The following is a 288,358-nucleotide window of genomic DNA, read 5'->3' as shown; positions in this document are numbered from 1 at the left end:
GGAGACAGTTGAGACTCCCCAGCACCTCTCATGATGAGACCATAGGAAAGATGAACATGTTGGGACCGATTCACCATTGCCCTGCACTTTATGTAGTAATTGACGTGCATGCAGAAGGGTGCACAAAGCTTCCATTCTGATTTAGTACCACTTTTCATGGTTGTAGATGATTATACAAAGCGCAGGACAGCAGTGAATCTGGCCCACTTTGTGAAGTCAAAAGAATTAGAGCAGAACTGACTTTGACTGATCAGTACTTATTAGTAGTCAAAACTCTTCCATACAAACACACAGGGCTTCTGTTGGATTACATACCTGAGCCTTAGGGACCTTATTCCTGATGAATAATTTGCAATGCCTTCTAATCTTTTTGCTGGCTTTCCGTCTCACCATAGAAGCATTGATTACATAAGAATCCCTTCACTTGTGACTGTTTTGTATTTTGTGAGTATTGTCTATTTATTTCACAGCTCCTGTGCCTAAGCTTCACAGTTTATCATTATACGTAATTCAAATGCAATTAACTCAGTGTAGACAGCTCACAGAACAGGCAAGACAGTATCTTAGCAGCCTCTATATAAGATTTTGATTTTCTTTAAGATTTTAAATAGATATTTGTCTTGGAGCTTAGTAGGGGTGGCTAATTCATCATGATGTGGAGGCAGCAATTACATTTTTAGTCAAGACATTTGGAAGATGCTAAATGATTTCCTAGGGTTCTTTGAATGAGGAAGGCAGCTTTCATCCAAGGCTGTTTCAGCACACTAGAATTGATTTTTCCTCATGTAGTCTGGAGATGCCAGTGAAACTTGTCAGGATGGTGAGTTTGGAACCAAACAACAGCACAAATTCAAACTCAATTATGGCAGACTTTAAAGAAATGGAAAAAGATCTGAGACAATGTACATACTTGTGTCTCATCTCAGAACTTTCAGTACTGGAAAAATAAAAAGGCATATAATAAAGAGAATCTATCCTGCACAAGATGGGAAGTCAGTACTAATGAGAAGACTTCAAATAAAACTAGCCAGAATCACAAAACTCACTCAGAAGAGGGTGCCAGATTCACAACAAAGATAGGGAGACAATGAGAAGCTATCCGTGAGTCAGATTCCGCAAAGGAACTATTTACAACCTTTCCCTCTCCATCACTCCCAAACCATCTTATTTTAGGAGACGCAGCATGGTGCAGTGGACAGGCCATTAAACTAACATTCAGGAATTCTCTTTGGGGTTCTACTCTGAGATCTGCCATTGACATGTGACTTTGGGCAAGTCATCTCATCTCTCTGTGCCTCAGGTTCACCATCTATAACTTGGGATATTGGTACTTTCTTTCCTTTGAAAGTGCTTGAGATCTATGGATTAAGAATGCTCTATAATTATTAGTATGTATAATGACCTGATATCCCAGAATCCCTTGTGCCCACATCCCAAATTTCCTTGCAGCATTCCAGAAAAAGAAATGAAAAGTGCTGTGATCTATAATAATTTACTTTTATTAATTTTCTTTTCTTCCTCTTTATCTTCTTTCACTTAACTTTTCTTCCTTCTTCCTATATCTGGAGCCTACCAAGGAACTAATTTAAGAGAAATAAATATGGACTTCTGCAAATATCTGTTTTAGGTATTCTGTTTACTTAAATATTTAAAATCACAACCCAGCATATCCCTCCTTTTCTACTGAATCAGTCAGTACCTATTAGTCTATCATTTCATACGTAAGTAGGCCAGCCCTTACATGTCCAGAAGCCTTCAGTTAGGGCCTAACCAATTTTATTTAACCCCCTAATTGCTTGTACTAATCTCATCATTCACTTTTAAAACGTGTCAAGTTCGGATTGGCTTGTTTAATCTAGGGAAACAAAGGCTGAGAGGGGATATGATTGTTCTCTATAATATATTAGGTGGATAAATACCAGGGAGGGTGAAGAGCTATTTAAGTTAAAGGATAATGTTGGCACAAGAACACATTTGTCATGAAAAAAATTCAAGCTGAGAATTAAAAGATTTCTAACCACCCAGTGCAGTGAGGTTCTGAAACAGCCTCTCAGTAGAAGTTGCGGGAACAAAGAACTTAATTAGTTTTAAGAGAGAGCTGGAAAAGTTTATGAATGCAGTTGTATGATGAGGTTTCTTGTGAGGGTAGGGGACAGGGCTCAACATCCCTGGGACTCACTTCTAGTTAATATCTTATGTTCCTAAAACTCATGCTTCAGAGTTTCAGCCTGCCACCTGCAAGGGTCAGGAAAGGATTCCTTCTCCCTCCCTTTCCAAAGTATTCTGGGAGATTTTTTTTTTAAAATCTTTTCCCTCTAAAGCATCAGAGATGGCCATGGCTGGAGATGGGACATTGGACAGGGGTGGGGCAGGGCTCTCAGTTGGCACTGAGAATCTCTCTCTCAGGTGCTTGGCTGGCTGGTTCTTGCTCATATGCACATGATCTAATTGATCACCTTATGTGATGTTGGGAAAGAATTTTTTTCCCAGGTCAGACTGGCAGTAATCTGGGGAGTTTAGCTGCCCTCCTCTGCAGTATGGGTCTGGGTCGCTTGCCAGGACTATCTGGGTATATCTCACTTAATTATTTCCCTGCCACTGGGAGGGCTTCGGGCATTGGTGCACCTTAGTCCCTACTATTCTCTGCCTGTGGCACATAGTTGTATTGTTTCTTGTGGGCTGTAATAATTTAGTCTAATTTTGATTGTTGGGTTTAGTGCACAGGTGCTGGTGGTGGCCTGTGATATACAGGAGGTCAGACTAGATAATTTGGAGGTCCCTTCTTGCCTTAAACTCTGTGACACTATGACTTTTAGTTGCAGAACTTCCCCTTAATGGTTACCCAATCACTACAGTTAAAGGTTTGACACTGCACATTTTTCCTGGGACTGGGCTTTTGGCCTATAAAGAATAAGCCCACGGGTTTGCACAGTATTGTTTGGTGGATAACCTGGAGCTTTGGCAGAGCCACCTGGGCTTCCACCACATCAAGCTTCTTCCCAGCCACTAGGTGGCTGCCTGCAGCTGAGTTGGCTCCTCCTCTGAACAGCTAGTGCAGTTTCTTGCCTCTAAGGAGGCAGCTAACTGGAGCAGCTAGCTCACTCTTGGCAGTAGTAGCTTCCCTTAGGGCGGAAGAGAAAGAGTGAGCCCTTCTGAAATTAATATATATATATAGCACTGGCAGCTGATGGTGTTAATTGATAATGTCCCCTAGCTACAGTCTTATCATCATTTTCCTGTTGCTGGAACCTAACACAATAATTGCTCCCTATAAGTGCAATGCAGAGGTTCAAGATCAGAGCAGTTTTTCTTTAAGCCATTGTTTCACAGATCTGTGTGGTGGTGTCTAAGAGTAGTAAATGTTCTTTCAGAACAGCAGCTTGTCACAAAAAGTATCAGACTTTCTTTTTCTTTTTCTTTTCCTTTTGTTCCCCTAAATGAAAACATTTCCCTTTGCAGCCTACTATAAACTATTTCAAGGATTCTTCCTCAAGTCTTTTATTTAAAAAAAGAAATCTGAACTAGTATTCTGTGTCTTCCTGCAAGCCACGCTGTCTGAAACCTGAACTTTCTGAAAACCAATGGTAATTCTGACTTTGGAAAACATAATAAGCTATTTCTAAATGCTGGTATTAATCCCGATGATCCTTTCGTTTATTTCCATGAGAGCGCAGTCTAGATGTAAATAAAAGATTTTCTTTTTGAAATTTGCTTTTAATATGGAATCTAGTGGCTTGTGAAGGACAATAGATTGGCAGTTGATGGCTCTGATCCAACAAAGTACTTAAAGATGTGCAGATTCAAGAATGTGAGTAGTCCCATTGAAATCAAGAAAGTACTTAAGAGTTCTAATATACTTAAAGTTAAACATGTGCTTAAGTGCTTTGCTCAATCAGAGCCATGCAGACTGAAGCCCTACACACACCAGCAATACGAGCTTTCCTTATGCTTCCCCCTGCTGAACTGAAAGGACCATTGGGTTTATATGCATCTCTGATTCCTTTCTTGGCCTCTCTAAGGACATCTGTTCAGATCTCTGGCTTCTTAGCTGCCTCATCTCTTGGGACACATCCCACTTCCTCCAGACAGGGCCTCTGGGCTTGCAGCCTCTCTGCACTTCGCTAAGTTTATCCTAGCAGGTCTGACCTTAGTGCAGACCCTGCAGTTTTGTTCTGGCTTTCGAAGGGCTATGAATATCAGTGATCAGCCAGCTTTCACAAAGCATAATGCATCTATTTTTAGAACAAAAGCATTACAGAGAAAACACATCAGAAAACAATAAAAGGTTTACACACATGCTAAACCTACCAGAAACCATCAGCCTTCCACATGGGGAATCTGGTAGGTTTCAAAGTCCTTCAAATTCTTCCCATACCATCCCTTCTTCTTCAAGTTAGCTAGCCTGGATACCAGAGCAGTGAAACCATGGCAGCGTGGTCTCCAGTGTGGGCTGTACAAACCTACCCAGAATCCTGGGGTAATTACTTGGATGGCTAGTCCACGCTCAAGTTTGTGCTGCTGCAGCTTCACTGGTTTGAGACCCAAACTAGCCAGATTAAAGTTTGCTCGGGTACATCTACACACGTTGCATTCACACCTTGTGATTGCAGCACAGACGAACCGTCATCCTCAACAGATGCAACCACTGCCAGTAGAAAGAGAGATCCAGAAAATATGTAAGATGTCAGCTCTTAGAGGAAGAGCAGCTGACTCAAGCTGAACTGAGGCAACACCAAAAAAGAGAAACCATTTGCAGAACGAGTCAAGACATTGTCTCCACCTCCCATTGAAGGCCTACAGCCCCCTTTCATCAAAATGGTGCAAAACCTCAGGGTCCTGTGTGCCGCCTTGCAGGGGCACCATTGAGGGAGGGCAAGGGCTCCAATCCCCGCCCGAGTTTCATACAGGAGGTCTGATCCAGTCCTAGCTCTTAAATGCAGAGTAGCCTGAGTGTGGAAGGTGAGTTTGCTGCTCCCAGCTTGTGCCCTTGGGGCAGGGAGTCATTATTTTGTTTACAAACAGGCAGGATGATTAAGCAAAGAAAGAGCTGGTGATTAAATTAAGGATCTGGAAGTCTTAGATGAGTCTGTGAAACAAGAATTGGGGGGGGGGGGGGGCGGAGGAGAAAGAGTCCAGCTGTATTCAAGCCAATTCCAGAACAAAGAACAGAAATTGCATCCACAGAGTCCATAAGGTTGACGATTATTGTCATGATTAGTATTATTCACTGGGAACCATCTGTGTGCTCAGCACTGTTCAGAATATGCCAGAAAATGTAGTCCCTGAGCCAACACGTATAGAACGTGTCATCATCAGCTATCCCTCAATATGAGGATGATGTCTGCTGGGGGAAAGTCATTGATGAAATTTAAAATGGTTGAGGAGTCCAATTTATGCTCTACAGATTTTTCCACGTGTGACAGGTGGTTGCTTGGAGAGAGAGCACAACTGCTGTCCGGGATGCTGTACACTTTCCTTCCTCCTCTGCGTTTCTCACTCTCTTGAGCACAGTAATTCTCTTCAAAACGGGCTGAGGCTTGATGTATAATGTGACGACATTGCAATCTATTGCCATTCAGCTCTCCCCAGTTCATGGGATCAATGCCTCCCTTCTTAAGCTATACTTTCAGGGTGTCTTTATAACATTTCCTCTGTCCCCTGCTGGTCCTTTTACCATGTTTAAGTTGCGAAAAGAGGACTTGAGACGAGTATCAGCCATCTGCACCCAATGACCAGCCCAGTGAAATTGTTGTTTCATAATCTTTGCCTTAACACTGGCGATGTTAGCTGTCGAGAGAACGCTGGCATTGGTGCGATGGTCTTCTCATCTGACACAGAGAATCTTCCCAACTGCAGATGCTTAGATGGCTTTAATATGTCACCCATGTCTCTCACCCATAAAGAAGAGTGGGGACGACTACTGTATCATAGACCAGGATCTTAGTTTCTAGCTGCAGATCTCTGTCAATAATGCTCCACTACTGATGGAATCAAGGGCCTTAGTTAGGTCACCAAAGGCAATAAACAATGGCTGACGTTGTTCTCTACACTTCTCTTGGAGCGCATGCAACAAAAGTCATGTCAGTGGTGCCCCAAGATGGTCTAAAACCACATTGGGATTCCAGAAGGACATCTTTGGCAACAGGGAGGAGACGGTTCAAAAGGATGTGAGCAAGGATCTGCGTGGCAATGGAGGGGGGGCAATACTTTGGTAATTCCCACACAGTGACTTGTCCCCTTTCTTAAAAATGTTCACAATATTGGCATTCTTGAGGTGAGGTAGAATTTCTTCATTAACCCAAATTCTAACAAGCAGTTGATTAAGTTTTTGCATGAGTGCTATGCCACCAGTTTAGCACCACCACCTTAGTGTTGCCAACTTTCGTGATTTTGTCATGAGTCTCATAATTATTGTTTCCCTTAAAACCTCAGCTCTTGGAGTCAAGTGGATATGTAATGCTGTCAGCCTTCAATCTTAAAGAAAAAGTAAGGTTCTAGCCCTCGTGGCTGTGGAGAAAGCTTCAAAATGTGAACCCAGTACACCCAAAAGGCTCAAAAAGCAGAAGGCAAATAAAAACACCAACTCTATTATTTTATATAATCTCATGATTTTTAAGCCAATCTTATGATTCTTGGTGAGCCTGATTCATGATTTTTGAACAGTTGGGGTTGGCAAAACTGTGAAAGTGACTTAAAGTGTCAGTTTCATTCCTGTTTAAAGTCGGTTTCTAGTATATTATTGATACTATGGTGACATCCCTAGAGCCCCAGGCAAGTGCAGTATAAACTCACAGAGCCTTCCCCTCATAGGATGCTTCTGAAAGTTAAATGACCTATTCCAAGCTTGGTGAACTGTAAAAAGTAAGTAGCCTAAATGATAGAAAGTCATCTAGATTTTTCTACAATTATTTCAATTGTTGTATTCAAGAGTTTGTAACGAAGTAAGAACGTACGTTAACATTTTAAACCTAACCAATGTCCATTAAGTGACTTGACACAACATCAGAACATGTTAGTATTAGAAGTGAGTGGGTCTAATATTTATTTAATGTTCTTTCTTTGTATGGGAATTAGATACAGCTAATTTCTAAGTTATTATCTGCAAAAAACTAGTTTTCAGCTGCCTAAGTAGCCCCAGGACTCATGGTTAAAGTTTCCCCCCCTCCCAATCTGAAGCGGCACCTCTGCTCTCCTTGCTCGGCTTGGGTGGCCAGGTGGTGTCAGTGTCTAAAAAAGCCTTTTTTCATCTCTCGCTTTAGGAGACTTTGTCCCTTCGTTCCAGATGACAACCTGATCACAGTGATGCATGCATTTGTCACCTCCAAGCTGGACTCGGTTGGTAGCAACAAGTTGCCATTATCCAGAAGTTGCCAATAAGCAGGTTTGTGGGGCTGAAGCCAAGGTAGGAAGTGTTGGGACATGCCTTCCCTGGCTGCAGCCCTGCAAACCTGTCTGCAGGCAAGATAGCAGCAGAAAGGGGGGCAACAGCCTAGATACCCAAGCTTTCCATGGGGAGGGAAGACTGAGCAGGGCAGCAGCAAGGTGGCAGGGGTGCTGGGTGTACATAGAGTTTCACAGGATTTCTTCCTGTGGGCTGGGAGGAGGCTGTGGACAGGGCAGTAGCAGCAGAGGTACCGTACAGCCCCCAGCCCCTCGCTGCCCATGGAAAGTCTTCATATCAGGGCTGCAGCCCTCTTCCCTGCTGTTGCCCTTCCCACAGCCTCCCCTCCCAGCCCAAAGCACCTGGATTCCAGCAGGGGTTCCCCCATTGGGCAGTCCTGTGTGACCCCGGGCAACGTCCCCATGCTTCCTACCCGGGCTGCAGCCCTTCAAACTGGCCTGCAGCTGGTGTCTTTCTTCCAAAACACATTCTCAATAAGCGGCATGCTGATGCCAATATCTGAACCCCATTGACATTGAAAGTCAATAGATGGGATTGGTTCCCAACAAAATGTTGCTATTAACCTTCTGTTGTTAATATTAGGGCTGCTATTAAGTGACATCCATAGACTATGAAGTAGAATGTGAGGCAGATGTACAGACTCCAGGTGATACAGAATGCCGCTGCCTGCCTTCTCTAGTTTAGGCTGCCGTTAGCACATCAGGTCCATGTTCAAATCCCTTTATTAGGTCCCTGACAGCTTCTGATGCTAGTATAAGGCCTTGGTCCTAATTTTCAAATGGATCAAGACCCCCAGCTATGTCAAAGGCCAAATTTTGTTCTATGGATCAGCATGATCGCTGCACTCCTCTGGGACCATGCAGATCACAAAGCCCAGGATGAAGGGTGCAAGAGCTGAGGACAAAGCGTTCTATGCCGAAGGTGGCTGGCTTGGGAACAGTCTTTCAGAGGAGATCAGGTGAATCCAGAGTCTGACCAACTTTAGGAAATGCTCCAGAAGCTTCCTCTTTGAAAAGGCCTTGTCTCATTCACAACACTGACCCTCACTTCTACCCAAAAAACCACAGCCAATCAGCCAGCCAGCTAAGTTAAAAATAAAAAACATGAAACAAAAAAACATTCCCTCCCAACCCCCCCCCAAAGTAACTGAATACAATTTTAAAAGCTCTTGTAGAAGTCTATCCACAGTAGTATTTTAACTCGGAAAGGGGGGACTTGCCTGATATATTATGAAGTTTGCTAGGGATTTTGCAGTTGCTATTGATTTTATGTGGAAGGTGCTCAGGCACCGTGGTGATGGAAAGCATTATAAAGTCCTTGGATACATATCATCATACCATGAATCACTGAACAGCTAATGTATGCTAATAGTGTCCAGTCATTAATACTGATGTGGGTCAGATTTGAAAAGGCAACCTAGAGGCAAAAGCTTCTGTGTGTGATTACCAAAAACTTGAGTCATCCAGTCCATTAATATTGGGTTTTCTAATAAAATATTCTTTGTCCATTATTATAATTTACTTCAATTAAACTTGTTAAAGAATAAATATAGAACATCACATTTTAAGAGCTGTGTGAGAAATGTACAGTTACGTTTCTATTTTTGCTAAAATTCTGTATTTCTTCAGCTGTGTTGCTTGACTGTATATTTTTCAAAGGCCTTCTATATAGTAGATATGTTTCTTATATTTGTCTCAGAGGTACATCTTCATGATATAACAACTTAGACAGATCAGTAGCACCTCAGCCCTTTGTCTTCTGGATGTAGATAAATGGGCTTTTATGTGGTTTACTATGTGGGAATTTTTCAGATGAGAACTTAAGACCTAACAAGGTCCTGTCTGGTCTAAGGAGAGCTGAACACATGTTGGCTACATAAAAGCTAAGTCTGATCTTTAGCCCATACACGATGGGGGCAGGCATCACACTAGGTACAGTACAGTCTTCTCTTTCCCACACTGACAGAATGAAAGTGGAAGGCAGCAGTAAATTGCCTACCTTTGACTGGCTGATCAGGATGACTCCATATTTTCCATACTGCAATGCTCATGTCATGCTATGCCCTTTCCTTCCTCAGAATAGATTCATGGAGTCCAAGGCCAGAAGGGACCATTATGATCATCTAGTTTGACCTCTTGTATAACACAAAGTAGACCTTCTCCAATATAAATGCTAAAACATATATTTTAGAAAACATCTAACCTTGATTTAAACATTGCCAATGATGGAGAATCCACACCACCCTTGGTAAACTAGGTGTGCAGCAATTCTCCCAAACGGGCCATAGTTTGGAGTTTAATGTATCTACCCTATATCACATCATATATCATTTGAAAGCTTATTTTATGTATATTTAGATGAGGTGTGAAGTGGAGCTGTCAAGTAGTGTCATAAGCCTACAAGGGCTGTGAAACAATGTTACCCAAAATGAGAAACTGTCATTTTTTTGCACAGTTCCAGAAACACTGAAACATAACTATGACAACAGTTTTTACTCTTTAAATTAATTTCAACATCTTAATATAATGTTTATTTGTGGAAGCTACCAACTGACAATGTATTAAAAGTTTTTCATTCATTTTGCATGGGTGAGTATTTATTTATATTTTTTAGAAATGAGGAAGCTGTTTAGCAGGTGGCAAAAATACTAGTATGAACATTTTGAAATATACTAACATGAAATGTTTTCACACTGCATGTTCTTAATTGTCAAAGTATTCTTATAGCAATTCTCGATATTTTTAGTTGAAATTTGCTGACCAGATCAGTCTGACACTGAAGATTGTGTCGCAATAACAATAGATTGTGTGCCCATAGTTTGTACTACATGGTGGGTTGATATAAATGTATGTGAATTCCTAATAAAATACTTCTCCATTTGTAAGCTTGTCTACATACAGTGTAGCATCTAGTCTGCCTGGTGGTAGGTTTTAACTATGCATTCAGGATAAGCCTTTGAAATAGTGTAGAAAGTAGCTATTTAATTCAGTGACATTATGCCCAGGTCAGTATTAGCATTAGAAATGACACTACATAGCTTCATATGCTAAAGCTATGAGAGAAAGAAGTTCCTAACAAGGTAGTGAAGACAAAGGCCTGGTCTACACTGGTAACTTAAGTTGACTTAAAGTCACTTAAGTCGACCTACTTACACCTGCGTCTACACTGGCACCACTGTTAATTCGAATTAAGGTGCCTGGAAAATTGACTTAATAAGACCACCTCTGCAAGTGGCATAGTGCCTAAATCGAATTTGTTAAATCAATTTAGTGTCAGTGTAGACACAACGTCACTTAAATCGAATTTATTGGCCTCCGGAATGTATTCCACAATGCCCCATTTTGACCGCTCTGGACAGTCGCGCTGTGCTGCTCTGTGGTCACGCTACCAGGAAAAGTTCCCTCCCCTCAAGCCCCGGGAAGATTTGAATTTTCATTTCCTGTGTTGCCAGCGTGGAGAGAGCTTTGTCACTGTTCTCCGCATGGCTATTGCAAAGCCCAAACGCGCTCCAGCATGGAGTCGATCAGAGGTCTTAGATCTCATCGGGCTGTGGGGCGAGGAGTCCGTTCTGGCTCAGCTCAGAGCCAGCAAAAGGAATCTGGACATTTATGGGAAGATATTCCAGGGCATGCTGGAGAAGGGACACAAGAGTGCTGTGCAGCAGTGCCGCATGAAGATCAAGGAGCTGCGTCAGTCGTATCAGAAAGCCAGAGAAGCTAACAGCCGTTCTGGCTCCTCGCCCAAAATATGCCGCTTCTATGATGAGGTACATGCAATTCTCGGTGGCGATCCCACCACGGTGCCGCCCCGCAGCATCGATACCTCTGCTATGTCACAGTCCATGGTCAATGATGAGGACTCTGTGGACAAGGAGGAAGAGGAGGAGGAGGCTGAGGATATTAGGGTGCAGGAGAGCGTGGTGTCCGTTCTCCCAGAAAGTCAGGACATATTCCTGACCCCAGAGCAGTCCACCAGCACACAGGACAGCACTAATGATCCCAGGGAAGGCACATCTGGTGAGTTTTTTTCTTCTTAGAATTTCTGTCCTTTTACATTGGGTGTGTGTGTGTGGGGGGGGGGGGGGGGGGCACGAAGGGGATTTCAGGTGTTTCGATGATTTTAATGTGGGGTTACCAAAGGAACAGTTGATTTATGTGATGTGAAATGCTACGTTTATCATCAGTTGATATCTCACATAAACTTTCACATATGTAATCTCTTATCCTTTGCAAAACTTTTCAGGGGAGGGTTGCCTTGTTCCTCCCTCCATGGTAGGATACTTCGCTGCAATTAAGGGAGCCTGCATCATGGTGGAACACTGCCGGTACCCCGCTGCGTCCAGCAAATCTGTGTTTTAAGCATAGACTCTCCCCCGTCCCCACACTCTCCGCAGCTCCTCTCTGTAAGGGTTTAAAAGACCAACAGAGATTCCCCCCCCCTACCACCACCACACTGTCCTCTGATCCCCTCTGTAAGGGCACAGCGAGCAGACCCTTTTGGGATGTCAGGAATGGAACAAGGCTCTGGGTTTGCCCTGTGCACTGCATGGCGATTATTGTCTATATTGTATCAGGGCATCATTTTCTACATTGTAGCAGTTGTATCATTTTCTTCACTATGCTAACAGTGGCAACCTTGTTGTTTTTTTTTTTTTTTTTCATTCTGTAGACACCTCGGCATTGGACCGACCCTCAAGAAACGCTGCGGAAAGACTAGCTCAGATTAGAAGGAGGGAAAAAAAGCAGAGATGACATGTTTGGCGAGCTCATGAACGTCTCAGCAGCCGCAGAGACCAAGCTCAGAGCGCAGCAGCTGACCTTGTCCCAGAATATGGACATGGACAGGGAGAGTCGCCGAGAAATGATGGAGCATGATCGCAGTACCACACAGGAGATGCTGTGAATCATGCGGGACCAGGCAGACATGCTCCGGCGGCTTGTGGAGCTTCAGGAGGAGTGGAGGCAGGACAGAGTCCCGCTGCAGCCCCTCCATAATGCTCCTCAACCCAGGGCTTTGCCGCCCTCCCCCTGCCCCGCCCCCAAGAGGTCTCAGAGGAGATTGTCCAGGCTGCAGTACATGCTCGCCCGGTGGAGGCGAGCAGAAAGCAGTGGCGGACACACTGACAGCTGGCCAGCAAGCTACCACATTACCCCTTGAGACAGTGAATGAACACTCCCTCCCTTCCCCCATGACTTGAGTGCTCAGAAATAAAGTTTTGCATCATTTCAACACGTTTCTTTATTAAATCATATCTTCTTCAGGGGGGATTTATTGGGCACAGATATCGATGGGGGGGGGAGGGGTGTCACCAAAGGCAAACAACATACAGGAACAGAAATCAGTCCTGCATCTCATTGCAGAACCTGGTTTTCAAAGCTTCCCTAATGCAAAGCGCTCCACGGTTAGCTCTCAGCGTAGTGCTGACATCTGGCTGCTCATAATTGGCGTCCAGTCTTTCTGCCTCCACAGCCCAACCCTGGGGGAACCTCTCACCCTTCGCTTCACACACATTATGAAGAACCAGCAAGCAGATCTCACTCATGTCCAGCCTAGTGAGGAGACTCCTCCATTTACCCTTTAAACGCCCAAAGGCACATTCTACAATCATTCTGCAACTGCTTAACCTCTTATTAAAACACTCCTTGTCACTGTTAAGGTGACTGGGATACGGCTTCATTAGCCAAGGGAGCAAGGGGTAAGCAGGACCCCCCAGGATCACTACTGGCATTTCCACACCCCCGATGTGAATTTTTTGGTCAGGGAAGAAAGTGCCCACATGCATCTTAGAGAACAGCCCTGAGTTACGAAATACTCGAGTGTCATGCACCTTCCCAGACCACCCCACATAGATGTCAGTGAAACGACCACTGTGATCCACAAGCCCCTGCAGGACCATGGAAAAGTATCCCTTGCGGTTTATGTACTCAGTTGCTAGGTGGGCAGGCGCTAAGATGGGGATGTGCATCGCATCAATAGCCCCCTGCAGTTTGGGAAGCCCCTCGTGGCAAACCCCTCCACTATATCCTACACATTTCCCCAAATCACTAGCCTTCGTGGTAGACATCTATTTATGGCACCGCACACTTGATTCACGGCAGCGCCCACTGTACATTTACCAACTCCCAATTGATTCCCGGTAACAGTTGAGGGTTGCCAGCTTCCACAGAACGATGGCGACTCTCTTCTCCACCGTCATAGCTTGTCTCAAGTGAGTATTCATGCGCTTCACAGACAGGGCCAGCTCTGAGCACAGTTCGAGGAAAGTTGTCTTTCGCATTTGAAAGTTTTGCAGCCACTGATCATCATCCCACAACTGCATAACAATGCGGTCCCACCAGTCTGTGCTTGTTTCCCTGGACCAGAACTTGCACTCCACGGACTGCAGATGATATGTTACAGCCTGCAGCAACTGGGAATTGTTCTGCTCGACATCTTGTAGCAGGGCAGCCACGGTGGCATCGGTGTTGTCTATGCTTCAGCTTCTTGATCTATTTAGAAAATAATCGATGATAAGCCGCGATGTATTTGTCATGCTCACAATAATAGTGCAGAGTTGAGCTGGCTCCATGTCTCTGCAGCAATGACGATCGCGGGGAGTAAAAAAATGGCGCGAAAATACTTTTCCTGCTTGTTTGGAGGGGGGGGGGGGGGAAGAAGGGTAGGGGAAAGCAGCATTGCATCATGGGACCATGACACTCGTCCCAACAGCCACCGTGGCTAGTTGCACCGGGGGGTAGCTACCCACATTGCACTGTTTTGCAGTTTGAATTAAGGCTGGTCAATGTAAATGCAGGAGACCTGCACAAACAGCATAGTTTAGACACGCTGATGTGATTTCTAAAAATCGGCTGTTGAAAGTCAACTTAAAGAAAGTCGACTTTCCTCGGCAGTGTAGACATAGCCAAAGTCCACAAACAAGTCCTTGCCCCTGCATTGAAGAGGGATGAAGAGCATGTCACAGTTCTCACCAACCATATGATCACCACATAGGTACTTTATTCCCTAATAGTAGGAATTCTCCCATCATAAAACTTTCATTCAGTTACACTGGTTTCCTCCTTCTTAGGGTTCCATTTGCCCTCATGTCCACAATATTTAAATTATGAAGAGTTCTGAACATCACTGTATTTGTATCATGTGGTGTATGTTACACATACCATATTATAAACAGCTCTGAAACAGGATGCTTAACCCATTGTTTCCTCTAAACATGCAAGCTGTGCATAAGGAATACAGCTATAGACAAGGGTGAATATACCCTTAATGTTATTTTGTTAGTGAAAAGAAAACAGCTCCCAGTGAAGAAACTATTACAGCATTTATTTCAATGGATACCAGTTGTTTGCAGTTTTGTTGTAGCAATGTTGGTTCCAGGATATTAAAGAGACAAGGTGGATGAGGTAATATTTTGTATTGGACCAACTGTGATGGACTGACAAATTTAACATAAAGCAAGTCATGATGTGTGCAAATGATTTTAAATAGTTTCATGCACACTGTATAATCTCTATTCAAAAAATTCTCTGCTTAAATTCGATGGGAACATCCTCTCTCATTTTTTCCATGAAGTCCACAGTGCTAACCCACTTCAGTGAATGTGACCCTAACACACACCTGCTAAATATAAAAATAAATAAAGAAGAACGCACTTTAAATCAGAACCATGCTCTGGTTGTCTCAGTGCATTTTCTGTCTGAATTGCCTTGTCTGCCTGTTTAGGTCGTAAACTGCATAGGGCAGGAATAGCGTTTTCCTTTGTGTCTTATACAGTATCAAGCACACTGTCAGCACTGCACAATTATCAAGTAATTTCCCCTTGTAATTGTGCATGTTTCTATTTAGAGAAACAACGGGGATGAGATACCATATTTTACTGGACCAGCTTCTGTTGGTGAGAGAGACAAGCTTTTGAGCTTACACCGAGATCTTCAGGTCCCTGAAAATGCAGCATGAAATCATTTAAAGTCATTTGCACACATCATGACCATCATGATATGTTACATTTCCCAGTCCAGCAAATAACTGTATATGTGTAGTAAAATAGGTCCGTCATAAACGTAATGAACAGAACTTGGGGCTCCCCTTTCCTTTACCTGTGTCTTTTCTGCTGGAACAAAGAATGATTTGTACTGAATTATGGTTTTTGCTAGACATACTCTTATTCACTCTGTAATGGTTTCTTGCATGGTGGGATGTAGTCTGATTTTTGGGTGTTTAGCAATTTGGATGGGGTTATAGGCTCGCCAGTTGATCTGATCAGAAGAGAATGAGGTTCTTGTCCCGGAATCAGGCTCCAGAAGAGTTTTAAAGGGACCCTGGGGTGAATGACAGGAATGTTCACACTGATAGCCAAATTGTGTAATTTTATAAGCTTTTATTAAGTTAACATAAAATGATAGACAAATGACTGATTAAAAGAAAATGAATAATCAGATGGATAATGGATAGGATTAGAGTCTAATTTTTGAGACTCGTGATATATATATATATAGATAGATAGATAGATACAGTATGCTTCGGATTAATATACTCACACCCTCCCTGATGACCTGGTTGAGAGAGAGGTCTGGTTCCTCAACTCTTGAGTAGAGGGGTGGAGAGCTAGGCAATACTCGAGAGCTAAGAGCTATAAGGCTAAGACTAACGCTACAAATAATACTAAGTATAAACGAAGAACAAAAATCTTAACACTAACTAAAAGAAGCTTCAAGAAGAAGTAGCTGTCGATCGCCCCAACTAACATGATTTGCCCCTTCTTATACCCTGAGCAACATGGGTCCTCCTTGTAAGTCCAAATGTGGATTCTTCACCCCCAAATTATTAGGGTACACTTATTGTAAAGGCTGACAGGTTCGTGTGTATTAAAGACATACCCATATCATTTCCCCACAGTTTGCTTATCTCACCTTTGTTATTTCTGGCCCTTTTTGTGGGTTCTGTGGTGTATCTATGAAGTTTACTTGGGGCATAACCTGAGGCAACCCTCCCTTTTTTGATGCCTCCTGACTTATCTAGGGTAAAGGTTATAATCATATATGTCTTATTCTTTAACTCATCATTACTTATCTGGGCCAAAGGTCCCGAATATATGTATGCTAAGTGCCTTAACTTTCATACAGGATGTGGCCTGTAAGGTACCTTGCATTACAGCTATAATATTTTAATATGAATCTGTGACTCTATTATAATAAAACAACAATACTTACATTTATAAGGAAAGATATATATATACAAGCAAGCAGGCTAGTCCTATAGGCTACAGAGATTGTTGTGATTAGAGATGTGCAAATAATGGAGTTTTTGGTTTGCTGGCAATTCTGAAAAATAGAAAAGTTGTTTCACATTGAACTGAAAATGAACTTTTTCATGTTAGACAAATAAAAAAAATCATTTCAGGCAAATAAACAAGTTCAATTAGACAAAACCAATATATTTTCTTTCTATTTCAACCATTGAAAAACATTCAAAATGTTTTAATACAAATTAAAGGAAATTTTAAAATGAAAGTAATTTTGAACCAAAATATCAAAACATTTCATTTGGAAAACGTCAAAACAAATCATTTAGATGTTTTTCATGTTTATTTTTGACCAACACATTTTGGTGAAGCTGACACATATTCATCAAACATTTTGGTGTCGCTGAATCTTCATTTTTCACCAAAAAAACTTTTTGGGAATAATTTCACCCAGCTCTAGTTGTGGTATGTAACAAGCAGTCTGAGAAGGCGTGAAACATCACACAAAACTATCTAATTTATTTAGGTAATCAGTCATCAATCCGCGAGTTTTTGCTTGTACAGCAGTTTTTCCCCAGTTTTGTCGCTATTAAATTAAAAGAAGCATGGAGGGGTCTAATTCTACTTAATTGTGATCTGACTATTTCAGCAAGATAGATTTTAATTTTTGTCTATAAATAATCATATTTTCTAACACTTGTGAGGCATATATGTAGTTATTTGGATAAAATCAAGCCTTTCTCCAGTTCTAAAAATTGATAAACACTTGTTTATAATCTTAAATCTCTGACTTTGCTTCTGCTATCAAAAGCCTTGTGCAAGAAACCGTAAAAACTGTCATGTCTAATTGCATACTCACCAAACATTATTTGTCTACATCAAGCCATCTGTTCTGGCAGGCTTTTTTCCCCTGTGTCCCAAAACAGATCAAGACAAGGTTACAATTATCTTCATTCATAATATTATCCTAGCTCTTTCCTGTGATTTGACACTCACTTCTTGTGATCTGACTTCCAGAAGATTGCCTTCTGGAAAATCTGATGCACAATTGCTGTATCTGACTGTCAAGTTATTACTATGCATTGTCATTTCATTACCTGCTGTACAACATGCTCACACTAAGCATTCTGTTATAGATGATATACAATGCTTCTTCAGGAGCCATACCAGCAGAGCCCTAATATCATTTCTGAAGAATTTCTTCATGCAAGAACTGGCAGGCAGTAATAATTCTTCACATGATTCGAAAAGGTGTAGATATATTTGTACTCTCTGTTGTGTTAAATGAGCAGGCTTAGTTTGTATTTCTTCGTATATTATACATATTTGACATTGTAAATGCTTTAATACCTGCAGAGGATCTACTTTTGGTAATGTCTGGCATTAAAATATATTTTTATTCAAACAACATTTAGAAACCTTCCATTTCCTGAATTCTTATTTTGTTTCCCAGCAACTAAAGAATGCTGGCACACCAGGAAACTGTCACATTAAATACACTTCACTTGTCTCCTGCACTTACGGTTCTCCCTCACATGGTCTGACAATTTCTCTCTTTTTTAACCTGTATTTGGGAGACTATCAAGCACGTTAGGCACCAAATTTAGATTTTGTTAAAAAAAACATCAAAGCCCACAGATGTACCACAACTTAAACAAACAAAGCAAAAGGGCACTATGCTTGGAGATACCCACACAGGACGTGGATAACTCTTGTGTCCAGCAACAGCAAAATACAAAACATCATTCACTTCTTTCCCTTCCTTTTTAAATTTTAAACAGTTTCTACCATTTAGCCTATGATTTTTCACCACACTTCTGACATCCTATATGTGCACATCTGTTTCTATTGGGTATCTTCACTTTGAAAGAGAAGGGGAATCCTAAAACTTCAATTTTATTAATGAAAATCCCTTCTAAACTATTCTTCCATCTCTCTGACTCACATATGAAGCAATGTAACCAAGTTTATTACAGGGCGCTGAAAACTCTAAAACCAGTCAAGCTGAGGTAATATTTGACAGAGGCGGAAAAAAAATACCATGTCAACATCATGGGGTTTATTTACAGTGGACAATCCCACTGAAGTTATTAAATGTTTTGCCATTGACTACAATGGGAACAGGATCTTCTACTAATTCTGGTTCAGCTGCTTCTTTTAGTTCCCACCATAGTTTGCACACATCAGTAATTTATAACCTGAGGCTACAGTAAGTAATACGCTCTCCTATTTAGAGAGTTTTCAGCTGTCATATTTAACTCATGCACTCTGCCTATTAGAATTATAAACACCTTTTCTTGACTTGGTCACGCTGCTAGTGAGTGTTAAAGAGTTGAATACATAAACGTGGTTGGAGCAAAGAGTTAAGCACAAAGAACTCATACTTCTTAGAGAGATAAAAGCTAGTTTCACACTAGTAAAGTCAAATACTTGGGAATTATTTTGAAAATGAGCTAATGTCTAAACAATTACAGTCACTGTGGTTACAGACTTCTCCTTTATCAGGAGATATAAATTACAAACTTCTACAAAATTATTGGCGTGCAACCTTCATGACCAAAGCTTTTATTTTCCTCACAGAGGGAACTGAATAGCCTTGAACACTGGGCACCCTCAGAGGTAAACAGATCAAGCTCTTATTCTTGCAACTCACACAAATCTCTACTATTTAATATTTGTATATAACAAATATAATGGTGCTTGGCCTTTTACAGCAAAATAAAAGCTTGTTTTCTGCCCCAAACTGTTTACAATCCATGATAGATATTAGCTAGAGAACCACAGAACACAGAAAACACAACAAAAGGCATTTTAGAAGACAGTAGGTATTATACCAGTAAATTCAGGGAGAATTAAAAGCCTTTTGTGCTGGAGTTGCTATCCAAAGGCAGATTTCATGCCAAGGTGACATAGGGCCTAATCCAAACCCATTGAAGTCAATGGGAATTTTTCTATTGACTTCAGTGGGCTTTGGTTCCTGTCCAAAGAGACAAATTAAGCCCTTATGTACCAAAAAGGAGGACTGGAATATATAGACCTGAGTGCTATTAATAATGTGCTGAACCAGATCCAATACAAATACATTAAGTTTTTCATACAGTGCATGGTGCTTTATTTATGTTTTTGTATGCAATTACAAAGCGATTATCATGCACATCTACACAGGGACCTGAGTAGAAAACAAATGAGAAAATACTGATAAATGAAAAAACAGAAAGACAGAAAAACTTCAGGCACATTTAGGTTTTAGGGTTCAGGGCTGAAGTTCAGTCTGTTCAGCCATCAGCTATTTGTGAGGGCAATTTGTACCTGAAAAAATTGCAATTTAATGTCCCTGCAAATAACTAGCAAATATTAACCCTTGCAGATCTTGCCTCTTATGAGCCAGGTAGCTAGCCTGTGCTAATATCTGCACCAACTAGTCATTTGTAAGTGCGAAAAATACAGATGCAATCAGGCATTTGAAAAGTTAGGGCTCATTAAGCTTGAAATATTTTTGAAAAAAACCCAAAAGGTAAACATTTTTCCTCATCTTATAAATAAAAAAGTACAGAAATATGAGTTTATTATTTTGTATCCCTGTAATTTAAACAGAACAAAAATCCTTATTAATTTTTATAGCTCTTCCCAAAACAATTGTTTGGAAAGATTTTGAGAATATTTTTTCCTAAAATAAAAATTCATAAGCTAATACTCTTCAGAATGCTCCAGCAGTCCAACTAATGGCTATGCAGTCTGCTCAGCTCTGAAACTTATAAAACTATGTTTTTCTCCTGAGCCTCATTAGAGTGTGCACATAAATTCAATCTGAGTCTGGAGAGGCAGATTCTAAAGAAATGCATTAGTAATGGCGTAAGACATTGGGGTGTGGGTGGGTGTGAGCACAAGAGCAATCTCATTCAAAGTTTCTGTGTATTTATTTTGGACCATTGATTAGACATGGTAGCCGAGCAATGTCCTTAAGGACTTTGCTTAACATGTAAGGACTTTATCTTGCAAACTCAACTCCCAGATCAAGTAAGTTGAGGGCATTCATAGATTCATAGGATATGTCTACGTTGCAATGAAACACCTGCAGGTAGCCTGGACCCAAGCCCAAACATCTACACTGCAATTTTACAGCCCTGTAGCCCAAGTCAGCTGCCATGAGCCAGCCACATGTGTTTAATTGTGGTGCAGACAGAGCCATAGATTCTAAGGCCAGAAGAGACCATTGTGACTATCTAATCTGACCACTTGTATAGCACAGCCATAGAATTTTCCCAAAATAATTCCTAGAGCGTATCAGTATCTCACAGCAGCATCCTGAAGGACTGGAACTCACAAAACTTAATTTAACCCTTCAATAATATTTTACACTTGTATAGTGCCAAGGATTACAAAGCACTTGACAGGCATTAATTAAATCTCACAACTCATAACTGACATAGGTACCATTATAATCATCATTTTACATATGGATAGACTGAAGCTCAGAAGGGTTCAGTGACTTATCTGGAGTCACACAGAAAGACAGGAATAAAGAACCTGATCCTGTGTTCTAACCATTAGATGACTCTTCTTGTGTGAGAACAAAAGAGAATATAATCGCAATCAGTACTATCTGCTAGATAAATATCCTGAACTTTAAAATATATACACAAATTGTCACTTTTATTTTGTTTACTATTTCATAACACTCATTGATCTTAGCTTGATGATCATCTTACTGTCCCAGCACATGGATATATCAGTAAGAAAAAGTTCCTCAAACTGTGATAAGTTTGCTAAATAATGAAATATTAGCCTGGAGTACAGGAAAGTCAATTTAAACTGGGGATATAAATACATGCTATATTTCTATGGCGATTCTGGTATCTCTGAACGTGGGGTCACAGTTTAGTGAATTGACATCTCCATGGATTACAGTAAAAACCAGGATGGTAAAAGAATAACTTTACTGTAAAGGCAAGGTCAATATAAGATAAGCCTGGATACCACACAGCAGTAAAATTAGACACCATAGGTACTCTCACTCTGAAATACAGGTGTCTTTTCTTTGAGGAAGAAAGTCTAGGCTGCTTATCTAATAACTGTGTAACAGGCCATAAATGTTACAAAGGACATCAGCTTAAAATGAAAAGCATATGTTCACCAGTCTTTGTGAAAACTGCCATTTTAAACACACTGCAAACAAGTTTAATGGAAAGATGTGCCGCATATTGAGTTTTTGACTCCCATCATACACATAGTATACTGAACTGCAAGTTCTAGATCTCAATGTAGAAGCCATTCACTTCTAACCAAATTGTACTACGTATATTCAAAATGTCATTATTATTATTATTAGACCAGTAGCATTTAGAGAACTGGGGACCCATTGTGCTAGGCACTCTATGGCCATATAAGAGACAGTTTCTGCCCCAAAGAAGTAAATAGCCGTGGCAGACTAAGGAAGGATCATTATTCCCATTTCTCAGATGAGGAACTGAAACACAGAAAAATTAAATGATTTGCCCAAAGTCCCACAGGATGCCTGTGGAAGAGCTGGGAGGTTTGTCCCAGGAGGCCTGCCTCCCAGGCCAGAGCCTTAGCCACAAGATCATCCTACTTCTTTGCTTCATCAAGGAAAATCAGTGCTTATATAAATGCTGCCTGGTGTATATAATACTTCATTTTTAGATAGCACTTTTCATCTGGTAGTCTCAAAGCACTTTACAAAAGTGGTTCAGCATTATTGTCCCCATTTTACAGCTGGGCTAAACTAATTACAAGCATGTGTGAATGTGTGTGTCTGGGGGGGTAAGAGTGCTTTCTTCCTCCTTGCATATTTCATGCATTCTTTCTGGAATTCCATGGTGCTCTAAATGGTGTATGTGCCATGATGCCCCATCTACGCTGGCCCTCAGAGTAGAATAAGTGCACAGTGGAGAGCATGCTGTGGCTCATAAAAGGTGTAGCAGTTTAATAAATATCAGGATGGCCGTCATAAAGCCATAATCATATTGGCCACAACAAGAAGGAGTTTTAAAAATATATTAGTAACAAAAAGAACCCTGACATTGGTATTGGTCCAATAGTAGATGGAAATGGGAGAATTATCAATAATGATGTAGAAAAAGCAGCTTGTTCAATAAATATTTCTGTTCTATATATTTGAGGAAAAACAGATGATGCAGTCTCAACACATGGTAATGACAACTCTTTTTTAATTCTAATAGTATCTCTGGATGATGTTAAACAGAGGCTAGTAAAGTTAGCTATTAGAGCTGATTTTTAAATCAGCAGGTCTAGGTAACTTGCATCAAAGAGTTTTAAAAAAGCTGGATGAGAAACTCGCTGGACTATTAGTGCTGATTTTCAATAAGTTGTGGAGCACTGGGGAAGTTGAAGAAGACTGGAAGAAGCTAATGTTGTGCCAATTTTTAAAAATGGTAAATGGGATGATGGTCTGTCAACCTGACATTGATCCTGGGCAAGATATTGGAATGGCTGATATGCGACTTGATTAATAATGAAATAAAGGGCGATAATATAATCAGTGCAAATCAACATGAACTATTCTAGAAAATAGATCCTATCGGACTAACTTGATATCTTTTTTTGATGAGATCACAAGATTGGCTGACGAAGATAACAGTGTTGATGTAGTATACTTAGATTTCCATAAGACATTTGACGGTACCACACAACGTTTAGATTACAAAACTAGAACGATATAAAATTAATGTGGGACACTGGCACAAGGCTTCATTCCTGCTGTCTGCTCTGGGGATTAGCTCCTTCTGGGTCCGACACTCTCTTCTTGTTCACATGCCCTGCCACTTTTCTCCCTCTGCAACTCAGGGTGTTCTCTCTTCATGGCTTGGCTCTCTGGTCCTTTCCCTCTGGGATAGCAAAGTCCTGTTAGACAACTGTCCCAGGCAGTCTTCGGATCCACTGCCCAGTTTGTGCCACTTCCCCCAGTAGCTGGTAGGGGAACCCAGGCCTGCCCTCTAATTCGGGTTCCAGTCCAGGGACCCTATGTCTAGCATCTGTGGCATCTACCATTTCTCCCAGACGCTGCTCTTTCTCCAGACTCCTTCTTACATTTTCTAGCTCCCATGCTCTCTGGGTTTACCAACCCAAACCCCCGTCTCTCAGGGAGTGACTGCAGTCTACTTCCCCTGCAGCCCCTTTCTGTTGCCACATTCCTGGCTTTATACCAGTCCTGCCTGTTCCTTTTCAGATGGGTCTTCCAATCCCTGGCTCTGCCCTAGGTGCAGCCTATCAAGTAAATTATCCTAATTTAGCCTGCTCTGCCTTGTGTGGGACGAACACTCCTTCACAGACACATTCAATGGATTAAAACTGGCTAACTGTTAGGCTTCAAAATGTAACTAAATGGGGAATCATCACTGAGCAGGTCTGTTTCCAGGTGGGTCCTGCAGGGATTGGTTCTTGGCCCTATGCTATTTAACATCTTTATTAACAACCTGGAAGAAAACATATAATCATCAGTGATAAAGTTTTCAGATGACACAAAAATTGAGGGAGAAATAAATAATGAAGAAGACAGGTCATTGATTTGGAGAGATCTAGATTGCTTGCTAAATGGGGTGCAAGCAAATAGTATTCATTTTAATATGGCTAAAGGTAAATGTATATATTTGGGAACAAAGAATGCAGGCCATACTTACAGGATAAGAGAGACTGTCCAGGGAACAGTGACTGAAACAGATTTGGGGGTCATGGTGGATAACCAGATGAACATGAGCTCCCAGTTTGATGCTCTGGCCCAGTGATACTCAGACCTCAGTGGTTCAGGTGCCAAATTAGTGATCAACATTACCCAAAAGAGCCACAGTAATGTGAATTCATTATTTCATTTACTATAGTATTATATATTCATATTTAAACGATATGACAGAGGAAATATTTAGTTTTTATATATATAATTCTCACAGCAAAATGACTGACCAAGTATTATTATTTTATCAACTACAATTGGCTAATAACATACTAAAAGCATCCTGATTGGTTAATAATTAAATCACACTGTGATTCCTGTGTAACACAGACATAGAATTTCACCCAATTACCCTTGTATTGAGCCCAATAACTTGTGTTTGACTAAAGCATATTGAGTCAGAAACATATAGCCTTGCTGGGCAGTTGACATGATTTGACTTACAAGTGTCATAAGGACTCAAGGAGGTGATGAGTGATTCTATGGGACACAGGTGCTGAAAGACCATTTAGGAAGGAAATATCCCCTGCTATGAAAAAAGACATGAAAAGAGAGAGAGAGACTAGGCACAACTCTGTGTCCCTAGGATCATAAGCATTTTCTCCTCAAATCTCCACCACTCTACATCCTTTGTAGCACTCTTGAGTATGAAAATGTTGTGAAATATAAACAGTAATTTCTCAAACTTGAAAGATGCAAATGAGATGGCATACTGCTTGAAATGGGGGCTCTGGAAAGCAAGCACTAAGCAAATCACCATCTGCACAGACTGTAGTAGAATAACACAGAAAAGCTAATTTCTGGATTGATGTCGCTATTTGATGTGTTTTCCAGCAAACCTTTCATCAGATTCATTGCTGCAGCTGATACTTATTAGCATGTGTCTTTTCATAAAAGGCTGTTACCCAGCAGAATTAAGTGGTATGTTTGTGCATAAAATTATGTGCATGGTAAACTGAAAAGCATCATGTTCCTACCATGGCTGATAGGCAGGCCTGTGTTCATTCAGTCTGTCATGACACAGTTGGACAGTATTTCAGTTTGATTGCTCTCACCTGCCCAGCTCAAACCAGGCATTTTCAGGGAACAAAGAGCACTGGGTGTGGAGCTGATTGAAACTTTTCTGTTGAATCTTTTTTTAATTACAATTTTTCTTTTTTCCTCCTAAATTAAACCTTTCTGGAATATTTTTGTTTCATTTAAAAGTTTTCATTTTTTCCCCAGAAAATAAACAAAACCTGACAAAATGTGGCTTTTCTTTTTTCATCAAAAAACAAAAAATTTTACTGGAAATTTTGATCTTTTTCCTAAAATTTTCTGTAAGAAACAATTTTCAATCAGCTCTATGCCCAGGTAGTGCAGGTTCTGACAACACATTCTGATCAACCCGTTGTGGGAGTTTTTAACACTAATCTGGAGTGTGCTTTTCTGCACAATTCTCTGACACATGGATTGGTTTTTGTTTTGTTTTGTTTTAAGTATATCAGACAACAGGGTCCATCACCTATTGACATCAATGAGTTTCAACTGATGTCCTTGGCAACTTATTTTCTTCTATGGGCCATTGCTTTCAATGGGCAAGAGGCAAGATTGGGCCAAGTTTGTGCTGCCATACCCCTGGTGAGGCTCCCTTCAGAGCAAAACTTACGAGATTCTTCTGTGTAGAAAGGGGTGGCCCAGTCATGGAGATCAATATGCAGAGGTGGGTGGAGGCAGAGGCAGGTCCAGTTATGGGTTGGGCAGGAATGGAGATTTTGCCATTATATGGATCCTTCTGTTCTCTTTCTCCCCCCTGTCCTTCCCCACCCCACACATTAGAGCAGGCACACTGGAGCCACAGCGCTATTGCAGCTTAAGGGATGTAGCAGCAGATACAGGTCTGCTATATAACCATTCCTTGGGACGGGAAGACTTCCTTCCACATCACGCGCATGAAGCAGAGCAGCGCACAGCCTACATGCTGCTGCTCAGGATTTGGCTCTAACAATAGATATGTTTGCTGTACATAATGGATGTTGGTGACTGAAGTCATGATAATTTCTTATACTGAAAATATGTTATACACAGGATAGGTTTTAGCCATTGCATTATGGCCAAACAACTCTATAACTAGTTCTTTGTGGCAGCGGTGGAGGGAAAGAAGCCAAAGCATCAGTTGAAGATTGAAGTTTTGGCTCTCCAGTGACTATTAACTTGTGAAGTTCCTAGAAAAACAAATGGACTTTTTTGCCTACAGTATGTTGGAAGCACATTACAAATACAGTGCAAGTTCCTATTGTATATCTAGATAGGTACTAATTTAGAGCTCTTCTTGTTCAGCTAAAGAAAGGTGTGTGGGGGCGGGAGGGGAAGGGAAGAGTACTTTAAGCCATTTTGCGCTTCCCCATTTTAAGGCCAGAACTTGTCATAATTTAGAGCAGCTTCATGACAGCTCTGGTTTATGCCCAGCTGCAATAGTCCACAGTGGATTGTTCTGGAGTCAAGGATTGCAAGAGAGTGCACAAAAATAACTGTATCGAAGGCCAAAGTCTAGTCGCTACCCTCGCCATTGGCTCCACTTGAATCACCAGTTTAAATGGGGTTATTAGCATGTTAACCAAGGACTTCCTCCGATTTCAAGTAGCTACCATTATAATAACAACTTTTAGTTCTGTTTTTGTTTTTTGTTTTGCCACATGTCCTGCATCAGTTCCTCCTGCTGTAGAGAACATGAAGTGAATCTGAAATATCAGTATAAAAGGTTATATGTTATCCACTAGACAGAAAGCTTATCCCTTGGACTTAATCATCCTTAAGTAATTGTGAAGAACTAAGAGACAAATCATAGCTTCTCATAGATAATTTTGCAGGAGCAGCCCATGCATGAGGAATGCTGTGCAAAGTTACCATCATGTAATTTCTTCCCAATTATTTCATTTTGAAGAAGGCTATGTCCCCCTATAGCCCATAGGACAGGGGTTCTCAAACTGGGGGTCGCGGTCATGAGTTTATTATATGGGGGTTGCGAGCCACCCAGCTCTGAAGGCAGCGCTGCTGCCAGCAGCAGCAGCACAGAAGTAAGGGTGGCAATGGGGTGCTAAGTTCGCTGTAAAAAGTGACACTGACAAAGTTTCTTTGCTCCCCCAGTATTAAACAGTAATTATTTTTAAAAAATAACGTTTCTGCTTATAACAATATTTCAATAAAAATGTGTTTTAATCTTAATTTAAAAGTGGTGAGAAAAGGTACATTCATTTTAAACATTAGAGTTATAAATTTACCATTTAAAATAGTATTAAATATAAAAAATATATTTTTAATTTACAAGGCGTGGAGCGGGGGGGTCGCACTCAGAGGTTTGCTGTGTGAAAGGGGTTGCCAATACAAAAAGTTTGAGAATCACTGCCATAGGAGAATCAGAAAATTCGGCCTGCAAACCCAATAGATTGTCAATTATTGGATGAAAATATTTTTTGTCCCTACTGACTTGAGATGGATTCAGAGTAATTTATCATTGAACTAATTTACCATGGGATGTGGTGACTCCTTCATCACATGAAGTTTTTAAGTCAAGAGTGGATGTCTTTGAAAAAATATGCTCTAGTTCAACCAGAAGTTATAGGTGTGGTGCAGGAATTACTGGGAGAAGTTCTATAGCCTGTGTTATGCAAGAGTTAGATTAGACTATCATAATGGTCCCTTTTGGCCTTAAAAACTATGAAACTAGTGGTCTAGTGGCAAAAGATCATTTCCAAACTTCTGATCCATCCAGTTCCCCAGCTGTGAGCTATTGTAGGTATGTGCTGCTAAATTTCTCCATTTTATCACTGTATCACATCTAATCTCCATATTGTGATCTGAGTCACAGAGAATCTTGTATCATCACTTAATTTATACAAGAAGTGGGACAGCACAGAACATCTTCCTTGTTTAAATTTTGCAACATACCCACCCTCCTGCAGTTCAGTAGACAATTCAGAAAATTTGCCAAAAAGGTGTATGTGAGGCAAAGAGGGAGATAACGCATGCCTGAGAAATGCAAAGTAGAAGGGGGGGGGAAAAAAAAGAGACATAAATCAAAATTACAAATAAGATTTCACATTTTCTGGTTTGTGGATGTTCTGTTTTCACAGGATTTTTCTCTCAAACACCTGTATTTCTGAGATCCGTTTATATTTAAATAACATGATGGCTAAATCCCGCTCAGTTTATTCACACAAACTTGACTTCAGTGTGACTGCTTATATGAATAACATCAGCAGGATATGTTCTTATATATCCTTCTTATTGTATCTCTAAACAGGGATGCAAATAAAATACTCTTTCTTCCTCATCCTTTCCTTGTGGAAAGATCATCCTTCAAGACTCTCTGGCCATAGGATAGCCTGGATTGTTCATTACCTCTCTGAGATTAACTATAATTTGAGGAAACGGAGCTGAATTATTGTCACTATTGCATGTGAAGATCCAGAACATGCATCCTTTCTATCTTTTAAGGGCTTGTCTAAACAGGGAATTCAGAAAAATTAATGTGAATTAACTAAAGGTGTGAATTTAAAGTGGATTGGTTAAACCATATTAAGCCCCTATGGGTATGCCTACACAGCAAGTAGACACCTGCACCTGGCCTGTGCCAGCTGGCTCAGGCTGTTTCATTGCTGTGTAGAATTCCAGTCTCAGGCTGAAGCCTGAGCTCTGGAACCCTCCCCTTCTTGCAGGATCCTAGAGCCCAGGGGCCAGCCTGAGTCAGAAATCTTCACAGCAATGAAACCGCCCTGCAGCCCCAGCTCACTGAGTCTGAATCAGCTGGCACAGGCCAGTCATGAGTCTGCAGTTGCTATGTAGACATACTCTGTGTGGATTTTCTTATTCATAATTAAAATGGCCTTAATTTGGTTTAGCTTAATTCACTTTGGAAGTGAATTAAAATAAATGGAATAAGGCCACTTTAATTCTGAATAAGAAAGTCCACACAGGGGCTTATTGTTGTTTACCAGTCCACTTTAAATTCACATTTAATTAATTCAGATTGATTTTTTTGTGTCCCCCGTGTAGAGAAGCCTTAAGAGTGCGTATTATTGTGCACAGCATACAGAGGCAATATTTTAGGGTAATATAAATGGAAATGCTGTTATTAGAAACATTAGCATGAATTAACCCTGCTATGGCAGTTCTTCTGCACTCTTCTTTTAATTTATCCAAGCAGTTTGTGTGCACTAGCCGTTAGTACTGGTGGCCTTTTTTCTCTGTGGCAAAAGATTTTCTAAGATATCACGTATCTGTGCAGTTTTATCATATTTAAAAGGAGTCTGTATGCTCATATTAGAAATCAGCATTCAGATTATTGTTATTCTCCATGTAGCTCTGTAACTGTGCACTTGACCCCCCTGAAATTTGTCTCTTAATATTACAGGGCATTGAACTATCAGATGGACAATAATGGTTTTTGGCCACTAGTTTTGTCCAGATTAGAACCAAATGGCTTTATATTTTATTAACAATCCAATGAGACATCCGTCTGTGTGCTTGATTCTTTTATGAAATGTGATATTTTTGCTAACAAAAGCAGAGATCCCATCTCCCTTCCACTTGTAGGCCGAACATTTAAGTATGGTGTGTCATGTTAAAAAGTAAGTGTTCTTATAATGACAACAAATTAGAGTATACAATTAAAATGCAATCACTTTCAATTACTCTGAGATTAAAACACTGGCCCAAAAGATTGGAAAGCTCTGCTGACTCTCATAATATTTTTCTTATACTGATCTACTTAGTGAATTATTTAATTGAGGTTACATCAATATTTTAGGTATATTCCCTTCCAGCAATCCAGAGATGGAATGTAAAATATTTTTGTCTGTACCCACACTTTTCTCCCTAGATATGTTATATAATATATGCACCACTATTTCAGCAACAGGGTCATGTAACAATGAATTTACACCAGCTGAGGATTGGGCTCAAACTATTTTAACCTAATATTCAGAAGCAATATGATTATATGTCATTATTGTAGTGGAAACTTGCTCACTGTAGCCTGGATATTCAAATTCTTGTTGGTCTTCTGAAGTGGTGATCTAACTAATGCTGTGTCAAAATTGCCATGAGAAATCCTAATGTTCAAGGGCTTACACTATAAGCACAAACATCCTACATTGTCTTAAATCTGATTTAAAAAAAGGCTAAATTCTCCCCTCCATTAAATGCACGCAGCTTTGCTGGCTTCAATGGGGCTAGTAGTACAGTGACATAGAATCAGTTCTTCAGCAGATATAAATCAGTATAGTTCCACTGAAAACATAGAGAGAGGTCTACTGTCTGCCTCCTTCCTTCTACAGGAAAATATGGAGGAGGGAGATCACAATGCATCATGGTGGGAGATGTAGTCCAGCCAGAGAGTCTGGCCCATAGAAGAGAATGTGGGCAAGAGGCACCCAAACTGCAACTCCCATGATGCACTGTGGCAGCTAAAGCAGACACAGATTAAAGTCAAACTGGTTCAAAATGAAACATTATTATTTTTAGATTTTCCTTATGGAAAATTGAAAAATTGCAGCATTTCCTGTGGAAAATTTTAATTTTGTGGAAACTGCATTTTTCATCCAAAAAAAAAAAAATTAGATGGAAAATTCCCATCCAACTCTACACTTTGATGATCCCCTGCACAATTCCACATTTTGGGTACACATTCTCACACACACACACACACACACACACACACATGCACACACACACTTTCATTGGACTTGTTAGGAACCTCTTCGGGGGACATGGACCAATCTCCGACACATTTATTTCCTTTTTGGTTTCTTTCTCTTAACTATGCCATGTCCCATCACACATGACACTAAAACATTATTTCACCATGCAATGACATACAATCGCCAGAACTGGTTATCAGCATTGCCTGTTTTGATTGGCTTTAACCACTGACCTTGAGCCTCTCTCTAGTAAAAAGAAACATTTTGAATAAGCACAGGTGGAGTCCATTGTATCAATCTGTTTTGATTACTTCACTTTTCTGTCTACGGCTACTTGCCCAACGCTAATAAAATTCCTTCAAGAATCTTTTAAGAATAATTTGAATGATAAAACTGCACATTTTAAGCATTTGGAATAACATTTTGAATTCTGATTAAGGAAAAAATAGCCCCAAAACACTAGAAAATCAGTTGTTTCCCTCCACCAGCATTTTACACATATAGCTGATGAGCTGTCCTCAAGCTTGTTCTTTTGCCAAAATATGACTATTACTATTATAATGATCCACTGAAGCTAGATTGTTTTGCCAGCAAGCGCCTTCAAATTAGTTACTGTGCTTAATATCAGAATAGAGCTCACACCCTGAGGCTTAGTTGTTGACTATTGATAATGTCCACCCACAAGAGAATTATTGTTATGTGTTTTATTAAATATTACATGATGAAATTCATCTTTATCTCGTTTCCACAAATATTTCAACAGCTAATTAGCAACACCCCCTGTCAGGTTTCAGCATTTTATTATAAATCTGTACCATTTAAGTAGTGTGTTGATATTAATGAAATGCTTAACTGGAAGGAAAGAAAATTGGATTGTCAAACCCTGCAATAGTTTTTCCTCACAATTAAATCTATTTGTCCCTAATAATTTTAGAAGACAGTCATTTAATAAACAATGAGGTCTTATGAAATGAATGAGCATTATCATGAGGCAATTTACTGCACTGATTAAGTATTCCAACAGACAGACATGTGTGACTGGCTGCCACAGTAACATTTATACATGGAATTCAGTTTTATGTTTATGAGGAGAAGCACCGAGAATGCATTGTGAATCCTCTTGTTCAGATAAACAGGGCACACATTATACAACATCATCTTCAGGAGTCAACCATTTTGAGAGATGCAAGTTATAAAATGGATATTGACAACATGGCAGTTGGTATGAGAGTACAGTAGCATAAATGTCAAATGGGGATACTATTGCTTCCTTTCTCTCGTTAATTATCTGTATTGTCGGTTACAGTCCCAATCCTGCAAACCCAGAGGGGTACCTTTTCAAAGGTATTTAGGCACCTAAAAATGCAGATGGGTGCATACAAGGATTTTCAAAAGTACCTAGGCAGACATCGAACACCCACTGATTTCAATGAGAGAACACTCATGCATATAGTTAAACATGTGTGTAAGTGTTTTCAGGAGTGGATCCACACACTGTAAGCTCTTCTGGGCAGAGTTTACTAAGGCCCAGATCCTCAAAGTTATTTAGACACCTAACTGCCATTGAAATTAATGAGCGTTAGGTGCCTAAATACTTTTGAGGATGTGGGCCTAAATGTATTTACAGTATCTAGCAGAATGGGACCTTGATCATCATTGGAGCCTCTGGACATTGCTGGCATGACAGCAACAACAACTACAACAGTGGAAATGCACTTACATGTAGCTTCACTGCACCAAACCCACCTAGTCAGTTATTTTGGCATTGGTTTTCACTGAAGCGGGACACCACAGGCATAAAAAGATACACAGTATAGCCTACGCCAGCAGATTAGTATTTGATCAGTCACAATGAAGAGCATTGCACTAGAGATAAAGGTGATGATAAAGATTCTGCAGAATATAAATAAGAATGATTAAAAATAAACCCTTAAAAAATAAACTCACCCCTGCAGACAGCCTGCATGCTTCTGTGGTAGGTGTGCTGTTGCATCGTGCATGTGGGTTGTCAGACAATGCTGGAGCAGGTCAGCTCTGGCAGACAGAATGTCACAGACCTACAACAAAAGACACCTTTTCTTTCTGCGCACTGAGTGGCCAGTCCTACCCTAGCTGGCCGCTTAGCACCCAGTTCTAAAGCTGTACAGGGAAACATCACAGAACACTCTGAAAGCTGGAACTGATTTGTGTGTGTTTAGCTCCCTAAGTTGTGCAGTCTCCAAATATTGGGTTCCTTTACATATTGTGAGCCAAATCCTGAGGAGCCCCAGTCCTGCAAACAACATTTTGTAGGCACTTGCATGGGGTCCCAAACCAGGAAAGCATTTACCTGCGTACTTAGAGTTAAGTTAAACTTAAGCACATGCTTAAATGCCTTCCTGAACAGAGATTCTTATCTGAATCAGGCCACAGAGCAGTAGGCAGGATCGGTAACTTGGCTTTTACTGAATACTTACTCAGGCAAAACTTCAACTGAAGTTAAATTCAAGATTTGGCTACATATGAGGTGCAATGCATTAAGAATGCAGTTAATGAATTACCATCTTGCCTTCAGCCTTAGTTTCCATGGCTATGTCAGTTTAAATCAGATCTATAACATTATTTGAACACTTTTTTTTAAATTTAGTTTAATGTTTAAATGTATATATATATTTATCTTACTGGAGATTTTTAGCATTATTCTTTAGCAGTAAACTCTTTAGTCTTTTAGGGGACAGCCAGAATATTACATTCTATAGTCCTTTTTAAGCTCTCCTTTTTGAACTCTGAAACGATTTTATTTTCTTAACCTCAGGCTGTCTTTTTGGTTTTTTTAAAAAGCAAGCTGCCAGGCCTATTAACTTTGCATCAGTGCATTCATGTATCATGGAGCATTCTCTCTGAAGCACATCAGATAAAAAGACATCTGGTGTACAACTACATGTAGAGATCCTGTGGAGGGTTTGCCGAAGGCCTCTCTTTCTGTTGGTGGCTGAGCTGGTCATGCGTCACTAGATCCTGCAGGGATCAGTTCTGGGTCCAGTGCTGTTCAATATCTTCATCAATGATTTTAATAATGGCATAGAGAATACACTGATAAAGTTTGTGGACGATACCAAGATGTGAGGGGCGGCAAGTGCTTTGGAGGATAGAATTAAAATTCAAAATGATCTGGACAAACTGGAGAAATGGTCTGAAGTAAATAAAATAAAATTCAGTAAGGACAAATTCCAAGTACTCCACTTAGGAAGGAACAATCAGTTGCACACATAAAATATGGGAAATGACTCTCTAGGAAAGAGTACTACAAAAAGGGGCCTGGGGGTCATAGTGGATCACAAACGAACATCATTCTGGGATGTATTAGCAGGAGTGTTGTAAGCAAGACATGATAAGTAATTCTTCCGCTCTACTCCGCACTGATTAAGCCTCAACTGTAGTTCTGGGTGCCATTAGAGAGGACATGTTAACAGTTTTCAAGTACATAAAAGGTTGTTACAAAGAGGAGGCAGAAAAATCGTTCTCCTTAACCTCTGAAGATAGGATAAGAAGCAGTGGGCTTAAATTGCAGCAAGGATGATTTAGGCTGGACATTAGGAAAAACTTCCTAACTGTCAGGATAGTTAAGAACTGGATTAAATTGCCTAGGGAGGTTGTGGAATCTTCATCATTGGAGATTTTTAAGAGCAGGTTAGACAAACACCTGTCAAGGATGATCTAGATAATGCTTGGTCTTGCCATAAGTGGAGGAGACTGGACTAGAAGACCTTGCAAGATCCTTCCATTCCTACAATTCTATGATTCTAAGAGATTATCTGTATTGATTTTACAAGGTGACAAGCAATTCAGCGCATTGCTGACTACCTTATTTAGGAAGATTACTGGACTTAAGTGGTTTGGCAGGTTCTCCCAGAAATTTTGTAGCAATTTCTAATGACAACCAGATTTCACTAATGACAATACATTCAAACAGAATCTTTAAGCCGCTCTCTACCGACCATGATCCCATTGATTTTTTATAACAATGATCATTTATACCACATTAATACCAAAAAATGCTAGATGCTGTTTATATTGCAAAAACAGCCCAACCCAGTCTCTAAAAGAGACAAAAATCACAGATAACAGGGAAGGAGGAGGGAAGGGAGACAATCTACAAGCGAAGAGATTGGGGTTGATGATTGGCACACATTTTGTTAATGTCGTATTACCAAGATATTTATACACTACCCCCCAGCAGTCACCTACCTTGCTGTTGCTACTTCTGTTTTTAGTTCCATTCATTGTTACTTGTCTTTTTTTCATATTCCTTCCTATTGTCTTAGTTTATTTACTTCAAAATGTACAAATATGGGTGGAAGAGAGAAGCTGGAAAGTTTCTGACCTGATCAAATGTTTAATTCAAATGTCTAACTACTGAGACTCACGGTGCTGATCTCAGAAAAGTTCCCGAGACTGTAACCTCCTTTCCCTTGCCACCTGAAGCTACTTTTGCTCTCCTTTCTCCCAGGACAGCTGGGGTCTTGTTATTATTTTTTTCTGTGCTGTGGCAATGCATTGAGGCCACTAATTAAAGATCAGGACCCCATTCTGCTAAGCGATGAAAACACATAGAATGAAAAGATAGAAGGAAACGTACCCTAGCATGTGGAACCCATGAGGTTCCTGCCCACGAGGAGTGTGTTGAATGTGAGTGATCTCTAGGGGGCATGGTGCTCCCCAATGTCTGGGTTGCTGGATAGGATGAGGAAGGAGAAGAAGATAGCTTTATCTGCCCCTCTTTACTAATTAAGTTTTCCTTATCTCCCAGCATGTGAAGCAGACTATTAAAAGTTGCTGTAGAATTCCCTTAGCCAAGCTGGAGAAAATTAGCCTTGAGATGATGCAGAATTTCAGGGTCACCACTGTCTAGCAAGTTGCCGAATTTCAGAGATGAGATATGGCCAAAAGCCATACTTCATCTTTTACTTGATTAATTATAGTGACAACAAAGGCACAAATAACATAATTTATATTGTCAAATTTTTCCTGGATGAATAACTTCCCTTTCCTTTCAATAACACACAGTAACAATAAGTGTCAACGGATAATAGACTCGGATTTTCAACATTACAGCAAGATAGACTGCTTGACAAGATGATCTGGCATTGCAAGAAATCTCTTTGTGAACAAAAACCAAAAGATGCTTCTTCAGATTGCCTGCCACTTCCTATTATAAAACCCTGTATTTGGTTGCTTATAACTTTGCCAAACTTCAGTTTGGGCTGAAATGTTCCATGTTGAGTGACTGCCTCAGGTGGATTTTTTTATGTTTTGGAAACTTTCAGCCAAAAAGGTTCAGCTGTTTCCTTAGCAAACTCATTATGAGAATGAGACAAGGGAAAAATATGTTGCATTGCCCATGTTAAAAATGCTGGTGACCTGTTCTTTGAAAAGCTCTAACACTTCCATGCTTTGTAGCAGGGATGTGAAATTTGGCAGGGAGGGAGGGGGCAGGCTTTTTTGTCAGGGATGTCTTTTGCCATTGCCACGAAAATCTGCCCAAATTCCATGAAGCTTTAAGCCTTTGAAAAACTGCAATTCCCACATGCTCAGTTGAGACATCTTCGATTTTAGCCGCTGAATTTTCTGACGATTCTTTCCACACTGGGCCTGCTGTAGGCCTGGGATGAGCAGGATTTTCCCTGCAATTTCAGCTCTGGTCTGCTGCAGGCCAGGTCAGATTCAGGCCCTGTCACCTGACCTGATAGAAGAGAAACCGTGGCTATGTCTACACTAGCACTTTTGTTGGTATAACTCATGTTGCTCGTTGGGATGATTTAATTATGTTCATGAGAGAGCTCTCTCCCGTTGGCATAGAATGGCTACATGGGAGATCTTACAGCAGTGGAGTGGCATCGGTATAGCCGTGCCACTGTAAGCTTTCTAGTGTAGACATGGCCATATCTCCTGTGCTCTAAATGATCCCCTTGCTAGGCCCCAGAATGAAGGAGGAAGCGGCCAGATTTAAATGCAGAGGGGACAAAAGCCAGACCAGAGGCATGGGGGTGCTGGGGACCAGAATGGGACAAGGATCCTGTGGTGGGGGAGCAGAAACTGGGACTGGAAGCTGACAGAGACAGAGAGAGGGAAACAGTCTGAGAGATGGGATGGGGGGAGATTGGACCTGGCTGGGCAAGGTGACTGGGACAGAGTCTGGGGGCTGACCCTGGGAACTGCGGGGAGATTGAGATTGAGATTGACAGGGCAAGGAGACTCTGTCAGTGTCTCAGTTCCCTAACTGTTAAATGTTTACCACAGGGGTGTGGTAAACATAAAATGATGTTTGCGAAGCACTCGGAGACTCTAGTGATGAGTGCCATAGAAATCCCATGTGGAAATTAATAATTCTGCCTTCAGAGCTGGGTTTGAATAGTGTGCAGTAAATATGGCATGGGGCAACTGTGACTAAAAGAGCCAGTTGGCACACAGTTGTCATGATATTTACTCAAAAGGTGACATGTAATATATTTCCGGGAAACTAATAACTCACTGATCATTAATATTCTTGCGTGATGCATGTACAGTTAACCCACAAAGAACTTTACACCCGTGCTGGAAATTTGTGTCTAAAATGTGTTCAAACCAGGCACATCAGAGGGAGGTTATAAACAGGTTTTCTCTAGACAAAGGAAAAAGGCCAACACTTCAGACCAGGTGTGGCCAAATTCAGAGGGTTATTCATTTGTGTCAGAGGTTGCAGAAAGAGATCATTTGAATTATACAAATCACCAACAGGGGAGGAACCAGCATGGATGGATTCTACATCAGACAGTCTGGTGTCTACACCCAGCCGGGGAAAGGAACTTTATTTGGGGATACCCTTCAGAAGAATACATTTTAAAGGCTTACTGGACTATAGGAGAGGGAGAGAGATCCCCTACTTTCCCTTCACATGAGGAGACAAAGGAACCGAGCCTCAAAGCTCTGTGAAGGGTCCTAGCCAGGGAGTCCGGTCAGCTATGCTGGAAAAGATGCTTGGTGAGAAACATGTCTGTGAGCAAGAACCTCTAGTTTGTTAAATCAAGTTTTAGTCTTAGACGTGTATTTTTTATCTTTGTTTGTTTGGACTGGGTGCTGCAAAAATGGGTTGATGCAGATATGCATCTTAAGAGGGAGAAGTGTATTTTTTTTGGGCTGCTGAAGTCATTTACCTGGGACACAAAAGTGATGCAATTGGCTTACATTCAGTAGAGGAGAATATGCGGGTGATTACTGAGGCACCACCACCAAAGTCAGTGTCCGAACTGAAATCCTTTTTAGGCCTGCTAAATTATTTGGAAAATGTATACCTAGTTTGGCATCTGTATTGGCCCTGTTAAACAAACGGTTACAGAATGGGATGAAATTCTAGTGGGTCAAAACCAAAAAATAGCTTTTCCAGAAGCAAAGAAAATTGCTCAAGTCATCAAAACTTTTAGTTCATGATGATAGTTGAAAATAACTAGGTATTGTCTCATGATGGTGAGGAGAGAGTGGTACTAGCCCACTGAATGTCAGATGGAGCTGAGTGTTTCATCAGTTATGCATCAAGGTCACTAGCTTCAGCAGAAAAAAAAAATGATTCCCAACTAGAATGAGAGGGGCTAGCAGCAGTTGTTGGGGGTAAAGAAGATCATATTGCAGGGTTTTTGTTATACAATCAGACCATAAACCTCTCAAAGGTCTGCTTGGTGAGAGGAAATCTCTACCACCTATGGCATCTGTCAGAATTCAGAGATGGGCTCTCACCTTATCAGCTTATGACTATGAGTTTGATTTTAAATCTGGAAAAGCATTGGGTAGTGCAGATGTTCTTGGTATATGCCTGTTCATGGATAGCCTGCCAAAAGTACCTCAGCCTACCGAAACCATCCTCCTGAGTGAACTAATGTCCACTTCTCTAATTGATGCAGCACAGATAAAAAGACAGACTAAGGGCTTGAAACACTGTAAGGTTTTCCTGTTGGTGAAGGTAACCCACCTCCCTGACAGGCGGTAGATAGGCTGATGGAAGAATTCTTCTACACTAAGGGTTAGGCCAGCTTAAGTACTTTGCTCAAGATTGTGAAAAATCCACACCCTTGAGTGATGTAGCTGGGCCAACCTAACTTTTTAGTGTAGACCAGGCCAGAAAGAGAGAGGGAGCCCTTATGGTCTCGAGTTCAGAGAATGTTGACGAGGGCAGGACAGAGAGAATAAGCACAAAACTCTCAAAAGGAATCTTTAAGTGTTTAGGATAGGTGCTTATTATTAGGGCCCCAACTGACCAGATCTCCAGGAAGTAGACTGGCGGTTCTGCAGCTGTTACGTGAAGCACTTCCTGGCATTGTGTGCATGAAGAGGCTTGTGCACAGTTACATGTCGGGGCTGGGAATAGAGTGGGAGACTGAGACAGTTGTGCGACAGTGTGTGATGTACCAATCCAGTTGCTCCACCAGACATGCCTTTGCACCCATAAGAATGGTCTCAGTGACCCTGGGTGAGGCTTCAGGTGGGCTATGCTGATCCATTTATGGGAAAAACGTTTTTAATAATAATTGATGCTCTTTCAAAATGGAGCCACACGTCACACTTTCCTCTACAGCAGGGTCTATCCCTGATAAATGTCAGGTCACCTTTTCCATGTATGGATTTCCCGAGACAGTGATGAGAGACAACGATACCCAGTTGTCTTATGCAGGGATTTATTTAAAAAACAGCTTCAAACACATTAGAACTGCACCATATCACCCTTCTTCAGGCTGTGCCAATCATAAAAGAGGGAATGAAGAAGGTGGTATACGGTAGATGACAAGCTGAGCAGGCTTCTTTTTTAGTGTCGTGTGACACCACAAGCCGAAACATGAAAGTCACTTGCAGACCTCTCAATGGGAAGGAAACTAAGGACTCATCTGGACTCTCTACTCCCAGAGGAAGCTGCTAAGGTGAGGGTGATCGCACCATGGAATGAGCCACCAAAATACCCCCAGAAGAACTTGCTTCAGTACAGAAATAAAACCCTCTCTCACCACACACCCCTAGTTGTCATCTGCCATCCCACACTGGAACCCATACAGGATACCATCAAACAAATGAAATCCACACTTAGTGGGGACCCCATACTGAAAGAAATCTTTCTTAAATCCCACTTTGCCTTCAAACAACCTCTCACCTCTCCAAGCTCATCATCAGAAGCAAGCTCCCCACAGAGCAAGAAACACGCAGAGTGGCACCAGATCCTGCCAGAACAATGGATGCAAAAACATGAAGACGTTTCTCCACTGCTACACAATACACCTTTTAAGCTCCATGTATCCTACACATGCCTAGCACAACATGTGGTGTAACTCATTCAGTGCACTAAATTTCCCAGTAACAACTCTGGGCGTGACACCAGACAGTCACTATGCTCTCAGATGAACTCACATGGGAAAAATGATAAAAGACAAAAACACCCTATCACCGGTGGGTGAATGCTTTTCACAAAGAAAACCTGTACAACACTTTCCTCAAAGAAAATCTCCTCATCCTCAAAGAAAACCTATACAACACTTTCAAAAGAAAGCTTGGGAACTTAAATTCATTACTCTGCTAGACTCTAAAAATCATGGACTGAAAAGAGACACTGGATTCATGGCTTATTACAATGATTTGTAACCCACTAGCCCCCCCCCCCAACCTCTTATTTGTGCTATGACTGCTGATGTGTTAACACACCACTTTACCTTGAATGGCCCTTTACAATAGGTACTAACTATTTATGCTAAACAATCTGTTCCACCTAGCATTTTGCTGTGATGCTCAGAGTACCTTTCCCAGCCCTGAAGAGCTCTGTGTGTGGCTCGAAAGCTTGTGTCTCTGATCCACAGAAGTTGATCCAGAAGTTGGGTGATTGAGTTACCAGATGGGAGTTACATTCGTAGGCAACACAATCAGGTTCATCAGCAGTATTATGGAGTGTTATTTGTAGAGAATTCTCATTCAGGTGCTGAAGGACCAGGTGTTACGGACGCATTAGACTATTCAATTCTTACATCCAGAAATAGTGAGATAGCTGAGGATCCCAAACCAACCACTACAGTGGACTTGGAAGTTAAGCCTGCAGAGATGGTTGTATTATCAGAAAGCCCTTCTGCATCTGCTATTGATGAAGAACTCCCGGTGTTGCCACTGTGCCATTCCAGAAGATCTCCCAAACCTAGAGACAGACTGGACATGTAGTAGTAAGGCACTTATGCTAGAAAGGGAAGAATAATGTCTTGAGGATTAGGGTGGTCTACCACAACTCCTTAAGATGTTGTGTTTTGTTGTTATACTGTTAATGTTTTCAGTTCATTATTACTAATCATTTAAAAGGGGAGGAGTGTAATGTTGTAGGTATTTTGTTATGCTTATTTCTGCCTGGTGGCCAATGCGAGAATAGCTATTTAATGTTAGAAGCTCTTAGGCTGAACTGAACATGCTTAAGGGGGATCAGGGGAGAGAGAGAGCAAAGAAGTTTTTCAAAATGGAGGCTGATTAGTTGTTTAGATGAACTTGTACCAGAATAAAAGATATCTTTTTTCAGTTCAAATCTGTGTTAGGTCTCCATATACTGCACAACCAAATATGAAAATGTTGGCTTTAATTTCACTGTGTCTGCTTCCTCATCTGCGAAAGAGGTATTATAATACCACCTAGCTACCTCACAAATTCAGCTTATAGGCAGCTACATTTATGTGTTCTAAAGTAATTGAGGTCCTCAGATGGAAGGGTTGGTAGAAATGTAAAATATTATCATTCCGGAGCACACTGCTCTTTTAATGGGCTTAAAATGGCATACGCTTCAAAGCCAGAATGAACTTTTAAAATAAATTATTTAAATGAATGTAATGCTTGTGGAAGATGGTGTCAGCCCTGGGGATTTAAATCCACTGCTTACCCATGAGCTAGGAAGAGTGCAGTAAATTATAATGCCAGCTTCACCTCACTATACCACTTCTGCACCTCAACCGTATTTTGGATTCACCACTAGATGTGAGATGATTCCTGATGCTCTCTGCTGTGACCGCCAAGAAGGCTACCAGTTAGTGCCAATTATGATGTACACATGTCTGTTAGGGTACTGCACTGAAACCACCAACTTGATTTACACTTACCACCAGCGAGCTGTCAGATGGTGATGAGTGGGTCACACCATTACTGTCAATTTAGACCAGGTTCACATCAGTGACTGATAGGTGAAAGGCTTCCGAACCAATTATAAACTCCTCCCCGCAGCTGTCCATGCTCCTTTGGGTGTATTTTTTAAAGTAAATATATATCTGGCCTTCTCTTTTGGTGACAAGCCCTGTGCCAATGGGATCACTACAGATTTCTACAGAAAGGTACAGTAGAATGATATGGTACTTTAATTGTCTGACTTCTTTATGGGTTGCAAAACAAATAAAAACCAAAACTAGCCTTCTGTAAAGACAAGACTTTTCTTTGCCTGAGCCTTTATATCAGCCACCTGTGACAACTTCAAGAGCTGCCAACAGAGAATAAACTACTGGGAAAATGTTAGTAAAACTGATCTCACTAACTGGATGATTAGCCTCAGGGCTCAGTCCAGAACATCTGGTGCTCAATCTCAGTTAGGCAACAGGATTATGAAGAGAGAAACTGTGTACTGCACGCTCACATGTTGGTTGGTCTAGCAAAGCGGAGCACCACAATACTCTTCATCATGGAATCCTCCTTATACTAATCTCTTGACATTCTTTCGTATCCTTTCTCAGTGGGATATGCCTATTTCCAAATTGTACAGAAGGCCATTGCAGTAAAAAAAAAATCTCTTGATATGCAGCACTCAGGCAATTGATATATGTATTTTGATAGCATTTTTGTATATGGTACTTAGCAGGGTTTTTTTTAATAAACTTGGAACAATAAAATAAAAATATAAGTGCCTTGGATCTGATATGAGCCTTCTATTACAGGGAGTGAGGCATGTTGCTTCTAAAGCCATGTTGTATACTCACCAAGACATGGGCAGGCTGACCTAGTGGTTAGAGCAGAAGTCAGTAACTAGGCTAGCTCAGCTAACCGATAATAGCCTGAGACACGCCAGAGGGCAGACTGAGAGCCAGGTGTCAGATGGGAAGCAGGCTCAGGTTAGATCAGAGTCAGGAAATACGAACAGCTATTGCAGTGGAAGGATTCCTAAGCAAGGGAAACCCAGTTGCATAAACAATGTCCTGGTCCTGTGCTTGGCTTAAATAGAAGCAGGGAACCAGTCAGGACTCCCAGAGTTCTGCCAGTCAGGTCCCAGGACTGGAGTCCTCTGTCAGAGTTGAGCTTCTAGTTCTAGCAACTGATAGTAGGTCACTGAGTGGCAGGTTGGCACTTACTAGTTCCAGAAAGCCCCATTGACCAGCATTTGAGACCTATGGGCCCTGATGAACATATTCAGATTTAGTGTAAAAACAGAAAGCCTTTCTGCCACAATCTTCTATGTCCCTCTATACGGAAGCAGGATTCTGATTCCACAGTCCTGATCACATTAATTCAATCACATCCAAGGTGCCATTTGGGATATCTGGCATACCTAAGGATAAAAAGATATTCAGATTGGCTTCAAAGAGGCAGACAACAGGGAACCCCTTAGCCATTGTGTTATCACAATAATACTTATGGAATTGGAAGGCCTATAACAAATGCGTTTGGATACTCAGCTAGGAGTTACTATGTCAGTGTTACTCGTTGCTTATGGGATGCTATGGCTATAAAGCTTTAGAATGAATGAATTTTTATATGAATTACGCTTTCTTGGCTAAGAAGTTTAGTATGTGGTATGCCCTCTCTTGGGAATTATCTCCTGCCCTTGTAAAGGGAGATAGACTCAATGACTGGATAGGGTGTGGAGGGGGCAGGGTATTTATTTCTAATATGATCCATTATGACAATGAGCAAAGAACAAAACTAAGTAAGTCACCAGGAGAAAGAAACCATCTGAACTTAGCATATGATGAGTATGTCAGAAGCACGTAATAGGGCACACTTGGTATATGCTAGCTCTGTGGTACTTGCATAGTAACCACTTTTGGTTTTTACAACTCATTTTATTTCTTAGATTCTAGAGCAGCACAAACTATTCATAGGGAATAATTTAGTCAGCAAATTTAGCCTCTCTTTCCATTTGCAAATGATCTGTGTAATCCTTATGAAGGTTTGTGAGCCCAGCCAGCCTTTCCCAGCGGACTCAGTCTGAGTTACAGCAGTGACTCCAGACTTAAACTGCCTCCATTCTAGAGCTATAGTTTTGGCTCCAAGTTTCATTACAACAAAAGCCCAACTGTTCAGAAAGCAGAGGCTGGAAAATGTCATCACAGACCTTCTGAATAAACAAAAGGCCAAGAATTTTCCCTCAAGGCAAGGGGCGGGGTGGGCGCAAACAGCTCAAAAGAAGCAGGACTGAAATTTGGGAGAGCTCTGAGGTGAACAGATGGCTCAGCCAGAGCTTTCACTTTATCTTGTGCAAACTTCAGTCCCTAATAACCTGTAAACTTCCTGCCATGACTTTGGGGACAACACCAGACCAGAGACCAAGCGACACCTACCAGACAGAGAGAGCGACACCTACCAGGACAGCCTACTTTTGCCCTTCTCAGAAACACCTGTGTCTCTCCTCCAGCCTGGTGTAAGGTGATCAGGTTAATCTGCAAGAACAGTTTTGGAATAGGCACTCTAGTACCTCTTGACATAGTAGTTCCTACAGTGAGTTGCTGGTTTGTGCACTTTCTTTCCTACCTCATCACTGGGGTTGCTTACCCACAACAACAGGCCTAACTGACTAGAAGCTAGCCAATGCTAGCACCCTTAAGACAAGGGTTTTTTATGACTGGGGATCAGTTGTCCTAACTACATGTGCTGGGAGTCAGTCTTTGTGTAAGGAGAGTCCAGTCAATTGGGTTTGGGGGGAAAGGTTGTCTTGTGGGGATTTTATATTGTAATGAACCTGCTAATCCATTACTTATCACCATAGAATGAGCCAGAGGTCACCCTAGGAGAGAGAGGGCCAGCTAACCGACAGAGGGCATTGTATTATGCAGAGTGAATAGGAAAAGGAGGTGATATTGAGGGTGGAGAGGATGAGGCTTAGGGACAGAAATAGAAACTGTGTGAGCTGCAGGTTGGAGGCAGCATTGTAATGGCTGGCTGAATGCTAGGGGGCAGATTTGCAAGCATGAAGTATGAGGCAAGCCCTATAGATGGATGACAACTCAGGGACGTCCGCTGATGATGGGAATGACTACTAGCCAGGGGTATTTCAGTGGTTCCTAACCTTTTTGAGTGAAAGCCCCACTGGTTAACACTAGGTAAAACACATGCCCCCCCACCCCACTGTCCATAAACACATATAACCCCTATAAACACATATAATGATAATAATAATAATACTAAATTACATAAATAATAATAATAATAAATGACTCTTACCTGAGTAAGAAGCTAAGCCTTCCCTGGCACAGCCGCCAGCGCATGCCCCCTATGGGCCGCCTCTTCCTGTCCCTCATGGACTGAGGGTAATGGAGGCAGGCCCCGGTGGGTTGGCCAGGGCTGCTCCTCTCTGGCCGAGCGCCCAGCTGGTGCGGGGCTAAGGGGGACTGCTCCTCTGCTCCGGCCAGAGTGGACCTCGTGATTGCTGCTCCCTCGGGGGGGAGGGCAGCTTCTTTGCTCTGGCTGACATGGAGCTTGTGCGGGCTGCACCCAGCACAGAGCTTGTGGGGCTAAATTACCTTAATATTACTGAAGCCTCATGGACCATCCCTGTAATCTTTGGCACCCCTCCCCAAGGGGGTCCTGCACCTCAGGTTGGAAACTGTTGTTTTAGGGTATCTGCCAGAGGCCAAGGCCATCTGCATGGAACCCTTGTGCATTCACACCAGCTTCAGGGCACTCTTGCCCCACTCCCTTACATCATGGTTCTCCTAACAGCTGATACCCCAGAACTTCCCACAACTTGGAGGGTTCTGCACCATGCAAGGAGCACTGAGCAAAAGTTAGAGCAGCCAGGAAGGCATAGTGCTGCAGAGGCTGTTGGCTCTTGCTTCTTACAGGAAGGAGAAATCTGTGCATGGAGGCTCCCCTCTGCCTATGGATCCTGGGGGAACAATCTCCCCCTTTGGAAATCACTCCTTGTGGTTCCCAAAGCCATTAGAAGGCTTCGCACAGCAAATTACATCCTTTCACTGGTTTCTGTTTGGTGCAGAGCTCACTTTGCTTGTTTCTGTCATAAGTGAAAAATTATGTGTGACTGTAAGTGTGAATTTAGGGTATGACAAAGGTACTGAAGCGTTAGGGTCAAAAGGTAAATTCTGCTTTTCTGCAACATGTTTAATCAGGCTGAGTAGTGTCCGTGTTGCTGTGAACAGAAGCGGTGTGACTCCCAGTGGGCAGAGCTTGGAGAGGGAGAGAACAAAAACAGAAAAAGAGAGCACAGAGCTGGCCTGGCCTAGTGTACTGTGCTCTGCACGTCAGCTTGCTCTGGCTTTAGTTCCTGATTTCCTGTTCCCGGGTGAGCGGGGCTCAGTCTCTCATGGGGAGGGAGTACCTCAAGTTGTTCAACAGAAATCCCACTAAGTGATGGGTGGGGCCAGCACTGTTTGCCTCTTTTAAAATATGTTGGCTTCAAAAAGTTTTGAAAAACTGTCATTGTCAGAGTGGGGAGGGGGTACATATGAGCATGGTAGTCATCCATACAGATTACTTCTGAGGAAGAAGTATTCTGGATGCTGCTGCCTTCCCATGAGAGGTTGGTCTCAATGGGAATTCAGGGCCTCTGAAAATCCAGTCACTTATTTTGATGCCTGAAAAATGGATTTGGGTGCCTGAATTTAGGCACCCAGTGTTAGCCTATGTGACTTGTTCATGGCCACACAGCAACATAATGACAGCGCTGGAAATGGAATCCAGGTACTCCTGGCTGCCTGTGCCATGCTGAGCTCACTCCTGTGCCTCCCCTGGCATTTGTCCCCTGCTGGTAGCTGGTAGCTCCAGGACCATCGGTCACTCTTTCTCTCTCAGGGTTGTATACTGCTTCTCAACACTGTAGAATCTAAGCTCTGGCTCCTGAAGGTAGCTTCTATTTCCTCTCCTTCTACCCTTACATAGCAGAAGAGCCAAAGGTAGTAGTTACGTTGGCTTCTCTTGCCCTGCCTCTCCAGAAGTTTTCACAGTCTCGAAGGACATTTTGATAATGACGCAGATGGAAACATGAAGGAAAATAAGCTCCACCTGATCAGGTGGACCTTTTGGAAGCACTGCACTAGACCATGCTGCTCCTGCCAGAACATCATATGCACTGTACAGGGAAGGAAACTCTGGGCAAGACATGGGTTGTGAGGATCATGGCCTCTTCATTTGGCCCTTTCCCTTGTTTGGGCTTTGGGTAAGCTAAGGCACAGAAAAATTCAGGCTGAGAATTTCCAAGCTGCCTAGGGGAGTTTGTTGCCTAATTCCCATGAATGTTCATAGGAATTGGGTGCCCAAATTCCTTAGCCAGCTTCAAAACATATCTCAGCCTAAAGTAAAAAAATGAGTCAGTGGCAGAGCTTCGACCAGAACTTAGCATCCTGGTTCCTAATGCAAAGATCTAACCCCCTCGCCAGCATTACTGCCACCAAGCTATATTTAATCAGCAGATGGGTGACTAGCGCATGAATAGCCTGCTGCTCGAGTTAGGGGAGACGGCCAATCTGTTTTTCTTTTTTAAGCAAATGGATGTTACTCAAGGAGAAGGGACTTGGAATCAGGGGAGTGCATGGGAAGATGAAATTTTCCACCACATTGCAAAAGCTCACCATCCAACCCAGGAAAATGTAATTCAGCTGGAAAACCCTAAACATTTCTAGGGAATTAGAAGATTGGCACATCCTGTCCTTTCAATCTGTTGTTGTTTAAAAGGAGCAAACAGCACTTAAAGCTAAGAAAGGACAGCAACAGCGAAAGAAGAAATAAACACAAGACACACAAGGATGTACATGATGCTTGAATGTTTAAACTATAAGAAAAATTAGAAAAGGCAAAAATGAATTGCACATGTAAGTGGGACAGATCCTCAGCTGGTAGAAATCAGTAGTTTCAACAGCTGCAGTGGAGCAACAATGCTGAGTTTCTATTGCAGTTAATTAGTCTAGCAGCCATTTTGAAAGCTGACAACAATGGTTTAACACATACCAAATGCAAATGTATCTGAATATATTTTGCTTAAATGTTCCAACAAAGGAGCACCCCCGAAAAAATCCCAACTCAATTTTCCCCCCATCAAGACGGTATCTTTTACCTAAGGAAAACCATGTGAGTGTTTAATCTAAAGGTACATTAAAAAAAATCCTACCATTCAAGAAAGTGAAAACAGTTGTTTAGACTCTCAGCGCTATTGAGAGATATCACTACCAGTGATGGCTTTGACACTAGAAATATTCTTTGACATTGGAAAGAAGCTCTTTGCTTTGGTGATATTGCAATCTCTTCTGTTTTAGTGTAATTGCCCAAGGGCAGGATAACAATGAAAGGCTAGATCTTCAGCTCCATTTAGGTGCAACTCAAGGTAGCTCTATTGACTGCAGGAGAACTGAGGATGTGGCTGAAGACTTTCAAGGCAAATAATACAGTTTATTCAGCACAATTCTGCTTTTTTTCTTCCTCTGAGGTGAATTTCCTCTCTTTTTGTCTTTTATTATGTCACTTTGTGCAGTGAAGGATGTAGGCTAACTATTCAATGGAAGAAGTCAAATGACCAGGTGAAAACTTCCAGTCAGCCCTCAAGGAGCCACCGAGGCCAAGGGAATAATAAATTGGGCCCTAGTTGTTGACAAACCATTTAAATCTGTACCACTTAAGCCCCACCTAAGATCTATATGAAGCAATCACAGGCAGAGCAATCATATGAGGGAAGGAGAGTGGGATGGGTGGGTGTCCCTATGCATTCTCTCTGTGCTACAGAGAGGGTCTCTGACTCTGCATAAGCCAAAATAGAGACAGACAGACAGACAGTGGAAGTGGAAAAGAGCCAAATTTATGCTGCTCTAGCCACCCCAACACCATATAAAACAAGGGTGGCAGGGCCACAGAATTTGATTTCAGGTCACAGAGGGGAATAGCAGAAGCCAAGGAGGAGGGAAGCTTTGCCTGTATGGATTTCATTCCATCTACATAGAACCAGAATATTTTGCGCACAGTAAATATGTGGGTATAGTGAGCATCATCCATAAATAGTACCACCCTCTTGGCATGATTCCCATTATCACTGTTTTATCTAGCTGCTTTGGTATCAGTGTCAGCTGCTTCACCACCTAGAAACTTCTGTGTTGGAATATGCCCAGGTCATCATGTTTTATTTTTGTGTTTCTACAGGGTGTTGATGCGTATGTTTGTCTTTGAAAACAAGTTTAAAACAAAGCCTAGTGAAAAAAAATCTTCACTGGGCCAAAATCGTGCCCTCCCCCCGCCTTCTCAGATACTTATTTGGACTTATTTAAAATTGGAAGGTGTTAGTTTCATTGCAACAATATTAAGCAAAAGATGTTTGGATCAGTTTTTGAGGAGGATGAGCTTAGTCAGAGCATTGGAAATACCAGCCTTCTTTTTTCCCCCCATTTACAATCTCCTCTCTCTGCTAACATCTGTGTTCTGAAGTTAGCAGGCCTCACGGAGCCATTGGACCTGTGGCAGATATAGGACATGCAACAGCATTGTTCACATGGCACTCACACCGGCTTGTTGTTGTTTTTATTTAACAGGCCTGTTGGAAACCTCATTGTTGATAAGCTGAGGCCTTCCTATTCACCACAGGTTTGCTTCCCCTGCCTGGTGGTTTGATAGACTGGTGATTGCCAAGTATCTCTTTAGTGATTAATTTATTTGAAAAAGTCCCAATAAAACAACCCAATAACAACAGGCTCCCTCCACCCCCCACTCCATTTAAGAACTATTTAAAAAGACAACATTTAGGCTTTGTGTACAACAGCTTTTATCAAACCTTTTATCTGTTCTTCCCTAAATAATGATACAAACACGTTGGCCAAATTTCAACTCCAAGGGCCTGATTGCCCCTTGCCTTCCATCTTGTTAAATCATTTACCCCTGTGCAAAGTAGCGGCAAAATATTCCCAGGTCAGAATGCCAAACCTACTTTGCACAGCTATAAATGAGTATGCACGGGGCAAGGCATTGGAGAAGCAGATCCTCTGAGGTAGCTGAGATGCCCTTGGCACAAGTCTGGAGACAGAGGCAAAAGCGGCATCAAGCCATTTTTCTGTTCCATGTGTCAAGTTCCCCCTACACAAGATAAGGATGTTTTATTTTATAGAGGCTGCCTGTGGTTCACAGGGGTCATTTTGGCAGCCCAGATGCAAGGTCAGTAGTGAATATTATGATCATCTAAGCTGACCTATTTGTAGCCCATAGAGCTAGCTTTAGCATTTATTTTATTTAGCAGTAACAAAGGAACCTACAGGGATGTATCCTGCAAGACATTGGCTTCAGCAGTTAGCGTAAGACTTGAGGTCTATGAACTTTGGCACAGATAAAGGGCGTAATGGTCACCCCTAAGTTTTGGGATACAGGGAACAGAGCATTTAAGGAGGAAGTTTGTCCATAACAGCACCAGTGAACCACAGGAACATGAGCTAACATCAGCTTTTGGATAGAACATCTACAGGTGTCTGACCACAAGAGTGCCATGGCAACTAATTGATGTATATGGTAATAAGCTGAGATCGTTAATATACTAACCTATAGGAGAAGGGCACCCCAACATTAATAGGGTTAGGAAATACAAATAAAGAAGAAGGGAGAAACCCTTACTGAATATGTGTTAGACATAGTGGCGTCAGCATAACATATTATAAAAGTTGTATCCCAGCCTGTGTGCAGCAGAGAGAGAGATGCAGGACTTGGGAGGTGCCAGGCTGATGGCCAGTGGTGATAAGGAGAAAGGTGATGGTAATGAGGAATATAATGGCTAACATATCAGGTTGTTCTGCAAGAGATATTGTGAGTATATGGATGTTCAGATATACATTCTGTATTATTTCTATCTGCCTTACTGGGTTAGAGTGTTTGTGACTTTGCTAAATGTATTAATAAACTACTGCAAATACAGAAGGGTACCTAAAGTGTGAGTGTTGCAACTATGAACATTGGGGTTCCCAAATGAACAGTAATTATAATAATACGGGGCTTGTCTTGGGGACAAGAACCTGTCAAACCTTAGAGTGATTACTGGGAATTCTTAAGTAATCAATATAATTAATACATAATCTATAGATCAGGCCATCTCCTATATGGCATGGGCCTTAGAATTTCATTCAGTGAATTCTGCATTGAGCCTAATAACCTGAGGTTGAACTAGAGCAAATCTTTTAGCAAGACCCTAGTCTTGATTTAAAGACCCCAAGTGATGGAAAATGTACTTGCATCCCTTTGTCATCTGTTGGAGTGGTTAATTATCATCACTGTTAAATATGCCTATCATTTCCAGTTTAAATCTTCTTGATTTCAACTTCCAGTCATTGGATTTTGTTATGTCTTCCTATGTTAGACTAAAGAGACACCTGGTAGCAGATGAGTAGCAATGCCCCTTTCCCCCTCCATGCTCTCTATGCTTGTTTCCAGGGTGGGGTGATGTAGGAATTACTGTCCTGGTTCTACATCATTGGAAGATTCCCCTACATAAGTGGAAACCTCCATTGTCCAACTAAATCAGGATAAGGTCTCCTTCAGACCCCCAGAGATGCATAATGCAGGCTTAACAGTCTGGGGAATCTGGCCTTCTACATGTTTCCCTTTAGCATTTCCACCAACTGTTGTTTGCTCATATTTAATGAAGTTTGTTTATATAGACTGTGCCCAATCTGCTCTTTCTGTAAATGTGTATTTTGTTGTACTTTTATGAAAAAAGTTAACAAACAACATGAACAGAAATATGTACATGATCTTAAGTTTCTTAGACTGTAATATTCTTCCTCAGTGCTACAAATCCACAGCATAACAGCATGGGAAACAGAATCTAGTACTGACTAGAAACAAAGTAAAACTGGCTAGTCTCATTTCACTATCCAGTTTGAATGAAATGCAAAACATAAAATGAACAACGTAAGTAGCAAAATGTGTGTTTATATTTTAAAATGAGTTCATTTTAGTAGCCTAAGACGTAGGAAGTCATATAACCAGGTAAGGATTTTTTTTAAACATATGAGGATCTGATACTTGACTCACATCACTTTTGCGTTGGTGTTGCTCCACTGACAGCAATAACATTGTTCTTGATTTAAACGTGCATAGATGAAAGGAAAATCAGGCCCGTGACTTTCACCTTGACAATGTTTTTTAAAATAAAATATAAACCAAAGTCAGAAATCCTGCCAACCAAAGACTACTTCTGAAAAATCATATCTGCACTTGAACATGATAAATATGCACCACAATTCACTTTAAAGAGTGTCTCTAAGAAGTTTTCTTCTAGAAAATGTTCCTTTCTAAAATAAAAATATTTGTGCCTTTAAAAAACAGGGAAATTAAAACCCAGATTCTGATCTTATGTATACCTGGTTTAAATCAGTGTATAGGAGAGGAAAATCAGGCCCTAAATATTTTAGCACACATGTAGTGGGGTAAAACTAGGGCCAGGAATAAATCACCAGAACCAAAGCTATTCACCATCCTTGAATACTTTGCAATAAATTCTGTGTTGTGTCTCCTGAGATGCAACACTGAACACGTACCAGGCAGAGGGTGGGGGCAAAGGTAACTTCATTTATGGGAGCCTTACCTGGCTTGCTCTGCAGCACCAGAATTGCCATAGCACAAGCATGATGGGAATGGCTCCAGTATACTGGAGCCTCTGGGCAGGGAGAAGTATAGTTCCATTTATATTAATCCTACCCTGTTCCTGTGCCAGTTCCCTAGCTTGTTGCACCCCTTTTATTGCCCCTATATGTCACAGAGTGGCTCAGGGATGCATGGGGGGAGAACCCAGTCCCTGGTCGTCTTCCTTCTCTTTCATATTTTTTAATTTAGAGTAAGAGAACACCAAGCTTGCTAGTGCTTTTGGGTCTCCCTCTCCTCTGATGTCTTCAAAATGAAGACAAAAAGAGCGAAACAATTTTTAACAGTGAATACTCCAGTAACACCTCTTCGGGGTGGTGTAACGAAAAGAGGGCTTTTTTACTTCCTTACTCTTTGTCAGTCACCATTGGTCATCCCTACATTGGAGGAAATGTGTTCAGCTAATAAATCAGTTTTCTCCCAGTCATGTCATCCTGTGGGCTGCCATTCTTCTTTTGAGTCTATTGATGAGCACGTATGGCATGTGAAGAACATTATAGACGTGAGTGGTCCCATTGACAACGTACGCAGTGACATTAAGTACATTGCAGAAGTGTTTGCAGAATTGGGCTCTAGGAACCTGGTCCCACAAACACTTATTTAATGTGACTATTAAATATTTATATTATGGCAGTGGCATTGTGCAGGGCACTATCTGCGCATAGCTCTTAGTCACACAAGCAATCCCATGGACTTCACTACACCGACAGTGTTTGCGGGATTAGGCCTGTTTCATCAGCTATGTCCCTCCTGAGACACTGACTCCCAATTTAATTAAAAATGTAAAAAGCTTCATTACAAATTAATGGCTGAGCCTGCAAACACTTGCTACTGAGCTTATTGGTAAATGCTAAATATATTCCTTGGAAACCAATGGAACGACTCACAGCAGTAAGCAATCCTCACTACAGTAAGTGCTTGCAGGACCAGGCCCCAAACAGAAAGTCACTGAAAACATATATTCCCAGGCCACAGGCCAGTCTGCCAAGTCCACGTCCCCTGACCTCTCCCTCCACCCCCCCCCCCCAAATAAAACCACATGCCCAAGAGCACAGAGAAAAAGAACAATGCTTTGTACCTTTGTGGTATGTTTACACAGCAGCTGGGAGGTGTGATTGTGTTAGCTCTACTCAATAAAAATAGCAGTGTGGCTGGAACAGCACCAGTGGCAGTTCATGCCAGCCTCCCAAGTACAATCCCATCTGACCCCTGGTATATACTCAGTCATTTAGGCCAAACTGCCACCTGTGCTGCTGTGGCCACACTGCTATTTTTAGTGCACTATCTCAAGGAAATCGAGCAGGGTGTATGTCTACCTGTGGTGGGAATCTCACCTTGCAGCTGTGTGGACATACACTTGTGATTACTTTGTTCTGAGGATCTCAAATGATTTTCGAGAATTGCTTCTTATTAGAGGTTGGTGAAAATTTTTGTCCGAAACTTTTTTTGGGGGGGCCAAAAAATGAAGGTTTGGGTGCACCAAAATGTTCCCCAAATTCATGTTGATTTCCCTGAATTGTTTGTCTAGAAAAAGACCCCAAACCATAATAAAATTCTGAAAAAGTCAAAAAATTTCATTTTGACATTTTTTTTAATGAAACATTTTAAATGGCTTGGGGCAAAATGACTTTTTGTTTAGAAATTTCCTTCAAAATCATTTTTAAAAAATTCAGAAATGTTAAATGCTAAAAATCGAAACATTTTGTTTGATTTGAAATTATTTTTTTTTTTTAAACTTTTCGATTTGCTGAAAATTTAGAAAAATATTTGTTTCCAGTTTGACCTGAAACAATTATTCCTCCCCAATTTTTTGGGATTGCCAGCAAACCAAAGACCCATGATTCACACAGCTATCATTATTATGCTCCATTTTATGGATAAACAAATTGATGCTTAAGTGACTCTCTAAAGAGCTACTTGAGTCACTGGCAGGGTCAAGAATAGGAGCCAGGACTCCTGACTCCCAGTTCACTGATCTTAACGTTAAGCAGTGCAGCACAGAAAGCAAGAAGGTGTTTGCTATAAGTTGGTGCCCATAGCTCAAAGTAGTGGAGACCGTTTTTATGTCTTTTGTGACAGGCCTTTAGTCTGAATAGATTGGCTGGGGGTCATGGAACTGACACGTGCAAGATCCTGAGACCAGTGAAGAGCCACATCAACAATTTTCTGGACTGATCCCATGGAGATGCCCACCCATTCCCACTAAAATATTCTCCACAACCTAGAGCCCAAGACCCAATGCTCCTGTTCTTCACCAGTAAGCAGAATATATATTATATATATATAATTTTTAAACATAGCTTAATCAATCCTTGTATACATTAAGGCATTCTCACACACAAAAGTTTGGTATTGTAATACACAGATTAAAAGACCTGAGGGTTTTTTTTTCTGGACATCTACATTCAAAAACTCCCATTTATCTCATGAAACAAAAATTAAGACTCTTTAAAAATAATAAATAGAAAATATTTATTATACAGCGTCATCAAGATCATTCTGACAAAAAGGCAATTTTAATCAAGCATTTGACAGGCCAAAAGAAATAACTTTTACAGGAAGCTTAATAGCTCATAAAGTCACATACACGAAGGTGAGTTCTTGCCCTTTAGATACACTTTATGTATGTGTATGTTTACAGTTTTAAGAATTACAAACTAAGAGCTACTCTACTGAATTTCAGGAAAACTCCTATTCATGATATTATGATTAAACAGTAGTAAAGTCAGTGCTTAATATGTTCAAATCAGCTAGGTCAAAAAACCAAAAACTTGCCATAGCATACATATCTATGACTCTTTGTCTTATCTAATTCATGTCCTCAAAGTACTAGCCCTGTACTATAGATGATATATGCTACTGGTAGCAGCACAAAACGTCTTATACTAATAATAGGTATGAGAAGATATAATCCTTTCCTAGTATGCTAATCAAGAGACAAAACATTGAATTTTTTCATATTTCTTTAATGTCTACAGTAAACAAAACAAAAAACCCAAACAACCCTGTGAGCCAACAAAAATAAACCAACAAACCCAAAGGCATATTTAGTTGATGTCCAGAGACATCACTCTTTTGATGAAGATGTAGCAGTTTCTTTGGGCAAAGTCAAATCACACTTTTCACATCAAGATGATAAAAGCAATTGGCAACAAGTCATACTGAAAGGAATACCATAAAAAGAAAAGAGTAAAGATTAAATATTGGAACTGATTTGGGGCACCAGCCCCATTCTTTTAATGCCGCTGCTATATAATTAGATAAAAAATGACAATCACATGGATTTTAACAGAAGAACTGGTTACTAGCAACAGGCATTTTTTAGAAGAAAAATGAAATAAAAGCGAAAAATCAACTATAAATATGAGGAATTCAGAATAACTTTGGCAGAAAACATACAAGACCTATGAGATAAAGCAGTTATGTAATTTTGTTGGCATGAAAAGAACACTTCACAAATATCAAGAAACAAAGTGTAGAAATGATGGGACAGATCTTCAGCTGAAGTCAATTGAGCTATGACAGTTTACACCAGCTAAGGCTCCATATGAGTGGCCTACATGACACAATATCACATCTATAAAAAAACCAAACCAACCAACCAAATCAAACCAAACAAATACAGCCGAGTCCATTGAAACAAGTCACAACATTTGGATCTGCATTTTGAACACCAAGACATTTAAGAATGTTTGGGTTGGGTTTTGGTTTAGGCTCACCTCTCGCAAATGTGAAATGTGAAGAAGAGAGCATGAAGTACAGAATAGAAATGACAATTAAAAATGAAAAGTGCAGAGAAAGAAACCAAATAGGAAAAATGGAAATGGAAGGAAAAAATACAGACATTAGGAAGAAGAAATGTAAGTAGAAGAGGCTGAGAGATAAATGGACAACTCTGAATAGATCTGGATCTTTGCATACACGTTAGCACTGATGAAAGTTCTTGTCTGAACATGATTTTATTTTCAACTATCTGAAATAACTAGAAATGGTCTAAATACTTTTTTCAGTCTTGCCTTTATAGTTTTAATACTGGCATGTGCAAGATTTCTAAAACAGACTTCTTGTTTTGATTAACCACACTTGTTGCAAACACTTAAAGTAACAGCTCTCAAAGCACTAGTTATCAATAGCATATTTCCACATCATAAAATATTTGCAAAATAAAGCATCTATTATAAGGGTAACAACTGTCTTAGCTTGTATATGAAAAATGTGTTACACAGCATACAAACCTTCAAAGATCTATTGTATATTTGTAACAAGGCTATAAAACATGACTGGAACATAAAAATATCCATGTATATTTGTTAGACAATCTTCCAGTGGCTGTTATTAGACATTACATTTCACACATACTATACACACGCACACACAGACACAACCATACACTCATTCTTTTGCTTCTACAATGGATTTTATGACCCAGGATAAAGAATTGCCTTTTCGTTTAAAGTAGTAATTGTTGCTATAAATATACAGTTATTTTTGATGTATTTATTCCTATAATAACACAAAAAACAATGTAGTCACATGGCAAATATATTGTATTATGAAAGATTAGTTGGTAAATATTTTGCTACAGTAAATGTAGTGTAACAGTTTAGCCACATGGCTTGCAATCTTATACAAAAGGGCAGTTCTTCTAAGTACTCAGTACATTACAAGTACTACAACAAAGGCTCTTTTAACCAGACCTCTTGAATCTTCATCAGAAAAAATCTTGGGATTATCCTGGCCCCTTTTCAAAATCAGCACAAGGAAAAAAAATCTAATGTGAGGAGCTGATTGTTCTGACAAAACTCTTTTAAAATCATATGCCAGCATGTTGTCTTTGCTTTCCAACAGACACACTACAGTGACTTGCATTTGCACTTTATCCCACCTACCAAGCCAGAGGAAATATATATATAAACTCTCACACAGCGATCTCTTCTCTTCTCTCGTTCCTGCCACACAGTGCCCTTCCAGCTCTTGAGCCTGCTGCTTCTGCACCAGATGAAGAATTACAGCCATGGGATGTGCTAATGACTTATCCATGGTTACATTTTCCAGAGTCATTTTCAAGCATTACCAAGAGAGCGTGTGAGTGTGTGTGTGATTTTTATGTTTACTCATTTTTTGCTATAGAAGTTGTTTATTGGGTTTGTGCTTTGTCAGAATTTCCAATTGTCTTCTTAAAGTACAATACTTTTATTATTTTTTTTAACAGCTAAAGAATTTGAGACCTCAAATAGTTCATTTTTAGTGCAGGATACAGTTTTTGTCCCATCATATATAACATCACATTCTGCTTTCTCACGCTCTCCCACATGTCTTGGTGCTTATCCCACCCAGCAACTCCCAGCTGACAGCAGCCAAGTCCTCCTTGTTCACACCTTGATGTAATCCTCATTTTACAGGGTGGATGAGCTTTGTTTATAATCCCTCAGGATGACTGAAGCGTAGGTCACATTTGGGGGGGTGCAGAGCACTGACTCTGACACTGGGGAGCTGGGCACAGAGCTGCCAGAAGCCACCGAATCTCTGAAAGGAGATGGGGGCGTCAACGCTGGTGAATCTTCCAGAGTCAGTTTGCTAGTTGCCCGCTCCTCTTCTTCGTCCTCCTCCTCCTCCTCCGTGTTCTCCGGCCTCTCGTACACGTATCCCTGGATGAGTTTAAACTTTTCACTTTCCATCTCGTCAGCCAGTGGTGAGACCGGCTCTTCACTGAAAGTGGCCATCTGGAGGGGAAGCACCTGCTGTTGCTGCAGTGGAGGCTGGTAGAGGGGCCTCACTCCATTCCCTGCATTGGGTGCAGGGATCACAGAGTTAAAGTCGGGAATGCCAGTGGCAAACTTGTTGACCACGCCTTGCAACTGCTCCATAATAGATCTCTGCTGCAGCACCAGATTCTTGGGGGGCTGTTCCGGTAAGAACAGGTGGGTCTCTTCCGCCGTTGCCTGAAGCGGGGGTGTTGTCGTCAGCCGCCTGTGCACCACCATGGAAGGGCTGCTGAGTTGGCTGAAGCGCACTGGCTCGCTCTCTTCTTCCTCCACCACATTGTATAGAGTCTTACTGCTGATGTCTGAAAAAGTCAGGCTCTTGCCTTGGCCGTGGTAGCTTTTGGCGAGGGGCTTGATTACCGCTGTCTGATTGCATCCCGTCTCCTTGCTCGTTACATGCACTGAGAGTCTGTGCCACATGTGTTGTCCCTTGGGAACATGTCTTCCACCTGGTTCAGACCATGACACAGCCTTCCCATTAGAACTATGAATAAAATAAAGATGGGTTTATTTGCATTTACAATACACACACACACATGTACAGCATAACAAACAAACCTACAGAAATACTTGGCTGCTTTGCCTCATTAATCAGTTCCCCCTGCTAGTCATATCATCTCAGAATGAGGCACAGAGAAATACTACGAAGGGAAACAATAATTTCTCTTAAAAGCAGCAATTACCACAATTTGCAACTGAATCCAATTATTCCCTGCTGGCTACTGACCCTGCAGCCAAAACAGAAAACTTGACACTGAGGACATTGGAAAGGTTACCCAAGTTTTAGGGATGGCAGTTATTTTTGGTTAACATCTAAGTTTGCTCACTGCATCTTACAGGGAAAAATAACAGACAGTGTTCTAATTAATGCTGACTGCTGTTTGCATGAAAGATTTCTGAAGTGTTGGAAGAAAAACAAACCAGTTTTAGCCTTTGGCATTCTAAATATTGGTAGCAGAAGGTACTGCTAATAACTCTTCCTGTCCTGGTAGCCAATCCCTCCCTCCCCCACACTTAGACGTACATTAAAAGTCCCAGATATGAAATGATCTGAGGGCCTTCCCAGAGGTAAATTCAACACTCTGCTCCGCTTTTATGATTCCACATTCATTTTGTCACTGCCATCTGATTTTAAAGATGTGACACTCATAAGCCAGGTGCCAGCTCTTGCTAAATCTGCTGAGCATCAGCTGAGCACGGACAAATTCATAGCTGGAAACCAAACCAGTTCATCTATATGTTAATATTATTCAAGGCAGGTGTTAGACTTGTAAGGATGTGTTTAGTGTTCAAAGTCTATTAAATGCTTGTAAATTGCTGCATGCATTAATCTTACTTGTAATGTCTGAATTCCATATTACAAGATAAAATATATATCTGTTTTATAATTATAAAAATGCCTGCTCTGAACTTGTGAACTCAGGCAGGAAGAGTGGCTCCCTCCACCCACCCAGGAGGACTATCATAGGACAAAAGCTTTATTAATTGCCCCATCCACTCATGGAGAAGTACGTGCAGCAGACCTTATCCCATCAATCTGAATGTCAGAAAAGGGAAAAAGTTAATATGAAGATTTTTCATCTCACTGCTGTTTGGACTCTTACAAGCGCTGGAACTAAGAAATAAAAAAGCAGAGATCCTGCAAGTTAAGGCCTCAAAAGGCATCCAGTGCTGATAGATTACTACATCTGTCACCTTTTGGAACCATAGACTGAACTCATTTATGTGTATTTGTTGCCCACTTTAACCTGTAAATAACTCCCTCATTTATTTTTCCTGGTTAATAAATCCTTCATTAGTTTACTATAGGATTGGCTACCAGCATTGTCTGTGGTGTGAGATCTAAGGGACAAATTGACCTGGGGTAAGTGACTAGTCTCTTGAGACTGAGAGCAACCTGAATATTTTGTGATTTTTTTTTGGGGGGGGGGGGGGGGGTATAAGTGATTATTTATCACTAAGTCCAGCTTGCCTGGGTGGCAAGATAGACGGGAGAGCCCAAGAAGGCTGTCTGTGTCTCTGTGCTAAGACTGATATAGAAATTCAGGAGTTCACTTTCGTTACTGGGCTGGTGAAATCCAATTATAGAACATACCACCAGTTTGGGGTGTCTGCCTGTTTTTGAGTGTCTGCTCTGAGGTAGGCATTCACAGCTGTGAGCCACTCCAGACAGCATGACAAAAGGCAAAAATAAAAAACGGTAGGAAGTTGTTCACAGTTTGCTGGGGTATTTGTCACTGCAGAGCATGCCCCCTGTATATTCCGAACAAAGTGGATTTAATTAGGGATGATTTTCAAGCAGAGAAGAAAGTGTTAGAATTTAAAATGGTTGGTTCACGAAAGTGCAGGAACTAGCAGCTCTATAATCATCCTGGGTCAAATATTCCAAGGCCTTACTCAGGCAGAACTCCACCAAAGCATTCTAAATGGGGCTTTTGGCTAGAGTGAAAACTTGAGGACCTGGCCTGTGTTCTTATCCTTAGAAGTGGAACCGAACTACAGAGAACCAAATAACTGTGCTTTCCTATATTCCTACGCCATCACTGGAAGTAGTGTCTGAAGGGGAAGAGTACCTCAGCTGCTACAGCACACGTTACAGAATGGTGGTCAACAGGACCAAGCTAAGATGTTTTCATTGTTGGCAAAACCAGTAGAAATAGTTAATGGAAAAATAGCAACTCTTCTGCAGGGAGGAGAAATAGTTAATGGGGTTTGCCCTCTAGAGGAATAAGCAGGGGTCCAATCTCCAAGCCCTGTGATTTCACTGGAAGTCCAAGGCAATCCACATGGAACCCCTGTGCCTCTGTACTGCCTCCTGACCGCATGTGGCTGTTCCACAGTTCTCGGTCAGCACAACTCCACCTGAGTCATGCTGACCAGAGACGTAGCCAGAACTGATTTTTTTGGCAGGGCCTGTGGTTGACATGGATGGGCAAAAGCCTTGTGTCACAAGCAAAGCAGAGGCTGATAAAAACGGGGCATGAATTGTTTAAAATCTGACAGGGTGGGCCTGCTTTCTGGCCCACCCAGGCCCACCCGTAGCTAAGCCACTGATGCTGACTAGGTTTTTCCTACTAGCCACTGCTCCAGAAAAAGTGATCCTGAATGTTTTGTTTCTCTCCTGCACAGATTCCTGCCCAGCACTGTTTTTCATATAACAAGCTATCATTGCTCAAAGTTTGTAAAAATTACAGTAGCAAAATGCAATTCTGTGGAAATTGTAGGAAAATGATACAGAATACAATTCTGTAAATTTGGGGTAGAGAATGGAGAAATTTACAAAGCGACATGCCATTTTCTATTTAGGTGCAAATATTCCTGGAGAAAAAAGAATTTGAGATGGACCTATGCTGCAAAATTCAGATCTAGAGCAAAGGGGTGCGTTTTGGAGACACGGGTTTGAATTGGCCCACCTGGGCCAATCACAAGGTTCATACTCTTCAAAGGACGGAAATGACTGGCCCCAGAGTTTTGGCTAGAAAAAAAGTGGACATTTCCCAGTGTTGAAGAATACGAGCTTTATAGTAATCAGTGAAAAGATGACGAAGATTTAAAAAATATTCTGCAGACTGTCACAGTTATGATCAAAGTGAGCTGTTACAATATTTTGTTTTTAAAATGCTGTAAATATAAGCAACTCAAATAACTAAAAATGTTAGATTATTAGATTTTATAGCCGTAGAAATAACACTTTGTATATTCAAGTTTTATAAAAACATTTCCCACAGAAAACCATTTGGTTTGCCATTGAGTTCTATGCAATTATCTACAGTATGTTGGCATTGCATTCGGCATGGTACCCAAAGGAACACTGCAAAAGGAATTTTTGAATGACCATAATGATGCCTATTTCTGAGACACCACATCCAAGTTAAGAGAACAATTTGTGTAAATAGAATACATGTAACTGACGGAAGTATAATGCTCCCTCATGATAGCACTGTTCTGGGAATTAAATGTGGTGCTTGTATTATAAAGAGGAAAATCACAGTGGACATGGGAATAGCAGAATTATGCTGGAGGCAACTTATGAAGAACCTAAGAATAGCCATACTGGGTCAGACCAATAGCCCATCAAACCCCGTAACCAGGATTCTGGGGCCAGATGCTTTAGAGGGAGGGAACAGAACATGGCAGTTATCAAATGATCCATCCTCTGTCATTCAGTCACAGCTTCTAGCAATCAGAGGCTTAGGGACACCCAGATCATGGGGTTGTTTCTCTGACCATCTTGGCTAATAGCCACTGATGGACCTATCCACTATTAACTTATCTAATTCTTTTCTGAACCCAGTTATACTCTTGGCCTTCACAACATCTCCTGTCAACAAGTTCCAAAGGTTGACTGTGCGTTGTGTGAAGAAATACTTCCTTAAGTTTGTTCTAAGCCTGCTACCAAATAACTTCATTGGGTGACCCCTGGTTCTTGTGTTATTGTGAAGGAATAAATAACTCTTCCTTATTCACTTTTTCCACACCATTCAAGATTTTATAGACCTCTATCATAACCACACTTAATGGTCTCTTTTCTAAACTGAACAGTCCCAGTCTTCTTAAATCTCTCCTCATATAAAGCTGTTCCATACTCCTAATAATTTTTGTTGCCATTCTCTGTATTTTTTCCAATTCTAATATATATATTTGAGATGGGACGACCAGAACAGCATTCAGTATTCAAGATGGGGGTGTATATAGTGGCATCATGATATTTTATATCTTATTTTCTATCCCTTTCCTAATGGTTCCTAAAATCAGGTTAGCTTTTTTGACTGCTGCTGCCCATTAAGCAGATGTTTTCAGAGAACTATCCACAGTGTCTCCATGATCTCTTTCTTGAGATTTAGACCCCATCATTTTGTATGTATAGTTGGGGTTATGTTTTCCAGTGTGCATTACTTTGCATTTATCGACATTGAATTTCATCTGCCACTATGTTGGTCAGTCACCCAGCTTTGTGAGATCCTTTTGTAACTCTGTACAGTCAGCTTTGGATTTAATGATCTTAAGTAATTTTGTGTCATCTGCAAATTTTGCCACCTCTCTGTTTATCTCTTTTTCCAGATCATTTATAAATATATTGAACAGTTGTGGTCCCAAGACAGACCCCAAGGACACCACTATTCATCTCTCTCCATTCTGAAAACTGACTATTTATTCTTACCCTTTGTTTCTGATCTTTTAACGAGTTATTGATCAAGGAGAGGACCTTCCCTCTTATCCCATAACAGCCTTACTTTACTTAAGACTCAGGAGCCTTTGGTTAGGGACCTTGTCAAAGTCTTTCTGAAAATCTAAGTACACTGTGTCCATGGAAACATCTTTATCTACATGCTTGTTAACCCCCTCAAAGAATCTTAGTAGATTGGTGAAGCATGATTTCCGTTTACAAAAACCATGTTGACTCTTCCCCCAACAAATCATGTTCATTTATGTGTCTGATAATTCTGTTCTTTACTATTATTTCAACCAATTTGCCTGGTACTGAAGTTAGGCTTACTGGTCTGTAATTGCCAGGATCACATCTGGAGCCTTTTTTAAAAATTGGCATCACAGTACCTATCCTCCAATCATCTGGTACAGAAGCTGTTTTAAATGATAGGTTATATACCACAGTTCCACTTTTTGAAGTTAAATGCTACTGTGGTGGGCTTCTTTGGTATTTCCCCCACATAAATTTACATTATGGTTGCTATTACCAAGTGGTTCAGCTATATTCGCCTCTTGGATCAGATCCTGTGTGCAGCTGAGGACTACATCAAGAACTACCTCTTCCCTTGTGGTTCCAGGACTAGCTACTCCAAGAAGCAGTCATTAATGGTGCCTAGAAATTTTATCTCTGCAACCCATCTTGAGGTGACATGTACCCAGTCAATATAGAGATAGTTGAAATCCATCATTATTACTGCATTTTCTATTTTTGCAGCCTCTCTAATCTCCCTGAACATTTCATTATCACCATCATCATCCTGGTCATGTGGTCAGCAGTATATTCCTATTGCTATACTCTTATCATTCATATTATTCAAGCATGGAATTCCTATCCATACAGTTTCTATGGTACAGTTTGATTCATTTAAGATTTTTACTATATTTGCCACAATGCTTTCTCTCACAGATAGTGCCACTCCCTCTCCAGCACGACTTACTGTGTCATTCCTATATATTTTGCACCATGTCCCATTAATTATTATCATTCCACCAAGTTTCTGTGATGCCTATTATCTCAACATGCTCATTTAATACAAGGCACTCAAGTTCACCCATCTTATTATTAGACTTCTTGCATTTGTATACAAGCACTTATAAAATTTGGCAGTATTTAGTTGTTTGCCTTCATGTGATGTAATTGAATGGGACTCTTTTTATTTGATTGTTTCTCTCCAGCTTCTACATGTACTTTATCAACTTCTATCTTCTCCTCTTTACTAGGATATAGAGAATCCTTAGTAATAGACCCTTCCTTAAGGGATGTCTCTGTTTGAATTATGTGCTCCTCCTCACCTGTCAGCTTTCCCCTAGCCCTTAGTTATAAAATTTTTCTATGACCTTTTTAATTTTACATTCCAGCAGTCTGATTCCATTTTGGTTTAGGGGAAATCCATCCTTCCCATATAGGCTCCTCCTTTCCCTAAGGTTCCCCAGTTACTACTAAACCTAAAACCCTCCTCCCTACACCATTGTCTCACCCATGCAGCAAGACCCTGCAGTTGTGCCTGTCTAACTGACTCTGCGTGTGGAATTGGAAGCATTTCAAAGATTGCCACCCTGGCAGTTCTGGACTTTAATATTACCTAGAAGCCTCACTTTAGCCTCCAGGACATCTCTAATACCTTTCCCTATGTTGTTGCTACCTACATGTATCATGGCCACTGTCTCCTCCCCAGAACTGCACATAGATCTGTCTAGATGTCTCAATGTTATCAGTCTAGATGTTATCTCCTCTTTGGAGGCTATATTTGTGAGAGAGCTTATGGGGTGCAGGGGCAGATCAAATAATCTGAAAGGAACAACTGAACGTTTCATTTGCACAAGACAGCTGAAAACAGGTTTTGCCTTTGACATGCTGCATACAAAGAAGGGTCAAAGGGGAAGAGTCAAACTGGAGCAGACAGAAATCAGTGTACTAAAAATGCAAATCTTGCTTATTTTTCTGTAACAACATGAAGGGGACCTATATTTACTACCCTTGGCCGAATGTAAGAATATAAATTTCATGATTATTATTTTTATTTTGTTTTTTTCTGATTTTCTGTCTATTCTTGATAAAACAATGTACTACAACCGTTGTGGTTTTAGATTTCATCCAGACTATCCAGAACAGGTGATACAAACTTCAGACTCTAAGAAAAGGAACTATAGTGATGAAGGGTGGGTGTCTGAGCCTACCCAGCATGGGGAGCTTCTGTCAAAAATATACGGAATAAGGATCCTGTCCCATGAGGTATGTCACTTTAAGGGCCACCATCTTAATGATGTACTGTAATTGCCTAATGACCATGGCTGAGAACTGAGTTCAATAGATGTGATACCTCTTGTGGCTAGGAGGAGGATTTACAGCTCTTACATGTGTTCAGAAGGGGAGGAATGGGTCTTTTCTCCCTGCCCTCCCTATCTTTTGGCAGAAAGAGGGAAAAAGCTTGGGTTTTTCCCCAAGGTAGGCCAGTAGAGAGAACAGCATACTTTACTCTTCTAATTTGACCTAAGACTAGGCACAAATGACTGAGCACAAATCAATTAACTCAGACAGCAGAACATATCACAATCCTGTGTTAAAATTTGGGTCTGTCCCACAAATTGCTGATCCCATGTGTGAAGCTCAACAGCAGGCAATGATGAGATCACTGCCCCCGACTGCAGTTTTTCAGTACACAGCCCTTGCCTAGGGGCATGATACTGAATTTTGCCTCAAAGCCGAACTGTTATTTTCCCTGCACAGTTGCTGTTTGTGATAGGTTTGGTGCCAAGAAAATTAATCAAATTATTATTTGGCTTCTGTTAACTGTGCATTTTTTAACAACTCTTCTGAGAACACATTGTCAGGTTGAGCTCAATGCTTTACAAGATTTTGATGACAGCAAGTCCTTTGAATCATCCAGGAGCGACAGGTTTAAGTCAATGTCTACCCAGTACAACATATCCTCTGAATACCATTTATCTAAATCCCTGCAGCTAAGACTCTATATGCTAAATGTTCAGGCAATTTCATGCATGTCCTATAGATACAACTAAGATGGGCTTATTTGTGCTTTACTGCCAGGGACATGTTTTGAGTTTAGCTGCTGTTTCTCCTTCTTTTCCATGACAGATGTGTCTTGGGCAATTTGTGTGTTCTAGGAATATACCCTAGGATTTTTCTTTTTCTGTGTTCTCCATATGCTTCTCTGTTAAGTAATTTGGACTCCATAAGCTGCACTGACTGCCAGTATCTGTCCACAGAGAATTCAAAGTCATAGTTTTAATTTCTAAGCTCTAAATTCCAGCTCTTCTACATACCCCTTGTGTGATGTTGGAGCAAATCACCTACATTTCTTCTTGCTTTGATTATTATATGCATAATAATTCCCTACATGCATAAAGATAAATTCATGAATGTTTTTGAGATGCTCAGATGTTACGGTGATGGGAACCATATAGATAGATATATAGATAAATGATTTGTCGCCTGAGTGACTGCCTCTGTACTTGTCTGATATTATTAGAGATGTAATCAGTAAAAGAACCTGAGCTTGAACCCTCTATGTTTAAGAGAAGGGGATACTAGCAAAACACTTTCTGAATCCTTAGCTTTGGAATTCACTCTCCTCCTCCCTGTAATATGCCAAAGCCCTGATATGTTAGCCTCTCCAAACACCCCTGGGAGAAGGGAGGTATCTAATCATGCAGGGATGGGGAATGTAGTAGATTTGGTCTAGGCCTGGTATTGTCAGACAGGTTTGATTTATTACTAGTATAGAGGCAATTTCATAACTATGCTGAAGGGCTCTTTAATCTTCCAGAGACAGACATAACAAAAATCAATGGCTGGAAGCTGCAGCCAAACAAATTCAAATTAGAAATAAGGCACACATTTTTAACTGTGAGGATGATTCACCATTTGAACAAGCTACCAAAGAAAGTGATGAATTCTCAATCTCTTGTTGTTTTCAGATACCTTTCTGGAAGATATGCTTTATCCATACAAATGTTTTGGGCTCGATATAGGGGCAATTGGGTGAAATTGAATGTCCTGGATCTAATGGTTCCTTCTGGCCTTAAACTCTATGAATTTTTAAGTCCTGAATTATTTTTTATGCAGCTTGAGACATGGCTATCAAATCCATCAATAAAAGATAAGCCCAAACCAAAACCCTAGGTACTGAGGCAGCTCAAACCTGCTTGTAGTCAATTGGTTCATCACACAATAAATAAATGATACAATGAACCAATTGTCTACATTCTCTGTTTTTGATTCACTGTCTTATCTGCATTTCAGGCTGTGAACGTCTGCTACTGCCCGGTCATCAAGCAAAGAACCCCTCTGTTGCAGAGCTGGAGTCATTTGATCATTTATACGACAAAGCTAACCCTGCAGTGAGGAATGGATGTTAATCTAGGACAGCGCCGAAGCAAATGTCTTTGTACAAGGTTACCACCATGTACAGGTTGCTAGCTTTTCCAAACAGAGCCCCTAGAGAAGCAATTTATATAGCAAGACCCTCTTTAGTGCAGTTGTCCTTCCCATCCTAGGAAGGCTAGCAGATCACACTTTGCTTTTCTTCATGACAGGCCAATGAATCATTCACAATGCTCCTTCCATCAAGGTAGTCTCTACAGTAAGGCCTCTCTGGCATAAGGGATAAAAGAAAAAGCATTAGTCTCATCTCCAAGCCTCTTATCCCAGTTTGGCAAAATCAACCCTGGCCTAATGAAACCCTTAGTCTTTTAACCTAATGGGCCACGCATCTGATAGCTTTTCTCTGCAAGACTGATGTTTGAGGCACTCTCTCTATGGGCTCATCTTTTTTCTCTCAACCTAATAAAGGGGTTCTCCCAAGAGTGAGGTGGATACATGCTGTCAAAATCTCATTATAGCACATGCTCAGGTCTTTGTCTGTTTAATGTACTTGATTATCACCAAGAGGAGGAAATCACAAACTATTTTGGTTTTAGTTCATTTACAATGTAATTTCTAGCTCAGTGATAAGAGACTCTCACAACGGTTCTCACTGTCTGACTCCAGTCCTCTCTGCACTGCTGTATAATTAGAGCAAATTTTAACCTCCCATTGGCATTTTTGGAAGTTTAATAAATTAAACTAACCTCTCCTTTTCTTTTTTGTAGCACAAAACAAATTACTTTCCATGCTCATGGGACATTTAATGTTCTATGTAAATTAGAGGCTATTTTAAATATATCTTTGAAACTATTTGATTAAAAAGTAGGTATTGTGACAGGTCAGACTAGATGGCTACCGGAGAGTGCTAGAAGGCCAACATAACAGCCCCAGGCTCAGCAAATTCCTTTTCCCCTGGTAGCTGAGCAGGGGTTACTGCAGGTTAATTAACACATGTGGAGTCAATCAAGACCCTGCCTAGGACTTGTTAAAAGCCTCCCCTCCAGAGAAAAGGTATGGCTGGAGTTGTGAGAGTGAGATGAGCTACCAGAGACAGTGAGTAGGCAAGAGGCTGTCAAGAGCCAGGACGGTTTAGGAGAAGGAGCAGAACAATAGTAGAAGAGAACCCTGCAGATACAAAGACTGGGGGAGGGAAAAACCCTGCCCGAAGAGGGCAAAGGACCTTTTCCCAGGCCTGGAAGCCTAAGGGAGAGACCCTGGCAGAAGGGAAAGATTGAACTGGACATTTGGTTTGGGCACTACCACGCCCAGTGGGGCTGTCAGGGGTCAAGAGCCTTCCCTGGCAAGGAGGCCAGGAAGAACCCCTGCCCGAGCACGATACGGACATTAAATTAAGGGGCACAGGGAAGTAATCTAGGGAAGCTAGCAGCTTTTCTGAAGCCACAGTGTGAGGCTGCTACTAGTAGGGTTCCTGGGTTATGGCCTGGTGTCAAGGGTGGGACCAGGCCATTCACTGGAGGGGCAAGAGTGCCAGCGAAGAGGCAAAAGCCTGTGAGAACCAGAGACAAGACCGGGAGCAAGCAGGGAGTATTACCCTCCTCACCACTAGAGGGTGGAAGAACACTAAGGGGTGAAGCAGTTCCCTGACCTACCACTAGAAGGAAGCGTGGGATCCACCGAGGTAGAGGAAGAGCTTTGCCATAGTATATACAAAATGTTCAAACTCATACCCTGGCTGGCTAGGTTATGGCTAGAGAGAGACTTAGGCCTGGTCTAAACTACAGACTTTTGTTGACGAAAGTCAGCTTTTTGCGCCAAAACAGTGGTGGCATACACACTGCAATCCCACCTCTGCTGCCCCAACTCCCCTGATTTTGCAACAAAATAAAACCACCTCAAGGAGAGACTTAGAGCTTTTTGCGACAAAGCATCTGTGTAGACACTATACTTGGTTATGCTGCAGTAAATGGCCTTCAGGAAGTGTCTCACAATGCCCATTCTGGTCATAAGTTTGAACTCCGCTGCCCTGCAGCCATATACCCATCCCCCCCGTAAATTTTTGAAATTCCACTTCCTGCTTGGTCGGCGTGGAGAGCTCACATCTCATCTTCCCAGCTGACCATGCCGACTCCACACACCAAACACTCTCCCGCTTGGACCACACAGGAGCTTCTGGATCTGATCAGTATTTGGGGAGAGGAGGCTGTGCAGTCCCAGCTCCCCTCCAGCCAAAGGAATTTGGATACCTATGGTCAGATTTCTCATTTAATGGCGGAGAAAGATTATGAATGGGACATGCTGCACTGCTGTGCGAAACTCAAGGAGCTGCAGCAAGGATACTAAAAGGCTAGGGAGTCAAACCATTGCTCTGGTGAAGAGCCAAAGACCTGCTGCTTCTATAAGGAGCTGGAAGTCATCCTCAGCGGCAATTCCACCTCCGCCACCAACAGACCTATGGATGCCTCTATGGGCCTGGAGGCAGTGGACACTAGGCTCAATCCCAATGAAGAAGTTGTGGATGAGGAAGTTGAGTTGGAGGACGATGTGGAGCAGGGGTTCGGGTTGTGTGCTGACATGGGGAGCCAGAACTTCTTCTTGACCCCAGAAGCTTCGAGCCAGTCTCAGCCCTCCAGCTCTGGTGTGCAGAATGTAGGAAAGAGGAGCTTAGGTAAGTGATTTTTTTGAGCGGATGCTACTTGGTTACATGAAATAGAGCTGTCCTTTGCTTTATACAGCTTTATACATTATACAGCTGGTTGAAGGAATATAAATGCACAAAAGTAGCTGTATTTGCATGTGTCTCCTATTCCTCTGTTCAGCTAGGCAGTGTGGCAAAAAAGTGTGTTAATGCACACCAAGATTTCATGGGAATCCTTCAGAGAGATCTCTAGGAAATTTTCCTGAAGGTACTCGCCAATCCTCTGCCAGAAATTCCTCAGCAGAGCTCCTTTGTTTCTTCCCCCGTTGTAGAAACTTTTCTGTACCAATTGGCAATCACTTGTGGAGGGACCCAAAGTGGCACACGGATGAGCAGCATAGGGACCTGGTTTGAAGCTGCTCACATGGAGGAGATGCATCCTAACATCCCTGCTTACTCAGGAGTCAAATATTGGCTTCTATGGCCCCTACCTGTGGAAAATGGGCAAAATTTGAAATTTTGTCCCTATCTACCTCAATCAATATCCCAAACAACCACACAGAACCTTTCCCCCAGCTTGAGTACCCTCTCCTCCCAGGCACAACTCACCATGCCCCGGTTGATGGTCAAGCTGTGTGCTTGCCAGGAGACAGTGAGAAAGAGGTGTATTTGACAATGATGTTATACATCAGTGCTGTTATTGCACTCACAATCATGCTTATGTTCATTGTATATTATGTTTCTAAAGATATGCCCTTGAAGGGAAACCCTTCCACACCTGCTGAGTGCCTGCAGAGAATGACCACAGAGAAGCAAAGAGAAGATGTTCCAAGAACTCCTCCAGTCCTCTGAGGTGGAAAAAAAAAGAAAAAAGAGCATGAAGACACATTGTGTCTGAAAATCACCAAATTGATAGCCAGGAGAGGAGGGAAAACCAGAAGCTAGTGATAGGAGGTCACGAGCACATGATAAAAGCCATGGAGGAGCAAATGGAGCTGCTAAAGTCACTAATGAGGTTGCAAACTGAATTCATGCGTGCTCACCCCACCTTGGAGCCAATACAAAACTGCTTTCCATACCCTTCCCAAATTCCACCCACACATTCCTACCAAGCTGCCAGCCTGTCTTGGTATCCCATTCACTCCACCCCTTCAGACAGCTTCCAGAATGATAGCTGGACTTACAGCCAGCTGTCATAGATCACACTCCCCCTCACTGCTTTCTCTCTTCCGTCCCAGCTTTTTGTGTGTGTGTGTTGTGAATAATTGTTATTTAATAAAGACATACACTGTGCAGAATAAGCAATCTTTATTTGTCTCTTGAACACAGTGGTTACACTCACATTGATACACAGTGCAAGCTGGATAGCAGTCATAGCATGGCACAGTGCTGTTTACAAAGACACCTTATTGGAGATCATTGTCAAAATGGCTCCTCAAGGCCTCTCTGATACAAGTGTCCCCCTGTTGTGCCCCTCTAATAGCTCTGACATCTGGTTGTTCATAGTCAGCCACAAGGCGATTTGCTTCTGTGCTCCACCCAGGAGGAAACTTTTCACGCTTAGCTTCGCAAATATTATGGAGCACACAGCAGGTGGCTATAACCATGGGACTATTTTCCTCATTTAGGTCTAATCTGCCATAAAGGCATCGCCAGCAAGCTTTTAATCTGCCAAACACACATTCAACAGTCATTCAGCACCTGGCCAAACTGTTATTGAAGCGCTACTTGCTGCTATCTGTATAAGGCTTCATGAGTCATGGCAGTAAGGGGTAAGCTGGGTCTCCCAGGATCACTACGGGCATTTCAACATCCCCCATTGGAATCTTTTGGTCTGGAAACAAAGTCCCTGCTTGCATCTTTCTGTTCCTGCGGATGCATCTTCTCTCACCAACCCATGTTGATGTCAGTGAAACACCCACGGTGATCCACAAGTGCCTGCAGTACCATAGAGAAGTGCCCCTTTCTATTTATTTACTCCATCACAAGATGGTCCAGGACCAAAATTCGGATATGTGTGCCATCTATCGCCCTTCCACAGTTAGGAAATCCCATTGCTGAGAAGTTATTCACTATGTCATGCACATTTCCAAGACTCACAGTTCTTCATAGCAGAATGCGATTAATGGCCCTGAACACTTGCAATAACACAGTTCCAACGGTGGACTTCCCGACTCAAAACTGATTGGCAACTGACTGGTAGCAGTCTGGAGTTTCCATCTTCCACACGATGGTTGCCATGCACTTCTCCACCGAGAGCGCAGCTCTCATTCTGATGTCCTTGCGCTGCAGGGCAAGGGTGAGCTATCTGTATAAGAGTTTCATGAAGGTGGCTTTGCACATTCAAAAGTTCTACAGCCACTGCTTGTCATCCCAGACCTGCATAATGATGCAATCCCACCACTCGGTGCTTGTTTCACGTGCCCAAAAGCAGCAGTGCACCATGTGCAGATGTTCTGTGAATGCAAACAGTAATCTGGTTTGGTTGTTTGCCTGGCACACATCAGGTCAGGAGCCTCCGATTCCTGTTCCAATTGGGAGCTCATGATCAACTGCATGACCAGCTGCGATGTGTTCAGAACACTGACAACAACAGTGGAGAGCAGTGCAGGATCCATCCTTTCAGCTAGAGATGGTGGGCACTCAGGAAACTGGGGCCGTTGAAAAATGCTGTGAAATGCAGTCGGAATCACTGCTTCATGGGATGTTGAGCCCGCACCCATGATGCACTACAATCCTCTCCGCCTTCCCACAATTTCTAGCGGCACAAGGTGGTGAGTTGCACAGTGGGAAGCTGCCCACAGTGCACTGCTCTCACTGTCGATGATAGGGCACCAAGTGTGGATGCGCTTTGGTGACACAATGAGTGCTATGTGCTATGTGGACAGGCACATGCGTTGCAATTACAGTGCTTTTTGATCATCACCATAACTTTTGAGTGTAGACAAGGGCCTTAGTCTAGTGGTCTGAGTGTAGGAACACAAACCAAGAATCACTGAATTTTAATTTCTGCTCTGACATAAACTCACTTGAGCAAGTCTTCCAACCTTTCTGCACTAGATATCCCATCTGTCAAGCACCATTATACTGCTTAAACCCCGGTCTATACACAAATTTTGTACTGGGATATCTCTATGTTGGTTAGGGATGTGATTTTTTTTTTTTTTACTGGATTAGTTATACCAATACATTTCCTGGTGTGGACACTGGTTTAAATTGCTTATGCTGGTGTAACTTATTCCCCTTCCCATATGGTAATAAGTTATATCAGTTTAAGCACTTTTATACCCGTGTAATTGCAATCAGACTAGGGGGTTCTGCTTTAAGTGTTCAGGTATAATGATCCAAATTGTGTGCAGGCAAGGCCTTAATTACTAGCTGACAAGGGTGATGAGAGGATTAATTAGTTAATAGCTAAAAAGTGCTGGCTGCTAATTATTATCACCAGCATTCATTTTTAGTAGTTTGAATCAGCCTCACCTGAAATACAAGACTACTCCCTCTTTTCAACCATCTGCGCAGTTAAGAGTGAATGCACGGTTGGCCCACAATTGTGTTGGTAATTTGGAAGGATTCACTAAATAATGTATAAACTTTATGGGTTGTTTATGAACTGTTGGCTTTGACTATTTGTTATTTACATTGTATGGGTATCACCTAAATCGCAGGGTACTATTTCAGCTCCCAAAAGAAGAATAACGAATAATGACCAATGCATTTCTGAGAAATCATTTGTGCTAAAAATTCATGAAAAGTTCAGCATTGTGAATATTTTTCCTGCATACAAGGCAAATCCTCCAAATACTCAAGAAAATGAAGACCAGGGTCCTGTGAATCAATGTGAAAGTTGGTCAGTGCTTTCTTTTGCGAAAATATTTGTTGTGAATCTGATTATTTTCTTCTTTTGACCAGATTTCTGATTAACACAACAAAGTTTTGAATTGTAGTCCAGAGAAAGAACAGGTTTTATCTAGAGGATTATTGAGCAATGAGCAATAACCAGAGTAAATTTAGAAAGAATAACTCTTGCTAGACAAAGTTGTTGTTGTTATGACTGCAAAGTCAGTAGATGAAGGGAACGCAGTAGTCATAATGGGCCAGATCTTGAAGTGATGTGAATCAACATACATCCATTAACATAAATGAAACTATCAGTTTGCAACAGATAAAAATTTGGCCCCACAGGTTTAAATTTTAGTAAAAGCGTAGCTGTAGCTTACAAAATCTGAATTTAAAAATGAATTCAAATTGGCTTGGATAGGAACATCATCATATGGACTAAAAACTGACTAAAAGGCTATTAACAATACCAATGTATTAAGCTGTGTGATACCATGGGGAGCAGAATTAGGGCTGATTCAGTTCATGTTTAATATCCTCATTAATAGTTTAGAAAAGAGACTAAGTAGCAAATTAATGAAATCCATTGATATTAAAACGGGAAGAACAGAGAACACTGGTTAGGACTGGGTAATAATGTAAATGAACCAAGAGAGCTTAGAAACATGGACAGAAAATAACTAAGTGAGGTTCAGTTTGGAAAAATGAAAGATAACACAGTTGAAGAAAAATAATCTGTAACATTAGTGGGAGATGGAGATCTGGAAAGCAATAATGCCGAAAAAGACTTGGGGCTGATACTAAATAGAGAGTCTGCCATGAATTTGCAAGGTGACATGGCTAGAAAAAACCCTCAGAATTTTTGGGCTACATACACAAAAGCATCACTCCATGGAGCATAAAAGTAACAGTCACTCCTTGTAGACCCAGTCATACACTATTTAAGTTAGTAAGAGTTTTGTCATTAACCCCAGTGGGCCTTTTATGGCTCTGGTGCAAAACCAAATCAGTTCTGGGCACCATGTTACCAGAAAGATATGGATAAATTGGAAGGTGTTCAGAGAAGAGAAACAAAAATTATCCGAATTTGGTAGGGATGGCATATAAGGGAAGATTAAGATAGCTAAATATGCACAGGCTGCCTAGACAACATGAAAGCAGACTTCGAATATCTGAAGGGCTTTACTACCAAGATTGGGAAGTACCTATGTAGTGTGGTACAGGGACATATAACTGAAAGCCATGGGATGAAATTAACTGAAATTAACAAAGGCAAAGTATAGGTTGTGTGACACAGGTAAACCAAGTGTCAGCTCTGGCCAAGACCATAGGCATTAATTAAGAACTGACAAACTCATAACTGGAAACCAAACCAACTCACCTGTATGTTAATTTTGTTCCAAATAGGTATTTGTCTTATAAGACTGTATTTAGTGTTAAGGCTATGAAATGCTTGCCAGTTGCTGCATGAATTAATCTCACTTGTAATGTCTTTATTCCACGTTATAAGAAAATATGTAAGTTGTGTTTTATAACTATGAAAATGTTTGCGCTGAACTTGTAAACCCAGGCTCAGGAATTGTGCACCCACCCATTCAGAAAGCCTATCAAGATTAAATGGACCATTAAGGAACATTGCAGCACAAAGGATTGGTGAAATGGCCCTATCACATTTTGGAGATGCTATGTGCCAGGAAGCTCCTCTTGTCCTGGAAGATACAACCTAAAAGATAAAACAGGGTCGCAAGAGAATTTTTCATCTCTTTGCTTGAACTTTCACAGAGCCAGAGCCTCTAAACTGAAGCAACAGATCCCACAAGGTTATCTCTGGGTTTGCCCTGAAAGACATTTTTAAATGGATATATCACTACAACTCTGTCACTATTAGGATTTAGATTGCAATTTATTTACTTTCATTTGTTTGCTTGCTTTAACCTTAAATAATTTTTTCCTAGTTAATAAATCTTTAGATAGTTTATTACAGGATTGGCTACAGGCATTGTCTTTGGTGTAAGACTCTGTGGGACTTGTTCTAGATTAGAAAAGAGGGCATGTTGATTTTGGACTGGGAGTTAACGAGGAAAGGTTTTTACTAATCCTTAAATTGACTTTATAAGGTTTGCCTTTCATTGAGGCAAATATGACTGCTGCCCAAACATTGCAATACTATCACCATTTCCATCAAACTCTTGCAGTATATGATGCACGGTACATATTTTTTTCTACTAAACAAATCAGAGGACTGATTTGACTGAAACTAACATTAGTGCAGCTGTCAGTAGTATGGTAGTATCAGTAGTATGGACTGTAGTATGTCAGTAGTATGGACTCCTGAAAGGACCACAAAAATGCTGGAATGCTATAACATTCATTGACTGGAGGGGAGATAAACTGCAGCGCCAATTATAAATTTCTTTGTATACTGCACAAAGAATTTTGCAAGTGTACAAGAAGTGGACTGCCACCTAGTCACTACATTGTCTCCCTGGTGCAGCAAGCAGGGTTATAAAGGAAAAGGCTAGGAGTGACCACAGACTTTGTGCACAGCAGCTATCATGTTCTCAGCAATAGTCTTGGATTTGCTTAGAAGGCTATTGCAAAGTCTTACAGCTAATAATTTGATGAAACATAAAACTGTTACAGTCTGATGGGGGGAAGTATTTCGGGTTCTAAATATCTTTTAAAAATAAGATGAAGAATTAAAAAAAATTCTCATGCCACTGTCTTGAAGAGATATGTTTAAAAAAATCCAATCGCCATTACAGGCCAGATCCTGCAGATCTCATTCATACAAAGTTCCTCTTGCCTTCCCTATTTTTGTGAATCCCATCAAACCAGTGTTTTATGTTCCCTTTGCTGGCTCTACAGCAGCAGTTCACTAACAAGTGCTGTTAGCAAGAGTAGTGCTGCACAACAAAGATGTCTTGCCATGAATCAGCCACTATAGAAACTGAAATTGTTAAAAGCACACAGGATATTCTGAATTCCATGCAAAACTGTAAAAAGGGAGAAAAAATGCTGGCTAAATGGAAAAAGATAAAATTAGTATGAAAATATGTATTTGCAAACTTGTAAGTAGGCATTTACAGACAAAAGTGAAGATCATGAAAAATTTAAGCTCTAAAAAAAATTATTCAACTGTGTCCTCTTAAGAATGTATGGACAAATCAGATTAAGGCATTGTGCAAAACAGGGCACATAAGCAAATTCCCCATCCTTAATGGCATGCACCACATTTGTCCCATTATTAGAAATGATAAACCCATGAGAAAGAGAAAGCAAGGGGTAAAACCACTATTTGTCATGCAGCTTCTCTTACACATTCACTGCAGTGTGGGATTTTTCAAAGCTGCACATGTGCCGACGGACACTGGCTGGTGGGCGAGAATTCTGGCTGCCTCTTCCTGAAGATTGAAAAGAAAAAGACACCCAGTGAGTGGTTATACACATGTACACACATGGTGGTTATACCACTCAATAGGGTGCCTGTCCCTGATCTAGTCCCAGTCTTCTTTGTATCTTGCCATTCCTCCTTCTCCCCTGCTTTATTTGGTGGTCTACTGCAACTTGCAAAATTATATTTCCTTTGCTACTGCATGATTTGTTTTCAAGTGGCTTCTCATGGTGTTTATACTCATTCTCTTTACTGATACCATAAGTACTCAAATAGCAGATGGTAATACTGCTGTGCATTTAGTCTTCAGTGGAAACTCTCACCTGGCCTTCTCCAAGCTGTGTAGGAATTATACAAAAGGAGCAAGGCACTTTTCTCATCCCATCTTTACTCTAAGAGATTTACTACAGGCTTTTTTAAAAAAAAGTATAATGCTTAGTTTGTGCTTTTCTGTTACTTCAATAATTCGCTTTTCTCAATGTTACCTTTCAATGGCTACAGTGAATAGTCATTGGTATTCACTACATGTGAATCTTTGTTTCTCATGGATATAACAGTGCTATTGAAGGGTAGGCATAAAGTTTAGGCTCTCTTAGATGATTTAATGCCTCAAAACTGAAAACTGTTGTCACTTTAGATGTTAACACTGCAGATAATGAAAGGCAATGTCCTCTTTCATTTCTTCTCCCTGCCATGCTATATAGTTAACAAAAGCAGATGCAAGCTCCCATGTTGTCTTTCACAGGACCAAGAAAAGAAAAGAAAAAATGCTTTCACAAAAATTTTGTGTACTTTTGCAAGTGGAGTGTATGGGCAACATTCTGCAAAATGTTTTAGATGGGTTGAAAATGAAATGCAAAACAAAACTCAGCATTTTTTGTCCACAAACAGAAAGTCATGGTGCACACTTGCCATACCCTTGTTTACCCCCGTAACAGAGTTCAAAGGTGCAAATACTGCATATTTAGCTTAGCTTCTAGTGATTAAAACAAACCAACTTTTCTCACAACACATTGATGTACAGTAGCACAATGATGTATACAGTAATGCATGCATACTTGGTTTGGGGCTGTAAATGCCTTGAGACGATTTCCATGCTATTATAAATCAATTACAAGATTTGCCTCAGGACTATTTCTCAGCATTCAAACTATCCACTTTAGAGTCTCTAGAATAATTAAAACCCTTACCAGCAATAACAACATCTCTGAGATTTGAAAATTTCAAGCCAATCATAATTAGGAGTTTAGCTACTGTGATCTCTTCTTCACTTTATTAAGATCACAAAGATTATAGAGCTCCTGATTAAACAGAACAACCAACATTTCTATAAGTTTTTCCATTTTCTTGGTTTCTTGGCAGAGCCAATTGTTACATTTAGTGGAAAATGACGTGAATTATGTCTCATTGCTGATTGCCTTGTTAAAAACTAGAAACCAGTATGTATCCAGTCACAGTGGCTGGTTTTACAAGATATTTGACAATATGCAACCAATTATTTGAGACAAACATCTAGTTCTAAATACATTCCCATCATATGTATACCTTCCGCATTCAAACCATATATACAGGGGAGGACACAATGACACAAAGGACCCTGTCATACACCACTGAAAACAATATCAAAACTCCCTTTGAGTTTTAAGAGTGGCATGGGATTAGGTTGCTTTTCAGGCAAATGATTCTACTGGATCCAGTCCTGTTACATTTCGCTATCATTTTTGGGGGGTTGTCTTTCTACTCTGTGTTTCTTCCTCCCCTGATATAGTCTCATGATGACTTTTCACATTCTAGGGATATTTTTTTGCTATGAATTCCTCATATACAGAAGGGGGAACGGTACAGACTTCCAGACCAGACAAAAATCCTCCTAATACATTCAGAAAGCATCTTTATTCTTTTGTCCCACCATGGCTGGGCCATCGTAACAGCTGAGTGTCATGGTCAAAATCAAAAACAGATAGATAATACAACCCCCTAAATACCCTGTAAGTTTAGCTGGAAAGGTGTCCTCCTTCAATTCTGTCCTTAAACTGTTGTGCAATGTTTCCGACACTGTTAAGTTGGCTGCCAAATTCCACCAAAGTGGAATTCAGGAAAGCAGTATTCAGCAGTAAGCCAAAGGATCCCTATATCACATACATGTTTCTCTGCTTTCAAAAAATGTGGTACCCTGTCCATCTCTGAAACACCGTGTATAAAAGGCTATTATTAAGGGCTCTAGTCTCCCACTGCAGGAGATGGATAACTCCTACTGAGTCAATGCCAGTTATTCATACATCTTGTAGACAAAGAACCAGGTCTACTGTGTGTTCAAAGGTGGAGTTGGCATACCATAATAAAGGCGTTTAAACTGCTATCTAATGAAGACAAGGTTCCACCAGCACAGAGTCTGTCAGAGAGAAGACTATGATAGAGCATGTAGGGCTGGCTTAGCTGACAGGACCAGACCCCAAGATAAGACAAAGCACGCCGGAACAAGTAACTGCTGAACAAGCCCGAACAAGTATTTGCTGAAACGACTAACTATGGTGGCTATGTTTATAGTACACAAAGTAGTCAGAAACACTCTGAACTGATAAGCTTGCCTTATGCAATCTGCAAAGCGATTGGTCTATATGTGCAAGAAGTATAGATGCTAATAGCTCGGAACCATGTATATAAACTGCGTGGTGTGTGACATGAATTGGAATTGTGGTATCACCCTGTACCTAACCCCTTTGCACGTAGGCCTGGCCAGCATGGGCAAAAAAGCTGTTACAAGCCCAGTCTGAGTGATAAGCTGGAGCTGAACTGAATGTTTTGGATCCCAGAGAACTACAGGAAATGTGCTCTCAGAACTGAACAAGGTGCTTTGAATAAGCAGAGTAGAAAAGGTCTCAGAGGGAATTCTGACGGAACAGAGGGTTCCTGAATGAAGTCTGTTAAGTGCTTAACTTTAAGTTCTTTGAAGCATAAAAATTTTTTGAGCCAGCTGGTCAGAATTCAGGAAAAGTAACAGGTCTGTTGAAATATGCTGTGAAGAATGGGTCTGACAGAAAAGCTGCTCTTCTCACTATATTTTTCCTTAAGTGTAAATTAATCATCCCATGAGTCAAATAGCTGTGTCAGGAATGCAGGCAAGTGTAAATTGCTATCTGTGATGTTTTATTTAGCTGTGAACCTTGATACAGTCACCCACAGCTCAGGAAATACTCTGTCTTTTTTTTTTTTTTTGTTGGTTTTGATTTTTTTAAAATTGAAGGCAGTTTTGAAATAAGACATTTCAAATAAAAAATATTCAGTTTTGAAAATGTTGACACAAAACTGACTATTGTAGAATTTTTTTCCCCCAACACGAACAATTTGGCAAAACCGACACGAATTTGCAAAACGTTTCTGGGACGTCAAATATGCATTTTGTGTGTGTGTATGTAAAAAAGTTTCATATGAAAAATTTTGCCCAGCTCTAATCCAAAGGCCCACTCAGGTGCAGGGACCCACTGTACTAATTGTCATTGAAGCTATTTGAATGAGTTCTAGGTTCACCACGGTCAAAAGCACACAGGGAGGCACAGTTTTTGCCCAAAATTGCATACAATCTCACTTGAAACAAGTGCCATAAACAAAAGGAGGATATGGTGTTGGGGAGGGAGGGCAAAGGTAATGATGATAATATCAAGCTGTTATTTGGGTAAGCTTTGCATACAAATCAATGGTCCTAAATCATTCAAAAGCACTGACAAACCTCCAATTTCACATGTGTAGGGAAAAATATCCCCTTTGTGTCACAACATCATGTAGAGCATCATGTCACATGAACATGTTTCAGTGTTGAAACATATTATTCCCTCCATTCCAAAAGGGCAAAGTAGCAAATGTGGAAACATTTCCCAACGTTCATTTTCTTCCTTTGACCATTTGGAGGCCAGTTGGGTACTTGTGAATGTGAGGGATTGTGAGGAATCCATTTTAAGGCACTTACTTAGAAGAGAGGAAGGTGATCAGAAACAGTCAACAAAGATTCACCAAAGGAAAGTCATGTCTGACCAATCTGATTGCTTTCTATGAAGAAGTGACTGGCTTTGTGGATGTGGGGAAAGCGATGGACGTGATATGCCTTGACTTTAGCAAAGCTTTTGATATGGTCTCTCACAGTATTCTTATCAGCAAGTTAAAGAAGTATGGGTTGGATGAATGGACTATAGAATGGATAGAGAACTGGCTAGAGCATAGGGCTCAACGAGTAGTGATCAATGGCTCCATGTCTAGCTGGCAGCCGGTCACAAGCGGAGTGCCCCAGGGATTGGTCCTGGGACTGGATTTATTCAACATCTTCATTAATGATCTGGAGGATGGAGTAGATTACACCCTCAGCAAGTTTGCAGATGACACTAAGCTAGGGGGAGTGGTAGATACCCTGGAAGGTAGGGATAGGATACAGAAGGACCTAAACAAACTGGAGGATTGGGCCAAAAGAAATCTGATGAGGTTCAACAAGGACAAGTGTAGAGTCCTGTACTTAGGACGGAAGAATCCCATGCACAGTTACAGACTGGGGACCGATGAGCTAGGCAGCAGTTCTGCAGAAAAGGACCTGGGGGTAACAGTGGATAAGAAGCTAGATACGAGTCAGCAGTGTGTCCTGGTTGCCAAGAAGGCTAATAGCATATTGGGCTGCATTAATAGGAGCATTGCCAGCAGATCACGGGTAGTGATTATTCCCCTCTATTCGGCATTGGTGAGGCCACATTTGGAATATTGTGTCCAGTTTTGGGCCCCCCACTACAAAAAGGATGTGGAGAAGTTGGAGAGAGTCCAGCGGAGGGCAATACAAATGATTAGGGGACTGGAGCACAAGACTTATGAGGAGAGGCTGAGGGAACTAGGCTTGTTTAGTCTGCAGAAGAGAAGAATGAGGGGGGGTTGATAGCAGCCTTTAACTACCTGAAAGGGGGTTCCAGGGAGGATGGAGCTAGGCTGTTCTCGGTGGTGGCAGATGACAGAACAAGGAGCAACGGTCTCAATTTGCAGTTGGGGAGGTCTAGGGTGGACATTAGGAAAAAGTTTTTCACTAGGAGGGTGGTGAAGCACTGGAATGGGTTACCTAGGGAGGTGGTGGAATCTCCATCTTTGGAGGTTTTTAAACTGTGGCTTGACAAAGCCCTGGCTGGGATTATTTAGCTGAGGTTAGTCCTGGTTAGTCCTGCTTTGAGCAGGGGTTGGACTAGATGACTTCCTGAGGTCCCTTCCAACTCTATGATTCTATGAGTAGTATTTGTTAGAGTCAGGCAGGTGCTTTGACTTTGCACATTGATCCTACCATCTCTTCTCAACCTAATCCCCATGTGTTTCCTAAGAACAGGCTGCGAGGCATGCTGAATTTTATGGCAGTATGTTCATAGGGTTGATCTTTACCACACAGGGAATTCAGGCATCACATGTGGTTGCCAGTGCTGAGCCAAAAGGTGTATGCACAAAAAGATGCTAATCTTGGCCTTTCTCCTGTTGCGCGGGGGCAAATCTCAATAGTTTTATCATAGAGTCAAAATTTGACGTAAGACTTCTGTCTCATTCTTCTCCTTTGCATCAATCATGTGTGCCTATGTTCATCAAAATTTAATGATCTGAAAATTTAGTTTTCATCTACTCCACACATAGCTTTATTCTTTTTAGAAACAAAAGGGTTAAAAAAATAGGGATATCTGATTGTCTCATCGATGGCCCATTTAACCAATTAAAGCTGTGATGAAGAATACTAAAGAATGAAAAGAAATGCAATGGAAGGCATGAGTCTGCAATCTTATTCAGAATAGTAAAGGCCTAAAAACAGATGGGGAAACTTCTTACACTGACGAGCAGTTACTCATGCAAACAGTCCCATTAATGTAAGTGGCATCACTCACAGGAGAAACTGCTCACCAATGTAAAACTTTTACCATCTTGAATTGCAATGATTTGACTTCTCTGAGATAAATGAGCTGCCATGGACTGTTCCAGGACAAGCTGCAGAATGCAAGGCAAACAAAAACGATTTTTCAAAAAGGAAGTTTTCTCTGGAAACAGAGGGGAAGAACATTAGGGGATAGAAGTGAGTTACCTAGAGGCACAGATATGTATCATCTTTACCTAACCTCTGGCTCTGAAGAGTATTAGCAGAGAAGACTTAATTATTTGCAAGCACTATGGTTGGTAGAAAGTTAAGAACATTCATATGGAGGTAGGAGGACTCTTATACTAGCTAAAGGACGATCATTTAAGGGAAGTCTGATTCTCTGGGCACTTCTGGGACAAACTGCAGTAAAATTGCAGCAAAAAACTGCTTTGCTTTAGTCAAATATACAACAAACCACTTAAATAGTGAAGAGCAGGAAGAGTTGGAAGATCAGAGTGTCTATAGTGCTGGAGTTAAAAGATCAGACTTTACACTTTAGTGCCACAGCAAAAGGAGAACAGTCAAAGTAGAGAAGTCAGAAACAGTATGTTAAAAAAATTAAAGATGCTTGAAATACAGTTTCAGGAAAGCTGGAGTTTCTAGCTTTGAAATGGGTTTTAACTGACAAATTTCATGACTATCTCGATGCACAATCATTCATAATTTACAGGAATAACAACCCAATAACTTATGTGTTTACCTTTGCAAAACTGAATGGCACAACATACTGCTAGGTTGCAGAATTAGTTGAATTTAAAATCAAAGTGAAATATTCTTCAGGGAAGTCTAATGTGGATGCAGTTACCATAGCCAGAATGCCCATTAATATGGAAAGCTATCACACAAAGCACAAGAGAGACAAGCAAGGATGATATTAATGCTGTCATACAGTCCTTGCATATACAAGAGATGGCAAGGTATCTTGGTTGGGAAACTTTAGCAGTATAAAACTTGTTCATTGGTATTAAATCCACCAGAAAGCTTATTTGCATAAGAAGAACTTTTGGCAGCCCAGAAAAAAAATCCAACTATTGCTAAAATTCTTCATTGTAAGTCTTTGGGATGCAAACCTAATAATCATGAACACACAGGAAGATCTGTTAGGATTTCCACTCTCATGCGTGAATCGTATCAGTTGTATTTGGAGAAAAATGGACTAATTTATCAGCAAACCAACTCAAGAAATCAAGCGATGGTATCTGAAAAAACACAAAAGGCAAGTATAGCAAGAACTGCATGAGGAGATGGGACCTCAAGGAGTAGAGTGAATAATCAGTCTCATGAGAGAGTGGTTTTATTGGCTGCAGATAAAGAGGAACATTGAACATTATGTCACTAGCGTCTCTACATGCACTGAGCAAAAGAAACTTCACCAGCCTACCAGAACTCCATTAACTAACATACTTCCAATAGAACCATTTGAGCTTGTGTCAATAGACTTCTTTCATCTAGAAAGAAGCAAAGGATGATATAAATACATTTTAATCAGAGTGGATCACTTCACTAGGTTTGTTCAAACTTGCTCTACCACCAGCAAGTCAGGCAAGAGGTTGTGGCAGATGAGATCTTCAATTATTTTGTTTTAAAATTTAGTTTCCCCAAAATGATTCATCATGAGCAAGGTGAAGAATATGAAAATATTTTTTTCAGACGGGTACAGCACTGCTGCAAAATTAAAGATCTTGCACAACCCCGTACCACTCACATAGCAATGGGAAAGTAGAGAGATTTAACAGAAGTCTGCTGGCTATGTTGAGAACCTTGCGAGAAGAACAAAAATCAAACTGGAAGGCCTCCTTTAAAAAGGTAATCTATGCTTATATCTGTACGTGAAATGAGGCTATCGATTCTCTCTGTTTTATTTATTATGTGGTAGATGACCGTGTTTACCCACTGACATACAGTTTGGTTTACCTGTAAACTCTGTATCTGCACCTGAGGGCCATAAAGATTACATCGAGAAATCGAACAGCAGATGAAAGAAGCTTATAAACTAGCATCAAAATGTTCTTAAAAATCTGCTATTTATGGAAAGGATTACTTGTCAGGAATCTTTCAGAGAGAGGGACCAGGAAAATTAATATCCTATCGGGAAGATAAAATTCATGTACAACTTCAAAGGGAAGGAAATAGTCTACTCTCTGAAGTAAAAGCAGAAGATGAAAAAGGATGAGTTAGAGTTTTTCAGTGCGATATTTTACTTCCCTGTGACCTCTTACCCTTGGACATAACACTGTTCTCTGAACCACTACAGAGAAAGGCCCAGAGAACAAGGCAGACTAGCACAATAAGAGATCAAAACTAGGTCAGGAATTCAGACTCCGGAGAATCTGATAATGAGAGTGAAGATCAACTACTTTATGTGATGGTACCAGAGACTGAATCAAGAGGCAGAAACATTTTATCCATATCTGGAAAATAAGGATGTTATTGAGCCTGTAAACATGGACACTGCTGATCAGACTGATGAGACATTTGCACCTGCCACTGAAAGACATAAATGTCAAAACAAGATGATGGAACCTGAAATCAGTAGTGCACAAGAGGAGAGATATTCAGAACAATCCACTTACATCTGAGGTCATATGACCATCTAGGAATGCCTACTATCATTGTCTAAATCCAACTTTTGGACTGGTGAATGCACCATGGGATTATCCTCATGTATGTCACTTGCCATAAAGTACCTATTTCTGTATCTTATCCTGTATTTTATCCAAGACAGAGGTAATATCAGAAAATGAATTAATATTGCCTTCTGGTATGAATATTGGTCCGAATCCAATTATTTTATAGTTAATATTTATTATTTCATAGATTTTTTTAAATATAGCTCGCCACATGCTCAGTGTCTGAGTTACATCGTTCTACCACATATCATATAGGATAACTGAAATGGACCTAGTAGTATATTATGCTGATAGAAAGGCTGACATTAAATTTACAAGGGGGAGTATAGCACTCAAATTACTATGTATGTATGTTAGTGTATTTTAATTTGAAAGTGAATCTTTTGCTTATGAATGGGCTGGAATGCCAGGGTTATTTTACTGCTCCCTGTCCCTCTAAGGACTGGAGCTATGCTGAAAAGGTCAAAGGAGACACAGCTGATAAGTAGGGTGTGGTCCCAGGAGAGTTTTGTGTTCTCTGGAGAGACTCAGCCCCAATGGGACTTGTGCAAGCTGTCTATGTCTGGGTTCTTTAGATATTAAATTTAATAAAACTCCAGTGTTTAAAACAGTTCAAGGTCTTGGAGTGTAACACTAATATTGATGGAGTTGAACCCATGTTCCCATGAGAGCGAAACTTTTAGAAAGTTTCCCTAGTATAGACAGAGCCCATAAGGGCAGCATCTACTTGCATTGAAAAGCAATGTTTGCTTTGTCACATCTGTGTGATTGTGACAACAGGCATGTTTGTTATAGCTTAACTTCTTGAAATTACAACACTTGTCAATTTACAAATCTACCCATGTGTAGGTCTCTTCACATGCATTTTCTGTTTACCATGTGCATCATTCTGGCTGTCAAATCCAGAATGGATTTTGTATCCATTTTTCTATTAAACAGAGCATCACAGGATTGAGACTGACTTTATGTGACCAGCATAAAATCTTTGCCAGAAATTTGGACAACAGCATAAGTTTGGCCAGGAAATAGTATGGCTTTCATATATGTAGCTATGATTTCTCATCTTGTGTTTGGTTCCATTACACATTTTCAAAAGGCTCATCACAGCTATTCACCTTGTCACTATGTATTAAAAACATTTAAAGTTAAGCTTGCAGCATTTTATGACATGTGGCATGCCTCGCAGGAAAAAGAAAGGCCCTTCACAAGCTGGCTTTAAAACTGTGGCGTGCCTCTGTGGATAAGCCTTTCACTTCACTAAGAGACCATCACATCTCAAAAATTGCTTCAGTTCCCATGCATTTTTATAAGATCTTGCCATCTGTGTTGTCTCATATCTCTGAGTTAAATAAAATAAAGACTAAGTTATGTTAGTGAATTACATTGAATTATACTAGGATAACTTAAAATAAGAACATTATTCAGACTACATCTGTCACAGGTTAAAAAATTACACTATACAGCTATGGAAAGTGTAACCCATTCATTGTTTTATAGACCCACTATCTGCTAGAGGCTGTCACAAATTCAAATGGTATCCTCAGTGTTAGGTTTATGTTTATATTTCTAACTTAGCTGAAAGATGTATAAAATCACATGTAGGCTGAGAGATCCCTACTGATTACACATCTGAGGAGTTTTCCTATGTGTGGCTTACTCTAACGAGTACTAGTACATGAAATACCTTGTGCTCATAAAATGTATCACAGCTATACTTGTTTTTGCTGGGAATGTGTGAATAATCAAAGGACAGGGATGAAATGTGCTACTTTCGGGGATCAGAAAAGAGATAGAAGACAGTCTCAAACTTAAAAATCTTAAAATAAGTTTTCATGAGCTACTTTATTTCAACTCTTGATTCTGTTTGAATTTTTTTAATTACAAGAAAGGAAGGACTGTTTTCATGCTATTTCTGACCCCCCGCCCCCAACCAGGATTCCACTAGTAGCTTCACAAAAAAATCCTGATTTTATGTGATTTACAGCCTGGTTTCTGGTCCAAAAATGACTGGATTTTAAATGCAATAGCATGAGATTCCTAGCACTAATTAGACCTAGTCTGCTTATCACTGTTGTACCTGAGCACTAGTAAAGATAAAAATAATTGTCTATGTCAGTCACTGCTGAATTGGTATGTATTTAAAATACTTAAGTGAGTTGTTATGACTGCATTTTTTCTATTGTGGAATCAAAATGCAATACATGATTGTGATGTTGTATCATCAAAATATAACCATGTATAACATTGTTGCTACCGCTGCTGTACAATTGCAGCAAAACTTATGCAAAGTATGTCATGTAAGATGTCAATGGAAAAGTTATGATTTGCTAAATATGATTATCCTATGTATATGAATATATCATTTTATATCTGAAATACAGATTTGGTATCTATAGATATTGACTATGTACTATGTCTATGTATGCTGCATTCCCAAGTAATGCCCACCAGGTAAAATCTACATTGAAGCCAGACATCCCATTGTAAAGGGACTATGCAAGTTGATGGCCCAGGTAAGGACACTTAACTTACACAATAGACCATAGAAGAAGCCTGTCCTCACCCTATGGGCCTCCTTGTGAACGTTTCAACCATAACACGGACAATGGCTGCTCCTATGACTCAACAAAGCATGCAAGGACATGTGACTTACTTATGTGACACTGGACTCCATTTTGGGCTTCTAATTTTCCCCAAACTGAGAGTGAAGGCATCTCCACCCACATGGAAGAAGATATATAAGGCAGCTCAACCATCTCCTGCTTCATTTCTCTGGACTGGATTTCAAACAAAGAAGCTTTAAACCATAGTTTCTCAAGGGTATGTGAGACACAGGCAGGGGGTACACGGCAAAAAACGCAGTGAAGGGAGGCGGGCAGCATCCGCCTGTTTCCCGCCCGGTTCTAGCTCCCAGCTGGGAGGCAGGCAGCAGTCGCCGGCCTCTGGGGGAGGTGGGTGTTAGCTGCCGGCTTCCCGCCTGGTCCCACCTCCTGGCTGGGAGGTAGACGGCAGTTGCCCCAGCCTTGGAAGGTGGGTGGCAGTCGCCAGCTTCTTGGGATGCCAGGCAGCAGCCGACGGCTTGGGCAGCAGCTATTGGCTTTTTGGTCTCAGCTCCCAGGTGGGAGCCCAGCAGCAGCCTCCTGTGCCTTGCACGCTGGGCTCACAGCTGGGTGGCTGCCACCCATGCCCTGGCTCTGAGACGAGAGACAGCCTCCTGCGCCCTGGCTTGAAGATGGGCGGCAGCTGCCTGCCGCTTGCCCACATCCCCGGGTCCCAGCCTGCACGGAAGCCTCCTCTGCCCCAGCTCAGATTCGGTGGCAGTCGCCCACCTCCCGGGCTGGCAGCCAGGCGGCAGCTCTCCTCCTCAGCTCAAAGCCCAGTGCCCAGAAAGCCGGGCGGAGAGGAGAGCCCACTGATTTACCCAGTCCTGGAGCTGGGCTCTTCCCACACGTTTACTTGTCAGTTTCATGGCTCTAGCAGAGCCTTGAAATTGACAGCTATGACAGCCCCAGATTTTACCAGTATAAAAATCTGAAGAGGGATCCACACAGTGTGATTTGCCCCAGGCCTGCACCCCCTAGGGATGGCCATGGGGAGCGCTGCTATCCATCTGGTGGGCTGCTAGTGTCTGCTCATACATCACAAGTTTCTGCCTATGTGAGGAGAACACCACCTGACCCTACCATCAGGCCATAGTGATTGGCTGGTGTTGACCTTTGCGCCTATATGGAGGAAGGGGAGGAAGAAGGAGGGGAGAAACAGCAGGGGGTTTTGTGATCTGCCACAGCCACACAACACTGCAGAACTCAGAACTCTCACAGTCGTCCAACGGTAAAGGGGGAAAAGACTGTATTTCTCAGAGTGGAAAATTGAGTGTTGGGGTACTTATTAACATTTTCAGAAGTTAAGGAGTACTTGCTACCTAAAAGGTTGAGAAACACTGCTTTAAACAAGGACTGATGACCCCCAAACTGCTTGGGTAATTTCCAGAGACTTTGCAAATCAGCAATTTATTTCACCACTGGTAAAACCTGACTTAAGAACTTTGCAATGATTGTATGTATGTGATTCTTTGACCATTTTAACTCTCTCTTATTTTTTTTCCTTATGAATAAACCTTTACATATTAGATACTAAAGGATTGGCAGCAGCATGATTATTGGGTAAGATCTGAGTTATATATTGTTCTGGCTGTGTGACTGATCTCTTGGGATTGGAAAGACCCTTTGTTTGAAGAAATTGGTTTTAAATAACCACTCATCATAAAGTGTAGTGTCTGGGTGGTGAAACAAGGGCAGGGATATCTAAGGAGACTGCTTTTCTGGTTTCTTGTTAACCAGAATGGTGAGACAGAAGTTTATTTTTATTGCTGGCTTGGTATATCTTATGGAAGAATAACCACCAGTCAGGGTTGTGTTTGCCCGACTCCTCTACAGTTTGTCCTGAATCTGATATCCTTAGCTTTGACCCACTGAGGCACGGTGAAAATAATAAATGAAAACAAAGATAGAAATGCAAGGAAAAGGAATAAACTATCCAGTCAAACAATAATTTAAATTATAACTGGTGTTTTTTATTCCTGAGTTTTATACCAAAATGATGATAGACTTCACAAGTGCATTCCTAAGGCAAAGGGAACCAATTACACCAGTTATTGATCTGCTGGCCTTTACCCTATCTTTCTTATGGAATACAATGCTTAATAGGAGGCATAATACTCTCTGGCTGAATAGAGGACTGAAGAGAGCTGGAAAGAGTTAGAGAGAAAACAAGAGAATTGAAAACCGAAACAGTGCATGCTAGGAGCTGGGAAAACCAAAACTGCCTCCAGAGAGAAAGGTGATGGTCAAGAAAAAAGGAGTCAGGTGTACTGCAGACATGATTAAATAATATACTGCACACTGGGCAAAGGGAATAGGAAAAAAGATATGGATGAGAGAAAAGAGACAAAGATGAAATCCTTGCTTAACTGAAGTCAGTGGGAAAACTCACCCATTATGTCCTTTCTGTCATTTAGAAGTGAGGCCACCTTACACTGGGCAGTTAAACCATCTTGGATATGAAGAAATTTCCACATGCAGCATGGCCACAAATGTATGTAGATGTGAGGATGTTGGTTTAAAAGCATTGCCGGAGTAGCCTGGGAGTTGTATGCAGCCTTCACATGATAAAGCAAGTTAAAATGCTCATGAGGAGCAAATGGCTGTGTGTGTGTCACACTCACGGCCAAGTTGTGGGTAGCCAGACCTCATGATCAGAGCCAGGTCCACAGTCAGAGGATGGGACTCAAGAGTCAGCTGGGTCAGGATACCGGGATATCAGAAGCATGAGACTAACTTGAGAGCAGAACCACAAATTGGTAACCAGAGTGAGGCCAGATCAGGATACCAAGAGGTCAGATGCAGGACACAAACCACAGATCAGAACCACAAGTTAGATGCCAGTAGTCAAGCCAGGGGAGTGGGAGCAGATGGCACATGGTCAGAGCAGGGTAGATCCCAGTTGTTCCTGTGCTGAGTTTATATAGAAGCTACAGGCCAATCAGGTACCAGGACTGGAGTCCTTTGTTAGAGTCCAGCTTCTGCCCTAGCAACTGTTAGCAGGTCACTGGATGGCAGGTTGGAGCTTACTAGCTCCTAAGAGTCATATGGACCAGGGTTTGAGATCCTTGATGTGTTGCTTATTGCTTGTAGGTTTCCTGTGGTACAAGATGAGGAATGGAAACAAATGTGGCTTAGCATATTGCTGGCTATGCACCTGATGGAACTCCCCCTACATGAGAGGCATTCCCCAGGACCATCTTTGGCAGCTTTGTGGCTGTAGAACATAGGTTTTGCTAGCATAATATGGCCACAGCACAATGTTGAATTCAGCCTGCAACTCATGCAATCCTGCCACATATTTCCCATTGTAGGAGGAGGGGAGAAGTGTTTTAAAGTAATTTTTTCTTGACTCTTCTTTAGCTTTGTGGTTCACTCCAGGATTTAAACTCAGCTAGTTTAGTAGGGTACACAGTGGAACTAGAATTTAATTAAATGAACAGCGAAACTGGGCATGATTTAATTCGATTTTCTATTTTCCGTGTATGAATGTTGCAATTTTCCTTTGCCACACACAGTATAAAGTGTGAGGCCTTGGTTTTTTGGCTAAGCAGTAGCAGCCATATTAGGAGAGACAGCAGCCATAAGCTAAGAAGCATGTGGTCACATCTTCACATTCCTGAAATTATATCAAGATAATGTAATATCGAGCTGTTAAGAAGATGCTACTGTCCTAAATAGTACCTACCCCCACGAGATAAAGAAACAGATCTTAAGATGTTTAAAGAAAACTTGTTTGCTAGCATTCTGTCTGGCAAGGTATCACTTAACAGCTGTGCTTGTAAAGTCTACATTTCTTATTGTTTTGTCTTTATGGTACCCACTTCTCTATTGTGTATCTGAATGATTTCTGTCTGGTTCTTTGATTGTTTCTGTCTGTTGCATAACTAAGTGTGCAATATTTAAATCAATTAAGGTGGTCAGGTATGATTGGTTAAAGAACTGTTTCGTAATGGACTAGGATTTGTGTTTTGTAGTACTTTAGTTTAAAATGATTGGTTAAGATATAGCTAAGCAAGTTTTAACTATATAAACTGAGGTCCAAAAGGAAGTTCTTTGGAACCTAACTCCAGGACACAGCCCAAGATCAGAGCCTCCAGACCTCAACATCCTGCAACTGTACTTACAGAAGCTGGAGTTCCCAGATGATCTAATCCTGATTGGCCACCAAGAGAAGTTTTTCTGCCTTATTGGAAGTGGTGAGCATTGTATGCTTAGCGTGTATATTTTATATTGGTAATTGTTAATAAATAAAGAATAAGGATATTACTGTTTAAGCTTCCTTCACTGGTAAAAGGTTCCGCAAACCAGCAGGGAACATACAAGTGGAGCCTGACAAATTGGGAAAGGATGGGTACTTAAATTAACCAGGTTACACCTGAAGCCCTAAGTACTGGGAATGGGTGACACTGAACCTTACAGCATGAATTGCGTAAGGCTAAGTGCCTTTCTCCCAGAGCCCTATGGATTGGAAAGGGTGGAGATGCCTTATCTGGGTTATGCCTTGAGCCCTCTGGATTGAGGTAAAGGTGGGTGCCATAGTGTATGGGTAACACAGGGCAAGGGAAAGCCTTTTGGATATTAAATAGTGTCAAAGGGCTATTCTTTTTATTTATTTTACATATGCCCAGTCAGAATTTTGAACATTGGTTCATAGACTGGACATATTTGACCTCTAAATATATTCTTTGCTGGTGATTTTATTGAATAATGAAGATGTAAATGTATGAGAAGAGAAATAAACCACCTGGTTACAACTATTATCCTTTGTGCCCCTCTCCAGATGCACTAGATAGAACTACATCCAATTCTATCAAAGCAAATACAAATCCAAAACTACAAAGGAAAATACTGGACACAAAAACATTGCTCAAATGTAATGAACAATCATGCCATATGGCCGGTACAGAATGCCATTGTATTACTAAGATTCAGAATGTTTTAGTTGTGTGTTTCTTTCTATTTTTCACTTTAATTGTAATGGCTCCTTTGGAAGTACGTAGTTCTCTGTCTCATGGGGTTTTTTAAAAATTCTCTTAAATCAAAACACTGACAAGGATTGAATAGCCCAACCAGGCTTGCTGAATTTCCTTCTTTGAAATTCATATCAAACATATAGTAGAAAAAGGTAAAGGCCGTTACCTGCCACAGTCAATGTGTTCAAATAAAACTATTAATGGTTTAAGTTCAGTAATTGCCTAACAGTTCCAGCAAATGTGCCACTGCTCAGGGACAGATATTTGGCACTTAAACCTTCAATTATCTTTGTGAAAATGCAAGATGCTTTTCTTTAAATTATTGCCACCACAGAAATGGATAAAAGAATACACTGATCACCGAATTGTATAGTGACAAGAAACAGTGCAACCGATAACATGGTACCAGGGAATGAGTCAAATTAGAAAACAAAATAAACTATCCATCTATTTTAAACTGTGGAACTTAGGCACAAAAAATATACATATGATATAAAAGAATGTGAGGCAGCATAAAGTGGACATAACAGGGGCCAGGACCGGCTGGACTTGCTGAGATCACAGCCTGTCATGATAATCAATATTATCTCATTGTTTCCTGGTACTCCCCCATCAATCTATCTGTATCCATCTGTTGTCTCTTGTCTTATACTTATGAGGGAGACATGGGAGCAGACCCCTTTCTGCACTGAAGGGTTGATCTAATACCTCTTCAAACTGCAAGAACACCTCACCCAGGCAGGGGCCCTCACAAAAAAGAATTTCTGGGCTGCCCAAGAGGCCCAAGCATTGGAATATAATTGTGGCGCCTGCGAAAGGAACTTCAAGCCAGGGGACCGAGTTCTCATTCTGCTTCCCTCGGCTGAATCTAACCTACTGGCCCGCTGTCAAGGGCCATATGAGATAATCTGCTGAACAGGGCCTGTCAGTTATGTGGTTTGTCAGCCGGACCGGAAGAAAAAGCATTGTGTGAATCTGCTAAAGCCCTGGCACAAGTGGGATGAGCTGCTGGTCACCCCATACTCCCCTGAACCAGAATTGGGACCGCAAGGGCCCACTGGAACTAAACCCGAGACTCCCTCTCCTCAGGGACACCCCCTTAGGGGAGAAAGTGAAACAAGCTAACTGCCTAGTCAAGGCCTTTTCTCGGACCTTCATCACACTGCCCAGGCACACAACTGAGATCTATCACACCATCACCACCCAGCCCAGAGAGGTTGTATGCGGAGCAACCTGACCCATCACCCACCACATGTGGGAAGTGGTAGAGCAGGAGGTTCAGTCCATGCTAGAACTTGGGGTGATTGAGAGGTCTTCGAGTGAGTGGAGCCTGATTGTACTTGTCCCCAAGCCAGACAGCATCTGTGGTTTTTGTGTAGACTTTCAGAGGGTCAACGCAATCTCCTGGTTCAACGCCTACCGACGCCCTGTGTAGATGAATTGCTCGACTGCCTTGGGGAAGTGCAGTATGTTGCCACCCTTGACTTAACCAAGGGATGTTGGCAAATCACACTGACACTGGAGTCAAGGGAGAAAACTGCCTTCGCCACCCTCAGTGGGCTTCATTATTTCACCAGGATGCTGTTCGGACTCCATGTGGCCCATGCAACTTTCCGGAAGCTAATGGACAACTTCTTCCTCCCTCATCTCGAATATGCTCCACATACCTAGATGATGTTGTAATTTATAGTGGTCACAGAGAAGACCACCTTAACCAGGTGGCGGCTGTTCTGAGAACCCTCCGGGAGGCTGGGCTCACTGCAAACCTCAAAAAGTGCTGAATCGACTGGAGGGAGATGACCTATCTCAGATACATCCTTGCACGAAGCAAAGTGTGCCCCCTTATTGGGAAAGTACAGGTGATCCACGATCATCCGCCTCCCATGACAAAAAAACAAGTACAGCAGTTCCGAGGCCTAGTGGGTTACTACAGGTGATCCATCCCAGACTTTGTGAACATCGCTGCCCCCTTAATTGGGCTGTTCACTAAGAACCAGCCCCTGTGAGTGCAGTGGACCAAGACTGAGACCACAATACAGGAACTGAAGCACCACCTGTGCTGTGAACTGGTCCTGTACAGCCCAGATTTTAATCGCAGTTTTATAGTCCAAATCAATTCATCAGCCATGGGCCTCAGGGCAGTCCTCTCCCAGAACGTCAAGGAAAAAGAACACCCAGTCTAGTACTTGAGTCAGAGATTGTTCCTGTGGGAGTGCAACTACTCAGTGATTGAGCCAGAAGCATAGGGGCAGGACAGGAAGAAGAAATATAAAAGCCAGGACCTGTAGCCCAGGCAGAGGAGAGCCACTGGAAAAGAAGGACATCTCCTTCCCACTGCTGGAATGGGAGTCTGGTGAGGACGCTGGCTGCACTGAGAACTCACCTGATGCACTGAAGCTGCATGACAACCCAGATGCCAAGGAGCTACTGGGACTGCCACTGTTGACATACCCTAAGGAGGCAGATGACAACCCTTGGAGGCAGGTATGTTGTAAAGGGGGTGGAGGAAGTAGCCCAGGGGTAGCCAATCACAGTCCAGCTGTGCTCGTGCCTGAGCACTGGTCGGCGCGTTTCGACTGGAGCCATTTTCGGCTGACCCGGTGGCAGAACGCTCCACCGTGGCTTGGTACGTGGTGGAGTCGAGAGGGTCCACCTCTGGGGTAGCAGCCTCACCCCGGCCTGTGAAGCCTCGCTGGCACTCGATCCCTTTGCAGGCAAGCCCTATACTGTTTTAGTGCTAACCACTTGTCTGTGAGCTCAAGACTGTATTGGTGCTTGTCTTTGCCTGGGCTAGAGACTGCTTGCATCAGAGGGAGGCCAGGCCTCCTCACAATCCATGGTAAGGAGAGTCCCCAGAGACAAAGGCAGGGGGCTCACGTTAGTCTAGGTGCCCGGCCCTTCAGGCAGGGTGGGACAGCCAACAGTTAGGGGGATGGTCTGTAACCAGGCAACCCCTCCAAAATCTATAATCTGGTTGTCAATTATATTTTCCCCTGGTTTGTGAACCTTGGTTTAACCTGGCTTATATCAGTTTAACTTGCGCTTGTAAATTATAACCACTTTTTCACCAACATAATTGTGTCCACAGGTAAACTTGCATCAATTTGACTAAATCATTTTAAAGCCAATTTAAATTAAATCGGTGCAAATTCTGTGTGTGGACAAACTCTAAGAGGTGGAAGGGAACTGAAACTGATTGGACTAGTAGTGGGAAGAGACAATGAGAAAAAGCAGAAGTCTGAAAACAAATGGGAAAGAGGGGAGACAAGAAGTAAAACAAAAGGAAAGACGGTGGAAAGAAACAGTGGAAATAAAAGTCCCTCTTAAAGAGTGGTGCTCGCCATTTACAAGCAGGAAGCATAGCCTCCCAAAAAGGCATTTACAGGATCAAGAAGTAGAGTAACACGAGCAACAGAAAAGGGTCTGAACACCAGAGAAAAGGGAGGAAAGCCAAAAATAAACCCCCTGAAACTGGAAAGGCAAAGGAGAAGAGCTGGAAGGAAGCAAGGGTGCAATTCCTTTGGGCATTAAATATGCTTCTAGACTGCATTTATATTTCCAAACATTTTTTCCACACATTCAAGTTAGATTTCAGATTGAAAGCCTCCAGCAAATTCAACTTCTTCCCTCCTTGATTTCATCAGTGGCAGTCCCGGTGCCTGCCTACATCTTCTCCCCACTGTTTCTGCAAGCTGTGCAAATGGATCATATTGGGAGCTTGAACAGTCTCCATAATCCTGTAGCTACCCTTTGTGATGACCTGTCATCTTGCTACTAAAACTTTCTTCTCATATGTCACCTGGGGTGTGCACAAGAGGGGAGACAAGCAGGGGCACCAGTTCCCCCAATAACTGGCAGGGGCACAGAACTCCTCCAGCCCTGGGGCCGTGGCGGGGACAGTGCACTCCTTCAACCCTGGGGCCACAGTGCGGAGAGTGTGCTCCTCTGGCCCTGGGGCAGCGGCAGGGAGAGCAAACTCCTCCAGCCCTGGGGCCGTGGTGGGGGCACAGAACACGGCCCTCCAAAAGCCATCAGATTTTTAGTCCTGTGTACGCCCCTGTATGCAACACTGCTATGTCCTGTATTTGGAAACAGAGGTCTACATATATTTCTCTCTCTTTAAGCAAGCCTATAATGCTTCCACTTCTGTGCTAATATAAATGAAGCAGACAACAATAGCTAATCAAGAAGTTGAGGTCAGAGTTTTGACTTCTGGTGTGTAAAAAAAATCCAGTAACCTGACTATACACAAAATACAGAAGGCATATTAACTGGCTAATGAACATTTAGTTCAGAACACAGTTTAAAAGTGCTATGAGGACTTTTTGTTCCATATAACTAAACACAAGCTGGGTAGAGAGGAACTAAATGTCAAGAGATACTTATTAAAAGATATGCAACAAACAAAACTGGTAAAGCTTAGCTGAGTTTTCTATAATTTTTATAAGGTAAAATGCAGTTCTAAAAGCTGTTTTCTAATGAGGAGAAATGTTCTTGTATTATATGCTTTGTTCTACATTTACTTTATAAACTGTGAATATAATTCTATTCAAAAGGTATATTCCTTCTACATCCCTTAAAGCCATAAAGCCTCAACAGCTTCAGAGATTCTGTTCTATTAAGCTAGAAGAAAAGTCAACAAAGCACAACAAAGAACTAAATTGCCAAGCCTGTTCATGGTGCAAAACACACAATAGCCCTCTTCTGGCAGCCTGAGCCAGAGATTAGATAGTAAAGCCAACAAATGAAATACACTGTTCTCTTGGAGAGATTTACAGCCCACTATAACTTCCACTGATTCAGTGAGAGTTGGATAGTCATATCTACCTACCTTCAAGGAATACAAGTCTATGACTTACAATGGTCAATGTTTTGATACTATATTACAATCCAGAACACATTTCCCTCAAAGATGGACTCTCAAAAATTGACCGTTATTCATAGTTCTTTCTTTGCATCCGCTTAGGACTCAGTATGTGTACTCTTATTGCTTCCTCTTTGACTGGGTTGAGTATTCCCACTGTTTATGCTTGCCGTTTATTCCATCCCTGCCTTCTGATAAATTAAAGAGTAATGATGTTTTATGAAGGCAAAATTGATCATAGCAAGGATTTTGTATGGTCTTATTTGTATCCCCCTTGCATCTCAGAAAGGTATGAAAATGGTTCCTATGCAAAGTGAAGTGAAACCAACACAAAGGACTTCAACAAGCTTATAAACTGTTCAGCATAGACAAACGGATTGAACTTAATTGAATTTTGATGCTATCAAAGAGTTCTGAACTGTGGAGTCTACCTCCTCTGGTTCCGATTTTTTACATTTTGGTCACAACTGAGAAATGTTTTCATAATTACCACCCCAATGGCAGTACTCTTAGCTTGTGTCTAGCACTGCGGTGCTTCTTTAGAGAACTATGGTACTATTAAAGAAATAGGAAAATAAAGAATGCTAGTGTTCAGACAGCTGCTCACAGGGACTTGGTGCTTGAAATAACAGTTCTCTCTCTCTCTCTCTCTCTCTCTTTGTTCTGTAGCTTAGTTATTTTCCATTATTAGTGAGAAGACTATGTTCAAGCTGGTTACAAATGCAGAACTGTCATCCTGATCATTCAATCCTTGTGACTTTTTGAAGCAAACACTGGCCCTGGGAACAAGGACTACTCAAATTGACAGTGCCAATTATTAAAAAAATATTGCTCGCAATTCTGTCAATTAAATAAAGAACACACAACATGGAGGGGTGCAGTTTGATGACAATCATGAACAGAGTTTCACAAAAGGCTACCTGGTGAATGAATGAAAGGCTCTGTACTTTCACATACAGACTCCAGCGGTCATTTGACGGGTATGTGCGATTAATAACCAGTCACCCACAGATTTCTGATCCCCTTTTCAGGGGGGGATACACATGCACCTCAGTCTGGGTGATAATGCAGTGCACTGCAAAGGGATCTGAGAGACTCAAACTACATGCATTGAAAGATGACACAGGCTCAAAGCGGGAACTCTGGTTACTCTGCTGCAGAATGACCTGCACCAAAAGGGAAGTACCTAGAAAGCTACCTTCAGAATGCAAGAAGAACCTGAAAGGGTGGGCTATTCTAGCTCTATCCCAGCTCTATCCTCAGTACCACAGACAAGATGAAGTAGCATTGCATACCTTATTAAAAACGTAGCCGTCTACTGTAGATTGAAAGAGAACAGGAGAAAAGGACAGACAGACATGTACGTACACACAACCAATTACTCACTTTGGATTTCCAGCACCCGGCTTCTTTCTTCGGAATATGCTGAGGAATGTGTTGGACCTACAAGGAGTCTTGCCATCCCCAACGTGCATACGCACCACATCCGAGGTGGTGAAGGCACTGCGGACATTCCTCTCGGGCTTGGCGATGATGATGTACATCTTGGGAGTGAACATGCACCCCAAGGCCACTGTCACGCTGAGGCTCACTGCAAAGCAGGTGGTGATGATCTTGTAATTGCTCCCGAAATAGATAGGCACAAAGGCCAGCCAGATGATACAGGTGGTGTACATGGTGAAGGCAATGTACTTGGCCTCATTAAAATTGGCGGGCACATTGCGAGTCTTGAAGGCATAATAAGTGCAGCTCATAATGAGGAGTCCATTGTAGCCCACCGGGGCCACCACACCCAGGTTGCTGGTGTTGCAGATCAGGAAGACTTCCTTGATGCTGGGATAGGAGAGGACCGGCATAGGGGGCTCCATGATGATGAGTGTGACCACCAGTGTCAGCTGCACACTGATCAAAATGGAGGCAATGACCACCTGTGCCCAAGCGCTCATGAAGCGTGGCTTGCGAGTGCAAATCTTCTTCTTGCTCCCTGCCAGGATGCGCGCAATGCGGTTGGTTTTGGTCACCAGGGCAGAGTAGCACATGGCAGAGGACAGGCCCACCAGCAGGCGCTGGAGGTAGCAGGAAGTGACGGTGGGCTTAGCTATAAGTGTGAAGGGGCAGATGTAACCCAGAAAGATGCCAGCAAGTATAATGTAGCAGAGCTCCCGGCTGGAGGATTTGACAACAGGGGTGTCCCTGTAGAGCACAAAGATAAGGGTGACAAACATGGTGACCAGGATCCCTAGGCAGGAGAAGACCACAGCCACAATAGACTCTATATTGCTCCACTGGAGATACTTTACAGGGATGGGTTCACAGCCTGCAGTATACAGAAAAGAAACAAAGTGTTAGAAGGGTACCTGCTAGATGTATAAACTGCTTCTCTGGGTCCCAAACTACAGTACAAACATCAGTGTAAGCCGGTGCAGTCTGGGTTATTATACTCATTTCACAGATGACTGAACTGAAGCAAAGAAAGGTTAAGATTAAACACATTAAAAAGCATCCATTCATTTAAGGTGTCCTGATTGCATGGGGCACCCAAAACCAGAAGCTCCAATATTAGTGGAACCTTTTTTTACAATTTTTGTTCAAGTGACTTTCCAAGGGGGACAGAACAATTCAGAGGCAGAGTTGCGAACAAAACCCAGAAGTCCTTGCTGCTAAACCCAGCACCTTCCCCTAACTATTACAACAGTTAAGTGCTGGTTATCAGCAGTTTGGGCAGGGATGGGAAAATCTCATGGGAAGTTCAAGGTTTTCAAACTTTGCAAACTATTTTGTGTATTAGCAAAACTCATGTATTGGAAATTCATGTATTTTTCAAGGGGTGTTTTTATAAGAAAAAAATAAACAAAAACAAAACCTGTTTTTGTTTTATTTTTTAGATAAAGGGCTAGAACCCCCACTAAAAGCTAAACTGGAACTACTGGGAACCCCCTATATGATCGGTAGGTACATTAAAATGTTTATTGCTGTCTTATTGCTTCTTCACAGTGCCTCTTTACACCTTTCCAGATCTCTGCTCCATTTTCACCCTATATTTTCATTAGATTTTTCCTCTTTATGCTCCTTTCACACATTCTCCTCTAAATATAACATGAATTCAGTACATTAAGGCAGAAAGGAGATCACCTATTCCTAGTAAAATAGAAATAGCTGTCAGGTGTTTACTTTGGATGAGCTTTTCACAAGCCAAAGTTAAAGGAAACTTTGTAGTTACTGACCTACTTGGCCTCTAAGTACTACCACGGTATAAATTACAAACTTAAAAACTACAGCTACATTAAAAGAATGTTACGGCTGCAAAGTCAAACACTAAAAAAATGGGAAGTGCCAGAATCACAGCAGGCAACCTTCATTTTGACAACCTAGCCCCTCCAACCCATCCTCCCTTTAGGCCTACTCCTCCCTGCCCACCTCAATTCCTCTTAACAGTATTCTCCCCACCTGCTCAGATCTATGTCCATGTCCCTATCTCCCACCCTTACACTCCAGTGGCTCTTTGTCCCAGCTCTAATCCTCCCCTCAAGCTCCATATCCCATTGCCTCTCTCCATGCAGCCTGGTTCCTCATCGCAGCCCCAGTTGCATCCCAACCTTCTCATCCACATTGCACCACCACTCCCCAACCCAGGTTCTCACACCTGCGCAATCAAGATGAGTTGTTTCACTTTCTCCTTCTCCCTGCCTGGGCACCAGCAAGGGAATCACTGAGAACACAGGAAAGACAGTCTTCCTGCTCTCAGTTTTGGTGTCTAGCACCGCACTGGCTCCTGGGTGCTGTGAGGAGCAATCATTGGGAAAAGTCCTTCTCAACCCCTGCAGCCCTGGGATAGAGCATGTGTGGTACAGATGGAATCTTCGGAGAGGTCTAGCATGACCAGATAGCCAGTATGAAAAATCGGGACACAGAGCAGGGGGTAATAGGTGCCTACTTAAGAAAAAGCCCCGATTATCGGGACTATATCTATAAAACCGGGACATATGGTTACCCTAATGCTCACTGAGATGGTCAAAGACTCATAACTTGACCAAATTTAGGTGAATGGCAAAAGGTATCAGGTGCCACCACTACCAAATTTCAAGTCCTTGCTCCAAAGTGTGAAGGGTCGCAATGAAATATGAAACAGATGTAAGCATCTTTTAACATTTCCCTAACCTCATTCTGAGACGCAGCTGAACCGTATTTGCAGAAATTTTCCAAACAATGCAGACCAAAACAAATAAATTCAATCTGAGGCAGACATTGGCATGGAAAATTTCAGCCTGAATGGTTAAAGTTTGGCAAATTTATAAGCAAATGAAAACAGGGACTTAGAAAGGCATCATTAACCATGGGTGGCACTATCTGCACTGCCTGTAACAACGGCAGCAGCGATGCTAGTTTTTGCAGCTGGGGGAGTTGGTTTAAAAGAAAAGCAAATGTACTCAAAGCTCATGTGGTGAGGCAAGGAGCACTTCTCACCATGTATTCAGGGTGAAATGGAATTGAAAATAAAGGTTTTAATTAGAGCTGGAAGCCTGTTGCTAATAGCCATGACAGCACTGAGAAACAGAAGTAGAACCAGCGACCATTTTGCATTTATAATAGATTAACAGTCGGAAGTAACTGCGCATTTTGATTAATATTAAACAAAGCTCCTTTCCTGATGGACATGCCAGTATTGCAGCACTATTATGGGCACGAGAAGAGTTAATATTTAATTAGTAGTCTAGTTTTAGTAACACCGAGCCACATTCTCATTCCACCAGCATAGGCAACATGTTCAGTGACTCGGCCCCAATTCAATAGAACATTTAAACATGTGCTTAGCTTTAAGCCTATTTTATGTAAGACTTAGAAACTGGTTTAATTACATTGGTGCAGTTTCTGTGTGCAGACAAACCCTGAGGGCCACAACATGTTCTCTGTGGATTGAGTACATTCCACAAAACCATCCCCAACCATGAACTGCTCAGATTAGTAAAGTGCTTTGACTGGCAGCACCTATGATGATGACATCCGAATGAGAAGGACATGGGGACAGGGAAGCTGTGGAAAGCAAGACAAAGACAGACAGAAAAGATAGGCAATAAACGGAAAGTTTGCAAGCTTTAAAAAAATCCATTATAGAAATCAACAGTATTAGGCTACAGAGTTAATTTACCATGTGTGGTGAAAACAAGTTTGTTAGATTTTTTCTACTTCCCTCATGCTTTAACTATGAGCTATTTCTCAGGGAAGAAAGCTAATTGATTTTTAAAAATAGTTTTTAAATATTCATATTATAAAACCAACAATACACTCCTTGGTGTTTCCCGAGGTCATTAACACATGTTTCAGGCAACTGAAGGCATAAGACCTTTACAATGCATGTTGTAATAGCCCTCTAAAACTACTTGTCCTGTCTTGTTTTATTGCTTAATTAAAGCTGGAAGAAACTGCATTTTCTAGCTCTGACATTTGTTCTCCTTCCATACATTCTGATAATATAAATGACATCAGTTGTCAAAAGGAGGTTCCTGGCAAGAGGCCCCAAAATATTGATTTTAATTAATTTAAGAAAAGAATTATGGTTTATGTAGTTCATGGCGAGAAATTCTCCCTGACCTGTGACTCCTAGTCTACTGAGTAAACTTGCAGGTGAGGAAATTTCCTGTAAACCATTTGACAGTTCAAAAAAAAAGAAAGCAGTTTACAACCGCTGAACACCAGAATTATTCAGCCTTTGATGTGGGATAATGGGAACCTTGAGAAATATGTGTAAGGAAATAATATACTGGACACTTTGGGGTTTTTAAAAGAAATGGAGTATTTAAGAACCTTCTTCTGCAAGGGAAGCAGCCAAGGACATACACATTTGTATCGTCTAAGCTTTAAAGGGAATAGAAAAAAGAATCTTGAATGCAATATGATAATATCTGTGCCTAGATTATATGGTGACAGGTGAAGTGTAAATACGACAGACAAAACCAAGATTTGAAAAAGCACATGTGATGGAAGCAATGCTGGCAAGGAAAGAGCATTCCATCTTAAGTGGTTAAAATAAGCACTCCTGCAAAGTCTAAAGGTCACAATTTAGTCAAATCAAATGATTTTTTGTACAGGATGGGTTGACATTTCTTCATATTTTCTTAATAGTTTTGCACTCATTTATTGCATTTCAAGAAAATAGTGTTAAGGTTAAAAAAAACCCAACCCATCTCAACTAAATAGGTGGATGTGGCTGGTGAAGCTGGCTGCCATTTTGGTTTTTTTGGTTTTTTTTTGTACCATATGTTCTCTGGGAAAACTTTAGGTGGTTGCATTGTAGTTTGGGTACTTTAGTTTTAAATTAAAATCTCCTTGTAGAGATGGGATCCAGTGGCACACCATGGGTCTTCAGGGGCCGGTGGCCAAGCCTGCTTTTGCCCCCCTCCCTGCTCCTGCCTCAGGGCAGGAGGGGTCCCTGGCTCCCACAAGACAGTGCTGCATCCCCAGCTGCCCCAGAGAGGGGGAGATCTGTGCCTGTGGGGAGGGAACACGCTGCTTACTTCCTCCTGCTCAGGATGCCATCCCCCCACACTTACCCGCCACATGGCACCCGCCTAGTTCAGCCCCACAGCCCAGCACCAGCTTGGATGGGGTGGCCTCAACCCCTGGCCTGGGGGGGGACGGGGCGGCTCCAGGCTAGCCCTTCACGACACGCAAGGGATGGGGGGGAAGGAGGCTTTGAGGGGCGGCTGGTGGCAGCTGTCCCTCAGAGCCTCCTGTGCCCCCCACCCCCACTGCCTGTCATGAAGGGCTGGTCCAGTGCCCCCCTGCAGGCAGCATCTGGAGGTCTGCCCCCCCACACTCACCCCCTTGGTATACCACTGATGGGATCCCCACAGACAGCAAACAAAAGGCACAAAATGACCTGCTACACTGCAGTGGAAAAAAAATCAGTAGGTATCAACAGCCTCTGAGTTTTTTGAAGCCCTGATAGTGGAGACTGTTTCTTAGGCTACGGCTACATTGATGGTGGCAAAGTCGCCGCTGTCAGATCGATTTCTCTGGATCAACTGAGCGGTCAGTGAATACCCGCTCAGTTGATCCAGAAATTGGCATACTAAGACCATCTTCACAAGTGGCGTAGCGCTGCATTGACAGGAACGCGTTTCCCGTCGGCGCAGTGCAGGAAGACGGCGCACAGAAGAGGAGCAGAGAAGTCAATGTGAGTTATGCAAGTTTTTTGCGTAGCTTGCGTAACTCCTGTTGATGGGCGCCAAATCCCAGAGGTAAGTGTAGACAGGGTCTTAGACTCTTTTTGGCAGTGGCTCTCATTTTGAGATGCTCCCTTATGACCTATTTTGAGCAGCTGATAGCTCTGGCTTGCAGTCACCAGCGTGCATACTTATCCTTCATAATGCCCTTGTTTTGTTTCTTTACTGAGCAAAGAGGTTCCTGTTTTTTGTACTTCACAAACTAGAAAAAAGTGGATCACGTTTTCTAGGTCAATACTATTTTAAAAAATTATTTTATCTGGGTAGATCATCAATTCTCCTCTACATGACAAAAATAAGACACCCCACGCCTTGCTCAACTATATTGCATAATTTAACATCTCTTGGAAATGTATTTTCATCAACCAGGTAAACAGTACTTTGGCCCATGCATGAAGAACATTGGTGACATTTGTTGCCGGAAAGTTTTATTAAGGCCCAGGAATGTGACCAAGTTCCAGCACATACGTCCTTTATTTCCCAACTTTGTGGTAAAAATACCATCCTGCTGCTCAATGCACAAAGAGGAGACACTTAGCAGAAGCGCAGGAAGATTAATAGACTCTGGCTGCTCTCTGAAGTGTCAGCAACACAAAGCAATTGCAAACCCAGTTTAATTGGCCAGCGAGGCAGGGTTACAGCATCTTTGTGTGGCTAAATCAGCACAAATATCCTGATGAATATAGTCCTACATTAATTCATAGATTCCAAGGCCAGAAGAAACTATTTTGATCATCTTGTCTCACCTCCTGTATAATATAGGCCATAGAACTTCCCCAGAATATTTTCGAGAGCATATTTTTTAGAAAAACATCCAATCTTGATTTTAAAATTGTCAGTGATGAAGAATCCACCACCACCCTTGGTAAACTGTTCAGTGGTTAACTACCCTCACTGTAAAAAATGTACACCTTATTTCCAGTCTGAATTTGTCCAGCTTCAGTTTCCATTCATTGGATTGGGTTACCCCTTTTCTCTGCTAGACTGAAGAGCCCATTATCAAATATTTTTCCCCATGTAGATACTTACGGACTGTAATCAAGTCACCCCTTAACCGTCTCTTTGTTAAGATAAATAGATTGAGCTCCTTGAGTCTAACACTATAAACCATGTTTTCTCATCCTTTAATTATTCTCGTGGCTCTTCCCTGAACTCTCTTCAATTTATCAACATCCTTCTTCAATTATTCAACCAGAACTAGACACAGTATTCCAGCTGTGGTCTCACCAGTGCCAAAAACAGAGATAAAATAACCTCTGTACTCCTACTCAAGATCCCCCTTTTTATGCATCCCAGGATCACATTAGTTCTTTTGGCCAAAGTGTCATGGGATACTCATAGTGTCATGGGACTCCCATGGAAACATGGGAGATTATGTTCATCTGATAATCCACCACAACCACTAAATATTAGAGTTGGTGGGCCTGATTCCCCACAGTAGAGCCCAACCCAGGGAACAGATATCTAGGAGGGGTGCTTGCATCTGACTATCTGGTGGCTGCTGGGAGCTAATTCAGCTGCCAGCACAGATTAGAATAATCCAGAGGACTGCCTTAATTTGCAGCCCAGCTGTAGAGTAACTAGGGTGGAGACATGCTCTAGCCACATCGCCTCCCATCACCCCTCAGAATATCCCTGACATTTCCTGTGTGCTGGGAACTTCCTGGGGAGGTAGGGTAGGGGTGGGATGGGCTCTGCATCTGCTGTGCATGGGGATATTTCTGTGGAAGAGTGGGGAAACATAATGGGAGGTTTGCAAAACAGCCACAAATCCCTGATATGATGTCCATGTTGCAAGATGGAATGAACTGACAGGATGTCAAGTAACTCAGCTGATGCATTAGCTCCTGCAATATCATTGGTAAAAAACCAGCAATGATTGTACTATAATTAATTAATTAATAACATTGGCAGTTTTATTAACTGGATGTGTATGGCACTGATAGACCGTGTCATTTCCCCCGGTAAATATTTATGAACATACATTAATAATCACCGGGCCCTTCTTTCTCACACTGTACAGGGTAGAGCTAGAGGGTGCAGTATCATCCAAGGAATGTCCCACATTTTACAGGCATTTGTGTTTAAAGTGCCTTTTTATTCTGGCACTTTGCCTCCTCACACACAGCCACACACTTGTCTTGTGACATACTGTTAAATGAGGATGTGTATGGAGGGGAGATTTCCCTACCTGTCAGGTCAGCATTAGGCCACCAGCCCAGGTCACAGGCATGGCATGTGAACTCGTCCTGCACAAATTCATTTTCCTTGCAAGCGGTGCAAATCCAGCAGCAACTCACTTCCCCTTTCCTTATAACCTGCAACACAAAAAACACCCTCAGACAGGATCCTTGTTAAGAAGGCACATGAGTCTCTACAGCAGGCAGGCACCACCTACAATGTCGTAAAACAATGAAATATGAGCACTGGCTATGAGAAGTTTCTAACGGTGGGTGAATATTAAAAGCTGGAGTCCTATTTGTACCCCTTTGGGCTAAAACCTGTGCTTGAACTCTCACAGGAATAAACTTTCTCAGGACCTTTCCAGTGTCACTTCTGATAGATTAGAAATAACAAAAACAACGACATTTGAATTTCTGCTTATGACACGCTGTACCCCATGTACACCCTTATGGTGTGATCTGTGTATCATTCATGTTCACCCTTACAGTGTAACTGTGTAGGGTCTGATGCAAAGTATGCCATGTGTGGTGTTTTTGGAATGCTCACAACATACTGAACATTCTTGTTGTGGTAGCATGTTCCCTGCAGTGCCATACGTATGTACAGACATGAAACCCTGCTATATCATATCCCCAAATATGTGTGTCACATGGCTTGCATAGATGCAAACATGCACAAAGCTGTGTTTCCACGCCCCACAGAGGAATGCATATAGGAACAATGGACTGGCCTAAGCACCTTTGAGCACTTTGGCTCAAGAGGGAAAAATCATGCCCATTGCCGGACATGGACGATCACCTGACCCCAGGGAGTGTTGAGGAAACTTGTTAAAAAGAAAGAGGCATCTTTGTCTTGGGGCTCTCCCCTGGAATCTATCTCCTAAGCAACATCAAAGACTAGCACCTATCCACAGGGAAAGGGGGGCCTGGTTGCAAGATGCATTACAACCAGCCTGTTTGGTAAGATAACATCATAGATTGAAAGAGACTGAAATATTTTTCTTAATTTAGGAGGCGAGTTATCTTTTAGTTGATTGTGACTAACTCCTTGTTAATCCGACTTGGATTCATTTAAAATCTTGCTGTAATCATTAAATTTATTTGTTTGTTTGATCTAAAACAGTGTGTATGGATTGAGTGTGTGTAGAGACTTCACTTGGAGTGACTGAGCTGGTGCATATCAATTTCTTTGATAAACTGACGGACAAGTGTAAATGAGCTTGCAGGATGCAGAATACAGCACACCCTGCAAGGCGGCAGTTCCTGGGGTTGCATCTGGGACTGGGGATGTTTACTGGGGGTCTATCCCATGAGTGGCTGGCCAGAAGTGCTCCTTCATTAGGTCAGGGACCGATTACTCACAGAAGGCTGAGCGTGGACTGACCCAGGAGTGGGTGGCTCACAAAGCAAAGCAGGATAAGTCGGGACCCAGGAGTGAGGAACTGGGGTTACACAGCTACACTCCAGTCCAGATTGCAGGGGGGGAACGTCACACTGCTTCCTTTCCCAGTTTGAATCAGGAAGTTATACAAGCCCAGGAAAGAGTTATATTTTAAAGTAAACTTCCAAAGAGGTTTGATTTGAGGGATAGGAGAGTCCAGTTCTTATTTTATTTGAACTACCTCAGTCAATGTTTGATATTTCCTACTTTTCTCTGTGTATAATACAAAGTAGCAGACAAAGAAAATGGTTAAAAGCATAATAAATTATTAATAAATACATAAATACACACACTTTATACTGTATGTATCTCTTGTAAGAGCAATGTTATTTCTATTCAGTTTAGAAATCTAATCGAATATTATCTTGAAGCTGATGCAGAATCCTAAAGATCCAATTCTGAATTGCAAAAAGGCCGCTTTGGGACCCGCTCTGGCAGTGTAAAGAGGACTTCAAGTGGGTGCAAATTACACTTTATGTTGCTACAGTGGTGTAAAGGGGCCTTAGTCTCAATGAGAATCAGTCCCTAAATGTGGCATGCAAGAGCATGTCCTGGCACAATGCTCATGGAAACTAATATTTCTGAACAATGTACTTTGTTATGGTGTGAACATTTGCCGATTCTGCAATGATTCCCCCCCATGATAGGGTTGTGTTTTTAACCTCATTGTTCATTCCACTGCCATAAGGTGTGTGAAGAGGAAGCTTGCTTAGAAAGACTCATGACACTGTGAGTTGCACACTTATGATACATTTGGAGGCTGCAGAGCAAATCGCACACTGGGACAGCAAATCCACTGGCTGGGACATATGAACTCCTTTAATTCTTTGTCTGACTCTTGCCTCTGCAAACCTATGCTGGGGTATATGCTGTGTGCAGTCAAATATGCAGTTGCAGATTAAATACAATCCAGGTGAGAAGAAACAGAACTGAAGGATGAGTTGTGGATATCGCTGGCCAATGTACTGTGCAACAGACTTTTACTCAGTTTGACAGCAGGAAAGATCCTGCCCCTCCTCCAGGACCTTCCCTATCATCCACATATAGAGCAGCAAAATGCAAAATGTTTGTTTTATTGAGTTTTGTACAAAAACTTCAGTTCTTTTTGCAATCTATGGAGAGAGAGAGAGAGAGCGCGCGCGATTGACTTCAATGGGAGCTGGATCAAGCTGTGTGTGTGTGCGTTTATTCATATACACACAAGTATATATGCACACACTATATAATCTCTAAACTCTTCTTTAGGGATGGTGTCTTTAGATGTCAGTGAACGTTGATGTTGTCCTGCCAAGTGTTTTGTATGTTTTAAGATGCCTCTGCTAAAACACTAGCCTACATGAATCGGGTAGTTTTCCTCAATGGGAGCACCTTGCCCTTGTAAACTAACTGTGCCTATGTTATAGTGATACTGCTTACATTTGTCTTTGTGCCACCTGGACATGGCAGGTGGCAAATTACTTGTAGCTGGATATAAGTGCTCTTATTTGGTAAACAGACAGAGGTTTCATTTGTGTGTCTACACTTCCTGTGGTGAGCATAGGATACAAACAAATAAATATCCTTTTTTCTTTCAGGTGCTGTTGACGGGACAAAAATGTTACTCCTGCAGTGCACGCCACTTTAAAAATCAGTCCCCCAAGGGAACTGCAGTTATAGTAAGTGCTGGGTAATGACAAAAATAATTATGTTGTTGTTCTTCCTATTGTTACATTTTACATCAGTGGCACAAGCTGAAATTTGATTCTGTTTCAAGAGCACTAGAAAAATCTGAATAACTGTAGAATTTTCAAGAAGTATAAGCCCCCAAAAGTGCATTCATAAGCTGGTATTTGCATACTTTGCGTATTGGTTTGAACATGTAGACACCAAAGCACATGTGCTAGTACATTTTTGCGGAAGAAATAGGCCTTGACTTCCTGTAAATGTTGACCTATGAGTCTTTAGATAGTCTTGGCTTCTTATACACTTATACCCAAAAGCAAAACATTCCAAGCCCGACAATATTTTCTTCAATCTGAACCAAATTTGCTCAGTCCTGGTGAAAAAAGTGTACGTCTGTTATTCATCTCTCATTAATATGGATCTTCCTATATCCATATAACAGAGAAAAGCTCCTGAGACATACCTTAATTTGACCCTTCAAACAAGGTTCACTGCAGACTGACCGGACCATTCCACTTTTGTTCATCTGAATTCTGAAATCATCAATATTCAACATCCCTTCATGCCAGGTTCCAATGAGTACATAGTCATAACTGTTGGGCTCTGCGTACTGCAGATTCATGATGTCATACCTGGGAAGGGAAAGCAGAGAAAACAGTGGAGTCTTATGGACATAAGCATTAAATCTTTTGACTCTCCTTCTCCATGGAAACATGCTAATTCATGATTTCTGCTTCAAAAACTCTTGGTTACTCCATTGCTAAAATCTTTGAGGAGCTACCAACTTCTTCCTTACTTAGGCTATGTCTACACTACAGCACTAATGTGCATCAGCTTAATGCGTATTTTAGAAAGCGCTTTACAGAAAGCGCTGCAGACTGTCCACACTACGGTGCTTGATCCGCTTTATTGCGTCCACACTGGAAAACCGTACTTGTAATTAGAGAGCAGTGCAATGTGGGAAGCTATCCCACAGTGCAACTAACCATAGAGGCTGTTGTGACGAGTGTCATCGTCCCAGGATGCAGTGCTGCTTCCCCCACTATCTTCTCCCCACCCCCAAGCAAACAGGAAAAGGATTTTCGTGCCATTTTTTCATTCCCCCCACCCACGATCGCCATTGCTGCAGAGACATGGAGACAGACGAGTTGTGTGCTGTGATTCTGAGCATGACAAATACAACCCGGCTTATCCTGGATTACTTTCTCAGTGAAGCAGTAAGTGAAAGTATGTTTATCACCACTGCCACTCTGCGTGCCCTGATACAGGCAATAGATACTAATAATGACCGATTGCTGCAGGCTATCACGTTTCATCTGCAGTCAGTGGACCGCAGGTTCTGGTGCAGAGAAACCAGCACAGACTGGTGGGACCGCATTGTTATGCAGCTGTGGGATGATGATCAGTGGCTGCAAAACTTTCGTATGCGGAAGGCAACTTTCCTTGGACTGTGTTCACAGCTGGCACCATCCCTGAAGCGCATGAACACTCACTTGAGACAAGCTATGACGGTGGAGAAGAGAGTAGCCATCGCTCTCTGGAAGCTGGCAACCCCTGACTGTTACCGCTCTGTTGGGAATCAATTTGGAGTTGGTAAATCTACAGTGGGAGCTGCTGTGGTTCAAGTGTGCAGTGCCATCAATAGACTTTTGCTAAAAAGGCTTGTGACTTTGGGAAACGTGCAGGACATAGTGGAGGGGTTTGCTGCGATGGGGTTCCCAAACTGCGGTGGGGCCATTGATGGGACTCACATCCCCATCTTGGCACCTGCACACCTGGCAACAGAGTACATTAACCGCAAGGGGTACTTTTCCATGGTCCTTCAGGGGCTTGTGGATCACAGGGGTCGTTTTACAGACATCTATGTGGGGTGGCCTGGGAAGGTGCATGACGCTCGTGTACTTCGTAACTCAGGGCTGTTCTCTAAGCTACAGGTGGGCACTTTCTTCCCTGACCAAAAAATTGACATTGGGGGTGTGGAAATGCCCATAGTGATCCTGGGGGATCCTGCTTACCCCTTGCTTCCTTGGCTAATGAAGCCCTACACCGGTCACCTTGACAGTGACAAGGAGTGTTTTAATAAGAGGTTAAGCAGCAGCAGAATGGTTGTAGAATGTGCCTTTGGGCGTTTAAAAGGTAGATGGAGGAGTCTCCTCACTAGGCTGGATATGAGTGAGAAGAACCTCCCTTCTGTGATATCTGCTTGCTGTGTTCTTCATAATGTGTGTGAAGCTAAGGGGGAAAGGTTCCCCCAGGGTTGGGATGTGGAAGCAGAAAGACTGGCTGCCAATTATGAGCAGCCACCTGCCAGCAGTACGCGTAGAGCTAATCGAATAACGATTAGCATTAGGGAAGCTTTGAAAACCAGGTTCTGCAATGAGATACAGAACTGATTTATTTTCATGTATGTTCTTTGGCTTGGATGTCCCCCTCACCCAACCTCCCCCCCCCCCGTTGATAGCTGTGCCCGGCTAATGGCACCAGAATCGGTAAGTTTTTTATTAAACAACAATTTGAAATACAGGAAAACTTTATTTCTTTACAGCCAAGTAATGGGAAAGGGGGAGGGAGGATTTCCTGCTCTATCTCCAGGGGTTGGGTGTGAGCTCGCTGGGGTGGAGGACAGCTGGGGCTGCATCCTGAGGAGTCGAGCATGAGACCTTGTGGTTGCAGGAGAGGTGGAGGGCACCACAACAGTGGTTTCTGGAGCATTCTGGAGTGTCTGCAGCGGCACCGTGCCCTGCCTCCGATCGTGACGATCCACAAGATGCCAGAGCACATCCAACTGCTCCCTCAGGACTTTCAGAACCTCTTCTGAGGTGCTGCGCACAATCGCCTGAGTTTCTCTATGACTATCTATAGCACTGCGGATAGTCTGGCTCATGCTCTGTCTCCATGTTCGTTGCTCTGTCTCTGCTGATGTTGCTACGCTCATGAGTTCAGAAAACGTATCTTCTCTGTTTTTTCTTTTTTTCTCCTAATCAGACTTAGTCTATCAGCTGCATTTCTTAAGGGTCGGTCCACTGCATAAATGTCTACAGAATGAAATAGAAAAAACAGGGTACACATATTTAGAATACTGAGTACAGCCACAGAAATGTAACAGTTTGAAAAAGGAGTGTATGGAACATAGTTTCAAAAAGTTGCATTCAAATCATCTTGCAACAAATGTAACATCACATCATTTGCTAGATACAAATTAAATATATTGCCAATTACACAAAGTTGTTTATGAAACAATGTATCTGCCCTCCCCCAGCACTCATAGCTCCACTGTGGGGAGAAGGAAAGGGAAGCTATGCAGTCCCATACCTGGCAGTTAAGAATTTGGAAAACAATGAACTAGCTAGTGGTGGTGTTGATGCAAATTACCTGCCGGGGGGGGGGGAAGGGGGAATCCTCCCATGGCTGTTCACAAGAAGAATTCCTCTTGGGTGTGGCCAGCTGAAAGTGGGTAGGGCATGCCTGGGATGGCTGTGCATTGGAGCCACATGTGTAATGAGTCTGTTAGGGCTCAACAAAGAAATGTTTCTTGGGAGGGGGCCCAAAGCCTAGTCCCAGCAAGAGGGTAAGGTAGAGGTAACAGAACAACCAATGGTGAAATATGTGTCACCATTGAACTAATAAACCCTTACAGCCGTTTGTAAAAAAATGTATAACATTGTTAATTCCTCAGTGAACTTTGCAAGGAAAAAGCCTGGCAGCCCCCTGCCCTTCCCCCCCGCCTCATGGCTCCACAGTGGGGAGAATAAAAGGGAAGGTTTGCAGTCCCATACCTGGCAGCCCCCTGCCCTTCCCCCCCAGCAGTCATGGCTCCGTGGTGGGGAGAAGGAAAGGGAAGCTATGCAGTCCCATACTTGGCAGTTAAGAATTTGGAAAACAATGAACTAGCTAGTGGTGGTGTTGATGCAAATTACCTGCCGGGGGGCGGAGGGGGGAATCCTCCCATGGCTGTTTGCAAGAAGAATTCCTCTTGGGTGTGGCCAGCTGAAAGTGGGTAGGGCATGCCTGGGATGGCTGTGCATTGGAGCCACATGTGTAATGAGTCTGTTAGGGCTCAACAAAGAAATGTTTCTTGGGAGGGGGCCAGGGAGGGGGCCCAAAGCCTAGTCCCAGCAGGAGGGTAAGGTAGAGGTAACAGAACAACCAGTGATGAAGTATGTGTCACCATTGAACTAATAAACCCTTACAGCCGTTTGTAAAAAAATGTATAACATTGTTAATTCCTCAGTGAACTTTGCAAGGAAAAAGCCTGGCAGCCCCCTGCCCTTCCCCCCCTGCCTCATGGCTCCACAGTGGGGAGAAGAAAAGGGAAGATTTGCAGTCCCATCCCTGGCAGCCCCCTGCCCTTCCCCCTCCCCCGCCTCGTGGCTCCGTGGTGAGAAGAAGCAAAGGGAAGCTATGCAATGCTAATAGGAAAGAAAACTCACCAGATGTGCCTTCCATGGGATCATTTGTGCTGTCCTGTGTGCTGGTGGACTGCTGGGGGATCAAGATTAACTCCTGTGATTCTGGGAGAAGGGACACTCCGTTCTCATGCTCCCTGCTTTCCAAAATTTCATCCTCCAAGGTTTCATCCTCATTACTCATGGACTCAGAAGCTGCGGAGGTATCAATGCTCTGTGGGGGCATAGTGGTGGGATCGCCCCCAAGAATAGCATGCACCTCATCATAGAACTTGCATGTTTTGGGAGAGGACCCAGAGCGCCTGTTTGCTTCCCTGGCTTTCTGATAAGACAGTCTCAGTTCCTTGATCTTGACTCTGCATTGATAAGCATCCCTTTGGTGTCCTTTCTCCAGCATGCCCTGGGATATCTTCCCATAAATGTCCAGATTCCTTTTGCTGGAGCGTAGCTGGGACAGGACTGTCTCCTCACCCCACAGCCCGATCAGGTCCAAAACTTCTGGTCTGCTCCATGCTGGAGCACGTTTGGGCTTTCCTTTAGCCATGCTGAAAACAGTAGCCATGCTGAGAGGAATGGGAAAGCTCTCTCCACGCTGGCAATGAAATCAACAATCAAATCTTCCCGGGGCTGCTTTGGGGGCGGGTACTGAAATGGGGCATGATGGGATACACTCCGGAGGCCAATTAATGCGCATTAAGTCAGATTGGTCCACACTTGCACTACTGTGCAGTAGCTAATGCGCTTCAGGTGCTAATCCTCTTGGCAGAGGTGGTCTTATTGCTGCGCATCAAAGTGTTCCTTAATACGCATTAACAACGTGCTAGTGTGGACGCAGTTATTATAAATGCGCATTAAGGGACTTTAATGCACAGTAAGCCGCCAGTGTAGACCAGGCCTCAGAGAATATGGTTCCTCATAGGGCATCCTCCAGTCATAGGTGGCACGTGCCTCTTGAATTTGGGGAGGCTGACTCCCCGCTGAGGCCCAACCCCTTACTCTGCCTCCCCCTGAGGCCCTGCCCATGCTCCACCCCAGGCCCTACCCCCACTCTTCCTCCTCACTGAGGCCATACCCTTGCTCAGCCCCAGGCCCCGCCCTTGCTCAGCCCCCTCCCACGAGGCCCCCCACCCACGTTGCTCACTCCTCTCAGCCCCCCTGCTCTCATTCTGCTCCTTCCCACCCCTGCTCCGCTTCCTCCCCCAAGGCTCCTCCCACCCGCCGCTGCTCTTGTGGGGGAGGAAGTGGAGCGGGATGATGGGAAGAGGTGGCATGAATGTGGAGCCTCGGGGGCAGAGGCTGACTGGGAGCTTCCGGTGGTGGCAGCTGTTTGTTTAGACCTGCTGCCCACCTCCACTTGTTCTGGATGGGAAGTACTTTGTTAAAGCCTTTTTCAGGGTGCAACATATTGCCCTTCCTTGCAGACAACCAGCATCCAGTGATGCCTGGGGGAGAGGGAATCAAGTCTCTGCCTACTTCCCACCTTTCCTCACCTGCTAAATCCCAGAGGCAAAGGGGTGGGGCATGTAGCCCTCTGTGTTCCTCCAGCACCTGGAGCTAAGATTTGTGTAGGCCTAATGTGGCCATACAAAGGGGTAGGAGTGGGTGAGGAGGGGAAATCTTTACATCCCCTAATTTCCTTGTGTGGCCACATTAAGGCTAGTCATAATTTAGCCCCACATCAGGGCACTATGGTTTCATGCATTCTGGAATAATCATCCAATTAACATATTCAAACAAAACAAACAAGAGTGACATAAATTAACCAAAACCACAATTAACATAAGGCAGCCTTGCAAGACTGTCAGGAAAATTTATCAGCTGAGGCCCAAAAATCTACTTTCCCACCCAAGGTAAGTAGAATAGAACTCCCCAGGCTTATATAAAGAAAGCATAAAATGCTGCTTCTATAAACACTCAGTTACCCATCTTCACCCTTCACCATTGCATCCCTTCATCCCTGTATATTGGGATTGATGTGTGAAAGTCTTGTATTGCTAATTGTTTTGCTCCTGCTTTCTCTCCCTGCCTGTAGTTTGTGCAAAGTGATGATTAACCATGGTAATTTCATGGGGGAAAATAAACAGGAGTGATGGAGCGAACAGAGGAGAGCAGCACAAGGAGGAGGAACCGCAAGTGAGGGTGGATAGACAGGCTGGCTTTTGAGAGACGGGGAAGCAGATCATTGTGGGTGGCAGGCGAAGGAGTGTTTTGATCTAAGAGGAGGGTGAGAAGAGGCTGCAACTGGAAATTGTGATTTGGACTGTAAATTGAATAATATTTTCTGCTTTCTGGGGCTGAGAGCCACTGCCTTATTTTTCTGTTTGGTTGTTTCAGTTCTCTCAGCTTGATTGTTTAAATTTATATTGAGGTGAGAATGTTTTATTCTCAAGTATTACTAATGTATAGAAGCTGGGGAAGTAAGGGCAGACAGGTGTCTGCTTTAGTTATAGTTAGGAATAGTTGGCTGGTTCTGGGTAAAGGGCGCATCACACCCAAATCTCTTTATTTTCCCCTCTGAGGTTCAAATAAACAAATTATCTCTGCAGTTCTATGTGCACAAGCCTCTTGAACCTTTGTCCACTGCCTCTCATTATCAGCTTGCTTTGCATATCTTTGGGGGTGAATGGCCTTTTCTAGAGGCTTTTAAGAGAAGTTGGATCCATTATAGCTGTGCTTACGTAGTACCCAATACTGCAACTACATTTGCATGGGCAGACTCATTTGCCAATACTGAGCTGCATTGAAGTCAATGGGGCTCTTGTTTTTTTGGCTAAGCAGTAGCAGCCATATTAGGAGAGACAGTGGCCATAAGCTAAGAAGCATGTGGTCACATCTTCACATTCCCATCTAAATTACATCAAACATTGTAATATCAGGCTGTTAAGAAGGCGTTACTATCCTAATGGCATCACCAGATAAAGAAATAGATTTTAAAATGTTTAAGGAAAACTTTGTTTGATAGCATTCTGTCTAGCAAGGAATCACTTATCAACAGGTGTGATTGTGAAATCTATACTTCCTTATTGTTTGGTCTTTATAGTCCTCTTTTATCTATAGTTTATTTGTATGGTTTCTGTCTGTTGCATAGCTAAGTGTGCAATATTTAGATCAATTAAGGTGGCTGGGTATGATTGGTTAGAGAATTATTTTGCAATACGTTAGTATTCGTCAAAGAATTATTTTGTAATGTTTTAGTAAAATGATCAGTTAAGGCATAGCTAAGTGGGACTCAGATTTCACTATGAAACTGGAGTCTAAGAGGGAGACCAGCTAGAGAAAAAAGGAAGACTAAGAAGAAGGAAAGACCTGAAAGATGAAGAAGAATTCGGCTCCAAGACACAGCCCAAGACCAGAGCTGCTAGAATCATCTGCATGACTATGATGTTCAGCAACCAGAACCCAGACGAGTCTGACTTTGTCTGGCCAACAGGTGAAGTTCACCTGCCTGATCAGGATTGGTGAGCACAGCATTATATGCTTACCATGTGTATTATGTTTGGTAATTTTGAATAAATAAAGGTTACGGATGTTACTGTATAAGGCTCTCTCACTGGTAAAAGGCCCTGCAAACCTGCTGTGGAATACACCCGCAGCTGTACAAATTGGGAAAGGGGGTGGGTACTTAAATTAACCAGGTTAGTTTTACCACAAGTCCAATGAATTGGGTATGGGTGGCCCTGAGCCCTACGAATTGGGTAAGGGTGTGGAGTGGGAAAGAATAGGGGTGCCTAAATTAACTGGATTACACCTGGACTCCTACGGATGGGGAAAAGGTGGGGGTGCCCTACTGTGTAAGAGCTCCAAAGGGGCAAAGACCGTGTATGGGACACCACTCACTTCAGGACTGCTCTGTGCAGGTACAGAGATCCATCTGCACAGCTGCAGGACGAGAGCTTTGGTTGTCAATTGAAAAGGAGTCTAAAAAAGGGCCCATTTCAAGGTAATCAGGAGGCAATTCCTCCTCACTTCCCTGTTCTTATAAAGAGAGAATATGAAAAAAGAATGAATGCTGCTGTCTGATAGCTCTGTGATTAAATCGTGCAATACTGGATGAAGCTGTAATCCTCAGGGCTCTTTATAATGTAAATGTGATATACCGTATTTCCCCATGTATAAGACGCACCTTTTTTCGAAAAATTTGGGGTCTAAAAACTGGGTGCGTCTTATACAGTGGTTTTAGATTTTTTTACCGTAATACATTTTTTTCAAATTTTGGGCCCCAAAATTAAGGTGCGTCTTATACATGGGAGCATCTTATACATGGGGAAATACGGTATACATGAGTATAAATAAGCATTAATGTCGTTATCTCCTGCTAGTGAGTAGAACCTGTTTGCTTCCTATTATGACCTTGAATTAGATTGATATACAATCATCATGAACTCTGTACTGGAAGGTGAATCTGGGCGAGGGGACAGAAGGTTATTAAAGGCTTGCATTCCCTGAATAGAACTTCGAGTCTATATATGTTGGTTGCCTTTAAACAACAAGAACAAAAACCCACATTACATGGCATAAACTAGCATTAATACAACATCAATCAAAATGTAGCAAATGCTGAGATAAGATTTAAAGTTTAATCTTAACTTTCCCCCTTGTGCTTATGATTCATAAGTGTCCTCCTTCATGTCATTATTAGCCAGTGGTCAATGTGTACAGTATGCAAACTGAAATCTTTTACACAATCTTACACATGGAGAGTTTTAGTATGGCTTGCAAGCTTTGAGACTGGGCTTGAATTTTTAAGTCATAATCAGATCTACCAAACAAGCTGAGTGAACAGATAATTAAGTAGAAGTTTATTTGTTCTTCTTTTTTTTTTTTAATGTGCATACACAAAAGTTCTGCTCTGAATACATGGAGTATTGTTGGGTTGTTTCCCTCTACTCACACACGCAGTATCAATGTTTGTGCAAACTTGTTTTAAAAAAATCTCCGCCAGCTGTGACAAAGCAGAGAAAATTTCAGCCAAAAAGGACTTGGTTTGAGAAAGCTGTGAACCACTGAAAAATGAGAGCAATTAAGGAAGTTGGAACTCATCCTTAAATATGGCAGCACTAATAATACCCATTATAATATATTATATGTAATAAACTATGTTATATAAATAAAATTATTAAACTTTAAAACATTACTCCAGAGTATTGTGAGAATGTTCCCATATTTGTGAAAATACGAAAATCTCATTTTTTCCCCAGGGACACTGTCTCCTTATCCATCCCTATAAAGTAAAAGGTTGCCAAAAAGGCAGTCTGTTCTTTTCCAGTGTTCTTTGCTTTATTTAATTGACAAAGTGTTGCATGCAGAATGGAGCTTTATATTTCATTAAGGTATGGAGACACTTTGGCATTGATAAAATGCTAGTGTACATTCACCTACACCAGTCAAGGATTTTTGCTCTGTACTGCAGAAACACTGTATCAGATTTTCAAAGTCAGATTTGCACCATTGAAAGTGCAGATTTGCATAGGCCTAAATTCCTGGATGTATCCAAATGTCCGATATTTATCATTTACTGATATATGTTGCCTGTCCCATAAGCCAGATACACTGGTACAAGTACGAAAAATATGGAAAACTAAGGATAAAAATCCAAAAATATTCTTGCCCATACTCATCAAACCAACTGCTAAAATGTAAGTTAGCAGCAAAAGAAACCCACTCTCATTCAACACATTCCAAATTCTAAACCTGTCATAGAAATAGAAACCTGGGGGGATGAACCCTACAATAGATCCAGAGATGGAGGGAATATGTTCCAGAGTCCAGAACTACTCATAGAAATATCCTGTCATAAGTTCTCTCCTTTTTAAACTGGGGGCCGTTAAACGTATCCCCTCTACCAATCACTGCTGCAGCAGCATTGCACGAGGACAGAGGTGGTCTCTCTCGTAACCAAATCCCAAACAATATAAGGACCAGCAGTTCTAAACCTAAACATCACCTAAAAACTAACTTGTAGCCAATGCAAACTACACAACACAGGTGTAGTGTGTTCCCGATGTGAAGAACTATTTAATAGACTGACATTTAAGTTTTTTAATTGTCTTAGGGTGTAGCTGTATTTGTCCAGGTGTATTTGGCCATGTACAGTGGTAGTAAGGAAATTGCTTGCACCTATCTCTTAAACTCTGACCGAGTCTGTAGAGCTCTTTGGCTGAAGAAACCCAGACAAAGAACACAACATGGGGCTAATGAATGAGGAGGTGGGGTGGCGGTGGGAAGTAAAACTGACCAATCTCTCTTTATTGTTCAAGCAGAGTTATATATAGCAAGTAACACAAAGAACAAATGGTGAAAAAACAAACATCAGTTGTGATAATCTAAGGTGTTAGTAAGAGAAGTAAGTTTTTTTTAAAAGAAATATTATGATGACATCGTCTCTTGCAGACATTCTCTGAAGCCATCTACCAAACAGTGAAGTCTCATTTATTCAGCGCGCTGTTTTTTACAATGCCAGTTCTTTGACTCCATGGATCTAAGAGACACAGAGCTTTCATCTCCTCTTACTCACATCAGTTTAGCAACTGTGTAACTCTACTGACTTACCTGAAGTAGCATCTGATAGACACTGCTGTAAGTGAGAGGAGACTCAGACCCAAAGTCACCAGCTCGAACACTTCAGTACAAGTAACACAACTGAATCATTCTGCAATTACTCAGAAAACCTTTGAGGCTGAAACCCCAATGGAAACTCAAACTCAGAAATTCTTTAAGATACAGGGACCTTCTCTCTCTAGAAACACTAGAAAGAATTAAACATCCTACTCTAACTCCAGTCCCACCACAAGCTATAGCTATCAATATATCAGTAATTGTATCCTCAACTACTGTCACCCACTGACAAGACTCAGTTAACCCACATACTCCAATTTCTGACAAACAGTTCTACACACTCTTAGTTTGGCTAGCTGTAGCAACACAACTCTTGTGACATGAATTAGCTTCTTACCTTCCAGGGGCATCTCCCTTTTCATCAAACCAAACTTCCTCTCCTGAAACGCCAACAAACGAAGACTTTATGAGGAATTCCAAGAGTTTGCTGCCATCGATGGGCTTCATGGCATCACACAGTCCAACATGTCCTGGGCAAAGGGAATGATGCATATTTTGTAGGCCATGAGCCATAGCATATATAGCATTGATGACAAATCCCATTTTACTGTCCTGGACATAGTTTTCTTCTAAACTCTCATTGCCTGAAACAATAAGAAAAAAACCCAATCATTATCATAAGACAGAAAATAAATAATTGCAGCAACTCAGGGAGCGAGCGGAAGGGAGACTTAAATGATTTTTCAAAACATTAATTAGCTGATTTTTCTTAAATATTTTACAAGCATAAACAATAGAACTGATTGGGAATTTCCTACTAATTTTTTTTTGAAAATGTGAATTTGTCGAAACCGTTTGCAAGAAAAGGATGGTTTCAACAAATCTCCACTCTAAAAAAGTGACATTTAAAAAAAAAGTTTTGAACCAGTTGAAACTTTGAGAGGAAAAGCTTTGGTTTTTTATTTGAAACAACTTTGTTTTGAAATTTTAATTTATATTTTAAAATGGTTAAAAATAAAAAAATGTTTTGAAATTATTGAAACTAAATGTTTCAGTTGATCTGATCCAATTTTTTTCTGGATTTTTTGTTTGTGAAAATTTTAGAGATTTCAACTTTTTTCCTGTTTCAGGATGAGAAACATTTTCAAAAAAATCTCAAACTCATGCAGAAATCTAGGTCTAATAAACAAATCTAAATCAGCATAATCTTAAAAAAAAAAAAGATATTGAAGAGTTCCCATACTCACTGCAGAAAAACTGATAACTATTGTTTATAGTAATACAATACTTTAAAACACTAGTCCACATGCACCATGTTGGATTGCCATGGATAATTAATAGAAGTTCTTGATACCCGAAGATTTTTTTATATGACCGATGTCTAAAAGGTGCTGGATTAACAGACACTGAAGTCTCCACAGAAATAGAACAGACAGAACATGGCAGTGAAAGTTTTCCCTATATGTGAGCTTCAGAGCTGAACCACTGAATTTCAGGACATTACCAAGAAGGATGCTGATCCTGGTTGTGTTTTATGTGATGCAAACACCAATCCAGTAGGAAATAGACTATTGCCATTATTTCCTGTCATGAACTATTGAAAAGCTATCAGCAGTGACATCTGGTCAGAGATGACTCGAACTAGATTCAAACTGCTGACGCCAGAATTGAAGCTCTCCATATTCTCTTTCCCACTTTCCTGAGTCACACTGACTCACTGGAATGTGTTTTTACCTGTAGACATCCTACTACCCTACCCAATGTCTAATCTCTGCCATCCAATTTCTCTTTGTCCACAGAAGGCTTTGGCTGCATTAGGAAAAAAAGATGTGGGAGTTACCATATGTTAATTGATGTGTTAAAATCCTAGTGTGGACAAGGCAGTTGTAGTTGTAATGTGTGCTAGCATGTCAAGTGAAGCCGTGGGAGGGGAGTTACCTGGAACTGCTAGCATGTAAAAATACCCCTTTTTCCTAGTGTAGGCATGGTCCAACCTTCAAAGCAGATAATGAAGCTGATCCTTAAATTTCTTCCAGGAAGGGGTTCTGATAAGGCAGGCATTCCCCCCCTCCCTCATCATCACATCTCAGACATGTTACCCTGATGACACATCAGAACAATATCATTTCAAAAACATAAATACCTAGGCAGAGCCGTCTCTAGGGTATGGTGAATTAGGGCAACTACCCTGGGCCCCATGCTTTGGGGGGCCTACGCTTCATGTCAGGACTGGCCCGGAGGCGGGTACTCAGCGGGAGGCAGCAGCTGCAGCCTGCCTCCTGTCTGCATGCGGGACTGGGCAGGAGGCAGGTGGCTGCTGCCAGGGTCCTGGCTTTGCCCCGGGCCCCACAGTCCCCTAGGGACGGCCCTGTACCTAGGTTTCCTTGAGCATGGGCCTCCCTTATTGTAAAGGCCCCATTTATATTGGTAAGTGTGTCTAGTTTCAATAGCTATTCTGAAGAGTACTGATTCCCAAATAGAAAAATGAGCCAGACAAAACTGGTTGGCATGGCAAAGAGAATAGTGTTGTGAAGGTCACAAAGTGCTGGAAGCAAGTCATGAATTTCTCATGCCGCAGTGCATTTCACCACTATTATGAGCACCAACCCCTTGCAGCTGCAGCTGCAGCCAGGGACATATTTCAGAAATGCAACATGTCTTCTAGTTTCCACAAAGCAGCAGTGTCATGTAGTTTCTATTCAAACAGCACACAGCCTACACAATGAAATTATTAGAAACTTAGTGAGAACACAAACTTTACAAGTAAGCACATAGAAAATCTCCTGTGAAATTATAATATATATATTTTTCAGTGTAGGTACTTCAAAACAAGTTCTGCATGTGACAATTGTCACATGCAACTTTAGTGAGGGGTCTGATTATATTTCTAATTCTACGCAGCAGGCAACAATATCCATTGTCGTTAAATGGGCTTTGTCTGTTCCTTAGCATATTGGAACAGAAGCACCATACAAATGCCACATAGGGCTAGTCTACACAGCTACGCAGCTGTATCAGTACTGCTAGAAATACTCACCTGCTGACATAGCGCTGTCCACACAAGCACCTATGCTGGCAAAATTGATCTCTCTCAGAGAGTGTTTTTTCACACACCTGAGCGACAAAAGTTTTGCTGACATAAGTGCTCATGTAGACAAGGCCTTACTTTAGCTTCCTTTTTTTATTAGAACAAGATAGGTAGAAAGATGAGTATTGCCTTCATCTCTCTTTGTGGGAAAGCTTTCAGGGAGCAAGGCTCAGCATTGCACTTCCCTGAGACCCAGTTTAGAGCTTTTATGTAGCTCTCAGAGTGGAGATGCGTGGGGGGTGGGGAGGAGTAAAATGGCCCAGGGAATGTATGAGTAGAGCTTCAAACCTGCTTAGCTGAAGAGTGGTTCCTGCCCTAGTGTAGCACCATCCTGAACTTCCTCTCTTCTTCGTCATAAACAATAGCTCCCAACATTTCAAGTGGCTAAAGCGGGACAGAGTGCCATGTCACACCACCAATCAAATTTGGACTATCCGTGCCTCCCAGAGAGGCAGCTGGGCCAAACTTGAATTGCTCTGTGATTCTGTACACCTGGTTGCAATGCCACTTCATTTGGGAGGACCCTCAGACATGGGAGGGGGGGGGGGGAGAGCCTGACGCAAACTGCTATTCAACCAGGACAGGTGTTTGTGGGTGTCAAAGCAGGACAGTCCAGTAAAACCTGGGAAGACATGGTTAAACTGATGGAAAAGAGAAATAAGTTAAATATTTTGCTATCCCTACTCTAAAAGACTGCTTCTTGCAGGAGCCAACCCAACGTCAAAATCTTTGTGTTTTAAATTTTCTGGGATAAAGTATTTGGTTGGGATGATAGAGGGAGACACTCAAACATGAGATGTCTTGCAAACACTTCAAAAGGAAGGTTTTTTTTAAAGACTTTTAATCTGGAAAAGTATGTGCTCAATTTTCTCATGACTTTCAGAGTGAATTCTCTTTACCAGTGAGATTTAACTGTAACACTGGAGACTCTGAGGATTGATTGATTGTTTTTGTCTAAGAAGGGGGTTAAAATTAGCCCTGCACTGGAGCTCAGCTTATAGCCTTAACTCCAGAGAATCTACTGCTTCCCCACGATACATTTTATTCTTCAAAGATGGTTTTCATTTATGGAAATAATTGTATTTCAACTGAAAACATTATCTGAAGCCCTAGTATTGTAATTAATAATCCACAAATCAATCCTCTGGACAAAAGGGGATAGATATCTCCCAAAAACTTACTTGATTTCTATGTGAAGTCACATGTCTAACTAATCCCATTTCTTCATTATAAATTTCACGTACATTATGCATTTGAGCTTGTGAAAAATCTGTGTCACAGACAACTACTCACAGAATATGTTGTTTCTAACAAATTGAGGACATGCGATTTTGTTCATCTCTTTTCGCTAAAGATAAAACTCAGACATTAATGTATCTTCTTTTAAGTTTTTAAAGAATAGCTTTTTAATCACAGTATTTCCATGGAACAGATAAAACATTCTATTCATGTTATTTGACAAGTTTCTTTGTAAAGTTATCATTTTTACCTGCACCTGTATATCAATGTTTAATAAGCAAAAACGCCTTTCAGAAAAAAGTGTTCACTTAATTGTGTGACATGTGTGCTTCACCTTCCCCCCTTCGCCCTCTGACAAAAGATCAATAGCATATAACAGTTAATCTGAACACCTGGAAGTGTCTGAATCGACATTAAAAAAGGAGGTGTTTTGTTATTTTTTAAGAAGCTTTAGCTTTCACCTTTGTAAGCAAAGAATTTTGATTTAGGTTCCTGTAAACCTTGTGAGTACTGGATTAATTGAAAACTCTTTAATAAGGTCATTATCTTTAGAATGACCTTGAAGGATTCAAGTGTCCTAAATTTTTTCTTCGTGCTATTTCTAATAGTGTCGCTCTTCCTTTAAGTTGCTTCAGTGCTGTCTCAGGTGCATGGTTTTTCTTATCACGGTTTTAGTTTTGTTCATTGTTTTTGCCATTCATCTGCTTTTTCTTCAAGATAAAAAAAAAATGTTCTGTTTGCACACAAAGGGCAAAGGAACCACTATGCAAATAATAGAATTTATATAGTGAGAGTAGGGAGAGAGCGAGAGGCCTCTTAATTTAGGCCCTGATCCAACTTTGCTAAAGACAGTGGGAATCTTTCATCTAGACTTTAATGTTCGCTGGATCAGGCCCATAATATATCTACCAGCTACTGGCAAAGTACTTTACAGACATTGATGAATTTAGTCTAATAATATCCTTGTAAGGTAGCTAAAGGAATAGCTTTATCCTGGAGCAGATTGGATATCATGAAATCATGTTTGCTGTAAACTGGAATTACTAAGAAACTATACTCCTATTAAAATTATGACTAGAAGAGAGCTATGGTCTAACTCCTAAGATAAAGACAGCGAAAGCCCAATTAGCACTCAGTAGGAATAATGAATAATTATTTGTTTGCAGCCCTCAACAAGAGGTCAGGGGAAGAAAGAGTTTAGGAGGAAAAGAAAGGTTGTGGAAAATCTTCTTGTTGGGTCTCTGCTTAATACCTACCCAAGTGAAATTAGTCAGCAAATAATTTTGAACAACACATTTATTTGAGAAAAATCACAATCTGTTCATAGACCACTCATGATGTGGAACAGATATCAAGATGTATTGAATAAATTGTTACAAATTATTTGCCCAGCTATAGTCATTAGTTCAAATGTTCATTAGTGACCAAAACCATTACCATCTGCTGGCTGTTCCCTGACACACATAAAGTGCTTTGGTGGTCTTGGTCCAATTAGCAGAGATTATAAAAACTGCTGTCACAATTAGCATCTTTGCTGACAGTATCAGCAGAGTCATGAGGGCCTGAATAGGCACTGGAAATGATGTCTCCTCTGCTACCCATACTCCTTGTGGGTGGACAACATAGGAATTTAGCATCCTAAATTTCATAGCAACTGCTTTGAAACCCTTAGAAGAAATATGCTCTAAATCCAAAATATTACTGATAATAAATACTTAGTATTAGTTTGGGCTCTGATTCCAGATGAGTACTTTTTATTGTTTTTGTAGTCTTCTAGCAACAAGAACAGTCCCTTGATGTAATAGTTTACCCCTCTGCTTTCTTTGATGTCACTTCCTGGGCAGCAGGTAAGCAGGTTGAGAAGTGAGCTGGTCTTGTTGAGAAAGAAAGATGAGTTCCTGTGGTTACTGAAGGAAGTCAGAGAGTGAGGGAGGGAAGCTAGGTTATTTGACTACTATCTAAAAATGCTGTAAGATAAAACAGCCCACTCATTGGTATTGCATATGTATTATCTTTTTAATTGGTTGAAACTCCCTGACGTGTCAAAGCTATAAAAGGGCCAGCTATTTAAAAAATGGATATTTTCTTTAGCCTCTCCCACTTTCTTTCATTTCCATATTCCAAATTGTTCTTATTTTCCCAAGCTGATGGATTCTCTTATATTCATGCAGTTATTTTTTTTTATCAATTTTCCCCTTAAAAGCTATGGCAGAATTATAGTAACCAGTAGTGATACTCCCTATCAACATCAAGGGCCATTGCCTAAATCAGGTTTCTGCATTTAAGTACCTTGGGGACTGGTTAGCTGCAAATGGAGACATTGATATGGGACTGCAAGTAAGGCTACTAAAGCATGGGAAAGTCTGGCACTAGGCAAGTGGAGTGATTTATGACAAATAGATGCCAAAAATACATAAAGGACAGCTATACAAAACCCTGGTAAGACCAGCTCTTCTGTAAGGATCAAATATATGGGCAACCAAAGCGAGGCATTTGAAAAGAGTTGATGCTATTGAAATAAGATGTTTAAGGACAAGGAGGGGGTGACATTGCTGAAACACATACAGAATGAGGTCATCAGGAGTAAGGCCTAAGCCTGTGGTATCAGAGAGAAGCTGCAAGAGAGGAGGCTGAGATGGCATGGGCATGTATGAAGGATAGATGAAGGGAATCCTGTTAGGGAGGCATATGAGACTATAGTTCATGGACAGAGATCAAGAGGATGCATAAGAAAACAGTGACTTAGATAGTGTACAGGAGGACTGAATAGATGCAGAGTGAGAATTGGACTGGCAAGCCTGGAAAAGAATGAGCCAGCAACCCAACCTCAGCTAACTGGGAAAAGGGGAAGAAGAAGAATAGAATCATAGAATATTAGAGTTGGAAGGGACCTCAGGAGGTCATCTAGTCCAACCTGCTGCTCAAAGCAGGACTAACCTCAGCTATATCATCCCAACCAGGGCTTTGTCAAGCCTCAGCTTAAAAACCTCTAAAGATGGAGATTCCACCACCTCCCTTGGTAACCCATTCCAGTGCTTCACCACCCTCCTAGTGAAAAACTTTTTCCTAATGTCCAACCTAGACCTCCCGCCCTGCAACTTGAGACTGTTGCTCCTTGTTCTGTCATCTGCCACCACCGAGAACAGCCTAGCCTCATCCTCCCTGGAACCCCCTTTCAAGTAGTTAAAGGCTGCTATCAAATCCCCCCTCATTCTTCTCTTTTGCAGACTAAACAAGCCCAGTTCCCTCAGCCTCTCCTCATAAGTCCTGTGCTCCAGCCCCTAATCATTTTGGTTGTCCTCCGCTGCACTCTCTCTAACTTGTCCACATCCTTTTTGTAGTGGGGGGCCCAAAACTGGACACAATATTCTAAATGCGGCCTCACCAATGCCGAATAGAGGGGAATAATCACTTCCCGTGACCTGCTGGCAATGCCCCTCCTAATGCAGCCCAATATGCCATTAGCCTTCTTGACAACCAGGGCACACTGCTGACTCATATCCAGCGTTTTATCCACTGTTACCCCCAGGTTCTTTTCTGCAGAGCTGCTGCCCAGCTCGTCGGTCCCCAGTCTATAGCTGTGCATGGGATTCTTCCTTCCTAAGTGGAGGACTCTGCACTTGTCCTTGTTGAACCTCATTAGATTTCTTTTGGCCCAATCCTCCAGTTTGTTTAGGTCCTTCTGTATCCTATCCCTACCCTCCAGGGTATCTACCACTTCCCCCAGCTTAGTGTCATCCGCAAACTTGCTGAGGGTGCAATCTACCCCATCCTCCAGATCATTAATAAAGATGTTGAACAAAACCGGCCCCAGGACCGACCCCTGGGGAACTCCGCTTGTGACCGGTTGCCAGCTAGACATGGAGCCATTGATCACTACTCGTTGAGCCCTATGCTCTAGCCAGTTCTCTATCCATTTTATAGTCCATTCATCCAACCCATACTTCTGTAACTTGCTGATAAGAATACTGTGTGAGACAGTATCAAAAGCTTTGCTAAAGTCAAGGTATATCACATCCACCGCCTTCCCTACATCCACAGAGCCAGTCACCTCATCATAGAAAGCAATCAGGTTGGTCAGGCATGACTTTCCCTTAGTGAATCCGTGTTGACTGTTCCTGATCACCTTCCTCTCCTCCAAGTGCCTTAAAATGGATTCCTTAAGGACCTGCTCCATGATTTTTCCAGGGATTGAAGTGAGGCTGACCGGTCTGTAGTTCCATGGATCCTCTTTCCTCCCTTTTTTGAAGATGGGCACTATATTTGCTTTTTTCCAGTCCTCAGGGACCTCCGCCTGTTGCCACGAGCTTTCAAAGATAATAGCCAATGGCTCTGAAATCACCTCAGCCAACTCCCTCAGCACCCTCGGGTGCATTGCATCCGGCCCCATGGACTTGTGTATGTCCAATCCTTCTAAATAGTCTTGGACCTGTTCCTTCAGCACTGCGGGATGTTCACCTCCTTCCCATTCTGTGCCACCCAGTGAAGCAGTCTGGGAGCTGATCTTGTCTGTGAAGTGATACCCTTGATATTTTCTATTCTAAGTAATGAGATAACTGCATAGTAACTATTGGAAAATGTTGCCATTTAATCATGATTATAGTGCTATGTCTTTTTTTTAAACTAAGCTTCAAAGAAAACAGGAAGCAATTCAAATGCAGGACTTTCAGTTAAACCTCCTCAAATAGAAGTTATCTATCTAAGGTATTTGCATGGTGCCTGTTGCTGCAATATCTGTGTTCTAGAATATATATTATTTTTACTAGCAAAGTGGAATGAATACCTAATTGCTCCTCTATTTCCTGAATTCAGCTGCTTGAATTTAGAGGGGGCTTTATTTTTAACAACCCTTTCTTTCTCCTCCTCCTCATAGACAATAAATTCATTGTTTAAAGCAGATCAGAGTGTAACTCCGACTTTTACCAAAAATATGTACTTAACCTTCAGGAATTACAGTATTTGCTTCATCTGTATCCATTTGTGGCAGATGACGGAAGCCTAAAAGTAATGAGCTTGATATCCATCATGGACGGCGGGTATAACAGTTGTGATTTTTTTAATTGTCCTGCCTTCTTATACCCTGGCACAGCTGCCACCAACCTGCCACCAGACACCTAGGCCCTGGTGGCCCCACCTCTTCCCATCCCTACTCTGCCCCTTCCCTGAAGCTCCAACCGCCCACTGCTGCCTGGCTGCTTCTCCTCCGCCCCTTTCCCCATGAGACCCCCTATGCCCGCTGCATCCCTCCTCACCTCTCCACCACTCATCGTATCCCTCCCCCCTCAAGACTCCAATACCCATCTAAGGTACACCACACCTGTCCCTTCCCCTACCACTCTCTGTGGCCCTCCTCACCCCTGTGCCCCCACAACCCCCCCCCCCACTCGCTGCATCCCTCCAGCAGTGGGAGATTGGGGGAGGGAGCAGAGCAGGGGCGGTGTCTGGGGCTTAGCAGGAGTGTAGCGTGGCTGAGGCCACGGGTGGAAGAGGTGGAACAGGGAGGTAGCCTCCTCCAGAGGAAGCTTCACCGTCACCCATGCTTTCCATTTTAGACAAACTTAAGCCGCTGGGCACCAAAGGGGTCCTCAAAAGCCCTTGGCAGTTTCTTTCAGGATGTCAATATTATCCTCTAGTTTTCAAAAGGAGGAAAAACATAGCGGGGGTTTCTCTCACTGGGTCACAGAAGCAGTGGAAAAAAATGATATTTAAATTTACTCTCTCAATCCCCCATATCATGTTATGTAAGCATCAATTCTAAGTCCATAACACAGGCCCAGAAAAGCATCCAAACAGGAATTAATTCAGGAAAGACATGCTCTAGTTCAATTTGATTTAAAAATTTCCAGTTATGGATTTAAGAGATTAGTGTCAAAGATTCCGCAAAATGAGACTTGCATAGACGAATACAACAGCGCTACAAGTAAAGCTGAAACGTTATAAGATGAATTGGTGGCACAAGCTGCTGAGTCTCTAATTAATCAGATGCAGTGAGAGCCTCAGGGTTCCTACACGTACATTAGGAGAGGAGACACTGTGCAGCACTGCCAACCCCAGGGCAATTCAAAAAATCACAACTCAGGGCCCCAAAATCATAATATTGGCTTAAAAGTCACGATATTTACATAAATGAATAAAAAATAAATAAATTGTTATTAAGGCTCATGTTTTCAAGCTTTTTCCTTCAACCACAAGGGCCCGTAACGTACTCTTTCTAAAGGGAAGTTGAGATTCTCACATAATCACACGATTCCAGGAGCTGAGGTTTTAGGGGGAAAAAAAGACACCAAATACCATCAGCGCGATTAAATTGTGATAGTTGGCAACACTGATAGACTGTACCCCAGCCTGTGGGGGAGGGCACAGTGAGCCTGTCTTTGGTGTCTCCACCTATGAAAATTCCATGCTCAACTGCAGTCCCCGAAGGGGGCAATTCACTACAAACAAAGTTGAGAGGAATATGTGGTCATGATCCTGCCCCTCCACACTGAACTGGCCAGCATGGCTGATGAGGGCTCAGAAAGGGGAGTTTAATGCACCAGCCAGGGATGGCTCCTGTATGTCAGGGAACTCCAGAAGGGATTATGCCTCCTCAGGCACAATCTTTCCCCAAGTTGCCTTTAGGGAGGTGTAACTTCACGTCACCTCATTACAGACCCATATGTAAGTTATAGAAATTGGCACTACACATTTATAATTCCTTCCAGTGTGATAAGGAAAACAGAAAGACAAAAACTGACAACAGAATTGAAAAGTTTCAACAATATTGCAGGCCAAGAAAGGCTTGACAAGGGAAAGATACGTATTCCATAGTAACAGGAATCAGAAGATGAGTGAACTAACCGTAAGCCATTAGAGAACTTTCTCAACAAGTCATGCACCAGGCTGAACTGAGGGCAGAAATATTGCTATGACACTATTTAAATGTTACATATAACTCTGGAATGTCCTCCTTATAGCAGAGAGCTTGTCAGACACCATCAAGCATAGTAACACTTCCGTATGGGCTGACACTAGTGGCCAAATGCAGACAAGCTTTTGATTGACTTCATTGGGACTTTTGCCAGAGAAAGGACAGTCGATTAGGGCCCTGTGAAGTTGATTTGATGCAGGTCCTTTTCTGTACTACAAAATATCTTAAAAACTAATGTATGAACCTCTTCTGTTATGGTCTTACAGCTCCACAGTTATACGTTATACAAGGCTGGTAGGAAGATTAATCAGAACTTCAGAAGTGTCTCACATCAAAATGAAGCAATCATGATAAAATAACTGCTTTACAGGTTTTTTTAAAAAAAAACAACCATGAGAAACATACATATTGGTAGAAATACTAGAAATACAGCGTGCATTTTGGCATAGAAAAGACCAAACAAAGACATACTATTTTTTGCAAGGTCTGAAAATAGATTCCAAAGATATAGTCTCCAAGTGTAATAGATGTGACAAATGTGAGTGATAGAATTCCAAACAGCTGTACAACTTTCCAGAACAAATCTGGCAAGGGTACGAAGTGATTTCTTAACTTTTAAGGCGTATTGATTACCCAGTTCTGGTTATTCTAATTGCTGTACTTTGAGATTAATAGATTAGAAAACAACAGAAAAAAGATGGTCATTATTTGGGGTAAATCAATTTCCATGACCTACCATCCCAGACAAACTTATTATAAACAACAGTCCACCATTAGCTAGTAGCAGGTTTCAGCAGTTTGCAAAGAAATGTCAGTTTATACATACATGCCAGAATTTTCACAGTTGCATCCATGAGTGATTAGTACCATTGTAAATGCAACTGTAATAATGCACAAGCCACTGTGTTTGCTTGAAACCTGGGGCAAATAATTCTAGATCACATTATCCTGAATCTTATAAACTAATTTAGGAAGCTGTATAGATAGTTAAGAACCTGCTTCAAAAAGCAATAGATAACCAATAAGATCCATATTTGATCCTGATGTCCTATTGAAACACAGAGGATGAAATACTGTGATACCCATTGAAAGATGGGATTGTTTAAGAAATTGATTCCAAATGCCCATAGTCTGTTAACTCAGGTCAAATATCCAATTGTAATTAATGGACATATTCAAGTCTAATGGCAGAAACCAAATCAGAAAGCAGCAAAAATCCACTACCAACTCTAATCTTGGGGAATCCATCAAAATGGCGACAGTTTACTGTTAAAAACTTGTTACAGTAATTCAAGCAACTGGGAAAGCTAAGCCTAGCTAATAAACACTAGAGGATATGTGTATTCTAGAAAGAGGTGGCACAGAAGACAAACCAAACTGTTCCAATCCCATCCACAGAGACAGATAATAATTATTAAAACTAGCGTAGTACACTAATTGACTACATTTTCTTATAAATTGCTCTGTGTTCAAACATCCGCAAAGATTGCAAAGTGCTCCATTAATTATTTGAAATTATTGCTTAATTTCTTCAGCAAATAACTCTTGGTCTGCAGATCATTACTGATCAGTTCATATTTGAATTTCAAACATGCAGTTCATCCCCTGTTCAGCAATATCATGTCATCTGATGTTTTTTCTGTTCCCTAACTGGATAACCAGCAACAACATACATTTCAAATTGGAATGTAATATTGGAAATCCACATTACTATGACATTCTGGAGTGCAATCCTGACCAGTGAGGAGGTGTGTCATTTTATTACAATAGTGCACAGGGTATGACTACATAGGTGCATTTGGTCACAATTATTATTTAGTCTTCCATTTTAAAATTCCCTTTTGACAAAAATTTGGCTAAAGTCAAACTTCACATTCAGTTTTCAAACTATTGGTGCTAGTGAAGCACATTTAGTAGAAGATTCACAAAAAAGTAACGCAAAGGGGGTATGTTGGTGGCTATCGTTAGCACAAGCCACACCACACTATGGCACCACCATCACTTCAGCCTCAGTTTCCCCTGTGACTCTCCAATTAACTCTCATTCCATGTGTTGCAGTTAAGGTTTCCTTTTCTTGGGGCTGTTTTCTAGAACATGACATTCATGTATTCAATTCTTCACCCTTTCAGCAGGGTTACCCACATCCTTTTAGTCTTTCCCAGAAACCCTTGTATCAGGGCTTCCCTGATTCATTTGGTCTCATACTCAGAACTCCATAGCTACACCTGGTGTCAGAGCTTCAGACATCCTTTTTCTCATGTAACAGACTTCTGTATGGAGACTTCCTGGCCTATCCTGCTTTTCCTATGCTTCTCACAAATCTCCTATTGGTTTTATTCCATCAGACACTTTATGGGATTCCACCTTGCTCCTTCTGAGCAGAGCGTTCAGTCAGCTCCACTCCAGACCCAGGCCATCTGTGGTGAGACCTACACTAGCTCTTTCCCATCCCCTTCCTTAACTGAGAAACAGACCCAACCTTTGTATTTCTTGCGTTGCTCATATAATCAGACACATGGCTCTGTGTTCTGATTTCCACTCCCAGATTCGTCCTGTTCATCCTTCCAGGAAAATAAAAGACTCAGAACAACTGTTCTTAAAGGGACCAACCCTTAGAGAAAAGGCTGGCAGACCATGGACCACAAATACCCATAAAGAGGACAGACTGCCTTCTTAAAAAGGCATAAACATAATTAAAGTTAATTAATTTAAAAATAAAGTAAATACCTGCCAATTTTTTACACTATCTGCCCGCTTTAATTATGACTACACATTAATAACAAACTAAACCTATACACCAGATATAGATAGAAGTCTTATTACAAAACACAGTGACTATATAATATACAAATCAACCAGAAACAGATTGAATTAAAACTGATTGTGTCATGCTTTTCACATTAGATTTGAGGCTTTATTTGAAGGGGAGAGGACTCAGAGTCTGTAACCATGCTGTAGCTTTCAGAACATAGGCCAACATTTTCAAACTTGGGTTCCTAAATTAGGAACCTAAATCCATATTTAGGTACCTAATTAGGTGACTTGATTAATAAGCAAACTTCTGCAGATCCCATTGACTTCAGTGGGAATTCTGAGAGATTCAGCAACTCTGAAAATCAGGCCACTTTTATTTAGGTCCCTAAACATAGATTTAGAAGTCTAATTTTAGGAGAATTTTGGTCTCAGTGTCAATTAAGCTTTCATAGTGATCATGCAATATGAGATTGCTGGGTTGAACACATAAGTTCAAAAAGGTCTGGTTGTGTTATGTTTTAAATACTTAACACAAATTCAATACTTCAGATGCTTAATGAAGGTTGTCACAGCAGTGGGAAATAGAATAGAAAGTGAATAGTAAAATAAGTTATTTCATTAGCCTATCATTTCTGGAGATGTGTGTTTCAATCTTGTTTATGGATCCTGAGTGCAATGAATTAAATAGTCTCATTTCAATCCATTGGTTTATATAACAGAACATTTGAATATTAGTCCACAATTATCAGTGTGTCATCAGGAGACCCAGAGGACTAGAGAAGAAAGTGATGGAAGCCTCATTTAAAAATTAGACAAAGTAGGAAACAATCTGGTATTGGCAGGGGAGGGACTAGACAGTCTATTTTATCTTTTTCCACATTTAATTTATTTAATTCTGTAAACGCCTGGTGAAATACAATTAAATTTAATATAGTCTAATATTGGTTTAAATTAAATTCTAAATCGTAAGAACAATTACAGATACATAACAACTTTCACTACAATTTGTTTCCCATTAGCCATCTGTGCTATTATTCTCTCCTTTTCACAATCGTTTAAAAAACCAAACCTCCTCCTCCTCATCTGTACTCTCAATAATTAAAAGAGATTTAACTTTAAAAATATATTGTGTTAGTTACCCTCATACAGATGAGTAATATGTATTCTACCCACAAGCAGAAACACCTTCATGTCTGCAGCATACCCTTACATGAGCTCTTTCTGCTTGAATGGATCGCTGGAAATTAGAGAATCAAGTACTCAGCTCTCTGAAGTGTTATTAAGGATGCACAGTTCCTCAAATATCACTAACATTTACTTCCCAAATGCTAAGAAACATTAATATTGGAGTCACTCCCACCATGAAAGAAAAACCAATATTTTAGCATTTGTTTCACCTTATTTCACTGATGATAATATTATAGCAGGTGAAACCTTAGGTCTGGAATACCTCGACTGTGAAGAATCACAGGGCTAGAAGCTAGGGGTGCTGGTCCTTCAGCAATTGCTATATCCACACTGTCACCCAACAGCTCTGATAGATCACTGATCGATGAGCTGTGAGTCTTGTGGGGCCAAGCACCACAGGCTGGGCCACGCACAGAAGACCTGATTGGCAGTGCTTCTGGTCCCCTGATTGGTCCAAGAGCACTTAGGCAATGGAGAGAGCACCAGGATGTTGTCTGTGCAATTTGGCGGATCCCCAGATGGCTGCTATGACAGACCCACTGCTTTCCCTCTCCCTCCTGCCCTACCTCAATTCTTATCCCTCACTGTTCACTCAAGGCTTCTGCCGGTCGCTGGTGCTGAGAGGAGCCTGCCAGAGGGCCCAGCAGGCAGAGCAGGTCACAAGGATGCTGGCTGTGCTCCCTTCCATCAGGAGCATTCCCTCTACGCACCTTATTCCTGCCTGCCTGCTCACTCAAAGCTTCCCACATGTCCCTGGCACCAACAGGAACTACTAAAGGTTCCACAGGCAGAGTGAGATCCAGGTGTCCAGTGAGATGCATGTGTAGTCATGCGTATCAGGTCCTGATGTCTAGGGGTGCAGCTGTTCCCATGAACCCCAGCCAGAGTAGCCAGTGGTTTAAGAGTATCTGGGTACCTGGGGATGGAATCTCCCTTCCACTCTGGCTTCAGTATGGTGCTATAGCAGTGTCCACAACCCCTTAACAGGCTAGGGGAGACTACCCTCAGTGCAGGAACTGTGTAGTACAGCCTTTCACAAGTCCTGGAGTAGGGTGTGTGCCAGAGGTGGTAGTGGAGTACCTGCTTAGTAAACCCTTCTGATACATGCTATGTGCATAAAGGGCTCTCTGTTCTGAAGCTAGATTCCTTCTTTCTTGTTGTTGTGATGGTTGATAACTAACAGACACCCTTTGATCCTAGATGGAAGGGCTAATGACAACCTGAAAATTGACAATCCAAGTATCACAGAATAGAGAATAGTTAGATACAAAGGGGAAGACATAATCCAACAAAAAGAAAAAACTGGCTAAGAAAGGCACAGAGTAAAGGCACTCCTATCAGACCTCTTCAGATCAGTTATGGATTATGTCATCTGGTTTCCTTATTGATTTAGTGAAAAGGGATATACTTAGGCTGACTGTTGCATAACCTGCACACCAGCCTTACTTACACAAAGAAAATCAATACATTTTATTTCTGTGCACTTCTTTTCCCAACCATTGAATTTATAGGATTTCAAAGCATTCACTGCATTCTGACTGAGGAATGGTCAGTTACATGCCTACTGAATGTCAGAGCATAGATTATGGCTCTGGTGGTTCAGCTTTGTAACAGGGGAGGCTGAATGTGGTGGAGCAATAAAGAGGGTGCTCATTATTTTAGTCTATAATTGGATATTTTAAGTATTAAAACACATTATGGAAATTATAAATACAAAAATTGACCCTGAACGCAATTCTACTACTTGCTGTTCCATGGTATAATATTAACATGTCTGCAAAAAGTGTTCTGTGCTGTTTACAAGGATAATAGCTGCATATGCTTCCACTTGACTTTATTTGATGAGTATCTTATTTATCAATGGGATATCCTGTGGGTCTTAAAATTAGAAGTATTTTGTGAGACTGTATCTTTGAGTGTCAGGAGGATCAACAATCTGGTTCAACAGAAACTATTTTGGCACATATGAGTTGCCAGAAATTTGTAGCTACTTTCTTTCAGATCCAGAAACAGCTTGATAAAAGACTGAGAACTGAGACTGTTATCTGGCAACCAGTGGCTTCTTCCACTAGTTACATCTATAATTTATCATAGATAAACACTTGATTAAATCTCTCTCTTTTTTTAAAACCTAAAGATATCCTGTAGCTTTATCTGCAATGAAACAACTGTCCTCTTTCACCACCTCTAATAAAACCTTTAATTAAATAAAGCTACTGTCTAGCTACCTCCAGGGAGAAAGTTGCCACAAGCAACTGTCAAACTGAGTTGGAGAACTTTTAGAAACACTAGTTTCACTCAATAATTAACAAATAATTCTTATACAAGTATGTTCTTTTATCAGTGTCTGTCATGCTGACAAATAGTGTTTCATTGTTTTCTTGTACTCCTCTGTCTGTACCCAGCTTTTGTCTTATATTGTAAATTCTTTGGGAGCAGAGACTGTCTTTTTGTTCTGTTTTACCACAATGGAGCCTGGGTCATGACTGAGACTCCTAGGTGCTATGATAATACAAATAAATAATAATAATTTACCCAGTGAAGACTTTGTTATTTTGAATTAAAGGCTTCTCAGATAATGCATACCTTAGTTAATAACTTAACAAGTTTTACCCTATGCGTATAGAAATAATTGAGCCAATAAGTGGCATGCTGTGCTGAGATTTTGAAATTCATTTCAGTAACTGTAACTGGGAGCTGGGTACATACAGTGAAATGATAGCTGAAGGAAAACCTATATATAAAATAAGATTAGCAATATTGCACAAAACTGAGATAAGAGAAAGAAGCTTAAATTCATGTGCTAGGATTTTTCAACTATAAAATATATCATTGTTTTAACATTTGATTAAAATAGCAGTAGATTAGGTTACAAAACTGGTGAGAGTGAAAAGAAACTAGGAGAAGGTTTGGAATCAGAGGATGAAATTTATCCATGTGTGTGGCCAGACAAAACTGTGCAAACTTTTACTATAAAATACTACAATTGAATTGTTCACAAACAAGCTGAAAATCATAATTATCCACAGAAATTGTTCAGCAAATCATTTTCAATTACAATTATGAGAAAACTGATGTGTTCACAATCAACTTGCCAATGCAAAAAGATATTAAATTCACTGAAAAAATGAGTAACTTCGAATGATTTACCCAGCTCTAGTCATGCCAGAGAATGTTTATGTGCATATAGATACACTCCTATAGCTTTCTTTCAGGGAATTGTGTGATCAATTTTTGCATCATTTTACCATGCATGCTTTCTTTATGAGTGTTACACAGTAGAATGGAAGCAAAATATAAACTTTGTGATGTGGGGGGAAAAGGGGTGATTACATAACTGATTGATCAATAGTATTTTTATTAACCTGTCCTGGAAACAGAGCTGGTCAGAAAACAAATAATTTTTTTTTAAAAAAAGTTGCTGAAGTTTGCTTCCTGTTTTTGTCAAATTTTCACTTTGACAGAAAATTTCTCACCAGCTATACCAGGCAATTAATTCATTCCATTTACATTGACCAACTGTATTTCCATTTATTTAGTCATTTTTCTATTAAACAAGGGGCAGGGATGACTAGGTAGCCAAGGAAATGTTATACAATAGAGCTTTTCATTTCTAAGCAGATCAATCCAGGCCAGGTCTGGGCTTGAAAGTCTAAAAGCCATTACCATACAATGAGAGACAAGATGGGTGAGGTAATATCATTTACTGGACCAACTTCTGTTAGTAAGAGAGACAACCTGTCAAGACACACAGAGCTCTTCTTCAGGTCTGGTAAAGCAACTCCCAGGTCACAGCAAAATGTAAAGAGGAACAGATAAATAGTTAGCATATACTGTAAGAGACCATTCAAAGTAGAATGGCCCTTTAACACCTCGGCAGTCATAGGACAAAAAGAAGGGGTTAGGGGGTTTCAGATTGCTGTAATAAGCCATAAATCCAGCATCTCTGTTCAGTCCATAATATTTGGTGTCTAGCAGAGTAATGAATTTAAGCTCCCAGGCTCATCTTTTGAAAGTGTGCAGGTTTCCATTGAGGATGAGGACTGATAGCGATCACTCTTTATCTGACCTATGTGAAAAGTGTTCACCCACAGTTGATACGGTGTTTTTGTCTTTTATCATTTTCTTGGGTGAATTCATTCAAGATCACAGTGATTGTCTGCTTTCACCAACATAACTTTCTCTGGAACAATCCCACACTAGCATCAGCTTCCTGGACACCACCATCAGCTTCAACAATGCAACCCTATAGACAACCATATGCAAGAAACCCACAGATCACCACACCTGCCTCAACAGATCCAGTAACTACCCCAAACACACCAAGAAATCTGTTATCTACAGCCAGGCACTTAGATATCATAGAATATGCTCCAAGGAGAGTTCCTTTCCCAGGCTTGTAGAAGAGCTCTGTGTGGCTTGAGAGCTTGTCTCTCTCACCAACAGAAGTTGGTCCAGTAAAAGATATTACCTCATCCACTTTGTCTCTCTAATATCCTAGAACCAACACATCTACAACTACACTACATACATTACCATACAATATCTGTTCAGTGGCCTATGTGAAATGATTTGGTATTGGACAGATATTCATATCATAAACTCCATTACATTTGGCATTAACTGCATCCTTGTTGGCAGTCTCAGCAGAGACAGAAGAAGCAGGTGCCTAGAGACGGGTACATTTGAAATAGGACAGAGTTACATTGACAAGGCAGTGGGAGAAAGCTTGCATAGTCAATGCAAATGGCACATCTGTTAGTGAGGAGTTTTGGTCTCAGAGCTCTGAACTGAGCATTTTTCATCAGCACTAAATTTGTGTTGAGAAATCGGGGGAGAGATGGGTTTTAAAACCACACAAATCCACATGAAGAAAAGAAAAAAAAGATTTAATTCTTTACCGGTGCAGTTCTTTTGAAAGTTGGGGTTCTCTAGAGGGTGTCCTGGAAGACGACACTGGAACCTGTGCTGCCAGAATTCAGGAAACCAGGGATTTCGGGTGTTGGTGTCCAAACGTAACTTCAAAAAATAGTCATCAAATGACAAGACCTCCGGAGATTGCAGTTTGATAGTGATACCTCCATTTGCTTCAGGTTCATAACCTTCAATTACTTCATCTCTATCTGCCCAGCCATCGCTGAAAAGAGGGAAGGAAAAACTGTTACAGAGACACAGGAATCTGGTGTGAAAAAGCACCTAGACAAAAACAAGCTGCTGCCTGCCGACACAGGTAGTGGGGACCACTGGCTCCAAGCTGCCTTGGGTGGCGGGAACCCTGCCTGAGCTAGGGCAGCAATGAGAGGACCCTGGAGCCCCAAGCGGCAGGGGGCGATTGTGGGACTCCAGATCCCCATTGGACCCCACAGCACCCAGCCACCCCAGGACCCTCCACAGCTCCCAGCCTCCACCAGGAACCCCACAACCCTGACCCACCTCGGACTGCGGGGACACTCCGCAGCCTCACACCCCATAGCCTCCAGCTTCAGTGGCGGACCTCAGAGACATCACCCACAACCAGGATGCCAGAGCCCTGAGCCACCATGGGGGACCCCAGAGCAGGGAGCTGCAGAGCTCGACAGGGGACCCAGAACCGCTCCTTGTGATTGCTGCACCCTCCCACTCCTGCAGTGGGGCTAATCCTCCTCTCCCCCCTCAGGCATTTGGTCATCCCTTCCCCTCATTATTTTTAATAAAAGTCAGAGACAGGTCATGGATTCCGTGAATTTTTATGTATTGCCCATGACTTGTCTGTGACTTTTACTAAAAATAACCATGACAAAATCTTAACCTTAATCATGGATGGTTCTAGAAGCTATCAGAATAATTAAAATCAAACATGAACTGAGAAATGCATCAGGGTGGAAGAGACAGTGGGGAGAAAGAACACACAGGAAAACTGAATCAATTGAAAAGAAAGCCACACTGTTTTTGCTCCTTCTGAGACTCCATGAAAACATGTTTTTCTTACAAACAAATGGCTTTTATCTATTTTTACTGGCAATCCAAACTGACAGTACTAAAAATAAAGAGAATCCTAAAACACTGAGGATAGAAAAACATATTTCTCTGACCATATTACTTGAGGAAGGGTCAATTTAATGGTTTTGAATGAGGTCAGTTGGCTTAGCATCTGATTTTTAAGTTAGCTCACTAACTCCAAGTTCATAGATTTAGCTGCAGCCCGCAATTCTTCTTTGACTCTCCTTAGAACACTGGTGCTTAGGTTTAATTTAAGTGCAAATGTAAGTCAGCCCACATTTAATTTTAATATGCATGGTCATGTCTCCAGAGAAATAGATTATTCTGACATCTAAAGAACTAGCTGCATCCATCTGGAATGACAACAGCCGCACTCTGTCACGGAAAGAATTTAATCTGTTTGCTTCAGCAACAGCAGCAAGGAGATCAACAAAATCAATGTGACTGACCACTAAGAAAAGCACATCTGACCTATAGCCATCAAGAAAAAGGCTCCTTCCAGTCTGAATCTCCACTGTTTATGCAGAACTTCCAACAGATATATTTACATGGGCTCCATTCTCAAGAACAGACTATGGCTTATGCACAGCTCTGAGCAAAGTGCAGTGTGTAAATTGATCTGAGGTACACCTTTCAGGCAGGATTCCCTTTTTCCTTTCTTCTTGCTGTGGTCCCATGCCCCTATGGCAAGTTATGACACCCCTTGCACTGTGTCAACTGGGCTATTTGCAGTTCTGGAGAGGGGAGGAAACCAGGGCTTTTCTTTATTATAATGTGTCCCAGTTTTTCATTTTGGAAAGGGGAGGTTGGTAAAAAATCTCCTCCATGCTCGTCCGTCAACCCTATGCTAGTGTCCTAGCATTTCACTTTAAAAATGTGGTCAAACTGCCAGGGAGAGTATGAGGCAGTCAGAGTGATGAGAGCTATTGTATTAAGGTCCCTGCAGTCCTACTATTTATGTTGGACACTAGAGACCACGGCAAAGGAGTGACACTTCTAATGATCTTGGGTCACAGACATCATGGTCACCAGATAATCATGTATGTGTAGCACAAGAACACTGGCACCGATCATATATCTTATTATTATTATTATTAATAATCATGTTTTTTATGGTAGTGCCTAGGGACCTAGGAAGATCAGGGCCCCGTTGTGCAAGGCACTGAACAAGCACAGAGTCCCAAAGAGTTATAATCTAAATAGACAAGACAAAGGTTCAGGGAAAGGGACAGAACACACAGTGTAATCAATGTGATAATGGCAAACATTCACCTCTCTCTACCTCTTGAAATATTATATTAACTAACCACAGAGAGATATAGGGAAAGGAGGAGCAGGGAATGTTGTAAGGTAATCACACGCTGAAACACTTGGGCATTGATGTTTGCATCCAAGAGAGGGCAGCTGTACATTTACAAGCCAAGGCCCCAATCCTGCTATCAGATCTGTAGTGCACGTTTGGGTAGGTCTATGCTTATGGTGGTGTGTGGAGTACAGATGCTGCATGCCCTGCTAGCACAGGTATAAATAACAGTGTAGATAGTGAGACGTGGCTTACGCCAGTAGATGGCCCTACACACCTGAACCCTATGGTATATACCCTACACAGTAGTGCCTCCCATGTCTACACTGCTATTTTAAGCAGTGTGGTGTCCTGCTGCCTTCCCACTGCTGCAGACTTCCCTGCTGTAGGAGCTTTTCCACACTGCCTCCCCAGAGCTCGAGTTTTTCATTGCTGCACATACCCTACATGCCGCCCCAAGTGTAGACAAGATCTTAATGTGGCTCCATGCATTTGCAAACGTTTACCTTTGTGTGGATCTGACTGCAGAATCAAGGGCCAAGTGATTATACATTGATGTGCTTCAAAGGGGGTCTGAACATCCTATAGGTCAGCAAATTATTGGCTAAAGCAGGGTGTTTCATGGTGTTGGAACTTTCATAGAGAAAACACTAATGAATCCATTCTTGGCTAGGCAATAGTGGGCCCCCTTTCAGGGAAAAATGTTAAGGCTACGATTTTCAAATCAGCCTAAGGGAGTTAGGTGCCCAACTCCCTTTGACAATCAACATGATTTTTTACTGTGGGGAAAAAATAGGATCACAAGATCACAAGAGCCTTGAACAACTTTGGTGCAACAAAGATCCCCAGATCTGAAGAAGAGCTCTGTGTGGCTTGAAAGCTTGCCTCTTACCAATGGAAGTTGATCCAATAAAACATATTATCTCACCCACCTTCTCTCTCAAATATCCTGGGCAACTACACTGCATACATACATGGAAGAGTGGCATTGCTTATGGATGTCACAAGGTGGCAACATATTCATTACTTATATTGCCTACTACAGTTACTGTCTGATCATGTTTATTGTGCAGTGTTGTAGTCTGGAGATGAGTCTGGTAGCTGCTGCTGTATGAAGGCCTTTAAAGTGTGAAGACAGAAAAGCAGCTAGAAGGGGCCATATGTGTGGGTGTGGAACCAAGAGCAGCGCTTGCTCACTGACAGAAGAAGAGAGACAACCAACTGTTTTCATTATTGCTTCATGTTGTTTGTCACAAAGTGGTTGCCAGTTCTCTGCAAGATGCACTTCGTCTCTGTCCTAATTTAGTTTCTGAAACCCTCATGCTGCCAAAAGCAAATGCAGGGGTGACAGCCACTAAAAAAAAAAAAAAAAAAAAAAAAAAATCCGATTGAATGGGAAATACCCCAAAGTTACTGCTCTCTCAGTACAGAGCTGTTACTACCTATTGACATTGATCGATTTAGAAAAAGAAAAATCTAAATTTTTTTTGTTTAGATTTATCATGTTAATGGTGTGTTACACCAGGCATTTCTGAACTGTCGTTTAAATAGCAACACCTGGATCTGTTGTATTTTTTGAAACTCAGACTTTAACATGGCACATATATTCTTGTGATTCCAACATAAGGAGAAATTAAACGGATTTCCAATTTCCTATTTTTTCCAAACAAGAACATTCTGTCAGCTGCTTTTGTGCATGGATTGATGAGACAACCAGTAATCAAGCATTCTATTTTCAGCCTCTTCAAAGACCTTAACTCTTATGCTGTGCCTTGCTCCACTCCCCAGTTTTCAGTGCATTAACATTCAAGACGCCTTTTCCAATCAAACAAACAGAGAAAACAGGGAACAGGAGATTGATTAATAAGAACACTTGCAAGATACATAGTGCTTTTCCTAGGAAGGTATTAATATCTCCATTTTATAGATAAGGAAAATGAGACAGATCCCAGTCCTGCAGCTTTATGTGCACAGGTGGATCCTTGCATCCACACAAAGTCCACTGACTTCAGCGGTAGAAGGTAGAACTGATTTATATGTTTTCCTGTTTTCAGGCTTGGACTCTTGCCCATTGGCAGCTTTGTCAAATGTTTCTGGATTAGCAAATTAACTTTTGGTTAGGGTATTTGTATTGATGTTAATTTAATTTTTTTTTTTTTAATTTCACAATAATAAAGTAGAAGATGCTAAGTGTTGAAACTGATTAGGAAAAAAAATCCTTTATGTGCGCCAAAAAAATGAAACTTGTTTTGTATTTTTAAATTCTAGCAAAGGTGCCTAGAATCTAGAATAGGTGCTTTTTTGGCACATATTGTTATAAATCCTTTATATACATAGTGAGCAAGACATGCAAGGCTAGATTTAGCAAATAGCCAATCCTGAGCCAGTCAATGGCCTCTGAGTCAGCAGTGTTCAGCTTGAGAAGACCTTCAGGGAGCACAACATGAGAAGAGCAACCATCCAGCATGTGTGCAGCCTCCTCCAGAGATGCACAGTGGGCTGTCCAGGGTGGCCTAGACATGGTCAGTCTTGGCCACACCTGAATCTGTTAAACCAGCTCAGAGGTAGGGTGACCAGATGTCCCGATTTTATAGGGACAGTCCCAATATTTGGGACTTTTTCTTATCTGGGCGCCAATTATCCACCACCCCGTCCCGATTTTTCACACTTGTTATCTGGTCACCCCATCCAGAGGCAACGTGGCAGTCCAAACCCAGGTAGCTGGTCATCCAGCTGGGTGATGGTGTGAAGGATTCTGGTAGTAGCAGCACCAATTCTCTCCCATTCTGTCTGCCACAGTGAGCTGATGATATTATCAGCTGGCTGAAGAGCATGCAGCACTGTTGCATCCAGATTGTGTAGTAGAAATCCTGTCAGTGGCATGACAGGGTGCATCATGAATATCCCTGGACAGTGGCAAGTGTGGCATTTGCAGTACCTTGGGTTTAGTTCGTTGTCTGCATTCAGAAGCTGGACGTTAGGTGGAGAGTTATTGGCAAAGACTGGTGACCAGACAAGTTTTGTTGATTTCAATATGCCTGTGATAGTTCTTGTGGTATGGTTAAGCTGCATGTCTATTAATCTCCCAATGGCAGAGTTTATGCAGATTGAGGCACAGTATTCACCAGCTAAGTAGAGTACAATGCAGCTACATTCTCATTGTGTATCCATGTGATTACCTTTCAGGGGAAACCAAAGCTGCAGCCATATCTATTGGACCAGTGAACAGAATCTATTGGATCCCAGTTATTGTTGCCTAGACATGGACAAGGAAATCCAAATAAATAAATTATATTCAGCCTCTTCCTGCTCTTAGTGCTTTGTTCCAGCATTTGGGGTCTTTCTCCCACCTTTTAAAAGCCAGTGTTACACATTTAGGCTTTAGCAGATTGGGAACTATGGTCCTAATCTTCCAAGGAGCTTGGTGCAGGTGGACCCTGCGGTGATGCAGATTCCCACTGAAGTCAGTGGACTCCACGTGGACACAGCAACCTGCTCATATAGAGGAATTGGAGCATGTATTCTTGCTCTTCTCTTCTTTCCAACCAAGGCACATCCATACAAAGAAGGCACTTGCCTTCCACCCCCACAAAGCATGTTTCTAAACACCCTTCTGATTACTGCTTTGCTAGCTGGCCTGCTGTTTTGTTTAACTTCTAATTGATTTAAACATGGGGACTCCACCACCTAACAGGTCCAAAACTTGATCAGCGGCCAAAGCCATTTTTCCTTTCACTTCAATTTATTTTTGTTTTTAAATGAAAACAATTGTACCCAGGGATACTCTGAAATTTTAATCTGAAAGTTAAATTTGCACGAACATGTCCTGCTGGAAGTCCCCCAATCATTAGCCAGATGAAACTAGAGATCCAAAAACACTAGAGATCCTAGAAGTAATGATGAGTGAGTCTTAAACCATTTGGAGTTCAGTACAGATAGACAGCCAGCATTTTGGGTGCTTATCCAAACAAAGCGAATTTCTTGAGGCTGTAACATTTGTCTGTGTATCTCATTATAAATGGATCTCTTCTGGTACTTCCTTGGGTACTCAGATTCCTGTCTGCAGGTGGAAATGCTGCTATAACAGCCTCTCTTGTGTTATTTTGGCAGAACTTGATGAACTTCAAACCCAAGCTTAATTTATAGGGCTAACTAAGCAAGTGCAAATGCCGCAGGTAGCCTTATTTCACAAGCAGTTCCACTGAAGCAAGTTTAGTCTGCTGCTACCCAATATAATTAAAGATGACAGAATCTGGCCCAGAGTAAATTCCATAAGAGGAAAACAAAGCTGTCATTGGGAGGTCAGAAAATCCTCTCCTGGAATTTTTTTTTTTTAATTTTATTTTTTTAGTACTTGTCATTTTGCTCGGCCTGGTACATTCTAGAGGCAAAGCATTAGCTCATTTATAAACCAGGGATGAATGTCAGCACTGGCAATAGTATTAAAAGAGAGGGATAAATTCTACCAAAAGCAGGAATGTAAGACATTATATTTAGCATACACACCATACAAAACACTATTCTAAGAGAATGCAGAGGTTGTCACGCATTCAGGAATCGGCAAAGTAACATTTTCCCACTTCTGTGTACAAATTGAGGATCTAATCTAATGGCCACTAAAGTCAATTGAAAGACTCCTGTTAAATTAAAAAAAAACCCCAAAAATTCAAAAAATTAGATCAAGCCTGAAAATACTGCCTTTATTTACATGCAAGATCCCCTTCCTCCTTTATATGGATTGCTGAGTAAATCATAAACCTGTCTGGAAAGCCAGGATTAAAATTCAGCTCCCTTCAGCTCCAAAAAACCCACAAGCATATACCACTTCTTCTAGCTATAAGAAGCAGTAGGTTTTCAGTCCCCTGTGAGACCTACCAGAACAAGGTGCATGGTTAACTTTACACATGATTAGTTCCATTAAACTAAGGGGGATTACTTGATTACATAAAGTTAAACACATGCATAAGTACTGACAGTATCAGGCTCAAAGGCTGTACACTGTCATACTACAACCTTGGATATGGTGAGAGGTGCTTTACTGCCTGATTTCTCCTGCAAAAAAATTAGAATGGGGAAGTAGGAAAATCATCTGCCAACTGAAGGGCTAAAAGGGTAAATGGGGACAGCTGCCTGACTGCTGAAAGCATCAAGAAGCATTGCACTGAATGTTTCAGGCAGAAGCAATAGATAAAAGACAAAGGCGCCTTCTTCCCAGAAAATAGTTAAATGTAAGTGGGAGATTGAAGACTTTGGTGTCTCAAAACTTTACCCAAAGCCCAACACAATGAGAGAAATTAAAGAGTTGGTGTGAAAATGTGCAATTGTCAGTTTATTTTAGATACTAAACATTATTCATTCATATACTGCACCCATCCCACCTCAGGCTGTAATCTTGATATGTCCCATAAATTAAGAAGGTTCCAACCTGATCGGTACTTGGATTGGAAGTCTCTAAGGAAAACCAAGCTGATGCAGGAAGTGGTGCGTATAATTGAGTAGGTAACACTTTTTGCTCGGAGAAAGCATCAAGCATCCAACATGGGATTGGTGTAAATGTGCTGCTGGGGGTGCTGTTTTTGAATGAGATGTAAAGTAAAGGTCCAACAAAATTAAAACAAAATAAAAACTTGTGGTAATTAAAAATCCCGTGGTGCTTTCTGCAAGAGTTAACGTTTGCATCCTAGTAAAATTCCAATCCAGGTAAGATTCTATTACCCTAAAATTTCCCGTCATTTCAATTGTATACAGAATTCTTCACTTCCTATCCTTAACTGTTAGCAGCACACAGCAATACTAGCTAACTGGTTACTGTGTTTCATTCCAGAGCAAGCAGTTCAGTAGTTGGTGAAGTGGTCCCAGTATATAGTTAGTAAATAAGTAGATCCTTCTGAATGAATAATACTATGAAAGGAACCTACAGTAGGTCAATAAATTGTAGATTATTGTGTTTCACACAACATAAATTACACTGATTTGACTTTCCAGAGTTTTTGCAATGTTCATTTTAAAAATGTAGATTATAATCTCATGGACCATAATGGATTGTCTATTTTGTAAAAGTGTGTTTAGGAAGGTTTTAATTACCATACACAGTGCATATATTTGCATATCATTTACATAATATATGTTAACTGTCTGTCATATCAATATGTTCTTTGGAAGTCTTTACTGTGAAGACTCTTGATACTGTTTGCATCAACTGTATTTTGTAAGTGTGACTGCTATTCTTAAGGTTTTAACCATTCTCAAAGGTATGCACACTGGTGCACATCCTGGAAAATCAGCTACCAAACATACATTCTCATGAGCAACAGCTGATTTTCAAAGGTATACACATACTACCTACCCAGATGCTTGACGGGAGGATGGAATCCTAATTCTGTATATTAGAAATTCATAATATTATGAAGCTTTGTGAATGTGTCACTCCTTTTTTAAATAAAATTGTGTGTGTATGGGAGTTGGTGAGAAGAATCATTTTTAGACATGGACAAATCCTGAAATCCAAATCCTCGCACAGTCAGATCAGCAAGTAGGCATATAAAATATACATAAGGACTGATTTGTGCACCCAGATGTAATATTTGGATGTTTTAAGGCATCCATGTTCTTAACTCTCTATCAGCTTCAGGGAAATCTTTATTGAACTTATTGTTTATATGCTGGTAACACCTACGAGCCCCAACTGCGATTGCGGCCCCATTTTGCTAGGCAATGTACATACAGAGAGTAAGAGAGAGTCTCCGCCCCAAAGAGCTTACAGCATAGCTATAGTAGCTTTTTAGGAAGGATAAACCAGGTGGCATCCCAACTGAGAATTCCATCCGTGAATATATAAAACTAAGGGGCTAGATTGTGCCTTGGTCCTCCATGGCCATGCAAAGGAAAAGAAAGAATAAGTCCCTTTCATTCTCCACATAAGGCTGACTCAGATCTTGGATCCAGGTGTGAAGATATGAAAACAGAGCCTATGTGCCTCATACTCCCAGGGAGTGGGCAGAGAGTCACAGGGAGTAGGTGGAGACAGGGCTCCATCTCCTATTCACCAGTCAGCAGAGCTAGCTGTATGCCTGGGTGTGAGCATGCTGTATTTTGTAAAGGATTGATGCAGTATATTCCCTGACACACACAATCTCACCTACCCCTCCTCCAGCATAAAACGAAAGCAAGGGAGAAATTGTGCTTCGCCTTATTTTGGCTTCTAGTGGCCCAAAAGGATCAAGGAAATATATTGAACTCACTTTTCCACCTCTCCAGTCCTCAAACTGTGCTGGGCTCAGTGCAACTGAGGAGCTAGCCTTTAGAGTCTTTTAAATATTGACTACAACACGAGGGCTCAGAATTTTCCTTTAATGTTTATATTCCTAATGTGATTCTCAGAAAGACAGTCACCCTCTAACTCAACCCTCTTGTAAGATAAGATTTAACAAAGATTTCCTGGAACTGTGAGTTTTAGAACTCTCCTTTTTGAAGAGAGGGAGACCAATTTGCAAAGATGCAGGGGCATGCACAAGGGGGGACAAGTGGGGGAGGGCACAGAACTCCTCCAGCCACTGGGATGGAGCTCCTGCTGGGGTGAGCTCCTGCTGGGGTGGGAAGAGTGAGCTTCTGCCAGAGCGGGGGGTGGAAAGCATGAGCTCTAGCCAGGGCACAAAACGTGCCCCTCCAAAAGAGGTCTAATTTAAATTACTGTGCACATCCCTGTAAAAACGGATGTCTAAACAGGATATCCTAAATTTTGCATTTAGTTGCTGAAATTGGTAATTCTTCATGTCTTCCATATCTAGGTACATGAATATGCAAGGATTTTGACAGCCATTTATGTGACCATGTCTGAAAACTGAGCCTTCACACACACCATCACCCACCCAACTGTGCAGGAATTAATGCACTAGCTATTTGAATGTAGCCACCTCTGGGGTGGAATGCAGCTGCCATTTAACAACACACAAGAAGAATACACAGTAATTCAGGGCAAGAAGTTAAGAACTCTCTGTGCAGTTCAAATTACAGAATGATATTATGGACTTCAACATGTCAATTTAAATAAAACAGAAAACAAGAGACAGTGTTATGTAATGAAAGGTGTGATAGAACGTCAGCTCTTGTGAAGTTGTAAATCAAAGCTGAACAGTGGAAAATGTTTCCACAAATATCTATGAATTCCAAAACAAATGTAAATTTGACCATGTCCACAATCTTTGTTTATTTGCTTCCTGAGAGCATCTGAATGCGCAAACTGTTGTTGTGAACACTTATGAATAATGAATTTTTAGCACAAATATTCACCAAAGGTTAACTTAAAATGATATGTTCAACTATAAAATTCACGATTTCACATTATTTTGGTTGGGTACAGAAGTAATCCAGTCAGAAAACTGAAGCAATACCAGGAAATTTCTGTAACCCACCAACCCAGCATGCATTGTGTTGTATCTACAATGAACGGATCATGAACAATTTGCAGACTGAGAAGAAGAAACTGGTGAATAATTTGAATAATGAATTCATTTGAGACTTAGGCAATCTGTTCACAGACAGTTAGTGAACAGGGATAAAAAAAAAGAAAAATTCATTGAATAATTATTTGTTTTGAATAATTTACTGAGCCTTGCAAGTCACGTTGTTGTCACATCTAATGCAAAGCAACTGTTGCTAGAGAACATTCAAAGAATCACAGAAGTAATATTTATGTATTCTTTTGTATTTACTGCTTTTTAAAGTGTCTTTCCCAAAGTGTAGATGTTTGTTCAAATATTTTAATTAGACAAAAGTAAGGGTAAAACATCCTAGGTCTGATGACTTGCCCATCTAGATATTTGCCTAGTTTTACAACAAGCTACATAAAAAGCACTAGTGAAGTCAGAACAAAATAAAATTTCATACAGACAAAATGAGAAAGTAGGCAACTTTTCAGTAATAGTGTGCTGTGACACTTTTGTAATTTTATGTCTGTTTTTGTAAGCAAGTAGTTTTTAAATGAGGTGAAACTTGAGGTACGCAAGACATATCACACGTCTGAAAAGGGGTACAGTAATCTGAAAAGGTTGAGAACCACTGCTCTAAATGGATCAGCTTATTAATATTTACTCATATTAGGAAGGGTTAGTCTACCTATACGGAATTTAATATATATTGTGTCCTTTCTTCCTTCCCAGATAAACTTGGAGATTTTATCTGGTGAGCCTTTCAAAATTTTCCTTGGCAAGTGTAAAGGGAAAGTGTGAAAAAGAACAGCAGTTCTAGGGTCTGATCCATCTCCTGCTGAATTAATAGGAATTTTTCCATTGACATGAATGGGAGTTGGATTAGGACAAAAAGCAAGTTCATTATGACAATAACCAAGCTTCGCAACGAAGTAAAGCTCCCTAGGGCACAGAGGATGGACATCTGCTGCTATATGTCATGATGAGGTGTGAAGTTTATTCTCCTCTGCAGTGAGCCAATTCTAAGAACTAGTTCATGAGGAGACAGAGCTATAGCCTTGCCTCCTCCCCATCCCCCTTTGAGACACCATGCCCATGAGCGCTGGGACTAGAATTCTAGTCTAGTCATTCTATTCTGGTTGGGTTCTCAGGATGTAGCCATCACTGGGTTATCTGAGTGTCTCCCAGTGATGCACAAAGCAAAGTGACAAGCATCTGTCAGGTATGGCTCTTTCTCCATTTCTCTTCCTGGTGGGGAAGCCCATGTATTGTGGTGTTTGAAACAGCAAAGTCAAAGAAATGTGCCTTGCACTTGGAATGGAAAGTGTTTCTCATGTACTTCATGCAATAAAGGAGGCTGCTTATGCTTTTTCTCCCTACTGCACACCTGGTTAACAGCCAGGCAAAATCTGGTTCTATGTTAAAAGCTTATTCCATTTCTCCATTAAGTTGTCACATCATCAGAGGATAATTAAATGTCACACAAATCCTGAAGACTGGACGGAATAGTCATCCCCCCGCTGTCACCCAAAAACGCCCATTAAAATTCACAAACTGATTGTATATATTTTTGCTGCTCTTATGTAATATTGTTGACCAAAATTTCTGATTTAGCATAATTTACATTAAAACCAATAACTTTTTCAAATTCTTCATTTATGTTGGTCATTCTGGCAGGTTTGTATATTTAGTAATTATCCTTTTATACAAAAGAGTGGTTCTAAGCATACTATTTCAGTTATTAAGGAGATAATCTTGCAGCCCTATTGCCAGGTACAAACTCTCCTTTCAGGTGCATATCTCACACTACAGCTACCCAGACTTTTATCATGTTGAGATTAGATGCCTCCGGGGTACACTTTAACACCATTCAGAAGTGTACGTTAGTGTATAATGCAGCTGCCCACCGTCAGTCAGATTGTTAACCTTTTGCTCATATTAATGAGCAGCTACTCACCCCAGTTGTCCCACTGAGTATGTGAGTATGACGTTCACAATCTAGCCCTCAGGAAGCAGTGTTTGATCAAGGCAATACATTTCATGCTCATTGCCATTCCTCTGGGCATATCACATCATGACCTGCACTGGCTTTGAATAATTATTTTCTCTGGTCCAATGAATGTTCCACTGTGGATAAACACTTAAATATCATTGGGGGTGGGGGGACAGGGAAAGAGAGAGCGAACAAATGAAAGATAGTCTATATTGTGGTGGTTAGGACTCTAACAGAAGAGGAATTGAATTTGGGTCTCCCACACCCCCAGTGAGTGCTCTAACCTGTGAGCTGAAAGTTATAAGGGGGGCACCCCCACCTCCTGCTCTGGCTGTTTTTTGTGGAGCGAGACAAGCGCCTAACTCATTTTTCACAATGAGCTTCTAGGCACCTAAGCCACCTGACTTCAGGAGAGGGGTTCCCATTCGTGGATTGCTAAGTAGAGATAAGTGCCTACATCAGAGGGGAGTGGGGCTTATCAAACACTCTTGTTGACAGCATCTCTCATTGGCTAGGCTTAGGTGGCTTTCTGCCTAGCATACTGGCTTTTGTTGGTTGCATTTTTAGGTGCCTATCTCTCCCCATTCATTGTAGAGGTGTCTAATTCAGCTTTATGGATCACAGTGTACTCCTGGTGATTTTTGTAGGCACCTAAAAGTTAGGCATCATAACACTCAGCGTTGCTGAGCCTAAGTCCCTTCGTGGATCCCATCCTGAGTAGTTATCTTCATCAGAAATAAAGTCAAAGAAAAGGATCTGAACAAGAGAGTTATTGGCAAGTTTGCTCACATCATCAGTTCTCAATCTGTAGTCCATTGGTGGTCTATGAAGCATATCTGGCAGTCTGCAAATAGCTGGCTGTTCACATGGTGCTATCCCTCCTTCATACTTTCAGATGTTAAATCACATTAAAAGACAGCGAAAAGTGCAATACCTGACTAATATTACCTTTCCATGTAAAACAACTGCTGAAGTTGCAGCAGACGTGATACATTTGCAGACAGAATGGAAAGGATTGATGAAGCGAAGAGGTGATGGCCCATCAGACAATCTTTTTCAAATATGGTCCACATTATGAAAGTGTTTTAGAATCCCTACCTTACATTACCATTCTACTATTACGGGTCAGGTATTTTAGTAATGATTTATGGCTAGATGGGAAAGGAGTCTCAAAACTATGAGGAAGCTGGGGAATCCCAAAATGTTCTTCTGTTGTAACATAGGTTTATGGTATGGGAAAGGCTGAGGACCACGGGCCTATCACAAAGAAACCTAATGCATTATTGCCATTGTCTCTATTGCCAATATATGAAAACAAGAATTTCAGACCCAAGTCAGTAAAAGGTAACTTCAAAGATTGGGGGAAAGCTATTAGTTATACATTCAGCAAAGATCTGCAGTCTCTGCTCAGGACAGGCCCAAGATTAGGAACAACAAAGTACTTCAAGTCAGTTTTCAGGTATGATAAGCAGAGATATAGGGGGAAGAGGGTACCTACTACAGCTCTTACCTCTATGAAACCTAGGTCTGGTCAGAGATATTAGTTCCCTTATTTTCAAAAATAAGAAATGTTCGTCTAGAAAGAAAAGTGTGTTATCCAGTGGATCACGATTCTGTCAAAACACTGTATTGTGTTAATGTGAATATGTGAAATATGTCTGGCGTGGAAGAACAGAGATATGACACAGCTCTGACAAAGACTCTTCAGAGGAGCTCCAGGACCACGTAGTATTAAGCACTATACAAACCCATAACAAAAATTCAGTCTCTCCCCTAAAGATCATCCATAGGCCTTTTCCTGGTCCTCTGTCCAGGGGTGAATTTCACTTGAAAGTTAAACATGGGATTTTGAGAAAATATAAAAAATTGTTTTTCTATCCTTAAGGCTCAAATCAGTCCTTGAAATGGCTAAAAGGAAAACCCAGATGTAAGAACAAAGACCTCAGAACATAGCCTCAGATGGTACAGTGTGTAATCTCAAAGAGCTGACAGAAGAAACCAGGCCAGCTTCACCTTGTGACATCATGAAGCACTGGAGTCAAACCTACAAAAAGAAGAAGCTTTCACGGGAACACCATATAAAAAGGGACAGTGCCAGGGAGAGTAAATGTCAAGTAACCAACCAGTCTTCAGAAATCTCAGCGTGATATAAATACCATCTCATGAAGGGAATATAGTGTGAAAATAGGAGAGTAATCTTATAGGAATAAGTGTTCCACTTTTCTGAAAGTGACCTGTAGGACAAATTGTTCAGGTCTTAGTATATCCATCGGAAGATTAGAAAGACATAGTATACTGCAATATCTACAGCTCAATAGGTCCAGGACTAAGAATCTGCCAGTACAGTCTGAGTTAAGGAAGATATAGAGCAGTGGTTTTCAATCTTTTTTAATTTGTGGACCCCTACAAAATTTCAAACATAGGTGCGGACACCTTTGGAAATGTTAAACATAGACTGTGGACCCCTGTAGGTCCATGGACCACAGGTTGAAAACCCCTGATACAGAGGAAGTGATAATGTAACTGGTTTAGAAAATCTGAGAGATGCACAGACAGCAGCAATGAATAAAATACCCACAATGTGAATATATATTAAAGACATTTAGATAAATAAAATACTGTGAACTAACAGACAGACCAGCATCATTTGACCAGCCTCTTTGTCCAGTGAATAGAGTTCAATGGCTATTTAGCCAGTCAGGAAATCCAAGCATGGCTGTGGCAGGATATAGAAAGGACAGGAATGAAAAATAAAAAACTGACCCAGTATGTATGAAAATCTAGTTCCCAGTTGCAGCCCCTTTATAGGTTATGTCTACATAGCAATGAAAGACCTGTGGCAGCAAGTCTCAAAATCCAGGTCAACTGACTCAGGCTAGTGGGGCTTGCACTACAGGGCTAAAAATTGCTGTGTAGACATTCAAGACCAACAAGAGGGTGGATCTCAGAGTTCAGACTCCAGCCCAAGCCCAAATGTCTACACTGCTGTTTTTATCCCCATAGTGCAAGCTTGAGTCAGCTGACCCAGGCTCTGAGACTTGTGGCCACAGGTTTTTTTTATCGCAACATAGACGTACGTATCCAGAATCTACTTCTGTTTGATTTTCCCCCAAGGGAGACAGTCTGGTGAGCTCAAGCTCACCCCAACAGGAGCCATCAGCTGTGCATGGCACTTCAAATTGTGTCTTGCTATTACATGTGGACCGCCTTACTACAGCGAAACTTGTATCCAAAAGAGTCTGCCTAAACCACTCCTGTTACCATTCAAGTCACAGCAATCTCCTTGTTATTTTAGAGGTGTCTATTCTTCCATCATTAATCCCACAGAGTTTATCTGGAGGCTGGTAGCACGTTGCAAAGACAGAACAAAATCCCAATTAGCGTGTCAAGAAAGAAGATTTGCATTTTTAACCTGGAAAAGACTAGAAATTATAACTATCTGGTGATTAGCTTTAGGATCAAAGAACCTGAGTCACTGTTACAGTGTGTCTTATCAGCAGGGAGGCTGAGGGAGGGAACAGAAAGCCTACCACTAAGAGAAAATTACAAGGTGTAAGGATCCAGTTTGGCCTGCCCTGCCTAGGAAGTTCCACACTAGATTATGAAGTACTGTATATGTATTTAATTCAGTCATGGAAATGTGAAATTGAATAGAAAGCATCCTAACAAAGAAGAGCTTCCTGACACGAACATTAAAATAGTGTGGAATAATGAATGTGTATACATTACCAGACATATAGGCTTGGTTAAATGAAGTTAAAATAGACAAAGTTCCCACATACAAAGACGGTTTTTCAAAATGCTGGAGCACCGTATGATTATTCGTTCATTCATTCATCTTTAAAAGGAACTGAAGCTAAGCAAATATCTGATAACTTTCTAAAGACATTGTATTGGTGCTCCTACTATCTCATCCTTTTACTTACTTCAGATTACATTTCATGGACTAGATTCTGATACAGCCCCTTGTACCACTCTGGCCATGCAAAGAGGCTGTAAAGCTGCAATAACCAAGCTTTTGAGGGAGTGAGTGAGTCACCAGAGCCTTTCCCAACTGGCATACATTAGTGTTGAGGCTCCTCAAATTTATTCCAGAGGATGAATCAGCCTCTGGCAGCACCAAGGATTGATAACAAAGGTGGGATATACAGCAGCTCCCACTTCCTCTCACTCTGCTATGGTTTCCCCATTTTACAAATGGCCTCCTTTGAGATCCACAGGTGAAAACTGTTATATAAGAGCTAAGGTATTGCTACACAATGATAATTTAAACAATTAAAAATAGTAATGGCTTAGCCTCAGGGGGTTTGAAGGTTCAGTTTATCCAAACAATGCTTGTTCAAAGTTCACTAAAATAATCTGGATCTTGTGATTTTGCACAATTGGGTTCAGAAACATGAGAAGAGGCTGCTGAGATGTCCAGAACTCTTTCTTTAGGTTTGGGTGTAAACACAGCAAAAACAGCCTCTTGGGATATTCTGAGTCCTCTATTCTGAGAGCTGCAAATGGCCATGACGGCTAAAAGAATAGCGCTCAGTTGAAGTTCTGGGTCAATGTCTATTTTATCTGACCTATATCACTAGTCCCTAGTTAAATACCAGTAGCTAACATCCCTCTTAAATGTCATCTTAAAAACAGTATAAAAGCTCCAGACCTTGCTAAAAAGCCTAATCCACAATTGGGGAATGCCCTTTTCATGAAAGTCACACTTAGGGCAGACTGAAGAGTCAATATGAAATGTTACAGGAAGCCAAGTTAGTAGTAGCATGCCATAACATTTTTAGTAAGGCATGCACCATTTTTTGGCATGCAAGGTGTGATCTTGCACATACATATATGCGAGGTCAAGCTGTGCAGAGGATTCCATTTGGTTCTACACAATGACATCCTCATGTGGCATGACCTGGCACATAGGGTGCGGAGGAAACCGTTTTGTTCTACACATGCACTCTGTGGGCCAGTTTCAGCTGGAGAACTCACAGCCGGCTGGGCATGTGATGTAAAACTAAGGACTCTCCATGGTCTGGTAGGTATGTGCTACAGCCTCTGACGGCAAATGGTGGATTCTATATCCACATACAGGCATCCCGCGTCATAGCAATTTCATAGCAACTTCATAACATTAACCAGAATTCATAAGTTATACATAGACAGAGTCCCCAAATTGTCACAGATGTCATTCCTAACTGTCCAGGATCTCATTGTTTCCTGAATCATAGAAGATGAAAAGGTCCTCTAGTAAAATACTATGGATAAATGTATCAGTTGGTAAATCCAAGAACATCATAACATGACAGGTTAATCTGCCCTCCAAGAGCAAAAGTACGGTAACCTTCATAAAAAAAATGTATGCAGTATAATTGTAGCAATATTGATCCCAGGATATTAGATTAGAGACGCAAGGTGGTGAGGTAATAGCTTTTATTGTACCAACTTCTGCTGGTCACATAGGAAAATGATAAAAGACAAAAAACACCCTATCACCTGTGGGTGAACACTTTTCACAAAGAGATCAATCTATGTCTGACTTCTCAGTCCTCATCCTCAAAGGAAACCTGCACAACACTTTCAAAAGCCTGGAAGCTTAAATTAGTTACTCTGATAGACACCAAAAATCATGGACTGAACAGAGACACTGGATTTATGGCTTATTACAACAATTTCTAGTCCACTAACCCTCTATTTTTGTCCTATGACTGCAGAGGTATTAATGGACCACTCTACCTTGAATGACCCCTTACAATATATGCTAACTACTTATGCTAAACAATCTGTTCCACCTTGTATTTTGCTATGATGCTGGGATGTCCTTCCCAGACCTGAAGAAGAGCTCTGTGCTGCTCAAAAGCTTGTTTCTCTCACCAGCAAAAGTTGGCAAAATAAAAAATATTTCCTCACCCACCTTGTCTACAAAAAAAAAAAAAAAAAAAAGCAGTTCAGGAGAGAACAGACACCAGCAAAAAGAATCCTTATCTTTAATCTATACAATCAAGTGGCACATTTTAAAATTACTGGACAGAGTTTTTGCCTGACTCTAAGCTTGCTTTGTACAGCAGGTCATTTGGCTCTCCCTTTGCCCTCATTGGTCATTGTTATGGAAGTTGTACATAAAGAGAGGGTGTGTGTGTGTGTAGCTCACCATCTAGTTGCATACAAAAATAATATCTATTGTATTATTCATGAATTTGTAGGTTCAATAAAGTTGTTACTAGACACTGTAAATGGCTTCCTTTCTGCAGCTCTTAACAGTTGTAAGCAAATATTTTGAGCAGTACTGTTTGGGGTGAAGAAACAAAACATTCCCTTTGCACTTATCTCTGTACCCAGTCTCCTACTTATGATGCTATCATCCTAAAGTCAGAATTCATTTTCCCTTCGAATTGAAGCCATTCACCAGTGATTGGCCTTACTGAACAATATCCGAGATCTAATTCCAGTTGCCTTAAATGAAACTATCAAACTCTTCAGATAGGGAGATGAAATTAAAAAATAAGTAAAATATGCATATTGGAGACAATATACAGCTGTCCCATGCCCACACATTATAGTTTAAATTACCTGAAGTCTTACACAGCAGAAAAGTCTTTGGTCTGACCAGCAAGAGCATAATTCCTTCTGCTCAGTAGTCAGATGTCCCAAGCAAGTAGGGGTGGAGCTGGTAGCACAATTTCCTAATAAGCAAATATCTGCAAAACCCGTTGGCAAAGTATCTGTCCCCCTCTAATACTGATCCACATATAGGATGACAACCTACTACTGTTATCAGTTCCTCTGTTACCTCACGTGACAGAGGTCTGTCTAGTGGATCTAAAGGTTCCAGCTCTGCTGATGACCCATGTGGGTATCAATATGATGTCCCATGCATTGTGATACAGTCTGTAATTATATACTCATACTATTTTTTCCACCAGATACATGCCTCATTCAGTGCAGCTATTCCATAGTTTGTTTTCTCCTTGATTTTCAGTGTGCAGCCCCATGCCTTGTTTAATTGCACACTACTCAATGACTGTTCTGAAGATGGGATTATTAGTTTCTTCAGCAGTTTTTTTGAGTATTTGAATGCTTCATAAACATTAATGAATTTATTTTCACAACACTCCTATGAGATGAAAGGGTGGAATTATTCCCATTTTACAGATGGAGAACTGAAGCACAGAGAGATTAAGTTCAAAAGATCTGCTAATTTTGGGTGACCAATCTGAGACATCTAAAATCTGATTTTTCAGACCATGTAGCATTATATAACACTCTAAGTTTGAATTACAGCTCCCATTGACTTCAACAGCAGCTCTGCTTGCTCAGCACTTCTGTAAATAAGACTCCAAGGTCTCAAGTCTGACACACAGAAAATGAGGAATACATAATTGGTGAACACCTGTGAAAAATTTGGTTTAAGTGACTTGACTAACATCACATAGGAACTCTGTGGCAGAAGCAGGGACAGAATCCAATTCTCCATGGTGGTATTCACCTGCCTTAATGATGAGACCATCCTTTTTCTTCCTGTAATCCTCTGTCTCACTACACAGCTTTCCGTTTTTGCAACAAATGAGGCAGGGGTCTGAAAGACAATAGCTTCCTTCAGTACACAACCCTGATTCATCCCTCGAACTAGTGTCTATCCTGTGCGCTCAGCGAGGCAGAAATCCTGTGATAAATATAGTAAGTGTTCATGTAATTAAAGACTATCCTAATGCATATGCACAAGGGAGACAAATTAAAGTTGCCCAGGCAACCTTACTTCTGGCATTTCCTAACTTATGAATGCTTGACTTTGAAACCTTAAATAAGCCCTCCTTTTGTAACTGAGGTGACAGGCTGTACTTTATCTTCTCTTATGAAACCATATTAGCCAACAACAACAACAAAGGATTTGAATCAAATTTGGCTGATTCATACATCTTTCTACTCCTGCACAAAAATGAGTTCATTTACTCTACATATCCTTTCCCCTTGTTTTAATTTTATACCACATCTATGAGAGGTCTCTTTTATTTGGTAATCAGGCAAAGAGTAAAGAGGGTTTGGGTGTGGGAGGACATTTCTCAGGGACTTGCACATAAATCTGTGTTTCTGCCCATAAATGTAGTCATTTGGTGAGTAACCTCATGAAAATTGAAATGGAAAGGCAGTGTACTATTGAAAATATCTGCTAGGCTCACAAAAATAATCTCCTGTGTATGTTCCATTTCTTGCACTAATGAAATGCCTCCAGAGGTGCTGTTATAACATACTCATGTTATTTGGGTAAGTTATAGATGGTAGTTAATTCATATCTTGATGGATGGTATCTACCTCTAGACCAGGGAAATCTCATTTATATTAACTCATCATGTAATTGATGCTCAGAGATTGTTTATTCTAGAAGTAAAAACAAACTACTTTTCTTCATAGGTACATCAGTTTGATTCTTGTCAAAATTGTAATTATATTTTGTTTACTAACATTTCCTTTTCCAGTTTTCAGTATAAAGTCCACAGTATTGTAGGTATCCTACAGGAGGGCAGAGGAAAAGGAAGGTACTATCAACATGTAGTAGCTGTAGATATGCCTTAAATCACTGAAATGAAGTCACTCATCTTGTATATTTGAATGAAGATTTATTTTTCCTCATTCACAGACTGAGTAAATGTATAAGCCTCAGAAACAAACCATCAGTTTCTTCTCTTCTTTTTATTTTATTTTGAAGGGATGCCTTCAAAGCTCTGTATGTGATGTAGGGGGGAAAGTTTAGTAGTAGCTACCAGCAAGGACAGAAAAGAACAAACAGGAAAGCTGAATTAAAATGAAGTAGGAAAGCAATGCTTAAAAAGAAAAGCACTGACTTCAGGAGTTTGGGAAATCTGGTTTCTGTGGGAAACTGAGTTCATCGTCTTCTGAATTAAATACCTAAATCATTAAAGAGAATTATGTTCTTCTTAGGAAATCTACACAGCTTCCAGTAATGTTAACTAGAATCATGCATTCGCAATTGAGGAAAGAATATACTACTGAGGATCTGCATTTCGTTAGCAAATAGAAAGAGATTCAATTGCCTTGGTCCTTACTTTTCAATTTTTTATTTCCTTCTTAGTTCTTAATGTTACTTGGGGAGACTTATTTGTTTCATTTTTAAATACAGGAAAAGAAAGTAATGTTAAAAAAAATACAGATTTTTTATTTTATTTTGATGTACAGGTTGTTGTTTTCATTTTTTAATCAGCTGAGAGCTGATGTGGCAGGGTGCAATCAGTAAATCATGTTCTAGTTGTGGTAATTCTGCACAATTCTAGTTGTGGTATTTTGCCACCTTCCCATATCCCTAATTTGTATGCTGTCTGTTTAAGGCCTGATCCAAAGCCCACTGAAGTTAATGAAAACATTTCCATTGATTACAATAGGCTTCAAATCAGACACTTGGATTGTAAACTCTTTGGGTTAGGTAGCTTGTTTTCATCTTTGTCTATTAAGCATTGTTGATGCTGCACCAGCACATTTCTACTTGCTCATTTGTCCATGATAAGTAATATTTTTGATGGGTGAGTAAAATATCACTGTTTTCAATATTATCATTCGTAGTAAATGGTGGATGAGTAAATATTATGCTTTGGCTGATAAATCTGTGTGACAATTTTGCAAGGTTATGCTGTATGATTAATAAATAATAATATTGCCCAGAAATATTTCTACATGTCTGCATATAGATTGTTGCAGATTGTTTGCATGTCTTTGTTGTTATGTACATCCTTCTCCACAGCACAAATATAAGCGCTGCTACACTTGACTCATAGTAATATTGTAGGAAGAAAATCAAACTCCGTCTATTTCAACAAGGAAATGTAATGTGGGATCAAACAAGGAAATGTAATGTGGGATCCAACAGAAAATTGCACTTACCAAATGCACACCACTGGCACAGCCAAAAAACCAAACCTTGTGTTCAGGTGAGCTGCACAAAGTAACCAGTGCCTAATGCATGAGAAATCCACAGGAGTCATCATTTGTTCTAGCTAGTTACCAGCTGAACAACCTGGGGTGGGGGAACCTAACACTTTTGACATCTGAGTTGTCAAGTGGCATCAGGCGCATTCTGAGCAGTAAAACAGAAGAACAGGTTTTACCAGAAAACTGGGATAGGAGTTATTCCCAAGATTTATTGATAGGTGATATATTGGCTAAAAGAGGTATTCATTTTAGTCAGAAGCCATTCAGCAGTCTTCATGCCTTGTCTGATCAGATAGAAATAGACTAAAAGTTTTAAAGAAACGCTACATCATGTTCCTGTAAACTCTTGGAGATGTTAGTAATGATACTTGATTTTAGAAGACACCTGGAAGAAATGGAATCCATTGAGAGCTATGCACATCAGTTTGATACTCAGCCCTGCACTTAGAGCCAGCACAATACTTAGGCACCACTTAATTGCACTTGAACCCTCACAATAATAAGTTCTCGTAATGAACTTTTCCTTTGCTAATTCTAATGGCCACATAACCATACCCACTGGGACGAGTAACAGATTCCAACAATTTTGAATGTAATCTATTGTCTAGTAAATAGACTTCCACCTATGTTTGTATTCCAGTTCATAGGGATGAATTTTCAAAGTAGTATATGGGAAATAAAGAGCTATATGACTCCTATTAAAGTCATCAGGAGACTTACAGCTAAAACTTTGTGCACTACTTTGAAAATGTAGGGGTGAGACTCAATTGAATAGGTAATCCTGGTGTTTGGCAAAGTATCCAGATTTAGTGTGAGATGTGTGAGACGGCATGGGACCTCTCAATACAAAATTACAACAGGTACAATCACAGATCATCCCATTCAATAGTCACTCACAAAATGAGCTTTCAGGAAGATCCTTCATATGCAACCCTCATGAACTGCTCTCTCCACTCAACAATCAAATGACTAAAATATGTTATGCTCTCAGCAGTGGCCTTTATGAGTCAGAATCAATATATCAGACAGGGTAAGTGCATAGAATTCTCCACCTGATGCAAATGACTTCTGCATAACACCAGTGTAGAGAGATTTATAACGAGTTATTGCTTACTTTATTTGAGAAAGGATAAACTGGCAATGAAGTCACAGAAACTGCAACTGAGTGATATTCAAGGAGGACTTACCCTTGTGAGCTTTTGTTAGATTAATACCGGGCAGTCATTTTCTATGCACATGAGACAGAAAGATGTCATCAGAATCTGCTTCTGGTTGAATTCTGGGAGATTGTAAAGACACTGCTCCCTCTCGGCACATTCATGTCTTGTGGAGATAGCTAGTGCATAAGAAGTCCCTTATAATAATTAACCTTTTTTTTAAAAATCTACAAAACACAGGTTGGCTAGATTTAGAAGTACTGTATGCAAACAAGAAAAATATGGCTGTCTAAAATACTGCAATATTTTATAGTCAGGAAATTATGCCCTGTCTGCCGCATGTAGAAGTCATTCTGTCTAACGGGCAGTTTAGCACATAAATCATAGGGGTGCTAGAATGTATAAATTATGAGACTGAAATAGCCATTTAATAGACTTTCCTCACAGAGAGAAAAATAGTTCTCTCCCTTAGACAGATGCTCATCCCTGATCTATACAAATTAGGTCATCAATTTTAAATTGACTACCAATAGCCTACATTTAAGAAAACTGAACCGCAGTAATGTCTACTTATGAGTGAATCTCAAAGAGCATGAAGCTTTGGGACCTGATCCAAAGCCCACTGTAGTAAACAGGAATCTTTCCATTGATTTTAATAGGCTTCAGATCAGACCCATAGTTCAGTTTGGGTCACCATTCATAAATTAGAGTCTAAACACTGAGGATCCCTTTTCTTCCCTTCCATGAACCTTTCCCCACCTTTTCACAATTTAGTTGTATAATAGACCATAAACTACTGCTGAAAATTAATTTGGTCTCACAGGAAATAGGAGGAGGAGAAAGGAATCTACATAGTCAAGGGAACCTTAAAGAAGGTGGTATAAAGTAGTGATAAATAGACTAAAAAATAAGAGTAAGAATATTCATAACCAACTATTTTCTCTTGTAATAAGGGGAGAGAGCATTACATAGATTAACCAAAAGCTAGGTTTAAAAAAAAATCTCTAAAAGGAAGGAAGCTTTCTTGAATCACTATAAGCCACAACAGTGCACTAGCATGTTACTGATAAATGTCTTGCACCAACAAATATTAGTTCTCCAGAAGAAAACCATGTGTTTCCATATTTCTAAGGCAACCACCACTGTATAATTTACACTAGATATAGTAAGTTTTAAATACATTTCCAAGAACTAATTTAAGATTGCTTGTGCATAATAATTGAAGAATTTTGAAGATGAGGAATTGTCAGCAATCAGGTATATTTTCCTGATAAAGGCCTGCCAAGGGATTCATGTGGGCAGAGTCTAATGCCCTTGCAGAGAGCAATTGAAATCAGTGGTATTCTGTGCCAAGCTCTTCAGCAGAGAATTATTACACTACAAGCTCAGGTCCCAGTTTAGCAAAGGATTTAAGAATATGCTTACATCCATACTTAATCACCAGAGCATTTAAACATGTGCTTAACTTTAGGCATGTACTTAAGTCTCACCATTAAATTCCTAATGAGTTTGAATACGAATGGGCTGATGAATCAGGGGATGAAAGATGTGCTGTATATGCATACGTCCATTTTTCTGAGCTCTACTTTTATAAATTATGCTTCTCTAGTGTATATAGAAACATATAATCAAGGCTCTGAGTCACACCAATAATGAAATGTTATATATTGTAAAGGACATTATCAGGTTATATTTGCATCAAAATATAGGGGTTTTTTTTTAGAAATACATATGCTTAATCAAAATCTAATGCCTATTAAATGTTTTTATGAATTTTTTTCAAAAGACTCCAATGGAAAGAGTATTTCATAAACTTCATCAACTTTCTTTACAGTGTTTAGAAGGAAGCATTGCAATATTCTGCTCATGCACTGATTAGAAATAAGTGTGATAGAGACTGATCTACTTCCATTGTCCATTGTGAAAGAAATTCAATTTGTAATCAATAAAACAAAATGCATCAATACAGAGAAGTGTTATTGGATTTTAAAAATATTTCAATAATCTAAGGTGCCATTAGTTTTAAAAATACAGAGTCTGAGTCACCAGTGAATTACTTCACTTTTAAACTGATGTAACTCCATTGAACCCATGGAGTTACACTGGCATAAAACTGGAATAGCACAGTGGTTAATCTGGCCTGTGATGTTTAATTTAACAGTGTCCCTTTCTGACTAATTAAATATTAAGATGAAAAAGTATCCAATTCCTTTTTAATTTTGAGCATGAACATCTTCAAAAAGGGTTCCTAGAAAGAGATGCACACAATATCTTTAAAATAATGTAGGTGCATCCAAACCTTGGAGATTATGGGGAGGAGAAATTTTTCTAGTGGTGAAACAGAGAATTGCCTACCTACCTTGCTTCTTTCAGATTTGAATGGGTTAGAAAGCAGCAATGCTTTTTTACTCTAAAATATGTATTTCCTAGATGCCAAGTAACATTTTAGAGATATGGAAGGCATCTATAATAACATGATATTCATTTTAGGTTATTTGCTTTGAAAGTGCCTTTCCATTGTTGCCATGTGATAAGGAGGCTGGGTTAGTGTCCTGGAGCCTTGGAGTGACAGGCGGTAAAGAAAATCAGACAAATAAAAAACCAAATTAAAAAACTTTGCAAAACAAGCAAAAAGAAGAGACTTTCATTTGAGTGTAATTCTTTAGAGTTATATGGATATTTGTAAACTGTCCCCATACTAGTCCCCATACTAGTCTGCAAGAGAAAGAAAATCTAAATAAAAATTGTATTAAAAGAACTTGGCGAAGGAAGAGTAAGGAAATGACTATTGAAGAGATTATTTAGAATATTCTTTGGTAGAACTAGGCCCAAGGAATATTTGTACCAGTATATTATGCAAAACAGTACTAAAATATAAGTATATGGCTAACTCCTGAGCTAGAAGATAAAATATATTCAGCTATTGAGGCCTATTTTTCCTTTGCAATGTAATAAATACCCATTGTGGCCATAAAGTGAGTAGCTTGCAATGGGAGTAAAATAGCTTGGGGATCTGTGATTGTCTGATGAGTGGGATGGGTGAGATTAGAATTCTGAGTGATATTTTCTTCTGTTTATGAGTTTCAGTGGGAAATATAATCAATTTTGTATGAAGCAATCTGTTTTTCAATTTCTTATTGGCAATTTATTGCTCAGAGTTGAGGGTTGTTGTTTCATTGTATTTCCAGGAGTTGTTTTTTCCTGCTTTATTGTTTCCATTTTAGAAAACTCACCACCACAATGGAGTACACTGAAAGCAAGAGACAAGCACAAAATGATTACCAGCACTCAGGAAGAAACTCTCCACCTTAGCCTCATTGTATAGTATCACTCAACTGTAGTTTATATTCCCACTCTAGTAGAGAGAGGTTATTGTTGGAGTCAGGATATAAGAGTGGATGGACTTTTGCTCTGTTTCATCATGGAATTTGTACAGAGTGTTCATATAATAATGGAGGCATCTAAAAATCTCCTTTTCTAAGCACATTTAATAGAATGTACTTTCACAAAATATTCCATTGAGCCACTACATTCCAATGTTTGCAAAATAGAGGACAGTATGCAGACACCCCGAACAATGCAGTCACTATCATTAGTCTATATGACTACCTTATTACTGCAAGCTTGATCTGAGTTAATAATCTTCTCAGCCATTTACAATCAGAGAAGAAAAGTAATTAAAATAACATACCTATTGTCTTGCCTTTAGCATACTCACAGTGCAAAAACCACTGTGTTTGAATGTCCTCACTTTTGTTATTTTATTTAAAGTCGAAAATCATTAAATTTCTCTCTTAATATGGCAAGTGTCTGAAATCATTTGTGTACCTTGTAATGTACTGGCTGGTGTACAGGTACCATTGACTTCTACTGAAGGAGGCAGAACTGCTAGACCGTTTATGATAATCTTACCCGCAACAGTGACATGCCTGCAAGCAATAGCAGAACTCCTAATTCTTCTAAAAACACACCCAGTTTAAGTGGCTGAGAAGTTAGATTTTGCGCAGTTCTAGAAAACAGACCGATCTGTATTTACTGGGTATTTTTATTTGAGGTTGGCGTAATTGATAATCATTCAGAAAACTTCATTTGTTCTGAGATTTCCACTGCAGCTATTTCCTAAAGAATGCAATTGCTATAGATGCATAGGAAATACATTTTCAAGTTATTAATGTTAACACCATTTGTCCCAACTATGTGACGTGACTTTCTGGAACACCTATCCTGAGTTTTCAAAAATAAAGTTAGAATCTCCACAGGAATATAATAAATGAGCAGTACAAGAGACATTGGCAGAGTAGTATTCAGGTATACTCGCAGCAGCAGCCATGAGAAGTGACATATTTCTTAAAAGCATGATATTGCAGTTTCATACACTTGCTCACTGACTGAGCTGTGCTTCCTCTATAATTAAACTATAATTTTATCATACAGTATTTTCATTATAGTTCCCCCCTCCCTGTCTTTTTAAATTATCATTTCATTAGATTTTCAGGAAAGCCCACAGAAAACCCTCAATAATGCAAGACAAATTGAAGCACCTATTCCCACTTCACACCCCTGATGCTTTTACTTGCAGTAGAAAGAAGTAAGAACCCTAAGCTTGAGGACACGGTAATGGATTTAAGACTGTTCACAGCCTGTTAATGTCTCTACTGTGGCTGATGAGAGAAGGAATGTCAGCACAGTGCTTTGTGACAGTTCTGAGAGGGTTTGCCATCAGACTGCCATAGGAACTTCTTTAATATTTCAGTAGAGACCCATCTGATCATTCTCTGATATTATTTGTCCCATGTAAGACACTAGGAAATATACTGCCATTGCTAGATAACAGCTCAGAGGAGCTGTTTGAAGAAGGCCATAATTAGAGGCTCAAGGACTCTGTGCACAATAGATTTCATCTTTAAGTGGCTAGATAAATAATGCTGGCATCCTGCCCAATGGTCAAAAGATGAGACAAGATTAGACAGGCAAGGTGCTTCTTATATTGTATATGTGAAAACTTAGCTTGATGGAAGAAGAACATGGGTGAAGAGCATCTGGCTCTTTTGGTCTGCCTTAAGGTGTTCTTTGTCTTCAAATCTGCCACACGGAGGCAGAAAGATTGTCCCTAACCTTACATACTGTCTTATGGGCCAATAGCAATCCAAGGAAGAAAAGAAATCTGTGGATTTCTGCAGGGCTTCCTGTCGTGGCAGGGAGAGCAGATGGGACTGATAATAAAACAGAATGAGAAACTGTAACTGTAGTCATCAGAGGGCATTGAGGAGACTGCACAATAGGACTGGAAGATTAGTTTGGTCACTTTGCTATTTTTATATATTTCCTACTGGGATCATGAAAACTAAAGAAACTTAAACAATTGTCCCTATGTAGCTTAATTCTAGTGAATCCAGAATAGCTAAGAAAGAGCAAAATTAATAAAAATTAATAGTGATTATAACAACACTTTACATTTGTATAGCACCTTCCATTAAGGATCTCAACGCACATTGCAAATATTTAAGTTAAGCCTTACCATATCCATGTGAAATAAGTAAGAAGCAGAACACTTCACTCATAACTGAAATGCATCTCTGTGGTGAACGCAACAGCTGTTCCACAAATAGATCACAGCAATACTATACATCAGTTCAGAAGAGGAAACGGAGAAGGAAAACTATATTGACTCAAAACTTCCAATGGACTTCTGGTAAGCAGAACATAATTGCACATGCTGGGGCCAATCTATGGCAATCTATGGCCAAAGCCATCTATATGGGGCAGTGCAAAGCCACATCGCCCACAGAGGAGCACCAAAGAGATTGTGCTTCAAGGAGTGCTATTGTGCGAGGACCTTGAGTAGCTTATAAGATATGTTACTTGCAGGGTTGCAGTCCCATGGAGGCACAGGAAATGTCTAATGGACGCAGATGAGAAGTGAGTTTAAGGAGCAGTGTGTCCACTGAAAAGAGTTTGAATTCAAATTTTGAATCTGGAATACTAACAACAACCAGCTGGCAAATCTACTGCTGACCATGAATTACTGGTCAAAATTATTCAACAACTCAATTCAACATTGAGTAATGAATGCATCTGAGAAAATCATAATCTACTTGCAGAAAATTCAAGTGAATGTCCACTGATATCCAGCATATAGTGGTGTGCGCAGAAATTTAAATTTGACTCCTTTTGGAGGGGCACAATGTGACCCCCTCAATCCCCAGCCAGAGCTCTCACTTCCTTCCCTCCCCCCCACCTGGACTCAGACTGGCCTGCAGCTCGTTTTTCCCTCCTCCCCCATTCTGCCCCAACCCAGGAAGGAGATTGCTCTCTCCCCCACCCACGTCATTGCAGCTCCGGGACCAGACTTGCCCCCGACAATTACTGGGTGGCCCTTGTGCACATCCCTGCCAGCATATAAATAAATGCAGGTGTTGAGAAAAAAAACCCTCTCATATTCATATAGTAGAGACACCTTAATTCAACTTGTTTTCTAATTGCTGCAGTGCAAGTCCTGGCATTTCTCTGCCAGTCTAGAATGCATACCTTCTCTTAGAAAGTCGGAAAGCAATCTGACAGCATTCTGGGGCAAGGAGCAGCTCCTTCCACCAGTGGCTCACACCCAGCTCCCTCACAACTACCACCATACGTGCAAGGTGTTAAAATGTTGCTGTTAAAAAAAAAGTCAGGACCCTCAACAATGTGAGGTCAAATCCTGAGAGGAGGTGAGAACCTACTAGTGCTTGCAACTCCCACTGGGAATTGCAGGTTCTCAGTGTCTCTCAGCATTTGGCACACGATTTTTTTGGCTAGCTTGTTTACGTATGGATTTGCTCAGCAGTGTCAGCTTTCCCCTCAAAGTTGTGACAAGTGAGTAAATTTATTTTGAAAAGAAATTCTTCTTCACTGCACTGAATATGACAATTGCTCCACTCAGATCTTCACCTCATAAGAGGATACTTTTTGATCCCCCAAATGTGCTGAAGAGACCTGCCTGCTTTATCTGTGAGGCCAGGAAGAGCAAACTCTTTATTTTGGGGTTCATTTTTGTTTACAGCTGAGTATAGGCGCAGCAGCCCACCCAAGCTGTAAATGTAGGTTGCCTGGCAACAGCTCTTAAAGAGTGTTATTTGCTCTCAAAGAGACAAGCTGTTATTTCTTTCCTTTTTAAAACAAAAACATAAAAGAAGAAAGAACAGGGCTAACAAAAAAGGAATAGGGTAATTACTGCACCAAATAATAGTGTAAATAGCTCCACTGGTGACACGTGAGGTCTTTCTAGTTTTAAGAGACCCCCTGCTGTAACTAAGAGCCATTGTTTCCACAAGAAATGAATCCAAGTGGAACTGACATCTCACACCAGCTCCAGGGAAAATAAACTACATAAAAGATAACAGATCTCACAAGAACAAGGGAACTGTAAACTCAGGAGATACCAATGCTCCAACCAGACCAGTGTCCTAACTTTTAAAAGAGCCCAGTATCAGCTGCTTCAAGGAAAGCTGTAACTCCCTTATTAATGCACCTGCTCGACTGTGCAATACTTTACCATGGAGGAGGGGGAGAAGGGGATTTCTTTACAACTTCAACTGATATCCAGCATATAAACCTGAAGTATGTAGACTGGCTTCAGTGAGATTTGGATCAGTCCCATAATGCAGAAACATGGAGATTGCTTTTATTCCAGTTTGTTTAATTTCTCAGGGCGTAATTACAATTCTCAACAAATTTACACTGTTAGCCCCTAAAAATCCTGTGCTTTTAGTAGATACCTCCCACTCTATCATATTTGAAAGAAGTCACATGAAAAACAAAAGGAAATAATTAAAGCTTTGGTCATCTAACTGAAATTGTTGTTGGGATGTCACAATACAATAACACGGAGTCAGTCAGCATTCTGACTCAAACTAGATATTTCCTCTATATGAGACAGTTTATAATGACTGTGGGTGCTGTCTCAGCACATTCCCTATTTTTAAAAATTATTTAAAAAACTACACAACAGGGATTATAGCAACAGAATCAGGATAGATGCTCAACCGTCCATGGTTTCATGGGTCCATGAAATAAAAAAAATGAAAACCAAGATATGCCAATTAAATCAATAGAGTTTCATGTATTTCCACCAACTCAGGATTTGGCCCACACTATCTGTCTGGAACATTATGCAACGTAGTGTTCCTTTCACTGATTCCCTCTGAGCAATCACTCCACAGATTGACTGAACACTCTTTGCAAAAGGAACTTGGACATGTCTAGAAAAAAATTGCTTTGTTACATTAACTGCTAAGGTGCCAAGAAAGTGGCAAACAAGTCTGTCTTCTAGTCAAGGCAATGGAAAGTCTGGTAAGTTCTGCCTGTGGTAGTAGTATTATCTCTACCACAATAGATACCCTTTAAAAGTTACATTTTCTTGCATATAAAGGGAGGGGGGGAACTCATGCTGTGTCACATGTTTCAAGAACACAGCTATGTAATGTAAGGCGGTAAGAAAGTAAACCAAGCAGGTTGTTCCTGAAAAAGACACTTGTTGCTGACGCGTATTTCTGTATGTGCTCAGGAAAGATCAGTGTAACTCTCAGAGTCAGCAGATCTCAATTCTCATTTTTTTTGGTATTTATTTGTAATTCTTGTTCAAATTTGGCTACATTTATTAAAGCAGCCTTTGGTCAGTTTTTGTACACATATATGTAAAGAACTGAGAGCACTGGCTAGAAGCTTGAGCAGTGCCAGGGGATTCTGTGGAAGTCCCCTCACACAGTACTGCTGAGACCTCACCACAGCCCAGGAATTCAGGGTGGGATTTTCAAAAGGGTTCAGCATTAATCTAATTCTGTTCCAGTGAAAGTCCATAGTAAAACTCCTGTTGACTTAACAGAAGCAGAATTAAGCCATCATTGGGGGTTTTTGACAATCCCACCTTAAGCATGACACCTTTCAGATCATGATGGTGATGACAATAGTGCTATTTAAAAGTGTCAATGTTCTATTGGTCTTCCCACCCGGAATATCCCAGTCTTCAAAACTTCTTAATTTTTTACACATTGCATCTATTCCTCATCGGTTCACAATGCTAATATGGCTTTTAAGAAAACATAACAAATGAAACCATCAAATTGTTAAATAGATTATCTCAAATCAGCACGAAAACTTCCTTTTCTTCCTCTCTCAGTCATTGGTTGCTGAGGCAACTGGCCTGACTATCAGCAGGTATGAGCACTGTGCAAGTTAACGCTTAAAGGAATGATAGCTACCAACAGTGTGTCAAATCAGTGGTGAACTGAGCCCAGAGTGTTCCCATAGTGCTCCTGTTAATCCAAATTTTTGGGTCAGATCACTAGCTTGTATAAATTAATGTAGCTCCATGAGGGTCAGACTCTTTACTTGGTTTCTTTTGTGATAAGAAAATATGAATGTCTGTTTTCAAAGTATTTTGGAGTGTCCTTAATGGACATTAATACAAAAGTACATTTTCTGATATATAAACAAAGCTACCTGAGCAGATGTCACTTTAGGATGCAATTCATCCCTATGAAGAGGAACAGGACATAACTACTCAATATAAAGCAGGAATTAAAAGAGGGTTTTGGGTTAGCCAACAGCATAGCAGTGAATGTCATCTTGAGACAATAAGGAGTAGCTACAATGTCTTTCGTGATCTGAGTCCTGTAATCCAGGAAAGATGATTTCTGGTTCACATATTCAAAAAAAAAAAAAAAAAAACTGCTTGAGTGAATGCTTGCTGTCTGTGTAGGTGTTTCTTTAACTAAGAATCAAAAAGATTTGTCTTCAATACAGACAGGAACAAATATAGAAAAAATAAAAAGTGATAGAAGGTAATTTATTAAAGAAACACTTATACAAACACCTTGTTTTCATTGCAGAACTGATTTTATTTATTTTTTGATATGTAAATAAGACAATATATCTTATAACTCTCAATCCCTGCAGAGAAAAAGAAGTTACATGGGTTAAAAACAAAGTCAATGGCTGGAATATATAAAGCTGTTCTCTTACATATTTTTATACCCACCCAACAAATGATGATAAACCATATCACTAGAAGGGCCCTTTCTTACTCTAGCCCAACAAGTAGTAGCATATATATATATATATATATGATCTCCAATTGTCACAGCCTGACTCAATTTCTATGGGTATTTTGTAGGTATTACTTTGATAGTACACATAAATACAGCAAAATGTAGTAATGAGTATGTGTCAGAGGGGCAGCTGAGTAGATGGCCTGCTATCAGGTAACTGAACACTATGGTGTTAAAGTTCCAAAAGTGCTTCAACCCAGTTTTGCCTTTCTCTAATCAAAGCAATTTTCAGGGTAGGTGCTGGGGGACTGAGGTGGAAAGTAACGACCTACTTTTCCTTCTATATAGCTCAAGAATGACTCCACTAAAACTATGGGATTACACCTGTGTAGTACTGGTGTTAATCAAAAGGAAATCAGACCCTATAATCTCCTATATATATATTTTCCATGAAGACTATAAACAACACTCTGAAGAGTAGTGTATATATAAAGATTACTTTTTCCAGAAAGCAGTTTATAATCTCAAGCAGAATGCAAGTATTACCAGAATAAGCACAAGAAAGTGCAGTAGTTTCCTCCCAGAGTATAAATTACAGTGTTCACCCATCCTTCTGGAAATGTTCACTTGTTTATAATACATATGCATTATATCAAATCGGAAAATTTTCACAGAAAAATGTAACTGTAACTGCATTTTGAGTACTAGTATTCAGAGAATAAATGACCAGCAATCCTCTTTAGCTAGCTCTAATATTTTGCTTAAAGTTTAGGATCTGATTGTAAAAATAAAGGTATGTAAAAATAAGATTGTGTCTGCATAACCTAGTGCTTTCTGAAGTTACTATAGAACACGGACTGGAAGGATAGCCTGGTGGCTAATGCAGCAGATCAGGACTCAGGCCTTGTTTCATTTGTTGGTTTGGTCAAAAACTTCCTATCTATCCTATGCCTCAGCTCTCCATCTGTAAAATGGGGATAATACTCCTTTACCTCACACTCTAGCATAATCCATGTTAACTTTCAAGTGTAGGCAAGCCCTTAAAAATTAGATCTTTTTCATCTCTGTTAGCTCATCTTGTCCACTTCCAGCCTTCTCATCAGAGTACAGTTATTTTAATAATATATCCTCCAGTACTTTGCTTTTTTGTGGTAAATAGAGCCTACTTACTAATTCTAAGAACTTACTAATAACTAAGAACATAAGAATGACCATACTGGGTCAGACCAATGGTCCAACTAGACCAATATCCTGTATTCCGACAGTGGCCAGTGACAGATGCTTCAAAGAACAAGGGCAATCATCAAGTGATCCATCCCCTGTTATCCAGTCCCAGTATCTGGCAGTCAGCGGCTATTACATACTGACGGCGGCAAATTCACCGCCGTCAGATCAATCTGTTCGGATCGATTGAGCAGCAGGAAGACCCGCTCAGTCGATCCTGAAGTCGATTCAATTAAACCACCTCCTCAAAAGGCATAGTGCTGCATCGGTGGGAACGCATTTCCTGCCGGCAAAACACATGGAGACGGCGCACTAAAGGGAAGTTACGAAGTCGATGGGAGTTACACAAGCTCTGTGTAGTTTGCATAACTCCCATTGACTGCAGCCAAATTTTCCAGGTAAGTGTAGTCTTAGAGACATCCAGAGCATGGGGTTGCATCCCTATTCATCTTGGCTAATTGTATTGCTTTTGACTATGGACCAGATTCTGACTTCTTTAGGATTCTCTGGTGGAATAACTGTTTTGATAGGGGTTTGTAAATGTGGGTGGTCCAAGACAGGAGTCACAAGAGCTCTTTCAACTCTGAAAATGCTACATCACACTCTGCTGCCCATTGAAATGATTTCCCTTTCTCAGTCAACGTACTCAGGGGCTTTGCAATATTGGCAAACACAGCAATAATCCTTTTTTAATAGGAGCAGAACCACACAAAACTCTATACATCTGAGAGTGTCTGGGGACCTCACCAGTTTTGTAAAGCCTCAATATTCTTTTTGTCAGTAGAAAGTCTCTCCTCGTTGATTGTATGCCCAAGGTAAATTACCTCTTTTTGGAACAATTCACATTTCTTTGGGTTCATTGGCAACTTTAAGCTTATCTCAGAGCATTTGTAAATGTTCAAGTCTTGTTCAAGGTTTTAGTATGCACCAGGATATCATCTAGATATAACAAACAGGCAGAGAGAGGCATGCCACATAATACCTCTCATTAGCCTTTCAGATGTGGCTGGTGCATTGCACAAGCCCAGCACCATCACCTTAAATTGCCACAGGCCTCTTCCTCCTGTGAAAGCAGTTTTTTCCCTATTTTGGATCCATTTCCACTTCCTAAAACCCACATTTATGATCCAATGTGGAAAGCCAGAATGAACCTGCTACTGCATTCAGGGTATCATCTAGTTGTGGTAATGGATAAGAATTCTTTAAAAAGTGATTTCATATAATATTTTGTAGAACACACAGAATCTGTGGCTGCCATTTTTTCTTGTCCAACACTATGGGTCAGACCCCAGGATGGATTGAAAGCTCAGTTATACCTTCCTGATATTTTTTGTGTCCTCTTCCCAAAAACCTGCTGCTTGTTTGGTGAAATAAATAGACAATACTTAAAGTTCTTGGCAGGAGATAAAGTGCTATTTGTGGTCATTTAAAATTTCCTGCCATTGTTCATCCTACCAAGAATTTAAAGTTATAACTTTTTTTAAAATATTGGGTGAATTGCACGGAAATATTAGTATTGATTGTTTTCAGAGTGATAAAATCAAAGTAACATAATGAAGCCATTGTAAATTAAAAGGATATACAGAGCTTAATTGGTTATTAATACCTTTTGTAGAATTTAAGACCAAAAAAGTATGTAATTGATTCCTCTGTTGAACAGAGAGGTCAAGATTTATAAAGCTATTTAGACATTGCTGCACTCAGTGTTGCACGGCTAACTGATTTAGAACCTAAATCTCATTTTCAAAAGAGTTTTAGGAACTTAGGCATTTAAATGCCTTAATAGTTTTAAAGATCTGGGCTATAGTACTTATCACTGCTTACTGATGACTATAAGAGTTTGCTTCTGTTTAGGTCAGAAGTTATAGTGTAGTCACTATATTGTATAATATAATGTAGACAAAATTAATATGCAGGAGGCATATGCAGGACAGTTCTAAATTTTAAAATAATCTTGACCTTTTCAAAAATGATTTTTTATTCCATCAGTCAAGACTAGTTCCAACATTAAAAATACCACCATAACAAATTAATCAGAATGCAAATTACTAGAGATCGCATGGTAATTTACATAAGCATCATATTCTAGATTATACTAGACTGAAATCTCTTTGAATGCACAGATTACTAAAGCAGTGAGAACTGGATCCATCACTTATGATTTGTTACCTTGTTCCTCTGTCTCCAGTTTATTATCAACGATTCTTAACTTCTCATACTATACCTTTCACTGAGTGCCAATATATTAATGATCACGCCATCCAAATTACAGCAGCACAGAAGATTCTGCAAGTCACATTTACCAGAGGTCCTAATGGTTCATGATTCTTTCTCCTTATCTCAAAATCTTAAGGATTAGCAAAAATATTACAAAAGACTAATGATAAACAGCATATTGAGTACTATGTAGAGGTGACTAATGGGACACTGCATAAATCGGTTTCCAGGACTGGTATTACTTAGCATATTCATTAATGATCTGGGAGAAAGAGAGAGAGTCAAGAGCATATTAATGATATTTCCAATTGATACTATTCTGGAGAAGTTGCAAGTACCAGTGAAGATAAAGAAATAAAGAAAACTAGAGAGATTAAAATCGTGGTCAAAATATAACAATGAGACTCAAAATGGAACAACCGCAGGCTAATACATCAAGGGAAAAATATTCTGGAAGAAAATTTTAATAGAAGGGAGAACAAACATGAAGATTTAAATACTGAAGGAGAGAAATTAGATTAGTAAAAGGATGTAGCAGTAACAAAGAATAATAGAATGAAACTGCAAAAAGGAAAATTTAGGTTGTATATGCTGGAAACCTGATGGTGCAATGCTGTGGAATAGCTCAAGGGAAGTGGCAGAAACCCCATTGCTTGGGACAACTAGAACTAGAATTGGCAAGTGTGCTACAGGGAACATTCCTGCATCAGGAGAGCTTTTTCTATCTCCAATTTTTATGATTCAATGAACAATCCTTGAAGTGTGCAAATGAAAGATTGTATCACTCTTTCCTCGGCAAGAACAAAAACAACCCCCTCCCCATCACACACACAACACCAGCCTCATGAAGTATTCTTGCTTTCTAAAGTTGCTGGAGACACAGGATTTACTCTTAGGTGAGGATTTAGCATGGCTTAAAATAGAGTGAAATAACAGAAATAATGAGAATGAACATTATAAGTAAATATTACTGAAGAATTTAAAGACTTGTATTTCTTAGTCACTAGGGATAAGACAACCTCTCATTACATGGAGCAATATCTGTAAAGTGCTTTGAAGAGGTAAAGTGCTACATAACATTCGAAGTATTAATATTGCCTGGGATCTGTCAATGAGACTAATAAATGAAGAATGGAACTGTGATGGGAAAAACTCACCTCTCATGAGTGCCTCCAGTCAGCTGGGTGTGATGCTGCAATCTATTTTTCCCTGCTGCTGGCTCTGCCCTGTACCTTATTGGCCTAATTAGGTGGGTCTTCAGTGGCTCACCCTGTGATAGTGGGACTACTTGCATGAGTAAGAATTGCAGGATCAGGCCCTAAGATTGGAACTAGGTATGAGTCTTGTGTTGGCATTATTTGGTACCTATATCCATACTCATCTCAAATATATAGTGTCCTAAGGAAATAGTTGTACAATTGAATGAAATCATTGTACAATTTGGGCACGTTGAAGTATGCTTTTTCTTATTAGATTTTACTACTGGGTGGAATAGGAAAATGTATCTGTGTTTACCTGAAAATTTCCTTTGTTCAAGTATTAAGATCCACAGGTCTGTTATAATGGGAACATCAGCTTGGGGGCAGAACCAATGCCCTGTCCCCTGAAACTCACAGCCAACATAATTCAAATCTACTTTCCTAAATTACAGATGATGCTAAATATGCTTTGAGAAAAAAGCACAACAATTCCTCCCATTGCATCGTGAATTCCACTACCATCCCCACCCCCACCACCAAACCCAAATCTTTGGGTTTCCACTTCTGTTCTGGATGATCCATTTGTCTTCAGGTGGGCTGGATCTGTACACCTTGTTATTCAAAGACAGGAAATCTCAGGTAATCACAGATAATTTTTTCTATTTGTCTATGACACACTGTACCCCATGCATACCCTTATGTATCATTCACGTTCACCCTTGTAGTGTAACTGTGAATTGTCCAATGCAAAGTATGCCATGTAAGGTGTTTCTGGAATACTCACGCCATTCTGAACATTATTATTATGGTATCATGTTTCCTGCAATGTCGTATATATGTACAGATATGAAACTTTGCTATGTCATATCCCCAAATATGTGTCTCACATGGCTTAAATAGATGCACATGAACACAAAAGCTGTGTTTCCATGCCTACCAGAGGCATGCATACAGGAACAATGGACTGGCCTAAGCACCTGTGAGCACTTTGACTCAAGAGAAAGAAATCATGCCCATTGCCAGACAGGGCCGATCACCTGACCCCAGGGGGTGTTGGGGAAACTTTTTAAAAGCTGAGACATCTTTGTCTCAAGGCTCTCCCCTGGAATCTACCTCCCAAGTGACATCAAAGATTGGCACCTATCCACAGGGAAGGGGGGCCTAGTTGCAAGAGGCATCACAACCACCTGTGGGTAAAGTATCTTCACAGACAGAGGATCTACAGAAATATTAATCTTAAATTAGGAGGTGAGTTATCTTTTAGTTAATTGTGACCAACTCCTTGTCGCATTATTAATCTCTTGATTTATAGCAATCTGATTTAGAATCACTTAAAATCTTGCTGTAGTCAATAAACTTACTAGTTTGTTTTATCTAAAACAGTGCATGTGTGTTGAATGTGTGTAGAGACTTCACTTAGAGTGACAGAGCTGGTGCATCTCAATTTCTTTGATAAACTGATGGACAAATGTAAAAGAGCTTGCAGGGTGCAGTGTACAGCACTGAACCCTGCAAAATGGCAGTTCCTGAGGTTGCATCTGGGGTTGGAGGTGTTTTCTGGGAGTCTATCCCATGAGTGGCTGTTCAGAAGTGCTCCTTCACTAGGTCAGGAGGCTGAGCGTGGACTGACCCAGGAGTGGGTGGCTCACAAAGCAAAGCGGAGTAAATCGGGGCCCAGAAGTGAGGAATTGGGGTGACACAGCTACACACCAGTCCAGATTTCAGGGGGGGTAACATCACACTGTCTTTATACTAAGGTCCGCAGATCAGTTACAATGGGATTTTCCAATGGGAGTGTGCCTCCAGCATAGGAAGTTTGGTCATCTTTTAAATGGGGACATCCAAAATGAGGTAAACTATATATAAATATCTCCTCCATCTTCCCCTGGGTACCAAGACCTGGAGGAGCCTTCTGCAAAAAGAAAGGAAATTGGCTAAGACTGGATGAAGAATATGCAGAATTTGATGAATTTGTGTATTGATGGCCAGGTGGCTAACAGTTCCCAATACAAGATACATGACTACTTGGCCCTGAAATTGTTAGTGCTCCTAAGGACTAGACTTTGATGCTTAAGTGAAGGAGGAATCTATGTTGACTTTACAAGGAAATGAAAGCTATAAAAGTTGTGAGGACTACCTGTCTGAATTAAAACATCCAATTCTGGGGCCTGTTAGAGAAAGTTCCCAAGTTCAAATGAAAAAAACCCACTTCATCTTATTGGAGACAGTCGCAATCAAGAGGCCTACTCTAATGGACAGGAAGTATAATGATGCCTCCTGCAGAGGTCCAGTTTGGGTAGTACTGTAAGGAGCAATATGAGGTTTCAAGGTCATTCTCTATGATGACCTTGCAGGGTTGGAATAAGGCTGATTACTTTAATGTTGGGATTTATATTAAACTTCTTTTCCTTGAACATGCCAATAACATTATAGTACAGAGACTTGCTGTCTTTGCTTAGACACCCTTATACACACACAGTAGTGCTCTCCTGGGGGAACTCAAGGCTATTTTCACTGGTTTAACATGGTAGTTAAACTATGGATTTTGCACCAGCCAGTAGAATAAGCTCTAGTTCTTGACTTCTTTTTTGGGGCCCATGAGAGCAGTAATCACTTCATCCTAATATTCATTTTATACCTGCTTGGTCCCAGATGGAGGATTGTTCTTGCAATAGAAGACCTCTTCTGTGAAGCAGAGGCATCTGAAAATCCAATACTAAGTTAATCAGATGTGAGACCCATAACCTCTTCAGCCAGAAAGGCATAATTATCATCACTTGCCGCTCCCTTGTTCCTAGCTTTTGAAGTGTCATGGGAAGTAGTGGAAATGGTGGGAAGACGTATAGCAGGGACCATGCTCAGAGTTTGCAAGATGTCATTCATCACCTCACATGCCATGTCCTGACACAAACAGAGGGCACTTTATTTACAGTTTCCAGATGGAAAGAGGCCAATTGCCAGCCCACAAAATTAACTTATGGTGAGTGAGATATTTCAAAGTGCAAGAGCCTGTGCTAATTCAAATTCTGCCACATACGTCTTGATTCTCATCTCCCACTTGGTGAACAATGCACATAGAGATAGGAAACTCTGCTCCACCCAGGACAGGAGAATTTCCCTCTGGGGTAGGGCCGATCATGTTCTTCCCAGTTACTGTGAAAACGCCATCATACCGTTGACTGTCATGACTAGAAGAGGTCTGTTATCCATGGAAGGAGCAGCATTCTGAGACCTCAGTAGATCATTGTGTTTCACCTGGCAGATGCTATTCTTGCTCTTTCTGGTATCTATTCCCTGAAATGATCAGAAAGATCCCTTCAAAACAAAAATCAGATTATTTGCATTGACCAGCTGTGGGAGTGGAGAATATGCAGTTGCAGTGAGATCTTTGCCAATGGATGAGATAGGGTAAGATGTAGAGGGGATACCTGGAATTACTGGATAGATCTCATATACAGTTAGCTTCATTAAAGCATGCCTGTGTGTGAGAGCGGAATTCCCAATATACTCCAATAAAAACTGGATTTTTTGTTTCTCTGACAACTTGTTTTCAATGATGGACATCTTCATCTTCTGTTAACATTCTGTTAATGTTAACATTAACATGGGACCTTGTACCTGATTGTATTCATCCTCAGCCCAGGCCTATGGTTGATTTTTCTGACACCATATGACTTGTTTGTCCTGAATCCAAGATATTCCAGGAAATGTACAGTGTGTTTGCTTCAGCATACTCTCTGTACAGAACCCCAATCAGAAAATTTTTCTGGAAAGAGAAGTGAATTTCCTTCTCCTCTAACACCAATATTATTGCTACCATGATCCTGCAGACACACTTTGGGAGCACATGAAGAAGAATGGTGGTTTTCATCTCTCTCCCTCAAAAGTTGATCTTTGACCCCCCTCCCCCCTCCCCGCCACTACAATGGGAGCCCCATTTCCTGTTTCCCCATGCCTCTAACCGAACTGAAAAAGCTGCTCACAATATTGTTTCAAATTCCAGTTCTATCCTTGAATCCCTCTATTCAGGCTTCAACATTCTGCTGTTTGTTGAAACTGCTCTGACCAATCACTTCTTTCTGGCCAATCTCAGGGAATATACTCCATTCTCTTCCTCCTCAATTGCTCTTCCATAGCTTTCACGGCCTTGTTCTCCTTCTAACTCTCTGGCAATTCCTTCAGCATTACTTTAGATTCTACTTTAGATTCTACAAATCCAAACATATAATAATACCTAATAATAATAATGATGTTGTGATAGCCAAAAAACAAGTACTGGTCTGAATCACACTTTCAGTGATTCCTTGCTATAGGCCTTTCATCATGAGAAATAAAATAATCTTCAGTAATTTGCAGATGGCGCTGCACAAAGCTATTAAAACTGATTACAATGAAAAAATATTTTCAGCAATTATTTACACCATACCTTGCTTTAAAAGAACTGAGTTTGACAATGAAAATTTCTCCTATGACCCTTCAGATAACTCAGTGTAATTACTGTTTTGACCAGTAATGTTTGAGTCTTTTTCTTCCTCATGGTAAATTATCTGAAGAGATGGGGAAATGACTTATAACTAGCAATTAGATGTTTTGATGTTTATTTGTATCCAATGTGTAATAGACTGATATGTGTTTTAGCTATTGCTGTGTGATGACATCATTACTGGTCCATTGCAGTTGCTATGGAAACACAGTTGGATTTCTATCAGGCCAGGGAGTTTAAAAGCTTGCTTCTAGTTTTGAGAAACAGTTTATCAGCCAAAATGTTAACTTTTTATACTTTTTACTAGATCTTTCTGTACTGGAAATATTGAAAAAGTTAGATATTTCCTCAAAAGTGTGGGCAAGCAAGATTATTTTTTAATGTTTTAGAATGATTAAATTGTGCTTTTCTGGCATCACAACCTTAGAGACCATGACCCTAATCTTATAAAGATTTATACACATCATTGAAGTCAATGGGATTGTTCACTCAAGTCAAGTTAAATATGTGCATAAGTCTTTGCAGGATCTGGAACTGTGCATCTAACATTCTGTCCTAAGTATTTGCAAGGTTTTCTTCATATTTCTGATCATAATAATCATAACAAATCATAATAAAAAGGTTAAATAAATAGCCAAAAATCAGAGGGTGTCCATGCCTTACTGTGTCATTTTACCATTTTCACTCTTGCCCTCTGAGCTCCCTTGACACTTTTTTATGATACTCATTTACTTGTTCATGTCAAATCAAGACCATATATTCTATTTGGCAGAGACCATACCTTTGCTTGTTCTGTAAGGTTTATACTACATTTTTGGGTGCTCAGAATATAAATATTACTGTATCTATTAAACCCAAATTATCTTTTGCTTTACTTTTTTGAACTGTCCCCCATCTATTTTCTCACTTTTACACTGTAAATTAAAACACAAACTATATAGTAATGCAATCTTGTAATTGAGAAATTAAATAAAAGCACAAAAGCATAAGCTTTAGTCAAACACAAGTAACTCGGCTCATTGCAGGGTTAACTTGATTAAATTCTATGCCCTATTTTATACAGGACGTCAGACTAGATGATCTATTGGTGCTTTCTCCCCTTAATAACTCAGGAAATTCAAAGTTATGACTTCCACAACTGTAACTAATATATATGTTACACATATATAATAATTGTAGATATCATTAAATATATGTCTTTACATATCTATATGCTGTGGTACTGAACTGTGGCTGATGTGAGAACCATAACTTTGACTTTGACTTTTCCTATTTTCTTTGCTTTTAAATTCTCAACCTTAATGTTCCATTAAATCAGTTTCTTGCATTCAGTTTCCTTGGTCATTACTATAGTTTTGCGGAGGGAATGGAGATTCCATTTCACAGAGGATTTCAAAATTTGTTTTTGTTTTAATTAGGAAAGAAACCAAAAATGTTGACATTCTCCACAAAAGAAAAACCACAAAAAACCATTTAGGGTTAAATTGAAATGTTTTGAAAAATAAAATATTTGGATTCAATTTTGACTTTTTTTACATTTTATATAACATTATAATCCATAATACAAAATAAGAAAAATCAAAACAAAAAGCTGTTTCAAAAGAAACAATCAAAACATTTCATTCCAAAAATGTCAAAACAAGACAATGCCACAACCCTCAAACTATTTTTATGACCACACAAAAAAGGAGACACTTTAATATAAAAAAAGAAGATTAAATGTTTCGTTCTGTACTACACATCAGCTGCCCTTAATGATTTTAAAATAAAATAACCAAAAATAATAGAATATTTCAACTATATTGTCATAGTATAACATGGTTTTAAAAGTATTATAGTAGTGCATATTATGAACTACAACTACGGATATATCATGAAATTATATAAAATTAATAAAAAAAAAAATTTAAATAAAATTCAAAACATTTCAAAATTCCAAAACACACATTTTTCAAAACCATTTTCTCTTGATTTTGAACTATTTTTTCGAAATAGACACAGTTTCAAAATGTCTCAATTTAGACAAAAATGACATTTTCTATCGAAAAAGCATGTTAATGAAGTTTCCCACCAGCCATAATTAAAATAAACATAGCTAAAAGAACACTGATTGTGGGCAGGAGGAATTGAGAGAAAGATCATACTTGGAGAGTTTAGCACCAGCAAGGTTAAAGCTTCCTAACTGGACAATGGGTAATTGCATCATCTCAACAGTAAAAATTTGAGTTCCAGTGTGTGAAGATCCAGATATATGCTCAAATGGCTGAAATGCATACCCTGCAGAAGACCAGTAAGTGGCCTACACGCTACTTAAGTACTATTTAAACTATAAAAATAGGGTCTTGTGCTGTCCCTCTGCACAGGGATGAATTTTGCACTAAGATCAGTAGTGTATTCAATGCTAAACATGGATAAACAGAGTTTACCCACTTATCTATTGGGGAATATGGAGTTTACACACTTCTTATTTGGAAGATATAGAGTATTGTGTAGGTTAGTTTATCCACTTATTTTTTACCACTACACCTTGCTTGAACATATATATTTCTCTCCAAGCCTCAGGTCAGTATTAAAAAAATAGAGGAAAATCAGGTATCACATGTGCACTGTACACAAGTTTCAAACACTTACATCTTGGTCATTTTTAAAACAAGTTACTTCAGATATTTGTTCAGACATTTCTTCAGATAATCCAACAGCATTTTTCCTTAGTGAGGATAGAATGCTCTAATCTGCAATCCCAGTGCAAGCAAATGGGACTTTTACCTGTTTCAGGAACAGGCCATAAATGCATAGCATATTTAAGTTTACCAAAAATAATCCTCCTCTTTCACTGTATCCTCATTATTTTTATTTAGATTACAAATTTCCTGGGCAGGACCCTTTATCCTTCTGTGTATGGTTCAGCAACAAGTACACTATTGGCATTTAAACAAGTACCATCACCTTTCTTTAGTCACCCAGTGAATAGAAAGCAATTTAACAATATCTTAACGTGTAAAATACTGCTTTCCATACTGTAATCAATTAAATCCTTGTACAGAAAAATCCTACAGAATTTATTAGAAACTGATAATTTATCTATAATCTTTTAATCCATCCTATAGAATTTATTTGAGAGTTATTTCCCTACTATAGAAGCCTCAGGATGATTCAAAAAACGCCTAGTAAGAACATTCTGTGTTAAATTATATGGACTAGAGATTGTGTTACTTTGGGGTTGGTGAGCATGTACTCATATGAAGGCTCCCATTTAAATCAATATGACCACTTGGGTGAGGAAGTGTTCACCAATGAGAGTAAAGGTTGCACAACCTAGCCCTATAGATTTTTGAATAAATTGTATAGATGCCCATTGGTTTCATCCCTATTGCATTCTATGAGACTTTTCCATAAGAGTAAAAGTGACCAACAATATTTCCCCAACTATACAAAAGAATCTTTCTGTCCCTATTAGCTTTGAGGATCATTTTATTTTCTCTTTCTTTTGTACCCCTGTGATGACATACATTCACCCTGCACTGGGGGAAGGGTTAACTCCACATTGTGGGCTGAGGAAGTCACACCCCCTCAACCTTACTGGGCATGCTCCAAGTGCTCCAGTATAAAAGGGAGCAGCTTAGCTCAGCTGGGGCTGAACACCGAGGAGGAAGGCCCTGCAATGGAGGCTCTAGCCAGGAACCACAGAACCACCAGGCTGGGGTAGCCAAAGATGCCGGGATTCTGTTGACTGCCCCAGAGCCATCAGAAACCCAATGGAGCCCAGAGTCACAGGGGGCTGGCCAGGGAGATTTAAGCATGGGCCAACAAGGCCCCGCCCCCTCACCAAAATGGGGATGGAGTACACTCACCCTGCAACACATTGTGGAGAATGCAGGCAGATGCCCCAGGCCTATGGAGAGGTCTGAACCAGGAAACCCGAGGGTGGGATGGGTTCTTCCATCAGGTTGTTGTAGTATTTCAGCACTCAGGAATTATTAGAATCTAGAATCGAATCCGACAAAGTCTTGAAATGGCTTAATGAAAGCCAGCAGCAACAAGCGGAACAGCAACAACAGCTGCAAGTACAGCTGTTGCAACAGCTTACTAGCCGGCAGCAGCAGATGACATGAGAGTTGACCACCCAGCATCAAGCCCAGCAGGAAAGCCTCGTCCAGCAGATGGAAGCATTACTATAGCCTGGGGGGACCTCGGTCATCCCATCAGTGGACCATTAGGACACTGGGCCATCCTTACAGCCCTCTACTTAAAGGGACTAGCCCAGGCAGCTTACCACAATCTTGACCTCCAGTACGTCTTAGACTATGAAAAAGTGAAGACAGCCATACTAGATTAGACTTGCATCAGCCCTAAAAGATACTGCCAGTGCTTCTGCCAGGAATAGTACCCTTCTGGTGCTCGACCAAGAGCGGTGGCCTAACGCCTTCAGGATTATGCTTGGTAATGGCTGGAGCTTGACAGGTGGTCGGAAGCGCAGGTGGCCAAAGCCGTAATTCTCAAACAGTTCACCCAAATCCTTCCAGCTGTGGGGAAGGAATGGGTGCAAAGATACTGTCCAGTGGTGCTTGCAGAAGTGGTTGGGCTCATGGAGGATTACCTGGGTGGACAAAACTATGGATTCCCAATCTCGCAAAACTGAAGAGTCAAGGCGGAGAGACAAGCAGGCCAGAGCAAGTCCCCATCAGGCCAAACCAGGAGGGCCAAGATACCCTTCAAAGACCCCAATTAAAAACTCTGATCTGGGCGGGAGGCTGACGATAGCCGGAGTCCTGACCTGGGGAGAGGGAGACCCACTTACAGGAGTTGGTCTGACCAATGAGGACCCACCACCTGGAGGGGCAAGGGACCACTGCTATGAATGCAGCCAGGAGAGGCATTTCCAGAGAGATTGCTCTATATTGATTGTAATTATGGGTAGCCAGCCCCGGGCTCGGGGTCCCAGTGCACAAGGATGGAGCTCCCACTATGGCACTGATTGACTCCAGTTGTAGTCAAATGCTCATCCAGGGTGACCCAATCCCAGATCTTGAACCAGACACGGCCCACATCCAATTACAATATGTCCACAGAGACCTGCATTCTTATCTGATTGTCTGGGTGCAAGTCCTCTTTGTCAGCGTGACCCCCAGACTGGCCTATCGAGTGATCCTGGGGTGGGACTGGCCATGGTTCTGGGAGCTTTTCCAAGAGTCCATTTGGTACTCTCCAACAGGAGGGGGAAAGGAGCTAACACCAAAGGGGCTACTAGGCTGCGAATGAGATGATGACCTGGGGGAAGGGCCTTCTGAGACCGAAGGCTCCCCGATACCCCCATCTACCTGAACTGACTCTTCTGTCAAAGATGCACTGACAGAACTCAAACGCGATGGTAATTTCATCTGGGAACAATGGGAGGACCCTACTTTTAGTCGAGCCTGGGAATAGGCCACAGCTAGAGACTCGGTTGAAGGGGATGTTCCCCACATCCCCCAGGGCCCATGTTTCCAAATGTGGTGGGACCACCTCTATCAGGTGGTGGAAGAGCCCTAGACCCCAGAATTACTCTGTCAGTTGCTGGCTCCCCGGAGGTTGTATCGGTCTTTTACACCTAGCCCATTCAGTCCTCTGGGCAGGACACCTTCAGTAAGAAAAAACCCTTCAAAGGGTGGCACAACACCTCTTCTGGACAGGCATCAATCAGGAGGTGAAGAACTATTGCACCTCCTGCCCAGAATGCCAGTGGCCAGCCCGAAGGGAGTATCGAAAGCTCCCCTCAACCTGCTCCCAGTGATTGGGGTTTCTTTTGAGCGAATAGGACCAGACTTAGTGGGCCCACTGGAAAAGAGCACCTCTGGCCACCAATACAATCTTGTGATCATGGATTACGCAACTTGGTACCCAGAAGCAGTCCCCTTATGGACTGCCACCGCCCCTAAGATAGCCTCCAAGTTCATCAAGGTTTTTGCTCGGGTGGGTCATGCAAAATCCTAACAGACCAGGGGACAAATGTGACCTCCCAATTGATGACCGACCTATGCCACCTCTTAGATATACGAGCTCTCCGTACTTCCCTGTACCATCTAGTAGGGTTGAAGGGGCATGGCTTTCTCAGCCGATAATGTGGAGTTAACCCTTCCCTGTCCAGTGAAGGATGAGTGTACCCTGTCACACACTTTCCCCTTCAACAGGGCATCCATCAGGGTCTCTGTACGTTCTTCCTCACCACCTGACCAACAAAAACCATTGGCATTGCACCTTCCCAGGGTGGTACATCACTTGGAAGTCATAAGGCTGTAGGGACAGGTTCTACTGCATTATTCAGGGGTTGGTATCCTTTAACCATTACAGGGCTGTCAGCCATCAGCCGGAATGTGTTCCCTAACAGGTAATATTTTAGCCCACTTGAGGGCTAGGGCCTGTTTCTCTATAGTTGAATAACGGGTCTCTCTGGGGAACAGATTTTGACTTAGGTACAAGATGGGATGCTCCTCTCCAGCATGTTCTTGCAACAGTACCACTCCAAGTCTCACCTCTGAAGTGTCGTTCTGCAGGACGAAGGGCTTCTGTACATCTGGGAGGGTCAAGACTGGCTCTCCTATCAGTTGGTCTTTCAATACCTGGAAAACCGTTTCACACACCTTGGACAACTGAACTCTTTGGGGTTGTGAGTTCCTCATCAGGTTAGTTAGGGGAACTGCCAAGGTCATGAAGTCTGGTACAAAACACCAGTAATATCCGCCTAAGTCAAGGAATTGTTGTACCTGCTTCTTCGTTGTCAGTGTAGGCCATTCCTGCAGAGCTTGTACCTTATCAACCAGGGCCACCATATTGACTCTAGCTACTAGGGCTTACCGCCCCGCAGTCAAGCGCCAACCCACTGACTCTGGCCAGTAGGCCTTACCTACTTCCCTGGGGCTAAGAGCCAACTCACTGACTCTGACCATTTAAGTGTGAATCAACCACGCCCTGCCCCCTCACCAAAAGGGTACATTCATCCCACCACATCCCCCTTTTATAATACATGGCTTTCATGTCAGGTGATCTTAGCTTGAACAGGAAACCCACAACATTAGCATGGAAAAGACCTTCACATTCAAACAAAATATGAACTTTCAAATAAACTGTTGGTATGGCAACAAAAAGTATTTACAGTTCAAAGAGAGAGAGTTGATGGGGGGAAAAACATTTTAAAAGCCTTCATTGTTTATTTTTAAAGGCAGCAGCTCCTTAATACCCATTTTCTTAACGTACAACCACAATTAAATTCCTCCAACAATGATTGTGAATGATTATAACACCCCTAGCAATCATAGAAAAGCATCTCTGATCAGTCCCATACCTACTGGTGTTGACCTTACATGTTTGCAAAGAGAACTTGTATAGTAACTTCTTCTCTCTTTACAAAGCAGCAGCTGTAATTTTACTTCAAGACAATATAAATGCCACAGATACAAAGGGTTTGTCTACACAGGGATACTCAGGCAAATTAATAAGAATTAACTAAAGGTATGACTTTAAAGTAGATTTGTTCAATTGCATTGAACCCGTGTGTGGATACAGAATTAAAGTGGCCTTAATTCAGTTTAGTTTAATTTAATTCTGAATAAGAGTGTCCACACAGGAGTTTAATGTAGTTTAACTAATCCATTTTAAAGTCACACCTTTAGTTAATTCAGATTAATTTGCCTGAGTGTCCTTTTATAAACAATCCCATAAACAGCAAGATATCAGCTACAAAACACTAACAGTCCAAATTCTTACATTTTGCAGCAGAAAGTTAATAATTTTAAGTATAAAATTAGTAAGGCAATTATTAAAAACAATAATTCTAAACTACTCTGAATCTGCCAGATTAGCTTCTGTAGTTAATAGAACAGCCTCATGTGCAAAATCGTTTTTAACCTTCTCACTTGATGATACAAAGGTTGTCTGGTGTGCACTGCCATACAGAGCTTATACAGGAGAGCTGGGAGGAATATAAATTGAGATTTCTGGTTTGTTTCTGAATTCCCTGGGGCCAGAAAAAGCTAAGGAGGGAGAGGCACTGATGGACTCTCAAGGAAGTTGCATCCAATCCTCCTCACCTGAAAAGACACAAAAGCACAAACAATGCAATCTCCAAATTGTGCTGATTGGATGAAACTGTTGTATGTATTGTCTAAATGCTACACTAGGAGCTCTCTGGGACAGATGTTAATGACATGAAACACAACCTCATCTTCAGTGTACATTATCATTCTCCAGCAATCTATCTGGATTCTACTTTTTTTCAGTGAAGAGATATCTTGTTTTGTTGGAGTATTACTAAAACACATTGGAGCTAACAAACAATGTGCATTTGTTTAACAACTTACCCTAGTAGTGGAAAAATTCCAAAGCTACTGGCAAAAGGCACATCTCATAGTGTTTGGCAAGAGAAATCTGTTTGTGAAGGCAACATATCTTTAGGAAAAAACACCACTCACCCAGGGTTACTGGCCCATCAGCATTTAGGTCTATTAATCATACTTACAAAAAATTATATTCCCAAAATAAATTTTCTCACAGATTCTGATTTAAGGATCAATTGACACTATACACAACAATTAAGATGAATTCTTAATTAGATTTCCACAGTACTAAACCTCCTGAGAGTCAAATGTTAGTTTTAGTAAATCATAATTTAACCTGATTATATTATATCAGGCAGATACCATTCCTCAGGAACAGAGCAAATCTCATGTATGGTGGCCAAGGTCAGTTTTTATCATAGCTTACCAAATCATCCATCTGCCACAGCACTTGGCAAAGCTGCTACGTATTTGTCTTCACTTTGTCTTTCTATATACCAATGACTTCCCATCAGGTTTAACAGGAGACACTAAGGTCATTAAGTACTTAACGATCAAAAGGCAGAATTCTCCAACTCTGTGTAAATGAAAGGGCTAAAAAATTATCTAAACCAAAGTCAGTATCATTTTATGCTTATCATTTTATGAGAACACAATGCTGTAAAGCTAAGTGCACAATGAACTTCACTTGATAACTGTTTTGTATTAAATAAACATATTGCCTTTATTTGAGAGAATGCTTTTTCATGCATCCTTACCACATCAGAATTCACTGTACTTTTCAGGCCATGTAGTGAAACACCTTTCTTTCTTCTTACTAGATCTAGGCTAACAGCTCAAATTATTTCTACCAAACTATTAAAATTATTCAAATTATACATGGAACAGATTTTGGTTACTACTTTCAATGAATATTCTAGCTACTGAGGTTATTGGCAGGAATGTTTTTGGAAATGGCAAATAGTAGGAATATTTGTGGAATGTAAAGCTAGAACCCATACATGTACATCGTTTTACTGGAAACCTGACTGTAGGATATATGATCATCTAGTCATGGAAAAGAAACAAGCATGCGACCTATGCACCTAATCAAAAGTAACCAAGACATCTTGAATTTCAAATGTTAGATACCTGCAACAAACTGCTTAAAACTAAAAATTATTCATAGAAATTATTCAGGGCAGATTCTGACACCTTTATTTATGTCAAATGGCACCTGATGCCACAATTAATTCCACTGAAATCAATGACACTTCTTATGGAGAAAGTGTTACTCATTGTGAATAAACACATCACATTCTGGCCCCTTAATGAATAATTTCAAACAATAAATAAATTTCAGGAAATCAATCAGCTATTTGTGGACAAATTGTATACAGAAAGAAGGCTAATTATGTTTAATAAATTATTCACTTAAAAATATTCACTCAGATCTCTTCCTTACCTTGTTTTGTGTGAAAAGTAGCTGTACTTTGACTTCAAGGAAGTTGTGCAGGTGGATTGGGAATTAAGAGTGAAAGAACTTGACAAAACTTATAAATATCACCATCCTATCTCGTGATAAATGTCCCAGATTCTTAAACTTCTCTAGGACACAGTTAACTGCATTTTTTTAGGACAAATGATCCCAAATGGTTAGGTTTCTATTTCTGTCTCTCTCACCAGTATCTGAAATGATAAACCTATATTCAATTATGTCTGTTTCATTAGATATTTGTTACTGTAGACCCACACATGCATTATTTGAGCATGCAAAATACCCACTGATCTCAGTATAGAAACAGGTCACTTATCTGCATTTTTGTGTGCAGGTGTTTTTTTCTCCTTTTCATAGTAAGAGAAGTAAGATATTTCCTGTGTTTAAAACAATCAGAAATCAGCTAACCATCAGTATGGGAGATTAGAAACTTTCCAAGCACTTTCTTTAAATCATTTCCTTTAAAATCATCTGTGAGAATTGGATGGAGGGAATTAGTGATGGGATGTGGAGCCTTTTAGCTCTATGTATCACTGATTCAAATCCAGTCCAGAGTGCTGATGATTGAAACTCATTATTGCTGTTCAGTGATTGTCGGGGGTTCTGTGTAAAATGAGATGTTGATCTCAGTCTAGATCCTAGTGAACAAATATTAGTATCACTAAACCACAAACACAACTGGTGCTCTTCTCGACAGTCTCAGCACAGCGACCAAAGATGGTTACACCAGCCTATCTGCTTGTACACTCTTTTCTTCTGAGGTACGTTGGTGGGACAGTGTGGGGAAGTGTGCACTACAGAACAGGTACAACACAGAAACTGGTAGAGTTGTTATTCTAGTACATTATATGAATACTGACCTCATCTTTTTTCCAAAGTTATATTGAAAACCATTGCATATATCCTGATTATACTGCTTACCAATTTGTTCCATGAGGTCTCTTTATGTGAGCAAATGACCTATTGTTATTCAGTATGCTTTCACATCAGGGCATATAAGGGATGTCTACACTGGAGTTGGAGGTGCAATTTCCAGACTGGAGATTTATTGTGCTAAAAAAAGCAGGATAGCTGTGGTTACAGAAGCAGCAGGATGGGCTAGCCTCCCCAAGTAGAGTCCCACCTGAAAACCTAGGTGTGTACTTGGGGCAGCTACCCCATCCTGCCACCCATGCAGCTGTGGCTACCCAGCTATTTTTAGTTGGCTAGGTCAGTCAGAGCTAGCGCAGGTCTGTCTACCTGAGCTGGAAATTACACATCCAGCCTCAGTGTAGTCACACCCTTAGTGATATTACACAGAACTGGAAGATACAGACTGGAGATTACTATAAATATACGTAGAGATACAAGGTGGGTGAAGTCTGAAAAAGAGCTCTGTGGAGCTCGAAAACTTGTCTCTCTCACCAACGGAAGTTAGTCCAATGAAAGATATTACCTCACTCACCTTGTCTCTTTAATATCCAGGGACCAACATGGCTACAACAATACTGAAAATATAAATATACTTCAGCAGTCACAATTCATGAAAGATAACACTTGCATTTAAATAGGGCTTTACATCTTCAAAGCATTAACTAAACAGTCAGTCAATCAACCCTGATAATGCGTGTGTGAGAAAGAGAGGTAAGTATTACTATCCCCATTTTACAGACAGCTAGAAAGACAAAGCCATTAAGAAAGTGACTTGGCTCAAGGTCCCAGAGGGAGTCTGTGTGAAAATCATGCTTAGAACTCAGTGGTTTCTTACTCTCTGTCCTATGCTCAGGCCACTCAATCGTATCTCCCTCTCCACGGTCACAATCATAGAATAACCTACTTCCTTCCAGAACACCTGCTATCATAAAAAGTAGTAATGCAGTCCCCAAAACTGTCAGGGAAATAGGTCACTATCGTAGAACCTTACTTTGATATAGTTATAGTCACTGTGGCTTCTTATTTCAAAGCATGCATGAAACGCAGACCCCCTCATCATGATCACAATTCAGGGTGAGATTTTTTTTCCTGTTCACTTTACAATCTTTGTTTCAGGATTTTTCACGTCAGATTTTAATAGCCCTACGTTTTCTGTATCGAACTGATGCTACAAATGTAGAATAGTCAGCCCAAAATGTTATAAAGTAGTGGCAATGTAACACAGCAGCAAGCTACTCGATCTACAGTACGAAAGATTCAGACTATTTTAATTCTCAAGATTAATACAATTCAAGATTTATACAAAATAAATCATGGGGCAGGGAAAATTATCATGTGTTTTACAGTCTTTTAACATTATAAGCAAATTATCGTTTCAGTGTAAGTTTTGTATGAAAACATCCATGGAAGACCAATCTATTTTTTGTGACACTTTTTCGGGGCGCCCGGTATTGTGTATGACCTTGTCACCTCCTGCCACTTGAATGAGGGAATCCTTCTTGTGATAGCTGGGTATCAGTGACTGTACAGCACCAGCCTTTCCACCATTCAAGCACTCTCCTCAGGACACTACCACTTCTACTTTATTTTCCAAGTTAACAATAGGTGCACCCCAATCATCAGGCCCCTTTGAAGAGCGTTCCCCTGTAGTGTCCAGTCCCGGTCACCAGACACTCACAGTAATTACGAGGTTCACTAGTCCCAAAGGAATAGGGTAAACACACCAGAGTTGTTAGAGTCAACTGAGTATCAGCTCCAATACAACTACACGGCACAGTAATCTATTTATAATGAAAACAAACACAAGTTTATTAACAAAGGTTAAGATTTAAGAGATAGTGAGCAAGGGTAATAAGAACAACGGGTTACAAATAAAACAAATCATAACGCACTTTCTAGAGACCAAATCTTAAAATAACACACCCTCTTCTAAAGACGTCTTATCTCACCTAAGCCTTTTCTGCAGCATTTCAACTCAGGTCAGTTGAGACCCTCTTTTCATGGATGTAACTACACTGCCTGGGTACTCCCTCAAGTGCGAGGTTAAAAAAGGGTCTGGTGCTTTCTTCTTATATCCCTTACATGCACTGTCTTTGTTTCCAGATTCAGGATGACGCCCTGGGGTTCAGATTCCGGTGTGCTCTTCCCTGGTGAGTTCACCTCCTGCCTATCACCCTGTTTTTCCTGTTGACTTTACACGCAAATGGGGATTGCTCTGTGTTGCTTTACAATGCGTAATTTACATTGGCAACCCAGGTGGATAGGTGATTCCACACCTCTTTATCTGGCAAAACCTGCTTGTCAACCCTTCCTGGGATACTGATTACAAACGTATTTTCAGTACATACATACAACTTCTTAAATATCACTTATAAATATATCAAGCAATAATCCTTATGGATCCTTATGATGTACACTTCCATTAGATATCTCTCACAACCCTTTCAGGGTAAATACTGTTAAAGCAGAGTGTCAGGTATTGTGAGTTTGTCAGGCCTGATAGACATTGCTATTATAGAATGAACCCTTTGCCAGCTGGGAGGGATTCTTAGGGTCACAATACTCTAATGTACCAAGAGGTGAAAAACAATCCATTAGGTGTATAGTCTCCATAACATATTTTATAAGATATAACATATTCTATTCTACTATAAATGAGAGAATATGTGCCAAACTACGTCATAAGATGTCCACTGCCATTTTCTTACAGTACGAAACTACCAAGTCAAGCTTGATTGTGTAAAGCAATTACACTTGTGCAAAGAAATGACAATAGTTTAAACCTCTGTGCTCTAGGCTCTGACATGCTGGCTCCATTATTACAACATTTTAATTGGTATCTGCTTTTCTCTGTTACTTTCAACTTTTTTACTACTTGGCAGTTAAAGTAAGTGCTAATCCACTTTATAAATTAGCACATACACAATGGTGGAGAATTGTCTGACTGTTATCTTGACACTAGTTTGATAACACTTTAAAAAAACCTAGAGCTGCATGCAATTAGCACCCAATAAAAACCCTGTATTCAAATAACACAAATTTAATGTGCTGACGAGCAAGGTTTTTTTCATTTTGATTAAACTATAGAGTGTGTCAGCCAATAAGTAGGAAAGTACATAGCAAGGTCTTCCTGTTTAGGCCTGGTCAACACTACGGTTAGGTTGACAGCGGCTTACATTGACCTAACTCTGTAAGCGTCTACACTAAAATGTCCCTCCTGACAATATAAATTGACCACTACGCTGACATAATAATCCCACCTCTGTGAAAGGTATAGCACTTAACTGCACATCATTAGGTCGATACACTGTCTGTGTAGATACATAGCCTGTTGCTGCCCAGGGGTGACAGCTGGATCCCTGCTGCCTGGGGCTAACAGCTGGAGCGCCACCTCCAGTTGTCAGCCGGGGACAGTGGGGTTCCAGTTATCAGCCTGGCAGGGCTCCAGCTGTTAGTCTTGGGCGGTAGGGCTCCGTCTGTTAGCCCAACAGGGCTCCAGCTCTCAGCCATGGGGCAGCGGGATCAGGCAGTCTGTGCCCCACAATGCTCCACGTAAGTCAGTGCAAGCGCTCCTGGTGAGGGGACACACCGCCGACAAAAGGAGTGTAGTGTGGACATGAAGAGCCGATTTAATTATTGCAAAGGCTGACTTCATTTAAACTGACTTAATTTTGTAGTGTAGGCATGCCCTTACACTCAGTTCCAGATTAGACCAAGAAGTCATCTGTCTGAATCTACAGGAGGAAAGAGGGGAAAAGGCCACATTAAATTATCACAGATTAGTAAACCAAAAGTTATGAAAATGGCAATGTAATAGCTGCTATATTTTTAAACTTCTTTTCTGGTTATGTCCCTGGTGCTGAGCTCTTAAATACCTGAATAGTTTCTTGTCAGCGTTCCTGGCTATTAAGCTCCTTGCTCAGCACCCATCAGCTCCCGCTATGATTCTTACAGCAGATTTGCGAAAGAGCTAAGTATGTTGGGAGCTAGTAAAGTCATTTGAAAAGCTAGACCTGACTGTGGACATGAGCACCTCTGAAATCTGACCTTTAGAATTAAAATCTTGGCCAGTGCAAAAGGAAGAGAAACAAGGGGAGCATTTTCTTCCCATGAAGCAGCGGAGCAGGATCTTTCAGCAGCACTTGTGAGTCCTGTTAGGAGAGATAGTAAGCCATGCCCTACATCCACAAGGGGCATAGTCTATGGGTAAAGAGGCAAGATCCTTTCAATGGCTGGCACATACAACAGAATCAGCAGCAAGCATCAGCCAAAAGAGCATATTACTCCAGCACAAAGGCAAAATGAAGTAGGCTCACAGGGCATCCCACTCCCATCCCTACAGCATCCTGACAGATTAGCAGGTGTGCTTTAGTAGAGGACACATCAGACTCTCTCGGTTCCCTACATCACTGCACCAGCCAAGCCAAGACTGAGTCACTGATATCTGAATTTGTGCTATTCATAGATTTGTATTAGTCAGCATATTTAATTAATTATTATTATTAAATTTTAGAAGGTTTACAGCCTCAGGTATTTAACACTCTCTCTCCCAAAAAGAAAAAAATAATACTTGCCAGGTATGCTTGGCTATATTGTCACGTCGAGTGAACAACCGGAAACAATTACTGCTAACTACATAGAGATGATGACACTGATGATATGTTGTCTCTGTGGTAAATATCAGCTTTTGTTCCTTAAAATACAGGGTTGCTATTTATGTGTTTGTTTCAGCCAAGGTTCAGTTTCTCTTATAGGTCAGAGTGGAAGGAGATCATTTAATTTCATCCCCATACGGGAGGAACCTCCACCCCAATATTCACATCTGACTTTGTATTATAATTAATCAAAATATATTAATTGTAGCCAGTACGTACAATATATGAGAAAATGTATTTAGAATACATGTCATCTAGTTTTCCAAGACAAGCAATATATTTAGGAAATTGGTTATATTTTAAGCGTACAGATGTAATGTAAGTACTAATGTATATTTGACAGATAATTTGAACATGTCGTATTCATGTCATATCTTGTTGTCAAAAAATGAAACCAAGCCAATATTGTCTTATGACAAATGTATGGACCAGTCCTGACATAGCCCGTACTCTAAATTGTAAATCCAGATGTTGTCACAGCATCCAAAATACAGTATTGAAATAACCCCATGTGGTATACCTTATCCTGTGCACTACATGCCTCAATAACAACTATGTGAGTGAAACCAGACAAACACTACATCTAAAATGAACTCACACAGCGAAATGATAAAAGACAAAATCCCCCTATCATCTATGGCTGAACATTTTTTTACAAAGCGATCACTGTATTTGACTTCCCAATCCTCATCCTCTAATGAAACCTGCACAACACTTTCAAAAGACGAGCTTGGGTACGTAAATTCATAACTTTGCTAGACACTAAAAATCATGAACTGAACAGAGACACTGAATTTACGGCTTATTATAACAATCTGTAACCCACCAGCAACCTGCCAAACTGCCTTCAATGACTGGAGGGGTGTTAACTGGCCACTTTACCTTGAATGATCCCTTGAAATATGTGTTAACTACTTCTACTAAACAATCTGTTTCTCCTTGTATTTTGCTGTGGCACTCTTAGTATGTTTCCCAAACCTGAAGAAGAACTCTGTGTAAACTCAAAAGCTTGTCTCCCTCACCAGCAGAAGTTGTTCCAATAAAAGACATTAGCTCACTCATCTTGTCTCTCTAATATCCTGGAACTGACACAGCTACCACAATACTGCATACCTTGTTACTTCAAATATTCAAAACCTTTAAGCAGCTTCAAACATTAAATTTAAAAATAAATAAAATAAAAAATAATAAAATAAAATAAATAAAAATAAATAAACCTCAACAACTTTCAGATGTGCATTTCCTTCTCCTCCCCACTCTCCCCCAAATGTGGATTTTCACCTAAAAAAATGTGATTGGAAGAAGGTGCAATATTCAAAACCTGTGGTCCATGGAAGGCCTGAGAGCTGGAAATCCTTCAGGAGCTTTATACCTGAGGTTTCCTTTGTTCTTATGAGCCACACAGCATTTACCTATAGCCAAGGAAAGTTCAGTGATATCAAACCAGCTTCATGTGGCTCAAGGGTCTCACAAAGATCCTGTTCTGATGCCTTGAGCTTCAATCAGAGCACTGGAGCCTCCAGGCCGACAGGCCCAAGCTCTGCTACAGAGCTAACACCTGCTGCGGTTCCCCAGCCTCTACCCATTGGACTAATTAATTTACAGTGGAACACAAACCTTAACTCTGACCTCGTCCTTCCCTCACATATACATAACACAATGCAAAATTAACCGGCATGGAGATTTCTAAAGGCCAGGTATCTTCACGCTGCTGAGGTCAAAGGAAAAGTTTTGTGTTCCAGTGTAAATGTGATGATTTTGGTGCGCATTCTGTGTTTCTGTAAAGGCAGGAGATGCATAGTCCTTAGTTATAAAAGGGCAAAGTTCAGTAGTGAGTGTGGAGAATATGAAGTGTTGGCATTGAGACACGATAAAGAATAATCTTAAAGGGACATTTCCTTACTTTAAAAGGTTTGGGTGGATGTTGCACTGAAGCAACCTAAATTAGTTAATGAGTTTTTGGTTGGGGCATACACACACACGCACACCTACATTCTTCGCTCAGAATATGGCTTTTCTTAATGCCTGTACAACCTCTCCCTGCCAGCCCCCTTCTCCTTTCCAAATACTTTGTATCTACAAGGCACAGTGAGTAACTTCAGGAGGTGAGCATTAAAACTGGTAGCATCTACTCCCTCGACAGGGTGTGATTTAAATCACTAACACCCTCAATTTTCTGTGTTGCCAAATACAACAATAACTAGATAGTCATTTCCCAAAATAATCTTCAATAGTTACTTTAAGCACATACCTAAGTGTTTTGCTGCATAGGGGTGAGAGTGTTCGTTACCTTGAAAAACATATCCTCCAATAAGTTACTGAGGGATTCTCAATTTCCTGCACTGTTATTGGTTTGAGATCCAGGTTTAATGGACTACATATGAAAGACTGGAATTTACAAGTGGCTTTTCTGAGAACAGCTGGTGCCAAAACAAACAGATTTTCCTAACCCCGAGATCAGTCGGTCTCTTGCCTTTAAAACTTAGTTTGTGGCATCACTGGTGGGCAACTGACAACTCTTGTCAGTTTTGAAATGTACTGGGTTCCTATCTCTGAGTGGTGCACTTTTGTATTATTTATTTCAGGGCTTGGGTCAAAAGTTCACTTGTGGATTAGAGGGAGAAAGTGACTGAAATACTAAATCAGTGTATCTAGCAACTCCCTGAGCTCTTGTCAGAGCCAGGATGCACTGTCATATGTGCCAGATATGGGGTGGAGAAGATATGTCAGCCTAAATGCATTGTCAATGAGAGAGATGCATTGATTGCTAGTAGTCCAAAACCTTCAGTTTTTGCTGTCAAACCTAAAACATAACTCCGGAGTATGCTAGATATGCCAGATATGGGGTGAAGAAATCACTAAAAGTAAAAAAAAACGATGCAAGTTTTTCTGTTAAAAGATTCCTAGTCTTTGAAATTAATAATTTCTCCCAGCCAGCGTCACTCAGTATTTTACTCTAATTTTTAAAGAAAGTCTTTCAATAACTACTCAGAAGATATTTAGATGCCATACATTTCCTACATTTTGAAGTCTAAAAAAATCGAATAGATTTTCAGCTCAAATAATTAGGGTTCAAAATTCAGCAAACTATACATCCAACTTTCAAAGGGTTTTATATCCCCGGAAGCTCCAATCAGCAGATTAAGAGCTCTCTTACCTGTTTCAGATCAGATATAGGATTATTTTACTCAGCACCAATGGGATATACAGCACTGAGTACATTTACAGAAGGTATCAATTTTGCCTATCGACAGTCTCCACGGATTTTGGCAGTGCAAACAGTGGCCATAATTTTTACAGAACTGCGCAGTAAGTCAATAAGGAATACAAAATGAGGCTGGTCAGAGGGATTTAGTGAATAGGAGTGAAGCTAGAGAGGAAAAAAAGGAAATATGGTGCTATCAGAACATAAACATTAAATAAAATATTATAATAATAATAGCAAGAAAAATGAACCAAGGGGGATGAGAAAAGAATAAAAGGGGGGTGGTGGGGAGAGAAGATTTAGGGATGTATAGGGAAAGGGAAAGGAATCAGCAAGAGAAGCCAGTGCCAACCCTCCCCCCAGCACCAGAACTGTGCAGGGAAGACACCCGCCTTCTCATACATACACACAATCTGGGGAAATTAGGACTCAAATGGTGCCTTCCCTCCCCCTGCCATGTGGCCTTGGAGAAAAATTGCAGAGAGGACACAGCAGAGAATCCAGCTGGCAGGAGCAGCTGTGGAGGCAGCCAAAGTAGGGATCTTTACATATTTGGAGAACTTCTCGACAGTTTTGACTGTAACTCTGCCCTGAGCTGATTGGTTGTTTGCTCCAACCCTCTGCCTCCTGTTTCATGGTCAGCTTTGCTCCTCACCTGACCCACCCATTTTCTTCAACATTCCCCTACCCCATTGCCTCCCTTCCCTTCAATGTATCCTCATCCTTCCCTCTTCTTTCCATTTAGCTTATCGCCTCTTAACTAACCCCACCCACCCCAAAATAGAAGCAGAGCTAACATGCTGTTGGCTGCCATCACATTGTTCACTCTGCTTGTGTGCTAAATCCCTCCCCGCAACCTCTGTCTTGTCTATTCAGATGGTAAGCTCTTTGGAGCAGGGACCGCCTTCTACTCTCTTTGGTCAGTACCTAGCACCATGGGGTCCCCTCTTACTTGGTTCTTGAGCCCTACTTTAATAAACAAGATTAATAAAATAATAATACTAATGAAAAAACAAAGAAGAGGGGAGAGGGATGGGCAACTGGGAAAAAAAAAAACCATGAATAGAAAGGAAGAGCCTGTCAAGTGGAATGACTGGGAAGAGATTCAACTGCATAAAAAGGAGTACAAAGGGAGAGGTTTGGGGAATTATGGGCTGGAAAGCCAAGTAATTTCAGATCATTTGCTCCCCTTCCTACATAAAACCACATGGAAAGAGAGCATTGCCTCTCAGAACTGTACACTCTGTTCAAGGCTAAGGGTGCAATCTACCCCATCCTCCAGATCATTAATGAAAATGTTGAACAAAACCGGCCCCAGGACCAACCCCTGGGGCACTCTGCTTGTTACTGGCTGCCAGCCAGACATCGTGCCATTGATCACTACCTGTTGAGCCCAATGATCTAGCCAGCTCTCTATCCATTTTATAGTCCATTCATCCAACCCATACTTCTTTAACTTGCTGATAAGAATACTGTGGGAGACCGTATCAAAAGCTTTGTGAAAGTCAAGGTATATCACGTCCACTGCTTTCCCCACATCCACTGAGCCAGTCGCCTCTTCATAGAAGGCAATCAGGTTGGTCATTCATTACTTGCCCTTGGTGAATCCTTGTTGACTGTTCCTGATCACCTTCCTCTCTTTCAAATGCCTTAAAATGGATTCCTTGAGGACCTTATGGGTGTATATTAGAGAAGGCAGGTTGAAGAAGTGAATCTTGCACTCAGGGAAGAAGGTGATGACATTCATGATGGGCCTTAGTTTCTATAGGAGTGCATTCTACCATCTTAGACTGGCCCCTAGAAATTGTCTATTGTACAGGCAAGCTTTACATTTATGGAAGAAAAAAATGCCACTGTGTCAGAGGAGCTTGTCAACCCTGATCTTCATCCTGGGACTTTAGGCAATCTTTTAGATATCTTGGGCCCAAGCACTGAGCACCTTGAAGATAAGGACTGAGATTTTGAAGTTGGCTTGATATTCTGTGGGAAGCCAGTGTAGCGACTGGGGGATGGATCTGAGGTGGTCACAGTAGCCTTTGTTGCTGAGGAGATGTGCTGTAGCGATCTGTATTAGCTGGAGTTTCCTAAGGGCTGAAGACTCCATGCTCAGTTATACTGCACTGCTGTGGTCCACAAAGGAGACAATGAATGTATGTATAACTGAGACCAGGTCATCATTTGCCAGTATGGGACAGTCTCCTAGCCAACTGAAAATGATAGAAGGCATTGAGCATGGATGCTGCTGTATAAGAGTTTCGCATCAATGAGGAATCCAAGGGCACTTCTAAGCTACAGACTGAACTGACCAATTCTGTGGGTGTTCCTTCAGCCAAGGAAGACTGCACCATGACTTATTTACAGACTGTTCCCCCACAGCTACACAGATCTGAGCTCCCGTGTTGCAGCTGTGGAGGGAAGACAGACAGCTGTACATTGGGTGCTAAGTACTGCATGGTTGCCTTCCCTATCTGCACAACTGCTTGATCCTGAACCTCACTTTCTGCAGATTTCCCACCATTTGGCTCCCTTGTGCGCTGCCCAGAAGTCCACAGGACCTGACTTTACAAAAGGGCTCTAAGCAAGAACAGGTGTACTCTGAGGCAAGCTGGACCTAAATTCCACGGCAATGCTCCCTTGTTTCTGTGCCACTCAGATGGAAATTCTGCAGCAGTTTCATTTAAATCAATAAAAGGAGGTTATTATTAAGTTAAATACAAAATCAAATACCACAATCAGCACAGTAATTGTGGCATTATTTATGCTGATGAATTCCATTTATTTTACGCTGTCCCCACAATTTGAGTTTTCAATATGCTGCGGATTGGTTCATTGACAATATATAAATTGCATTTCAGAAGTTGCTATGAGTAGAAACCTAGGGATCTTGGAAGATGGGCAGGGGGCACAGAGAGCTTTTGGGACCTGGGAAGGCCTGGAAAGTGGATTGAAACTATGGGATGAGTACGTTTGTTGGATGTGTCTGTTAAACTAATCCGCAGTGAAATAGTAAAGCTTTGATTTTTGGAACACAATTCTGCAGCAAGGGGTGAATTCAGCTCCAAGCTCCACAGCCATGGACTCATGGAGCATATGGGCCCCTGAAATCCATCTGTCATTTTCTCCAATTCAAGGACGAGGCCCCACAGAAAATGGATTCTGTGTTTAAAAGAGTAAGGGCTAGATCCTGTGCTGTGACTTTTAGTGGCACAGGCCAGGAGAAAGGGGAGTAAAATTGGCTTGATGTCACCTTTGTGTTATCTGATTTCTGTGCTATCTCAAAGAGCTGAAATGGCTGCTTTGCAGCCCAGAAAAGTCATAGGTGCCGTGACTAGCTGAGGAACACTGCACCACCTTTACTGCCAGAGCAGCCCATAAAGCCACAAGCTGGCCCAAAGGCTGCAAGGAGTCTCTCTCTCTCTCTCTTCCCCCCCCCCCACTTTGCTTTTTGGGTGGACTTCAGTCCAAGATATATGTTCTTGCCTGTGTCATCTAGTCAGCGAGGTGAAATTCAGACCTCCCTGAGTCATCTTGGGGGAATCTAGCCCTATTATTATTTATTTTCTCATAGTGCCTATGGGCCTCAGTCCTTGACCAGAACCCCATTGTGGTAGGCAGCAAACAAAAACACCCTCCCTATTCCCAAAGCAACCCTAGAAATATTTCATTTAATTTGGAAAAGAGACATAGGAACATGTCAAAGAGTTAAGATTGCAGATGAATTAATCCAACCAAAGCATGTGTCTCAATTTGGATTGCAAAACAAAGAATCATTCATCATAGTTCTCTGTTCCCTGGGATCTATCCCTTATTTTGTTTCCTCTTTATGCCCCTGCCCAGTTGCTTCTTTGTTTCTAATTCATCCATCCCTATAGCCTCTTCCTTTGCTTTTCTGCTACATCACATCTTGTATCTTTCTTTCCCTAATCACATCTTCCCTTCTTTTCATTCCCTTTGTAACTTCCCCCTTTGAAATTCTGACTGCATCTTTTTGCTGCTGCTGCTGCCCTTCACCTGAATAGCAGGTGGTGCTGTTATTTTAGTGTACACTTTGGATCTATAAAATGTTCAGAAACTGTGATGATGAAAAGGAAATTATTCACATTTGGAGGGTCAATTTCTTGTGAGGACTTTGTTATACAATGCCTCAGATACTGCTATCCTCACTGCAGCTCTTATCAGCGAGATTGTAATAGAAGGTGGCAAAGTTCTTGTGAATAGTTCAAGCTCTCCATCCTCAGTCTGGGCTCATTTCGTATTCACTGTTATCGCAATGCTGAGATGAGTTCATTTGGTATTCATGTGGTTTAACACATCTAATTTTGTACCATAGGTGTTCTATTGTGAATCAACCTTAGCATTACACATGAAGAACTGTGATATCTTTGCTAGGTTTTAATATCTACTTATCAATCAGCTGAAATTATACGTATAATTTCTTTGAAATATCTAGATATCTACGTGCCACTCATATGAATGACAAATAGAATTGTCCCAATCTTATTGCTATGTCAACTAAAATAAACACCACCTTTTTAAAGGATTCTATTTGAGCGGTGAAAATGTATTTCAGACTGAATTAGTACACACACACTTACCCAAACACATAAAGATGGATTAGCACAAAGAAAGACTGGCGCCTTGACTTTCCAACACCAGCGTGGCCATTCAGAAAGGTTTTTAATATCTTTAATTCCAGGAAATTCCAGTGCCACCGACTCAATCACTCTCTCTCTCTGTGTCTCACTCAAGCATGCCCACCCAATATCACTGCTCCAAGAGATAACCGAGACAGGAAAAGTGAAAAACAATTAGGTCTTAAAGGGCAGTGAGTCAGAAAAGTGACTTTAAAAAATGAAGTTATAAGCATCCATATTTATTCTCTCGCAATAACTCCATTTCTGATTTGCTTAGTTTGCAATTTAGACCATCGCTTCTCTAATTGCCAGTTCCCCAATTCAGCCTGGGATATGAAAACTCTCCTGTCTTTTGTCCTTTATATCACTTCCTGCAATAAAAATCCTGCCATGAGAATTTAGTTGGCAATTTCATTGGTGTTCTGGGCATTCTTCATAGCACTTCAAGGCCAATATGGTGGTTAAAAAAAGCTTGGTTTTGTCACTGAATAAGCAGTTGTGACCTGAAGGCACCTAGAGAACAGAGAATTTTAATAAGGTACCATTTTCACATAGCCACTTTTCTAACTATTGTCACACTTTAAACCTTATTTCTACAACCAAGAACAAGATCTGTGATCCATAAATGTTAAGGCCTGTTCAGTCACAACATCAGGGGAAGATATCTAGAACAAGACAATAAGAAAGAAGGCATATCTTGGATAAAGAGAATTAGATCTAAACAACATGATGGGAGGGGTCAGGTCACATTGTTCTTGTTTACACTCAGTAGTTGGACAGAATTTTCTAAAGTGCTTAGTGCTGGCCTCTCTCTGCTCCCACTGAAGTCAATGGTAAAACTTCTATTGACTTCAGGGGGAGCACACTTAGGCCAACACTGAGTGCTTTTGACTACAATAAAATCTTTATATATAGCAGAAAAATACATTACTGTAGTAGTAACAGGTGCTGGAAAGCCCAATATTCTTATCAGCAGGCATGTTCAGGAGACAAGTAGAACATGTACAAAAGGAAATGATGAAGAAGATGACTCCAGTATATCCAGAAAGGGGAGAGTGAGTGACAGATGTATTAGTATAACTGCAATAGAGATGCCTAAGGCAAAAGAAAGGAGCATTTTCAGAGAATAAATGGAATATAAAAGTTTTCAGTTGAAATAATATCTCTCAGAGATGCAACCTGCAATGTCAGCAGAAATAAATCAAATGCAAGCAGTATCACTACTGTACATTGAAGTGTTTAATTTCCATCTATTGTGTCATTTGCCTAATGGTCAAGCTAACATATATAAGTGCCTCCTTTTCCCCATGATCTTTTCAAGAATGAGACCAGAGAATTCAGTTTTAGTGAGTAGAAAAAGAAAAACAATCCCAGCATGTTTTTTGTTGTGTTTAATAGAAGTAGTGCATTTATCTTTCTAAACCAAAGCTCCCTTCCTGAATATATGAAGAGGAGAAAATGACCAAGAGGAAAAACTTAAGCACGCTCCCACAAAGAACTAGCAAACATAACCAAATCATAAACGTGGAAATTGATTATGATCAAAGAACATGTAAAGAATAATGAACACTATTTAAAGCCATCTGAAATAAGTGCCAAGTCAGTAATGAGGCACCAGTGGATTTCAAGAGTTCTAAACAAAATTCTCCTTTAGGTTCCCCCCTTTTTTGGGGGATGAACAAAATAAAATGCAGATGATTGATGACTGAAGTGGAATGTATCAAATGTGTGCAGGAACTAGACAGATCAGTTGGGTTGGGATTAGAGCTGGTCAAGAATTTTCCAATGAAACATTTTTTGGAAAAATTCTAATTAGTCAAAAACCTAAACTTTTTTCAGGAAATGATCATTTTCAGCAAAGTTTTTTTACTCAAAATATTTTGGAAAAAGATTTGAAGTTGTTAAGGCATTTTCTTTCGACAATTGCCAAACAAAAAATTATAGTTTTCTGGGTCAAGACAACTTTTCATTTCAAAATCTAATTACAGTAAAAAAATAGTTGAAATATATATGAAAAGTTTCAAAGTTATCAAAACATTTCAACTGACCTGAACCAAAAAATTTGAGATTGACTTTTCATCCCAATTTGGGTCAATACAAAAATTTCAAAATCTCAAAAAATTTCATATGATGTAAAAAACTTTTTCTTGTCTATCTCTAACTGAGATACAGAATCTTTCACTCTTATGGCACCAACCCAAACTGATTCATAGTGATTAAAAGGCATTGTAAGGGTATGTCTAGAATTGTGAGTGGACACAGTCCATGTAATGCTAGAGCATGTACCCTGTATCCACTCTGAGTGTGCACATGCCTTGCTGGGCACAGGTGTACATTGTGCACAGCATATACCTGCATCCACAAAGCCTCTTTTTGGTGTGCAACATCAGCGCTAACATTTCGGGGGAAGTATCTCAAAGTCATGTGAGTCACAGGAGACACTCTAGAAAACGCTTTGCAGTATGTTTCTGTAACTGTAAGTTGCCTTCATGCATCTGACGATAGCAGCTCCCTGTCATCTCTCCGTTCTGCCAAATTGTGTTGGACACATGGAACAAGTCCATGGTGATGTGGTTCTGCTTCTGCTACTGCTTGCTGGAAAAATGTTCATGTGGTGCAGTACTGGATAGAATCATTCCATAGAAATTTCAGGCAATGAAGATGTTAAAGATAGGCCATACCCGGCCCTTTTTGGGCTAGACCTTCATCTAGTCTAGTGGAATGAAAATCCACTTGGGTCCCATAGAACAAATGTGTTCAATGCTGGAACTGCAATGGTATGCTTATGGGTGGACTACTGCTTCTGGTCCCGGAGAACCAGCAATGATGTGGTGGTACAATATCATCTTGGAAATTTGGGATGACCAGTGACTGTAGCACTTCAGAATGAGAAAGCAGACTTTCATGGAGTTGTACAAATAGCATGCACCACTCCTCCAGTGCTACACTACTCAATTTAGGAAACCCATACCAGCACAGAAGAAGGTGACTATTGCCCTTCGAAAGCTGGCACCACCTGATGGTTACCAGTCAGTATCCAACCAGTTCAGGATTGGGAATTCAACTGTTGGGGAAGTGATTATACAGTTTTGCCAGGCTATCAATATTGTTATCTACCATAAGTGGGAGTCATAACCCAACTCCTTAAAATCATAGTGGGATTTCAGAGAATGGGTTTTCCAAACTGTGCTGGAGACATCAATGGAACACACATATCACTACACTTTACCTACTGAAAAGGGCCAGTGAATATGTGAACCAAAAAGGTTACTATTCACTGGTTCTCCAAGGCTTAGTGGATCACAGGGGTTGGTTCATGAACACAAACGTTGGACATATGGAAAAAGTCCAGGATGCCAGGGTGCTTAGGAGGTTGAGGTTTTCCCATGGAGGGAAAGAGGAACTTTATTCTCCCAGAACGTTGTTACTATGTACAGTGTTTCTGTGCTGACATTTCTTCTGGGGGATCCTTGCATACCTTCTGCTACTATGGCTCATAAAACCATATCCCAACATCACCAACTCAAGAAAAAAGGGAATTTAGCTACAGACAGAATAACTGCAGGATGGTGGTGGAACATGCCTTTGGGCTGAAAGCCTACTGGCAATGCCTCTGAAGAATACCAATGTGGCCAACACTGTCAGATTACCATGGTGCTTTGCATTATGTATGTGATGCTAAAAAGGAACACTTCAACAGTAAGCAGGCAAAGAACAGTTCTGTTTTGCAAAGACTATATGGGCAGCCAGATCCCACCCATGTGCACACAGCTCCTGGGCCTGGTGAGCCAGGGAAATTCATGATGCTGTATGCTCTGACATAATGGAAGAGCAGGGAGTCAGAATGTATTTGGGATTGTGCCATGGTACACTGTTGTCATGCTGCAGTACCGCTTGAAAAGTTTAGTGGTGCATTGCCACATACTTCTGTTGTGAGATACCATGATGGATTTCAAGCCACTGCAGTTAATATATTTAATGAATGCAGACAACTGGGGGAAAACCTTCAAGGTTAACAACTTTGGCTATAGTTTTGTGCTGTAGAGATGGTTAACGCACTTTAATGCCATCATTGAATAATGTTTTTGTTACATTGTAACTGCTCTCTTTTGGGTTGGTTTATGGGGAGCACTTAAGCATTGTGAAAGTAATAAAAAACAGTTCTGTAAGGTTTTGTGAGAGACTTAACACATTCCTTCCTCACAATTCTTTCCAACACTATCTCACAGCCTTATCATGAGCTATGCATAATTGCTCCCATGGCATGAGTACTTCAGGGTTGCCAGTGTTAACTGCTCGGTGTGGGTGGGGTGGTCATTAATGCATTGTTCAGTGTCCGATATCTTCACTGTTTTGTTTCCTTTGTCTGTATTTTCAATTATTAACAAAGACACAGTCTTTTCAGTAAAATTCTCTTCTATTTTTCATTTTGATGCTTTGGACATTAACAGTTATTTCACAGCATACTTCGTTGCCATGAACCCTTTTATTAAAAAAAAAAAAAAAAATTAGCAAATTCCTGGCTGTGGGGAAAGGGTTGCGGCAGGGGTGGAATTGTTTGCATTTCCATCACACCACATGAAATCACATAGTCATGTGCTGTGAATCCTGCTACTTCATCCCCAATCTCTGGGAAGTATCATGATGATCATACTCAGAAAACAAGGTTCACATACAAGTGAAAAGAACAGTAACTTTTTTTTACATACAGACATGGAACATAGCTCTAGAATGGAAAAAAAAATAACTAAAAAAGCTAAATTCCGTCAGAAGTGTGCAAACATTGCTTTCTGTGAAGATGCCTCATTACTTTTCCCCTCCTCATCCCCCTTACAATGGTGGTGGTGGTGGGGGAACAGCCACAGACTTTTTGTGCAGGGGGACAAATGTGGACTTGTTTCGGAGAGCTAAACAGAGGCTGTGCTACAGGAACTGGATCGGGTTTGCTAATCCCCTCCTGAATATTCAGGGGGTTTCCCCCAAGAGGGATTTTGGGTGACTGAGAAGAATATGGTGGTTTGAGGGTCCAGCAAGCTTTTCCCCAGCAGGGAAGACCTGGGATTCACCACCTCAGCAGCAACCTGGATGGCAGTTGGAAGAGGTGGTGGTGGGGCCTGTTCCCACAGAGGAGCAGTGACTACGGCAGCAGGTGGCCCCAAAAGTGTTCCACTACCAGTTAGACTAGGGACTGCATGGGTGCATGATTCTATTTCCTCCATGCGCACTCCCATTGCCTGTGTTCAGAGCTCTGGTCAACAAATGCACTGACACTCAGGGATTACTCGTCAATACTCTGCTATGGCTTCTAATAAAATACTTTAGAGTGATTCATGGGAAGTCAATAAAATCATTGGCTTACAGCTGTGTCTTCCTCAGGGACTGTGTTGGAGTGGAGCAGGAGGGTGGTGTGGTGAGGGAGCTGGCTTCAGGCATGTCACGGGAGCAAGAGAGGATATTTCTGGGAAGCATATGGTCTTATTATAAACTTACCAGCCTCACATTCTGGTTCCTGCTGCGGCTCGGGGTCCTCCTCAGGCTCCTCAGAGGGGCTTTCTCAATCGGGTCTGCCAGGCAGAGGTACAGAATCATATGCTCCTCTTCCTTTGGGTCTCTTACGGCTTCCTCCGAGACTTCCTCCGAGATCTCTGTTGGCTCCTCTCCCTGCCCTGGATCGGCATCCCGCCACATGAGGAGGATGGAGGGATTGAAGAGGGAGCCTTGACTAAATTCCGGCTCTGTACTCACTGCCCTGGAGAGCACCTGGTCCAGCTCATCGAAGCAGGGGCATGTGCTAGGTCACCTCGCAGTGGATAGAGCACTGGACTAGGACTCAGCAGTCCTGAGTTCTAGTCCCAGCTATTACAGTAGCCTCCTGTGTGGCCTTGGGCAAATCAGTTCAACTCTCAGTTGCCTGATACGTAAAATGAAGATAATATTGGCCTTTGTAAAGCGCTATGAGAACCACCACTGAAAAGAGCTAAGTATGATTATTATGCCTTAGTCTGCTAGATTAAAGAACCTTCTATGATCAGAAATCTCCTTGTGTAGGTACTTTTTAAAATACTGGAGCAAATTCCAGAACACAAAGCTGTTTCAAATTGAAAAAATTAAAACATTTTGTTTAAAAAATGTTAAAAAAATCATTTTGATTTTTTGGTTTTTCAACTGAAACAATTCAGTGAAATAGACACTTTAGACAAATTTTGCCCAGCTCTACTTAGTACTCCCCTTTTCATATGTGCAAAAAATCTCAATACAGCCTCACACAGAGCTCAGTTGGTCATCCAACATGAAATCAAAATCTTTTTCATCATCCAGCTTTTCATAGAATCAGAGTTGGAAGGGACCTCAGGAGGTCATCTAGTCCAACCCCCTGCTCAAAGCAGGACTAACCTAAATAATCCCAGCGAGGGTTTTGTCAAGACACAGTTTAAAAACCTCTAAAGATGGAGATCCCACCACCTCCCTATGTAACCCATTCCAGTGCTTCACCAACCTCTTAGTGAAAAATTTTTTCCTAATGTCCAACCTAGACCTCCCCCACTGCAACTTGAGACCGTTGCTCCTTGTTCTGTCATCTGCCACCACTGAGAACAGCCTAGCTCCATCCTCCCTGGAACCTCCTTTCAGGTAGTTAAAGGCTGCTATCAAATCCCCCTCATTCTTTTCTTCTGCAGACTAAACAAGCCTAGTTCCTTCAGCCTCTCCTCATAAGTCTTGTGCTCCAGCCCCCAAATCATTTTTGTTGCCCTCCGCTGGACTCTCTCCAACTTGTCTACATCCTTTTTGTAGCTGGACACAATACTCCAAATGCGGCCTCACCAATGCTGAATAGAGGGGAATAATCGCTTCCTGCGATCTGCTGGCAATGCTCCTATTAATGCAGCCCAATATGCTATTAGCCTTCTTGGCAACCTGGGCACACTGCTGACTCATATCCAGCTTCTTATCCACTGTAACCCCCAGGTTCTTTTCTGCAAAGCTGCTGCCTAGCTCGTCGGTCCCCAGTCTGTAGCAGTGCAGGGGATTCTTCCATCCTAAGTGCAGGACTCTGCACTTGTCCTTGTTGAACCTCATCAGATTTCTTTTGGCCCAATCCTCCAGTTTGTTTAGGTTCTTCTGTATCCTATCCCTATCTTCCATGGTATCTACCACTCCCACCAGCTTAGTGTCATCTGCAAACTTGCTGAGGGTGCAATCTACCCCATCCTCCAGATCATTAATGAAGGTATGGAAACCTGATCTACAACCTACATTGTTTGTTCCTAGATGTATGATCTTGCATTTGGCCATATTAAAACATCATTTGATCACATACAACTTATGCAATCCAGATCACTCTGTATCAGTGATTCGTACTCATTGCTTACAACTTTCCCAGTCTTTATGTCACCTTCCAATTTTATCAATGATATTTTATATTATTTTCTATCATTAGAGGAAAAACAATTTTTGCATCATCATGCTGTTGGAAACCTTAAAATGGCTGTCCTCAGATGATTTCAAACAACACAAAAGTGAGTAAAAAATTGCAGGAAAAGTTAGTCTTTAACATACTGGTTTGCTTTCATCTACTTTTCAAAAAAAGATTCTTCGGTTGGACTGTTTTAAATTGACCAGTTTGAGTTTAAGATGCCTTTTATTTTGCAGGAAAGATTGCTCATCTCTTAATAGACCAGAACCAAGTTGTAGGTAGTGTGGTTGTAATTGTGTTGGGTTGCAGGATATTAGAGAGACAAGGCGGGGGAGGTAATTGTTTTACTGGACCAATTTCAGTTGATTAGAGATTCAAGCTTTTGCACTCATAGACCTGAAAAAGAGTTCGATGAAAGCAAAAAAGCTTGTCTCTCTCACCAACAGAAGTTGGTCCAATAAAAGGTATTACCTCACCCACCTGGTCTCTCTAGAACCAAGTTAGCATTTCTATTTGAGTGCCAAAATATCACCACAAAGCACTGTGCAATATTGGGTCCAAAATTTGTGGGATAAGGGCTTTACTTAAAACCACTTGAAGACAGAAAGCAGAAAAACCAGGCCCTTAATCTCTTGAAGATATAAGGCTGAAAATCCCCATGCAAGGACAGCTCTGAGAAATGCCCAGTCTGTAATAAATTATGTAAAGATGCCTGAAGCAGCATCACTCACTATGATTCATTAGCACAAGGGTACAACATATTCTTCTAGCTCAGTAGCAATAGTCTTAGCTGCTGTTTTCTACAGAAGCCAGGCAGACATGAGAAACGTGGTTGTGATAATAAGTGTAAGTTAACTACATACAGTACTGTCTGATGTCAGGCAATTCAAATGCTCACAGAAAACGTGCAGCTCTGTTGAGCTCTGCTGCATTTATTTCAGTGGCACGTTTGAATAAGATTTGAATATAAATATATTTCTGGAATAGGGAACAACATTTTGTTGGGTATCATTCCACAGACCTGCACATCTTCTCCCTGTAGAACAGTATCTCTTTCCCAATAAGCCAGTTTTAAAAGCATCATGTCTTCCACAGAACCTCACCCGTTTCTCAGAAATACTACTGGCATCAAGGATCAGATTATGTCATGGAGGTGACAAATTCTGTGACTTTCAGAGACCTCCCTGACATTTTCTGCTTCAGCCCCAGGGCAGCAGGGAGGCCCTGCAGCTCCCAGCCAGGGTAGGCAGTTGCAGGGAGGGGCCTCCGGAGCGGTCAGCCATGGCAACAGTGGGTAGTGGACCACCCTCCCCCTGCAGCGGGGCTTGGGCTCTCATTCCCCCCCACGGCCGCACACACTCGGGTTAAAGTCCTCCCCATCAGCCCCATTTTGTCAGTTATTTTTAGTAAAAACCAACGACAGGTAATGGGCTTCTATGAATTTTTGTTTATTGCCTGTGACCTGTCCCTGACATTTACTAAAAATAACCGTGACAAAATCTTAACCTTAGGTGTCATGAGAATGGCCATACTGGGTCAGACCAATGGTCCATTTAGCCAAATATCTTTTCTCTGACAGCAGCCTGTAGTACCAGATACTTCTAGCAGTTGGATGCTTCTGCCAATCCAGAGTACCGGGTTGCATCCTTGCTGACTAGTAGCCACTGCTAGACCTATCCTCCATGGACTTATCTAATTCATTTTTTAAACTAGTTATACTTTTGGCCTTCATAACATCCTCTGGCAATGAGTTCCTCGTGTTGACTGTGCACTGTGTGAAGAAGTACTTTCTTGGATTTGTTTTAAACCTGCTGCCTATTAATTTCAGCGGGTGACCTAATTCTTGCATTATGTGAAGGAATAAAGAATACATCTCTATTCACTTTTCCCCCCACCATTCATAATTTTATAGACCTCTATTATATCTCTCCTTAGTTGTCTCTTTTTCTCAGCTGATGGGTGCTAGTCTTTTTAATCTCCCCTTGGAGGGAAACTGTTCCTATATTGTCACCTATTTATTGTTTCAGAGAGTTGGAAATTGTTGTTAAGTACATCTACTTGCAGGACTATGGTCATCATTGATTAGTGGTAAAAAAGCCTAGAATGCATCAAAAATTCTTACTAAGTATGTAAATGATGGCTGTTTTCTGTTCCCTGTTTCAATGTTTTTCCCATTTCAGGAATCAAACTTGAAATATCTGGATAATTCCATTTGTATTTACATCTGCATTTTTCCATCAAAAATTGTTTTGACCCAATAATTTTTGCTCAGCTCTACTTTTTTGTTCATGTCACGTGAAATATCAGTGTGACATGTTATAGCTAGCCACTTGTTACTCAGAAAGGGACATAACATAATTGACTCCTTCACAGGCAGAATTACCCATGAAAGATGCAAGTTTTTAATCCGAAATAAACCCTGAAAGTGGAATCACAGGTTTTATCATCATCATTAGCTTTAGCTTTTGCATAGTAGGATATTATGTGTTACATTTTCAGTAGATATTTCATCAGTTTCTGTGTCCTCTACCCACCCCTGGGATTTGAGAAAGTGGAAGATATAATTATGAAGACAGCAAGTAATGTTACTTCCATTATATATTCAGAAGCAGAAAGTTTCCACTCATTTCCCCTCTCCCCCACACACATTTACACACTTTAGAGATGAAAAATGTTCTTATACCTGCAGAGCAATGTCCTCTGATTAAGTAACACACATTGTACTTTTAACATTTTGTCGAAACATTGCAAAATGTAGTGATCGTCCACATCACTTAAAAATGAATAAAGGAAAATAAAATTATTTTCCTTTCAATAAAAACTCAACTTTTATCTTTTCATTAGGAAGTCAATTAACCACAACACTTACAGTTCAAGTACACTCTTCAACCCATGCTGTATTTGGTAACATTTGTTGTTACAGTACTTGGCTTAAAGAATCTCCTACAAATTAACAACCTATTTCTCTTAATATGATCAGATGGGTAGCTATTCTTCCCAGTATGCTCCATTTTCAGATTCCTCGAAGAGAAATTTGGAGTGATTTATGATAATTCATTATCGAAAAACAAAAGATATTGAAATTTGTATTTTATCTAAATATAACCACACTTTTATTATTAAAAACATGCAAACAACTTGCAAGCACTAGCAGTAATAGTAAATAGACAAATTAACATGCTTGGTTCCTATGCAAACTTTTTAATCCTAAAATATTGTAGGAACTGCCTTCCTGAAAGGATGGTGGTATATTAACAGCTGTGTGTCATGCTAAAGATCAGCTGGGAAAGGTGATCTAGAAGGGAGCTTAAGAGGGTTTTTTTTTTTTGAGTCTTCACACTATCAGAGCTGATCATTTAATTTCTCTTCAGTGTTTGATCTCCATGAAACTGGGTGAGCAAGGATCCCAATAATATTTGTGAATTCTTGTCTCTCACTTGCCAGTGGTGTGATCTGCTTCCACTAAACTGACACAAAGTGTCACATCAAACCCTGTATTGGAAATTCTGCAGATAAGTCTCTCAAAGACCTCACAATATATAAAAAAATACATAGTTGAAACTGCATTATTTAAAATTAGGATTTATGAAATATACGAAAACAGAAGTTATGACAAGTCTGAACAACAACAATGTTTTACTCTGTTTTATGCAAAGTGTCTGAAGTAACATTTTCAAAGTTGGCTTAGGTGCTTTTCACAATGTGATGTTAGATGGTTTTGAAAATTTTACGTTGGCCCTCAGAAACAAAGTATCACTGCAGAATATATTTTTAAATGGTAATGATTCCAAGTAATTGGTTTTATACGCCCATGTCAGAGAGACATCTGTGAGGTTATGCCCAACATCTAGTTTCCCCGGGCCAGCAGGTGGTGAAAGTATTGTAAAATACTGCCGCAAGGAGGGTTTCCTCAGCTTGCTGAAGTTACCCCCGAGAGACTCATTTACAACAACATTGATGGGATCCAAGAGTCATTGTATCAGACTCTCCCAACCCTCCTCAACTAGAAGAACGTGTGATCAAAGAGGCCATGAGTCTGAAAAGACATGTAGTGGGTAGGCAACAATGACTACAATGCTATGCATTTACTGCTTTTCTGAACTGAAAACTCAAGTTTGTTATTGGTGTAATCCTTTCAAAGATATGATACTGAGGCTATGTCTACACTGACGGCAGCAAAGTCGCTGCCATCAGATCGACTTCTCTGGATTGACTGAGCGGTCAGTGAAGACCCGCTCAGTCGATCCAGAAATTGACGTATTAAGACCACCTTCTCAAGTGGCGTAGCGCTGCGTCGACGGCAACGCGGTTCCCCTCGGCGCAGTGCAGTGAAGACGCCGCGCAGAACAGAAGCAGAGAAGTCAACAGGAGTTATGCGAGTTTTTTGCATAGCTTGCGTAACTCCGGTCGACTGCCGCCGAATCTCTGAGGTAAGTGTAAACAAGCCCTGAGAGGTAAATCCTCCTGAAATATATTAATCACTCCTGAAGTCCTAACTTAACATTAATATTGTAGGTACAGTCATCCACTCGCTAATGTTAACTTTCCACAGAGCCACGCTAACTAGCCAGTATTTCCATGACTTAAAAAAAAAATTATATGGCAAGAAAGTAATTTGTCCCTTAAAATGCCACATAAAGAAATGCTTTCTTTACTCTATTTTGAGAGGACAAAGCAGATTAAGTTTTGCAAAATCTAGGATTTTAGCATCCAAGAAATGCAAGTCACATGAGTAACCATAAGAGAAAGGGGCAAAAAGTTTTATACCCATATAAAAGAAAAAAGAAAAGCATTCTGCCAATTAAAGCATTTTAATTAAGAGTTTGCCAAGTGAAATGAGGTTTCATATTTCTACTTCCATAACAAAGAAAGGAGTCACCTCTCACAACAGAACTCCCAACCATGTTCATGAGAAATACACCACTTGTGCACAGTATTGTCCTTTGTGGCAGAGAAAAAGAGATAATTGTATTAATCATCATTAATACAGGCTGCTGGACAGAGAAAGGACCTTATCTTTCTCTTCGGTTCTCTTGTTCCCAGATTAACCAAACCCAGATTTTGCTACCTAATGTCAGCACAGAAGGTCTCTCTTGTAGCCTATAGATATAGGTATTTGCTAGGTAAGGCATAGGCATATGTTAAAGCAGTAATGTAATGAGCTCACAAGCTTCCAGACCTGTAGGACAACTTAGCAAAACGAAACATAATGCCCAAAAAGCCTTAGCATAAGCAGCTAACCAATACTGACCCTAGATCATAAGCTAGCCATGACCCAATATCACAAGACAGAAGGTTGTAATGACAGGTAACTACAAGATGCTAGTTTATCTCAACTTAAAATATCCTAAATTTGGACATCAGCTGATGTTCCTTCCACAAGAATACCATAACTAATTGACATATACGCTAATAAGCTTGTGGTAAACAGTAACCTACGGGAGAATGGCATTCCAACATCAGTAGGGAGAGGAAATACAAAGAAAAAGGGGATGAATATGCATTAGACATAATGGAGTCTGGTTAACACATTATAAAAGTTTCATCCTGGCCTGTGTGCCTTGGGTATGTAACTCTTGGGAGATGCCAGGATGACGACCACTAATGATGATGAATATGGAGAAGAAAGATAACTAACACTGCAGGTTGTTCTGCAAGGAATGGTGAGAGTATTTAAGATGCTCAGATGATCATTCTATCATCATCTTGCTGGGTTGGATTGTTTGTAACATTGCTAACTGTGTTATAAAAGTTTTATTAATTACAGAAGGCTTTTCCTAAGTCTGAGCGTTGCAACCAAGCACGTCATGGTTCACACATTAATGGTAACTCTAACAATACTGTGCTTGGTCTTGGGACGAGAACCTATCAAACCACAGAGTGTTAACTGGGAATTCTTAAGTAATCAACATAATTAATACACAATCAATAGATCAGACAACAATCTAAAGTATTGACTGCCTAATACAGTCTTTAAAAAAAAAAAAAAAAAAAAGAGACATTCATCACCACGGTACTGTGGAGGTGACCTGACTACACTGCATGCACTACGAAAATAAATGTTCAGTTGGTGTTAATCAGTGTAGGTGTATTAGAGGAACCATACACACACTCTCACACACTCTAATTTTTAGTCATGTTCTAATGTGTGTTAACACTATTGTAAATACAGTCAGGACAAAAATTTGTCCTTAGTCATGTTTAATCTTGTATCACTTATGGAAGGCAAGGCTGTAAGATCCGGACCATTTTGGGTTTTTTGTAGCCCCATGAAGTGTGGGTGGCTACTGAAGTCCCCAACATGGATGGATGTTGAAGTGTTGATAGAGGCGGGGTGTTCCAGGCTTCATCAGATGGTTTACAAAATATTCACAGCTTTAAACTGACCAATTCTCACAACAACACAGTGAGGCAAAAAAGTTAGTAGGGCCTTCGTGCATTTGCTAATAAAACTCCTGGGTCATGGTACAGGCATTTGTGTCTTCTTTTACACTAGAAGTTACAATTGTGATCACTAGCATGTGCTAGAATAGGACTAAAAATTCAAGTGTAAACATACCCCAGATCTGCAAACCTATGCTGATTTACACCAGCTAAGGGTCTGGCTCTTAAGTTCTGGATCCAAACACCTCCCATCTTTGTGCTTTCCAAATATGGATCCAAATAGTATGGATTGGGCCTTTTTAAAAAAATACTTTCCCTGTCTGCCAATATCACATCTTTCTCTAAAAGTTAGAGTTCAAAAGGTTTAAAAGTTAACTTTGAATAAGCCCCTACCCGAGGTGCGGAGGCTTACCTGAAATTTAAATTAATCTCTTTGGACCCAAGAACACAGCACAAAAAGGGAAAAGAACAGTCTCTCCAGTAACTCACAGAATCAACAACAGTGGCAGACTCACTACTGGTCACACTATGTACCTGGGGTCTTGGTGGTGACAGATGAACTACTCCTCTTCCTATTCTAAAGAACACCCGACAAATAAATCACTTGCCACCTAAAATCAATACCCTCCTGTTTACCAGCTCTGCTTCCCCTGGCCCAGCTTTTTCTAGGTCTATTCCATGTTTTCTAGCCATTGTTATTTAATCTAATTCTTTATTTCCCCCATGAAAGCCAAGAAATGACAATATAGAGGTATGGATTACACCATCTGCTTCTGGGGATGCTGTATTTCTACTAGTTCTGAAAACGACATTGCTACTTGTAGCATGGCTACTGCTGCTCATGTTAATGTTGTTTCCCCTGCTCAATCCATTAGAGAAGTGAAAAAATGAACCTTATCTAAAGTGCTGTTTTTTCAGCATTTCTGAGTTCAGCAGGAGCTGTGTGCGCTCAATACCTCTGAAAACCAGGCCATGATCAAAGCAGAAGTATAAAAATTCACTGAACTGCAGAGAAAGCAATCAGATCTCTGTCCTACTCTAAGTAATTGTGAGGAATTAGTCCTGTGTCCTGACCTTGGTTTAGTCAGGAATGTTTCTTTGGAGCACAATGATAAAGGTTTTTCTGCTCCTCCTCTTTATGCTGTGCTTTGGTAACAAGTCTAGCATGAACGTGAGGGCAAGGCTCTTTCCTAATCCCCTTTGAGTGGGTGTTTGAGAGTCTAAGGGCTGCTGTTGAAAAGTATCTACCTCCCACTACTTTGCAAGGTCCATCTCAATCAGTTGCAGAGCCTTGAAGTAGATTCAGTGGTGAATGGGGGATCAGTGCAGATTGGGGAGCAGCAGCAGCAAGTTGTCTTCAGTTTGTTTCATTTAGGAGAAAGGCCATTTTGACATGTGCAAGTAGCAGTCCCTTTGTGAATGCCTTGTCTAGGCTGAGGTAGAGCAAGTAGTAGCCATCCACCCTGCAGATAACAAATGCATGAACTACTGTGGCCAGAACTGCATCTGAGAGGAATGGGTTCTCCAGAACTGGAAGAAAACATTCTGGTAGTTGGTGCAATTTGCAAGGCATTTTTGGGGACTGCTGTTATTCAATTGTTCAGGGACCTAAGGCTATGCAGTTTAACTGCCAGCGGATAAATACCTACAAGTGAGAGGAAGGCAATAGCATTCACCAATTCCCCACAGCATTTACTTTGTAGCATCTTTTGGACTTCGTTCTTCAGTTTGAGCTGGTTGTTCATCCAGGCTACAATTGCTTTCATGCACTTGGATATCTGTGACAGCGTGGTGTCAGAGCTGGCTGAAAAGGATACAGAGAGCTGCATATTATGTTGTTGGCAGTGCAGCCTTTGTCATCTCACATTGACCTAAGGGTGACATCTAGATGATGAACAGCAGGAGTGTCAGTATCAGGCCCTTAGGGCTCTTTGGAAGGAGAAGCTGCCCATCATGACTCCAAGACCAGCTGGGAAGAAATTAGTGAAGTCAAATAAATTAAATTCTATTGTCTCCTGCTGGGGCATGTTACCAGATCAGCAGCACTTTGTGATCAATCGCATCTAAGCAAGGTAATATCAGCATATCATGTCTCGGTCCACCCCATGAGGAATTTCATCCATCAGTGCTATCTTGTTTCCATGCCTTGTCTTGAAGCAAAACTGGAAGGGGTCCAGGATATCAGTTGCTGGAATGTGTTCAATACCACCTTCCCAATTAACTTGCCCAGGAAGAAGAAAATTTGAGACCAGATGGAAGCTAGTGGGGTCCCTGGTATCCAGTGTTAGTTTCAAGAGGACAAGTTGAACTATCACATATGTCAGGGTATCGATGTCTTTTATTAAATTTAGTGGCCAGTTTCACAGCGGATGCCACCTACCAAGACCTGTTTTCCTATCCTCTGCCTGAAGCTTTTCTTGGCCACTAATATGAGACATTTCACTGAACCTGGGGTGCTTCCTTCTCTGATTGAGTCTCATTGATTTGATAATCAAGAAAGGACGTGCAAAGTTTATGGTGAACAGTCACAAGAACTAGCCTTAATGTGTATATGACAGAATGAACGTTTGTGCAATGCTTTAAATGCGGGATGTGTTACACGTGTTTGGTTTTTGTAATGACAAATTGGTTTGGTTTTTTTTTTTTTTACTACACAGTGAGTAGTTCAAGAGAAAAAGTACTTCTCTTAAGGTGCTTTACCAGGCAAAGTAGGGGTGTGTGTGGGGTACCCTCATTTGCAAAAGTTTAAATCCAATGTAAATCCCAAGGCATCAATGGAATTATTCCTGATTAACACCAGTATAACTGCAAGCCAAGTTTGGCCTAACACCACCTTTCCTATACCTTGAATTTGGTTTACTAAGAGAGAAGCTGTTTCATTCTGTTTCAGAGTGAAGCTGCAGACAAAACGGGAGAGGAAATGAGATTAGCTAGGTATCCCTTAATAAAGATTCTTTCTACAGTTAGTCAGGACAGAGTTGAGGTTTTCACTGTATGGCTGACAAAGCAACTGCACCTGTGGATAAAGTAAGGGCTTCATTTAGCTTAGTACTGCAAAGATCTTGATTTTGCATTCACTCCCATTCCTCTCAATTACAGGAATAAAGATGCCTCTTTAAAAGCTTTTGTTTTTGCTTAGCTGTGTGCAAGCCTTCCGACACCACATCAGAGCAATGCTGATGTGTGACTATTCCCATTTGTGTTAAACTACCCAAATTTATGGCACAGCAGTTTCCCTGCAACTTAATTGTGAATAATGGTTTGCTGCTTAGTGCTGGATCTGCCATTTTTTTAAAATCACTTAATTAGGACAATCCAAAGAAATGTATTTTTTTTATAGCTTTGTAAGTGCTTATATGTGAGCTCTATAATATTTCTTACCTCAGCCAGCTCTCTGGCAAAATTCAGGCTCTAAGTAAAGTTATCACCAGTGTGCTTTACTACAAGATGAGCCCCACCAACCTTTTCTTTTTTTTAAAATAAAAACCACTCAAAGCTCATGGTATATAGAAAGCTAAAAGGACAGGAAAATCTAGATGAAAAACGTTAATGAATTGGGCATTTTCACTGAGAATCATAAACGAAACAGTTGAGAATTTCTGATAAAAACTGATTATAATCCCACAGGGTTTCATAGTCAGACTCCTTTATAAGGATGAGGTCTTAATATAAATATGCCACCTGGTAAAAGTTCTGATCCAAAACAGAATTAAAAGGCTTCATAGCTGTGAAATATGAAATGTGACAAAAGACAAAAACTAAACAATTATAAACAGATGTTATGTGGCAACGAGACAGTACATGAACAGAGTAGATAACAGTCTACAGCTGCAAAATGAGTTTACTGAACTGCTAGAGATAGTATCACACAAAAGTTAAATTTAGATGTTTCAGTTCACTGCACTGTATCTTTAAAAGAAAGCTTAAGTACCAAAATATACAATCTGAATCGTTTTATTATATGCTACGGAAATATAAGCTATTTGAAATGAGGTACAATAAACTATAAGCCATTCTTATGCATAATAGCAGTTTTAGTACGAATTTATTATTTATTTTATTTTTATTCTGGTAGCACCCACAGCATGGTATGCCCAGTCTACACACACATGAAGATACAACCCTTCTTCCAAAGAACTCACAATCTAAGAAAACAAGCAACAAAGGAATGAGGGAGAAAAGGCAGAGTTGTGAAAGGCCTTGAATGAAAGCAACAGAAGCTTGAGTTTGATGGGGTTGAAAACAGAAAGCCAATGGTGAGATTCAAAGAGGAAGACATGGTCAGAGTGACAGACACAGAAGATGATCTTAGCAGCCATGTTTTGAACACACTGGCGCTAGGCAATGTGTGTGTCAGAAAGACCAGAGCTGAGGAGGCTGCAGAGTCAATACTGGAGCTGAAGAGAGCCTGAATGAGTTTTTTTAGCAAGGGAGAGAAAGGAGTTAAAGATTACTATTGACTTAACTGATGGGCCTTAGTGACAGGAAGGATGGTGCCTGGTGTTGTCAAGCAAACAATGTGTTTTAATATGGCTAAAAAACAAAGAATGTAGGACATAGTGGCAGGATAGAAGACTATCTTGGGAAGCAGTGACTGAAAAGATTTGGGAGTTGTGGTGGATAATCAGCTGAACATGTACTCCCAGTGCGACACTGTGACCAAAAGGGCTGATGCAACTCTGGGATGCACAAACCAGAGAATCTCAAGTAGGAGCAGAGAGGTTATTTTACCTCTATTTGGCACTGGTCCGACTACTGCTGGAATATTGTGTCCAGTTGTGGTGCCACAATTCAAGAAGGATGTCAAAAAATTGGAGAGGGTTCAGAGAAGTCACAAGAATGAATAAAGGATTAGAAAACATGCCTGATTGTGACAGACTTAAGGAGCTCAATCTATTTAGCTCAACAAAGAGAAGGTTAAGGGGTGACTTGATCACAGCCTATAGGTACCTATATAGGGAACAAATATTTGATAATGGGCTTTTCAGTCAAACAGACAAAAGCATAACACAATCCAATAGCTGGAAGCTGAAGTTAGACAAATTCAGACTGGAAATAATACTTAAGTTTTTGACAGAGAGTGTAATCAACCATTGGAATAATTTACCAGTGGTCATGATGGATTCTCCATCACTGGCAATTTTTAAATCAAGACTGGATGTTTGATTAAATGATATGCTCTTAGAATTATTTTGGGGAAGTTCTATAGCCCGTGTTACACAGTACGTCACACTAGATGATCACAATAATCTCTTCTGACCTTTGACTCTCTGATTCAATGAACAGTGACAGAAAATGGAGGAAATGGACTGGGATTTGGAGAAAAGATCCGGCATTCTACCAAAGTATGCCAGGATAGTTTATTCGTAATAATTACATTCCCCAAAATGTGGCCTAACAGTAGGGACTACTAAAAAACAAACCAAAACCCACAATGGTGAACTTGGACAAATCTCATGTGAGCGAAACTAATAAAGGATCCGATTTCAGTGCAAGACCTACAACACACTGGCAAACAGTGTGCAACCAATGAAGAGCCATCATTGATTTCAATAACTAATGTACTGAACTGCATCTGCCTTATTCTTAAATGACATTACATTTCATATATGCATGCCCAAGCTCTTATCCTGAAAATCTATGAAACGTGCACACCTACATACTATAATGGTTAAGTTAGCTCATCAGAAATAAACTACGTTTTAAAAAACTGTAAAATAAAATCCTTGCCCTGGGATGTTGACCCAAGACTCAGTATAAGGTATATATAGCTAACAGTGCCAGGCCTTGCTTTTATGAAGAAGAAAATTATTTCCCATAATCAAAACCATTTTGTAACTTTAGAAAGCATATAGATCAATGTCTCATTCATAGTTAAAATGCCTGGTGCAGAGAAATATACATCTCACTTCCAAATCACATTATCTTGCCTTTGTTCTGAGTGCACACAGCACTCCCAGCTAAAGCTTTAAGCTTCATACATAAACCCCCGCTACTCAGTCAGGTTTTCCATATCTGAAAAGTGTAAACACATGAGCATTGATATCAGCAAAAAAAATATCCAAAATTGTACTGATTTACTAGGAAGATATCTTTACAATCCCAGCATGGGTTCAGCTCTTCCACCTTGTCACCTCTTTTAATTCATTATTCAGGTGTATAGGAAACAGGCAACCACAGTAACACAGTCCATGCATAAAGGGCTGGCCTCCTCCTGAGGAAACAAATGAAATGAGAATCAAAGACTTACCTTCCAATTAGCAGGAACTCCCCAAGCACTCCAAGGCGTCTCATGGCTATGAGGATCCCCCTCACTGTCATTCCCTCACAGAAACAAACCACAACCCTGGCCTTGGGTAACCTTTCACGGAGCTTCCGCAGCAGTCGATCAAAGCTCTTTTCCCCAGCATTACTGTAGATCTTGTCTGAGTGAGCGATGCACAGGCCTTCTTGGGCAGCCAGCTCTTTGAAGGCTTCCATTCCACTTTCCCCGTAATTTCCTAAACAAAATAAATTCTGATGATTTTGATTTTAACATAACAGCAATAGCATTTGACAGCCTGGTAAAAAGGTATAGTGGGGGTGGGAAAAGTCCTTTCCCAGATCAGCTAATAATTGGAACATTGACATTAGGAGGTACCAAGGAGATTCTTATATTAATTGATTAACGGGACTGTTGCATTCTCTGCCTATAACCTCGTACTCTCTGCATAATTAGAATGCAACAGAGCAATGAGAATTTCCATTATATCAATTATATGCTATTTGGGTTCTGGAGACTTGCTTTCTTAAGTTGATTTATAGTGGATGCTGAAAGCAAGCATGGAAAGGGATAGAGATGGAAGCAAGGGGAACAAAGGTCAACTAAAACAATGACAATACCAGCTCCCTTGGAGGCTTGAGGATGCAGGAAGGCAGAAGTCATGGTGGTGCCACTGACTACTCCAGCTGTTTAACTAAGAGGAATAAGCAATGAAATGAGAAACAGCTCAAACAGCCAGTGGCAGTTCTAGGCCAGCATTTTTGGTGGAGCAGTTTAACTTGTCTCTGTTATAATGTGCTAATTAATGAAGGTAGCAGTGATATTTCTGGCTTACAGGTTAATCGTTAAATTCTGCCGCTTTTGGCCAGCTACACTGAAAGGAGAGGAGACACCCGATATGGTTTTAATCAGGCTTCAACTTTATTGTTAGATATCTGACACTACCCAACAGATAGAAGTGTACAGTGCAGGTAACTCCATGTTCATTCAATAAATACCCAGGGAGGCTTCCACCAGCCCTCCTCCCCTCCTCTTTTTCCATCTAGGTCCCCAAGCCCACCCATTGCTGGGACCTTACCATCCATCCCCCCTCATAGGAGGGTTAAGTGAGTATAAAATGAAAGCATTTTGATTGACTAGCATTTTATACCCTCCTAGCCCTAGTGTAAAGGATTGACTAACGTGAAGGGCAATGACAAATCTGGTCCAATAATTGGTTTAGCTGTACAATATTTCCACTATATACACACAAACAATTATCCCAGAAACTGATAAGTTAGAAATATTTGAAACTCAAGCCTTCCACAAACTTTGGGGCGGAGGGGAGGGAAGTATTCAGATACAATGGAACTTTGCTTTAAAAAAAAAAAAAAAAAAAAAAAAAAAACCACCAACAAAATCCAATCCCTAGTTTCATAAAACAAACTCTGCTTTCTGCTATGGAAGCTCTGTGACGTCACCCTCTATATTTGTGACATTAGTTTGTTACCATGAACACATGTATCAAACAATCTCTAATCAGGCAATATGAGCAGACTGATTACAAAGGAGAAAACTCCCCTTTATGCATTAGTGTTTTCATTTTTAGCAGTAACAAGAAAGGGACACAAGAGAAGTATGTATTTTTATGGTGCTTACATGAAGTATTATATTTTAAAAGGGTCACTGGAGTGTGCCAGTGATTCTTGAACTGGCAACACCTAACCTAACCACTCTGTATATCACCTGACTACTGCTACACACATACCGTTTTTTGGTGAAATTACAGAGATGGAAGTGATCACTAGGCCAGAGAGCACAATTTCAGTTTCTTGCTTTCCCTTGGTGTGAAATTTTCAAATTAATAAATGCATTACAGGGCAGTTTTAAAATAGCATTCTTCCTAATGTTCTCCCAAGACACAAACTATGTACCAGAAGAAATAGCTACCAGAGTGAGAAATTAGTGAAGAAACAAGTTTGGAATAGTAGGAAAGCCTGATGAAACTAAGAGTATCTTTTATGATGCTCAGCTAAGGAGCTCTGCAGCTACTCCCCATTAGCCCAGTGGCAGCAGGCTCCCTCAGCTGGATCCCAGTCCCCCTTAATTAGGGCTCCAGGGGCAGAGGCACTGCCTTAGGCTGTTCTGACCCAGCACTTTGTCACAAATACCCTTTTTTATAACTTTGTTTCAGTCACCAGATTGATATGGGACCAGATGCCATGGAAATCTTGAGTAGTGACCTGGCACCACTAAGAACTTTTATTCTTTGGGGCCAGGCTGTGATACTCTCTCTCACACTGCATGGTATCTTATGCAAATAATTCCACTGAAATCAATGGGCCTGCTTCTGGAGTACAGTGCTACACACTCTAAGTAAAGGGATCAACATCTGGCACTTTGTGTTTTTACATAGACATATGCAATGCATATTAAGAGTTATTTTAAGAGGTTCCTTACTTCTAAATTAAAAGTGCCCTAAAGCTTATGCAATGTGGAGTGGGATTTTCAAATGTATTCATTGGCCTAACTCTGCTGCCATTGAAATCAATGGTAAAACAGAGGACAATGATGAGCAGTTATAGTGCTATTTTTTATTTTAAAAAAATCAACATGCTAATTAATTCTGTGTGATAACCAAGAACATACCTGTCTGTAAGAAAAGAGCTTAGTATCTACTCTAAGCTATGTAACTGAATATTATTGAGCAGGAAGGTATAACATCAGCTGCTCGTAGATGAAGAGTTACTGCACCTCAAGTCACTGGAAGAGGATATTGTTTTTCCTTTTCAAGACAGTCTGAAAGAGGAAAGAGTCAAGCCTGTGTGTGACTCTTTCCTTTGTTGTATGTAGTGTTGTTGTATCCATGTTGGTCCCCCTATATTAGTATGACAAGGTGGTGGAGGTAATAATTTTTATTATTACTGCTGTTGGTGGGAAAGACAAGCTTATACCTGAAGAGCAGCTCTGTGTGAACTCGAGAGCTTGTCTCTCTCACCAATGTAAATTGGTCCAATAAAGAAACGACCTCACCCACCTTGTCTGTCTTTCCTTTGATTAGTCTACAGCTCATTACAGGTAGGAGGCCTTTGCATTGTTTTGAGACCACTTACATCTGTTCAATCTGGCATGTATGTGAATGATAGTGTGAACTAGATGACACACTGAGCTCTATTGCCCCCTATATTTCATTGATTATGATTTTTTTTCTTTGTTATTCTCCGTATGTTTCTATCCTATTCAGAAAACAATATGAGCTCCATCTGGTGGCCAAAATGAAACCCTTAAGCAAAGTTTATGCAGCCTCGTGGGTAAATGCTTCCATTTTAAGGGTAGCAAGTTCAAAACCTATTAGAGTTGAGTTTTAATAAAAGTTCTTCACATCTTTATTCTCTCACTGCCAAACAGAGGAGTGTTTTCTCCCCCAGCGCAGATGGTAAAGCCATATTCTTCCTTCAGATATGCACAAGTTATTCCATGAAGTCAGAGCCAAGCACAATTATTTAAGGCTAGAATATTATTCTTAATCTTTACATCCATAAATGGAGAATATTTTAACAAAATGTTCATACTTTTTAGTAAAAATAGAGTATGTAATATTAATCCATAGAATGAGCATATATTTCAGACAAGGCAGCTAGAAGCTTAGTAAAACTTTTGCACTTACATAAGGCAAAGATATCAACAACTTCGAAAATTTAGCCTCATTAATTAACCCCTGTGAGATAGATCAGGCACTCTTTTTATAGCTGCAGAGAGAAGTTAAGCTATTTGCCCAAGGTCAATTGTTGAATATGTGAACGTGTTGGAATTAGAATCTAGGCATTCCATCTGAAAGGCAGTACTGCCTTCTGTTAAAACTCTGACAAATTTATCCCTATTTTCTTTGAGAGTAGAAATGTTTTTTTCCATTTGTAAAATGGAATGAAGCATCTTATGGCTGTTTGAGCCTAAAAACTTTAGCCAAATCTCTCAACTCCTCCCAGCCTCCCTATTGGTGTGATTATAGATTAATTCTTATCACTTTACTCAAGCAACAACAATCACCTCAAAAAGCCTATGACACATGTAGAAAGCATCTTGAGTAGAAAAAATGGACAGTTCAGACATAAAAATGTGTTAACTTGAAACAGCCATGTTGGAAAAGTGCTAGTTGTTTAAGTGGTCAAATTAAACAAGCCACGGTAAGACCCAGCTCCCCAGATCAGAGCTCTCATTGCAGGATCCATCAATGTCAGCCAGATGTTTGTTTATGAGAACCCAGGAAGTAGTCCTTTTGCACAGATCTAGGGCATATTAACCCAGCAGCATAGGAAATTCTGCATTTCTTCTCTCCACACAGAGATGAAGTTGGAATTTTAGGCCTATCAATCCAGAGTTGTTCATTTATTCAGAAAAGGGGATTTTTTTGAGGGAGGACGTGGGGGGGAGAAACATAATATAATGGAGGAAACAGCTATTTACAAGATGGCTCTCCCAGCCTACTCTCACAAGGTTAGTAGGGAATGCAAACATCTCTTTCCTCAGCCTGATTTCAATTGCTTATGTATTTGCCACATTTATTTTGCTCCAATACCAGTAGAAATAAAATTCAGATCAAAGGCAGAAAGGAAAAATAGAAAACAGTACACAAAAATGATAGCCATCCAATCTAAATTTTGTCACATATGGTTTCCTTTCTTCTCCCCATTCTTTCTTCTCTCATCATCATATTCGGTTTGTCCCCTTTCTGGGTACCTTGTTGAGGGTGTTATTAGACAGGTTTAATAGAGTCATAGATTCCAAGGCCAGAAGGGACCATTGTGATCATCTAGTCTAATCTCCTGCATAATACAGGTCATAGAACTTCCCCAAAATAATTCCAAGTGTGTATCTTTTAGAAAAGTATCCAATCTTGATTTTAAAATTGTCAGTGATGGAAAATCCACCGCTTGGTAAGTTGTTCCAACAGTTAGTTACTCACCTTTAAATATTTATACCTGATTCCCAAGGTGCAAGGGAACACTACCTGCTGCAATATCTTTAATTTTTAGGTATTATAAAGCACTTTGCCTCAGCTTTTTTGTTACAAAAAGGAAAAGAGGAATGAGGAGGAAGAGGTTTCTGTTGTCATAATGAGAAAGCAAACACTGGACTTAAAGCTTTCTGAATGCAAAAGCAGACTGAATAGTTAGAAAGACTAGAATTAGGAGCACGAGCAAATCAGAGCGTACCTGATGATATGGCCCACTAACTAGTTTACAGGAAGTAGTAGGAATGTCTATACCACATTGGGCTGCATTGTGAGACATAATGCTAGAAACTGAAAAATATAGTTACTAATGGGATAATTTCAAAAGGTTGGAATTTCAGTTTTGTAAGCATTCTATGGTGAGGGTTTTTTTAGCCAAATTATCCAGAGCTCATGGATCAGACTTTTTTAAGCTTTCCCATACTTTCTCTTGGGAGATAGTATTAAATAGTGTTGCTTAGTCTGCCACTGAAATGCTGTCTAGTTTTAGAGAGAAGTCAATTAAACTTTCTATGCCTCTGTTTCTTCACTTGTAAAATCAGACTAATACTTCTCTACTTCAGCAGGGTTTTGTGCATCTTACTCATCAATGTTTGTGAAATGATATTGAAAACTATCATCAGATAATAGAAATACTTCATTCTATTCCCCATTAGTCAAACAAGCCAAGCCAAACAAAAGAGCAAAGATGTGTTGTCACAGGATCCATTCACCACCAGCCGTGCTTCTTCCTGGCAGCTCTCTACCTATTATCTTTCACCCTGCAGCACCTCTCACTCCAGGAGCTGCAGCTTCCTATTCATGGCTTGGCCCTCCAGCCAGGTCACTAAGGTCCTCCCCTTCCAGATTAGCTGTCTGGCTGGTGTCTCCAATGCCCTCTGCCACATTCCAGTGGCTGGAAGGAGAACCCTGGCTCACCCTATAAATTGGGTTCTATCCCAGAGATCTTATAACAAGCAGCCAGGGTCTATATGATTCTACACCTAGCTGTTGTTTCACTAAGCTTCTTTCGGATTATCCAGCTTCCTCCTTTCAGGAGTTGCCAAGCCAAACTCCCTCTTTGTAGGGAGTAACTATATACTACTTCCTTACAACCTCTTGGTGCTTACAACTCCTGGGCTTTACATAGGCCCCTCCTTTTCCTGCTCAGGTGAGCCCATTTCCACTTAGGGGCTTGCTGCCTGTCTCCTTCTTCAGGTGCAGCCTGAGCAGTTAATTGGCCTGCCTAGCCACTTTAACCCTCCCCCCACCCAGGCCTTGTGTGGGGTGGGAACCTATTGAATGTGTATATCTCTGGAACTTGTTTAAAAAGAAAGAAAGAAAGAAACACATTTTCCTGCCAAAGGGCTTTATTTCAGTTGCCCAAAACCCATTTTTAAAAAAACAACAAAAAAACCAGTTAACAATAAAAACCATCCACAGCTGCAGAATAATGAAGTGTTTACTTGCACATAACTTTCAGCCCCCCCTCACCATAACCTCCCTTCTCCCAGATTTCTCTAGAACTGTAAAAAGGGCCAAGTTACCCATTTTCCCAGGATGCCTTGTCACAAGCTAAAACTGCAACATGAATCATTGCAATTATGCTAGGCACAACTGCTTTAAGTTACAAACAAAAGATGAACCAACAATTCCTAACTCAGCCCCTATGAGCAGTCCAGTACAGGGGTATGAAGCTGATGCTCTTCAAGCCTATTGGCAGGGATACTCACCTACCCCTCTCCCACAGGCAATCAGACCAGCCTGCAGATCCACACCTAGGGTTCAATCTTTTGTTCAGTGCTTGTAGCTTAATTCAGGCTCCTCCATATGGTTTCCCTGTTTGAGGGCCACTCTTGGCTGTCCCACCTGCCAGCACTACCACTGTCCGCCTAGCCAGCAACAAATTGTATCCCAGCCCACCTCTCAGTTCTTAAGTTGCCCAGCATTTTCTCTGGCCTCCTGCTCAACCAAACCTCTAGATTCCCTTCTGAGCCAGATCCCCTCTGAAGAAAAGCCTACATTGCACACTCCTTTTCAGCAGCGTGTAGTGTACACACACTAGCTAGCACGGGTGTAAGTAGCCGTGTACATAATGAGGCACTGATTAGACAAATAAAGACAGGCCTGAACCCTGTGGGTGTGTACCATATTTGCTATCTACATGCCCAAGCAGTACCTCCCCTGTCTACACTGTTATTTTTAGCAGTGGAGTGTCCCACTGCCTCACAACTCCTGGAACCTTTCTCTACCACAAGGAAAGGCTCTGGCAATGGGGAAAGGCTCCATGGGTGGGGGTTACCAGAGCCTTTCCCCACCACAGTGAAAGACATTGGCAGCAGGGAAGGGCTCTGGCAGGGGGGAGGCATCAGGGAAAGACTGGCAGCTCCCCACTGCAGGAGCCTTTCACTGATGCACGTAGCTACACACTGCAGTGTGGATGAAGCTTGCTTTTCACCGTGGCAGGTAACTATACCACCACCAGTGGTGTGCAGCATAGACATAGCCAGACAATGCTTCCCTTTCCTGTGCTGGGAAGATTATGGAACCATTTGATGGTTGGATGTTGCACTGGGGGGTTAACACAGGGCCCAGTAATGAGCCAACAGGTGATTCATTATGATTAGAGACTTAAATGTCATTGGAAATACTTTTTGTTCTTGTAAATCACTTTGGTAAAGCTATCTGTGTTCATAACATAGATCTCAAAATCACAAAATTCTAGCTTGATGAAAGCCAGAAGGATGTGCTAAGTGAATGAACTGAGTCATTCTTTTGCATTGAATAGAAGAGCTTTTGCCATCTGTGCTTACTGCCTACCTCCCTCAGAACCTAGGGCCATGACAGACCTACAAAAGTGTAGTAATAACACTAGGGCAGTAAGGCATTGTGGGTATGTTTTTGAGAGGGCTAAAATAAAACTTTAGCTAAGGAAATTAAGTGGATTTACTAAATGTTAGCCTACTTACAATCATTAATTACTAGGTATATTCAGTGTGCTGAGAATTTTCTATGGGATACGCCATCTTGGTGAGGAAGAGTCACCACGTTACAAGATTCAGTAAAACTTCAGTGTTGAATAAAATGGATATATATATATATATATATATATATATGGCAAAATTCTGTACAGGGTAGGTGCAGCATCTCATTGCAGTCTTTTCAGCTATGAGTAGAAATAAAAGCAGAGAGGACTCCAATCCTTCAGTAAGGAGAATGCTACTGCTAAATTACCCTTCCCTAGTAGCAGGAGTAAAGCTAAAGTGGGGAGTGTGTAGTTAAGTGACTCCTTTGCATTTATGCCGACATCTTCCAGACACTTCAATTCACTGACCTCATCCTGCTCCTTTTTATCCTGTGCATAACAAGGGGCTGTACAGATTTATTTCTGCTCTATGTGGAAGACCATACATAGGGATCAACTTTACTTATGCCTAGAGATGAGAATTTTTTGTAGCAAGGTTATTTTATTAATTTAGCCTGTCTGCTCACAAATTGTCAATGAGTAGCTTCCAACTTTCTCCAATATTTATTCAATGTTATTCACTTAATAATGTCTAAAAATAATTCTTGGTCTGTGCAATTTTTTGTTCATTGTAAGTTTTAAATACCTGAAATTCAATCTTTGTTGGTTAGACACCCTGGTCAGTTTTATTTCTGTTCCTTCATTGGAAAAGTGTAATTGTTAGTATTCTCATCTGAATTTAATACTCACCAAGAGTTGGGAATTTCTTTCCCATGAATATTCTTTTACGTTTTCTCAAAACTTAATGTGAATATTTCCTGCTTGTAAATTCATTCGCAAAAATATTTGCAGGAAGCAAACATGAGAGGGGCATCGCAGAAAGAAAACTAAATTCAATTTTTTATCTGAGCAAATATTTACAGGGGAAAAAGGAGAGGCATTTGCCCAGCTCTGCTTGTTCATTACCACTGCTCACACTTGTAACGAAACACAGAAATCTATATTCTGCTGCCAAACCCTAACATTCAAAACTCATAAGTAAGGCCCCTCCCCCCCAATATTCATAAGATTTGACTTAAAAATCATGAGATTTAAAAAAAATAATTAAAATTCTTGATTTGCCTTCTGGATTTGGAGCCTTTAGGGTGCACGTGGGTTACATTTTCTAACCTTTCTCTGCAACGATGAGGGTTACAAACTTAGGGCTTTTCTACACAAACACTTGGGTTTGCAGCAAGCTGGGGTGTAAATCCAGCCTGCTGCACACTAAGTGTTCATATGAACCCAGCTTCTGTGCACTAACAATTCCCCAGTGTGCTTTAATCTATTCCCTTTTCAAACAGGGGTAGATCAAAGCACACCACAAACATTTTAGTGCATGGAGCAGGGTGCACATTGCCACTTAATGTACAGCAGGCTGGTGCGAGGTAGATTTACAGCCCATCATGCCATAAACTAAATGATCATGTAGACAAGCCCTTACTTTTTAAAAATAAAACCTGAGACTCTCATGTAATCACATGTTTCCAGGAACCGGGGCTTGAAACACCAAATATCACAAGACACTTAATAAAATCATAAGAGTTAGCAACACTGTGCAAACCACCCAATGACCTGCAGAATCAATGTCTTTAGGACAGTTACCTTAGAAGTTACTGCCATAATAATTTGAGACTAATTTCTGGAGTATGTTTACTCTTTACCTTCTTTTTAAAAAGAAATTAGCACTGGATCCTTCTCCCATTAAAGTTCTTGACATAAGCAGATGCAGGATCAGCCATTTTAGACAAGGGTAAATTAATTATACAGTCCTTCTATACCCCGTGTCAGTTAACACAATGCTACAACCCTAATGAGCTCCCGCTGCTGAACACTCACTGGTCTGCTGTATGGGATCCAAACCACTGGGTCCCATGTGCTCTCTTGCTTGGTGGGACTGGGCAAAGTTTAGGCACTGTCTGTCTGGCTCTGGGTCTCTAGGCACACACATGCAGGCTCCATGTCTGATATTCCTCTTAGTAGTGGGGATCTGCAGTCCAATTGCTATGGCCCTGATGCTAACTCTGGCTCTCCCACATTTCTCCAGTAGCTGCTACACATTCACAGAGCCCAAGGCTGTGGACCCTCTGCTTTACTGAGTCCATCTTCAGGGGCTGCATGATAGCATAAGTAAACAACGTACCAACTCTGCAAAGGAACTTCTAAACACACACACTTTACTCAGCAAAAGCATAAGAGACTTACAGATCCATGCAAAAATAATAAATGTTATGCTGAGAGGTACTGTTGACTCCATCGATCACAAACCTCTTTGAAACTGGATGTGAATGCACCCTTCAATTAACATACCTGTCAGGATGATTTAATCATAAAACCCTCATCTGAGACAAAAGGAGGTTGTGAATCTACCCAGAAGTTTTGGACTGAGTGGGCAGAGGGCTTTTTCTCTGTGTGCGTGTGTGTGTATGTGTGTATGAGAGAGAGAGAGAGAGAGAGAGAGAGAGAGGCTGGAAATTGTGAGAGACTTAGAGGAGAAAGAAAGCCAAGAAGCAGCAACCTGCAAGTATAGTGCGACTGTGGAAGAAGCAAGAGTGAGAGCTTTTGGATCTGGTGTTGGCTAAAGAGGTTTGGGGATGGAAGCTAAGAAACTGCTCCTTTTGTTCCTGTTTCTTCCTGCATTCAGAGAAGCAAAACCTTGTGTCTTGTAAATAAATAAAAGAAAATGCCAGGTTCCATCAATTTCTACTTCCAGCTGGCACATCCCCAGGACTCTGAACTTTGATTAGATGCTTGGGTGGAAAAGAGGTAACATAATTTCACACAGAAACCCTCCCACCACTGTCCTTACCACTCCAAGAGCTCTTTGGCTTTTGGTCAACCTAAGACCTTCCTGTCCTCCTCCCAGTTTTGCCTTATTGGTCTGGTTGGTGACAGAATTGCTAAGAGTAGACCATATCCTTTTATTACGTCCAGTCCCCTCTGACATGTAACCCTCCTATTCAGCCTCAAAGCATCCCTCAAGTAATCAAAGTCCCTCATCAAGCAATCCATTGCTTAGTTGCTGCTCAACTGAAGACCAGACGACAAAAATGATTTCTTGTATCTTGGCACTCCCTTTATCATAACTAATCTATTGTGAGGGCAAAGTCATTCAATGTTAATGACTTTTTGATTGTTCTGAAGTGGTGTCTAGACAGAGATCATGAGATACATGACCAGTCTTTGCTAGCAAATGGCTGATTCAATACCCATTGAAGTTTAGAGTTATACACTGAGTTCATAAAATCAGTCAGAATTCACAAACTGTACATAGATTTGCCAAACGGCACATACACACAATTGAAAAAAGAGCTGGTGGGTCTGGACAATAAACCCAGATTCAAATACTCTGGAACTTTGTGATAATTCAGAGCTAGATTTGATCTTTAGGGGCTGACACCCTATGGGTCAAAAATCTGTATCTGAACATATCTGAGTGATGGAAAGATTTGGATACGGATCTGAATGATACAGCTTGGGCTCATGTCTAAGAAACATCCCATAATGATAGTCTATCCATCACTGAATAAAATAAACAAGGTCTAAATGGAATACTGTTTTATGTTGCAAATAACAAAACACAGTATTTGGAGGTTCAGTTTTTTAAAATCATTGGCTATTGTAATATTTTCATCCAGATTATGCTACATGTTCTTAGAAAGAATAACTTGCTTGTATAGTCCTAAGTGTTGTACATTTAAGATTGCTAGAAAATGGCTTGTAGCACATACAGTTCAGTATGGGTTAGTTAAAATGTTAGATGAAAATTTAGATCACTTCTTACTTTATCTGAACTAGTTAATTCATCCTCAGTCACAGCCCATTTTTGGCTTGCTATTGAAACTGTGACCTGTAATCAATAATCTCTACACTATTCAAAGAAATCCAGAATAGCATAGTAAAAGCTCTACCCTCAACTCTGCCCTCTAGAATCAACATAAACACTGAGAGAGTCATAGAGTGCATAGATGTAAAAACTGAAGGCTGCTAGAGATAAGGAGTTAAATCATCTAGAAAAATTTTAGAACAAGACTAAAGAAAAAAACTGTTAAGAATGCAGAGCATATATATAATATTTATCTAAATATAAAAGAGGTTTGGCATGTTTAAAGGATTCTTCCTATGCTTTTCTGAAATGGAAATACTTCACTTGATTCGCTGAATACAGTTTACATTTCAAAGAGCCAGATGAGACTAAATATGACATTACAACGATTTCTAAACCATAAAATGAGCATGTTCAAGCTTTTTGTTTGTAATTAACATTGGAAAACACAATTTTATTTACCATTTATTTTCGAGACTTCTATTTAAACCCACCTTTAAGTCTCAAGTGAAATGAATTAAACTGCAGGACCAAAGCTTTCCAAATTATAATAGCAACAAGGATTGCACTAGGCTAAAGGGATTATAGAAGTTGCAAAATAAAGCTCCGATCTATGTACTTAACAATACTATTGTGAGTAATCCTCTGAGGATCTCATAGTAGTAAAATTAAACATGTGCATAAGTGTTTGTAGGATTGGGGCCCAATTGAAATCAGTTCAAACTGCAAAATTCAGACCCAGATTTTGAACACATGAGGTGTTGAGATCTGGGATTTTTTGTTCAGGCTCATCAACTTGATGATTAGCACAGTATAAATGCTTAGGTTATAACAGCTTGAGCAGCACATCTGGGTACAATTTGGTGAAACAAAAAAATACTTTTTCAACAGCTTGTTTTGGTGTCTGAAAGGGAGAATGTGATTTGACTTAGTGCTGAGAAACCAACAGAAGCTAATACAGAAAACGCATGAAGGTCCACTGGATAACAACAACCAAAGCATAATGAGTAGGTTTGCTAAAGTGACTTTCTGAGGGATAACTCAGTGAGGATGGACGCCAAAAGGGCAGATTTATGAACTATGGGGAAACTGTCTAAGTGCAGGCAGAAGGGTAAAGTTAAATGCCTACAAACCACAGACTCAGCTTGGAGCCTATTTAAAAAAGCTGCATAGGAGGCAAGGGCTAAAAAGAAAAATATATATATATTCTGTTTTCTGAACTGGCCCTTAAAGAATATATATATACACTCTCAAAAGAGTAGGTATTAAATTAGCTGAGTCACCAGGTATAAATATAAATAAATAAAATCAATGGGGTTATTTGTGATAATAAGCTCTACACCTGGTAATAAACGTTTGCAGGATCAGGCCCTTAAATGCTTGAATCGTTTCTGGGTATCTCTTATCTTTTTAAAAGTAAGGAAGAATTAGGCACTGTCATACTTCAGGGAAGTTCACATCAAGATCCAAATCCCTTGGCTCTGCTTCATCTCTATTTAAAAACACTATCTTCAAAATAATAAAAGCTATCTGGATAATTAGAAGACTTTATTCTTCAGCCCTGTTAAGCAGGCACATTTCACAAGCATGTAAAAAAAATATTTAAAAATTAAAATTGTTTAACTCACCTTCCATCACATTTTTATTAAATCCACCACTGTGGCACAAATTAACCATTTCAATTATTTACTGTTTTAAGAATTTGCCATCTGAGGCCTTAAAGCCCAATTCACTTGTCATCCTATGACCTGCAGCATAACTATACAAAGAAACTTTATGGAGTGGTTCCCAAGGTAAATAAAGATAAAGCAGGAAAAAAAACAGTGCAGTTATCTCACTTGACTTTTTTTTCTCTTTTGGTTGAGATCATGTCTCTTCTGTCTTGAAAGATAAGCAAAATGCATGAAAAAAGCAAAAAAAGAGATGCCTTCTCAGCAAGATCTATCCAAATCAAACACTTTTGTGTCCTTATGCTGTCTCTTGGTGTTTTGTTTACACGTTGCTATCAATAATAAAAGTTAAGACAAATGGAGATTAAAGACTGGAGGAAATTAAAACAGAACTTTATCAATTTTTTTTTGTTTATCTCTAACTTATTAAAGATGAGGTTCCACGCCCCCACCTTCAACTGTATTTATTACTTTTGAGTAAACTAGAAGCCAGAAAAACTGGATAAATATTTTAATGGTGGTGTTGAAACGGAAGGAGGTGCACCAATCAATCATTTGAAGGTGACCTTTTTTGTACTAAAAACCCCCAACAGCTCTCCCACCTTCTTCCAATACCCATCCTAAGTTTGCTCAGGTTTTGCTGTAAACAAATCTTAAGCAAAAGTCTTTAATTGCAAATAGTCATTGGACAGCTGGAAAAAATAGGTAACCTCACTATCAGTTATCTGAACTTGAAACATCAAAATGACAAACTTCCATCTTCCTCTTTTTATGTGTGTGCATTGACAAATTGGTGATGTGTAAAATGTGTTGGAGAGCAGGACCTCAGGATTTTAACAATAATTTTCAGAGTGATAGTTTGGGCAGCAGATAACATTTTTCCCCTCCTAACAAATGGAGGGATAAATATCAGTCTCATGCTTCTAGTGGCTGTGCTCTGTCCACATTGCTCCTCTCTAATGGGATAAATCTGTCTGCACCACGGCTCAGCTGTAGAAAATCCACAAGCAGCAGAAGGATCATTGACACTGGCAGGACTATCAGCTACTTACTACAGCCAAGTTGGAAAGGCAATGTTTAGATCTGGATTAGGTTTAGGTTTGAGGCTGAAGCAGGGGTAGGCTTCTGTTAGATACTGCTAAACTCAAGAGAGCTGTTCCTTGTGAATTTTTGACCCAAGAAACTGAAAACCTCCCTACATCAGCCATTTTTGTGAGATATCCACCATCTTGGGTTAAAATTGCAACCGAGTCTGAAACTGGAAATGGGGAAAAAGTCCACTTCCCCTTTTGGCTCCAACTATTAAATGAACAAATTAGATCTGAGGATTTGAATTTGCACCTCCCACTCAAAATTAAAAGGAGGTTGATTTGAGGCAGCAATTTTGGCCTCTCTCTAATATATAGTTAAAGTGACAACTTCTTTCCTGCAGTGGGTCTCATTAAAACCATAAACCAGGGGTCTTCAATCTGTGGGGCACATGGAGGACCGTGAGGGGGGGATGTGGCAGGGCCTGGGCAGTCTCCAGGGGGGCAGGGAGGGAGCTCTGCCCCAAGTTCCGCTCTGGCCTGCCCCCCAGCCTCGGCTGCCAGCCGCAGTTCCCTGGCTTGGCCCCCAGCCTGCTCCCAGCCTCAGCCACCGGCTGCTGCAGCCCCGGCACCCAGCCTCTTGCTGCTGCAGCCCAGCCAGTTGTTGTGGCTTCAGCCCCCAGCTTAGGCCCTCAGCTTTCAGTGCTGTCCCCGACTTGGCCCCTGGACACTGTAGCCCTGCTCCCAGCCGTAGCCCCTAGCCCCAACCATGGCCCCACTCCCAGTTGGGGGGACAGTGGGGGTGCAGAGAGGGATGGGGGGTGACCTAAAAGTTTGGGAACCACTGCCATAAACCTTCTTGTCTGTCTGAGCAATAAAACAGCAGGTAGAGATCATGTTGTATTTGCCTCAGAACAGGTTAGGGAAAGCCTACACTGATGAACCCCAACTGTGGATGAGAACATTGATAAATTAGAACATTTTCCAGTCCTTTGCAGTAATTTGGCTGAAAATAATAAGCCCAGTGCTTCATTAAGAAAAAATGAAGTGACCTGACATGTCTGTGATTTGAGCGTTCCCAAATGATTTATGTTAAATTTTGCTGCCGGTAGCTCAACTTCTGGGATTCATCAGAGTAGAGTTGGGTTTTTTTCCCTCTTAAAAACACACAGCAACAAATCCAAATGAGATGGATTTCAGCCAAAAGTGTGGCTTTATGTCACAATATTTCCTTAAGTGTTTAAATAGGAAAACAGAGATCTTGCCTAAATTAAAAGAATCTGCTACCCAGAAAATAATATGAATTATGGCCCGGGTCCTCAAAGGTATTTAGGTACCTCATTCCCACAATGGGGATGAGGCACCTAAATACTTCTGAGGATCTGACCTATGTGCCTCCCATTCTGGATCTTTAGGAAGGAAGTTCTCCCAGGCTGGATGGGGTGGATTAATTCACTTGCAGCTCTAGAGGTTTGGTAACTGTTGCTGGATGGATGATCACATGCCTCTGAGTAGCAGCATGTGATTCCCTCTCCTCCCTCCTCAAACAACTGTACAATATATACATAAATAGCTGAGGTCTAGACAATGCACATCCATGGGTAAAACAGCAGAAAAGGGAGGTTAACAATGATATAGCTCTTGGGATGTTTCCTTCAAATGTTTCCATTAAGACAAGGTTTTCCCCTATGGGAGAGGGAGAAGATTTGGCTCCTATTTACATGGATTTCCAGGTATCTACTCAGGATACCTTGTTGTCTGTAAGGAGGTCCTGTGTCTCTGCATCAGATCATGGACCCTTGGTAGCATGGTACTAATGAAGCTGCTCTTGGAAGGTTCCCCTCTACCTCCTTCCCCAATTCAAGCAGTAGAGAGAGTTCCATTCCTACAGAGGTTTCTCCTGGGAAATTAATCCAGCCTATGGATGTGTTAACTATCTGGCAGAATCCCCACGAGTTGCCTGGGGAGAATGCATGTCCTTCAAGCTCCACTCCAGCCTATCTCTTGCCAATATGTGGATCCCTGGACCTGCAGAAAAGCCTTCTGCAGATCCAGGATGGGGGATTTGCTAAAAAAAATGTGGCTTTGATTCAATCCAAAATGATTTCTTTTTTCCACAACTTCCAGAAAACTGAAAAATACCCATTATTCACTCAGCTCTACTCATTGGCTGCATCCCACACCAAAGACAATGCTTGTAGCTAATCCTATAGTAAACTAACCAAGGATTCATTAACTCAGAAAAAGAAATGAGTTATTTACTAGGTTAAAGTTGGTAAATATAAACACACAGATGAGTTGCAGTCTTAGGTTTCAAATGGTGATAGAACTACTGAAATATGCTCAGCTCTATAAGATCTTTAGGACTAACCCAGGTTAATATTGGGGCTCTCTTGCTTATGTTTAGGAATCTTTGCTCCCAGTACACCCATGAAGAAGGGAACATGCTGAAGCATTCATACTATCAGCTTGGACTCTAGGGAGATGGGGATAAAATCCCTGACCAGAAGGAATTAGGGTCTTTTTATGCTGTTTGGACTCTCAGTGGCAATCAACAAAGTCCCTGTTCTTTGATGATTAGAATGGCCCACTTTGATTCAACAAGCCTTCCTGAGGGGCTGGAGATAATCCCTTCTCATGTGTGCAAACCAGTATGTCACACTTGGTGATGTTTCTGTCCTGACTGGATTTACAGTTTCAGAGCAAACATTTTTACAGTTACAGAATGAACACTTAAGTCTTACCTTATAGCATGGCTTATAGATATTATAAGTGAGATAAATGCATGCAGCATCTTACAAGCATTTATTAAAGTCTGAACATGAAACACATTGTTACAAGTCTAATACCTATTTTAGCAATACTAACACACAGAAGAGTTTGACTGGTTTCCTGCTATGCATCTGATAGTGTCCACTCAAGGCCCATGAACCTGGTCTGCAGCATCACACAGGGGATATGGGGAAGGCCAGGGCCATCTGTCCAGAGGCCATGTGCCTCAGCACTGGCTCCTGAATCCTCAGTGCCACTGATGACTGACAGGACAGTGCCAATGACATGCAACTCCAAGATCTCCATTTCTGGGAGGTTCCAATGTGCAGTAGGGAGTTAATTATCCTTCCAGCGCAATCTCTGCAGCACCTGTGGGGAACAAATACTTATCCCCCCATATTGGTTCTGCCCTACTCTTCCCCTGGCCCACCCACTTCCTAGACACTGCTTCTTGAATATGTTGCGAGTCCAGGGAAAGGGGGAATGATGCCCATAGAACAGGTTAACTCCCATCCTGCAGGATGAAGAAAACTCAGCATTGAATGTCCTCTATGCACCTAGACCTTGAGGATATGATTGCGCTCCTTAAAAAAAAAACCAATTAAGTTTTCAGTTGCATGCATATATCCTCATTTTATATTGTTTTCAAATACTGTATTCTTTTTTTAAAATCAGTGGTAGCTGAAAATCATCATAGATGAAACAGCTAACTTTCCAAGGCTGTTAGTTCTTAGACTGGGCTAGTGGCCTTTGCTATCTTGGAAGAAGAAAATTTTTTAAATTTAATGAGATAGTTGATCTTGGAAAAACAACTGCTGGTGTGACCAGATCAGAAGTTACATTCCTTAACATTTCTTTTTAGTCTCATAGATGGCCCATGTACCAAAAGTTCCAGAAGCAGCACTCTCCTTCTACATTCTTGCCCTCCTTGAGCCAATAACGTAATATACAAATGCCGCTCTGGATCTTGTGACATAAGTATTGTAGATACATTCTGTGCAATTTTAGCACAAGGAGAGCATACACATGAATAATCTGAAAGTGTTTACCCCATAATTCAACAAATCTACAACTTGCAAATGTAAGTACTACAAAATAACTACTGAGAATCCTGACTGGATAGCTGTTCCCCGAAGTTAAATGATCCAAAAGCACTAGATTTACAAATTCCATTTTGGCATTGTATAACCTAGCATCACGGTCAAGCCTCTGGCATGAAATAATATAATGCTGTGTGACACAATGTAAGAAACAATACAGTGAAAAGACACTGAATCCTTAAGACACACACAATGTTTTCAGGCCAAATATCATCTGCCTCCTGTATCCAGTTCAAATACAATGGATTGAACAGAAGCAGACACAAGCAATATCCAAAAATATGCAGATTCTGCAGATGAATAATTATGTTGGACAATTTTCTGCAGATGGGTTCAACTGGTTCAGAAAAGTGTTAATATTTGGAGAGAAGAAGAAATTCACTTAAGCCCTTTTTGGGTGAACTGGGGAGGTGTGGGTTTATGTGAGTCACAGAGTTTAAGGCCAGAAAAGATCAACAGATCATCTAGTCTGACTTCCTGTATATCACTGGCCATCAACACCTCCCAGCACCCACACACTAAACCCAACAACCAAAATCAGATCAAAATATTACAGCCCACAGGAGACTAGACTATTATGTGCTATGCCAAGAGAGTAGGAGGGACTGAGATGCACCAAGGCCCCAGTCCCCTGCAATGGCAGAGGAATGATTAAGTGAGATATACCCAGATAATCCAGCAAGTGATCCAAACCCACACACGGCAGAGGAAGGAAAAAAAAACCAAATAAAAAAATCCCAAAGTCACTGCCAATCTGACCAGGGGAAAAATTCTTTCCTGACCTCACATGTGGTGATTAGTTAGACCCTGAGCATGCGAGCAAGAATCAGGCAGTCAAGAGAGAGAATGCTCGGTGGTACTTCAGAGCAGTGGGTCCCTGTTCAGTGTTCCATCTCCAGCAGTGGCCATCTGTGATGCTTCAAAGGGAAAATGTGTGTGTATGGCGTGGGGGGAAGGGAAGGTGGAACATTTCCTGACCCCTGCTGATGGCTGGCTGAAACCCTGAAGAATGAGCCCTTAAGCACACAAAATAAAAAACTGGAAATGAGCCCCAGGGTCACTGAGCCCTGCCCCACACCATCACAAGCAACCCCATTATACAATCCCACTCATAAATTTGTCCACCTTGCTCTTGAAACTAATTAAGTTGGTTGCCCTCACAACTGTTCCAGAACCTGATCCCTCTGACGGTTAGAAACCTTCTCTACTTTGCAGCCTGAAATTGTTCATGGGCAAATTGAGACTTAAGTGGTGGATAGGCCCTGTGCTGTTTCTTTGCACAGGGGTGAATTTAACCCAGAGTGTAGCAGACCTTGAAATTTCCATGTAGCTGACAATATTCTACTTGTGACATGAGCAGGAAAACTACCGTTGTTTGTTACTTTGGATGTTAATGGGACCCAAGTTAAAATCACCCCTTCTCTCATTTTTAAAACTCTCTGTTTGTGTTGTTGTTAATGCTGTTGCATATCTACTGTTTACTATTTGTGGATCTGAGTATACTCGCCTGTTTTGGATGCTGATTTGTCTGGAGAGATTCCCTTAGTAGTGATTTTCTAACTTTCCATGGGAAGTTTGTCCTTAGACAGGTTTTGATTTCAAGAACCATCTAAGGTATGATTTGAGGGGGCTTAACCAAAAAGCGTCCTGGAAAATAAGTTCTAAACTGAATCTAAATCCTATATACTTGGAAAGGGAAATTCCAGACAACTTGCAGTTTATAATATATGGTGGTTGTGAGGTTTGAGGATTAGGCAAACCTGGCCTGATTGCTAAAAGGACATGCTAAGGCTGTTGTTACATTCTTGTGTTGTCTGATTTTCCTCTTCCTGAAACACTGGCTTTTTGTCACAGCCGATAAAAAGTTAGGGTCTTGAAGGACCTTTTTGCATCACTTGAACACTGCTATGTTTGAAGACTCTAAAGGTAATAGAAGAGTAATTTACTTCCTTTGTCTCCTCAAAGTTTACCTGGTGGTACTACAGACTATGTGGGAGCACAGGTGTAGAGGAAAGCAAAGAAGGGAGTCAGGATAAACTGCTGCTAGCTAATAGCAGTGTGACACATCTGTAGTCAAAAATTTCAATGTACCTCCATTAAGGGCCCCATTATGTGCTCAGCAGTGAGCCTCTTGTGTGCCCACACAGAGAGATAAGGGAAGATGAGAGCAGAAGCCTCTTTACTTTCTACCTGGGCTACTCACAGTGCTGATGCCTTTGGAGGGGGAGAAGCAGTCACTGCCAAGCTGCTTCCATGTAGGTGGGTGGGAAATGTGCCTGCAGAGAATGGCTGGCACGTTGACTCCACCCGCGCACTACACAGGCCCATTCCCTAAAGCTGGTGCTGTGGGGGAAGTACCAGGTTCTGAGTCTCTTCAGTTCCAGATGGAAGTGAAAGCACAAGGGCAGTCAGAGTATGAGAAAGGCTGTTCTTGCATTGTCTCCGTGGCCTGCCTGGAAACAAGGAGTAGTGCAGTCTAGTGAGAAAGCCTGTTCCTGTAAAATTCCAGCCTGCTCAAGAGAAGTCAGATAATTTGGATATGCTTCGTATGAGATCTAAAACATTGGGGTGCTTATCCAATTCAAACTCAAACCTTTTCATGTTCACCCACACTGGTGAAAACTGCGCCATACAGTACTTAGGCAGGATTTTTATATTGTGCATATGACAGATTATTTCTACATTTTTAAAAACATTTTTCATTTTCACTCCCTAGACTGCAGTGGCATTTTCAGAGAAATTGTAGTCTAGCATGTAAATCTGTCCTGTACTTAATATAATCTGCAATAAACACATGATTATGCATACCGTGGAAAAGAGTTGCTTTAGTCAGATTCCAATTTCCAGCATTAATAACTCAGCTATTTAAATATCATTTTAAAGAAGAGTCCCCTTCTGCCCTAAGTTATGGGGATGCAAGTCTCACTGGTTGGATGGGAGTTGTATGTGCATACCAGAGGACAGACATACTTGAGGTCTGATACATTTGATATTAAAAAGTGCTGTTAATTATAGAAGAGCCAATAAAGGACCTAACCAGTAATGCAATTAAATTGCACAAGGTTTGGAGATTTGGTGAAGCTCAGCAGGACTTACCTTCTCTCTTCTGCTTCACAATTCCACCCTTGTCTTCCTCATGCTCCTTTTTCCTCTCACAACTCCCCTCTCTTTGTAGCGTCCTTTAGACTCATGCAATGAATATGAGTCTGAAGATTCTAGCAGGGTCTAAGAGGTTGGGAATTGTGTTGGCTGGGTCTATAGCCTGCAGATGCACTTTCAGACTTCCCTGATCAGAGGCAGGCAATGCAATGTGACCAGGGGGGTCCCTGGCTGAACCTGTGGCAGATCTGAAAGCCACAGACCATGGGCCTTAAGACAGACTACCAAACCTGTTGGATCCCACAATGATCTTTTAAGGTAGGGAAGTTTTAACAAATGGGTCTGCAGACAGGGAAAGGCCAGAGGAGGCTGAGGAAGGAAGCCTGTTGCTCAACCAGAAAAAGCTAGTGGAAATCCATGAATAGCAGACAAGCCCAGGTGAAGCTACTGGTGGATCAGAAAGAGGAAATGGTCCTATAGGCACCTCTTGAGGGCTGGAGACAGAGATGGGGAAGTATGTTGCATGAAAAGGAGGGAGAGAGGCATATTTGTGGTTTGAGAGATGGAGCAGAGAAATCAGGAGTACTTTTTAAAAACTTTTTATAAAGGTTTAGGTTCAGTTCAGGGTGGGGAGAGAATGAGACCTTCTTTTAACAAACCATTTTGCCCACCTTAGCTCTAGTTTAGATGGATGCCATACTCATAAGTAAAAATAAACTATTTGAAATTCTGTCTCTTAAAAAAAGCCTTCATTCTTAACTTTCTTCCTAGAATGAATTTCTATGGCTTCTATTATAAGAACCAGCAGCTCAAACAAATGATGTATAATAGAGTTGAGGATCACCTGGCCTTAAATAATGACCCTGATATTTCTCACAATATAAAATGTCAGTGTTTTCGGATCGCCTTATTGCATTTTCCAAAGCCTACAGAAAGGGCATTTTTCAACCAATGAGAAATAAAGAGATTAGAAAGGAAGCAAAACAACTCTGGCTCAGATCAAACCTTTAAACAGCTAGAAGCTGCAAAGAGGTAAACTTACTGAGATATTACTTTTTAAAAAACAGCGGAATGTACACTGAAATCAATTAAACAGGGACAGCAGATGAGCTGTTGGTTTATCGAATTAAAGCACAGCACAGAGAAACTATTCTTTTATCCATGAAGGACAAAAAAAAAAAAAAAAAGCTCTCACAAAGGTAACTGATAGGCCAGTTTCCACAGATCACCTGGAATAGGGGATCACCTATTTGTAGAAGGCTCCACCAGTGGTGTATAGTTGGTGTAATAATTTCTGTGCTCTCTGCACCTGACTTGGCATAGAGGTCATGGCTAGGGCTTCCGTTGGGACTATTATCAGCCAGTATAAGATAGAGGAGCCCTAAAGTAACACCTGCGGGTAAGCCTAGCATACAGCTGGACCAGGATCATGGCTTCAAACCCTCTTTGCTTCTGGGTATCATGATATGTGCTGTGTATTCCTTGGCCTAAGCAGAGCACCTGAACCAATATCCGTAAAGAATTGGATTCAGATGTACCCAACAGCTTCACGGAACACCCAAGTTGACAATTATTTATCTTGCTGAAATCCCTTTACCAAAGCTTGATATTGATTCCAGAGGGCCACCTCCCAAGGACATATCTGTAGTTGAAGTTATACAAGCAATCAACTTTCTATTTTTATGAAAAGCCCCCAACAACAATTCATCTTCTATTACATGTAATAGAATAACAGTATCATTTCTACCAACTGCATCTGAGGAAGTGGGCTGAAGCTCACAAAAGTTTATGCCTGCTGAAATTAAATGTATTAGTCTTTAAAGTGCTACAGATAGTGCTCGTTGTTTTTGCTGTATACATACTAACACAGCTACCCCTCTGGAGTTAAAATAAAGTAACTATTGAATCTTCATAATTACATCTACAGTGACTTCTTTCAGATTGCAAACCAAAGCAACACTTAAAAATATCTGTTCACACACTACTTGGGAAAGGATGCTAACAGCTACAACTTTGCAACTTGAATCAGATTAATTACTTCATGTTTGTAAAGCGCTTTGAAAAGATAAATTGCTACTGTGTGTATATAGGCTTAGCAGAATTTTATTTTTTAATAATATTTATTTTAAGCACTTTTTCAACTTTTATCAATTTACATTTTCACACTTACACAAAATTAGGGGGGGGGCCTCAACATCACATATCAAAACATAGAAACTAAATATCCTTAAATCCAACTCTAATAAATTCTCAAGCAGCATTTTTCTTACTTTACCTAATTGATTATTGACGATGGAAATATTTTTTCATCGGTTTGTGTGTGTGTGTGACAGAGTGGAGGGTAGTAAACCCCTCAGCTGCCTCTGTTGCCTCTAACCCAGGGGGCTGGGCTGAGTCAGTGCAGGTCAGCAGAGCCAAGAACTAAAAAGGGAGCAGGCGACAGCTGACTGCAATGATTAGGCTAAGCCAGAGCCCTGACTAAAGGCAAAGGGAGAACAGCTGGCTACCTTATCAGGGAGGCCAGCTCAGGAAACCAGGAGGGAGAGGTATGGTCAAGTAGGGTGAGGGAAGACTGAGAGTCAGTCTGTCTGCTGGCTGGGGGAGCAGGAAGGGAGAGCAACTCTGAGCCCCTAGAGTGCCTGCGGGCAGGGACTGGGGAACTGACTGTGTGCACAGTAAATAAATGAGCATGGGTGACTGCAACGCAGATGGCTGTGAGTCCTTTGTACAAGGGGGGAACCCCAAAGGCCAGGAAGGCCCAGCCAAGTGGCATGCTACAATGTGTACGGTGAAATCAACATTTACTGATAAAAATCTAAATCTTCCAAGCCTATCTGTACACGGTGCAATGGTATTTATTGTTATTAGGTTTTTAAGAGATACCTACGTACATATACAACACAGAACCCTTTTATTATTTTTTGTTGCTCTCCTCTGGACTCTTCACATCTTTCCTACAGTGTGGCACTCAGAATTGGACACAGTATTCCAGCTGAGTAGAAAAGGACAACTATCTCCTGGGTCTTATATACAGCACCCCTGTTAATACACCCAAAATGACATTAGTCTTCTTTTGCAACTGTACCACATTGTTGGCTCCTATTCAATTTGTGATCCACTATAACCCCCAGATCCTTTTCAGCATTACTACTACCTAGCCAGTTATTCCCCACACTGTATTTGTGCATTTAATTTTTCCTTTCTAAGTACTTGGCACTCGTCTTTATCGAATTGCATCTTGTTGATTCAGACCAATTCTCCACTTTGTCAAGGTGGTTTTGAATGCTAATCCTGTCCTCTGAAGTGCTTGCAATTCATCCTACCTGGTGTCATCTGCCAATTTTATAAGATACTCCCCATTCTATTACCAAGTCATTAATGAAAATATTGAGTAGTACTGGATCCCGCTCTGACCCTGGTGGGATCCCACTAGATATGCCCTCCCAGTCTGACAGTGAACCATTGAAAATTACTCTTTGAGTATGGTCTTTTTTAGCAAGTTGTGCACCCAATTTATAGTAATTTCATCTAGAACACATTTCCCTAGTTTGCTTATGAGAATGTCATGTGGGACAGTATCAAAAGCCTTACTAAAATCAAGATATATCATATCTACTGCTTCCCCCCATCCACTAGGGCAGTAACACTGTCAAACAAGGAACTTAGATTGGTTTGGCATGATTTGCCTTTATAAATCCATTCTGGCTATTTCTTACAACCTTATTATCCTCAAGGTGCTTACAAATTGAGTCTTCCGATATCTTTCCATATATATTATATACATTAGATATATCATTGATTCTCCATCAGGGGTACGCCTACAGATATCTTCTAGTCTAGGGGGTACATCAACTGATCTAGATATTTGCCTAGTTTTACAACAATCTACATAAAAAGCACTAGCGAACTCAGTACAAACTAAAATTTCATACAACTACTTGTTTATACTTCTCTATATGTGATCCCTATACACTGAAATGTAAGTACAATATTTATATTTCAGTTGATTTATTTTATAATTATATGATAAAAATGAGAAAGCAAGCCATTTTTCAGTAATGGTGTCCTGTGACACTTTTGTATTTTTATGTCTGATTTTGTAAGCAAGTAGTTTTTAAATGAGATGAAACTTGAAGTACGCAAGACAAATCAGACTCCTGAAAGGGGTACAGTAGTCTGGGGAAAGGTTAAAAGCCATTGATATATATAATGTATAAATAAAGATTACTGCATGTTTCACAAACCTTCTCCCCCCCCCTCACCCCCCCACAAGTAGTACTGCTTTGGGCTATTCAGACTTCCTTTGGTATATTAGGTGAATAATTATTTATTGATTCAGCTCAATGTTCTCCAACTTCAGCAACAACTAATGATATACAAATAAGCAATTAAATTAAAAAATGTGTTGAGTTAACAGCAGGAGAAGAGTGGGTGGAAATATCCTCACTGGCTCCCTCACACTCACTATTAAGGTAAAACCAACAGAATGTGGCGTCTCAAGCAGGGGGTCATAAACAGCTTCAAGGGGGTCATGACCACAAGCCTTTCTTTGTGACTAGATGTTGGGGGAGGGAGAGGGAATCCCAAAACTTTTGCTTTTGTAACACGGGGTTATGGTATAGAAAAGACTGAGACCTACTGCAATAGACAGCATTCATTCAACAGCAATGAAATAAAAAATGCAGAAAAGATAATAGCCAGTGTCAGTGTGGTTTGCCGTAAGGAGAGAAGCTAAAAACGCAGAAGAATCATAGAAATGTAAGGCTGGAAGGGACCTCAAGAGGTCGTCTAGGCCAGCCCTCATCCCCCACCCCTTAGGTTGAGACAGGACAAAATTTACATAGACCATCCCTGACAGGTGTTTGTCTAATCTGTTTTTAAAAACATCCAATGATGGGGATTCCACAACCTCCATTTGAAGTCTATTCCAGTACTTAACTACCCTTATAGTTAGAAAGTTTTTCCTGGTATCTAACCTAAATCTTCCTTGCTGCAGATTAAGCCCATTATTTCTTTTCCTGCTTTCAGTGGACATGGATAACAATTGATCAGCATCCTCATTACAACAGCCCTTAACATATCTGAAGAGTGTTTTTGGATCTCCCCCAAGTCTTCATTTCTCAAGACTAACCGCATCTTGTGTTTTTTAATTTTTCCTCATAGGGCAGGTTTTCTAAATATTTTATTATTTAGTAGCTCTTCTCTGGACTCTCCACAATTTGTTCACATCTTTTTTAAAGTGTGGTGCCCAGAATGGGGCATAGTATTCCAACTGAGGCCTCACCAGTGCTGAGTAGGGCAGGACAATTCCCTGCCATGTCTTACATACCACATTTCTGTTAATACACTCCAGAATGTTATTAGCCTTTTTTGCAACTTCATCACATTGTTGGCTCATAGTCAATTTGTGATCCACTGTAACATCCGGAGATCCTTTTCAGCAGTAGTACCACTTAGCCTGTGATTTCACATTCTGTAGTTGTGCATTTGATTTGTTTCCCTTCCTAAGTGAAGTACTTTGCACTTGCATTTATTGAATTTCACCTTGTTGATGTCAAATTAATTCTCCAATTTGTCAAGGCCATTTTGAATTCTAATCCTATCCTCCAAAGTATTTGCAACTCCTCTCAGTTTGGTGCCATCTGAAAATGTTATAGGCATACTCTCCGCTCCATTATCCAAGTCATTAGTGAAAATATTTAATAGTACTGGGCCCACGACTGAATCCTGTAAGACCCCACTAAATTTATTCTCCCAGTATGACAGTAAACCACTGATAACTACTCTTTGAGTAGTCTGTCAGCTAATTGTGCACCCAATTTATAGTAATTTAATCTAGACTTCATTTCCCTAGTTTGCTTATGAGAATATCATGTGGGACTATGTCAAAAGCTTTACTAAACCTAAGATATACCACATATATTGCTTCGCCCCCATCCACTAGCCTAGAAATCCTATCAAAGAAGGAAAGCAGCTTAGTTTGGCATGATTTGTTTTTGATAAATCCATGCTGGCTATTCCTTGTAGCCCTTTTATCCTCTTGGCCCTTACAATTTGAATGCTCAATAATTTGTTCCAGTATCTTTCCAGGTATCTAAATTAGGCTAACTGATCTATAATTTTCTGGGTCCTCTTTTATACATAGGTACTATGTTCACTCTTCTCCAGTCCTGTGGACCTCGCCCATCCTTCATGAATTCTCTGAGATAATAGTTAATGGTTCTGAGATTGCTGCAGTTAGTTCCTTCAGTACTCTAGGATAAATTTTATCAGACCTTGCTGACTTGAATACCTCTAAATTATCTGAATATTCTTTAACCTGTTCTTTCCCTATTTTGGCTTGCATTCCTTCCACCTTGTTTTTAATATTAATTGTGTTAAGAATCTAGCACAATTATCCTTTTTAGTGAAGACTGAAGCATAATAAGTATTAAACACCTCAGGTTTCTTGATGTCATCAGTTTTTAGCTCACTTTTCTACTAAGTGAAGGACCTACACTTTTCTTCAACTTTTTCTTGCTCCTAATGTAAAGAACCTCTTCTTATAGCCTTTCATGTCCCTTACTAGATGTAACTTATTATGTCCCTACATGGTTGTGCTATTTTTTTGTACTCCTCCTTAGCAATCTGTCCACATTTCCACTTTTTGTAGGATTTGTTTTTGATTTTCCAGTAATTAAAGAGCTCCTGCTGGAGACACATTGGCCTTTTATTCTTCTTCTTATCTTTCCTTCTCATCGGGATAGTTTGCAGTTGTGCCTTTAATATTGTCTCCTTGAGAAACCGCCAGCTCTCCTGAACTACTTGATCCCACATTTTCTTCCTATGATACCTTACCTACCAGTTTCTGAGTGTGTTAATGTCTGCTTTTTTGAAATCCATTGTACTTATTTTGCTGCTCTCACTCCTTCCTTTCCTTAGAATCATGTAATCTATCATTTAATGTTCACCTTCACCCAGTCACATATATCTTGACTCACTATAAGACAGACAAGTAGATGTGACAAGGACATCATGTTTTCAAGAAATGAATCTATTCTGCAGTGCCTAGGTGAGAACATATTAATATGCCGATTAGATCAGAAGATAGCCAAGTGCAGCATCTACAGAATGTTTCTAGATTGGTCCTATGCTGAGACCACATGAAAATATCAATATATGTTTTCTGTGATCAGCTTCAACAAATGCTCACAAACATCTACACTGTAGTCCAGCAAAATATTTGTTTTAAATAATTCCTGGAAAACTGCTAGATCAAAAAAAAAAAGCATTTACTATATGTTTCAGTTTTCACTTAAACGCATAATGTTTACTTTATTTTTCATGTGCTGTCAGATAAATTATATCATTCTAGCTACAAAGTGGTATCATAGTCAGTAATACTATGAGAAGATATAGATGATCCTTTCATTCTGCTTATTGCTTTTTTCAGTTACTTGAGCCATTGTTTATAGTATGATAAGAACAAATTTAGTGTAAAATCTAAACAAAATGCAAAATACAAACATTGAAAAATACTCCTTTGTGGATATGTTATATCCAAGAGTGAGAGAAAAACCCGTGTTCAGTTCTATATGGGTTCATTACTGAAATTAATCTTCTTGTAAATTCTCAAACTTCTGTACAGACTCAACCCTTCAGTCAATGATTCCAGTGACTTTGGTATAACCAGAAAACTGTACTAAATACCAATTTTATTCCTTACTAAAATATGAGACCTACCATAATAGATAACCATGGGATCTCAGGTATATGACCTTCTGTTGTTGCAGCTCACCTCTAGTGGAATGGGTGCCATATTAACAGTGCCAATGATGGTTTTAATTTTTTTTAAAGCCTACTACAGCAGAAACTGACAGAACTTTATGCTACTTCCTCCTTTCTTGAAATAGTGTGCGAGCAACACTAAAAGGTATGGAAGAAAAAACATGGGCTATTAGGCTAGAGATAACATGTGGGAGAGAAGCCCAAACATTTCTCTTCCTTTCCATTTCCCTCCATTGGGAAGGCTAACACATCTGGCATATGGACACAATGATAAATGATAAACTACTGCACAGTTATGGTTCTTAGAGAAAAAACAGGACAAGGATGCAACCACTCAAAGAGAGTGACACAGGTCAATAAAAGGCATAGATAAAATTAAGAGAGACAAGGAGAACAAGAGATGAAATAGAAAACGACAAGGACAAGAATATATAGATAAATTCAACATTAGTAGCTTAATACTCATAAACCTGTATATTTTTAAAAGCAATCCTTATGGTCCAATTCTATGTTTGCTTGCACCTTGTTACCATACTGAAGTCAATGGAGTTATAAGTAGAGCCCTGCGCAGATACAAAATTTGTATTTGCATCCAAACTGCAAAAATGGTTCACGGATATCCACGAATATAAAGTGGATATCCACAGATTTGCTCTACTTATAGATGAGGCAACTTGGCATGAAAGTCAAACCTGATAATCAGTGCCAGCTGAATATTATTGAAAGCTAACAAAATATTGCAATGAAATTGTAATCGTAACAGAATAATTCTAGCTATGTGGATCATTTGGTCATGTGTTCTTCCCACATGAAATCAACATATTGTAAGGCACGATAGATTAGGCTACTTCAATTTTACGATACAGCTGAACACATTAACCAGTATTATGCTATCTTAAAATAAGCCTTACTTCCACCAGTCACATGATCAGGAGTAGGGAATGTGCTGGTCAAAATTTTTCTATCTAAACTGTTTTTAAAGGAAGATTGGGGTTTTGGTTATATAATATTTTTCACAAAAGTATCTTCTTTCCACAGAAAATGTTGATACCTTGTTGAAAAACTGACAATTCAAAAATCAAAATATTTTGTACAAAAACCAACACATTTAAGTCAAAATACAAAATATTTCAATCTGGAATGGGAGTTACAGTTCAGTTGCCTTATGTCCCCATTCTCCTCCACTGGCTGGGATTACTGGCCACACTACATCTCCCATGATGCACCATGGCCAGTGAGTCCATGATGCATCACCTCCACTCTCCAAGAGGGGAGACCATGGAGCAGTCTGACCAGGAAGTCCAGCCTATAGAGAAGAATGGGAGCATGAGGCATCAAAACTACAGCTTCCATGTGGGAACAAGACATATTTTGGTTTTCAGCTGAAATTTTTCAATATTCAACTTTCCGCCAAAAAAAAAAAATTGGACAAAAATGATTTTTCCCCTTTATTTTCATCTAAATTTTCTTCATGGGAAAAAGACTTAACAGCTCAGGTAGGGAATATGCTGTACTTTCTAGCAACATACATAAATCATAGTAAATATCTGTTTTTAAAATCCACATTAAAAGTTAACTATCGAACGGTTACAATTACAGTGCTGGCACTAATTGTAGTGTGAAGACTGCTTTAGCTTGGTTTTTCCTATCGAAGTATAAAATCAGGATCTTCTGGGTCACATTCTGCTTTTATAAAGATCTCCACATTAAGTACCAAGTTCTGATTCCAGATTCACTCATGTGGAGCCCACAAAAGGGAAGTAAATAATCATTTGCAGGACTTGCATCATCCAACACTCAAAAATGAAGCTTAACACAGAAACTACTATCTTCCAAAAGATGCTTTCAGACAGATGTTCATATCCAGTTTTATTGTAGTCAAATATCCTCCCCTGGAAAGGTGTGTTTGACTTAGGGCTTGTCTATGCATAAAACACTACAGTGGCGCCACTGCAACACTTCAGTGTAGACACTACTATGCCAATGGGAGGAGTTTTCCTATTGGTGTAGGTAATCCATTTCCCTGACAGGCAGTAGCTAGGTTGATGGAAGAATTTGTCCATCAACCTAGTGCTGTCTACACGCAGACTTTGGTCAACTTAACTTTGATTCCCTCAGGGAACTGATGGGCAGGATTCCCTGGGAGGCTAATATGAGGGGGAAAGGAACCCAAGAGAGCTGGCTGTATTTTAAGGAGACCTTATTGAGGGCACAAGAGCAAACCATCCCGATGTGCGGAAAGAATAGCAAATATGGTAGGCGTCCAGCTTGGCTTAACAAAGATGTCCTTGGTGAACTTAAACGCAAAAAAGAAGCTTACAAGAAGTGGAAGCTTGGTCAGATGACTAGGGAGGATTATATAAACACTGCTCGAACGTGCAGGAATGAAATGAGGAAGGCCAAAGCGCAATTGGAGTTGCAGCTAGCAAGGGACGTGAAGGGGAACAAAAAGGGTTTCTACAGGCATGTTGCCAACAAGAGGAAGATTCGGGAAAGTGTAGGCCCCTTAAAGAAAGAGGGAGGCGACCTAGTGACGGAGGATGTGGAGAAGGCTGAGGTACTCAATGCCTTTTTTGCCTCTGTCTTCACAGACAAGATCAGCTCCCAGACTGCTGTACTGGGTGGCACAGAATGGGAAGGAGGCAAACATCCCGCAGTGCTGAAGGAACAGGTTCAAGGCTATTTAGAAGGATTGGACATTCACAAGTCCATGGGGCCGGATGCAATGCACCCGAGGGTGCTGAGGGAGTTGGCTGAGGTGATTTCAGAGCCATTGGCTATTATCTTTGAAAGCTCGTGGCAACAGGGGGAGGTCCCTGAGGACTGGAAAAAAGCAAATATAGTGCCCATCTTCAAAAAGGGAGGAAAGAGGATCCGGGGAACTACAGACCGGTCAGCCTCACCTCAATCCCTGGAAAGATCATGGAGCAGGTCCTTAAGGAATCCATTTTAAGGCACTTGGAAGAGAGGAAGGTGATCAGGAACAGTCAACACGGATTCACCAAGGGAAAGTCATGCCTGACCAACCTGATTGCTTTCTATGATGAGGTGACTGGCTCTGTGGATGTGGGGAAGGCGGTGGATGTGATATACCTTGACTTTAGCAAAGCTTTTGATACGGTTTCTCACAGTATTCTTATCAGCAAGTTAAAGAAGTATGGGTTGGATGAATGGACTATAAAATGGATAGTGAACTGGCTAGAGCATAGGGCTCAACGAGTAGTGATCAATGGCTCCATGTCTAGCTGGCAGCCGGTCACAAGCGGAGTTCCCCAGGGGTCGGTCCTGGGGCCGGTTTTGTTCAACATCTTTATTAATGATCTGGAGGATGGGGTAGATTGCACCCTCAGCAAGTTTGCGGACGACACTAAGCTGGGGGGAGTGGTAGATACCCTGCAAGGTAGGGATAGGATACAGAGTGACCTAAACAAACTGGAGGATTGGGCCAAAAGAAATCTAATGAGGTTCAACAAAGAAAAGTGCAGAGTCCTCCACTTAGGAAGAAAGAATCCCATGCACAGCTATAGACTGGGGACCGACGAGCTGGGCAGCAGCTCTGCAGAAAAGGACCTGGGGGTAACGGTGGATAAAAAGCTGGATATGAGTCAGCAGTGTGCCCTGGTTGTCAAGAAGGCCAATGGCATATTGGGCTGCATTAGGAGGGGCATTGCTAGCAGGTCACGGGAAGTGATTATTCCCCTCTATTCGGCATTGGTGAGGCCGCATTTAGAATATTGTGTCCAGTTTTGGGCCCCCCATACAAAAAGGATGTGGACAAGTTGGAGAGAGTCCAGCGGAGGGCAACAAAAATGATTAGGGGGCTGGAGCACAGGACTTATGAGGAGAGGCTGAGGGAACTGGGCTTGTTTAGTCTGCAAAAGAGAAGAGTGAGGGGGGATTTGATAGCGGCCTTTAACTACCTGAAAGGGGGTTCTAGGGAGGATGGGGCTAGGCTGTTCTCGGTGGTGGCAGATGACAGAACAAGGAGCAACGGTCTCAAGTTGCAGGGAGGGAGGTCTAGGTTGGACATTAGGAAAAAGTTTTTTACTAGGAGGGTGGTGAAGCACTGGAATGGGTTACCTAGGGAGGTGGTGGAATCTCCATCCTTAGAGGTTTTTAAGCTGCGGCTTGACAAAGCCCTGGTTGGGATGATATAGCAGAGGTTAGTCCTGCTTTGAGCAGGGGTTGGACTAGATGACCTCCTGAGGTCCCTTCCAACTCTAATATTCTATGATTCTATGATTCTATGATTCTAACTACGTAGCTCAGGGGTGTAGACTTTTCACACACACCTGACCAATGTATTTAAACCAATCTAATTTTCTATTGTAGACCTACAGTGAGGGATTCCTCCCATATTACAGTTATTCACATACTATTACAAACTAGTGTATGTGGGCGCATGCATACTGTGTTCATTACAGCCTTGTCAAACACTGTAAAATGGTACTCATGAACATTAAGTCAAATTTGGAAAAGCTGTCAGTCCCATCAAATCCATGACCTTTTTGTTTGCTTTTTACAAAGGTGGATTTTTGTTTGAATCAATTTTTGGGAAATTGCTGTTTTGTACAAATACGCATATCTACATATTAGTAAGAGTGTAAGCCACTGGTCAAACAATTGCAAATAGTGAAGACGTTTATAAAAATCAAAATCTGTTTGCAAATAATTTGCAGACAGAAAAAAAGCTTAAATTTACTGGCTAAGTTACTTGCGTGGAATAAATTATGTGCATTAACATCTTCAAGTATGTAGCTAAATACAATGTCATTTGCCTACATGTAACTTCACACATCTTTCAGAGAACTGTGAGATCAGTTCAGTTTCAAAATCCAGTACCAGGGGCATCCTGTGGATCTGTAGTGCTCTCTGAGGAATCTTAGCACCATAATCCAACAGACCAATACATGATAAGAATGTTCAGCCCAATTCAATGCCCATTGAAGTTGGTGGGAGTCTTTCAATTGACTTCCATGGGCATTGTATCAGGCCCAATATCTATCACCTGTGATTGCTGTGGATAATTTTATTCACTTCATATATCAACATTTCTAAAATGCCTATCACAGCAACACTCCACTGATTTCACAGATAGTTCTGGAAATATGAAGAATTCTGGGTCAGGCCCCTAATAAGTGGTCACTATAATTCCTCAACAGTTATTAATAAGCTACAAATATTCTTTATGCTATTCAATTGTTTAAAAAACATGCACAAGAGAACACAAATGAATTAAAATTGCTCAGTCAGAGGGCCACAGTATTGTGTGACATGTGGGATGCCTTTCAATGAAATGAAAGGCATGTCACACTGTTTTTTGACTAAGGCAAGCTAGTGGCAAGTCACAGATGAAAAGACAGCTTGTTCTACACAATATTCCACTTCACTAAAAGGCTCCCCACATGTCACAAAATGCAGCAAATACATATTGGCTTTGTATGTAGTATTATTAGGCTATATGTAATTTGCAGATACAACAGTCATTAATGGGTAGTGAAAAATGAGAGCATATATTAAATAGTGTGTATTGTATTTCCTTCTCATGTGCATGTTGACTCATCTGCTTGGAGACTGAAATTTCAGCCAGAGATAATTTTATATTGTAAATAAAACAAATACCAATGACTAGTAAAGCCATATATGTTTGGCTTTCTGCTAATACATTATTTATCAGCTATATGCCTCATTCTGGCTTTCGAACAAGGGCAGGGTTACAATCAATGGCCCCAATCCTGCAGTTAGCAGAGACCTATGACTGCATGGAGCTCCAGTTACTTCAGTGAAGTCCTGTATTGATGTAGAGTCTGCATGGAGCTGCTAGAAGGATCTTGACCCATTTGTGTACTGGACAAGAATTAGGGTCACATTCACGAATGATGTCAGTGGTTGCAACTCTGCTGAAGTCTTTGGAAATTCTCCCACTTATTTCAACAGTCAATTCAGGCCCTAGATTTATATACTCATGACTATAAGCTTGTATCTCTACTTGGACATGTATTAGTTCATCTTGAATGTACACCCTTCTGGAAAAAAGTCCTTAAAGTTTAGTTTATTTTTTAAATATTAAGTTAATTTTAGTGTTTGTGAAAAGATCCAAGCTGACATATCTGCAAACTGAAAGTCTCTATTTCTCCATGAGACAGATACAATACTGTTGATTCTTGTGCAAACTTCCATGCACTGCTCTAACAATGTGCCTCAACCGTGACATGAAGGCATCACGTCTAAAGGAGAGAAGGTACTGTAGTTAAGGTCCACGTCGAGTCAATTGCTACTGTTTCTGCTGAGACTGCTAGCAAGGGTGTTAATTAGTGCCATCTGTAATGGTGGTTTTTGTGTTGTGAACACCTATCAGCTAGAAAATACACTGAGACCTAAACTCATTTCACATACGCCTTTCAGCATTAGAAATGCATTTTAGTCACTGATGCCCTAGTCTGTATTTGAAGCAATGATCTAGATGAGAACATACCTATATTCTGCTAAAGCTGTCAGTCCCCTGAGCCTTCCAGTTACCTAAAATACCTTTCTTAATGGAAGATGCCATAGCAGTCAGACACCTAAACTTTCCACAGCCCTAGTTTTTTCTGACTGAGAAACCATGGCAAGATTGCCTTAATATTAAGCACTCTATGTTCAAAATAAGATTTTAGAGACATTTTCATATAGCTTGTTTAGAAAAGCCATCTCTTTTGAATTGGTTTTAAACCAATTTTTATTGACATGGGAAATCTGCTGTAGCATACTGGGGCTGTGGGATGTATAAATCTAAAAGCAGGCGGATAACAGGGGAAAATAGAAGCAACTGGCACAAATGAACCCAGTGTGCCAACTTTGAAATGTGAAACCTAGGAATATTGCTGAAATAGCAGATGTGGAAGTTAGATGAGTCTTTTCAGCTCATCTAACTCCTGTGGCTGCCACTCGTGCAGCTGAAAAGCTTGATTCTTTATGAATTTAGTAGCACGGTAGGGTAATATATTTTCAAGAAGGAATTTCTCTTGGATAACTTCTCTGTATTTGTCACAAGCAAGATTTTTGTTGTCAACATCAATCAATGTAAATGATTTTCTCACCACTTTCTTATAACTAGCGTGGCCAATGCTGAGAAAATTCCGATCACCACTTGTTTTTCCATTTGTCTCTGTCCTCCTTACCGTAAATTTGATTTTGACAAAATATACATTCATTTTCTCTGCTTCTTCCGCAGTATACCTGCTTCAGAGCTCCCATATGAAACAAAGCTACTGCTGCTGTTTAGTAAAGCTGGTTAAATAGTGAAAAAAATAGCTTGATGAATATATTTGTGAATAAACATCTCTGAGCCAATTTATTGCACTTTATTAGGTCACACTATTCATTATTTGCAAATGTTCTTATAACTACTGAAATATACTCATGAAAAAGTTTGTGAATTCTGAAAATTTCATTAATTTGTATTGGAATTGCTATTCACTTTTACAAATCCATAATTCTCATGTTAAAAAATGTGTCACGCCTTCAAACATACCATGTGATCAGTTACACTGTGAATAGTAAATAAACAGCTCAAGGGAGCAGTTTGAGAACAACTCATAGTCTGAACATTATTCATCCTAACTATTTGGTGAATACTTAAAACATAGGACTAAATTTTCCACTGCTGCCAATTGTTGCAAGACCAGTGAAACTACCAGTTTGCACCAGCGGAACAGTTGGCTCAATGGGTATATTTACATAAATCAAGAATAATTTCTAAATAATTTTTGAACACCACAGTGTTTATATTGTAGTTATATTTTTGGTTTAACAAATTCCTTTGTCCATGTCCAGTATTTACTGCCCTTGTGCATCTAACAGAATCGAAGTTCCTCTTTATGACATATAAAGATCTAGAGATGCTTCTTGACTCATCACCCCAAACAACGTATTATCTTTAAACTGAAGGCTATTTTCCAGCCCATCCAAACTATCATGATGAATTCTCTAGTGCCAAGCTTATTAATCAGTATTGCCAAAAGAATTTGTTTCCCTTTGAAATGTCCAGGGTTAGACAGCTTCCATCCTTTTACTAGTAAGTAGTTGTAATGTTTGAGTTTGTTGTGAATCACTACTGCAAGGAATATTTGACAGTACGGCCACACCAAAAAAAAAAAAAAAAAAAGAAAGAAACAAAGATAAAGCACACACCCTCTACTCTAAAAGATAAAGCACACACCCTCTAAACTAAAAATCTTTATAATTAGGGCAAATATTTCATTAGTTATTTTTGAGCCTAATTCATAGATTATAAAACTAAAACGGACCATTGTGATCATCTAGGCTCACTTTCTGTATAACACAGATCATACAACCACCCTGAATGAATTCCTGTTTGAACTACAGCATACTTTTAGAAGAATTGTTCAATGACAAATCGACCACAGTCCTTGGTAAGTTGTTCCAAATGATTAATTATCCTCACTGTTAAAAATGTATGCCTTATTTCCAGTATAAATTTGTCTAACTTCAACTTTCAGCAATTGGGTCTTGTTACGCTTTTTTTTTTCTTTGCTAGACTGAAGAGCCCTTTATAATCAAATTTCTGCTCCCCATGTAGGTACCGAAAGATTATTACCAAGTTATCCCTTAACCTTCTCTTGGTTAAGCTAAACGTATTGAGCTTTTTAAGTTTCTCATTTTAAGGCATGTTGTCCAGTCCTTTAATCATTTTTGTGTTAGCTTCTCTGAACTATCTCCAATTTACCAACATCCTTCTTGGACTGTGGATACTTTGAGTTAAGCATGTACGTAAGTACTTTTCTGAATAGAAATGTTTTCCCGAATCAGCCCTGAAAGCTGGGAGGATGCATGTGCACACAAAAAAACCCTGCACACTGAATACTCTTTGAAGGTTCCTTGAAAAAACAATAGTCTAGAAAATGCCTTGCAGCTATTATATGGCCACACAAATTTGCCCAGGTCAATGCTCTGAAAATAATGCACTTTCCTGATGTGTAACTGGGTTCATTTGAGACACATAATAATCAAGCAAAATGACTTGCCCTTTTCTTACCTGGCTAAAATTATGTATCAGTTTTAGCCTACAATCCTTTTATTTTTCAGTGAAGCTATAGACACCTGTGAAAATAAAGTGTTGGAACTAACATTATAGAAAGTTGTACCTTAGTACAATATTTATATATTTCTGAAAACAATGTTGAAAAAGACAGATATTCCATATCTTCAAGAGCTCTATCTCCCATGAATGTGCAGGGATTTTATGCAGGTAAATGCCATTATCACTAATAAAAGTTGCACATGTCCTGTGCGCTGTTGGAGAATAAACTTTGATGTGTTAAATGAACAGAAGAATATGCTCTCATGAATTATCAAAATGACAATCTACTATAAATTGGATCACTTTGCCTGATCTCACTGTCACTGGACTCATTGTCACTTGTTACCACAGACATGGTAAACTAATTAGAAGCCATTTTATATAGCCAACAAATTTCTGTGTATAGTTCATAAACTTTGTGTGGCATTTATCTATGATCATTATTAAAAGATGGAAGAATGTGTACACATAGGTATTATTTGTGTGTTTTGAACTGTTATGGGAAGGTATGTCTGAAGGTGACACTGCAAGAGAACAGGAATTGCAGGAGCTGGATGGCTTAGAGCAGGGGTAGTCAATAGGCGGACCGTGGGCCAAATCCAGACCGACAGATGCTTTTGAATGGACACTGAAAACTTTTTATTTACTTATTCTTATCATTATTGTTATTATTTTTTTATTATTTTCTCTGGAGTCTGGACTTTGACTATACCCTGACCAAGAAATTTGAACCCTGACAAAAAATAATTGACTACCCCTGGCTTAGAGTATCAGAGAAGGACTATGGAGCCTTTAATTTCCAGATTACCTATGTGAATCCAACCTAGGTCAGTATTGCCTGAAGAACACTGCTATCTTACAGCTGCTTAGCGGTTATGTCAAACGAACTGGTGATCTCATTTCATTTCCTTGTGGCCAAATGTCTACAAAAACCACAATGATCGGGGCCAAAGATTGATTTGACATGGGAAGTGAACTGTTGTCAGACTCCCAGGGGTGGTCCACCCCTTATGAAGCTCTTTGGAAAGGCTGTATGATGGAAGTTTGCACTGACACTGCCTGTGCATTGTGTGAAAAATTGGTACATTTTTCAGAGTCCTATGTTGAAGGTGGTGCAGAGCCACAATGTCCCAGGCCTGGTGTGCATATGTGGCACATACAGCAAGGATGGTGTAGATTCTGATGCACTAGGCCTGCTCTGTGAGCTTGTGTGGAGGGGGAATGGAAACATGGTTCTGAACACTCTTTACCCCTTCATTACCACAGGAAGCAAATATGGATAAGCCCTTGTTCACAGAGACTCATACTGAGAATGGCCCTTGTGCTGGCTATGCAAAGTAGGAAGATGCTTTGCATGTCCCCAGGCATTGAGAAGAGGGAGCAGGATGGGCTCTCATAATCTAACTCTCAGTTAATGCACAGGACTTTAAACTGTAGAGAAGTAAAGCCAACACTTTTCCTGAACAATAATTTCATTTTAAAAGGGTGGAGGAGGGGGGGTTTTCATACTTTATAAATTGGCATTCTATAGTTCTTCTGGAAAAGAACACAGCAAATAGGTATTAGTGCTACTAAATATAATTTGTAATTTAATTGGATTTAGAGACAATCTTTAAAGGCATTGTGCATGCATGTGTATGTACGCGCGTGTGTGCATGTATAAACAAAGGGGAGTAATGAAAGCTGAGTAATCCCTTGATAGTAGAGAAGACGCTATCATATTGTGAAACAGAATTAGTTCAACATTTCCAAAAGTATCACCCTGGATATCAGAAAAATATCCTGCAAAAAGCACTTCTTGTCAGTCAATAAGGTATTTTTGAAAATGGATCGCTAATTAAAAGTTCTCACGTTTAATGAGTGAAATTACTACCATGAAAAGTCTCCTATATCATGATTTTTTTAAAAAACAACTGAATTAACAAATTAATAATCTATTCTCTTTCCCAAGAGGGACGATAACTCCTGCTCATGTTAATGGGAGTTACATGTGCACATAGAAGGAGAATAGATCCCTGAGGGGCAGATCCACAGATGGTGTAAATTGGCATAGCTCCACTGAAGTCAGTGGAGTCAATTTACACCAGCTGAAGAGCCGCCCGTTACTGTTTATTTTCACTTTCATCTGTCACAAAATCTAATCATATCTACCAGCATGCAAGAATTTTATATCTCAGGTTCCACCCTGTACACTAGTTTTTTCATTGCAAATGTCAGGTCATTGTTCTCTGCTCTAACATTTTTCAAAATTGCAACACTTTCATATTTCAAATGCCCAGGTTAATCCAGTTCACCTTTGAACATGACATTTGAAAGTCTTATTGATGATTTCTTTCTTTCATGGTGCAACTGTTTTAATTTGGCCAGACCTTTGAGCACAAAAAAAGTTACATATTTAGTTAAATAATTTAAAGGGAATCATAAATCAGTTTTACATATGGATTTACTTGGACAATTGTATTAACTTAAATCTATGTGTTGCAATGAACACAAAAATTAGGTTTCTAATTTAATATGTAAAAATCTGTGTTCATCAGCATGACTGGACTATAGAAATATCACAATACTGTATTGAAAGGGCTTTCCTTATGTACAGTTTAATTGCTAATATAAATTATGGTATTTGGTTGTCTTTGACAGAAACAATGGTCTACCTATAAACCAGTGCTTCCAGTTTTAAATAGTGTGATCTTACAATTCCTTCACTTAATAGTTTAAAGTTAATGAAACGTGTTAAATGCAAATAGTCTGTATATGGTAAGACTTTTACTTCTTTCATATGGTAGTAAAACATCACTGAATATTAGAACTATATGTCTGTCAAATAGCACCAGCCTCTATTTGCTTACTTCATCACAAAACATTTCTGTAAAATATATTAAAGCAATGCCTTCAGGATTCGCTCCTCTATGTGTATTGTCCCAGAAAATAGTTTACAGTATTAATACAGAACAGATATAATGCCAAATCCTGGAGTCCTTGTTCGATTTTGTCTGAGTTCTTACTCAGTCAAAACTCCCATTGACAGCAGTGACTGTTCTGCCTGAATAAAATCTAAGCAAGACTACAGGATTTGTCTCAAAGAAAATCTGCACACTTCATTACTGAACTGTCAGTCTCTCTTTAAGAATGATTTGTATACCATTATTAACTTCAGCTCTAGATTCTCACATCAGTTATCTTTTTAATTAGAAATGAGTGACCAGTCTAAATTGCAAGAAGAATGAATCATTCCATGTATGAGAAGTGAAGGGACAGGGTCAAACCTGAAAGTCTTGGATATGTCTAATTTGCGTGTGCTTTTCTTCTGAATTTAAATAAGGACTTATACTTAACCACATCCAGTCTGTCGCTTGAACACAAGTTGGGACACTGTCTAACAGTTTGTTCAGCGCTAATTTCTCTTTCTGAAGAGAAAAACTGTTCAGATCTCACAGTGTTTGGGAGTGGGGGTGGGAAGCAGACTGCATTATTTTGCATTTATTTTTTCAAGCAAGTTAGAGTACTAATAAAAACCAATTGCTGTTGGTATCCCTGGGGAGGAGTTGACTTTCCCAGGGAAACAATGCAAATACCACAGTTTAATTGTTCAAATTTAGAGTCAAGTACTCGGTCTCTCCTTAGTGGAAAGCATTCCTCTACATTAGTCAGTTACATGGCCGCAGCTAGTGACCTGGGAGCAAGGGAACCACCTAAATGACAATCCTGTGTAGCACACCATGCAGTGGTGTTAGAGCTGGCTTCCCGGGTCTGAGGGAAAGAGCGGCTAAAAGAGAAGGGAAAGAAAATGGACTATCCTGATTCTAAATGCGTTGCTTTTCCATACTTACCTTCAGTATGGACTGCGGATACATAGGTCCAGTTGTAGCGCTTGACTATGTCAAGCATGGCCCTGGCTTGCAGAGTGTCAGAAGGGACCACCCTCAAGAAGTATTTGTATAAAGTTTTGTCGCTCAGGTCGATGCTCGTTGCAGAATAAGCAATCTGAGGGATGTCAAAGAGCTGGAGCAGGTTTTGAACTTGGATAGCAACCGAGCTGGAGCCAGGACCTATAACCCCAGCGATGGGTTTTTTGGTCCTGCTCTGATGTTGGGGTAGAGAGTCAGGCACACATCGACTGATCCCGTCTTTCTCATCTCTGATGGAGATCAGGGAGTCCCTTATAAACTCAATGCTCTGTTCCAGTGCTACTGAAGAGTGCCAGCAGGAATCTCTGATTTCACTGCCCAGCGTGATGTTGGGCAGCAGGACAGTGTCCGAGTTAATTTTATCCAAAGTGTGAAACATGGCTTCTACTCTCTGGATGCCATACTGCTCTCTGATTTCCCCACACTTCCTCTCGGGCACTTTCTCGGCCGGCGGTTGGTGATGGACCGAGAAGAGGGCACCTATAATAACATCTCCATCCATCCTGGCTACCGATCGCTGTGACGAAGCCCCCGATAGCAGGATCTTCCTGCCAGTGTTTTTGGGGAGGATATCCATCTCCAGGAAGATTGCAGGGAAAAAGACCAGCACCACTCCAATCATTTTGTTACAGGATGTCATCCAAATGCAGGTTACAAATTTCATGGGCTCCTCCTGCCTGCACATTGTTGAAGGACATCAAGGAAATACCATTCTCTCCCCCGTCACTTCTCAAGTGGCTCCAAATCCCATTCCAGCAGAGTCTTAAGCAAATTGCTCTACGGTGTAAACGGAGTCATCACAGTACCGAACTGGATCCTGTTGACACAGGAAGAAGGAATAAAACAGATCTGTCAGAGAAAACTGTGTCAGAGCAGCAATCAATAAAGAGCATGTTCACCTTAAAGTGGCCTGGAGAAATAAATATTGTTGTAAATTTCCAAATCAGGTTGCACCAGAAGAGGTTCTCAAATATAAGTTTCAAGGGAAAAAAATATATATATACATAAGCACACGTGTGTATATACAGATGTCTCGAAGGCGAGGTTGTTGCCTGTACCTTTTAAACTAATGATAGAATCCCTGACGAGTTTTAAAACTTTTATAAGACAGTTAAGCAGAGAAAAATCTTATCATGGCCTCAGTGGTCACCATCTCAAAAAGAGGGGAAAGGGTTTACTTCACTCATTAGCATCTAAAAACATCGTTGGATCTGAAGAATCCACTTTCAAAGAAAGAAAAAGAGAAATCCGCCTCTCCAGTGAAGGAAAATGTCATTTAAAGGTCAGAGGAGGAAAAAAAAAAACCCATTACAGCTTAGATTAAGTTTTCTGTGTATCAGGGAGAAATTCAACAAGAGAGACAAATATGAAAGCTGGGGGAAATACATATTAGTTACTAAGGCAACCACAGACAAAGTAGTGATGTGCTTTCTTGGCACGCCTGCCTTGCATGCAGACTTTGGGCACACAGAGGTGTCGAGCCAAGAGGTGATAGCTGAAGTAGTTTAATGCGCTTTAAAGGTGATCGGCTGCCGACGGGGAAGGCAGGAGGACTGATTTGCTGAGCCGGGCTCGGGCTCCCGGTTGCAAGACGAGGATGGCTCTGTTTTCAGTACCACGGACAGCGCGCATGAGAGCGAGACACCCTCCCCTCCACCCCCTGCAACCTGCCCTCTCCTCTTTACCTCCTGCCACGGCGACTCCCAGACAATGTAAGCGCTTCCCCCTAAACTTCTCAGCTTCTCGGAGAAGCTACCGCAGCCAAGATCTCCTCTCGCATGTTGTCACAACCCTTCCCCCCCCCCCCCCGAACACACAGACAGACAGACAGACAAACCCACCACTTGCAGCAGCCCATCCTTCCTGAACGGCTTCTCATGCCTGGATGAGGTCCGGGAGGGGCGAGATCTCTATGCAGCGAGCCAGGCTTGAAGCCCGCTTCGCCCATAGGGTCTCTCCCCCTTTCCTGAAGGATGCAGAGAAGGGGGTGAGGGAGAAAGAGAAGGGGAAGATGCTCTGAGGAGTCAGCCAGTCCCGATTCTCCCTCCTGATCCTATAACCACACAAAAGAGGCGTCTCAAACTGGCCAGAAAGCCAGACAGACCTGAAATGTGTCGCCTGAGCGTCTTTTGTCTGGCTCTTTTATCTGCAGCGTTATAGCTTAAATCTTGGGCTATTTGCAGGATTAAACTTGAGACGTACCTGAATCCATGAGACAGTTCGCTCCTTCCTTGGTCAAAGCAGTCATTGGCAGTTCTCCTGCTAACATGAGCTTTAGCGCTAATACAGTCAGATGGAAGGATATGGGCTGTATGCTAGTGCCCTCTTCCTTCAACACTGTTTTACCGCAAGAAAAAAAAAACAGGTCATTCAAGGCTCATCCATTATCTCATACATAAAGATCAGTCATTTCTCCCCCTCCTTAATTTCTTTAGCTATTGTCTGGTTATCAAGAAAAGAAATATAACCCAGAAAACCGCCTTGCTTCAGGGTTGTGTTTTGTCTGTCTGCTACCGTGATTCATTACCTCCTTGTCACACAAACAAATGGGAGAGGGGAGAAAAACCTGATTCAAATGTATTTGATGTAGATAAATGTGCCTTTCGACGGGTTCTTAATGTCCGCTGTTGAAATGAAAACTGGTAGCACAAGATAAATTACATGTAAAGAGAAAGAAATTGAGATTATAGTTTTCAGGGCAAGATGAATCTAAATCAAGCATGTTAGAGACATGTCAGATTAAAATAATGCCAGAAAGACTGAATAATCATAATTAAGACGACCAGCCTGCATCACCACCACCAGTCTCGGGTGTTTTAATTTACTGTATGGAAATTAAAGTTAGATCACCATCCCTCTGGGAACTCTATAGTCTACTGAGATTGGTATTTGTCTTGTTTTTTAAAAAGACAAGGACAAGTACTTAACTACTGAAAATTCAGAGATTGTTTCATGGTGAATACCGTTTCAATGGTTTCTTTTTCCTGTGTAATATTTGCTCTTTTCCATTGGCACAGGTGATTATGTACTATGTTGTGTATTTATCTTCATTCATTATTAAACACCTAGTATAACATATAAACACAGCCACAATAAAGCTTGCTACACACTTTTTACTTCATTTATGACAGTGGGGGCAAATTAATTATATAAAATAATAACTGACCATATGCTGTGTTACCAAATCAGGAGACAACAAAATGAGGAAGGACAGAATTCTTGAGTCAGAGGCTCATGGGCTGCTTTCCCGTCCAGGTATATATGTACAGTTTTCATGTGCGTGCACATAGAAGTGTACATATACACACACAGTACCGGTATGTTATGGAGGCTCCTGTAGTGACTCTATTATTTGAGTTGCTTTCAGACTTGCACTTAAAACAAAATAAATTCCTTCTGTTTCATACTTCAGTAATTCAATGTAATCTCCAATTTTGGCACAATAACTTTTCAAAGGACAGTGGAACTATTTATATAATTGTTTAAGTACAATATTTACTACCACTAACTTTGGCAGAGGAAACACTTCAAAATGCTCCCTTTTTTCAGTGTTGCCCTGTTCTCCTCAACTCTCCTTTGGGTTCCTCCAGCTAAATAATCATAGACTGCACAAATGCCATACTTTACACATACACACACCATGACGATATTTCAGACACAGACCATGCCTGAACTTTACACAAAGGGTTATTCCCCGAATTCAGAGTAGCATGTGTCTTGCCAAGATTAGCCAGCAGAACAGTAAAGTCCCTCCACCCAGTTCTGTTCTCTGATGCTATCAGCCTGACTCCCTAACTGGCCAGCTCTATTCAGCACTGAGTCCCTAGGGGGGCAGGCTGGCCAGCAGGGTGGGTGCATGGAGAATGGGAGTAGGCTTGGGCATATGGAAGAGATGGGGCTATGGCGGGGGGGGGGGGGAGAGGAGAGAGCGAGAGGAGAGAGCTAGGCACTCAGAAGAAATGGGATTTGAGCTGTGAAAGGCAGAAAAGGAAAGGGGGCTGTGGTAGGGACTGGAGTAGGGAACAGCCCATTCTGAATGCACCACAGGGTTAGTGAAAACAGCCTGGACTCCCGAGTCCCCATGAGGTTACTTATTGCTTTAGGCAGCCAAAGCGTGGCCGCGGTTCCTCATTATCTGTAGCCTGGAATATCAAGGGAACTGAGAATGTAGCGTCTGGGGAGACCTGGAGGTGCAGGTGTCGGTGCTGCTGTCTTAGTGCTGCTGGGATAGGAGGTAGCAGTCTTGCGGAAGCCAAGTACCTTTCCAGTGAGGCACATCAAGAGCTCCCCATGGCATTGCTGCCTTAGTGTATCAGGAAGCTGAGAAAGAAACTCTGGTGAACTCTTCTAGAGCCAGTGCTGCAGTACAGAGGCTCTGGATTTTCTCCCACTCCAATCCTTCCACACAACATTGGTTTCTTCCAGCCAGTCTCACAACCAAAAACCTCTCCTCCCATAAACTTGCCACATTTGAATACCTCTCCTTCCCCCATCATTGGTCACCTACCTCCTCCTACCTCTTGGATACCATGATGACCATGTAGCAGCCTCAGGAGAGGAGTCATTTCACATAACCCGTGTCAGTTAGAATCCATACTAGTCATTATATGTTTATCTTTATTCTGGCCACCCACATCTGTAATTTACATAAGCCACCTGGATAATACGCATGGTAGAAGGTAACCTTTATAGATATTTCCTTATAGTAGATCCTGAAATATCTGTATATAAACAAAGGCTCTCATCCTCAACCTATAAAAATCAAACAGGTATAAACCAGGATCTTCTCTTCCCAAACAGGAACTGTATTCATCCAAATATATTTAATATGTGCAATATTTTCCTTATTCCTTTTGATAAAGCAAACACTTCTCATAGTTTTCATTATAAAAAATGTGAAGGCTACAGGCCTTTACCCCATCTCTCAGTCAAATGATCTGATACTTGAATTATTAGCTGAAGTCATATTACTTGCTAACAAAACACATTTTATAATAAAAGTGTTTGCTTCCAACTATTTACTTGAATTGCTATGTATTGAGCATTGATCAATCCTGCTCTATTATCTACACATGTGTAGCTCCAGAAGGATCTGATTGTTCAGTGGTTCCTCGCACATGTAAATCCACTGAAGTCAAATAGGGCTACTGCATAAAGAAGAAATGTAGATTTAGGCCCCACAAGTAGAACCTATAGTGTGATTTTGAGAGAGTGGGAGCAGCCTCCACTCAGAACTATAACTACACTGGGATACTCTCCTCCAAAATAGTTCATTTTTGACAGATTTATCTTTTAAACACATCTTTGTTCAAAGATCCCCAAAAGGTTGAAAGGTTTTATTCCTATCTGTCAGACATCTTCTTAGTCCTGTATGAAATCAGGGTATCATGAGCATATCCCATGAGCTTATTAAATTCCATATCCTTTCTAAAATAAGGAAAGCACATATACCTCCTTAGAGATTCAGTCAGTAGGGAGCTGTCTGTCTAGCTGTGATTTTAAACATCTTTCAGATAAGTATGAATCCAAATCAATGCAAATTCCAGCACTGAGGAACTTCTTGTGGATTTTTGCTACTCTCTATGGGATGTAGAGGCCATCAAGTGATGAATAGAGTATATTCATCCATGTGTTCAGTAGTTTCAGTAGTTCACCAACCTCCAATTGGTGTTATTGTTAATATTAGCTGGTAATTTAAGTTTAATTCCTTAGAAGTTTCTAATATAAATTAAAAATGTTCTTCTGCTTCTTTAATTGTTTTATAACACCATGTGGGAGAAAAAACACCTGAATGGAAGTTCTTCATGTAGAATGTGAGAAGAGAGGCTGGAACAGAGTGTGCCATGTGGCATTCCCCAGAGTGAAAGGGAAGGCATCTCACAATCTGTTTATTTTTGACTGAAGCATGCCATCTACACAATGACATGTCACATCCAGAAAGCCAGCTTTCACTTCGGTGAGATGCATGCCACTTGTCACCAAAAGCTGCAGCCCTAACTGTAAAATTTTGCAAATATGTATTGGTCTAACACAGAATATAGAATTTAATAGTAAATGCAACAATCATGAATGGTATATGACAAAGAGAGTGAGAATCTGTACCTTTTCTGTTTTAATCTATAAAAATGCATCTATAATGCCTTCTAGCCCAACTTACGACACAATAGCTAAAATACACACTTATATACGTCAACTGAATGCAAATCACTTAATGATGATAGAACTTCCTAGCCAGGAAAAAATTCAAACTTCCCCTGAAATCATCTCTTCAGAAAAATCGGAAGTAAATAGATTGGCATTACACCATGACCTGAATATCAACAAATTCAGGCTCTGTCAGACTAAGGAGGAAAATGAATTTCAGAGTCAAGGGCCCTCCAATTTCAGATTTAAGGAACCCTTCATTTAGAATAGCCATTACCCAGCCAAAAATGTCCAAGGGCTGTCAGTTTGAGCATTACAGCTACAAGGTTCAACCTACAAGGTTGAAATCTGAAGACGGTGAGGTCTCTAAGGTATATAGGACCCAACCATAAAGATCAAAACTCAGACCACAAATTGAATACAGAAATTCATTGGAAGTCTGTGAAGAAGTAGTGTGAAACACTCTCGTGTAAGTAAGCAGCCTTGTTCTCCATTTGCTGAAATTTCCCAGTCATTTTCAAGGGTAGCCCCATACAAAACTCATCGCAGTAATCCAATCTGGAAGCATAGATAATTATGGTAAAATTTGCATCTCGAAAAGAGAAAGTTGGAATGTTTTTACCAAATGTAGATGGAAAAAAATATTGTTGATCACTGCTGCTACTTGGTCTTCCACCAGGAGCCATGGATCCAGTAGGGCCGCTAGATTACAAACCTTAACAACGAAAGGCCTATGTAAATTTACTCTCAACCCATAGGAAGAAGCAATGTGTATCTGCACTGTTCTCGGAGCAGACCAGGTCCATACTATTTTTGGAAGTTTCTCCTATTTTCTGAAGTTTTTCCAGTGATTAATCTCAGCACAAAAAAGAGCAGCTACATCAGATATGTACCACTTGTTCTTTGTAGTCTTCATTTCTCCACCATATTTAAATATTTCACTTCTACATATTTCATAAAAAAACTAAGAAAATCATAAAAGGTAGAGGCAGAAAGGATCTACAGTCATCTAATCCATTCTGTTGCCAGAGTAGGATTATGTTTTACACACCAAAAAAAAATTGTAGAAGTTTCTAGAAGTGCCAGTTTGAGAACCAAAGAGTGCACAAGAAAGGTCCAATCCTTTCTAGGGAACCTTTCTAGTGTTCTAGGGAACCAATATTTATGAAGACGTTTATGTGTCGAAAAGGTGCAAATCAATCTCTAGTAAGGATAAGCACCCTAGAAAGTTGTTGGCATTTATTAACTACAGTATTATTTATTTTATTTGATTATGTATATAGCACAATGTGCAAGACACTTTATGGGTTTACAGGTATCTCTGCTTCAGAGTGTTTGAAGGATGGGTTTGACAGAGAGCAGTATGATTGAATGGTGACGATGGACTGAAATGGCCTCATTCTCCACTGTATTAATTTACACCTATTCAAAATGGGTGCAAAGTGGGTCTAAAAGCCTGCTAAATCAGAATAGTAACATTTTAGATCCACTTTGTACTTGCTACGCATAGGTGACGTGACTATGCTGGGGGCTGGGCAGTGAAGAATCAGGCCTATTGTGTTAATTCCATTATTGTTATTTTGATTGTTTTTAATATAAGTGCATTTGATTGGATAACACTTCACTGCAGAGATTACTGGGATCTATAAACTTCATGAAAGAAGTGCATTTTAAGAAGGAACTTGAAAGAGGAGGAGCAAAACAGAGTGGTTCAAGGATTCCAGGCAGAGGGAGTTGAATGGAAGGCCATAAGGAAGAAGGTGGGAGGACACCTCGTTAGACATGCTGACATACCACGACCATGCACCAGGGCCTTTCCCTATGTAAGGCTATCTTAATCTTGCTTGGACTGTGGCACTGAACACTGTGAGTAGAGCAAAGGAAGTGAGTCTAATGGGGAGGAGACAGAGATGGGTGGGGAGTGAGTGATACTTTGAATCCACATTTCTATTTACCTGGAGCAGAGATGGCTGGGCATCATAGGGGAGTATGCTACACTCTGAAAAGAGCTGTAGCAAAATACTCCATCCTGAGAGGAAGGGGAAGCAACTGTACCGCTCTAAGGCCACAATTTCTTCACAGGCTACATTTGGAGCTGTACAGCTTATGCACTGTCCCTTACTCTAGGCTGAAACTAACGGCTCAATCTACTTGAGAAAGAACAAGCAAGCATGAAGTACAATAGTAGAAACAATTTTATTTATTTCACCTTTTAATATATAGATATTGCCATAAGTACAGTTGAAAACCACAACTTAAGATCTACAGAATAAAGCTGCTGATATTCAGAAATGACCTCAAAGTTTGGCGTCTAAGTTTTACATCTACAACTATATGTAGCCACAAGGTACAGCATTTATACCTCCAACTACCTGATTTGTTGATGCAGTCAAATAGACATATAAACAAAATTGCACTCAGGAAATGAGAAGTTAGATTGAGCTTCTTTTAAAAATTAGTTCTTGTTAGAACATGTGCATTTTATATCTTAAGTAGTCTAACAGAAACATGAAAATAATCTCTGGTAAATATTTGTTTCTTTTTATTATTTCTTTTGTTTATGGTCTTCGTGCAGAGTAGTCTTGATGACAGAAACTGCACTCAAACTTTGTCACTTTGACTTTCTAGCTAGGATAAACATTTCTTGAAACATTTCATTACCTCAGGATTTGCCAGAATTATTGTTATAATTCTCTCTTTTTCTTTCTGTACTTAACAATGTGCTACAATGGTATGGGAAATGCAGAGATTGACTCTTCCTTGTGACTTCAAATTTCATGTAGATGATGAATCTTCTGGAGGCAGCTCAGGATTTCCTAGCTATGATGAAGGCCATAGCCTGTCCCGTGGCTTAACTCAGACAGCTGGTCATATTTAAGATCTGGTTTTTAGATTTGGGTTGGTGATTAGGCAATTGGATTTTAAACCTGGTCATGGACCAACCATTGCCTCCTTTGCTTTGAGATTGGGGCTCATTTCTCCTATCAGAGTGAGGGATATGTTTTGATGAACTGCTTTTAAAGATCAATGGAACCAAAAAGGTTCCAGAGTAGAGCTGGGCAAAATTTTTGAGTACTAATTTGTTTGCCAAACACTGCAATTTCAGATCAACCAAAACTATTCATATATTCATGTTGAGCTAACTGAACAATTTCAGCGAAACTGAAAAAGTCAGAATGTTATGGTAATGTCTAAATGAAACATTTCATTTTGATCCAACAAGTTTTGTTTAGATTTTCAGGCATTTTGACAAAAGCAAAGGATTTACAAAATGGCAGCAGAGGAGGAGAAGGTTGTGGTGGTGGTGGTGGTGATGATGATGAAGATGATGAAGAAGGTAGTCTGATTTTCAGATGGCAGGTGTGAAGCAATTTCCAAAAATCAGGCCCCTTTAGGGTGTCTCAAGTTGGACATTCAAAAAATGAGACACCTAAAATCATTCATACCTGTTGAAAATCTTGGCCAGTAGCTCTAGCAATATGTTAAATCTGTAAAATGTCAAAAAGAAAGGAGAATGGAAATTAATAAAGAACAAACAAAGAAAAGTACCACACACTGGTATATTTAAAGACCAGTTTTTCATTCTGTTTGTGTATAGAAATGATTAACAATAACTATTGAGATACTTGTTTAAACTTTACATGGCTAGCAATGGATAAAGTGAGGGAAACAGTAAATGGCAGTAATATTACCCTGACCTTGTTATCAACCTAAGTGGTTGCCCCAAATTAAATATACAATCAAAATAGTTCCAACACTGAATAAATAGAATGTATTCAAAGGAAAAAGTTTGAAGTAATTCATGCACTTGGCTGTGCTCTGTACAAATCAGAGCTCACTCAAACCTATTGGATTAAAGCAACATGGTCTCATAGTTTGCTAATCACTAGTAATCTGAGTATGGGAGGCACTGTTGCATTAGTATATACCAATGCAGTGATACGGTCTCTCTCTTTTTTTAATCTAGAGGCAGTTTTCTTGGTAGCTACAGCCTGTGTTTTTCTTTTTTTTTTCCTTCTGATAACTATTTCTAAAAAGCCTCTGTTTCATTGTAAATCTGCTCTAACAGCAAACCTTCACTTCTTAAATTAACCCAGCTAAAGCACCTAAATGGTTCAACTGGTTTGGTAGCAGTTGACAGTCACTAAAGCAATAGACAGCTGCTGAATTCCATGTCTCTATCTAAATATGTTCAGCCAACACATGCTAGCTAAAAATAAGACATCTTCATCATTCATACCATTGTGCCTTTTGTTTTCAGATTGTACCTGCAGTTAAGTATGTCTTCATTCCATTTTGTACAAATCACAGGTAAATTGGTTTGCTGAAAGATTCATCTCCTCAAATATTCATAGTTTACTTTTTTTCTAAATTGGAATCACTGTCGACAGAGTAGGCAAATTCATGTCTCTCCCTTTCCTTTGCCTAATACTATACATTTCCTACTCAAAACATGCAATCACTTTACACAATTGTATCCCTATCTTTAAGTACCCTGGTTCTATGTTGAAGGCCTATGCTTTGACTGCTTCTGTTTTGTGGCTGCATAAAAACAAATAGAACAACGACACAGCATATAGGCCCTAATTCAGAAAAGTACTTAAGCATGTGCTTAACTCCATTCATATTCTGCAAAGCCCTTAAGTATGTGCCATCACAATGTTATTTTTATGAAATGGGTGGGAGAGGGAAGGAGGTGAGAAAACTGCATTCTGCTTCAGTTATCTTGTCCATTTTTAATTTTATTTGGTCACTGCTAATGCAGCAAAAGCCTCATGAATATACAAATAAAAAAATATTTCTACACACCAAATACTCAAATACAATACAGCTATATCTAGGGAAAGCTGCATACATTTCCCATACACTGAGCCTATGTTTTCCACTACTGCACGTATTTTCTAGCTGAAGATCCCCAGAGGTGAAGAGAGAGAGCGAGAGAGGGAGAGATCTTGTTTTGTCTGCTGCTGCAGGAAAAGTTGCTGCTACATGACCAGGGTACATGTTGGCTTCTTGAAGATTCAGAGTGCATTTGTGAATATATATATTTCTATATAAGTTCCAAGTGGTACTACAGAGGAAAGGACTAACAAGAGACTCTTAACATATTCCAGATTGTAAATTAGGATGCTTAATTTAATTTAATTATTCTTGTTGGAGATTTAACCATATGTGTGAATAGAAACTGTTATTCAATTAGTTTCTATTTTTAATTTTATAGTGTAAGCTATGCATTCTGAACACCTTTCTTTGAAAAGAGACAGCATTATGCTGTCGTATTGTTTTATGGGATCATTTTAATTATTAAGTAGGGGCACACAGTATGAAAGAAAGCATGATAACCTACAATGGAGATTATAACCACATATTAGAAGTTGTTTTTGTCACACAAGAAAACCCGTTTGTGTAGTGTATAGTATTTTAGAGCTTTGTGAGACATGGGAATGGCCAGGCTGGGAGAAGGAGGAATTGAAGAGCACTTCACAGCATGCTCTCCTACAGACACCACAGATACCCTCATGAGCAACCTAGTGAGAGTTCATGCTGCTCTAAGCAGCACTGTATTCTATATACAATGACATCCCCTCAAAGAGTCACAGTGCATAGCTGGGGAAAGAAGTAGCATGGCTCCTGGGGGAAGCATACTGCCAGGGGACAAGGCCAACATGCAAATTCTCATGAAAGGAAAAGGCTTCACAGGTAACCTTCATTCTGACTTTTGAGTGTTTGACTTTACAATCTCAATGAAGTTCTTTAATGCAGTTTGTGTGTGCATAGTATTTATAAACAGGTGTGTGTGTGTGTGTAAGTAATATTTACATATATAACAATTAAACGTCCTGTGGAATATAAACAAAATTGAATCACCCGTTCAGACAATTTCTGAGATATCACATGATCAAAAGAGTTTGCCAAGTGCAGTACTGTATATAAGTAAAAACCTTTCTCCACTTATCTTTATCTTTCTTGCATCCGCCTTATCTTTCTTGCATCTGTTTGGACAACATCATATTATTATTTATATCTTATAATATATTAATCCCCTTCTCATTCTACCTGCAATGCAGAATAGGAGCTTCATCTGTTAGAAACAAATTATGCTTCCATAAAGGCATATCCAGGACTGTATCCTTTAAGGCTCAATATTGGGCCTGCTGGTGAAATATTTGTTGTTAAATTGTTTATTTTCTATCTACAGCTGTCTAGAGAACCAAATTGAAGCTAAAGAAAAGTAAGTAGGTACATTGTGCAGAAAAAAGAAAAAATATGTTAATCTCCTCTGATACATTAGTTTCTCTCTCAGACTCATACTTTACAATTTGGGAAAGGAAGATTGGTTTCTAAATAATAGTGTACTACCCCATCTCCTTGTAAAAAATGTTCTTAGTTACAGTTTGATTTAGGACTGTCAAATGATTTTAAAAAATAATTGCAATTAATTGTGTGATAAAACAGTCACATTTAAACGCAGTTTTAATTGCACTGTTAAACAATAATATAGTACCAATTTAAATTTATTATAAATATTTTTGGATTTTTTCTACATATTCAAATATATTGTTTTAAATTACAACACAAAATACAAAGTGTACAGTGCTCACTTTTATATTATTATTTTTATTACTAATATTTGCACTGTAAAAAAGATAAACAAAAGAAACAGTATTTTTCAATTCACCTCATACAAGTACTGTAGTGTAATTTCTTTATTGTGAAAGTGCAAATTACAAACGCAGAATTTTTTTAAAATAACTGCACTCAAAAATAAAACAATGTAAAACTTTAGAACCTACAAGTCCACTCAGTTCTTCTTCTTTTTCAGCCAATCACTAAGACAAACAAGTTTGTTTACATTTACGGAGGATAATGCTGCCTGCTTCTTATTTACAATGTCACCTGCAAGTCAGAACATTCACATGGCACTGTTGTAGCCGGCATGGCAAGGTACTTATGTGCCAGATATGCTAAATATTCATATGCCCCCTCATGCTTCAACTACCATTTCAGAGGAAATGTTTCCATGCTTATGACACTTGTTAAAAAAATGCATTAATTTCTGTTAGTGGCATCTGACTCAGATGATGAAAATGAAGGTACATCAGTCTGCACTCCTTTGAATTGTTATCTTTTTTACAGGGCAAATATTTATATTAAAAATAATAATTTAAAGTGAGCACTATACACTTTGTATTCTGTATTGTAATTGAAATCAATGTATTTGAAAATGTAGAAAAACATCCAAATATATTTATAATAAATTTAAATTGATATTATTATCATTTAACAGTGCAATTGGAACTGCAATTAATCGTAACTATTTTTAATCTAATTTATTGGTTTTGCGTTAATTGTGATTAATTGACAGCCCTAGTTTGATTCTACCTATACAAAGTTCTGACAGATAATCCTTTTTTTTTGTGATCAAAAACTTATTACGTGACAAGGTGTCACGTACCAGGACTGTAGCCAGTGATGCACAGTTCTTTTTGCTCACTTACCCTCACAGCCAGACCAGCTGGGTGCTATTAGCTCTAACCAAGGAATGTAAAAAGCCTTGAAGTGACCTCTAAGACAGGAGGGACAGGGATGTCATGCAGGGAGAATGCTACAAACAGCTGAGCAGGAAGAAGTATAGGCTGAGACACAGTTTATTGCTCTTAAGTTGTGGATAAAGGGAAACTCTAGGAGGGGACTGAGGGAAAAGTGTTTGGGACGTTTACAAAGACTGTAAGCCCGTGAGCTGTCTTGAGAGCATAGTGGGGGCTCAGCCTGTTCACATTTTTATTTTACAGATAAAATATATTACAGCCAACTATGTCTGGTTGGATGGGGAAAGGGACACATGAGACACAAATGGAAAGAAAAAGAATCCATGGATACTGGAGATAGACAAGAAACATAAAATGAGAGGAACATCATCCATAGTTATAGTTTTACAGTGAGTTATCAGATTAAAGCATGCCTTACATAATTGGAAGAGATACTATATATAGAAATCCAGAAATAAAGTAATCAAATTGCTTTCATTACTTAAGTGTATTGCAAGCCACCCACTCCAGGGCTGCCAATTCATGCAGACCATTACTCCACTCTGCACTACTAATATTGTGACTTTTGCTCCAATCAATTATGATACTATGTGGAATAGTCACAAACACATGTTTGGGGCCACTAAGTCATTTATCACACCAAATTTTTCCTTGCTGAGAAAAGTTGCTTACACCCAACCAGTGCATCAGCCTGCATTTTTAGCATGGTTTTCCTACCAAAAATAAAATGATGCTTCAATTATACAAAATCTCACTATAATAAGGTGCATATCCAGAAAAACTATTATATTTTCTTATTTACTAAAATTGCTACCTTAGGGGCAAAGAATGGGATCCATGAAAGTCTTTAGGCACCTAAACCCCAGACTTAGGTGCCTAAATCCCAATTTTAGGTGCCTAAGTTCCAGTTTTGACTCCACTGAGATCCACAAAACTCCCACTGAACCCTATAGGTGCCTAACCTCACTTGACACCTGAGTTTTTCAGAGTAAAAGTTCTCTAGGTGCCTAAGTTTCTGCCTCTGGGCATGTGCACTTCTCCCTAAGTCCCATCCAAGCCACAAAATGATTCACAAACCAAGGAAAGACAGACAGTAAGCTGCCTAACTCAGGTGCAGGACCTGATTGAGTAGGAGTGTTCAGAGGGCACCTAACACATAGGGTCACACTCAAAATCCAGGTAAAGGAGTCCAGTGGCCAGGCACTCACCTGGGATGTGGGAGACCCACGTTCAATCCCCCTTCTCTGCCAGAAGTAGGGGAAAGGATTTGAACAGGAGTCTCCCATCTCTGAGGAGTATGCGCTAACCACTGAGCTATGGGATAGTCTGATGTGGGGCTTCCTCAATGTCTCCTGTTGAAGTTGTTCCACTGTGAATAAATAATGACAGAGTGGTGAGACCCAGGGGACTGGACCAGGGACTCCTATCTCCCAGGTGGATGCTCTAACTCCTGAACAACGTCATTCCCACTCTTTTTAGCCCATGACTATTTAAGTATTCATCCACGGTGAAACAGTCATTGGGCAAGGGAAGGAGAGAGAGATGGAGATTTGGGGACTTGATGACAACATAAAGGTTGTCTAAACCTTTATTTATTTGGGGACAGAAGACAACACAGGGGGTTGGACTCGATCTCTTGAGGTCCCTTCCAATTCTAATATTCTATGATTCTATAAAGGTTGCCTAAAACTCTTCAGAGCATCCTCCTCAGCTGTGCCAAATGCTATTCAGGTGCAGCTCAGACCCTGGTCCAATAGTTTAGTCTATTGTCTAAGTTCAGAATTAAAACCAAAATGTTGAACACTGTGGAATATATATTACCATTTTGTACAAGCGGGTGCTTTTTCTGCATCTAATGCAATCATCAAAGTTGGTTCAGAGATGAATTTAGAATAGTTAATTAAATGTAAGGCTATCATAAAGAAGCCCATTACTAACCTACCTTTCATAAAGCCACATTGATGTCTGTGAACTCATTTTAAATCAAAATCTTATTCAGCCTAAAGGACAACCCCTTGGTAGGCAGTTTCAATCTATATTAATTAACTTCATTAGCCTCGGATGTGAGCATTCAGGGGACTCTTCACAACCCCACACTTTTTTATGAGTAAGTGAAATAACTTCCTGGTGCATAAATGGAGCTAATATATTTTCTATGACAGAAAATGTGAAGACTAAATTTAACTTCTTTATAAAGAAAAAAAACAACAATCCCATGAGAATTTACAGAAATTAGGGAAAATTTTTCACCTCCAATCTGCACTGTGAACTACCCTCTTATCCACAGTACAGACCACTGAAGAGTATATGGCCTTAAGAGAGGAGAAAGTTTTAATTTGTTAAATATTTTAGAGTCTGAACTCCATTCAAATCTCCGCACCCAGACGGGGTGTGTGCTGGGGAGGGGAAGGATGTACAAATGGAGCCAGCTATGCCTTAGAGAAATTTACACCCCAAAGAAAGAGAGAGAATGTTTGCACCAAAATCAGTATATCCCCTCCTACCTGGCAGCATGCTGATGGTGTCATTTCTATCATTTTCCTCCACATTCAATGAATTAGATCCTGGTCTTCATATTGCACAAAGCAGTCTTGATGTCATGCTATAAAAACCTACATTTTAGGCCTAAATTCCCTGCTAGTTTCCATTATTTTTATTTATTATTTTTAGGTTTGTTTGTTTAGAGATACTACGAGCGCATACCAGCTTTTCCCTTTATGGATTTCTTTTACCTGAAAAGAGAGCTATTTAGCTATAAAAGTTGTTGGGGAGAATCCAGAGAGACAAGGAAGATAATTCACATCAAGGATTATTAAAGCAATAAAAGTGTCTTATTTCAGTCCTTAAATGCTGAGTCAGAACAAATAGATGTAATGAAAATGTGTCCTTTAATAAGTACACTTATGTGCAGCAGCAGTTCTGTCCTGTAGTTTTAATGAAGAAGAAACACAACAGAACTCTGAACTGATTACTAGAAAATAAGACCCCACTTCAGCAAAAGTATTTAAGTGGCTGTGTGGGGTTTAAGTGCAAGCTTAAGTGCTTTGCTGAATTAGGGATTTAATGAAATAATTGAGTAAGATATTTACATATTAAGGCCCTGAATTAGCAAGATTATTAAGCATGTGCTTAATTTTAGGCATGAATGCACCCACTGATTATACTAGGACTACTCACATGTTTAAAGTTAGGTGAATGCTTATGCTTAAGTTCTTTACTGAACTGGGGCTGAAATCAGATATTGTAACTGTAGATGATGCCTCTGATACACTAGTAAAGTCTAGGTTGTTTTCCTCTCTCTATTTAGCTAGCGTATCTCCAACTGTACCCCTCCTGGAAAAAAGATGATTGTCATGGGGTGATCCCTTAAGGGAGTTGGGCATAGCACCCCTTCTATGCCTGATCAGCTGCCTCCTAGTTCATGCTCGGAGATCACCTGGACCCAATCCACAAAGGGACTTAGTTTTTACAACACTTAACTTTTAGGTACCCTGACACCTCGTGGAATCCACAAATCCAGGGTGAGGTGACTAGCTCTCCCTATATGGTGAATGGAGAGAGATAGTCACCTA

General features: G+C 40.7%; 2 protein-coding genes across 4 annotated transcripts; both read right to left on the bottom strand.

Moving 5' to 3' along the window:
• Nucleotides 1-58,255: 58,255 nt before the first annotated feature.
• On the bottom strand, nt 58,256-271,777 carry GRM1 (glutamate metabotropic receptor 1). 3 transcript variants are annotated; one of them, XM_067542210.1, is made up of 9 exons: nt 271,015-271,714; nt 228,856-229,105; nt 142,584-142,819; nt 122,901-123,147; nt 112,006-112,174; nt 108,448-108,574; nt 100,420-101,350; nt 79,108-79,146; nt 77,999-78,059 (listed from the first exon to the last, which is right to left on the bottom strand). In XM_067542210.1, exons 1-9 carry the CDS (start codon nt 271,712-271,714, stop codon nt 77,999-78,001), a joined length of 2,760 nt encoding a protein of 919 aa, XP_067398311.1. The 3 variants fall into 3 exon arrangements, with proteins under 3 accessions (XP_067398310.1, XP_067398311.1, XP_067398312.1); XM_067542209.1 differs by lacking the exons at nt 77,999-78,059; nt 79,108-79,146 and adding an exon at nt 58,256-59,108 and having other exon boundaries at nt 271,015-271,777; XM_067542211.1 differs by lacking the exon at nt 79,108-79,146.
• On the bottom strand, nt 114,474-116,510 carry LOC137149133 (zinc finger and SCAN domain-containing protein 29-like). The gene is made up of 2 exons (XM_067542506.1): nt 115,973-116,510; nt 114,474-114,577 (listed from the first exon to the last, which is right to left on the bottom strand). Exons 1-2 carry the CDS (start codon nt 116,508-116,510, stop codon nt 114,474-114,476), a joined length of 642 nt encoding a protein of 213 aa, XP_067398607.1.
• Nucleotides 271,778-288,358: the final 16,581 nt, after the last annotated feature.

The sequence above is a fragment of the Emydura macquarii genome, unplaced genomic scaffold (genome assembly GCF_026122565.2).
Source record: "Emydura macquarii macquarii isolate MOO-44397 ecotype Brisbane River unplaced genomic scaffold, CSIRO-AGI_Emac_v2 contig_705, whole genome shotgun sequence".
Classification (NCBI taxonomy): Eukaryota; Metazoa; Chordata; order Testudines; family Chelidae; genus Emydura; species Emydura macquarii.
The sequence above is the reverse complement of the archived record's forward strand: the minus strand, read 5'-3'. Positions and strand labels throughout refer to the sequence as shown.

Coding starts and splice junctions, on each gene's coding strand:
- LOC137149133 (XM_067542506.1), bottom strand. CDS start 116,510: ATGGCTACTGTTTTCAGCATGGCTAAAGGAAAGCCCAAACGTGCTCCA. Junction 114,578..115,972: donor TCCCATGGAAGGCACATCTG/GTGAGTTTTCTT, acceptor TTCATTCTGTAG/ACATTTATGCAGTGGACCGA.
- GRM1 (XM_067542209.1), bottom strand. CDS start 271,777: ATGTGCAGGCAGGAGGAGCCCATGAAATTTGTAACCTGCATTTGGATG. Junction 229,106..271,014: donor ATCCGCAGTCCATACTGAAG/GTAAGTATGGAA, acceptor TATTTTGTTTAG/GAAATTACGGGGAAAGTGGA. Junction 142,820..228,855: donor GAGTTCCTGCTAATTGGAAG/GTAAGTCTTTGA, acceptor CCCTCTTTTCAG/CGATGGCTGGGCAGATAGAG.